Raw genomic sequence first — 288,358 nt, forward strand, 5'->3', positions numbered from 1 at the left:
TGTAGTAAACATATTAATGTTCAAATGGACAACAAATATATATACATATACTTACAATCATTACAATGTGGCTATGAAAATATCATGTTGCCACTGGAATAATCTATTGCAAAACATAGCCGGTGTCCTGCCAGTTTTAAAATCCAGCTAATCTAAACTGCAGAGTTAGATATAAGTTTGGCATTGCACTTAAGAGTGTTTCTACCTGGAAGAAAAAATACTAAACAGAACTCTGCTGCAGGACAGAGCCATAGTGTATGCTAATCAGTCAATCTGAAATGCTCTTAAACTAGTTGTAAAAGTTAAAATTATGAATCACAAATTGGAACTAATTTCTGATGTTATTTAGATAAATGTTAATGTATAGTAGCCAATAGACACTAACGATTGTTTCACAGAGTATTCCCTGCCAAAGTAAATTACATTTCATTCCACACAGTTCAAATAATTGACCAATTTGAGCTTCTTTGGAGAGTACTAGAATGTAATGACTTCTAGCTTCTTGGAGCATGCTTCCTGGAAAAATATAATGAAGGGGGTCAACTTATTTTCCAAAGCACCGGAAGGCAATACAAGAAACAATGGGTGGGAACTAATCAAGGAGAGAAGCAACCTGAAATTAAGGAGAAATTTCCCAATACCTAGAACAATTAACCAGTGGAACAGCTTGCCTTCAGAAGTTGTGGATGCTTCATCACTGGAGGTGGTTTTAGACAAGGCTGGACAGCCACTTGTCTGAAATGGTATAGGGTCTCCTGCTTGAGCAGGGGGTTAGACTAGAAGACCTCCAAGGTCCCTTCCAACTCTGTTATCTTCTTATTCTGCATTTTTGCATCTCATGTACTACAAGAGATTTAATTCTTATAAATCATTACAAAGAAGCTTTTGGAGTTTGGGTGCAAGCCCAGCTCTATTCTGATTGACTGATTTTACATAATCTTGGGCATTCTAAAACAATGCACCAAGTATTTTGCTATAAGGTTTTCCCTGTCTTTTTATTCTATTAGAGAGAAATAAACAATGCAGACAAATCAAACCACTGTGACTGAGTTCATCCTTGTAGGCTTCATGGACTACCCAGAGCTTCAGATCCCCCTCTTCATCTTCTTTCTGCTTATCTATCTCATCACATTGGTGGGAAACACTGGGATAATCATTCTAACAAAAATTGATGCTAGGCTTCACACCCCCATGTACTTTTTTCTTAGAAATCTCTCCATTGTAGATATTGGTTATTCCACTGCCATTGCCCCCAAATTGTTGACAACATTTGTGATAGAATATTCAATGATTTCCTTCACAGGATGCATGACACAATTCTTCTTTGTTGCCATCTTTGTAACCACTGAAGGCTGCCTTCTGGCTGTGATGGCATTTGATCGCTTCATAGCAATATGCAACCCATTGCAATATTTTGTTATTATGTCAAAGAAGTGTTGCATCCTCTTAGTCATAGCTTCATATACCTGTGGCTTTATAAGTTCAACAGTGCAAACCATACTTATTTTTAATTTGAATTATTGCAGCTCAAACACAATTAATCATTTTTTTTGTGATGCTCCTCCAATGCTCCAATTGTCCTGTTCAGATAATTACATTGCTCACTTTGTGCATTTTATTTTATCCACTGCAATTACAATGATAACCTTTCTGGCTGTTTTGATCTCCTACATTGCCATTGTTATTGCCATCCTGAAGATCAGCTCTGCCCAGGGAAGATACAAAGCCTTCTCCACTTGTGCCTCCCATCTGATCACTGTGACCATTTTCTATGGAACCATCATCTTCATGTACATACGACCTGGCTCCAATTTCTCATTGGATAAAGACAAAATCATATCCGTCTTTTATACTGTTGTGATCTCTTCACTTAATCCACTCATCTACAGTCTACGGAACAAGGAAGTGAAGGTTGCAGTTAGCAGAATGCTTGACAAGATAACATTCCTGAAGTAAATATAGTATAACTATGACTTCCTTTATATTAAAGATGGAAGGCATAATTGCATTTTCTCTAAGAAAAGTACTATTGAATGCTTGATAACATTTTGTGTTGGCATTTGCTTGCATTTTTACCAGATTTAAGATCCATTCCTTCAGCATACAGTAGTATGTCCCTTGCCTAGATGGAGGGGTCAGCAAATCCCTCAGTGCACTGGGGGAGTGGACCTCAAATCCATGTCCCCCCTCCTTGCAATATTCACTGCCAGGACAATATTAGAAATTAAATATACTAAACCTCTGATATTTCTGGAAACAATTACATCAATTAGAAAGATATAGAATGGAATGTCTAACAAAAAAATTAAAATGTTTTCCCATGCCACATTGATTTTATAGGGAAACCCAACTTTAAATTTTTGGGGAAATGTGGTGATATGGAAAAATTGGATGGAAGCAGGGATATTGACTTTGGACCAACTGATAGAGGTTGAAGTTGAAATTTTAACATATTTTGTCTTAAAAGATAAATATCATTGATCAGATATAACTTACAAAGTTTTGGAAGTAAATAGTGGATTATATAAATGTGATTCTATGACAAAAGTTAACATTTTCAGAGGATAATATTATTTTCAACTATATACCTAGTACATGGAATTTGGCAACCAGACAATATATTTGAATTCTCTGTGCCCTTACTATGGCAAAAAGAACGATGTTGCTGAATTGGGAAGATAAACATATCACTCAATGGAGTGAGGACCTGATTCACTTGCCAACTATGAGCAAATTGCCTATAGATGTAGACTTTGTATGGATAAAGTTAATGCAATATTGGATCCATTTATACAAAATACAGCAGGTTCAAAAAAAGCAAAGAAAACATGTTAGTTATGTATTAGAAAAATATATGTATTGAATAATTGCATTGTATAACTACATATAGAATTGTAACTATTTACTGCTAAAATGATATACCTTTTGCTTTTTCCTTTGCTGTATTTTTTCTACTTTCCCTCTGAATTTTTAATATTTTTTTCCTATATGAATCTTTATATTTGAGGGGGGGGTAATCTCTTTTCTGTCATTACTTTAAAAACAATAAAAGGATAAATAAAAAGAGAATCTTCTGTGAGCTGAAATAGCAATAGCACTTATATACCACTTCATAGTGCTTTATAGCCCTCTCTAAGCAGTTTACAACATCAGCATCTTGCCCCCAACAATCTAGGTCCTCATTTTACTAACCTCAGAAGAATGGAAGGCGGAGTCAACCTTGAGCCAGTCACAATCAAACTGCTGGCAGTGGGCAGAATTGGCTTGCAATATTACATTCTAACCCCTACACCACCGTGGCTCTTACTAAAACACAGTTTAGTTTTTTGTAATCTGCAATAAACACTGCACATAGTCAAAGCAATATTGGAAAATTAAGGGGTTGTGCAAAACTCTACTGGACTGATTTAATTCAAATATTTATTTGATTGAGTAAATCATCATCAAAACAATTGAAATTTATCCCATTCTTCCTCTCCTTGTCTTCAAGCTGATGGGCCATCGCAAACCAAGGACCCACATGCCTCACAGATGGGGCTGTAAGTTCTCATTTATCCAGTACCACTATGTTTCAGTGACTACATTGAAAGAATTACTTTAACAGTAGAAAGTCCATGGGAAAGCATGCAGAGACTGTGGATGTCAGGGTAATTTTAAGGCTTCATTTCACAACCTTCCAAGAGTGAGGAGCTACTCACCGTAAGCAGATAAATGACCAGAAGACTACACACAAGGACATCTCATATATTTTTAGCAGATTCTCTAATGGAAATGCAAATCAGATCTAGAACTGGAAAAGGCAAATACAGATAGAAGATCCCTAAGCTACTGGATTTCACTGTAATCCAGTATCTTATTGACTGGTACATGTCAAAATGTTGAGTGCACCTTTTTAACGTTGACAAGTTGTCCTGCTAATTGCTCCAATGCTTATAGTCTGTAAAGGAACATTAATCCAACAAAAAAGGGGGAAGGACATGGACTCCAAATACCCCAGCATTGATCCTTCTGCACAACCTGAATGAATAGGGTTCATTCACAATGATGAATTCATAGTTTTTGCTAGTAGGACCAGGAAAATAAAGTTGGTAGCCAAAGGACAAATCCCCAGATAGAAAAATAGGTACAAGGAACATTTGTGTAACAGGGATGGTTGGCAGCACAGTGCTCGGCCAATTGGTTTCCTACTATGATCATCCCAGGGTTTAAGAGAAAGCATGCAGAGACTGTGGATGTCAGAGTAATTTTAAGACTTCCCAAGAGTAGGGAGCCACTTGTCATAAGCAGTTGAAGGATCAGAAGCCTAAACATAAAAAGATCTCATATATCTGCTTGGGATGGTTGGTGGGCGGGGCTTGGCTGGTGGATGACCACTGGGCAGCAGAGATGATAAAAGGGAAAACACATGGTGTGAATGGAGGAGAACAAAAGGAGGATAGAGGAGGAGGAAGAAAGGAGATGGAGAGTGAAACAAGTGGAGAAACAGCAGAAAGGAAAAGGAGACAGTGGAGACAAGCAGGAAAGGAGGCAAAGTAAGCAGACGAAGAGGCAAGGAGGGAAAGAGAGTTGGGAGAATACAGTACAGGGTGAGGAAGGATTTGAGAGGAGAGAGAAAGAGAGGGTAGAAGCTCTTACCATCGCTTACCATCCCTGTGCCATCCCTGTCAGATGGTCCCTGTTCCAATTCCTCCCTCCTCCTCCAAATCAGGATCCAATGGGTCTATGACAAAGACTGACATATAATACTTTGAGCCAGAGCACAGAGGAGGCAGTACTCACCACTAGAAGGACCTCAGAAGTCCAACTATAGCTCAATGAGATAATGGGAAAAGAGATGCCTGACCCACCCCCAACATACTCGCAGGCCCCATTGGTAGGAAGTGCTATAGTACTAGCATCGCCTCCCCAGCAAAAGACATTTAATATACATATGTCCTTCACTCTTTTGGAGAACCAAAACATTTTGGGAGGGGGGAATGTGTTGTGGGAAGGGCCAACTGCACAGCACACAGCTGATTGGTAGGCTGAGCCACCCGGCTGCTGGTGTCCCAGGCCTGATTGCTGTGCGGTGCAATCTAATTGGCACACAGCACCAGTCAATTGAGTGGCAGCCAGATATTCGGAATAATGGGGGTGGGGGGGGTGGCAGTGCCAGGCAGGAGACCTGCCAGAAATTAGAGGGGAAGGGGTAGCACAGTGACCACAGAGGATAAAAGGAAAAGTGGTGGTGCAAAAAGAAGAGAACAAAAGGAGTACAGAGAGGAGCTGGAAGGGAGATGGAGAGAGAGAGAGAGAGAGAGAGAGAGAGAGAGAGAGAGAGAGAGAGAGAGAGAGAGAGAGAGAGAGAGAGAGAGAGAGAGAGAGAGAGAGAGAGAGAGAGAGAGAGAGAGAGAAGCAAGTGTAGAAACACCAGAAGGGAAAAGGAGACAGTGAGGACAAGCAGAGAAGGAGGCAGAGGTGAGGAGAGAGAGAGGTGGGAGAACACAGCACAGGGCTGAGAAGAATTTGAGAGGAGAGAGATAGAGGAGAAGGCCATCCTGCTGCCATCCCACTGCATAGTCCCTGCTTGGTGGGGCTAGAGGTGATCAGAGAGAGAGAAAGACCACAAATTCGGCAGGTGAATGAGGGGATGACAGACATACCAGAGGATGGTGGAGGTGAACTGATCTAGGCAAGTAAGTGAGTCAGTGACTGGAGGGGGCACCAGATGCACCAGAGTAAGGCAGAGGCGAGTGAGCCAGGCAAGTGAGCCAGGCAGTGACCAGATACACCAGAGGACACTGCTCGAAGTATGAAAAGGGGGGATTATGTTGACCCGGAATTAGGGGACAGTATAGGAAATATCAATTGTGAATGTGCAGATGGCTCTACTGTCTTGGGCTCTTGCAAAGTCCTGGATGCAGGGTCGTGAAAGGCCAGCAAGGAAAATCCTCAATGTCCTAACCTACCCAAGAACATACAATATCTTTAGGGAAACACCCAAAAGGGAACATGTTTGTTACTTCTGCTCTCTTATCTACAGTATGCCAGACTTACTGGGTGAAATCTTTATCATATGCGTGTCAGCTTTGCTGGATGGCCTGCTTACGTAACCAGAAAGAATAAATACAAGGATTTCTTGTCTTTCGGGGCTGCTCTCATTTAGAGGAGCCCGTCTTTTTGTTCAGCTGAATAAAAAACGTAAAGCTTGAAGGCAACTTCTGGTTTCCTGTATTTTTTACCAGCAAAACCTCAGAACCTGCATATCAGAGCTAGGTGAGCAGAGACGCACATAGGAGCAACCAGAGCAGGCTGATGGCCAGAGCGAGTAACAGAACGAGGGACATTGACATGCCAGGCAGGGAAGAAGCTAATTGCCTGGAGAAAGGGACAGAGGGATCCAGATTCTAGCGGCCCTTTCAGGGATAGAGCTACATTTGGAAGAAAGACAAAACACACACACCCATGTTGCTAGTCCATGTTTTCATAGACTATGTCTAACATGCAACACTGGATTGTCAGTTTTGCATGATTTAAAACAGGTATCTTCACTACTTTGCCATTGATAGGTTGGCTTCACGGCTTGTGCTTTCAGAGTATGGTTGTGATCCTATAGTTTTTAGATCCCTCGATCTGCAAATTAATGCTTCAGATAAAAGACGATCAAACTTCATAATGAGGTTTCTTAGTGAATTACAATAGAAGTTTAAACTAATTATGCAGTGAAACTAATTACTAACTAATTGCAATGAATTACTAGCTAATTACTAATTGCAATGGAACTTTGAACTAATTATGCTAATTATGCTGTTTGATGGAAATATGAATTCCCAGTAGGTCCTCGAGTGCATTTTTGCAGGAGGCTGTATTGAGCATTTTAACAGCTTGGTTTTTAACCAATGGTAAACAAAGTATAAAATGAACAATTCTATCCAAGTATTCCATCTTTAATCTTTCGAAATGGAATCTTTATTTCTAATCTGGTAAGTTCTTTAATTAAGCACTTTGAGTTAGCCAAATAAACAGTTACATGCTTATCTTTTTCTCCTTCTCCTCCTCCTCCTCTTCATCATATGTTTTCAGACAGATGTAGGAATACTCAAGTGGTCTCATATAAAAATACTTTATACTTAGATTTTCTACTTAAACTAATATACTTTTAAATACTTGTATCTTCATCCTCCTCATCCTCATATTATAAATTTGCAGACACAGGAATACTCAACTGTTCTGATGTAAAAATATTGTTCTGTGTTTTACTTAGAATTTTCACATTACCCAAGCTCAGAAAGCTTCTATGTGATGCTTTGTGAATGAAATTCATGAATCAATAGTTGTTTTCTTCTTTCTTCTAGCTTATTAGTGGAGGCTTTAGTGGTTCATCCTGTTAGTTGTGCACTGAAGCAAAGTGTTGCTTACAGGATCACCTTAATCAATGAATGCTACTTATGATATAGTAAACATATTTACAGTATGTTCAAATGTACAACAAATACAAAACCCCAGCTCAACTGTGGTGACCACGACTTCACATACTGTATGTATGTGAAGGTATCTTGTTGGCAATGGAATAATATATTCTAGGAAACAAACCTAATGTTGCAAGTTTTGAAATCCAATTCATCTAAAAGCAGATTTAAATATTAGTTTGGCATTCTTCTAAAAAGCATGGACAAGAAATACTAGTTGTGCTGCAGAACGGGACCGTACTGTACACTGATCAGACACTTTGAAATATTCTAAAAATTAATTGTAAACATTAAGATTATAGTTCACAAATTGGAATTAATTTCAGATGCAAGTGTGATGAATTTTGAGGTATTGTAGCCAATTGATGGCAATGATTGTTCCACAGAACACTTCCTACAGAAGTGGAATACTTTTCTGGCTGAAGTCTGTAGGATGGAATTATAAATTCATATAGAGTAATTGATCACTCTGACTTCTTTGGAGAGTACTAGAATTTAACAGAAAATATATTTTAGAAAGAAATCTACATTCTTTCACACAGAGAAATGTTTCCTGGAATATGCAAGAATATATTCATGGTATGAATCCTTTATTTGTTCATTGACACTGCACCCCTACATCATAGGGTACATTCTTTCTAGTACAACATTGTATTTTGAAAAGAGAATATTTATAAAAAACCCATAATACATGAATAAATACTCATGTTTCCCAAGCAATCTCTCTCATTTTAGTTTAATTTTTAGGGGGATTTCATAGTCTCGCTTGGACATTTTCAGACAATCCAGTGAAAGTCATATTGCTATAAGGTTTTTCCCTTTCTTTTTTATTCAATCAGTGGGAAATAAAAGAATGAAGAAAAATCAAACCACTGTGACTGAGTTCATTCTTGTTGGATTCATGGACCACCCAGAGCTTCAGATCCCCCTCTTCATCATCTTTCTGCTCATCTATCTTGTCACACTGGTGGGAAACATTGGGATAATCATTTTAACAAAAATTGATGGTAGGCTTCACACCCCTATGTATTTTTTTCTTAGAAATCTCTCCATCATAGATATTGGTTATTCTACAGCAATTGCCCCTAAATTGTTGACAATCTTGAAAGTGTTGTGACTCAGGGTCAGCCTGTGGGTTCGGCACCCGGCTCAGAGGTATCGGATGACTCAGATGAGGGGGAGGAGGTGTGTGTGGGTGACGAACCGGCTGATGATGGCTTGCAGGCTTGGCAGAGCTCCCAGCCGGGGACCTCCTCTCAGCTGCGTGAGCCCGATAGTGCGGAGGATGATGACCCACAGCTGGCCCTGTTCAAGGACGCCCGACGCAGGAGGCAGTCGAGCAGGACTAAGCAGAAAAAGGCTGCGGGTCTCCTCGGGAGGAGGCACAGGGAGACCACGCCCTGAGCTCTCAATAAAAGGAGTGTTTGGGGAGGGGCTGGTTGCTGAAAGCAACCCTTCTGCTTGAGGATTCAAGTTCCGGAGTTTTGGTTTCTTGTTTTGTTAATTGACTATTAAATCTTGGCAAACGCTTTTCAGCCTTGGACGCTCTCCAGTCTCTTCTTTCTGAATAGGGGTTTGCCTTATTACAAGGCCAGAAGGGGCTGGTTCAGAACAGTAAGGATGCACCACACAATTCTTCTTTTTTTCATTTTTGTGACCACTGAAGCGTGTCTTCTGGCTGTGATGGCATATGATCGCTTCATAGCAATCTGCTACCCACTGCGGTATTTTGTTGTCATGTCAAAAAAGCTTTGCACCCTCTTGGTCATAGCTGTCTATGCTTGTGGCTTTGTAAATTCAACAGTGCACACCCTAGTTATTTTTAGCTTAAATTTCTGCAACTCAAACATAATTAATCATTTTTTCTGTGATGCTCCTCCAATGCTTCAATTGTCCTGTTCAGATACCCACTTTGCTCGCTTTGTGATTTTCAATGCATCCAGTGCAGTTGGACTGACAACTTTTCTGACTGTTTTGATCTCCTACATTGCCATTGTTATTGCAATCCTGAAGATCAGCTCTGCCCAAGGAAGATACAAAGCCTTTTCCACCTGTACCTCCCATCTAATCACTGTGACCATTTTCTTTGGAGCTGCCATTTTCATGTACATAGGACCTGGCTCCAGTTTCTCATTGGATAAAGACAAAATAATATCTGTCTTTTATACTCTTGTCATCTCCTCTCTTAATCCATTCATCTATAGTTTGAGGAACAAGGAAGTGAAGGATGCAATTAGCAGAATGCTAGACAAGTTAATTTTCCTGAAGTAAAAATAGTAAAAATTTAACTTCCTTTACGTTAAAGAAGCAAATCAGTATTTCTCTGAGGAAAAATACCATCAAATGCTTAATAATATTTTAAGCAGGTAAGAAAAGAGCTGAAATTGCATGTAAATATAAATAAAGATAAAAATAAAAAGACAATTCATTTTTAAATTGATCTAAAAGAGGTATAATCGCTTTTTATGTATATTATACAAAAAACATTGATATGCAGAAAAATGTGTCAAAGTCAACCATTTGATCAAAAAACAAAGTTTAGAGGGAATCTGCATATTAATATAATTCATATTTAGAATTCCTTATAATTTATTGGCATTGAAGTGAATGGAACTGGTAGAATGTTTGTATCATTTATTGGTAAAGTCCAACATATAAGATCAGTTTTGCTTTATCGGTCTCATTTCAACTATTTCAGTCAATTTTAGCAACATTCCTTCAAACTTATAAAGAAAATGAGGAATGGTCACAAAATAATATTAATTACAGGGCACAAATATATTCTTAAAGGTCTTTGAATTAAAAATTTGATGGAGGCAATTTTAGCAAAATTTCTTAAAACTTATAAAGAAAATGGGGAATGGTCACAAAATAATATTAATTATTTAGTTCATAATAATAGGAACTGTATCAGCCTAATATGAGATAATAGATAAGAGGAAAAGAGAGGAAATACCTGATGTTGTAACTTGAGATTTATACTAAAGACCTATGTATGCTATTGAAATATTGATTAACCCAGTCATCACATTGCTTTTTAAATACTTAATTGTAAAATGAGAAAATTAATAAAATATTATATAAAAAAGAAGTAGACTTATATGGACAAATATATTGAAAAATGGGATCCATTTATAGAAAATACAGGTTAAGAAAAAGGAAAGAAAACATGATAACATGATAATAATATTAGAAATATATACCTACTTGAATAATAATACATTACATAACAATATATAGATTTGTATTTGTGTGTGTGTATACACACACGCACAGACACACAGACACACACACACACATATATCAATGAGTTTTACTTCATAATATATATACATAAATTTTATGATAAACATCCCCAAAAGTCTAAGGAGCATTCTTAATCTGTGCTTCTGCTTCTTTCACAGGAATTCCTTTCTCCTTGGGGGTGGGTCCCACTGTCAACTTTACAACAAAAATGGCTGCAGCCATTTTTGTTGTTCTATGTTGCCACAAGAAAAGGGGGAAGATGTATTTCTAGTAGTCTAAACATGAGCAAGTTTTGTGGGAACCAAGGTCTTTACCATACCATGGTGGAGAAAGAGGATCATTTAGTCAGAAAGCCCACCAAGCTGTTCTATTGGATAGCATTAGTAGAGGAGTGGAAATTGTTACATTGTATTACGTACTTTGATTCTTTGAGGAAAAGTTTAGATTTGGTTTCACTCTTGATCGGGCTGATACTATCTATCCAATAAACATGTTCTTTGAGGAATTTTCCTGCCTCGGAGTTCTGATTTATTTGGTCTCATTATTCGGAACCTTGACAAGTGGATTATATAGATATGATTATATGGCAAAAGTTAATATTTGGCCTGTTTCACTAAATGAACTGAGGACCTGATTGCACTTACTGTCACTGCACTTTTTTTTGTTCGTCAGAAAAGTTCATTTCTAACTGTACATTTTCCCCTGTTCTCTGCACCTGTTGTGATAACTTATCTGGTAACCATAGTGAATCCCATATGACTAGCTATGTTATGGTTTCAGTCTGTTTAGTGCGCATGTCTAGAGAAAGTTCTGGGATATTATCTGTATTGTTTTTTCCACTTTGCTGTTACTGACTGTTACGTTTAGGATGTAGTGAGCTAGCTCTGTATAATATATATTTAGTTTTTATATTTTTGTAAGTAAAAGGTATTTAGTAAGATTATGCGTCGTGTTTTTCTTGCCTTCCTGCAAGCATATCATGCATTCTCTGAAGCACGGTCCGTCGCCCTCTACAAAGGTGATTTTTACCTTGACATTTTGGTATCGAGGATGGTTTGATTTATGTTTTTGGAGATGCATGTTTCTGCGGCTGTTATCAGTTAGTTAGTGCTAGTGAGGCAGCAGTGATTAACTGCTGAAACATGTCAGGAAGGAAGCCACGGCTGAAACGGGAGGCCAGGAGCTTGTCTGTTGGGCATCTCCCTTCGACCTTAAGGACTCCGATAGCTTCGGCCACACGCCTTGGAGAAGACGCACCTGCTCCTGTCTACGATGCAAGGTCAGTCACTCCTTTTTCTACTTTTCCAAGCTCCCTGGCAGCTGTTTTTGGAAATGTTCCCACTCCAGGGGCTCAAGATGAATTTCAAAGGCTTGGAGCGAAACCTAAAGTTCAGCCAAAGAAAATTTCTTCTGCTCCTTCAAGCCTCAAGCAAACTATGCGAGATAGGGCTATGCAAGGCTACTGTGAACAAATTGGGGTTTTTGAAAGGCGTTTGCAGCAGGCAAAGAAATATGTGTCAATGGTTCAGCAATATGAGAGGAATTATGAGCATGAACCGGCCATATTGCCACACCCACAAGGAGAAGCCATATTGCCTCCTTCTTCCCCAAAGCCAAAGTCACGCCCATCATTGAGTGTCATGCAAGACGAATGGGAACCGGAGGCTCCTATGTCACATGATTATGGGCTGTCCCAAAGGCCATACAGAGCCACAGTGATGCCTGAAGCAAATGTTATAGCACCATCTACTGGTGAAGCTGCATTAAGACATGAATTGGAGCTCTCACTCTCGCAATTGTCGATGGAGGAATCTTTGCTCAGAGATACAAGATTTCTGCCGTTATCTGAGGCTCCAGTCCCTGATGGTGCTAGGATTCCTGTTACTGTTGCTTCTTCTGTTAATATTGCTTCTATGCAAGCCCCTCTACCTGGCAGAGCACAGCCATATTTAACCCACATGCAATTGCCACCGGGTTCTTATATGCGAAGGCCAGTGTCATCTGCAGGTTATGCTAATGCACCAGCCCCAGCGCCAGCGCCTCCTGCTGGCCAGGGTGGAATAGCAGCTCAAAGACAGGCACAGCCAGCACCAAGACTACCGGCAGCTTCAATGCAACTGCCGCATGTCCAGGCACAGATGCCACTGGTGCCCCCTGCAGGTTATGGTCGGATTGCACAACCTGCACAGCCAGTACCTCAATTGTATATTCCTCATCAAACACCTTCCATTGTACCACTGGCTGGTGATTCAAAATTAAAGAAGTCAGGGCAGAATTACAGGGCATGGGTCAGTGAGGTTGGACTTTTGTTACGCAGAGAAGGTACTCACATGATGGTGTTTAATCCTCCTGCCCAGCCATGGACTCCTGACATATGGGACTTGGATAATAGAGCATGCACAACATTATTGATGTCAATGGACATTGAATTGCAGCTCACGTTTTCACAAGATGCAACTGCCCAACAAATTTGGACTCAGTTAGAGGCATGTTATCGGCCTACATCAATTGAGTCTACATGTTTGCTTTTGTCTGAGTTCCATGGTTCCAGATTAAAACCTGGTGAACATATTGGAGCACATTTGACTAAAATGAAAGGTATTAGAAAAGAACTGGGTGAAAAAGGCTATCCTATTGATGATTTTCAAATGATCAGCATTATCATCAATTCTTTGAATCATGAGTGGAAAGATGCTATTTCCAAGATTAATCAAGTGCCTATTGCTCAACGCACAGTGGATCATGTATGCAGAATTTTAGCCGAAGAAGAGGCACTTATGCAAGCTGCACCACATTTAAGGGAACCACCTGCATCAAGAGCTTCAGCGAGGCGTGCCTTCCGTGGAAGGACCTACGTTCCAAGAATGCCAAGATGCTACATCTGCAATCGTGTGGGACATGCCACCCGGGATTGTCCCCAACGAGTTCCAGCGCCCGTCACATACCAGCCCAGAGGAACAGATTCCAGAGGAGGCAGAGGTAGAGGCGGACGACAAAGTCGTGGTCGTGGTTCCAGGTGTGATTCACAAGCTCCACTTGTCACATTGGTTGTGACCAACGATCCACAGCCTCAACCAGAGTACGACAGACGACTTCTTTGGACTTTGGACAGTGGAGCAGCATTACATGTTACCTACAGAAAAGAGCTTTACACTGAGATGCACGAGCCTGAACCTGAACTTCGTGAACTTTACTCTTTTTCCAATCATCCTGTTCAGGTCATGGGAAAAGGAATTGTCTACATTGAAGAGCTTGATGCTCTCATTCCAAATGTTTACTATGTTCCGTCTGCCAGTAGTAATTTGCTTAGTCAGAGTCATTTATCTAGGTTTTCTCATTTTCAGGTCCACCATCTTGAAAAAGCAAGTTATATAGTCAAAGACGGAGATATTGTTGCTGAAACCATGTTGATTGGTGGTGTTTATTACTTAAAACCAAAGCCTAAGCAGCAAGAGCAGGCAAGTATACAAGCTCCAAAAAGGGAAAGCACAGGCCCAGAGAGAGACGTCCCAGAGAGAGATCCTGTTGCTACTCCAAAGGTTCCTAATAATGATAAAAATACAAAAAAGACACGGGTTGCTCACAGCAAGCCTGGGGTTCCTAATAAAAATGCTAATGTTGAGAATTCACTAACAGGTAAACCTTTGCATTCCAGGTGTATCCATAAGTGGCACAGAAGATTGGGTCATGCCAGTTTCCGTGTTCTGAAGAAGATGCCAGAGTTCGCAAGAGGTTTGGATCTAAAGGGGTGTAAGGTGTTTTTGGACTGTGCTGTCTGCAAGAAAGCCAAATCCAAGGCAGCAGCAATTCCAAAACACGCTACACGCCTGTCAACACGCTTTTTTGATTTGGTACACACTGACATAGTTGGTCCTTTTGCACCAACACTTGGTGGTAAAAGATATTTCTTGACAATCGTTGACAATTATTCTAGATATGGATACGTATATCCTATGAAAGAAAAATCTGAGACCTTTCAGATCTTTAAAGACTTTGCTAGTCTTGTCTATACCCAATTCGAGGTCAACATCGCCAGAATTCAGAGTGATCGCGGTGCTGAATTCATGTCTCAGCGTTTCCAGGACTGGATGCGTGAGAATGGGATAGTACATCAGACATCTGCTCCTTATACTCCAGCTGAAAATGGGGTGGCAGAACGCAGAAATGGGGTTTTGCAAACCATGATGCGTTGCCTCCTTGAAGATGCTAACCTCAGTCTTCCATACTGGGGTGAAGCTATCAAATATGCTAACCATATCATCAACCGTACTTGGAGTAGTGTGATAAATCAGACCCCTTATTTCATGTTGTATGGACACAAGCCTGATCTCTCACATCTCCATATTTTTGGTTCCTATGCTATGGTGAATATTCCTTTAGCCCAAAGAAAGAAAGGGGGTCCTGCAGCAAAAAGGATGAGATTTATGGGCATTGATGATAATTCAAAATGGAGCAAATACATTGACTCTCATGATGTTATTGTGGTTTCACAATCTGCTATTTTTGAGGAAGATGCTGACTGGTCCAGGATTCATTCTAACGATCCTGGAGTTTATTTTCCTAGAGACGATGTTGCTGATGCCACGCAACCTGATGATCAAGATTCACAGGATATTGTTCCTTCCACGAGTTCTTCTCAACCTACTGTTCCGTCTTCGCAAGCCGCTGATGTTGCTGCTGGCGACGATGATGAAGACGAGGACGACACGGAAGAAGAATGGACGGTTGGCCCGAGACGTTCCAAGAGGTCCACAAAGGGAATCCCTCCAAAACGGTATTCATGGCAAGTAACAAAAACACCTGTACCTTTGATTTGTAATGTTACACTTCCACCTGAGAAGTTCACACAGATCAAACATCTTCCTGAATCAGAACAAGATAAATGGTTTGAGGCAATGCAGGCTGAAATGGACAGTCTAAAGAAACTTCAAGTGTTTACGCCTGCGAGCCCTCCAGCAAACAAGAAAGTTATTGGTACTCGATGGGTCTACAGGATCAAAAAGAAGCCGAATGGTGAGTCGTTGTACAAGGCCAGACTCGTAGCCCAGGGTTTCGCTCAACGTTACCCTGAGGACTATACAAATACATACTCACCCACGGTGCGGACTGAAAGTGTGAAAATTGCTTTAGCCACTGCAACTATCCTTGGCCTGGAAGTTTTCCAGTTCGATGTTGAAACGGCTTATCTTCACGCTGATCTTGATGAAGACATCTACGTCAAAGGTCCTCCAGGTTTCAGACAGCAAGAAGGGGATACCTGGTTTCTACACAAAAGTCTTTATGGTCTGAAACAGTCTGGTTTAATGTGGTACTTATGTCTTTCTGACAAACTAAATTCAATGGGCTTTATTAAGTCCGAAACAGATGAATGCGTGTTTACCAAAAGATCCGGTAATAGGTATGAGATAATTCTTGTTTATGTCGATGATATTGTTTATATTGGTCCAAATAAGCAGATGAGTGAGGTTTTTGCTAAAGCTTTACAAAAGTTTTTCACGTTGAAGTCTTTAGGGTGTATTAACACTTATTTAGGTGTTCAAATTGCCAAAACTCAGAAGGGGTTTAGTCTCACACAAGAAGAGAAGATTGAACAACTGTTACATCACTGTAACATGGAGAACGCTAAGCCTGTGAGTATACCCATGCAAACTGATTTTCACATTTTGGCACATGAACCAAGTCCTGAGTTCGAAGATCAAACACTATATCGCTCAGTCATTGGGTCGCTGCTGTATATTAGTAGTTGGACTAGACCCGACATTGCACTTAGTGTTAATCTTTTATCACGACACGTAGGCAAGGCAAAACAGTTTCATTGGACATGTGTTAAGAAGTTATTGAGGTATCTAAAACACACCAAAGACATGAAGTTGTTGTTGGAACCCACACATACTGACTATGCAGAGTTATGTTGTTTTGCAGATTCAGATTGGGCGAGTGATAAGAAGTCACGGAAAAGTACATCAGGTTACATGATGTTTTTAAATGGATGTCCTGTTTACTGGCATGTGCGTAAACAGAATTTTGTTTCTTGTTCCTCTACAGAAGCTGAGTATGCTTGTGTGTCTGATGCATGCAATTCTTTAACCTGGTTTGATGCTTTAATCACAGATATCTGGACACATCCGATTCGACCGATCACAGTAATGGAAGATAATGAATCTGTGGTTTATATTTCTGAAACACGTTTTACAGGTTCAAGGTCCAGACACATTGACATCCGATATCAAAACATAAGGCAACTGGTTAAACAAGGTTTTGTGTCATTACAGTATGTGCCTACACGTGATCAAATCGCTGACATGCTGAACAAACCACTTCCTACAGCCCAGCATGAGTATCTGCGTGAGAAGATGTGCCTTACTTGAGTCTTCACTTTGCTGACGAAAGAAGGGGAATGTCACTGCACTTTTTTTTTGTTCGTCAGAAAAGTTCATTTCTAACTGTACATTTTCCCCTGTTCTCTGCACCTGTTGTGATAACTTATCTGGTAACCATAGTGAATCCCATATGACTAGCTATGTTATGGTTTCAGTCTGTTTAGTGCGCATGTCTAGAGAAAGTTCTGGGATATTATCTGTATTGTTTTTTCCACTTTGCTGTTACTGACTGTTACGTTTAGGATGTAGTGAGCTAGCTCTGTATAATATATATTTAGTTTTTATATTTTTGTAAGTAAAAGGTATTTAGTAAGATTATGCGTCGTGTTTTTCTTGCCTTCCTGCAAGCATATCATGCATTCTCTGAAGCACGGTCCGTCGCCCTCTACAAAGGTGATTTTTACCTTGACACTTACTAATTATGAGCAGATCGCCTATAGAAGTAGACTTTGTTTCAGCCATAGTTTCATTCCATACAGCATTAACCATGTGAACTCTCAGGCTTCCTCCTTCCGTTATATATTCAAGATGGACAGTAAGGTAACGAGTGCATGAGTGACCGTACGTAAGGCATCTCAGTCCAGATAGCCTAGGTAAGACACTTCTGACGTTGTTTGTTGTTCAGGAGTGGCTTGACAAGAGGAATACGACACTTGAAGCCCATGTCCAGGATCCGTCTGTGTGTGGTGGCTCTTGATGCACTGACTCCAGCCTCAGTCCACTCCTTGTGAAAGTCCCCAACACTTTTGAATGGCCTTTTCCTGACAATCCTCTCCAGGCTGCGGTCATCCCTGCTGCTTGTGCACCTTTTTCTTCCACACTTTTCCCTTCCACATAACTTTCTACTAATGTGCTTTGATACAGCACTTTGGGAACATCCAACTTCTTTTGCAATTACCTTTTGAGGCTTTCTCTCCTTATGGAGAGTGTCACTGATGGCTTTCTGCACAACTGTCAGGTCAGCAGTCTTCCCCATGATTGTTATTCCTACTGAACCAGACTGAGAGACCATTTAAAGGCTCAGGAACCCTTTGCAGGTGTTATGGCTTAATTAGCTGATTAGAGTGGGACACTTTGGGCCTAGAATATTGTACCTTTTCACAATATTCTAATTTACTGAGATTGTGGATTTGGGGTTTTCATGAGCTGTAAGCCCCTTCATGGATTACTGCCTTGTCGTGGCGAAGGGGCTTGCGTAATTCAATGAAGCTATGAGCTATGCCGTGCAGGGCCACCCAAGACAGAAAGGTCATAGCAGAGAGTTCTGACAAAACGTGATCCACTGGAGAAGGAAATGGCAAACCACTCCAGTATCTTTGCCATGAAAACCCTATGGACAGTACCAAAAGGCAAAATGATATGACGCTGGAAGATGAGCCCCTCAGGTCGGAAGGCGTCCAATATGCTACTGGGGAAGAGCAGAGGGCTAGTACTAGTAGCGCCAGAAAGAATGAAGCGACTGGGCCAAAGCCGAAAGGACGCTCAGCTGTGGATATGTCTGGTGGTGAAAGGAAAGTCCGATGCTGTAAAGATTTTTTCTCCATAGGAACCTGGAATGTAAGATCCATGAATCAAGGAAAGCTGGACGTGGTCAAACAAGAGATGACAAGACTAAACATCGACATCTTAGGTATCAGCGAACTAAAATGGACAGGAATGGGTGAATTTAATTCAAATGACCATCAGGTATACTACTGCGGGCAAGAATCCCTCAGAAGAAATAGAGTAGCCTTCATAGTCAATAAAAAAGTAGGAAAAGCAATACTGGGATACAATCCTCAAAATGACAGAATGATCTCAGTTCGAATCCAAGGCAAACCATTCAATATCACAGTAGTCCAAGTCTATGCCCCAACCATCGGTGCTGAAGAGGATGAAATTGACCGGTTCTATGAAGCCCTACAGCACCTTATAGAACTAACACCCAAAAATGATGTCCTTATCATCATGGGGGATTGGAATGCTAAAGTAGGAAGCCAAAAGATAACTGGAATAACAGGCAAGTTTGGCCTTGGAGTACAAAATGAAGCAGGGCACAGGCTGATAGAATTTTGTCAAGAGAATACAATCGTCATAGCAAACACTCTTTTCCAACAACCCAAGAGATGGCTTTAGCACAGAAATCAGATTGACTATATGCTCTGCAGCCAAAGATGGAGAAGCTCTATACAGTCAGTAAAAACAAGACCAGGAGCTGACTGTGGCTCAGACCATGAGCTTCTCCTTGCAAAGTTTAGGCTTAAATTAAAGAAAGTAGGGAAAAGCGCTAGGCCAGTCAGGTATGAATTAAATCATATCCCTGTTCAATATACAGTAGAGGTGACAAATAGATTTAAGGAATTAGATCTGATAGACAGAGTGCCTGAAGAACTATGGACAGAGGTTCGCAACATTGTACAACAGGTAGCAACCAAAACCATCCCAAAGAAAAAGATTACACAGAAGAACTATACAAGAATGAGCTTAATGTCCCTGATAATCACAATGAGGTGGTTAATGACCTCGAGCCAGACATCCTAGAATGTGAAGTGAAGTGGGCCTTAGAAAAGCTGAGCAACAACAAAGCTAGTGGAGGTGACAGTATTCCAGCTGAGCTATTCAAAATCTTAAAAGACGGTGCAGTAAAAGTGCTACACTCAATTTGCCAGCAAATTTGGAAAACTCAACAGTGGCCACAGGATTGGAAAAGATCAGTTTACATTCCAATTCCAAAGAAAGGCAGTGCCAAAGAATGTTCAAACTATCGCACCATTGCACTCATTTCTCATGCTAGTAAAGTTATGCTTAAAATTCTACAAGCTAGATTCCAGCAGTATGTGGATCGAGAACTACCAGAAGTACAGGCAGGATTTCGAAGAGGCAGAGGAACTAGAGATCAAATTGCTAACATACGCTGGATCATGGAGAAAGCTAGAGAGTTCCAGGAAAACATCTACTTCTGCTTCATTGACTATGCTAAAGACTTTGATTGTGTGGATCATAACAAACTGTGGCAAGTCCTTAAAGAGATGGGCATACCAGACCATCTTATTTGTCTCTTGAGAAACCTATATGCGGGCCAAGAAGCAACAGTGAGAACTGGACACGGAACCACTGATTGGTTCAAAATTGGGAAAGGAGTCCGGCAAGGCTGTATACTGTCACCCTGCCTATTTAACTTATATGCAGAGCACATCATGAGAAAGGCAGGGCTAGATGAATCAAAACTTGGAATTAAGATTGCCGGAAGAAACATCAACAACCTAAGATATGCAGATGATACCACTCTAATGGCAGAAAGTGAAAAGGAACTAAAGAGCCTCTTGTTGCGAGTGAAGGAGGAGAGTGCAAAAGTTGGGTTGAAACTAAACATTAAGAAGAGCCTAATGCTGGGAAAGATTGAGGGCAATAGAAGAAGGGGACGACAGAGAATGAGGTGGCTGGATGGAGTCACTGAAGTAGTAGGCGTGAACTTAAATGGACTCCAGAAGATGGTAGAGGACAGGAAGGCCTGGAGGAACATTGTCCATAGGGTCGCAATGGGTCGGACACAACTTCGCAACTAACAACAACAACAACAATGAGCTGTAAGCCATAATCATCACAATTATGACAAATCACGGCTTGAACTATCTTGCTTTGCATATAATGAGTCTATCTCATATATTAGTTTCCCCTTTTAAGTTGCATTACTGAAATAAATGAATTTTTGCATGATATTCTAATTTTTCGAGTTTCACCTGTATTGCCCTCAATCTTTCCCAGCATTAGGCTCTTCTCCAGTGAGTCCTTCCTTCTCATTAGGTGGCCAAAGTATTTGAGTTTCAACTTCAGGATCTGGCCTTCTAAGGAGCAATCAGGGTTGATCTCCTCTACCACTGACCAGTTTGATCGCCTTGCAGTCCAAAGGACTCTCAGGAGACTTCTCCAGCACCATAGTTCAAAGGCCTCAATTCTTTGGCGCTCAGCCTTTCTTATGGTCCAAATTTCACAGCCATACATTGCAACTGGAAAGACCATAGCCTTTACTATACGGACTTTTGTTGACAGGGTGATATCTCTGCTTTTTAGTCTGCTGTCTAGATTTGCCTTTGCTTTCCTCCCCAGGAGCAAGTGTCTTTTAATTTCTTGGCTACTGTCCCCATCTGCAGTGATCTTGGAGCCCAGGAAAATAAAATCTGTCACTACCTCCATTTCTTCCCCATCTATTTGCCAGGAATTGAGAGGGCCAGATGCCATGATCTTGGTTTTCTTAATGTTAAGTTTCAACTCAACCTTTGCACTCTCCTTCACCCGCAACAAGAGGCTTTTTAGTTCTTCTTCACTTTCTGCCATTAGAGTGGTATCATCTGCATTCTATAATGATACATTATACTTTTTCTTTTGTTGCATTTTTTCACTTTCTTTTATACATGTATTCTCTCTGTATATTTTTATCCTTGGTATGAGGTATATTTTTGTCACTGTTTTAAAAACAATAAAGGAATAAACCAAAATGAGACTCTTTTGTGGGCTGGAATCCCAGTTTAGATTTTTGTAGTTTGCATCAAAAAGTGCACACTGTCAGGGGAACACTTGAAAGATTAAGAGGGTTCTACAAAATTCTGGTAGAATGATTTAATTCAAATATTTATTGATTTGATTGGCCAAATCATCAGTGAACAGACCAGAAAACATTGAGATTAATCTGATTCTTCTTCCTTTCCTTTTCTTCATGCTGATGGCCATTCAAAACTAATGGATTACTTTGCTCAACAGATGGGATTGTATGTTCTTTTTTATCCATCAACACTATGATTCAATAATATACTGAAAGACATATTCTCCAAAGTGCCTGAAGGCAGTACAAGAAGCAACGGATGGAAACTAGTCAAGGAGAGAAGCAACCTGGAACTAAGGAGAAACTTCCTGACAGTTAGAACAATTAACCAGTGGAACAACCTGCCTTCAGAAGCTGTGAATGCTCCAACACTGGAAGTTTTTAAGAAGAGACTGGACAACCATTTGTCTGAAATGGTATAGAGTTTCATGCCTGAGCAGGGGGTTGGACTAGATGACCTCCAAGGTCCCTTCCAACTTCTTCTTCTTCTTCTTATTATTATTATTATTATTATTATTATTATTATTATTATTATTATTATTATTATTATTATTATTATTATTATTATTATTATTATTATTATTATTATTATATTACATTAAAGGTAGAAAGTGTGTCAGAAAGCATGGAGATACTGTGGATGTCACAGTTACTTCAAGGTTCATTTCAGACTCTCCCAAAAGAGTGAGGAGTCACTCATCATAGCAGATGAGGGACCAGAAGTCTATACACAAAGAGATCTCTCATAAATTTAGCTGATTCTTTAATAAAAATGCAAATCAGATGAAGAATGGGAAAAGGCAAAAACAGATAGAGAATGCCAAGCCACAGGATTTCACAGAAATGCAGTATCTTATTGACTAGTACCTGTCAAAGTTTGTACACACATCTCTAATATTTACCAACTGTATTGATTGCTACTCTAATGCTTTTCATCTGGAAGTGAAAATTAATCCAAGATTTTAAAAAAAATTCAAAAGGGAGAAGAACATGGACTCCAAAAATCCCAGCACTGACTCTTCCACCTAACTAGTATAACAGTGTCCATTCACAATGATGAATCCCTAGGTTTTGCTAGTAGGGCCAGGAAAATAGAAATAGAAGCCAAATGACATATGTTCAGATAGAAAAATAGTTACAAGGAACATTTGGAATGAAGACAAAACCTCCATATAGGCAGTCCATGTCTGGATAGACTATGTCTAACATAAAACTTTGGATTGTCAAGCATGGTTTGAAAACAGGTATCTTCAATACTTTGCCATTGTTAATTTGGCTTCACTGATCGTGAAGGCTGTGATTGACGTTCCTTAATCTTAAGGTCCCTCAATCGGCAAGTTAATGCTTCAGATAAAAGTGTATTAAACTACATAATAAGGTTTCTTAATGAATTCCAATGAAAGTTTGAACTAATTATGCATAGTAGCTATATAGTGGAAATATGAATTCCCAGTAGGTCCTCAAGTGGATTTTGCCAGGTGTATTGAGATTTTAATAAATTGCTTTTTACTTTTAATAAATTGCTTCTTATTATATCCAAATGGTAAACAAAGTATAAAATGAAAAATTATTATCCAAATGGTCCATCTTTCATCATTTGAATCTTCATTTCGAATCTGGTAAGTTCTTTAAATAAGCACTTCTAGTTAGCCAAATAAATTGTTAATTTCTTATATCTTTCTCCTACTATTACTGCTACTCTTCACCATATATGTACAGACAGATGTAGGAGTATTTGACTAGTCTGATATAAAAACAATTTTCTGTGTTTTACTTAGAATCCCTTGTCATCCAAACTCCAAAAGCTTCTTCATGATGTTTTGTGTGAATGAAATCATTTGCACAACATGAAGAATGAAGTTCATGAGTCAACAGGTGCTTATTCTTTCTTCTAGCTTACTGGTAGAGTTTGTAGCAGTTCATTCTATTAGAACTGCATTGATGCAAAGGGTTGCTTACAGTATCTCCTTAGTCAATAGTTCTGTATTGAGGCAAAGGGTTGCTTACAGTATCAGTTTAGTCAATTTAGGTTACTTATGATATAATAAACATTCATGTTCAAATGGACAACAAATATACACTGCAGCTCAACTGTAGTGATCACAACTTTACAATGGAATAACATATTGCAGGCCAAAGCATTAAAACTGCAAGTATTGAAATCCAATTAATCTTAAAAAAACAGGTTTAGATATTAGTTTCACATTCTTCTAAAAAGTATTTCTTCTTGGAAAAAGAAATACTAGATGGGCTTCAGGACAGGGCTATAGTGTACACTGATCAGCCACTTTGAAATGTTCTAAAAATGATCTGTAAATGTAAAGTTTACAATTCACAAATTGGAATTAATTTCAGATGCAGGTGAAATGGATGTTGGTGCCTAGCAGCCAATTCACGCCAATAATTGTTACACAGAACATTTCCTGCAAGAAGTGGGCTATTTTCTGGTTGAGGTCTCTGGGAGAGAATTATAAATTCACACAGAGGGATTGATCATTCTGATTCCTTTGAAGAGTAGTAGAATTTAGAGAAAATACATTTTAGGAAGAAGTAGGCATTCTTATAGACAGAGAAATGTTTCCTGGAATGTGCAAGATGATGATGGTAGGTATGAATGAAATCTTTGTTAATTGAAGCTACACCTCTACATATAGTAATGTGCATGCTTCCAGCACAACATTGTATTTTGAAAAGAGCATCTTCATCAAGGGTCCATATTATAACAGTGAGGACTCATGCTTCTCAAGCAAACTTTTTCTTTTTAGTTTAGTTTTTAGTTTGGGGGTTTCTTAATATCCTCCTTTGGACATTCTCAGACAATCCAACAGTACTCATACTGCTATAAGGCTTTCCCTCTTTTTTCATTCTATCAGAGGGAAATAAACAATGCAGACAAATCAAACCACTGTGACTGAGTTCATCCTGGTTGGATTCACGGACTACCCAGAGCTTCAGATCCCCCTCTTCATCTTCTTTCTGCTCATCTATCTCATCATACTAGTGGGAAACATTGGGATAATCATTCTAACAAAAATTGATGCTAGGCTTCACACCCCTATGTACTTTTTTCTTAGAAATCTCTCCTTTGTAGATGTTGGTTATTCTACTGCCATTGCCCCCAAATTGTTGACAACATTTGTTGTAGAACATTCAACAATTTCCTTCACAGAATGCACCACACAATTCTTCTTTTTTGTCATCTTTCTGACCACTGAAACTTGCCTTCTGGCTGTGATGGCATATGATCGCTTCATAGCAATCTGCTACCCATTGCGGTATTTTGTTATCATGTCAAAGAAGCTTTGCACTCTCTTGGTTATAACTGCCTATGCTTGTGGCTTTGCAAATTCAACAGCACACACCCTAGTTATTTTCAGCTTAAATTTCTGCAACTCGAACATAATTAACCATTTTTTCTGTGATGCTCCTCCAATGCTTCTATTGTCCTGTTCAGATACCCACTTTGCTCGCTTTGTGCATTTCATTTTATCCACTACAATTGGAATGACAACTTTTCTGACTGTTTTGATTTCTTACATTGCCATTGTTATTGCCATCCTGAAGATCAGCTCTGCCCAGGGAAGATACAAAGCCTTTTCCACCTGCACCTCCCATCTGATCACTGTGACCATTTACTTTGGAACTGTCATCTTCATGTACATAGGACCTGGCTCCAGTTTTTCATTGGATAAAGACAAAATAATATCTGTCTTTTATACTCTTGTCATCTCGTCGCTTAATCCATTCATCTATAGTTTGAGGAACAAGGAAGTGAAGGCTGCGATTACCAGAATGCTAAACAAGGTAACATTCCTGAAGTAAAAATAGTATAAATTTAATTTACTTTATGTCAAAGAAGTAAACCATAGTTGCATTTACTCTGTGAAAAATATTATTGAATGCTTGATGATATTTTGAGCATGTCAAAAGAGAGCTGAAATTGCATATGTTACTAATAAATAAATAAAAATAGAGATAAAAATAAAAGGACAATTTATTTTAAATGATCTAAAAGAAGTATAATTGCATTTTATTAAACAAAAAATATTGTCTGAATATTTTTCCTGTGTAAATGTATGCATATTACAGACAGAAACATTGAAGTGAAAAAAATGTGTCAAAGTCAACCATTTGGTCAAAAGACTAAGTTTAGAGGGAATCTGCATTTTTATATAATTCATATTGAGAATTCCTTGTTATTTTATCACCATTGAAGTGAATGGAACTGATAGAATGTTTATAACAATTATTGGTAAAGTCGAACATATAAGATCAGTTTTGCTTTATCGCTCTCATTTCAACTATTTCAGTCAATTTTAGCAACATTCCTTCAAACTTATAAAGGAAATGAGCAATGGTCACAAAATAATATTAATTACAGGGCACATATATATTCTTAAAGGTCTTTGAATTAAAAATTTGATGGAGGAAGCAAAATCTGTTGCTGATTAAGAAAATAATATATTACCTTTAGCAATATGTATTAATCCTAAAAACCTGGCTTAAAAACTTTTTTCAAACTAAGACCTATCTAAGAGCAGGCAGAAAGAGAATGCTTCTCTCTGTGTGTTCTCCTCCCTTGTTCCCATTTTCTTCGCCTCAAAATTATCCTTCTGAAAATACTTTTTGTCTCTGAGAAGGAGAGATATAGCCTATAAAGAAAGATAATACAGTTGGAAATAATCTATTTAAATTGTAGTTATTCCTTCTTTCTTGGACAAAGCCATAAGGCCTGTGCTAAAAGGTAGTAGAAACATGAGAAAATATTTTTGGTTTTATATTGAAATGTCAATAAAATCACAAAATGGTTAGAGTGGTAGATTTTAGATTGCCTGCAGTGAATTTTGCCCTGTGTCGCCTTTTAAGGTTTTGACATCTCCAGAGCTCTTGATCAAAATGAATACTACCCAAACCAGGATGATCAGCAAACCTAGAAGTTCAAAAACTAGGTAGGGTTGTGATGATGAGGGCTTCAGCTTCAATCATTTTCATGTGAAGATTGATGGCAGAATGCTTTAATAACTACTACTAGACAATTCTGAATGTTAATATTGTAGAACACTAAAACAACTGACATGCTCCTACCCTTCTTGTCATGTAACCAGGAAGTATGATCTCAACAATGGTGTTCACTAACATTTTCACCAGATTTGATCTTAATTGTTCCAGTAACAGAATGGATTTCTACTCCTGAGGGAAAATCCCTTGGTGTGCTAAAAGAACAGACCTTAAATCTCATGAAAAGCTTGTGAATGCCACCATTTTGAAAGTTCAGAATGCTGGCATTTACTAGTGTTTTCACCAGATTTGAAGTCCATTGCCCCAGCATGTGGCAGTTTCCCTTCCCTGCTATAGGTGGGAGAAGATACCTCAGCACCCTGGGAGAATGGATCTCAAATCGAACATCCCTCCACTTGAATGTCTCCCTACTAGCTTTTCCATTGATGTCCTGGAGAAGCTGTAAGAGAAGATTGCAAATGGTGATCACATGATCAGTGTACTTGGAAACCAATCATAAATGCAAACAAGTTGCCAAGTACACAAAATATGGTCATTTGACTGGGAGGGAGAACAAAATTTTACATGAGCTAGAAGTGGTTCATGGGTTGTAGAACCTCTGTTCCAAAGCCTCATGAAACAGTTGTTCAATGACTAGTCATAAGTTGAGGACTATATTTATGGTGAAATATTAAATGCTGGAATCCAACAATTATTAATTTTCTGACTTGGACAACCTTGGAATAAACATATATAGCACCTTTGGTTAGATAGACAGTGTTAGGATTCAAAGATACTAAATCTGTGGAAACAATTATATCAGTTAGAAAGTTATAAATGGAATTCCTAACTAAAAAGATTTGACCCTTTTTCCCATGCCAAATAGATTTTTCCTCATAATTTTTTATTTCCAAAGTTAAAATACAGACAAAAGAATACAAAACAAAAACTGACACAAAGGAAAAAATGTATAGAATAAAATATTAACCATACAAAAATGTCTTCCTGGTCAAATAACTGATAAATATTTTTCAACAAAAATAATTATTCCCCTCCCCCTTGTGAAACAGGTTCACAAAGCTGAAAAGGTTGAGGAAACTGTTTTAGTTGCATGTAATGGCTCTATTCTGCAAACCCCATCAGCTTTCCTGAGAAGGACCAGTTTGTTAATGGCTCCTTCAGCCTCCTCTAGCAGGTCTCCAGTTTTCAAGCAAAACCCTTTCTCTTTCAAGTCTGTTAACAGCAAATTAATTTTCAAACCATTCAATTGCATGGATGATTTAACTATCTGAATGCCTTCTTTAGGATTATTTGAAATTCACACAATACAAATACATACAAATTTTATCTGATTTTTTATCTAAAACTTGTATGTTGGCAAACATTTTTTTAGTTCAAATGTTTTCAAGAAGGCCTTAATGTTAAAAACATCTTGGCTGGTCTCTTTTTGGGGGGGGTATTACAGAGAATATATAACGTATAATGTTCGAAGTTCTTAATTTATTGTCCCTTTGATTTTAATATAATAGAAATCTCTCAGATAGCCAAGCTTGCACAGCAGAGTGTAAACAGTTATTTTTTAAGGACAACAAGAATAGATGTTCTATAATAGAGTGAGCACAGAAGAAGCTGAAATAATAATTCTCACAGCAGAGAGGGGGGAAAGAGGGGGGGTGGGGGCAGAGTTCCCATTTTTTAAAAAATAAGAAAGCAAGGACATACAGTGCTGTGCAAAAATGTTAGGCGGTTGTGCAAGAATGCTGTAAATTAAGAATGTTTTCAGAAATAGAATTGTTAATGGTTTATTTTTATCAATTAACAAAATGGAAATTAAATGAACAGAAGAGAAATCCAAATTAAATCAATATTTGGCTTGATCACCCTTTGCCTTTAAAACAGCATCAGTTCTTCTAGGTACACTTGCACACAGTTTTTGAAGGAACTTGGCAAGGTTCTTTCACAGTTGTTCCAAACATCTAAGAGAACTAACCACAGATCTTGCCTCAGATCCTTCTGTCTCTTCGTGTAATCCCAAACACAATCAAATATGTTGAAATTAGGGCTCTGTGGGGGTCAAGCCATAACTTCCAGGACTTCTTGTTCTTCTTTACACTGAAAATAGTTCATAAGGATGTTTGGTGCTGTTGTCCTGCTGCAGAACAAATTTGGGGCCAATTACACACTTTTCTGATGGTAGGGTATGAAAGTAAAAGTATCTACCTGTATTTCTCAGCACTGAGGACACCGTTGATCCTGACAAAATCTCTAACTTTATTTACAGAAATGCAGCCCCAAACTTGTAAGGAACTTCCACCATGTAAAAACCTCCACTTTTGCGTGCAGACACTCTTTATTGTACCACTCTCCAGCTCTTCGGCAAACAAACTGCCTCCTGCTACAGCCAAATATTTCAAATTTTGACTCATCAGCCCAGAGCACCTGCTGCCATTTTTCTGCACCCCAGTTCCTATGTTTTTGTGCACAGTTGAGTTGCTTAGCCTTGTTTCTACATCAGAGGTATCCTGTGGAAGGATCGTTAATTTTTAATTAACCAGTGGAACAACCTGCCTCTAGAAACTGCGAATGCTCCAACACTGGAAATTTTTAAGAAGAGACTGGACAGCCATTTGTCTGAAATGGTATAGGGTTTCCTGCCTGAGCAGGGGGTTGGACTAGATGACCTACAAGGTCCCTTCCAACTTTACTATGATGATTATGATTATGAGAGGTATGGCTTTTTGGCCAAAATTCTTCCATGAAGACCACTTCTGACCAGATGTCTCCGGACAGTAAATGGGTGTACTTGGGTCCCACTGGTTTCCACTAGTTCTGTGTTGATGGCACTGCTGGACATCTTCCAAAGTTGAAGGGAAGTACCGATGTGCCTTTTATCTGCTGCATTATGTTTCCTTGGCCAACCACTGTGTCTACCATCCTCAATGTTACCTGTTTCTTTGTGCTTCTTCAAAAGTCCTTGAACGGCATATTTTGAAGCTCCAATCTGCTTTGTAATCTTTGCCTGGGAGAGACTACCTTTTGTCTTGTTCCTGTGCTCAATTTTATTATGGTGTATTATTTGTGACATGAAACTGTCTGAAATATGTTTGAATATTAGTAGCTCGGGTTGGTAGTTGGGCTGTTGATTTGAGCTCTGAGCTTGGCAATTTGGTTGCAAACATTTTGTCACCATTCAAAGAGACATCGTCAGTGTGCTTTGAATTGTGCTTGTCTGCCAGAGCACTGGCCTTTAAATACCTATTTATGTGATGCAAGGTGGTATGAATGTTATTGTTCAGATATTTCTGAGTCATGGTCTGATTTCGGGCTGTTTGTTTGGATGGTTGTTGTTGCTGGCCATTGTTGGTGTTGAATACCATCTGTGTGATGCAAATGAAACTGTCTTCTACAACTTCACCTTAATAGCAGAATTTGGCTGTTTCTTACCCAGTTTTAAGCCTCCTATACAGCTGCTCCTGATTTAGTTAATGACTGTGTTGCAATCTACATATGAAATTGATGATCATTAGCACCTGCTTGGTATAAATGGTTAATCATACATCTGTTTCTAATCCTATAAAATCCCTGATATTGTGCGAGTGTAAGAATTGGTACTATTTTGAAGGCAAAGGGTGATCATACCAAATATTGATTTATTTGGATTTCTCTTCTGTTCATTTCTATTTTGTTAATGGATAAAAATAAACTATAACACTTTATTTCTGAAAGCATTCTTAATTTACTGTGTTTTTGCGCAACTGGCTAACACTTTGCAAAGTACTGTATACAAAAATAAAATGAAGCAATGAAGTACTTTTAGAAAAACTGGTAAAGTACAAAATTGTTAGAATAAAAATGCCATTTAAATATTATCAGAATATATACATGAAGACCAATTTGGCTTTCTGCCAAAAAGAAAGCTAAGGGACAATGTGAGGGCTGCCTTGAACATTACTGAATATTTACAATACCATAATGAGAAACAGGCAGCTCTAATATTCTTAGACACAGAGAAGGCCTTCGACAATTTAAATTGGGTGTTTACATTTAAAGTGTTGGAAGAAATGGACTTTGGAGTTAATTTTATTTAAGAAGTTAAAGCTATTTATATATCACAACAAGCAAAAATTGTTATTAATGGTGATTAAACCAATCCATGTGAAATTCAAAAGGGTACGAAACAAGGATGTCCCTTGTCTCTTTTGCTGTTTATTTTGGTGTTGGAAATTTTGAATAGAGACATTAGGGTGAACAAGAAAATAAAGAGCATAAGAAGTTTATAAACTGAGGGCATTTGCTGATGATCTGGTTATATTCCCGCAAGACCAAAAAATAAAATAGAATATTTGATGATGAAGTTAAATGAATTTGTGTCTTTAGCAGGTTTCAAAATAAATAAACAGAAAACAATGTTGACTAAGAATATGTCATCTCAGGATAATGATATACTGACTAAAAGTCGGGTTTTAAGGTTGAGAAAAAGGTGAAATATTTGGGGGTTATGTTGACAAATATAAATATAAAATTGTTTCAAAATAACTATGTGCCTCTTTGGAACAATATCAAAAAGAATTTACAAAGATGGGATAAATTGCATTTATCATTACTGGGTGGAATCTCTGTAATCAATGAATGTTTTACCAAAGATGCTTTTTTCTGTTCCAGACATTACCAATACTTGCAACCAATGTCCCATTCAAACAATGTCAAAGAGATGTTTACAAGTTCATATGGCAAGGGAAGAAACCAAGAATTAGATATAAGTTATTGCAAGATGCTAAGGAAAGAGGGGGTTTGGATTTACCAGAGCTGAAACTGTATTTTGATGCATGTTGCCTGGTCTGGTTAAAAGAGTGGGTGAACCTCCAGAATAAGAAGCTACTTGATTTGGAAGGTCATGAACTAAGGTTTGGATGACACGGCTATTTATGGTATGATAAAGTCAATGCTGATTTTAATAATTACTTTGTCAGACCTGCCATATTAAGAGTATGAAACAAGTATAAAACAAGATTCTCCACAAAGTTGCCTCTTTGGCTATCCCCACACAAAGCTTTTTTAAGAAAAGAAATGCTTGTGAAACCGCACTGATGGACCTACAGTAAAATAATACTTTTCAACTCGGGTGACCCTACTCTTAAATTGAGGGAAGAGTTAAAATCAGAGGGTTATGTTTACCATTGGTTCACATCTCAACAACCAAAAGAAAGATTTAAATTAGATAAAAAGTGTTTTGGGTTTGACTTCATTAAAAATGAATTTGAAACATTATTGTGTGGCAGTGACAAACATATTATTGCTAAGGTTTGTAAAACGCTATTGAAATTGAATTTGGAAAGTAAACATGTAAAACATTGTATAATACAATGAACAAGGAATTTTGATTATAATGTGATGCTGGAACAATGGGAGAATATGTGGATGAAAAATTTAAAATTTACATTGAATTACAACTTAAAAGAAAACTTCTATAAGATGATGTATTGCTGGTTATTTAACACCAGATAAGCTGTCTAGAATGTATGAAGGTATTTCAAATGAATGCTGGAAATGTAAATGTAAAGAAGGGACCTTTTATCATTTATGGTGAACATGTAACAAAGCAAAGAAATATTGGAGAAAGATTCACATTCTCATACAAAAAATCCTTAAAGTAGAAATAAACATGAAACCAGAATTTTTTCTTTTGCGTTTAATTGGAAAAGATTTGGAAAAAAAATTCTGAACTTTAATCCTGTATATGTTGACAGCAACAAGACTACTGTATGCACAAAAATGGAAGGACGTTTCTATTCCCACTATGGACAAATGAATGGCTTCAGAAGTTGTAAAGTCACTGTTTTGATTAAAGAAAAGAATACAAGTACTTTTGTTTCTACATGGCTACAGCTTCTGGACTTGGTGCTTGAGATGGAAAAAAATTAAACTTTGATTTTGGGTTTCACTGATTAGAATGATTTGTTGTTACAGAAATGGCTAGTTTTTACTATTGTGGAAAAGTCAAAAGTTGAGGCTCGATGTTAATGCTTTACTCGACTGCGACAGAGGAAGTTGGAAGCTAGTCTGTTGTGTACATAGTTATGGGAGTGGTTTCCCTTCGGCGGGAAAACCTGGTGCAATCATTGGCTGTTACTTCCCGGTGGGAGATTCTGAGCCGTGGATTGGGTTTGTTTGAATGGAACCTAATATATAAGGTAGGGTTCAACAGCTGCTAGCCAGTTGACCCATGTGAGTTCTAATAAACGTTCCTTGTTAGACATCGCTGTCTCCGCTCGTCATTCCGGACTTAACAAGTCTCTTTTTTCCCCTTTTTTCTCCCTTACCTTCCCTTTCTTCTCCCTTTCTCCTCTCCACTGTGTCCTACTATTTGCTTTGTATTTTGTATTTTACTCTACAATTTAATAAAATGTTTTTAAAAACCAGATCAAGTCCCTTTCACTGCAAAGGAAAAAGAACCCTTGTGCCACCAACTATTTTGCACTAAAAGAAAAAGTATTTTCAACGAAAGTTTGTAAATCAGCATTCAGCCAGGATATTAACAATCAAACTTCAGAAAGTGATGTTAAAAACAGTTGTTGTTGTTGTTAGTTGCGAAGTCGTGTCCGACCCATCGCGACCCTATGGACAATGTTCTTCCAGGCCTTCCTGTCCTCTACCATCTTCTGGAGTCCAGTTAAGCTCACGCCTACTGCTTCAGTGACTCCATCCAGCCACCTCATTCTCTGTCGTCCCCTTCTTCTATTGCCCTCAATCTTTCCCAGCATTAGGCTCTTCTCCAGTGAGTCCTTCCTCCTCATTAGGTGGCCAAAGTATTTGAGTTTTAGCTTCAGGATCTGGCCATCTAAAGAGCAGTCAGGGTTGATCTCCTCTAGGACTGACCGGTTTGATCGCCTTGCAGTCCAAGGGACTCGCAGGAGTCTTCTCCAGCACCAGAGTTCAAAGGCCTCAATTCTTTTGCGCTCAGCCTTTCTTATGGTCCAACTTTCACTGCCATACATTGCAACTGGGAAGACCATAGCCTTGACTATACGCACTTTTGTTGACAGGGTGATGTCTCTGCTTTTTAGTGTGCTGTCTAGATTTGCCATGGCTTTCCTCCCTAGGAGCAAGCGTCTTTTAATTTCTTGACTACAGTCCCCATCTGCAGTGATCTTGGAGCCCAGGAAAATAAAATCTGTCACTACCTCCATTTCTTCCCCATCTATTTGCCAGGAATTAAGAGGGCCGGATGCCATGATCTTAGTTTTCTTAATGTTTAGTTTCAACCCAACTTTTGCACTCTCCTTCTTCACTCGCAACAAGAGACTCTTCAGTTCCTCTTCACTTTCTGCCATTAGAGTGGTATCATCTGCATATCTTAGGTTGTTGATATTTCTTCCAGCAATCTTAATTCCAACTTTTGATTCATCTAGCCCTGCCTTTCTCATGATGTGCTCTGCATATAAGTTAAATAGGCAAGGCGACAGTATACAGCCTTGCCGGACTCCTTTCCCAATTTTGAACCAATCAGTGGTTCCGTGTCCAGTTCTCACTGTTGCTTCTTGGCCCGCATATAGGTTTCTCAAGAGACAAATAAGATGTTCTGGTACTCCCATCTCTTTAAGAACTTGCCACAGTTTGTTATGATCCACACAATCAAAGGCTTTAGCATAGTCAATGAAGCAGAAGTAGATGTTTTTCTGGAACTCTCTAGCTTTTTCCATGATCCAGCGTATGTTGGCAATTTGATCTCTAGTTCCTCTGCCTCTTCGAAATCCTGCCTGTACTTCTGGTAGTTCTCGATCCACATACTGCTGGAGTCTAGCTTGTAGGATTTTAAGCATAACTTTACTAGCATGAGAAATGAGTGCAATGGTGCGATAGTTTGAACATTCTTTGGCACTGCCTTTCTTTGGAATTGGAATGTAAACTGATCTTTTCCAATCCTGTGGCCACTGTTGAGTTTTCCAAATTTGCTGGCAAATTGAGTGTAGCACTTTTACTGCATCGTCTTTTAAGATTTTGAATAGCTCAGCTGGAATACTGTCACCTCCACTAGCTTTGTTGTTGCTCAGCTTTTCTAAGGCCCACTTCACTTCACATTCTAGGATGTCTGGCTCGAGGTCAGTGACCACCTCATTGTGATTATCAGGGACGTTAAGCTCATTCTTGTATAGTTCTTCTGTGTAATTTTGCCATCTCTTCTTAATCTCTTCTGCCTCTGTTAGGTCCCTGCCATTTTGGTCCTTTATCATGCCCATTTTTGCATTGAACGTTCCCTTCATCTCTCCAATTTTCTTGAAAAGATCTCTGGTCCTCCCTATTCTATTGTTTTCTTCTATTTCTTTGCACTGTTCATTTAAGAAGTCATTCTTATCTCTTCTAGCTATTCTCTGGAATTCTGCATTCAATTGGGCGTATCTTTCTTTTTCTCCCTTGCCTTTTGCTTCCCTCCTTTCCTCAGCTATTTGCAAAGCTTCCTCAGACAGCCATTTTGCTTTCTTGCATTTCTTTTTCTTTGGGATGGTTTTGGTTGCTACCTCTTGTACAATGTTGCGAACCTCTGTCCATAGTTCTTCAGGCACCCTGTCTATCAGATCTAATTCCTTAAATCTATTTGTCACCTCTACTGTATATTCAACAGGGATATGATTTAATTCATACCTGACTGGCCTAGTGCTTTTCCCTACTTTCTTCAGTTTAAGCTTAAACTTTGCAACAAGAAGCTCATGGTCTGAGCCACAGTCAGCTCCTGGTCTTGTTTTTATTGACTGTATAGAGCTTCTCCATTTTTGGCTGCAGAGTACATAGTCAATCTGATTTCTGTGTTGACCGTCTGGTGATGTCCATGTGTAGAGCCGTCTCTTGGGTTGTTGGAAAAGGGTGTTTGCTATGACCATCGTATTCTCTTGACAAAATTCTATCAGCCTGTGCCCTGCTTCATTTTGTACTCCAAGGCCAAACTTGCCTGTTATTCCGGTTATCTTTTGGCTTCCTACTTTAGCATTCCAATCCCCCATGATGATAAGGACATCATTTTTTGGTGTTAGTTCTATAAGGTGCTGTAGGGCTTCATAGAACCGGTCAATTTCATCCTCTTCAGCACCGGTGGTTGGGGCATAGACTTGGACTACTGTGATATTGAATGGTTTGCCTTGGATTCGAACTGAGATCATTCTGTCATTTTGAGGATTGTATCCCAGTATTGCTTTTCCTACTCTTTTATTGACTATGAAGGCTACTCCATTTCTTCTGAGGGATTCTTGCCCGCAGTAGTATACCTGATGGTCATCTGAATTAAATTCACCCATTCCTGTCCATTTTAGTTCGCTGATACCTAAGATGTCAATGTTCAGTCTTGTCATCTCTTGTTTGACCACGTCCAGCTTTCCTTGATTCATGGATCTTACATTCCAGGTTCCTATGGAGAAAAAATCTTTACAGCATCGGACTTTCCTTTCACTACCAGACATATCCACAGCTGAGCGTCCTTTCGGCTTTGGCCCAGTCGCTTCATTCTTTCTGGCGCTACTAGTACTAGCCCTCTGCTCTTCCCCAGTAGCATATTGGACGCCTTCCGACCTGAGGGGCTCATCTTCCAGCGTCATATCGTTTTGCCTTTTGGTACTGTCCATAGGGTTTTCATGGCAAAGATACTGGAGTGGGTTGCCATTTCCTTCTCCAGTGGATCACGTTTTGTCAGAACTCTCTGCTATGACCTGTCCGTCTTGGGTGGCCCTGCACGGCATAGCTCATAGCTTCATTGAATTACGCAAGCCCCTTCGCCACGACAAGGCAGTAATCCATGAAGGGGGTTAAAAACAGAGGCACACCTAAAAATACAAGCAGTGACAGGTAAATATGGAGATGCAACCACTCCGGCCATTCTTTTTTTTTATAATATTTTATTAATTTTCCAATTTTACATTTAAGTATTTAAAAAGCAGTGTGGTGGCTGGGTTAATCAATAGTTCAATAACATACAAAAATCTTTAGTATGAATTTCAAGTTGCAACATCAAATATTTCCTCTCTTTTTCCCTTAATATCTACTATCTCATATTTAAGCTAATACAGTTCTTATTATATTAACTAAGTAAAAATATCATTATTACATTTATCAATAAATTTTTAGCTTATACATTACTTTTACATTCAATCTTATAGACAATCCATATCCTGTTATTGATTTTTTCCCCAATCCTCTCTAATAAATCAACCCTCCAATTTTCTTCAGCCTTATTCTGGCTTCCTTCCTTTACCAACTAGCCTTCCATGTTAGTGCTTTTAGATCATCAAATAGGTCTCCCTCTATTATTATACACATTATTTGAAATAAGAGAAACCATTTAGTTGCCATTTTTTTGTATTCATTAAATCATCTCCTTATTATTTCAATTCCCCATGATTGTCCTGATATGTTTATCTTCTATTCAATCTGTTCTTCTTTTTTCTCAAATTTCTTCTGATTTATATAGAAAGTCTTTTCCATTTTCAGTATTGTCACTCCCTTTTCTGGATTTTCCATTAACTGTATTTGTTGGTCAATTGAGTCCTCTGTCTTAATATTTGATTGTTCCACTTCTACTGTTATTTTATACCATTTCAGACAAATGGCTGTCCAGTTTCTTCTTAAAAACTTCCAGTGTTGGAGCATTCACCACTTCTGGAGGAGTGGAAGGCAATTCCCCACATATAATTCTGAAAGTCAATAAAGGTTTACATTCATTGTTCAAGCAGGCCAGTTATGCCATCCAGAAGTTCTCTCTACAGCTGAGTTTCTCACATGTGGTATTCAAGGTCGAAAGAGCTTTATCTGTAGTCTGGGCTTCAATCGAAGTTTTTTTAGGCAATAACAAGTTGTAAAATCAAACTTCACCACAAGATGTCACCAATGCCATTTAAAACCTTTTAAGTCCCCTGTTTTTATAATAGTTTTTCAAAGTTTATTTCTTTTCTTTTTAGATAAAAATCAGCGTATCCAATAGAAATAGGAGTAAGAAAATTTTTTAGGAAAACTTTTTAGTCCCTAAATTCAAAAGTATATGCATCCAATTAGATTAAAGTTCTTTTTATAATTGCTATGTTTCCCCTGGGTAGTCAGTCGCCACTGTTCTTAGAGGGTGGGGCAGGAATTACCTTCCCTCTCTCCTCACAGGGGGAGAGAACTGGAAGCTCCGGCCATTCTTACCAAGAATTGTAATCCTCTAGATCAGTGATGGCAAACCTTTTAGAGACTGAGTGCCCATTTACCTCCCCACCCCCTGCCCTGCCCCTGCTCTGCCCTGCCCTGCCCCACCCCCCACCCCTGCAGGACCACCCAACAACTCCACGGCCCACAGCAGATTGCCCAGGCAGCCGTACAATGCCATGGTGGCCACGCCCTCCACCTGTGCTCCACAGCATCATCTGCGTATGATAGGGCATGAGGGCAGAGTCTTGTCCACGCTTCCCATCTGCCATGTTCTTGGATGCACTGTTCTGCGTGGGCCAAGCCCAGGGACTCTCCTCCAGGGGGACTGCTGGTGAGGAGGGGGCCACAAGGGGAGGCAGGGCTAGGGCAATGGCACATGTGCTCACAAAGAGGGCTCTGAGTGCCACCTCTGGCAAGCATGCCATAGGTTAGCCACCACTGCTCTAGATTCTCTTCCCTGGCAAGTTCACAGTCATCTGAATATAGTCATGGGTCATTCCTAGTTACTCCCATTCAAATCTGAGAACCTGCTTTGGCAGCAAAGAGCTGTTTGTTGGCAGGGAGGAAAAAAAATGCCTCACCACTCAGAGGGCTTTTTTCTGGGGATCCTCGTGCCAAACTTATTTTATGGGAAAACCCACTTTAAATATTAGTAGAAATATGGTGATATGAAAAAAATGGATGGAAATGGGGAAATTGATTTCAGACCAACTGATAAATGATGAATTTTTAATATACTCAGTATTAAGAGATTATCAGAGATATCTCTCAGATGGCAATATTTACAATTACAACTTTTGTTAACAACATTACCTAGCAGCATTTTCAGCTTCTGACGCACCTGAGATGCTAAAACAACTGGTTAATTCCTTTAAAACTAAAACACATACTATTAAGTCTACAGATATGTGTTACTAATGATTCAGTTTGTTATGCAGGTGTTAAGAAATGAGGGGAATAAAGAATTAGAGGTTCCTGTACTGCCTAGACAATGGAAGAGTGTGTTAACTTCTATAGCAAGAGTATCACTCAACTTCAAATTATCAGTTATATAACAAAAAATAATATTTAGAAGTTACTGGATTCCGTTATGTTTATATAGAAAAGAATTGTCAAAAACAACATTGTGTTAGAAATGTAATAATAAGTATAATGCTTCTTTTAAAAGTATGTTTCTACAATGTCCTGTACTTAAAAACATTGGAAACAAAGTAGTGTATTATACAAATATGATTATATGACAAAAGTTAATATTTGGCCTGTTTCGCCAAATGAACTCAGGACCTGATTGTGGATCACCTATAGAAGTAGACTTTGTATAATAAAAATGGGGTCCATTTATACAAAATACAGCAGGTTAAGGAAAACGAAAGAAAACATTATACCGGTAGTTATATTAGAAATACATACTACTCAAATACTAATACATTACATAACTATATATAGAATTGTAACAATTTACTTCTATAATGATACATTACACTTTTTCCTTTGTTGCATTTTTTTCCTTTTTTAAAAATTTATGTTTCTACATGTAAATACATTGTTAGTTTAGCTTCACTACTTGTGCTTTCTGGGTATGATTGACATCCTTAAATTTTAAGGTCCCTCAATCAGCAAGTTAATGCTTCTAATAATAGCATTCAAATTGCATAACGAATTTTTTTTAATGAATTTCAATACATAGAAGCTATAAATTGGAAATATGAATTCCTAGGAGGCCCTCAAGTGTATTTTGCCAAGAGATCTAATTGAGATTTTAATAAATTGTTTCTTAACCAATGAAAAACAAAGTATAAAATGAGAAATTATATCCAAATGGTCCATCTTTCATTTTTTGAAATGAAATCTTTTATTTCGAATCTGGTAAGTTCTTCAACTGAACACTTTTAGTTAGCCAAATAAATTGTTAAGTGCTTACATCTTTCTCCTCCTACTACTACTTCTACTCTTCACCATATATTTACAAACAGATGTAAATATACTCAACTGGTCTGATATAAAAATATTGTTCTGTGTTTTACTTAGAATTCTCTTGTGACCCAAACTCCAAAAGCTTCTTCATGATGCTTTGTGTGAATTAAATCTCTTATTATATACGAAGAATGAAGTTCCTGAGTCAAAAGCTGATTCTTTTTTTCTTTTAGCTTACTGGTAGAGTCTATAGTGGTTAATCCTATTAGTTGTGCATTGAGGCAAAGGGTTGCTTATAATATCTGCTTATTTTATTACTTATAATAAAGTACACACATCCATGTTAAAATCCAATTAATCTATGGTGTTCTTCTAAAAAGTATTTTGTCTTAGAAAAAGAAATACTAGATGGAACTGTACTGCAGGACAAGGCTATAATGCACATTGATCAGCTAGTTTGAAATGTTCTAAAAATGAATTGTAAATATAAAGTTTATCATTCACAAATTCAGGTGCAGGTGGAATGGAAGTTGGTGCATAGTAGCCAATTCATGCCAATGATTGTTACACAGAGCATTTCCTGCAACAAGTTGAGGTATCTTGGCAAGAATTATATATCCAGACAGTGACTGATCACTCTGACTTCTTTGGAGAGTACTAGAATGCAATAGAAAACATATTTTAGCAATAAGTCCACATTCTTTGACACAGAGAAAGCCTTTCTGGAATATGCATGGAGATGATGATAGGTATGAAACTATTGTTTGTTAATTGGCATTGCACTTCTACGTAATATTGTGCACAGTCTCCAACACAATAATTGAAAAGATCATATTTATTAAGAGCCCATAATACAACAGGGCTCACATATACAAAAAGGAATAATTCTGCTTTCCAAGCAAACAGCTCCTTTTTAGTTTGGGATTTTCTTAGTCTTCTCCCTTGGATATTATAAGACAATCCAGCAGATATATTGCTATAAAGCTTTCTTTCTTTTTTGTTCTATTAGAGGGAAATAAACAATGCAGACAAATCAAACCACTGTGACTGAGTTCATCCTGGTTGGATTTATGGACCACCCAGAGCTTCAGATCCCGCTTTTCATGTTCTTTCTGCTCATCTATCTCATCACATTGGTGGGAAATACTGGGATAATCATTCTAACAAAAATTGATGCTAGGCTTCACACCCCCATGTACTTTTTTCTTAGAAATCTCTCCATTGTAGATATTGGTTATTCCACTGCCATTGCCCCCAAATTGTTGACAACATTTGTGATAGAACATTCAACCATTTCCTTCACAGGATGCACCACACAATTCTTCTTTTTTGCCATCTTTGTTACCATTGAAGGTTGCCTTCTGGCTGTGATGGCGTATGATCGCTTCACAGCAATCTGCAACCCATTGCTGTATTTTGTTATTATGTCAAAGAAGTGTTGCATCTTCTTAGTTATAATTGTATATGCCTGTGGCTTTGCAAGTTCAACAGTCCAGACCATATTTATTTTTAATTTGAATTTCTGCAACTCAAATACTATTAATCATTTTTTCTGTGATGCTCCTCCAATGCTCCAGTTGTCCTGTTCAGATACCCACATTGCTCACTTTGTGCATTTTACTTTATCCACTGCAATTGCACTGACAACTTTTCTGGCTGTTTTGATCTCCTACATTGCCATTGTTATTGCCATCCTGAAGATCAGCTCTGCCCAGGGAAGATACAAAGCCTTCTCTACCTGTGCCTCCCATCTCACCACTGTGACCATTTTCTTTGGAACCATCATTTTCATGTATATACGACCTGGCTCCAATTTCTCATTGGATAAAGACAAAATCATATCCGTCTTTTATACTCTTGTCATTTCCTCACTTAATCCACTCATCTACAGTCTGCGGAACAGAGAGGTGAAGGAAGCTCTTAGCAGAATGCTAAACAAGGTAATATTCTTCCAATAAAAATGGTATAAATACATTTTCCTTCATTTTAAAAAAGAAAGCATAGTTGCATTTCTCTGTGAAAAATGCTCCTGAATGCTTGACAGTATTTTGAACAGGTGGGAAAATATCTGAAATTACATATAGGTTACTCAAAAGAATAAATGAAAATTTAAAAAAATAAAAGGGCAATATGTTTTTAAATAGATCAAAAGAAGAATAATTTTTTATTAATCAAAACAAATAACATTATGTTTGAATGTTTTTCCTGTGTAAATGCATGTATAGACAGAAACATGAAAGTGCAAAAGAATGTATGAAAGTCAACCATTTGATCATATTAAAAAAATTAGATATAATGTGTGTTTCTATGTAATTCAGATTTAAAACTCCTAATTATTTTATGGCACTGAAGTGGATGGAACTTATAGAATGTTTACATCAGGTATTGGTACAATGCAACATGTATGTTCTGTGTCGCTTAATTGCTCATTTAAACTGCTTCAGTCAATTTTAGCAACACTCCTTCAAAATACTTTATAATGAAAATGGAAGTGCTTTATGGAATGTAGAACATCTGTTCCAAGATCATCAAGACTGAATACAGTTGTTCAATGACCAATCATAAGTCGATGGTTACATTTATGGTGAAGTATTAAATATTGGAAGCCAACAATTGGTGCTAATTTTCTTTTTTTCAATTTTTTATTATATTCAAAAGTACAAAGCTCCAAAAACTCCAAAACAAACAACAAAAGAAACAAAAACAAATGCAAAACACAAAACATTTAAACATTTAAAATATTTAAAACATTAGTGGACCAGGTGAATGCTGTGGATATAATTTACTTGGACTTCAGTAAGGCATTTCATAAAGTAGATCACAACCTACTACTTGATAAGATAGAAAAATGTGGATTAGACATTATCACCACCAGATGGATTTGTAGCTGGCAGACCAGCCATGCTTAGCGTGTGGTCCTCAATGGAACTACATCTACATGGAGGGAAGTGTGTAGTGGGGTGCCCCAGAACTCTATTCTGGGCCCAATGCTCTTCAACATCTTCATCAATGATTTGGATGAGGGGATAGATGGGGAACTCATGAAATCTGTAGACGGCACCAAGCTGGCAGGAATAGCCAACACTTCAGAAGATAGGCTTAAGATGTAGAAGGATCTTGACAGACTTGAACATTGGGCACTACTGTATCTAACAAAATGAAATTCAATGGTGAAAAAAGTAAGGTTCTACATTTAGGCAAGAAAAACTGAATGCACAGGTGTAGTATAGGTGGTACTTTGCTCAATAGTAATAACTGTGAGAGAAATCTCAGAGTCTTAGTGGACAATGACTTAAATATGAGCCAGCAGTGTGCTGCAGCTGCCAAAAAAGCCAACACAGCGCTAGGTGAAGTGTTAATGCTACTTTACAATGCCTTGATAAGGCCACACTTGGAATACTGAATCTGGTTTTGATCACCACAATGTGAAAAAGATGTTGAGACTCTAGAAGAGTACAGAGAAGAGTAACAAAGATGATTAGGTGACTGGAGGCTAAAACATAGAAGGAACAGATACTGGAATTGGGTATGTCTAGTCTAATGAAGAGAAGGATGAGGGGTGACATGATAACAGTGTTCCAATATCTCAGGGGTTGCCACAAAGAAGAGGGACTCAAGCTATTCTCCAAAGCACCCAAAGTCAGGACAAGAAACAATGGATGGAAACTAATCAAAGAGAGAAGCTACCTAGAACTAAGGAGAAATTTCCTGACAGTTAGAACCATTAATCAGTGGAACAACCTGCCTCCAGAAGCTGTGAATGCTCCAACACTGGAAGTTTTTAAGAACTGACTGGACAGCCATTTCTCTGAAATGGACTAGATGACCTCCAAGATCCCTTCCAACATTATTATTATTATTGCTATTGTTGTTATTGTTGTTGTTATTATTATTATTAACTATTAAAAAGGTGCATTAAAAAACCAATACATATACACATATTATCCCCCCTAATTGACTACTGATCAATAAATTACTATAAAATTAATTCCCACCCCTTTTGAAACAGCTCCCACATTTTTTTAAAAAAACTAGTAAATTATTGGTCTATCTCTACATACTTAATAGGGAGAAAGATAATAATAAAAAAGATTAAGGTTTCAAACTGTTAACAAACTGTTATTGTAAACCACTCACTGAAAATTTACCAGGACATCTTATCTATCCCAAACCATCCCCAAAATTAAATGCCAATCAATCAGAATAGAGCTGGAAAGAACCTTGGGGGTTTTCTAGGTCAACCCCTTGCTCAAACAGGAGACCCTATACCATTTCAGACAGGTGGCTGTCCAGTCTTTTCTAAAAAAAAAACTTCCATTGATGAAGCACCCACAACTTCTGAAGGCAAGCTGTTCCACTGGTGCTGTTCCAGGTTGCTTCTGTCCTTGATTAGTTTCCATCCATTGTTTTTTGTCTTGCCTTCTGGTGCTTTGGAAAATAAGTTAACCCCCTCCTCCTTGTGGCTGCCCCTCAAATACTGGAACACGGCTATTATGTCACCCCCTAGTTCTTCTTTTGTCTAGATTAGCTCTTACCCAGTTCCTGCAACCGTTCTTCACATTTTGGTCTCCAGGCCCTTAATCATTTTCGCTGCTCTTCTTTACACTTTTTCCAAAGTCTCAACATCTTTTTTTTGTAACGTGGTGACCAAAACTGGATGCAGTATTCCATGTGTGGCCTTACTTAGGATTTATAAAGTGATACTAATACTTCATGTGATTTTGATTCTGTGCCTCTGTTTAATCCAAGATGGATCACCCTGGATCAAATGTCCACATTTGCTTCTTAATTGTAGGAGATGACCAGGCTGAGCCCAAGGGAAAGGTCAAACACATCATAAGTCAGGAGATTTGAGTCCAGATTTGCAAAGGTCCAGTCTTGTACAAATGCCTGCTTTCTGCAGTCTGTCTAAGCCAGACATGTCAAACACAAGGCCCGGGGGCCGGATCCGGCCCGCAAAGTGGTTTCATGTGGCCCGCAAAGCCATCCTGGAAACAGTGAGGGAACGGCCCCCACTGCCTTGGCCCTGGCCCAGAGACCCTCCTTCTGCCAGAGACCCTCACATCTGTCCCACTCCTGCCCAGGCCCCCATAGGCACCCTTGATGCGAACGATGTAGAGCTGGCCACACCCACCCAGTAGGCCATACGCACTCTAGCCATGCCCACCCATTAGGCCACGCCCACCCTGGCCATACCCACCCGGCCCCTTAAGGGCAACCGCAATGCTGATGCGGCCCTCTATGAAATTGAGTTTGACACCCCTGGTCTAAGCGGTCTGGTAGTAATGGCAGTTGAAGATGGTCTCGTATTGTCACTGAGTTCAAAACTTTGTAATTATGGACCACTCTCAGGGGGGGGGATTCCCACTGTTATTAGGCCCACCAAAATCTTGCTTCCTGGGTACAAAGAGGATAGTAACCAAGGCAGGAGACTGGGAAGGTCTAATTTCAAATGAGAGTCCAAATATTGTTTCAGCATTTCTAATTATTTAGTAGACTTTTGGTATTGTCTCTTGGAGGGAATCTTGATGCCAGAGACCAGATTTATGGCAATCACAGTCTCTGTGCCAGGGGAGGACTGAGACTTCTTCCTCTCCAAAAACATCAGCAAAGTCCATGTATTTACTTGGCAGATTGGGGATATTTCTGTTAGGTTTCAATAGGGGGAAGATGGGCGGGGGGAATTTCAGAAGGCCAGTTGCATCAAGAAAGGAATTGAGGGCTGTTGAAAGCAATAGACCAGTTCCTCTGCTTAATGGTGGAATCATGGTATTGTAACCAAGTGATCCTCAGCACCAGTGGAAGATAAATGTGGTCAGCCATGAAAAGGGTTAACATTTCAGAATGTTGATTTATTGTCAATTGCAAAGACCTTGTGGTGTGACTGGTGGGTCCTGCTTTTAAAATTTGGTTTCTGGCAATGGAGATTTCAGAGTGGGGATCTTAAGAGGAAGATTGAAGATTATTTTCATAACAATGATGTGAGGCAGGTGTGGCAACGTATCCAACAAATTACAGCTATAGACCCAATAACATCACTCCTGTTTTACAGGAATGCTTCATTGGCAGAAGAGCTGAATCATTTCTTTGCCCACTTTGAAGTGAAGCCATCAGAGGCAGCTGTACCACAGCCACCAGTCCACCATGGAGAAACATGAGGTGAGAAGTACTTGGAGGGCTGTGGACTCAAGGAAGGCTGCTGGACCTGACAGCATATATGGCCAGGTGCTTAAAGACTGCACATACTAGTTGGCTGGGGTCTTTACCAAGATTTTTAATTGGTTTCTATCCCAGTCCACTATCCCATCCTGTCTGAAAGCTTCCATCATTGTACCACTGCCAGAGAGGTCCTTTGTTAAGAGTCTTAGTGATTACAGACCAGTGGCACTTACCCCTATTATCATGAAGTGTTTTGAAAAACTGATCTGTAAGCACATTGTGTCTTTCCTCCCATACACACACTCGACAAGTCACCAGTTATCATACAGAGCAAAAAGATCTACAGAGGATGCCAAAGCCATCACTCTCCATGCTGCTCTGAATAAACTGGAGCAGTGGGGGACCTATGTACGGATGCTCTTTGTAGATTTTAGCTCTGCATTTAACATGATTCTGTCAAGCACACTGGTGTCTAAACTTGTCAACCTTGGTCTTTCACATCCAATCTACCTTTGGATTATGAAGTTCCTGTCTGGCTGCTCTCAGAGGATTAGATTAGGCAACTATATCTCTTCAGCCCTTATTCTTAATACTTGCTCCCCACAGGGCTTTGTGTTGAGCTCCCTACTTTATACCCTCTACAGTTATGACTGCATCCCCACTCATCCCAGCAATATTTTTATTAAATTTGCAGGTGATACAACAGGGGCTTATCTCTATAGGAGATGAGTCTGCCTATTGGGATAAGGTGGACGGTTGCTCTTGTGGTGCAGAGACAATAATCTGGTTCTCAACATTGCTAAGACCAAGGAGCTTACAGTAGATTATAGGAGGAATAGATCAGACATTCAGCCCCTGATCATTAGTGCAGACTGTGTGGAGCAGGTGGCCAGCTTTAGGTTTCTGAGTGTTACCGAAAAAGAGGATCTGACTTGGAGTGCTCACGTTACAGCATTGTTTAAGAAGGCCCAGCAGAGATTATATTTCTTGAGACTTCTTAGGAAACAACAACTGAATGAAAAACTCCTGGTGATCTTCTACCGTTGCTCCATAGAGAGCATTCTAACCCATTGCATTTGTGTGTGCTTTGACAACTGCACAGTAGCAGATAGGAAAGTGCTCCAGAGGGTCATTAGCATTGCCCAGAGGAATATTGACTGCCGTCTCCTCCCCCCCCCCCGATGAACTGTACAGTTCCTGCTTTCTTAGGAAAGCCCAAAACATTCTTAAAGATTCATCTCATCTTGGACATTCTTTTTTTGAACTATTATCATCTGGTAGATGGTACAAGATAATAAAAACAAAGACAAATAGGCTGACAAATTGGGGGTTTTTTTGTGGTTTTACTGGTGTGTAGTGTTCAATTTCGTTGTGAGATACACAATTACAATAAAGATATTCTAAAGTTTCTGGACTGAGGTTTACGCTTATGAAGTCAGCCATTGCCATAGAATCTATCAAACAGGGATGGTGGTTTCAGGATAGAATCAATTTTTTTTAACTTACCTCAGTGTGGAAGTAATTGAGCCCCATTCATTGCTTGGGTGTCCCTCTCCCATGTGTGCTCATGGAGGGGGTTGTTTCTCATTTCCCTGGCCTTGGGGCTTACTGTCCAGGCAGTATTAGAGAAATTGCTGGGTTGTCTGTTGCCTCTTTTGGGAGATTTACTAGGGGATTCTTAACCATGTGGCCAGGGTCTCCACAGTAATAAAAAGAAAAGGCCTGTCTGGCTGCTTCTATTTGCACTGTGTCTACAGCATCTATTCTAAATCCAAGGGGGCAGGGGGGCATGGGTAGTGATGGGAGGAGGCAGCTTTGGAAGTGGCTGGCTGGGGCTGCCGAAAAATGCTTTAAGTTCTGTGAGTCGAGACTTAGCTGTTATAGCAGCTAAGTAGATAACTTGTAAACAGTGAGGAATGTCTTGTTGTATCAGTTGTGTGATCATGGCCTTGTTCAGCCCGCTCTTGAATTATGCTCTTAAAGCTGACTCATTCCAATCCAGATCTGCTACAAGGAGCTTGAAATCTTCAACATATGCTCTCATGGAATTGTTGCCCTGGCAGAGCTGGTGGATATATTGTTTGACAGTTTTTATTTGAATAGGGTCTCCAAACTGTTTTCTAAATCTAGTGGGGAAGTTTGGAAATTACCCAGGATGGGGTCATTGGTTTCAATGAGTGGAAGCTTTGGCGGAAGAGTTGATTAAAAGACTGAGGATGAAAGGGCTCCTCAATCTGTCCGTTGGAAACTCCCCTGGTTGGGTGCTGATGAATACTTTGCACTGAGCTAGGAATGTTCCTATCTTATCAGACTCTCCAATGAATCTCTGCAGTAGGCAGCTACGAGTCTTGGGGATGAGTGCTGCAAGAACTGGCAGTTGCACCAGGGCAGGTAGAATAAATGGTTGTGGCTATGGCAGAATCCTTTATTGAGTCAAGATCTGTATTTGATGCATCGGTTGTTGAAGATTGGCTGCAAAATTCCTCATTTCATTTTCTATCTATGCTGTCTTGACATTTGCTGATAGAGCATATGTCTGGATCATTTGCTACTGCCATAGATCAGGGGTCTGAAGCCATAGCTTGGGTATTCTGGAGTATGTGAAAAATTTGTTGTAGTTCAGATTCATATCAAGCATTAGAGAAATCATAAAATCCAGACAGTTCAAAGGAGTATAAAGATTTATTGTAAGCTTCAGCTCTCTACAAGCATCTGAACTACTAATGGTCAAAGCAAATTGATGGTAGATAATAGTCAATGGAATTCAAGGTGGACTGAACTAAGATTTCCTGTGGGCACGAAGGGACTCATGGACCCCTCCCCTGGATTCAGCCTGGTCATCTCTTATAGCTAGTAGAATAAAGATGGAAGCCAAAGGAGATATAACCAGGTAGAAAAATAGTTAACAGGAATATTTGGAAGGAAGACAAAAATCCATGTTTCCAGTCCATGTTTAAATAGACTATATCTAACACATGCAACACTGGACTGTCATTTCTGCATGATATGAAAACAGGTATCTTCACTGTTGCACCATTGCTTCACTGCTCGTGCTTTCAGAGTATGATTGAGGTCCTTTAATCTATACATCTCTCAATCTGCAAGTTAATATTTCAAATAAAAGTGATCAGACTACATAATGAAGTTTCTTGTGAATTGCAATGGTGTACCACACTAATTATGTACCACACCTATACAGTGGAAATAGGAATTCCCAGTAAGTCCTCAGGTGTATTTTGCCAAGGGTCGTATTGAGCATTTTAATGGTATGTTAATTATGTCAACTGAGATTTTCATGGACCTTGTTTTTAACTAATGATAAAGTATAAAATGAGCAATTCTATCCCAATGTTTCATCTTTCATTTTGGGAAATGCAATCTTGACTTCTTATCTGGTAAGTTAATTAATCACTTTTAATACCCAAATATACTGTTAAATGTTTAATATCTTCCTTATCCTCACCCTTACTCTCATTCTCCATCATATTTTTGCAGACAAATGTGGGAATATTCAAATGTTCTGATGTAAAAATATTGATCTGTGTATTATTTAGAATGTTCATGTTACCCAAACTCTTGCTTCTTCATGATGCTTTGTGAAAATTAAATCTCTTATACTACATGAGATGCAGAAATACAGAATGAAGTTCATGAGTTCACAGTTGGTTCTTTCCTTCTTCCAACTTACAAGTGTAGACTGTTCTAACATATCTTATTATTTGTATATCGAGCCTAATAGTTACATACACTATCTCCTCAGTTTATTTTTTATTACTTTATGACATATTAATTTTATTACTTTATGACATATTAACATATTTATCTTGAAATGGACAACAAACCCCTGCTTAGCTGCAGTGATCAGAACCTTACCTGTTGATATGGAAATATCTTGTTGCTAGTGTAGTAGTATATTGCAGGACTTTGCCACTGATCTGCCAGTTTTAAAATCCAATTAATCTAAACTCCAGATTTAGATATAAATTTGGCATTCACTTAAAAGTATTTCAGCTTCGAAACAAAATATTAGAAGGATCTCTGCTGCAGGAAAGGGCTTGATCAGCTACTTTCAAATGTCCTAAAATGAATTGTAAATGTAATGATTATATCTCACAAACAGTAATTAGTTTCAGGCGGCAGTTTGACAAATATTGATGCATAGTAGATGCCAATGATTGTTCTACAGAACACTTCCTGCCAAAGTGAATTACACTTCCTGCTGGGGACTATAGGAAACAATTATGTCCAGTTTTGGTCATCATGATACAATAAAAGATGTTGAGACTCAAGAAAGAATGCAGAGAAGATAAAGATGATTAGGGAACTGGAGACTAAAACAGACAATGAATGGTTGCAGGAACTGGGTATGTCTAGGTCACAGGTCTGCAACCCGCGGCTCCGGAGCCGCATACGGCTCTTTCAGCCGTCTCCTGCGGCTCCCAGTCCTCTGCCATGTGCAGTCCAAAAAACAAAAAAGTGGGACTAAAAAAGTTCAACCAATCAATTCAAATATGCAGGGTAGGTGCATATCTCGCCTTAGCTCCACTCTTCAGTCAAACCCTGTTCTGCGCATGTGCGCATGTATGCGCATGCGCACACATTTTTTGCGGCTCCCAGTTTTTCCTTTTGTGAGGGAACCAGTTCCGAGTGGCTCTTTCACTGTTTCAGGTTGCTGACCCCTGGTCTAGGTTAATGAGGAAAAGGAGTAGGCAATGACATGACAGCAATCTTCTAATATCTGAGGGGTTGACACAGAGAAGAGGTGGTCACAGAGAAGAGATGTCCAAAGCAGGAAAAGAAGTAATGGGTGGAAGATCATTAAAAAAGCAACTAATCTAGAACTAAGGAGAAATTTCCTGACAGTGAGAACAAATAGTCAGAGGCTTTCCTCAAGAAGTTGTGTGTGCTCCATCACTGGAGGATTTCAAGAAGGGTTTAGACAGTCATTTGTCTGGAATGGTGCAGGGCCTTCTGCTCAAGCAGTGGATTGGACTAGAAGACCTCTAGGTTCCTTTCCAAATCTGCTATTCTATATTCTGTAAATAAATTCATGCATTTCAACTGACTGAGCACTCTGAGCTTCTTTGGAGAGTATTAGAATGTAATAGAAAATACATAATTTTAGCAAGAAATGTACTTTCTTTCACACAGAGAAATCCTTGCTGGAATTTATAAGATGATGGTAGGGGTGAATCCATTCTTTGCCAGTTGACACTGCAGGTCTATGTAACGGTGTGCATGATCTCAAATACAGCATTGTAATTTCAAAACAGGATGTTTATCAAGAGCCCATAATGTAACAGTCAGTACTCCTGCTTCCAAAGTAAACTGTTCCTTTTAAATTTGGGGTTTTCTTAGTCTTTTCCCTTGGGCATTGTCAGACAATCCAACAGTAATCATACTGCTATAAGGTTTTTCCTCTTTTTTTATTCTATTAGAGGGAAATAAACAATGCAGACAAATCAAACCACTGTGACAGAGTTCATCCTGGTTGGATTCATGGACCACCCAGAGCTTCAGATGCCCCTCTTCATCTTCTTTCTGCTCATCTATCTCATCATACTAGTGGGAAACATTGGGATAATCATTTTAACCAGAACTGATGCTAGGCTTCACACCCCCATGTACTTTTTTCTTAGAAATCTCTCCACTGTAGATCTTGGTCTTTCTACCACCATTGCCCCTAAATTGTTGACAACATTTGTGATATAACATTCAACCATTTCCTTCACAGGATGCACCACACAATTCTTCTTTTTTGCCATTTTTGTCACTACTGAAGCTTGCCTTCTGGCTGTGATGGCATATGATCGCTTCATAGCAATCTGCAATCCATTGCTGTATTTTGTTATCATGTCAAAGAAGTGTTGCATCCTCTTAGTCATAGCTGCCTATGCTTGTGGTTTGGTAAATTCAACAATGCACACCATAGTTATATTTAACTTGAATTTCTGCAACTCAAATACTATTAATCATTTCTTCTGTGATGTTCCTCCACTTCTTCCATTGTCCTGTTCAGATACCCACATTGCTCACTTTGTGAATTTCATTTTATCCAGTGCATTTGGAGGGATAACTTTTCTGGCTGTTTTGATCTCCTACATTGCTATTGTTATTGCCATCCTGAAGATCAGGTCTGCCCAGGGAAGATACAAAGTCTTCTCTACCTGTGCCTCCCATCTCACCACTGTGACCATTTTCTTTGGAACCATCATCTTCATGTATGTAGGACCTGGCTCCAATTTCTCATTGGATAGAAACAAAATCATATCCGTGTTTTATACTCTTGTCATCTCCTCACTTAATCCACTCATCTACAGTCTGCGGAACAGAGAGGTGAAGGATGCAATTAGAAGAATGTTAGACAAGGTAACTCTCCTGAAGTAAAAATAGTATAAATATTATTTCCTTCATGTTAAAAAAGGAAAGCCATAGTTGCATGATGAGAAAAGAAATTGCATATAAAGCACCCAAAACAATAAATATGTTTTTAAAAAATAGAGAAAGAATGTGTTTTTACATAGATCCAAAAGAACAATAATTGTTTTTATTAATGAAAACAAATAAAACTATGTCTAATGTTTTTCCTGTGTAAATGGATGTATAGTATAGACAGAAACATTGAAGTGCAGAAGAATGTGTCAAAGTCAACCATCTGATTGTAAGACAAAGTTTCGATGGAATCTGCACTCCCATGTAATTCAAATATAAAATTCCTTATTATTTTATTGATACTGAAGTGGATGGAATTGACAGAATGTCTGTATCAGTTATTGATAAAGTGCAACATATATGTTCAGTTTTGTTTAATTACTCTCATTTAAATTGTTTCACTCAATTTTACAACATTTCTTCAAAATACCTTTTGATGAAAATGGGAAATGGTCACAAAACAATATTAATTACAAAGCAGAAAGGTATTTCTTAAAATTTCTTTGAATTAAAAATGTGTTGGTGGAAGCAAAATCAGCTGCTGATTGAGAACAAAATAGATGGACACTAGCAATGTGTATTAATCTGAAAATATGACTTGGAAACTCATTTCAAAGTTAGTCCCACCTAAAAACAGGCAGAAAGAGAATGTTTTTCTGTATGTTCTCTTCTCTCCCTCTCCCATTTTTTTCACCTTAAAATTATCCTTCTGAAACTAATATTTATCTCCAAGCAGGACATATGTGAGCTACAAGGAAAGATAACAGAGACAGAAATAATCTATTTACATTGGATTTGTTCTTATTCCTTCTTTGTTTGGGATCTTGGGATTTGCACTTCAGTGGAGAGTACAAATCTGAAGTAAAAAAAAAAATCTGGATATTCCAAATTATTTTTCCTTGGGCAAAGCCATCCAGGTTTGTGATATATGAGAGAAATATTTTTGATGATATTTTGAAATGTCAATAAAAGGAAATTGTGGATAGAGTGATAGATTTTGGATTCTCTGGATTAAGTTCTGCCTTGCAGCATTGGAGGCTGTCTTTTGGCTGAACTCTGTAAACTCATATGCGTTCAGAATTTGAACTCACAATCGTTATATCTAGTCTTGGATCTGTAATGATTTGATGGAATTGCTAGCCGTGAACTGTATTTCAAAAACACACTTATGACCTTCAGTGTTTGCTTCCCATATACACAGTGGTGGGATTCAGCCAGTTCTCACCAGTTCAGCAGAACCAGTAGTAATTTTTTGTTGCCTAGGCCCAGAACAGACCTCTGGAAGTGGCCTCCACACAGAGAACCAGTTGTTCACATATTTGAATCACACCATTGCATATACATAGCAGTGAAGCTAGAGTGCAAATTCTAGACTGGTATACAAAAAGATGAAGCAGGCACATAAGCAGAGTGGACTAAAGCCAGGAATCTTGTCTAAAAGATCCTTTCAGGAGACAGATAACAAGGAACTAAGGTGTTATCTATTGCATTGGTTCAAAGCACGAGGCAAGACGAGTAGGTGAAAACAGGAACATGTTTTATTGAGCTGCTGGAACAGAAGTGAAGTGCGCGTGCATATGCACTGCAATTTATCTGGTTGGCCACTAGGTGGTAGCCAATAGATTTAAAGTAATACAGTTCCCGCATAAATCAGCCAATGGCCGAACAGGAGACTCTAAATCTGGCTAAAAATCCCCAAGCTGTTACACAGCAATCACAGATACGTGAACTTTGCAACAAAAAAAACCCAATACATTACATAAGGCATTAAGGAACAAAGGAGAAATGTCACCTTAATCAGAGAAAAGAATTTAGACCTGAACACATGGGAAACTACTTTCCAAATCCCATCAAGAGTTACTAGTCTTGAAAATTAATAAGGCCAGCATAGCTGCCAGTCTCAAAAATCAACAAAGCAAAGAATAAAAGGGGAATATTCAGGGAAATAAAGGGGTCCTGAAGCCCGCCCACTCTATGAGGCATCTTTGGATTCAGAGTTGGTGCATTGTGTTTCTCTGGCTAATGTTTGATGGATCCCCCGTGGTTTTGCATTGCAAGGAGATTACTTCACCCAAAGGAAGGGTGACTTGGTGGTGATTTGGGTTTGTCTCCCTTCCTTTGGAGGAGGGAGAAAAACATCACTCTCTTCCTTCGGGCGGGTGAAAATTAACTTGATAACAGTAGCAATGCAGCCAGAAATGGGCATCTCTCGACAGCGCTGGGGAGCGCTATGGGAAGAACGATGTACACAGAGAGGATCAGGAACTTGGCTCAAATGCTGGGTTCTGGTAGGGGAAAAATCACTGGGAGAAGTAGCCAGTTCGTAATGTACGTGCCTGAAAATGGGAGATGGGCAGGTTGTGCGAGGTGCAGTATTTGTAGTTTGGAGTAGCAGGTTGCTTGGAAGGGAGGGAAGGAAGGAAGGAAGGGACAAAGAGGGGAAGGAAGGAAGGAAGGAAGGAAGGAAGGAAGGAAGGAAGGAAGGAAGGGAGGGAAGGGAAGGGAAGGGAAGGACAATGAGAGGGAGGGAGAGACAATGGAAGGGAGGGAGGGAAGGAGGAAGAGACAAAAAGGGAAGGAAGGAGGGGAAGGACAATGAGAGGGAGGGAGGGAAGGAGGAAGGGAGGGAGAGAAGGAGGAAGAGACAAAGATGGAAGGAAGGAAGGAGGGGAAGGACAATGAGGGAGGGAGAGACAATGGAGGGGAAGGAGGAAAGGAGGAAGAGACAAAGAGGGAGGGAAGGAAATAAAGGAAAGGAAGGAAAAGGAAGGAAGGAAGGGACAATGGGAGAGAGGGAGGGAAGGAAGGCACCCACCCCACTCCACCAGAGACCCACGGATTCCCCCCCACAGGCCCCCGGCAACCTGAGTGATAAGCTGGCCATGCCACCACCACCCTCCCATTGATCACATGACCCAGGGACACTGTGAATGTCATAAGTATGAATCAGTTGCCAAGCATCCGAATGTAAATCACATGACCCTGGGGATGCTGCAACAGTCATAAGTGTGAAAAATGGTCATAAGTCACTCTTTTCAGTACCGTTGTAACTTTGTAACTAAAAGTAACTTTGTAACTAAAAGTAACTTTGTAACTAAACAAATTGTTTTAAGTCGAGGACTACTTATACTTTATCATTTTTTTTTCCTTTTTTTGGTCAAGTTTTTGACACCTTGCTGGGCGACTGGTGGTACTCGGATATTGCCTTATCCTAAAAGTGGTACAACGGGTGAAAAGGTTGAAAAGCCCTGCCCTAGATGACCTTGGACAACAGCTTACTTACCAATGAAGAAGAATCTTGATAATTGCAATACAGTGTAAGAAAGACCCGAGAGTTGGGTCTCCATCTCTTCCTATCAACTGTTTGGGTTTTTAAGCACGCATTTTAACGTTATGATTTTTTATTTGTTTTGTTTTGTTTTTGCCTTACATTTAAAATGTTAAACATCTGGTTGAATGCTAAACTATCCTTAAGCCCCTGCTGGATTACAAACGTGAAGTTGTTACTACTGCTTTTTTTTTCCAGGAATAACAAAATACATTTACTGCATGGAAGTCAATACATGAAGTTTTTTTTAGCTACTGAAAGTGAACTGATTTATATTGGACTCTTATAATAAGGAATTTGTTTTACCATTTTTTATAACAACTTTGCTATTTTACCATGTTTTATTTATGAATATTTCTTTGGACCTTTTTTTTTTCTTAAAGAGACAGGAACCTTCCCTTTTCCTTCTCAAGCCTTCCTATGATTAGCAGATTGAAGAACAGACTGTCCCTGAGAGGAATTGTCTATGTTTTTGAATTACACTAAAAATGGAAACAAAAAAAGCTTTCTTGGAAGCCTTTGAAGGAAGAATACTTCTTAACATAAGCTCTTTTTTGAAAATTTAGGTAATGTTCAATAAAGCAACAACAATCATAAAACACCCGAAGATGGATACTAGATACAGGCAACAACAGAACTAGATTTGCAGTAAAATGGATTGGAAATTAATTCGTTGTTGATAGACTTGGAGGAGAAAGAACTTTCTTGGAAAGTTGCAGATTTGGTAGATAAGGCAGAAAGGGCTATGAATCTAAGAGATCCAGAGATGACAGAATGGATCTGTGATGAATTGGACTCCCTTAACAAAACTCATGGACTATTTGAAAAACAAATGCTGTGGAGCTATCTACAACAGTGAATAATGACTTTGAAAAATGAAATGCTATTATATGGAAAGATTCTAGTAATAATTTTAAGGAGAAATTTGATTATGTTACATGTTTTGTGCCAGCCCATGGCAGTTCCCTAAATAGGTCATCAGATGGAGCAAAGAGGCTTCTTTGCTCCCCTGCAGCAGCCCCATTGGCGAGAGAGTTTTATGGCTAGGGAGGGGCTGAGACCCCCCATAAATACCTCTGCCCAGAGGCTGCTTCTTTGTTCTGCTTCTCTTTTTCTATCTTCTCACTTGCATGCATTCTCTATCATACAAGCATGGATGCTTCCATGCCATATAGCTCTTTTTATATAACCTGTCAATGAATAAAGCTTCATAATGACTGCATTTCTGCATTCTGCCTCTTTCACTTGGAAGCACCTTAACGTCCCATCGATCTCTTGTGAAAGCTGCTTCACAAGTTGGTAGCAGAGAGGATGGTTTAAGGCAAAGCTTCCAAGCTTGCAGACAGCAGTAAGATCCTTAGATTTGAAACTGAAATGGATGGCCGGAGATCCCAGATTGTGACTAGAAGTCTTCAATCAAGATCAACAGCTCTAGCCCCTGAAGCAAGCTCCGCTCCAGGTGAGAGCACAGATGGCTTCCTTCTGCACGCCACAGAAGGAAACTTGGAAGTTTTACAGTCCGCCCAAGACTGTCCAGATGCAGCAGAAGCGCTCCGGGCCCAACGCAAGCAACGCGTGGATCAAATGTCTACACAGGAATGCAAGGAACTGCTTCTAAAACTCCTTGCAGTACAGGAGACCCCACAAGCCTCTCCACGAAGGACATCAGTGCAGAAGGACTGTGGATGCCGGGTAAGCCCCCCCTAAACGACCACGAGGCCCCTCAATATGGCGCCGGCCGCCCTGAGTAACCCCGGGACCCCAGGGCTTTCGGCGCGAAATCCCCTGCCTAACTGTGACCTACAGCTTCCTGGGGCAACAGGAAAAAAGATGGCTGCGCCCAGGGAGACCGCATGGCCCGGCACAGGAAACAAGATGGCAGCCCCCTGTGCGCCCACATTTTCTAACAAAGAAAGGCCTCAATTAAGTCTGGAGGCCCAGCAACCCCTGGCATCCAGCCGTAGCAACATGCAAACTCCTGGGCTCTCTCCAGCAGAAATCCTCATGACCTATGATGGCAATAAGACTGCTCATTACCCTCCAAGGCCCCCGACCCTCTCTCCGGGGGCCCCAGTCTTCCCTTCGCCCCCGCCCAGGCGCTCTCCTTACTTGGCCTTCGGGGGGGGTTGGCCCCCTCCTCCAGCATCGGCTTTAGCCATCCCCAAGGTTTTCAGGACCAGCGATGGGCTTCTCAAGGCAATCCAGGGCCGGGGGGGGGCTCCAGGAAGGATTTCCAGAGCTTTTTCAAAACCAAATGCCGGCCGGCAATCTTGGGCAACGCCCACCCCCTGATCACATGTTTTCCGGACATGCCCAGTACGGGCTTTTTAACCCTGAAGGGGGGCCATCTGAAAATCAGAGAAAAATACCACCAACGCCCACTAGAGGGGTACCTTTACCTTTTTTTTCAATGCAAACCTCTCAAATGCTCCAGGAACTGGACAAAACGTTTCTCCCTGCGTCCACGTTGCCTCTCAACTTTGAAAAACTAAAAATTGGGGGGGGGGAGAACTACCACAGTTGGAATAGAAATGTGCAGGTATGTCTATTAAAGGATGGGACTCTTGAAATGGTCCTGAACCCACCACCTTTCCCGTGGAGATCACGAGAACAGTGGCTCCATAGACAGGCTTTTTCTACTCTGATGGGTTCTATGGATGATAATTTGTTCCCAAGCATTCCAGATGGACTCACAGCTTGCGCAGTTTGGCGGTTATTATACAATTTATTCAACAGCAAGAGCATGGGTTCCCTCACCAGACTCACAACTGAGTTTTACAACACAAGACTCAGGTTTGGGGCCAGCATGGCAGAACATCTCGGAAAATTAAAATCCCTCAGGGCGCAACTGATGTCCAAAAATTACCGAATACCTGAAGAGAACTTGGTCGCAGTTATCGTGGCTTCCCTGGATAAAAGTTGGAACAATTTTATTATTTCCCTGGAAGGGGGCAGGGATGAAGCCATGCCTCTGTCCTATCTCGAGGGCAGACTCATCGACGAAGATAGGAGACGACGAGATACGGGAGAATACACCAGAGTCACCAGCCAGCCAGCCAGCAGGCGACACCGCAACTCAGAGCAGGTTAATGCTCTACTCAAGTGTTTCACCTGTGGCTCTGAGGGGCACCTCAAGAAGGACTGCCCCCATTTTCAACAAGGCCCCAAGCGTGGTCCCAATCAAGGTAGGGGCAAGGGACAAGGAAGGGGCCGTGGCGGGGCCAAAAGTACTAACAATTTTGTATCTACCTGTGCCCCCACCACAAAGGCTGATAGCCCCACTGACTTATGGTTACTGGACTCTGGAGCTTCTTCTCACATTACCAATATGGGTCAAGGTTTTAAAAGTTAAAAAAAATTAACTCATCTGTCAAAGTCGCAAATGGTGATAAAGCTTTAATTATTGGGGAGGGCATGGTTTCTGTACCCGGGCTTGGAAAAGTTGAAGGTGTTTTACATGCTCCCTCCATTGCCAACAACCTATTAAGCACTATCAAATTATGTGACGATGACAATGTGGAAGTTCTATTTCGCAAAGGGGGAGGTCATGTCACCCGGGACCAGAGGGTCATCGGAAATATTGACATCATAAATGATTTGCCATATTTTTCCCCACAACCAACCCCAAGGCTGCTTAACCAGCGCAAGGCCGAAGCGGTTGCATCCAAGCCCCCACAGCAAGGCAGTGTGGATAAGAAATCCGAACCTCAGCTGTCACCTGAAGCACCGCTCAAGGCAACCAATGCCAAGAGGGTGTCAGTGGGGAAGCCACTCCATGATAAGTGTGCTCACATCTTACACCGAAGATTAGGTCATGCAAGCTTCCCTGTGGTTAAAAAGATGGGAGAGTTTGCTGAGGGAGTCCAGCTCAAAGATTGTCAGGTATTCCTGGACTGTGCAATCTGTAAGAGGTCAAAGAGGAAGGCTGCGCCCATTCCAAAAACATCACTGCGTAAGACCCAATACCCATACCAACTAGTTCATGTTGATTTGGTCGGGCCTTTCACACCATCCCTAGGGAAAAGTCAGTATTTTCTCACTGCAGTTGATGATTTTTCACGGTACGGCCACGTGTATATCCTCACAGAAAAATCTGAAGCCTTTGACGCCATAAAATCACTCTACAACTTTATAGAGACCCAGTATAAAACCAAGATCGCACAACTGCAAAGCGACCGCGGGGCTGAGTTCATGTCCCGAAAATTCCAGGACTGGGTAAAGCGTAAGGGCATCCGCCATTTTCTTACCGCGCCTTTCACCCCAGCTCAGAATGGTGTGGCAGAGAAAAGAAATGGAGTCCTACAAACTATGATGCGCAGTCTGATTGCAGACGCAGGGGTCGCAGAATCATACTGGGCAGAAGCGGTAAAATACACCAATTACACCTTAAACCGCACCTGGAGCAGTGTTGTGAACCAGACCCCATATTTCCTAGTTCACGGTAGGAAACCAAATCTGGGACATTTACGTGTGTTTGGGTCCTACGCATGGGTTCACATCCCCAAGCAGCTGCGGAAGAAGGGGAGATCTGTCTCCCAGAGACTGAGGTTCTTGGGCTACGCTCCTGGCTCCAAGGCCTACCGTTTCCTGGGAGAAGGGGGCAGGATTGTGACTTCTCAATCTGCCTCTTTCGAAGAGGACTCCAATTGGGCCCAGATTCACTCCAATGATCTGAGCCCATATATCAACCGTCCCAGCAAGGGCACACCGACTACGACATCACCTGAGACGTCCACATACCCTGCCACCGACGAAAGTGTGGAACAAGACGAAGATGTCATCCCACCTGGTTCAGATGGGGAGGATGAGCCGTCCAGTTCCCCAGCAACGCCTCAGAAACCCGTGGAAGAAAAAGGCGGTGAGTGGCAGAAGGTAAGGAGGTCAAAGCAGTCCAACAAAGGCATCCCGCCAAAGAGAATTGACATTGGGCACATCGCGTCTGTTAACAGTGTTGTGGTCACCCCAAAATCCTTCTCTGACATCCAGGAGCTGCCCATCGAAGAACAGGAGAAATGGCAGCTCACGATGGAGAAGGAAATGCAGAGCTTAAAACAACTCAAGGTCTTCACCCCCCAGCAACCTCCAAAGGAGAGGAAAGTCATTGGCACAAGGTGGGTTTACAAGGCAAAACCACTTGCCAATGGCCTCTACCTGTATAAGGCCCATTTGGTAGCTCAGGGATTCGCCCAACGCTACATGGAAGACTACGCCGAGACATACTCTCCCACCGTCCGGGCAGAGAGCGTCAAGACCGCCCTCGTGACTGCAGCCGCTCTGGGGGAGGAAGTCTTCCAATTCGACATCCAGACGGCTTACTGTTCTGAACCAGCCCTCTTCTCACAACCCCTAATTAAAAGAAGAGTCTGGAAAGCGTCCAAGGCTAAAAGGCTTCTGCCAAGATTTAATTACGCAGTTAACAAAAACACAAGAGCTTGTCTTCTCAAGCGGAAAAGTTGCTTTCAGCAACCAGCCCCTCCCCAAACACTTCTTTTATAGAGAGCTCAGGGCGTGGTCTCCCTGTGCCTCCTCCCGAGGAGTCCCATAGTCTTTCTTTGTTTGTCCCTGCTCGTCTGCCTCCTGCGTCGGGCGTCCTTGAACAGGGCCAGCTGTGGGTCATCATCCTCCGCACTCTCGGGCTCACACAGCTGAGAAGAGGTCCCCGGCTGAGGACTCTGCAAAGCCTCCAAATCATCATCAGCCGGTTCGTTTCCCTCCTCCCCCACATCTGAGTCCTCCGATACATCGGAGCCGGCTGTCGGACCCACAGGCTGGCCCTGAGTCACAACACTATCCCGCACCGCAGGGCCCTTCCCCCGGGTCTGCCGATCCGGATGCGGTCGGGATGGGAACTGTTCATGAAAAGCAGTCACCAACGCAGGGGCATGAACGGCGGTCGCGTCTTCCCATGTGAAGTCCTCCGGCCCGTACCCTTTCCACTCGATCAGGTACTGGAAGCGACCTTTCAGCCAGCGGGAATCCCTGATGCTGGCGACCTCGTACTCGGGGGTGCTGTCTCCATCACGAGTTCCTGATGGTGGAGGTTCCGCCTGGCGAAGTGGACAGGCCGGTCGTTCGGGGACCAGCAAGGACCAATGGAAGACGGGGTGCACGCGCAGGGAACGTGGCAGAGTTAAACGATAGGCGACCGGGTTGATGACGGCCTCGACTGGGAACGGTCCAAGGTAACGGTGGTCCAGCTTCCTCGCCGGCCGAGTGGATGGCAGGTTCCTGGTGGACAGCCAGACCCGATCCCCCACCGATAGTGGAGGCGTATCCCTTCTCGACCGATCGGCGAACCTCTTGTAGTCGGCCTTGGCCTTCTCCAGCTGCCGTCGCACCAACCGATGGATTGCCTGTAACTCCGCCATGAATTCGTTCGCTGCCGGCTCCGGTGAGTCCACGGGAGAAAGGGGGAAAAACCGGGGGTGATAACCCACGTTGGCCAAGAACGGTGTCATCTGCGTGGAGGTGTGCTGCGAGTTGTTAAAGGCAAACTCGGCTATGGCCAAATAGTCCACCCAATTGTCCTGCTGCAGGTTAACGTAGCAGCGCAGATACTGCTCTAAGATGCCGATGACCTTCTCGGTACCCCCGTCGGTCTGAGGATGATGCGCGGACGAGAGGCAAACCTTAATGTCCAACGCCCGCATCAACTCCTGCCAGAAGCGGGCTGTAAACTGGGCCCCCCTATCGGAGACGACTCTATCGGGAAGGCCGTGCAGCCGGAACACCTGTTGGATGAACATGCGACTAGTGGCGCGAGCTGACGGTAAGCCGCGACAGGGGATGAAGTGCGCCATCTTGGTCAACATGTCCACCACCACAAACACTGTCGTGAAGCCGGAGGATGGGGGTAGATCCGTCAGAAAGTCCATGGACACAGCCCCCCAGGGTCTCTTGGGCGTTGGCAAAGGCTGCAGTAAACCAGGCGGGGCCCCTGTCGCTGACTTGGCCTGCCTGCATGGGACGCAGGAGGTGACATAAGACTGGACATCGTGTCGGACTCGGGGCCACCAGAAGGTACGGGAGACCAGGTTCAGAGTCTTGAACAGGCCAAAATGCCCCGCAGCCGGGTTATCATGACATTGGCTGAGGACGAGTCCCCTGAGTGGCCCTCCTGGAACATAGAGCCGGTCACGATAATACAGGAGTCCATCCGTGACCGACCAAGGCGAATCTGGCCCCACCTCTTCCTTCCGCTGAGCCACCCACGCCTCCTGCTGCTGCGCCTCCCGGATCCGAGCCCGTATATCCACCGGCTCCCGCACCGCAGCAAAAGACTCGACGGGGATCACTGTCCTGGGCGGAAGCTTGTCTTCCACTCGGGTGTACTCGGGCTTCCTGGACAGAGCATCCGCTCTCTGGTTGTGCCCGCTTGGTATGTACCGCACCCGGAAGTCAAACCTCGCAAAGAAGAGGGACCACCGGATCTGGCGTTGGTTCAAATTCCGAGCGGTCTGCAGGCTTTCCAGATTCTTGTGGTCCGTCCGGACCTCGATCTGATGCCGCGCCCCCTCCAAATGATGCCTCCAAGCCTCGAACGCTGCCTTGATGGCCAGCAGCTCCTTCTCCCAGATGGTATAGTTGCGCTCCGAGGGGTTCAATTTCCGAGAGTGATACGCGCAAGGGAAAAGGGTACCGTTGGGCGTCGCTGCCTGGAGTAACACGGCCCCAATGGCAATGTCGGAGGCGTCCGCCTCCACGACAAACGGCCGTTGCGGGTCAGGATGCTTCAAGATGGGCTCCTTCATGAAGGCGTCCTTCAAAGCTTGGAACGCCTGTTGTTCGGGGGCGTTCCACTGGAACCGAGTCTTCTTCTGCAGGAGCCGGGTGAGGGGGGCTGTCAAGGCAGCAAAGCCAGGGATGGATGTCCGATAGTAGTTGGCAAATCCAAGAAGTCGCTGAACATCCTTCACGCGACGCGGGGGTTGCCAACTCTGCAACGACTCAACTTTACTTGGATCCATGGCGATGCCCTCAGGAGAAATGCGGTGGCCCAAGAAATCAATGGTCACCTGGTAGAACTGGCACTTCTCCAACTTGGCAAACAGCCGATGTTTCCGGAGGCGCTGCAGGACCTGACGGAGATGCTGATGATGCACTTCACGCGACGGGGAGTAAATCAGGATGTCGTCCAGGTAAATCACAACAAACTGGTCCAACAGATCCCGAAAGATGTCGTTCATAAAATGCTGAAACACAGCGGGGGCGTTGGTCAGGCCAAACGGCATCACCGTGTACTCGAAATGTCCATAGCGAGTACCAAACGCCGTCTTCCACTCATCACCCGGCCGAACCCTGACGAGGTTGTAAGCTCCACGCAGGTCCAGTTTCGTGAAGATCTTAGCCTCCCGGAGTCGGTCCAAGAGCTCGGGGATGAGGGGCAGCGGGTAGCGGTTACGCACCGTGATGGCATTGAGTTTCCGGTAGTCACAGCAAAGCCGTAACTCGCCCGACTTCTTTTTGACGAAGAGCACGGGCGCAGACACTGGCGAGGACGAGGGCCGGATGAATCCACGAGCCAAGTTCTTCGTCAGGAAGTCCCGCAATGCAGCCAACTCGGGCTCCGACATGGAGTACAAACGCCCCACTGGGAGAGGCGCATCAGGGACTAGGTCAATGGAGCAGTCGTAGGGCCTGTGCGGGGGTAATTGGTCCGCCTCTGACTCGCTGAACACGTCAGCAAAGTCGGACAGTACGGGAGGCAAGGAAACCCCTGAGGAACCCTCCACCTGGCCGGCACAGATATGGCGGGTGTGGTCCACGCACTGCAAACTTGGGAAGGTGACCAAGTTCTGAGACCAATAGATCTGTGGATCATGCGCCCGGAGCCACGCCAGTCCCAAGACCACGGGGAAGTGCAGATCCGAAGTGACGTAAAACTGAATGGCCTCCACATGGGTACTGATGGCCATACACACGGGTTGCGTGGCGGCCGTGATAGGCCCGGACAGGAGCACTCGACCATCGATGGTCTCCACAAGCATGGGCGGATCCACCGGACACTGGGGAACAGCCCATTTGGCCACAAAGGCCGAATCCATAAAGTTAGTGGTAGCCCCAGAGTCAATTAAGGCATGGACCGGAATCCCCTCTGGCTTGCCAGGAAGGATCAGTCGTGCCTCCAAAATCAAATGCCGTGGAGGTTCACAGGCACCGTCGGAACGGCGTCGCTCGGCGTGATCGTTGTGGGTCGCCCGATCTTTCACACCGTCTAGATCGGGCTTGGGCCGTTTCCCGATAGCAAAGCAGGGGACTTTCTCGGGGCAGGTTTGGTCACTGACGCCCGCTGACGCTTCTTCGGGCAAGAAGCAGCCAAATGTCCAGGGTCCCCACAGTAAAAACACAACCCCTCCGATCGTCGTCTGTCCATTTCCGTCACCGATAGACGGGACCTGGCGGCACCCAGCTCCATTGGCTCCTCCCTCTGGACTGGGGGCTCACGCACAACAGGGGCGGCAGGGGTCTGTGGGGTGGCACGGCGACTCTTACGCTGCTGCAGCCGGGCATCGATCCGCAGACAAAGATGGATCAGCCCATTCAGGTCTGAGGGAATGTCCACGCGGGCCAGCTCATCCAACATCTCCTCTGACAAGCCATCCTGAAAGGCATCCACGAGCGCAGCCTCATTCCAGGCGGAATCCTGGCTAAGCAGCCGGAAATCGCTGATATAGGCCTGTAGGGGGCGCAGACCCTGCCTCAAAGCTTTCAGACGTCGGGTGGCGGTCTGCGCCTTAATCGGGTCCTCGTACATGAGGCGCATATGGTCACAAAACCCCCCAAAGTTATCCAACAAAGGGCTAGGCTGTGCCAACAGAGGCGTGCCCCAACGAGCTGCATCTCCCGACAGAAGGCTCAACACGAATCCCACCTTATCTCGGTCAGTGGGGAAATCAGCTGCTCTCACGCTGATATAAAGCTGGCATTGTCCCAGGAAGGCAGGAAACAGTTCTGGTTTACCAGCAAATTTATCCGGCATAGCTATCTGACATTTCCTCCTGGGTGGGGGGGCAGCATGTACCTGAGCCTGCAGTTGTGCCACCTGAGTGGCCAGCAAGGTGAGTTGCTGGTTGAGCTGGGCATTCTCGGCAAGAAGCTGCTCCATCGTAGTATTAAGGGGTGGGTGGCTGAAAGCAAACTGTTCTGAACCAGCCCTCTTCTCACAACCCCTAATTAAAAGAAGAGTCTGGAAAGCGTCCAAGGCTAAAAGGCTTCTGCCAAGATTTAATTACGCAGTTAACAAAAACACAAGAGCTTGTCTTCTCAAGCGGAAAAGTTGCTTTCAGCAACCAGCCCCTCCCCAAACACTTCTTTTATAGAGAGCTCAGGGCGTGGTCTCCCTGTGCCTCCTCCCGAGGAGTCCCATAGTCTTTCTTTGTTTGTCCCTGCTCGTCTGCCTCCTGCGTCGGGCGTCCTTGAACAGGGCCAGCTGTGGGTCATCATCCTCCGCACTCTCGGGCTCACACAGCTGAGAAGAGGTCCCCGGCTGAGGACTCTGCAAAGCCTCCAAATCATCATCAGCCGGTTCGTTTCCCTCCTCCCCCACATCTGAGTCCTCCGATACATCGGAGCCGGCTGTCGGACCCACAGGCTGGCCCTGAGTCACAACACTTACCTCCACGCTAACGTGGACTGGCAGATCTACGTGAAGGCCCCTCCTGGCTACCAGCAAGAAGGGGAAAATACATGGTTACTCCACAAAGGGTTATATGGTCTCAAGCAGTCAGGGAAACTATGGTATGACTGCCTTAGAAAAAGTTTAGAACGAGTTGGTTTCACCGCATCCCGTGCAGATGAATGTGTTTTCACACGCAAGTCCAAGGGTACCACAGAAAGGGTGTCAGTTTATGTGGACGACCTACTATACGTAGGATCTGACAAGGAAGGGTGTGATGAATTTGCCAAGGCCCTGGAAGAAAAGTTCACTTTGAAATCTTTGGGGCGGGTTGATAAGTACTTGGGTGTGCATATTTTGGCCACTAAGGGGGGGTACGCTCTATCTCAAAAAGAAAAGATAGAGGAGTTATTGGCCAAATGCAAAATGGCAGAATCTAATCCCACGCATAGCCCAATGCAAAGCGACTTTTACAACCATACTCATAAGGACGGTCCTGAGTTCACAGATAATACGCTTTACAGATCTGTGATTGGCTCCTTGCTATATATCAGCAATTGGAGCAGGCCTGACATAGCTTTAGCTGTAAATCTATTATCCAGGCATGTGGAACACCCAAAGGAATTCCACTGGACTGCTGTTAAGAGGGTACTTAGGTACCTCAGGGGCACGACCGATGCCCTCCTTGTGCTGGAACCAGAGAAAGGGAAGACAGCCCAGCTCTCCGCTTACTCAGACGCAGACTGGGCTGGCGACTCCAAAAGTAGACGGAGCACCTCTGGTTTCCTCATATTGCTAAATGGCTGTCCAATACATTGGCATGTTAGGCAGCAAAAATTTGTTTCTTGCTCCACGGCCGAGGCGGAATTTGCCAGCCTGTCAGACACGGCCAATGATTTGACTTGGTTCAATGATCTGATAACGAGCATCTGGGCATCTCCTCCTCTGCCCATCCAAATTCTAGAGGACAACACAGCCGCCATTGCAATCTCGGAGGCTTATGCAGTAGGCTCTAGATCTCGCCACATAGACATACGCTATAAAAATGTCAGACAGCTTGCCAAAGAGGGTTTTATACGTGTAGAGCACTGTAATACAGCTGACCAGATAGCTGATCTGTTCACCAAACCTGTTCCCATTGACCGGCACAACCTTCTGTGTAAGCGTTTGTGTTTGGTCTTCTGAACGTTTTTATACATGTCTATGACACCTGCTCGCCCCCTCACACACATTCACTGGTCCCTGTCATTGGCTGGCAAGAAGGGGAATTGTTACATGTTTTGTGCCAGCCCATGGCAGTTCCCTAAATAGGTCATCAGATGGAGCAAAGAGGCTTCTTTGCTCCCCTGCAGCAGCCCCATTGGCGAGAGAGTTTTATGGCTAGGGAGGGGCTGAGACCCCCCATAAATACCTCTGCCCAGAGGCTGCTTCTTTGTTCTGCTTCTCTTTTTCTATCTTCTCACTTGCATGCATTCTCTATCATACAAGCATGGATGCTTCCATGCCATATAGCTCTTTTTATATAACCTGTCGATGAATAAAGCTTTATAATGACTGCATTTCTGCATTCTGCCTATTTCACTTGGAAGCACCTTAACGTCCCATCGATCTCTTGTGAAAGCTGCTTCACAGATTACCAAGAATCAGTGAAGGGTAATTGATCCTAGATGGACCAGAGACAATGACTGTAGTAAATAAGGCTAAAACTGAAACCATTGCAGACTTTCTCACAATTAAATAAAATAATAGATTGTTAATAGAAAGGTTGAAGCTAGTTTTTGCAGTTGTGCTTACCTTTTAACAGCTTTCTTTTTTACAATAGATAAATGGTTGGTCAAATTGCTTTGAAAAATTGAATTGAAGAAGCTTATATATTTTAGATCTGTTTTGTAAGGAGGGATAGCTACTATCTTTAAATATATTTACCAGTATTCAGCTAGGGGGGACCATATGTATGTATGTATGTATGTATGTATGTATGTATGTATGTATGTATGTATGTATTGTCTTGTTTGTTTTTGTTCTGTCTTTGCTTTTTTGGACATTATATTTTAACTTTTGCATATAATATTTTTTATTTAAATTGATATCAAGAAATTGGTATTTTAATCTCTCTCTGTGCAATGATAAAAAATTTGCACAACAAATACAGCTAGAGACTTCACAATATAGACTTCCCAGGATTTGAAATGGACACCTAACATTAGAAACATCATTAAAAAGGCACAACAAAGGATGTTTTTCCTGCACCAACTCATAAAACTCCAACTGCCCAAGGAGTTGCTGATACAGTTCTACAGAGGAATCATTTGTACTTCTATAATTGTCTGGTTTGGTAAAGCAACCAAACAGGACAGGTAACAACTCCAATGGTTAATTAGGACTGCAGGAAAAACAATTGCAGCCAACCTACCTTCCATTGAAGACCTGTATACCACATGAACCAGAAAGAGGGCTGAGAAAATATCTACAGACCCCTCACATCCTGGACATAAACTGTTTCAACTCCTCCCCTCAAGATGCTGCTATAGGGCATTGCATGCCAAAACAACTAGACAGAAAGAAAGATTTTTCCCTCATGCCATCACTCTTCTGAACACCTAATTCCCACAGCACTGTCTTATGCCTAAGACAGGATCGTCCTGTGCACTCCCACAGGGAGGGCCTCCTCAGGGTGTCGCCAGTCAGGGAGTGCTGACTGGCGGCCCCCAGGAGGAGAGCGTTCTCAGTGGGCGCACCTGCCCTTTGGAATCAGCTGCCTGTGGAACTCCGGATGGCCCCCGACCTTCGCTTGTTTCGCCGGGACCTAAAAACTTGGCTATTCGAGCTTGCCAGCCTGGACTGAGGGTTTTGGGTTAAGGTTTTAATTTTTAATTATTTGAGGGCTATTTAATTTAATTTAATTTTAACCTTTATATATTGTACTGTTTTAATTTGCCCTGTAAACCGCCCTGAGTCCCTCGGGAAAAGGGCGGTATATAAATCGAAACAAATAAAATAAATAAATAAATAAATAAATATTTACCCATGTAGTAGAGCTGTGTTACTCTTATCCTTCTCATCTTTCTTATTACCTTCTCCTATTGGTATTTTATGATTTATCACTTTGTTGTTTGCATGTACACTGAGAACTTATGCACTGGAGACAAATTCCTTGTGTATCCTATCACAGTTGACCAATAAAGGATATTCTATATTTTTATTTGAATCCAGGTATATCAAGAGCCTGAGTTTTTCACTGAGAATCATGTAAGCCATATATTCCAGATAGAATTATTCCTTATGTATCAGAACCTCCAAAAAGAGTGAGAAGCCACTCATCATAAGTGGATGAAGGACAAGACCACATGTATACACAGAGACCACATGTATATTCAGCAGAATTTCTAATAAAATACAAATTATATCAAGAATTAGATCAAACAGTTTCAAAAGGGGGAAGGACATGAACCCTAAGTCCCCATTGACTCTTTGGGCCAACTAGTATACAGTAATTGTTCATTCACAATCATGAATCCTTAATTTTTGCTAGTAGGGCCAGGAGAATAAAAATGGAAGGCAAGGGAGATATGCCCAGATGGGAAAATAGTTACAAGGAACATTTGGAAGAAAGACCAAGCCCCAATGTTGCTGGTCCAAGTTTGGAAAGATGTTGTCTAACATGCAAAGTTGGATTGTCAATTCTTCATGACCCTCAACACTACTTTGCCATTCTTAGTTTGGCTTCACTGCTCATGCTTTCAGAGTATGATTGAGGTCCTTTAATATATACATCCTACAATCTGAAAGTTCATATTTCAAATAAAAGTGATTAAACTATATAATGAGATTTCTTCATGAGTTGCAATGCAAATGTGACCTAATTATTTGCCACATCTATTCAGTGGAAATATGAATTCCCAGGAGGCCCTCGGGTATATTTTGCCAAGACTCATATTAAGCATTTGATGATACCAGTATGTGAATTACTTCAACACAGAGTTTCCTGGGCTTGATTTTTAACCAATGGTAAACAAAGTATAAAATGAGCAATATTATCCCAATGTTTCATCTTTCATCTTTGTAAATACAGTCTTGACTTCTAATTTGGTAAGTTCTTTAATTAATTAATTACTTTTAATTACCTAAATATACTGTTAAATCTTATAACTTCCTCATTCTCATCCTCATCCCTCATTAAAATTTTGCTGACAGATATTGGAATTCTCAACTGTTCTGATATAAAAATATTGATCTGTGTTTTACTTAAGATTTTCTTGTTACCTAAACTCCAAAAGCTTCATGATGCTTTGTGAAAATTAAATCTCATGTAATACATGAGATGCACAAATGCACAAATGCAGAATGAAGTTCATGAGTCAACAATTGATTTCTTCTTTCTTTTAGCTTACAAGTAGAAACTGTAGTGGGACATATTATTTCTGCATTGAGGCAAAGAATTACTTACAGTATCTTCTCAGTTCAAATTAGTTTACTTATATAGCAAAAATATTTATTTTTATTTACTTATTTTTATTTTTATTACATTTATATCCCGCCCTTCTCCGAAGACTCAGGCGGCTTACAAGCTTAGCAGTTATGTTCAAATGAACAACACATATATACACTCTTGGTCAATTCCATTTAGCACAACCTTACATATGAATGGGAAGACTTTTTCTTGCCAGTGTTGCAGGACATAGCAAGTATCTTGCCAGTTTTAAAACACAATTAAACTGAACTGCAGATTTAGATATAAGTTTGGCATTATTTGATATATATCATTATATGATATAAGTTTGGCTATGGTCTTCCCAGTTGCAATGTATGGCAGTGAAAGCTGGACAATAAAAAAAGCTGAGCACCAAAAAATTGAGGCCTTTGAACTATGGTGCTGGAGAAGACTCTGTTCTGAACCAGCCCTCTTCCGGCCTTGTAGTAAGGCAAACCCCTATTCTAACAGAAGAGACTGGAGAGCGTCTAAGGCTGAAAAGCGTCTGCCAAGATTTATTAGTCAATTAACAAAACAAGAAACAAAAACACAGGAACTTGAATCCTCAAGCGGAAGGGTTGCTTTCAGCAACCAGCCCCTCCCCAAACACTCCTTTTATTTAGAGTTCAGGGCGTGGTCTCCCTGTGCCTCCTCCCGAGGAGTCCCACAGCCTTTCTTTGTTTGTTCCTGCTCGACTGCCTCCTGAGTCGGGCGTCCTTGAACAGGGCCAGCTGTGGGTCATCATCCTCCGCACTATCGGGCTCACGCAGCTGAGAAGAGGTCCCCGGCTGAGGGCTCTGCAAAGCCTCCAAGCCATCATCAGCCGGTTCGTCTTCCACACCCTCCTCCTCCCCCTCATCTGAGTCATCCGATACATCTGAACCGGCTGCCGGACCCACCGGCTGGCCCTGAGTCATAACAGACTCCTGCGAGTCCCTTGGACTGCAAGGCGATCAAACCGGTCAGTCCTAGAGGAAATCAACCCTGACTGCTCTTTAGAAGGCCAGATCCTGAAGCTAAAACTCAAATACTTTGGCCACCTAATGAGAAGGAAGTACTCACTGGAGAAGAGCCTAATGCTGGGAAAGATTGAGGGCAAGTTTATGCTAAACTGCCTAAATCTTTTTTTGAAATGAAGGATGACTTGGAATTGAGAGACGTTTGGAGAGAAAGGAATTTGCAAGAAAAAGACTTTACTTTTTTCTCCGACAGGCATCAATCTTTTTCTAGGATTGATTTTGTATTAATTACTAATGATTTTTTTTCTAGGATTAAGAAGATCAAGATTTGCCCAAGAACTATATCTGATCATAGTCCAGTATAGTTAGAGATAGAAAAAGATAATAGGGATAGACGGTCCTGGCGCTTAAATGAAAATTTGTTTAGATACCAGGAAAATGTGGAAGAGTGTAAAAAACAGATGAAGGAATTTTTTAAAATTAATATGCATAAAGGTACTTCTATTGAGATGGTTTGGGATGCAAGTAAAGCTCATATTAGTGCAGGTTCGCATCCCACCAGGCTCAAGGTTGACTCAGCCTTCCATCCTTCTGAGGTAGGTAAAATGAGGACCCAGATTGTTGGGGGCAATTAAGCTGACTTTGTAATAATGCCGCTTGGGGTGTGCGTGAAAGCCCTAATAAGCAGGAATATACATAGAATGAAGGCTACTGCTAAGCTTGTAAGCCACCCTGAGTCTTCGGAGAAGGGCAGGATATAAATGGAATTAAAATAAAATAAATAAAATAAATATGAGAGGTGTATTAATATATTTGAACAATAAATATAGACGTAAATTGGAATTTAGGAGGAAAGAATTAGAGGATGAAATTAAGGAAAAAGAAAAGGCTTTAATTTTGAATCCATCTGATGGGAAAATTAAAGAGGTAATTACTTTATTAAGGGGTCAGTTTGATAAGTTAATGGCAGATCAAGTGGCAACTAACTTACGGTATGTTAGACATAACACTTTCTGTAATGCTAATAAACCAGGTAGATGGTTAGCTTACTTGTTAAGGAAGAAGCAAAGGGCTTCTAATATAGATAGAATAGAACATAAGGGTAAAGTAGTGTACCAGCAGAGTCTTATTAAAAAGACTTTTGTTGATTTTTATTCTAAGTTGTATGCTAGAGATAAGATTAGAGATGTAGATATAGATAATTATTTGACAAGAGCTAATATTCCTGTTCTCACGCAAGAACAAAAGGAAGGGATGAATCAATTGATAACTGATGAAGAAATTTTTTTAGCAATCAAACAACTGAAAGTGGGTAAAGCGCCGGGTACTGACGGATTGACTGCTGTGTATTATAAAAATTTACAGTTAGAAATGGTGAAGTCTTTAAGGGAATTGTTTCAGACAATTCAAATGGGGGAGGGGTACCTCCATCTTGGAAGACTGCTTTTATTTCTTTGATTCCGAAGGAAGATCAGGATATCACCCAAGTTAAAAATTATAGGCCAATATCACTTTTGAATACTGACTACAAGATATTTGCAAAAATTTTAGCTAATAGGTTAATGAGGGTAATACAACAAGTAATACATTGTGATCAAACTGGATTTATAAGTGGTAGACAAATGAAGAATAATGTGAGACATATTGTAGATTTATTGGAATTTTTGGAAAGAAACAATCAGATCCCTGCAGAGCTGATCTTTTTGGATGCTGAAAAAGCCTTTGATCACTTGGATTGGCAATTTTTGATGAAAGTATTAGAGAAAATGGAATTTGGGGATAAATTTTTACAACCAATTAGGGCTATATATCAAAAGCAAACGGCCCGTATAATAGTTAATAATAGTTTGACTGAACTATGTAATATTGAAAAAAAGTACAAGGTAGGGGTGCCCGTTGTCACCTCTATTATTTGTTTTAACATTGGAAATATTACTGATTAAAATACGTAATTTGGATAAAATTAGGGGAATCCAAATAAGAGATCAGGATTATAGATTGAGGGCGTTTGCAGATGATCTGGTTGTTACAATAACTCAGCCCAATTATTCAGTTGTAGAATTGATGGAGATAATAATGCAATATGGGAAAGTTTCTGGATTTAAGATTAATATACAAAAAACTAAAATACTGTCTAAAAATATGACAGTATCACAAAAGGCTGTTTTAGAAGAGCTAACGGGATTTGAAATAGTTAAAAGGGTTAAATATTTGGGGATATATTTGTCAGCCTCAAATGTGAAGTTATATAAAAATAATTATTAAAAGTTATGGGGAAAAGTTCAAAAAGAATTAGATAGTTGGGAAAAAATACAATTATCTTTATTGGGAAGAATCGCAGCAGTGAAAATGAATGTTTTGCCAAAATTTTTATTTTTGTTTCAAATGATACCTATACTTAAAAAGGATTTAAACTTGGAGGAATGGCAAAAAGGAGTTAATAAATTTGTTTGGGCAGGGAAAAAGCCACGAGTTAAATTTAAGATAATGCAAGATACGCGAGAAAGAGGTGGTCTTAAAATGCCTAATTTCAAATTATATTATGAGGCTGCTGCTTTGTCAGCGATAAGCGATTGGTTTAATTTAACACAAGCGAGATTATTAAATCTTGAGGGTCATGATTTGTTATTTGGATGGCATGCATATTTATTGTATGATAAGAAGGTGGATAATGTGTTTAAGATACATATTTTAAGGTATGCTCTGTTGCGAGTCTGGAAAAAGTATAGACATAAGTTAAATTATAAGATACCTATTTGGGCAATACCTAAACACGCAATAGAAAATATAAATGTGGGATTTAAACATGATGTGACTACATATAAGGAAATTTTAAGTTTTGAGAGGAATGTATGGCAATTAAAGTCATATAATATTTTAAAAGAAGAAAAGATTGTACAAACTTGGTTTCAGTATGGGCAATTACAGGCTAGATGGAAAGAGGACCAGAAAACTGGTTTTTCAATGATTGATGAAAATTTGGTAAAGCAAATTAGAGATCAAGGTCAAGCACATATAAAAAGGATATATATTGCATTGATAGAAATTGATTCAGAGACGGAACTTGTTAAAGATTGTATGATAAAGTGGGCTCAGAATTTTCAAGAAGTTATTACAATGGATACCTGGGAAAAGATCTGGGTTAGAAATGTAAAATTTACACAGGCCCAAAATTTAAGAGAGAATTTTTATAAAATGTTTATAGGTGGCATTTAGATCCAAAAAAATTAGCAAGTATGTATCCGAATTGCCAGCCCAAATGTTGGAGGTGTGGTTATGAGGATGCAACGTATTTTCATATATGGTGGACTTGTAAAAAGGTTAAAGCTTTTTGGATTAAAATTTGGTGGAATTTGCAAAAAATATTTAAGAAAAGGATAAAGTTCTCTCCACAACTGTTTTTATTGGGTATTATTACAGATACTACCGTTGTAGATACTAAGTTGATGTTAAATTTAATTACAGCAGCGAGACTCTTAGTAGCGCAATATTGGAAAAAGGAAGAACTGCCGACTATAGAAGAATGGACTTTAAAAGTTTCTAACTTGGCGGAGATGGCAAAGATTTCAGCGTATTTGAAAGATCAATCGCAACAGAGATACACTGTGGAGTGGAAGAGATGGATTGATTATATTCAGAATAAATATGGGACTAAAAAGTTTCACTTAGCATTTGAATAAGTAGCGGATTTATATGATGTATAATTAGCTTGTAGTTATTTTACTAAGAGTTAAAGTGCGATAGAATTTAATATTTTATTGTTGTTTGCATATTTTAGATTATGTTTGTTTGCATTTCTATACCCTGTATTTAGCTCTGGGAAATCGGGGTGGGGGAGGGGAGGGGAGGGTTGGGGAGAGTTGGGGAGAGGGGAGGGGGAGGGGGGTTGTATTTAAAAATGTATTGTAAAACTTTTCAATAAAAAAAGCCCAGTACATAACACCCCTCCCCACCTTAGCTCAGACCATAATAACACTAATAAGTCTCAACAATGGTCAAGACTCAATGTCCAAACATATTAAAGTAAAAGCAATAATAAAAAAACAATGTGGACTACAAAGTTATTAAACAGCGTCTGAATGAATAGGCTACCAAAATGGCACTTATATACAGTTATATCATAGCATTAGTTCTGTAGTCTAGTGGCAACAGGATTTACAACAACAAATAGCTCTTTATTTTACAATGTAATCTGCAAGATATGAAGCAGGCTTGTGTGCCCTAGAGGAACATCTTGGAGTTCCCATCACTTTGTGGTCTACCAGCTTACCCAGTGGGCTGGGTAGACTTGTGTCCCTTTGTGCTCCTGAGTCAAGGGGAATCAATGCACTGTGGCTGGCCTCTCCAGGTTGGCCCACCCCAGAGTCAGACTGTTCGGCAGAGTAGGCACAGCAGTTGCTGAGGTTTGGCTGGCTTGCTCCTTCAGGGGGTCCATGTTGCACTGCAGAGCTCCCCAGTTCTCCCTCTGGTTCCATCTCAGGAAGGAAAAGTCCTGGTAGTCTATGTGAGGGCTGGCTTGGTCACAAGCTTGATGACCTTGGGAGGGACTTATAACACAGTCCTCGCTTAGTGGTGATTCAGGAATCTGCTTCCTGAGCTGATCAATGTGTCTTCTGACCAGTCGCCCTCTCTCCAACCCCACTTCATAAGATAGGGGTCCAGATACCTTGGTGATTTGACCAGGAACCCACAGATTCCCATGCCCATAGTTCCTGGCCCAAACCCAATCGCCCATGTGAAGGCCCCTTGGGGGTTTTGGTCGAGAGGCTTCTGCTGCCACTCTATCTGGATGCATCCTGTCCAGTTTAGTGATCAAATGCCTCCCCCAACATAGTTCTGCAGGACGTTTGCCTGTGGCAGTGCAGGGCGTAGAATGCTGGCAAAGTAAAAAAAATCTGCCAATCTGTGATGCCAATCACCTGTGACAATGTGTTTGGGTGCCTCCTTCGTTGTCCTCACCATACGTTCAGCTTGGCCATTAGAAGACTGATGAAAAGGCGCAGACATTGCATGTCTGATGAGATTAGCTCTAAGGAAGGCCTGAAATTCAGCAGCAGTGAATTGGGCCCCATTGTCTGAAACTAAAACATCTGGCAACCCATGTGTGGCAAAGAGTTTTCTCAGCACCTGGATGGTCCTAGCAGTAGTCATATTAGGAACTGGAATTAATTCCAGCCATTTGGAGTGGCTATCTACTACTATAAGGAAGAGCTGTCCTTGAAAAGGCCCAGCATAGTCTATGTGAACCCTAGACCAGGGAGTGTGCGTTTCCTCCCACCTGTGAACTGGAGCCTGTGGCATTTCAGGCCTAGATTGCTGGCTTGTATAACAAACATGGACTTGAGCCTCAATGTCCTTATCAACGCCAGGCTACCAGAGGTAGCTTCGAGCTAAAGCTTTCATTCTGACAATGCCTGGATGGCCTTCATGTAATGATTGTAAAACCCTGTCTCTTAGGGAAGTGGGAATTATGACTCTATTTCCCCATAAAATGCACCCTTTATGAGCAGATAACTCATGCCTCTTGACAAAATAGCTCTGAAATTCTGAGCCTGGACTTTTTTCCAACCAGCCTACATATATCCATGACAACACTCTGCTAAGTATTTTATCTGTGGCAGTTTCAGCAGAAATGTCCCCTGCATGGAGGGCAAACTCAGGTATGTCCTGTATGGACAATATTCTAGCAGCAGGAGCCAGATCTGGATCCATTATTGGCAGTGGTAGTTTGCTGAGGCCATCAGCATGGCCCATTTCCTTTCCCGGTTTGTGAATTAATTTAAAATTGTATGCAGATAGAAAAATAGACCATCTCAACATTCTTGGAGATAGTATGTGGGGGGGTTGTTTGTCCGTTGTGAACAGTCCCAACAGAGGTTTGTGGTCAGTGTAGACTGTGAAATTCCTGCCATATAAATAATCATGGAATTTTTTTATTCCAGCAACGATGGCCAGGGCCTCTTTGTCAATCTGAGCATAGTTGCGCTCAGCAGAGGACAAAGTTCTTGAGTAAAATACTATTGGAACCTGTTTCCCATTTTTTTGACTGCTTCAATTGGTGTCGGTGCAAAAAAGTTCTCGGCCAACTCAAAAGTTGCCGGGCCACACACGCACAGTAGCGTTGTGGCCTTCAGTCCTTCTTCCGTAATCTGATTGGCTCTGAGGTAGTTTTCTACTTGCAATAAATAAGATGGCCATTCCTCCAGATGTTTTATGTCAAATTCTCTTAGTTTACTGACCTTCAGCATCCTTTCTTGCTGGTTCCTACGTTCTTCCGGATCCTGCTTCTAGGCTCAGGGAATGAGTCCACTGAGCACGAGGCCGCTAGTATAGCTTGCTAGCCAGCCTTGACAGAAGGGGGGGGAAATGCCTCTTCCCTCCAGCATGTACTGCCTTTCCCTCATGGACTTCAGCTCTTTAGTCAGTGAAGCAGGATCCCACTTTCGTCGCCACTGTTAAATACCGGGTTCTTTGACGCAGGAATGAAGACGCGAACAGAGTACAGGTAACTCATACTTTATTTCGTGCTGTGACTGTACTGAGGGAAATGGCTGCAACCAGCCACAATATATAGTCTAGCCCCTAGGTAGCAGCCAATAGGTTTCAATCAACCATTGCTGCCTGGGGATGACCAACTGCAGCACAGGAGACTGGTAGTCTGGGTTGCTAGAGAGCCATTAGCTGCTCCAGCAACCCACATGGTATTCCCTCAAAAAGCCCAGTACATAATACTTTCTATACACATATCTAATGCTGATGAGTTGTCCTGATAGATCCTGTAATGCTTATAGTCTGGAAATGAACATTAATCCAGGAAACGTTTTCAAAAAAGAAAGGACATGGATTCTAAAGGCCCCAGGACTGACCCTTCTGCCCAACTAATATAACAGTGTTCATTCGCAACCATTAATCCATAGTTGTTCTAGTGGGGCCAGGACAATAAAGATGAAAGCCAAAGGAGATATGCCCAGATAGAAAAGTAATGATTAGGAACATTTGGAAGGAAGAGAAAACTCCCAGGTTGCCAGTGCAAGTTGGATAGATGATGTCTCACATGCAAAGTTGGATTGTCAGTTCTTCATGATTTACAAACAGGTATCGTCATTACTTTGCCATTGGTTTTGCTTCATTATCTGTTCTTCATAGTATGATTGAAGTTCTTTAATCTTTATGTCCCTCAATCTGCAAGTTAACGCTTCAAATAAAAGTGATCATAATGAAGTTCCTTTCTGATTTGCAATGTGAATTAATTATGCATAGCAACTATACAGTGGAAATATGAATTCCCAATAGGTCCTCACCTTTAAGTTGCCAAGAACTGTCTTAAACATTTTAATAATATGCTAATTACTTCAGCTTAGAGTTTCATGGACTTGGTTTTTAATTAATCGTAAACAAAATATAAAATGAGCAGTTCTATCCCAATGTTTCATCTTTCATCTTTGGAAATGGAATCTTGATGCTAATCTGGTAAGTTCTTCAATTAACCAATTAACCAAATATATTGCTAAATGCTTAAATTTTCCTCATCATCATCACCGTCATATTTTGCAGACAAATATGAATACTCAAATATTATGATGTTAACATAATTGGTGTTTTTCTTAGAATTCTCTTGTTACCCACACTCCAAAAGCTTCTTCATGATGCTTTGTGAAAATTAAATCTATTGTGATACATGACATGCAGGAATGCAGAATGCAGTTCATGCATCAACAGTGTTTCCTTCTTTTTTCCAGCTTATTAGTAGAAACTACAGTGAAACATCTTAATATTTGTACCTTGAGCCAAAGAATTACTTACAGTATCTTCTCAGTCAATTTATATTATTTATTATATGTTCAAATGGACAACATATACTGTAGACACATGTACTCAAATAAAGTGACTGCAACTTCACATATAACTGCAAAGATATCTTGTAGCTGGTGGTTTATATATTGCAGGAGTAATATATTGCAGAATATCTTGCCAGTTTTAAAATCCAGTTAATCTGAACTGCAAATTTAGATATAGGTTTAGCATTCTACTTAAGAGTATTTCTACTTGGAAAAAGAAACACTAGATGGATCTCTGCTGCAGGACAGGGCTGTAGCGTTTGCTAATCATTTTGAAATGCTCCAAAAACTAATTGTAAATCTAAAGATTATGGATCATAAACTGGAATTTATTTCAGATGCAAATTCAATAAATATTGATGCATAGTAGCCAACAGACACCAATGATTATTCCACTGAACATTTCCTGCCAAGGTGGATTACATTTTGGGCAGAGGACTGTGGGCGAGAATTATACATGGATATAGTTCAACTGACTGATCACTCTAAGCTTCTCTGGAAAATACTAGATTGTAAAAGAAAATACATTTTAGCAGGAACTCTACATTTTTTTGCAGAGAGAAATGCTTCCTGAAATATGCAAGGAGATGATGGTAGGTATGAATCCATTCTTTGCTAACTGATACTACAGTCCTATGTAATGTTGTGCACACTATCCAATACAACCCTGTATTTTGAAAAGAGCATATTTCTCAAAACACAACATAACACAATAGTGAGCACTCCTGTTTCCCAAGTAAACTCTTCCTTTATAATTTTGGGTTTTCTTTCCCTTGAGCATTCTCAAATAATCCAACAGTTAGATTGCTATAAGGTTTTTTTCTCTCTTTTTTATTCAATCAGAGAGAAATAAACAATGCAGACAAATCAAACCACTGTGACTGAATTCATCCTTCTTGGGTTCATGGACCACCCAGAGCTTCAGATCCCCCTCTTCATCATCTTTCTGCTCATCTATCTCATCACACTGATGGGAAACATTGGGATAATCATTTTAACAAAAATTGATGCTGGGCTTCACACCCCCATGTACTTTTTTCTTAAAAATCTATCTATTATAGATCTTGGTCTTTCTACCACCATTGCCCCTAAACTGTTGACAACATTTGTGAAAGAACATTCAACCATTTCCTTCACAGGATGCACCACACAATTCTTCTTTTTTGTCGTCTTTGTGGCCACTGAAGCTTGCCTTCTGGCTGTGATGGCATATGATCGCTTCACAGCAATCTGCAACCCATTGCTGTATTTTCTTTTCATGTCAAAGAAGCATTGCATCCTCTTAATCATAGCTGCCTATGCTTGTGGCTTTGCAAGTTCAACAGTACACACTATAATTATTTTTAACTTGAATTTCTGCAGCTCAAATACAATTAATCATTTCTTCTGTGATGTTCCTTCAATGCTTCAATTGTCCTGTTCAGATACACACATTGTTCACTTTGTGCATTTTGTTATATCCACTGCAATTGCACTGACAACTTTTCTGACTGTTTTGATCTCCTACATTGCCATTGTTATTGCCATCCTGAAGATCAGCTCTGCCCAGGGAAGATATAAAGCCTTCTCCACCTGTGCCTCCCATCTCATCACTGTGACCATTTTCTTTGGGACCATCATCTTCATGTACATACGACCTGGCTCCAATTTCTCATTGGATAAAGACAAAATCATATCCGTCTTTTATACTGTTGTCATCTCCTCACTTAATCCACTCATCTACAGTCTGCGGAACAGAGAGGTGAAGGATGCCGTTTGCAGAATGCTAAACAAGATAATATTCCCCAAGTAAAAATGGTATAAATGTGACTTCCTTCATGTCATACCTCCCCTACTTGCATTTCTGTGAGAAAAATACTATTGTGTACTTGATAATATTTTGAGCAGTTGAGAAAACGACTTGAAATTTCATATAGGTTATCCAAATGTTAAATAAATTTAAGGGAAAAATGAAAGGACAATGCATTTTTGCACTGACCTATAAGAAGAAGAATTGTTTTTATTAATAAAAGCAAACAATATTATGTTTGAATGTTTCTTCCTCTGTAAATAGATGTACATTATAGACAGAAACATTAAACTACAGAAGAGTGAGTCAAAGTCGACTATTGATTATAAAAGAAAGTTTAGATGGAATCTGCAGTTCCACGTAATTCAGATGTAAAATTTCTTATTATTTTATTGGCACTGAAGTGGATGTAACTGATAGAATGTCTATGTGAAATAATTGGTAAAATGCAACATGTATGTTCAGTTTTGCTTAATCACCCTCACTTAAACTGCTTCAGTCAATTTTAGCAACATTCCTTCAAAGTACCTTATAATGAAAATGGGAAATGGTCACAAAGTAACATTAATTACAAGGCAGAATGCTATTTTTAAGGGTTTTTGAATTAAAAATTTGATGGGGAAAACAAAACTCTTGCCAATTACAAACACAATACATTGCCATTAGCAATATGTATTAATCTTAAAAAGTTGACTTGAAAGCTTTTTTCAAACTAAAGCCCTCCTAAAGGCAAACAGAAAGAGAATGCCTTTTTCTCTCTGTTCTCCATCCTTGCCCCATTTTCTTCACCTCAAAATTATCTTTCGGAAACTACATTTTATCTCCAAGAAGGAGAGATGTGGGCTACAAGGAAGGATAATAGAGGTGGAAATAATCAATTTAAAAAGATTTCATAGTTTTTCCATGTGTTTCTTTGATTCCAAGAATACATTTAATAAAATGCAATTACCAACTAAGGATGGAGGAATCAGTCTTCCAAATCTGGAGCTATATTATCATGCTTACCTATAGGTAGTCCTCTACTTTTATTTACTTACTTATTTAAACCTATATGCTGCATATTGCATCTATGACTATAAGCAGCTTACAATCATAAAAACAAGGTAAACGTTAAAACAATAAAAATTAACCAGATGGGAAAAGGAAACAAGATGCACATGAGGAGGAGGTGGGAACTTATCTTAGTCCATTAAGCACCTCCAGAATAACACACCCCCATTGGAGTCCTAGGCCACTTAGCAGAGCTGCTCCCATTGTGTAAGACAGTTAATCTGTACCTAAGCCATGAAGGGCTTCAAATGTGATAACAGCAACTTGAATTGGACCCGGATCTAACCTGGCCACCAGTGCAGCTCATGGACCAGCAACATAACATGGGCCAGTCTAGGGGCTCCAAGAACTGTCCACAGGGCTGCATTAGCTGTAGCTTCCAAATTCTCTTCAAGGGTAGCCCCTATAGTCCAAGCATAAGATGACCAGGGCTTGAGTCACGGAGAACAGGGACTCCCAATTTGGGAAAGAGAGCAACAACAGTGCACAGGTTTTCCTAGCCATGAGTACCTCCTGCTCTTCAAGCAGTAATTGAGAACTCCCAAGTTGCACACTGGATTTCTCTGAGGCAATGCAACCCCATCCTGACATTGAAGTCCCAGAACCTGAAGCTCTTTACACCCAAAGCCGAGTGGTCTTACCAGACTTCAGTGGAGGTCTTCTGTCCCCCCTCCAACCCTTCACAGCCTCTGGGCACTGCAAGAAGGCAGCAAAATAATAACCAAAGATGGAGATATCAAGTTGAGTATTATCAGTATACTGATGTTACTTCACCCATAGCGGTGGATGGTCTCACCCAATGGCTACATATAGATGTTAAAAAAGAGGGTAGAGAATATCTGCCCATTTGGCACATCACAGAGAAGCAGCTGTGGACTAGACTTCTCACTCCCTATCAACACTAACTGGGATCATTCTTGGAAAAACAGCCAAACCAGCACATGTCTGCGCCACCCAGCCTCAAAACCACAGTTAGCCCCAAAGGATAGCATGGTCAATAGTATCAAAGGCAACTGAGAGTCAAGGAGAGCAAGGATGGATACATTGCCATGATAGTTACATAAATATATTAGAAATATATATTTGTACTTGAATAATAATTGCATTACATAACTAGACATAGAATTGTAAATATTTACTGCTAAAATTGTATATTATGCTTTTTAAGTTTTCTTTTCCTGTATTTTTTCCACTTCCACTTTTTTTAATTTTCTTTTAAATATGTACCTATATGTACTTTCTATATGTATTTTTATCTTTCTTTCCTATCATTATTTTAAAAGCAATAATGGAAAAAACAAAAGAGAAACCTGTTGTGGCCTGGGATCCCGCTTTAGTTTTTTGTAGTCTACATCAAAAAGTGTACACTGTCAGAGCAATACTTGCAATATTAACAGGGTTCTGCAAAACTCTGATGGAGTCATTTAATACAAAGATGAAGTTATTTATTTTAATTGATTGAATGACCAAATCATCATCATCATCAAAACCCGGCCTGAAAACGTTGAAATATACAGTATCTGATGCTTCTTCCTCTCCTTTTCCTCATGCTGCTGGGCCATTAAAAATCTGGTGACCTGCTTGGCTCTACAGATGATGCTGAATGTTCTTGTTTATTCCTACCACTATCATTCAGTGAATATATTGAAGGACATCACTTTAAAAGTAGAAAGTCTATATGAAAGCATGCATAGACTGTAGATATTTAAAGCTTCACTTCACAACCTCCCAAAAGAGTGAGGAGCTACTCATCATAAGCAGATGAAGGACAAGAAGTCTACAGACAAAGGGAATCTCGTGTTTATTTAGCAGTTTCTCCAATAAAAATGCAAACTGGATCAAGAATTGGAAAAAGCAAATATAGTTGGGAAGTACCTAGGCCACAAGATTTCACAGCAATTCAATATCTTATTGACTAGTACCTGTCAAAATATTATATACACATCTTTAATGTTGATGAATTGTCCTGCTAGTTGCTGTCATGCTTATAGTCTGGAAATGAACATTAATCCAAGAAGAAGGTTTCAAAAGGGGGAAGGATGTAGACCCCCAAAGGCCCCAGAACTGACCCTTCTGCCCAACTAATACAACAGTGTCCATTCACAACCATCATTCCATCACTGTTGCTAGTAGGGCCAAGACGGAAACCAAAGGAGATATGCCCAGATAGAAAAATAGTTAGTAGGAATATTTGGAAGGAAGATAAAAAAACCATGTTGCCAGTTCATGTTTGGATAGGCCATGTCTAAAATGATTTGTGGAACTTTCAATTCTGCATGATTTTAAAACAGGTATCTTCACAACTTTGTATTGTTGATTAGGCTTTACTGCCCATGCTTTGAGTATGATTGAGGTTCTTTTATCTATACATTTCTCTTTGACAAGTTAATCTTTCACATAAAATTGATCAAACTACATAATGATGCAATAGAAGTAATTATGTACAGCAGCTATACAATACATATATGAATTCCCAGTAGGACCTCAAGTGTACTTTGCCAAAAATTGTACTGAGCATTTTAATAATATGTTAATTACTTCAACAGAGAGTTTCACAGGCTTGGTTTTCAAACAATGGTAAACACAATATAAAATGAGCAATTCTATCCAAATGTTTGATCTTTCATCTTTGGAAATGAATCTTGACTTCTAATCTGGTAAGTTCTTTAATTAATACTTTAATTACCCAACTATATTGTTAAAAGCTCATGTCCTCTCCTTCTTCCTATACCTCCTTCTCCTCCTCATCAGCATTATTATATTTTTGCAAAACACATGTAGGACTATTCAAAAGTTCTGATGTGAAAATATTGGTCTGTGTTTTAGTTAGAATTTTCTTTTACCCAAACTCCAAAAGCTTCTTTGTGACACTTTGTGAAAATTAAACTTCCTATAATACATGAAATGCAGAATGGAGTTCATGAGTCAACATTTGATGCTTTCTTTCTTCCAGATTATTAGTAGAGACTAAAGTGGGACATCTCATTATTTGTGCATTGACAGAAAGGGTTACTCTCCTCAGTCAAGTTATATTACTTATGATATAGCAAATGTATTTATTTTCAGAAGGACAACAAATACACACTCTTGGTCAATTCCAATCAGCACAACCTCACATATGAATATTCTTGCCAGTGGAATATTATATCACATGAGTTAGTCAATGTCTTGCAGCTTTCAAATCCAGTTCATCTAAATGAAGATCTTGATATAAGTTTGGCATTCCACTTAAGAGTATTTCTACTTGGAAAAAGAGGGAACACTTTGAAATCCTCTAAAAGAGTTGTAAATGTAAATATTATAGTTCATAAATCAGAATTAATTTCAGACACATGTTCAATATATATTGATTCATAGTAGCCAATATGCAAGGAGATGATGGTAGGTATGAAGCCATTCTTTGCTAATTGTCACTGCAGTGCTAAGTAATGCTGTGCACAGTCTCCAATAAAACACTGTCTTTTGAAAAGAGCATATTTATCAAGCAAACTGTTCCTATTGAATTTGGGGTTTTCTTAGTCTTTTCCCTTGGGCATTGTCAGACAATCTTACAGTAATCATACAGCTATAAGGGTTTCCCTCTTTTTTTATTCTATTAGAGGGAAATAAACAATGCAGACAAATCAAACCACTGTGACTGAGTTCATCCTGGTTGGATTCATGGACCACCCAGAGCTTCAGATCCCCCTCTTCATCTTCTTTCTGCTCATCTATCTCATCACACTGGTGGGAAACATTGGGATAATCATTCTAACCAGAACTGATGCTAGGCTTCACACCCCCATGTACTTTTTTCTTAGAAATCTATCTATTATAGATCTTGGTCTTTCTACCACCATTGCCCCTAAACTGTTGACAACATTTGTGATAGAACATTCAACCATTTCCTTCACAGGATGCACCACACAATTCTTCTTTTTTGTCGTCTTTGTGACCACTGAAGGTTGCCTTCTGGCTGTGATGGCATATGATCGCTTCACAGCAATCTGCAACCCATTGCTGTATTTTCTTATCATGTCAAAGAAGCTTTGCATCCTCTTAATCATAGCTGCCTATGCTTGTGGCCTTGCAAGTTCAACAGTACACACTATAATTATTTTTAACTTGAATTTCTGCAGCTCAAATACAATTAATCATTTCTTCTGTGATGTTCCTTCAATGCTTCAATTGTCCTGTTCAGATACACACATTGTTCACTTTGTGCATTTTGTTATATCCACTGCAATTGCACTGACAACTTTTCTGACTGTTTTGATCTCCTACATTGCCATTGTTATTGCCATCCTGAAGATCAGCTCTGCCCAGGGAAGATATAAAGCCTTCTCCACCTGTGCCTCCCATCTCATCACTGTGACCATTTTCTTTGGAACCATCATCTTCATGTACATACGACCTGGCTCCAATTTCTCATTGGATAAAGACAAAATCATATCCGTCTTTTATACTGTTGTCATCTCCTCACTTAATCCACTCATCTACAGTCTGAGGAACAGAGAGGTGAAGGATGCCGTTTGCAGAATGCTAAACAAGATAATATTCCCCAAGTAAAAATGGTATAAATGTGACTTCTTTCATGTCATACCCCCCTACTTGCATTTCTTTGAGAAAAATACTATTGTGTACTTGATAATATTTTGAGCAGTTGAGAAAAAGACTTGAAATTTCATATAGGTTATCCAAATGTTAAATAAATTTAAGGGAAAAATGAAAGGACAATGCATTTTTGCACTGACCTATAAGAAAAAGAATTGTTTTTATTAATCAAAGCAAACAATATTATGTTTGAATGTTTCTTCCTCTGTAAATAGATGTACATTATAGACAGAAACATTAAACTACAGAAGAGTGAGTCAAAGTCGACTATTGATTATAAAAGAAAGTTTAGATGGAATCTGCAGTTCCACGTAATTCAGATGTAAAATTTCTTATTATTTTATTGGCACTGAAGTGGATGTAACTGATAGAATGTCTATGTCAAATAATTGGTAAAATGCAACATGTATGTTCAGTTTTGCTTAATCACCCTCACTTAAACTGCTTCAGTCAATTTTAGCAACATTCCTTCAAAGTACCTTATAATGAAAATGGGAAATGGTCACAAAGTAACATTAATTACAAGGCAGAATGCTATTTTTAAGGGTTTTTGAATTAAAAATTTGATGGGGAAAGCAAAACTCTTGCCAATTACAAACACAATACATTGCCATTAGCAATATGTATTAATCTTAAAAAGTTGACTTGAAAGCTTTTTTCAAACTAAAGCCCTCCTAAAGGCAAACAGAAAGAGAATGCCTTTTTCTCTCTGTTCTCCATCCTTGCCCCATTTTCTTTACCTCAAAATTATCTTTCTGAAACTACTTTTTATCTCCAAGAAGGAGAGATGTGGGCTACAAGGAAGGATAATAGAGGTGGAAATAATCAATTTAAATAGATTTCATAGTTTTCCCATGTGTTTCTTTGATTCCAAGAATACATTTAATAAAATGCAATTACCAACTAAAGATGGAGGAATCAGTCTTCCAAATCTGGAGCTATATTATCATGCTTACCTATAGGTAGTCCTCTACTTTTATTTACTTACTTATTTAAACCTATATGCTGCATATTGCATCTATGACTATAAGCAGCTTACAATCATAAAAACAAGGTAAACGTTAAAACAATAAAAATTAACCAGATGGGAAAAGGAAACAAGATGCACATGAGGAGGAGGTGGGAACTTATCTTAGTCCATTAAGCACCTCCAGAATAACACACCCCCATTGGAGTCCTAGGCCACTTAGCAGAGCTGCTCCCATTGTGTAAGACAGTTAATCTGTACCTAAGCCATGAAGGGCTTCAAATGTGATAACAGCAACTTGAATTGGACCTGGATCTAACCTGGCCACCAGTGCAGCTCATGGACCAGCAACATAACATGGGCCAGTCTAGGGGCTCCAAGAACTGTCCACAGGGCTGCATTAGCTGTAGCTTCCAAATTCTCTTCAAGGGTAGCCCCTATAGTCCAAGCATAAGATGACCAGGGCTTGAGTCACAGAGAACAGGGACTCCCAATTTGGGAAAGAGAGCAACATCAGTGCACAGGTTTTCCTAGCCATGAGTACCTCCTGCTATTCAAGCAGTAATTGAGAACTCCCAAGTTGCACACTGGATTTCTCTGTGGCAATGCAACCCCATCCTGACATTGAAGTCCCAGAACCTGAAGCTCTTTACACCCAAAGCCACTCGGTCTTACCAGGCTTCAGCTGAAGTCTTCTGTCCCCCCTCCAACCCTTCACAGCCTTTGGGCACTGCAAGAAGGCAGCAAAATAATAACCAAAGATGGAGATATCAAGTAGAGTATTATCAGCATACTGATGATACTTCACCCATAGTGGTGGATGGTCTCACCCAATGGCTACATATAGATGTTAAAAAAGAGGGTAGAGAATATCTGCCCATTCGGCACATCACAGAGGAGCAGCTGTGGACTAGACTTCTCACTCCCTATCAACACTAACTGGGATCATTCTTGGAAAAACAGCCAAACCAGCACATGTCTGCGCCACCCAGCCTCAAAATCTCAGTTAGCCCCAAAGGATACCATGGTCAATAGTATCAAAGGCAACTGAGAGTCAAGGAGAGCAAGGATGGATACATTGCCATGATGGTTACATAAATATATTAGAAATATATATTTGTACTTGAATAATAATTGCATTACATAACTAGACATAGAATTGTAAATATTTACTGCTAAAATTGTATATTATGCTTTTTAAGTTTTCTTTTCCTGTATTTTTTCCACTTCCACTTTTTAAATTTTCTTTTAAATATGTACCTATATGCATTTTCTATATGTATTTTTATCTTTCTTTCCTATCATTATTTTAAAAGCAATAATGGGAAAAACAAAAGAGAAACCTGTTGTGGCCTGGGATCCCACTTTAGTTTTTTGTAGTCTACATCAAAAAGTGTACACTGTCAGAGCAATACTTGCAATATTAACAGGGTTCTGCAAAACTCTGATGGAGTCATTTAATACAAAGATGAAGTTATTTATTTTAATTGATTGAATGACCAAATCATCATCATCATCAAAACCCGGCCTGAAAAGGTTGAAATATACAGTATCTGATGCTTCATCCTCTCCTTTTCCTCATGCTGCTGGGCCATTAAAAATCTGGTGACCTGCTTGGCTCTACAGATGATGCTGAATGTTCTTGTTTATTCCTACCACTATCGTTCAGTGAATATATTGAAGGACATCACTTTAAAAGTAGAAAGTCTATATGAAAGCATGCATAGACTGTAGATATTTAAAGCTTCACTTCACAACCTCCCAAAAGAGTGAGGAGCTACTCATCATAAGCAGATGAAGGACAAGAAGTCTACAGACAAAGGGAATCTCATGTTTATTTAGCAGTTTCTCCAATAAAAAATGCAAACTGGATCAAGAATTGGAAAAAGCAAATATAGTTGGGAAGTACCTAGGCCACAAGATTTCACAGCAATTCAATATCTTATTGACTAGTACCTGTCAAAATATTATATACACATCTCTAATGTTGATGATTCTGCCCACCTAGCAGTTCGAAAGCACGTAAAAATGCGAGTAGAAAAATAGGGACCACTACGGTGGGAAGGTAACAGCGTTCCGTGCGCCTTTGGCATCTAGTCATGCCAGCCACATGACCACGGAGACGTCCTCGGACAAGCGCTGGCTCTTCGGCTTTGAAACGGAGATGAGCACCGGCCCCTAGAGTCGGAAACCACTAGTACGCATGTGCGGGGGAACCTTTACCTTTACCTTTACTAATGTTGATGAATTGTCCTGCTAGTTGCTGTCATGCTTATAGTCTGGAAATGAACATTAATCCAAGAAGAAGGTTTCAAAAGGGGGAAGGATGTAGACCCCCAAAGGCCTCAGAACTGACCCTTCTGCCCAACTAATACAACAGTGTCCATTCACAACCATCATTCCATCACTGTTGCTAGTAGGGCCAAGACGGAAACAAAGGAGATATGCCCAGATAGAAAAATAGTTAGTAGGAATATTTGGAAGGAAGATAAAAAAACCATGTTGCCAGTTCATGTTTGGATAGGCCATGTCTAAAATGATTTGTGGAACTTTCAATTCTGCATGATTTTAAAACAGGTATCTTCACAACTTTGTATTGTTGATTAGGCTTTACTGCCCATGCTTTGAGTATGATTGAGGTTCTTTTATCTATACATTTCTCTTTGACAAGTTAATCTTTCACATAAAATTGATCAAACTACATAATGATGCAATAGAAGTAATTATGTACAGCAGCTATACAATACATATATGAATTCCCAGTAGGACCTCAAGTGTACTTTGCCAAAAATTGTACTGAGCATTTTAATAATATGTTAATTACTTCAACAGAGAGTTTCACAGGCTTGGTTTTCAAACAATGGTAAACACAATATAAAATGAGCAATTCTATCCAAATGTTTGATCTTTCATCTTTGGAAATGAATCTTGACTTCTAATCTGGTAAGTTCTTTAATTAATACTTTAATTACCCAGCTATATTGTTAAAAGCTCATGTCCTCTCCTTCTTCCTATACCTCCTTCTCCTCCTCATCAGCATTATTATATTTTTGCAAAACACATGTAGGACTATTCAAAAGTTCTGATGTGAAAATATTGGTCTGTGTTTTAGTTAGAATTTTCTTTTACCCAAACTCCAAAAGCTTCTTTGTGACACTTTGTGAAAATTAAACTTCCTATAATACATAAAATGCAGAATGGAGTTCATGAGTCAACATTTGATGCTTTCTTTCTTCCAGATTATTAGTAGAGACTAAAGTGGGACATCTCATTATTTGTGCATTGACAGAAAGGGTTACTCTCCTCAGTCAAGTTATATTACTTATGATATAGCAAATGTATTTATTTTCAGAAGGACAACAAATACACACTCTTGGTCAATTCCAATCAGCACAACCTCACATATGAATATTCTTGCCAGTGGAATATTATATCACATGAGTTAGTCAATGTCTTGCAGCTTTCAAATCCAGTTCATCTAAATGAAGATTTTGATATAAGTTTGGCATTCCACTTAAGAGTATTTCTACTTGGAAAAAGTGGGAACACTTTGAAATCCTCTAAAAGAGTTGTAAATGTAAATATTATAGTTCATAAATCAGAATTAATTTCAGACGCATGTTCAATATATATTGATTCATAGTAGCCAATATGCAAGGAGATGATGGTAGGTATGAAGCCATTCTTTGCTAATTGTCACTGCAGTGCTAAGTAATGCTGTGCACAGTCTCCAATAAAACACTGTCCTTTGAAAAGAGCATATTTATCAAGCAAACTGTTCCTATTGAATTTGGGGTTTTCTTAGTCTTTCCCCTTGGGCATTGTCAGACAATCTTATAGTAATCATACAGCTATAAGGGTTTCCCTCTCTTTTTTATTCTATTAGAGGGAAATAAACAATGCAGACAAATCAAACCACTGTGACTGAGTTCATCCTTGTTGGATTCATGGACCACCCAGAGCTTCAGATCCCCCTCTTCATCTTCTTTCTGCTCATCTATCTCATCACACTGGTGGGAAACATTGGGATAATCATTCTAACCAGAACTGATGCTAGGCTTCACACACCCATGTACTTTTTTCTTAGAAATCTCTCCACTGTAGATCTTGGTCTTTCTACTACCATTGCCCCTAAACTGTTGACAACATTTGTGATAGAACATTCAACCATTTCCTTCACAGGATGCACCACACAATTCTTCTTTTTTGTCGTCTTTGTGACCACTGAAGCTTGCCTTCTGGCTGTGATGGCATATGATCGCTTCACAGCAATCTGCAACCCATTGCTGTATTTTCTTATCATGTCAAAGAAGCATTGCATCCTCTTAATCATAGCTGCCTATGCTTGTGGCTTTGCAAGTTCAACAGTACACACTATAATTATTTTTAACTTGAATTTCTGCAGCTCAAATACAATTAATCATTTCTTCTGTGATGTTCCTTCAATGCTTCAATTGTCCTGTTCAGATACACATATTGTTCAATTTGTGCATTTTGTTATATCCACTGCAATTGCACTGACAACTTTTCTGACTGTTTTGATCTCCTACATTGCCATTGTTATTGCCATCCTGAAGATCAGCTCTGCCCAGGGAAGATATAAAGCCTTCTCCACCTGTGCCTCCCATCTCATCACTGTGACCATTTTCTTTGGGACCATCATCTTCATGTACATACGACCTGGCTCCAATTTCTCATTGGATAAAGACAAAATCATATCCGTCTTTTATACTGTTGTCATCTCCTCACTTAATCCACTCATCTACAGTCTGAGGAACAGAGAGGTGAAGGATGCCGTTTGCAGAATGCTAAACAAGATAATATTCCCCAAGTAAAAATGGTATAAATGTGACTTCCTTCATGTCATACCCCCCCTACTTGCATTTCTGTGAGAAAAATACTATTGTGTACTTGATAATATTTTGAGCAATTGAGAAAAAGACTTGAAATTTCATATAGGTTATCCAAATGTTAAATAAATTTAAGGGAAAAATGAAAGGACAATGCATTTTTGCACTGACCTATAAGAAGAAGAATTGTTTTTATTAATCAAAGCAAACAATATTATGTTTGAATGTTTCTTCCTCTGTAAATAGATGTACATTATAGACAGAAACATTAAACTACAGAAGAGTGAGTCAAAGTCGACTATTGATTATAAAAGAAAGTTTAGATGGAATCTGCAGTTCCACGTAATTCAGATGTAAAATTTCTTATTATTTTATTGGCACTGAAGTGGATGTAACTGATAGAATGTCTATGTCAAATAATTGGTAAAATGCAACATGTATGTTCAGTTTTGCTTAATCACCCTCACTTAAACTGCTTCAGTCAATTTTAGCAACATTCCTTCAAAGTACCTTATAATGAAAATGGGAAATGGTCACAAAGTAACATTAATTACAAGGCAGAATGCTATTTTTAAAGGGTTTTTGAATTAAAAATTTGATGGGGAAAGCAAAACTCTTGCCAATTACAAACACAATACATTGCCATTAGCAATATGTATTAATCTTAAAAAGTTGACTTGAAAGCTTTTTTTAAACTAAAGCCCTCCTAAAGGCAGAATGCCTTTTTCTCTCTGTTCTCCATCCTTGCCCCATTTTCTTTACCTCAAAATTATCTTTCTGAAACTACTTTTTATCTCCAAGAAGGAGAGATGTGGGCTACAAGGAAGGATAATAGGTGGAAATAATCAATTTAAATAGGTTTCATAGTTTTTCCATGTGTTTCTTTGATTCCAAGAATACATTTAATAAAATGCAATTACCAACTAAGGATGGAGGAATCAGTCTTCCAAATCTGGAGCTATATTATCATGCTTACCTATAGGTAGTCCTCTACTTTTATTTACTTACTTATTTAAACCTATATGCTGCATATTGCATCTATGACTATAAGCAGCTTACAATCATAAAAACAAGGTAAACGTTAAAACAATAAAAATTAACCAGATGGGAAAAGGAAACAAGATGCACATGAGGAGGAGGTGGGAACTTATCTTACTCCATTAAGCACCTCCAGAATAACACACCCCCATTGGAGTCCTAGGCCACTTAGCGGAGCTGCTCCCATTGTGTAAGACAGTTAATCTGGACCTAAGCCATGAAGGGCTTCAAATGTGATAACAGCAACTTGAATTGGACCCGGATCTAACCTGGCCACCAGTGCAGCTCATGGACCAGCAACATAACATGGGCCAGTCCAGGGGCTCCAAGAACTGTCCACAGGGCTGCATTAGCTGTAGCTTCCAAATTCTCTTCAAGGGTAGCCCCTATAGTCCAAGCATAAGATGACCAGGGCTTGAGTCACGGAGAACAGGGACTCCCAATTTGGGAAAGAGAGCAACAACAGTGCACAGGTTTTCCTAGCCATGAGTACCTCCTGCTCTTCAAGCAGTAATTGAGAACTCCCAAGTTGCACACTGGATTTCTCTGAGGCAATGCAACCCCATCCTGACATTGAAGTCCCAGAATCTGAAGCTCTTTACACCCAAAGCCACTCGGTCTTACCAGGCTTCAGCTGAAGTCTTCTGTCCCCCCTCCAACCCTTCACAGCCTCTGGGCACTTCAAGAAGGCAGCAAAATAATAACCAAAGATGGAGATATCAAGTAGAGTATTATCAGCATACTGATGATACTTCACCCATAGCGGTGGATGGTCTCACCCAATGGCTACATATAGATGTTAAAAAAGAGGGTAGAGAATATCTGCCCATTCGGCACATAACAGAGACGCAGCTGTGGACTAGACTTCTCACTCCCTATCAACACTAACTGGGATCAACCAGCACATGTCTGTGCCACCCAGCCTCAAAACTACAGTTAGCCCCAAAGGATACCATGGTCAATAGTATCAAAGGCAACTGAGAGTCAAGGAGAGCAAGGATGGATACATTGCCATGATAGTTACATAAATATATTAGAAATATATATTTGTACTTGAATAATAATTGCATTACATAGCTAGACATAGAATTGTAAATATTTACTGCTAAAATTGTATATTATGCTTTTTAAGTTTTCTTTTCCTGTATTTTTTTCCACTTCCACTTTTAAAATTTTCTTTTAAATATGTACCTATATGTATTTTCTATATGTATTTTTATCTTTCTTTCCTATCATTATTTTAAAAGCAATAATGGAAAAAACAAAAGAGAAACCTGTTGTGGCCTGGGATCCCACTTTAGTTTTTTGTAGTCTACATCAAAAAGTGTACACTGTCAGAGCAATACTTGCAATATTAACAGGGTTCTGCAAAACTCTGATGGAGTCATTTAATACAAAGGTGAAGTTATTTATTTTAATTGATTAAATGACCAAATCATCATCATCATCAAAACCCGGCCTGAAAAGGTTGAAATATACAGTATCTGATGCTTCTTCCTCTCCTTTTCCTCATGCTGCTGGGCCATTAAAAATCTGGTGACCTGCTTGGCTCTACAGATGATGCTGAATGTTCTTGTTTATTCCTACCACTATCATTCAGTTAATATATTAAAGGACATCACTTTAAAAGTAGAAAGTCTATATGAAAGCATGCATAGACAGTAGATATTTAAGGCTTCACTTCACAACCTGCCAAAAGAGTGAGGAGCTACTCATCATAAGCAGATGAAGGACAAGAAGTCTACAGACAAAGGGAATCTCGTGTTTATTTAGCAGTTTCTCCAATAAAAATGCAAACTGGATCAAGAATTGGAAAAAGCAAATATAGTTGGGAAGTACCTAGGCCACAAGATTTCACAGCAATTCAATATCTTATTGACTAGTACCTGTCAAAATATTATATACACATCTCTAATGTTGATGAATTGTCCTGCTAGTTGCTGTCATGCTTATAGTCTGGAAATGAACATTAATCCAAGAAGAAGGTTTCAAAAGGGGGAAGGATGTAGACCCCCAAAGGCCCCAGAACTGACCCTTCTGCCCAACTAATACAACAGTGTCCATTCACAACCATCATTCCATCACTGTTGCTAGTAGGGCCAAGACGGAAACCAAAGGAGATATGCCCAGATAGAAAAATAGTTAGTAGGAATATTTGGAAGGAAGATAAAAAAACCATGTTGCCAGTTCATGTTTGGATAGGCCATGTCTAAAATGATTTGTGGAACTTTCAATTCTGCATGATTTTAAAACAGGTATCTTCACAACTTTGTATTGTTGATTAGGCTTTACTGCCCATGCTTTGAGTATGATTGAGGTTCTTTTATCTATACATTTCTCTTTGACAAGTTAATCTTTCACATAAAATTGATCAAACTACATAATGATGCAATAGAAGTAATTATGTACAGCAGCTATACAATACATATATGAATTCCCAGTAGGACCTCAAGTGTACTTTGCCAAAAATTGTACTGAGCATTTTAATAATATGTTAATTACTTCAACAGAGAGTTTCACAGGCTTGGTTTTCAAACAATGGTAAACACAATATAAAATGAGCAATTCTATCCAAATGTTTGATCTTTCATCTTTGGAAATGAATCTTGACTTCTAATCTGGTAAGTTCTTTAATTAATACTTTAATTACCCAACTATATTGTTAAAAGCTCATGTCCTCTCCTTCTTCCTATACCTCCTTCTCCTCCTCATCAGCATTATTATATTTTTGCAAAACACATGTAGGACTATTCAAAAGTTCTGATGTGAAAATATTGGTCTGTGTTTTAGTTAGAATTTTCTTTTACCCAAACTCCAAAAGCTTCTTTGTGACACTTTGTGAAAATTAAACTTCCTATAATACATAAAATGCAGAATGGAGTTCATGAGTCAACATTTGATGCTTTCTTTCTTCCAGATTATTAGTAGAGACTAAAGTGGGACATCTCATTATTTGTGCATTGACAGAAAGGGTTACTCTCCTCAGTCAAGTTATATTACTTATGATATAGCAAATGTATTTATTTTCAGAAGGACAACAAATACACACTCTTGGTCAATTCCAATCAGCACAACCTCACATATGAATATTCTTGCCAGTGGAATATTATATCACATGAGTTAGTCAATGTCTTGCAGCTTTCAAATCCAGTTCATCTAAATGAAGATTTTGATATAAGTTTGGCATTCCACTTAAGAGTATTTCTACTTGGAAAAAGAGGGAACACTTTGAAATCCTCTAAAAGAGTTGTAAATGTAAATATTATAGTTCATAAATCAGAATTAATTTCAGACACATGTTCAATATATATTGATTCATAGTAGCCAATATGCAAGGAGATGATGGTAGGTATGAAGCCATTCTTTGCTAATTGTCACTGCAGTGCTAAGTAATGCTGTGCACAGTCTCCAATAAAACACTGTCTTTTGAAAAGAGCATATTTATCAAGCAAACTGTTCCTATTGAATTTGGGGTTTTCTTAGTCTTTTCCCTTGGGCATTGTCAGACAATCTTATAGTAATCATACAGCTATAAGGGTTTCCCTCTTTTTTTATTCTATTAGAGGGAAATAAACAATGCAGACAAATCAAACCACTGTGACTGAGTTCATCCTGGTTGGATTCATGGACCACCCAGAGCTTCAGATCCCCCTCTTCATCTTCTTTCTGCTCATCTATCTCATCACACTGGTGGGAAACATTGGGATAATCATTCTAACCAGAACTGATGCTAGGCTTCACACCCCCATGTACTTTTTTCTTAGAAATCTCTCCACTGTAGATCTTGGTCTTTCTACCACCATTGCCCCTAAATTGTTGACAACATTTGTGATAGAACATTCAACCATTTCCTTCACAGGATGCACCACACAATTCTTCTTTTTTGCCATCTTTGTGACCACTGAAGGTTGCCTTCTGGCTGTGATGGCGTATGATCGCTTCACAGCAATCTGCAACCCATTGCTGTATTTTCTTATCATGTCAAAGAAGCTTTGCATCCTCTTAATCATAGCTGCCTATGCTTGTGGCTTTGCAAGTTCAATAGTCCAGACCATAATTATTTTTACTTTGAATTTTTGTAATTCAAATACAATTAATCATTTCTTCTGTGATGTTCCTTCAATGCTTCAATTGTCCTGCTCAGATACCCACATTGCTCACTTTGTGCATTTTGTTATATCCACTTCAATTGCACTGACAACTTTTCTGACTGTTTTGATCTCCTACATTGCCATTGTTATTGCCATTCTGAAGATCAGCTCTGCCCAGGGAAGATATAAAGCCTTCTCCACCTGTGCCTCCCATCTCATCACTGTGACCATTTTCTTTGGAACCATCATCTTCATGTACATACGACCTGGCTCCAATTTCTCATTGGATAAAGACAAAATCATATCCGTCTTTTATACTGTTGTCATCTCCTCACTTAATCCACTCATCTACAGTCTGAGGAACAGAGAGGTGAAAGATGCCGTTTGCAGAATGCTAAACAAGATAATATTCCTCAAGTAAAAATGGTATAAATGTTACTTCCTTCATTTTAAAAAAGAAGGCCATACTTACATTTCTCTGTGAAAAATTATTTTGAATATCTGTTAGTATTCTGAGCAGTTAAGAAAAGAGCTGGAAGTTTATATAAGTTATCCAAAATCTAAGGAAAAATTAAGGAAGAATGGAAGCACAATGCATTTTTAAATTGATCTAACAGAAGGTTGTTTTTCATTAAATCAAAACAAAGAAAATTATATCTGAATGTTTTTTCCTGCATAAACGGTGTATGAATCTTCAAGATCTGGGACTTTAACATCTTTAGTTCAGGATGGGGTGGTGCTACCCAAGAAAGACTGAGTCTGCAACTTGAGGTTTCTTCTGGATTTGCAATTCCTGCTCAAAGAACAGGTGGAAGTCACAACTAGAAGAGCCTTTGCACAATTTTGTTTTGTGCACCAGTTGCAGCCTTTCCTGGATCAGGAGTCCCTACACTCGTCACACAAGCCCTAGTCATCTCAGGTTTGCACCACTGCAATGGGGATACCCCTGAAGAGTATTCAGAAGGTACAGCTAGAGCAAAATCATTGGTGGTATTCAGCCAGTTAGCACCACTTTGGCAGAACCGGTAGCTAATTTTTTGTTGCCCACGCCTAGAACAGACTTCTGGAAGTGGCATCCACACAGAGAACCAGTTTTTCACTTATTTGAATCCCACCACTGAGCAAAGTGCAACAATGCAGGCAGTTCTTAAGGACCCTAAAGTGGCTTATGTTATACCACTGCTCTGCAAGTTGTACTGGTTGCCGGTTTGCTTCTGGGTGAAATTCAATGTGTTAGTTATTACCTTTACCTACATGGGTCCAGGTTACTTGAGGAACTGTTTCACCTTGATGGGACTGGCCTTCCCCACTCACCTTAGAGGCATATTATGACAGAGGGGAGGCATACTGCAAATCCTGTCAGTCAAGGAATTTCAGGGCAGGGTCTAGGAGAAGAGCCTTCTCTGTGGTGGCTCCTGTCCTTTGGAATATCCTGAGGCGAGATTGGGTCCTACCCTCCTGACTTTCTGTAAGAGCCTTAAGATTAAGGTTTTGCCAGATGCCTTAAGGCCCCAATGGGAGAGCTTCAAACTGGAGCTAGTGGATTAAGTAAGAGATAATCCCACTCCCCACCCATGCATTCAACTGCCTCCTTCTCCCTCTTGTGTGTCAATGATTTTATTCTTTTTGTATTGTGATTTTATTGGGTGTGTATATATATATATATATATATATATATATATATATATATATATATATATATATATATATATGTGATGATTTAAATGTTTTTTACACTGTAAGTCGCCCAGAGTCACTTTGAAATGAGATGGGCGGCAAACAAGTTTGATAAATAAAATAATGTTCTTAAAGCAAGCACATCTTGCTTTAAGAGTTTAGTTTTTAGCATGTGACTTTCAGCAGTGATTTTATTGATTGATTATTTGATTTGATATGATTTGATTTCTATATTCACCCATCTCAACAAGTCACTCTGTGCAGCATACATATGATTTTGTATTGTCCAACCCATCTACTGCAATAATTAAGTTCGCAGATGATACCACCGTAGTGGGTCTTATTACAGGTGGAGATGAAACAGCGTACAGGGGGGAGGTACAAAAACTATCCATATGGTGTTTAGAGAACAACTTGCACCTGAACATCGGCAAGACAAAAGAGATGGTGTTAGACTTCCAGAGGAAGAGAGGAACCTGGCCCACTTTACATCCGGGGGGTGGGCTGTATGGAGAGAGTTTCCTCCTTTAAATTCCTGGAAGTCTATCTTTGTGAAGATCTTACCTGGAAAGTCAATACAACCCAGGAGGCCAGAAAGGCCCAACAGATACTCCACTTCCTTAGGGTCTTGTGGAAGAACAGGATAGAACAACAGCTAATGACCTTCTTTTACCAGTCTACCATACAGAGCGTCCTCTCACACTGTATAGTGGTTTGGTATGCTGGCCTCATAGCCACAGATAGGAAAGTATTACAGAAGGTGGTGAGCACAGCATAAAACATTATGTGCTGTCCCCTGACACCACTGGATGACATTGCCAGGGCTCGCTGCCTTGGAAGAGTGAGAAAAATTCTCAGGGATGACTCACACCCTGGTCGGTACCTCTTTACTCTCTTTACTCTTTACCATTGGGTAGGAGATACAGAAGTATAGCCAGCCATACCAACAGGCTTCTATCCATGGGCTGTCAGGCTCTTGAATGGGAAATAATTTTATAATTTTATGTATGATTGACTTGTGAGCCCAGTGTGTTGTGCAATTAGCTCACGTGGTGTAACAAGATGGTGGGTTTGCTGTCACTGTGAGTGTGGTGGTGGGGGCACAAAAAAGGGAGGCTCAGCCAATGTCAATATATACATGGTTGTACTTTGACAATAAAAGGTTCATTCCAGCATACATCATAAAATATAGTTTTATACAACTTTGATATAAATACATTTGCTATATTGCCCCATATTTGGACTAGAGTGTCAGAGGGATGATTGGTATCAGTAGGACTTTGGACAATGTCACAGTCAAGCCCCACTGCTTTTGTACCTGCCCAGCATGTACACAACAAGCAGGTTTCAGATCACTATATCACATCTGTCTTTTTCCAGATTTTGACCCACAACTCCAGAATCACAGGTTAACATTTTCAGATGCTATCATAGCTAGGTTCATCTAAATGGATCAATATTGTTAAACAAGTAAATTATAGTTATCAATAGAACATGCAAGCTTTTGACATCTCCAGAACTCTTTATTAAAATGTATGCTACTAAAACCAGGACAACTAAGAAACTCAGAATTTCAAAAACTAGGTCAAGGTTGTGGTAATGAGGGCTGCAGCTTAAATCAGAATGCAAATTGAAATTGCAGACAGAATGCATTAATGACTAATATTAGCAAATTCTAAACACAATAGAAAAGAGTACATGTACCTCAGAGATGAACTGTAGAATTCTTGGTGCTCTCTGAGTTGTTTGCTTGCAGACATTTCATTACCTGACAAAATGACATAATCAGTGCTAAGATAACACTGGTGATGTTACTTAGCTGGATAACAAAACATCAGCAAGCACTCAGTGAGCATCAAGGAACAACACAATTCTGAATACCTAACATTCTGGAACACTGAAACAACCAGCATGTCCCTTCTCAAGGCACAAAGACTGGCTATATCTCTGGCATAACTTGCTATAAACTGATACAAAACTGATATATCCCTGATGGAGATGGAGAAAATTATCCAAGGCTTGAACAGGGAAAATCCAGCACACCAGGCTTCTGTATGCAGTTAAACCATGAGGCAATGTGTGTGTCCTTTTATTTTGGATATACTCAAAGTCTTGACCAACATCTTCCACGGCCATTTACTATGAAGCTCAATCTCCATTTTGGATGTACCTCCTTGTCTCTCTCTCTCCTTACATTGATTCTTTACTGCCAAACTCAATCCAACAATCAATCCATATTCCTTTCTGATTTTTCTAATAATACATTTTCTTATTTAACACCCCTTTTTGGACTCAGTTTATATCTTGAAGGCTGCAATCTACTAACATACTGTATTTCCAAAGGCTTGGGCTACTGCAGAAGATTTATGCCCTTGTGCTTCTCTCAAGAAAATACAATGCCACTTTTCTCCTTTTCTTCTTTGTTGAAAAAAAAATCATCAGGTCTAGTGCAAGCCGGAATAAACGAAATGGAGACTGCTTAGGAAAGAAGCTTCTGTTTATTGAAGAACAGAACCAACAGTATGTGGTTCTGGGAAAGGTGACAAAATGAAATGGGGATAGATGGGCTTTTATACCTTTTTTGGGCTTTATATTTGAGGTTCTTCCTGTTCCTGTGCAATGAACTTTGACCTGAGCTTGAGTGTGCCCTTTTGGTATTCTAATGGTAGTGGGTTAATCCTCCTAAAGGTTATGTTCCTTGGAGTCTTTGTTTTTCTAATCCCATCAACTCAAAACTTCCTCTGGACCTATGGCTGAAGGCATTTTGCTTATCAATAGGTGGCCCCAAATCTGCATTTCTAAAATCTGGCCTCTGCCTGGGGACGTCGCTGGGGGTTGGCTTCTGCCTAAGATTTTTCTATTATTCCTTTGGGAAAATATAATAGTCTGTCTTTTTAATATTCCCCAAAATATTTCCTTCTCTGGTGGGGTGGGTGGGTTCTGACATCTTACACCTTGTTCCTTAATCCTAGTTTATGAAATGAAAAGGATGTGATGGAATACCAGGAGAACAGTAATTATTATATCGCCTCAGGCTAACCTTTTAGGCAAAGCAGGTCTGTTGTATAAGTGAGACCTTTATTTTGTATACATGTCAACTCAGAAAAAAATCCAGCAGAGATTATTCCTAGTAAAACAGGATTGCAGATTTACTGATCGTTATCTGTAGACCAGATATTTTGGGATTGCTGATATCATGCACCATAATATACACATGACACATATAATGTGTATTTTTGTTTTGTTTTTGTTGTTTAGTTATTAAGCAATTTTAATAGCTTTAGTTATTTAATCAATTTAAACAGCTGCTCAGTTCATAGTTCTGACCCTGAGAGACATACATTGAATTAAAAATGGAAAACAGATAATAACCAACCAAATAAAACAAAAGAAAAATGCCATGAAAACAAGGCCATACCACAAACATAATCTCAACCATTACAATACTCATAGATTCATTCAACATTCTGCCTGGTCCCAAGAAAAGAGCTGTTTCAAGACTTTTCCAAAGGCTAACAGGGTCTATACAAATCATGAGTGAAGAGGACTGTTCGTGTGACTAAAAAGGCATGAATCCGAGTCAGGGATGGAAGGAATCATCTTGCAAGCTTTTGTAGGACAGGCAGAAATTATCAGAGATATAGTCCTGCAAATAATCCAAATAATGTGGCTTGGAAATCATGGCTAGTGTCATGACATGACATGTGAACCACTCACTATTGCTTGATCAAAAACCCATGGTTAAAACAAACCATGTTTTAGTGGGATATATGAGACCACCTCCCATTTGAGTCAAAAAGTAATATCCTGTAAATCCTTTATCCATCTGGTTCTCGTATGTAAACTAAGTAAAGGTAAAGGTAAAGGTTCCCCCGCACATGCGTGCTAGTCGTTTCCAACTCTAGGGGCCAGTGCTCATCTCTGTTTCAAAGCCAAAGAGCCAGCGTTTGTCCGAGGACATCTCCATGGTCATGTGGCCGGCATGACTAGACGCCAAAGGCGCACAGAACACTGTTACCTTCCCACCGTAGTGGTCCCTATTACTCTACTTGCATTTTTACGTGCTTTCGAACTGCTAGGTTGGGACGAGTAACAGGCGCTCACTCTGTTATGCGGCACTCATGATTCGACCCGCCAAACTGCCAACCTTCTGATCGACAAGCTCAGCGTCCTAACCCACTGAGCCACTGCGTCCCTTCGTATGTAAACTATGTCTAGACAATTCACACTAACTTTTCAAGAGATACATAATTTTGTTGTTTAATATGTGCATTGCCACTGGGACATATTATAATCCATGAAAGACTCTGCCTGTGCCCCCAGGGTATCTTAGATTTTTTACAAGCAAAATATACTAATTTTCTGAGAATAAAATATATGGATCCTCCTACCCTTTTGAAATGTTGCATGCAATGAGGTTCTATCAATCTATTTGTTGGACATGGAAAAATGTAGAGAGGCCCCTTGTGTTTCCTGTGCCTGTCATTTTTGTGCAATACTTTGGTAAGTTGAATAATATTTCTAACAAATAAACATTTCATGATAAAGGCAAAGAGGGAAAAGTTAAAATTTAGAGATTAACATAGGATGTGTAGAAGCAATATATCAACAAGATGTTGCTCTGACGATGTCAACTTGTATAGTTTTGCCACCTCTTCTTAATCTCTTCTGCCTCTGTTAGGTCCCTGCCATTTTGGTCCTTTATCATGCCCATTTTTGCATGAAACATTCCCTTCATATCTCCAATTTTTTTTGAAGAGATCTCTGGTCTTCCCTATTTTATTGTTTTTTCTATTTCTTTGCAGTGTTCATTTAAGAAGGCATTCTTATCTCTTTTAGCTATTCTCTGAAATTCTGCATTCAGCTGGGTGTATCTTTCTCTTTCTCCCTCGCCTTTCACTTCCCTTCTTTCCTCAGCTATTTGCAAAGCTTCCTCAGACAACCATTTAGCTTTCTTGCATTTTTTTTTTCCTTTGGGATGGTTGCTACCTCTTGTACAATGTTGCAAACCTCTGTCCATACTTCTTCAGGCACTCTGTCTATCAGATCTAATTCCTTAAATCTATTTGTCACCTCTACTGTATATTCATCAGGGATATGATTTAGTTCATACTTGAGTGGCCTAGTCCTTTTCCCTTCTTTCTTCAATTTAAGCCTAAATTTTGCAATGAGAAGCTCATGATCTGAGCCACAGTCAGCTCCTGGTCTTGTTTTTACTAACTGTATAGAGCTTCTCCATCTTTGGCTGCAGAGCACATAGTCAATCTGATTTCTGTGTTGACCATCTGGTGATGTCCATGTGTAGAGCCGTCTCTTGGGTTGTTGGAAAAGAGTGTTTGCTAAGACTATCGTATTCTCTTGACAAAATTCTATCAGCCTGTGCCCTGCTTCATTTTGTACTCCAAGGCCAAACTTGCCTGTTATTCTGGTTAACTTTTGTCTTCCTTCTTTAGCATTCCAATCCCCCATGATAATAAGGACATCATTTTTTGGTGTTAATTCAATAAGGTGCTGTAGACCTTCATAGAATTAACATCCTCTTCAGCACCAGTGGTTAGGGCATAAACCTGGACTACTGTGATATTGAATGGTTTGCCTTGGATTCGAACTGAGATCATTCTGTCATTTTGGGGGTTGTATCCCAGTATTGCTTTTCCTACTCTTTTATTGACTATGAAGGCTACTCCATTTCTTCTGAGGGATTCTTGCCCACAGTAGTATACCTGATGGTCAACTGAATTAAATTCACCCATTCCTGTCCATTTTAGTTCGCTGATTCCTAAGATGTTGATGTTCAGTCTTGTCATCTCTTGTTTGACCACGTCCAGCTTGCCTCGATTCATGAATCTTACATTCCAAGTTCCTATAGAGAATAGATCTTTACAGCATAAGACTTTCCTTTCAACACCAGATGCATCCACAGCTGAGCATCCTTTTGGCTTTGGCCCAGTCGCTTCATTCTTTCTGGCACTACTAGTACTAATCCTCTGCTCTTCCTCAGTAGCATATTGGATGCCTTCCGACCTGAGGGACTCATCTTCCAGGGTCATATCTTTTTTTTCCTTTTGCAACTGTCCATGGGGTTTTCATGGCAAAGATACTGGAGTGGGTTGCCATTTCCTTCTCCAGTGGATCACAGTCAGAACTCTCTGCTATGACCTGTCCATCTTGGGTGGCCCTGCACAGCATAGCTCACAGCTTCATTGAGTTATGCAAGCCCCTATGCCACGACAAGGCAGTAATCTATGAAGGGGGGGTCCTACATAGTTATTCTAAAACAGAGAGTGATTGTGCTTCATTTCAGATTAAACCATAATGGTGTTTATTTGTTTTGGACTTAACTGAAATATAAACCCAATCTGATTTAAATCATGATTAAAATAAAGTCCAGTGTCTGATCCCAGCCAATAACTTTTGCAGAACAAAAGGGATAGTTTCATGAACAAGGACTATGATTTACAAGGGGTGAGATGAGGTGGGTTGGGGTCTTCTTTTGTTTTTTGCCCTGGCAATGCTGTCTAGTGAAGACTGGAGCTTTGCCAAGAGGTAGAATGAAAAAAGAAATCTCCTCTATTACTAATTCATGTATTTATTCATTCTCTCCTCTTTCAAGCACCTCACTTCACATCTTGATCAATGGAGTATTGAATGGAGAGGTGGTATTTATGAATGGATACATTCACACACTTTCAGTGAGATAGACGAGTTGGGTTCTTGGCAGTAAAACATGGAATATCTTGTGCCCAAAGGCAAGGCAGGCCCTTATTCTCCAAGCCTTTTGAAATGACAAAGCTTTGCCAGTTGGCTTGAGGATCATTCAACCCTGGAGGTGATTGGTGAGTTGAAGGCACTCCTTCTGCCTTTTAACTTTGCAATTGTCCTTTTAAACTCTGATTTAATTTTGTTTTTAACTTTCTTTTTCATTAAAGTTTTTATATGACTTTATTATTTTTTTTGAAAGTGCAGGCAAGTGTGATGGGCAAATTTGAAAAACTAGATAAATAAGCAAATGAATAAATGAATAAAATGTTATGCAGTAAGAGAGTCTGTTACTATACAAATGTTTTATTCTTTACAATTGTTTCAGCATAACACATGCACACATACATACACACATGCATGCTTACTGATTCTCAATTTCCTTGTTACATCCTGTTGAAGGAATGTACAGGGGATTGGGGGAAGACAGGAATACTCCATCAGTTACAGTTATGGGCATGATTTGAAAGATTTATATCCTTTTACCAGCAGCATCTGTCACTCATTCCTTCCTATCTCACCTTAGCCTTTATGTTGACTTTTATGTGACCTGCTTCACGATACTTCTTATCTCTGATAACTGGTTATCTAGATCTGGTTTACTTCCTTGTTTGTTTTCCACTCTCCTCTGCAAATTTGCATTTTTCCTCAGGTTCAAATTCTGTTCATATATTTCTCCTAATATTTTATTGCCAATCAGTCAGAACTAAACTCAGGGAGAAACGTCTGCTTGGAAAGCATGAAAGGGAAAAGGTGATCCTAGAACGAATAGATTTCCCAGGTTTCCCCCTCCCACAATTAAAGGAAGTATCTCCATAAAGCTTCTTTTCCTTTTGGCCCCTGGTCGCCTACCTCTTTTCTCCCCATTTTATTACCACTTGCAAATTTTAACAATGCTTCTCTTATTAGGGACAATGGTTGGTCTGAGCCTGATCCATGACAGTAGTGCGAAAATGATGTGCAGCTGCATCCCTGGACGTGGGGTCCCTATCAAGGCATCAAGGCAGGAGTGGTCTTATCCCCCTCTTGGCCCTGTAGTAGGCAAATACTGGGGCCCAGGTGCACCTGGCATCCCCTGGAAGTTCTCGCTGCAGAAAAGTTCTGTAACGTGTAGCCAGCACAGAAGCTAGAGAAGCAGAGTATTTGTATCTGGCTGCCATGTCAAACAAAAGGCTCATATTATCTGTAATTTATAAAGGTTTTCTCCAGTATTTTCTCACTTTCTGGAAATAAGCTATCAGTCTTACTTTCTTTGTCCCTTTCCCCATGAGCTGTGTATGATGCTGCTGGATGGAATACTACTCCTCTACGACACGGAATTTTTAGTATTAATGGGACAGATAAAGCAAAAACAGGCCAAGGGTTTCTTGGTCATATATTTTATTAAAGCACAACCCAAGTAGACCTAAGAATGCAAAAAAAAAAATATGTAACCATGATACAACAAATATTTAATTATGTTTCTTGATCTGTTTGATTTGATTATTAATTTTCTCTCCAGAGACCTGAATCAATAAAGATGGATCAGCAGAATAACTACACGATGGTAACAGAATTCATCCTACTAGGATTCACTGATGAACCCAACCTGCAAATGGTTCTCTTCTTTTTGTTTCTTACCATCTATCTTTTCACTATGGCTGGAAGCCTTGGCCTAATTGTGCTGATCAGGATTGACTCCCACTTTCACACTCCCATGTACTTTTTCCTCCTCCATTTATCCTTCACAGACCTCTGTTACGTCTCAGTGATTGCCCCCAAGATGCTAGTGAACTTCTTGGTAGATCATAAAAGCATCTCTTACACAGGCTGTGTTGTTCAGCTGTGCTTGTTAACAGCCTTTGGGACTAATGAGTGCTTTATTTTGGCTGTAATGGCAATTGACCGATATATGGCTATTTGCTATCCTCTCTTATATTCTGTTTTTATGTCCCAAGAACTATGCAACTGTCTGATTGCAGGATCGTATGCAGCTGGCATTGCAAATGCAGTGCTACAGACTGTGTGTATATTCAGATTATCCTACTGTAGATGTAACATCCTCAAACATTTCTTCTGTGACATCCCTAAACTTCTTCAGCTTTCCTGCTCTGAATCTCACCTTTCAGAATCTCTGTCTGTCTTTGCATCGGGAATAGTTGTAGTGATCTCTATTTCAGCCATCATTATTTCATATCTCTGCATTTTATCTGCCATCCTGAAGATCAACTCAATGGAGGGAAAACATAAAGCTTTCTCCACCTGTGCCTCTCACCTAACATCAGTGGCTTTATTTTATGGAACCGGGATCTTTACATATGTCCATCCCAACCATAAATCTGGACAGGATACTGATATGGTACTTTCCGTAATTTACACATTAATCATACCCATGTTGAATCCCTTAATCTATAGTTTGAGAAATACGGAGGTGAAAGAAGCCATTAGAAAAGTCACAACCAGCTAACTGATTTATCTTTCCACCAATGACTCATGTTATCCTGAGATAAACTGAACCGATTGTAACCACTTTCTACAATGGGATTGTAATGTATTGGGTTTTATATATGTTGTAAGTGTTTGCTTGAGTTGCACTGTTTGCTAATTCAATTGCTAATACTAGTTGCACTGCTTGCTAATTGCTTGCATTCAATTGCTAAGTGCTAGTTCATGTGTATGTTGTAATGGTTGCTAGCCAGCCCAGACCGGTTGTCTCCAGCTGGCTAAGTAGGTCTTTGGGTGGGAAACCTTAGCTTCAAACCTATTGGTCGCCGCCTGTTGGCCAACCATATAAATAACTGCACAGCAGCTCCCTCGCAGCTTCAGTTCTGTTTTGACCTTCAATAAAGCATGTTGCTGTCTTGAAGCTTCCATCTCGCTCAATGCCTGCAAGAACCGGCTACACAATAGGGATGATGACCTTGTGGGTTTTCTAAAGGAGGTTTTCACTGAGTTTCTTTTTCTTTCTTTTTTTTTAAACAGTAGTTATAGACCAGGAATATATTATGGAAACTTTTAAAAGAAAGAGTTAACTGTAGGGGAAAAAATTACACATTTAAAAATTAAATGAAATTTTCTCTGTACTGAGAAGAAAGAGCTTTTCCTTTCCCCACGTTAACATTCTGTAGTTGATTGGTCTTCCCCAGTTTGTACCCTTGAGATAGGTATGTTAGCTGCGATAACACAATAACTGTTATCTCCAGCTGCTTCATACTCTACCGCTTAGGACATGGCACAAAACAGAATTTCACGGATCTGGGAAAAACTGGTGCATAATAAATTGAGGTCTCATGTAGATTACCTGAAGGTTAGTCCTCATGCTCCAGAATAGCTTGGTCACCCGTATCATTCACTTTAGAATTGGAAGAGACATACCGTACATCTGAGCACTCTGAGCACTTCATAGTTGATGCTTTAATTTCTGAACAGCAAAATGTTTTAACTGATGATGGGGGATTTTGCAGGGGTGGTGCCTGTGGGTCAATTTTGACTTCCGGCAACTACTTAGAAAATCCATGCAGTTTTCTTGGCATGGTTTTCCAGAAGTGGCTTGCCATGCTTTCTCCCTGGGGCTGAGAGAGAGGGGCTGGCCCACGGTCATTGAGCTGGCTTTGTGTCTGACATAGGATTAAAGCTTATGGTCTCCTAGTTTCTAGCCTGGTGATATAACCACCATGTCAAATTGACTCTTACTTGTTCTTTAAGATATATTTAGGCATTAATTCATTCATTTTTAATTGTTAAAAGTCTGCAAAGCTTATGACTCCTAGGTTCTGGATACTATGTCTTCTGAAAAGAGGATCAGGGCCAATTTCAAGATCAAATTAAGCATGCTGTTCCAGAGGGCGGGCACTGCAACAGAAAAGCCACACATTTGAGGACCTATAAAACATTATTTAATTGAAGGGAGCCAGAGGATGCTCCTCCTCCTCTACCTAGAAATCATACTTTCAACTTTTTAGAAGGACTGGAAATAGTACCATATGGAAATGCCCCTTGGCTTTATTGAAAAGATAGACATAAGGACTGTGTTTAAAGTCTCACAGAGGGAAGCTGTAATAATTTAATTTCTGAATAAAAGGATGCTCAGTGTTTTTGGAATCCTAAAGTTGGAGTGCTGATTTGATGAGGGACTCCCAATGGAACAACAGAGAGCATGAAAAAGATTAAGTACACATAGTACCACTTACTTAAATTGTCACCTCCAATATTTATTTTTCCACCAAGGAAGCATCTATCAAGTTCTGGGATGCATTTGACAGCAACAAAGACAAATAGGAAATTCCAAGGGAGTAAAGAAAAATAACCTGATGCCCAGTGTAGTTTAATTGCTGTGTTTCATCAGTCTTGAGGATTCAAAAGATCATACCCATGAGATATAATTGCAGTATATTATTGTGCTGTGCCTTTATTCCACTATATTGTGTCATTTGGATCTTACACTGCTTAAAAACAGTAAGTCTCACTAAGATATTTGTATCAGCCAGTGATCGGTCGAAAATGAGATCATTATTATTTTAACTTGTAGGAAGCAACACATTTGTACTGTTTACTTTCTTCCTTTCCCAAATTAGGAATTTTATTTAACAGAATTATAGTAGTTGAAGACAGTACATCTATTTAATGATCTTAGTATACAGCAAACTTTTGTAATAGAAAAGGGTAAAGCCTGGGTAATCTAACAGTAGTCAAAATAGCCATAAAACTGATGTAATTTTACATTTACAAGCTCTGGAGCAAGGGGAGGATCAATAAGATGGGTTTACCACATCAGCACTGTTCCTGATTCCTTTTCTGTCTAATCATTAAGAGGTTTTTTTTTATTTAAAAAAATGTTCTTTTGTAATGAACTTTGCTCAAGAGTACTATATAAATTTTGGGTATAAATTTTTGACCGATCAGTGATGAAGATTAATAGATAGCATGCAATGTTGGTGCTTCACAACATTTCAATCTCAAAGAAATCAGTGGCATATTTCTTTCATGAACACCAACATGCATTCTAGTTCTAAAATTCTGGTAATCCTAGGATATACCATGGACAACAAAAATACTGGATTTTTTCATTTTTCCAGAGTTACAGAACGTGCACAATCCTGAATGTAAACTTAAATGTTTAAAAATATAAAGTAGAATTTGGAATTTGTTCTATTTCAATTTATTGCATTTATGATAATTTCTGTGAGTACTGTAATTTAATGAAAAAATAAATAACTATTATTTTTTCTTCTTTTTCCAGTTTCTTTTGGGTTACTCTTTTTCCCTTCTTTCTCTAACAGGTTTTTTTAAATTAAAAAACACTATAAATGAATGTGAAAAATGAAACCCAGGTAACACAGTTCATCTTCTCAGGACTCACAGATTATTCACAATTGCAAGTAGTTCTTGGATTAACGGCAAGAAGGATGAGGGAGACGCGTCTTCCTTCAACAGGTTTATTTTAGTCAGCCCGGACAAAAAAACAGGGAAAACATGCCTTATATAGGTAGCTGTCAAACGGGACAGCGAATCAGCTGTCGGAAATCTTCCCGCCAAGGAAGCAGGGCCAATAGGTCAGCTGGTGGTTCAGAGTCTCCCCAGTGATAGCGCAAGCGTGTTAGCTGGGGAGGGAATCCCGTCAGCTGGTTTTGGCGGGCGGGCGGCGCTTTGACAGCTAGCCGCCGTTAAAGCGCATGCGCCAGTTTTGACAGTTCGCTGCCGCTGTGGGCTAGCCGTGGTTTTGACAGCTCGTGTCTTAATGCGCATGCGCGGCGTTTGACAGCTGTCAAACGGCCGCGTGTACTTGTAGGCCGCGGGAGCGACTGCGCATGTGCGTTACTTTTGACAGCTGTCAGTGCGGCCACGTAAAGCGGCCTATGACAGCTGTCATTATAGTTTTAGAATATGTTGCACCCCTTTCCCCCCCCCTTGAACTGAACTAGTAACTTTAATTAACTTTTAACTGATGTTGGAACTTGTCGGCGAACTTCCGGCCCATTCAAAATCCGTCAAGTATGCTGGGGGCCTCTTCTGTCGGGTGGATCTGCGAGGTGAAGGTTTTTCTACTATTGCGGGGGCCTCCTCGGGGGTGATGGGAGGGAGATCGGCAGGAGTAGGGATATCTTCTGGGTAAATAGTGCTGGGAGTTTCGGGGTTTTCCGCCGCTGCTTCTGGCGTGGTGGTGTTGGGGGGTGACCTAGGTCGAAGCTGATCTGCATGTCTCCGTAGTGTGAGTCCCCCGCCAACATTGATGGTGTAAGACAAGGGGCCGGTTTGATCGATAACTACCCCCTGGGTCCATTTATCCCTTCCCCCATAATTTCGGGCCCAGACACTTTGTCCCTGCGTGAATGTTTTGCGTGGCTGGTTGTTTGTTTTTTCTGCCGCTGGCCTGTCTGGGTGCAGTCTGTCAAGGCGAGTTACCAGCCGGCGACCCCATCTTAGTTCTGCTGGAGATTTCCCGGTGGTGGAGACGGGGGTGGTGTGGTGTGCGAGGAGGAAGTGGGCGAGGCGACGGTGCCAGTTTCCGACGACCAATCTGCGCAGAGAGTCTTTGGTGGTCTTCACCATGACCTCTGCGAGGCCATTACTGGACGGGTGGAACGGGGCCGATGTTGCGTGCCTAATACAGTTCCTCCTCATGAAGATCTGGAAGTCACGGGAGGTAAATTGAGGTCCATTGTCAGTAATTATTACGTCTGGAAGACCATGGGTTGCAAAGACTCCCCTTAATGCTTGAATGGTGGCACTTGAGGTGGTGCTCGAAACCGGGAGAACCTCCAGCCATTTAGAGTAGCTATCAACAATAATCAAAAAGGTTTGGCCCTGGAATGGTCCGGCAAAATCGAGGTGGATGTGGGACCAGGGGTTGGATGTGATTTCCCACTTGTGAACTGGGGCGTGGGGTGGGGTGGGTCTGGTTTGCTGGCAGAGATAGCAGCCGGCTACGTGCTGCTCAATGTCCTTGTCTAAGGATGGCCACCAAACATAACTGCGTGCCAGAGCCTTCATTTTAGAGATGCCTGGGTGGCCCTCATGGAGTGTTTGGAGAACCTTGGTTCTGTGGCATGGTGGGACTATCACTCTGCATCCCCAGGGGATGCAGCCTAAGTGGGTAGAAAGCTCGTGGCGTTTAGCAAAATATGGTTGGATGGGGGGGCAGGGGCAGGATGATTGCCATCCTGATGTGACCCATGAAAGTACCCTGCTGAGGGTGGGGTCCCTGCTTGTGGCGTGTGCGATGTCATTTGCTGTTACTGGGCATTCTGTGAGTTCCTGTATGGCCAGGACATGGCCGGCTGGGGCTGGGGCTGGGTCTGGGTCTATTTGAGGCAGTGGGAGCCTGCTGAGGCCGTCAGCGTGTGACATTTCCTTTCCTGGCTTGTAGACTAATTGGTAGGAGTAAGCGGATAGAAATGTGGTCCAGCGAAGCATCCGCGGGGACAAAATTTGCGGAGTTTGGCGGTCCCATGTGAATATGCCCAGGAGAGGTTTGTGATCTGTATAGATTGTAAAAGGTCTGCCATAGAGGTAATCGTGGAATTTTTTAATTCCAGCTACTATGGCCAGGGCTTCCTTATCTATTTGCGCATAGTTGCGCTCGGGTTTTGAAAGGGTCCTGGAGTAGTATGCAATTGGGGCTTGCGTGCCATCGTTGAGGGAGTGGCTGAGGACTGCCCCAATGCCATAAGGTGAAGCATCGCAGGCGATGCATAAGGGTTTAGTTTCGTTGTAATGCGATATGGTTGTATCGCTAGAGAGTAATTGTTTCAGCTGTTTAAAGCTGTCATTTTGAACCGAGGTCCACTGCCAGGGGGCTCCTTTATCTAGAAGCCTGTGGAGTGGCTCCGCTATGGTGGCTTTTCCTGGCAAAAAGGAGTGGTAAAAGTTTAGGAGCCCTAGGAATGCCTGGAGCTCCGTTTTATTTTTTTTGGGGGGTGCGGCTTGGATTGCTTGAATTTTGGCATTGGTGGGGTGAATGCCTTTGCTATCTATTCTGTATCCCAGAAAATCTGTGGAGGGAACTCCTATTGAGCATTTTTCCCGTTTTAGTTTTAACCCAGCTGCCCTGAACCTCGTAAGGACTTCGTGCAGCCTGGTTGCTAGTGAGTGGGTGGAGTCGCCCGCGATGAGAACGTCATCAAAGTACGGGCAGACTCCGGGGATGCCCTTGAGGGTTCGTTCCATGACTTCCTGAAATATTCCAGGTGCCACGGAGATGCCAAATTGGAGGCGGTTCACTTTGAACGCCCCCCTGTGCGTCACTATGGTTTGGGCATCTGCTGTTTCCCTGGTTACTGGGAGTTGCAGGAAAGCATGTGCTAGGTCCAATTTGGCAAAAATAGAGCCGGAGCCTATTTCCGAGAGAACATCCCTTACTGATGGGACTGGGTATGCATGGGGATTGAGTGCGTGGTTCAGGGTCGCTTTATAGTCCGCGCATATTCTCACCTCACCATTGGGTTTGACAGGTGTCACGATGGGGGTTTCCCAAGTACCGCTGTCAGTAGGTTCTAGGACTCCTAATTTGAGTAAGCGGTCTAGCTCTCTGTCTATTTTTTGTTTAAGGGCGAAAGGGACTTTTCTAGCTTTTATTCTGATTGGTCCTATCTCCGGTTTGAACTTGAGGTCGATGGGGGCTCCGTTGTATTTGCCCAGCGAGCCATCAAACACATCTGCAAAATTTTTGCAGATATTTTCTAGGGAATTGGTGTGGATACGGTTTGTCCCTTCGAGGCGAATGCCTAATGCCTCGAACCAGTCTAATCCGATGAGGCTGGTTCTGGGTTGTTTGGTTATTTGGGCTGTTAAGTGTCCTGAAAATTTTTTAAAATCGACCTTCAAGGTGGCTTGTCCCTTTAAGTCTATTTGCGCCCCTTGAAAATCTGCCAGTATGACCCTGGAGGGTTGGATGGGGATGCGGTGATTGGTTTTGCTAGATATTCTCTGGAGGGTGTCCCCTGACAGGATGGAAACAGAGGATCCTGAGTCGACCCTGTTCTGAACCAGCCCTCTTCTAGCAAACCCCTATTCAAAAGAAGAGACTGGAGAGCGTCCAAGGCTAAAAGGCTTCTGCCAAGATTTAATTACGCAGTTAACAAAAACACTAGAGCTTGTCTTCTCAAGCGGAAAAGTTGCTTTCAGCAACCAGCCCCTCCCCAAACACTCCTTTTATAGAGAGCTCAGGGCGTGGTCTCCCTGTGCCTCCTCCCGAGGAGTCCCACATTCTTTCTTTGTTTGTTCCTGCTCGACTGCCTCCTGCGTCGGGCGTCCTTGAACAGGGCCAGCTGTGGGTCATCATCTTCCGCACTATCGGGCTCACGCAGCTGAGAAGAGGGCCCCGGCTGGGAACTCTGCCAAGCCTCCATGCCATCATCAACCGGTTCGTCTCCCACACGGTCCTCCTCCCCCTCATCTGAGTCATCCGACACGTCTGAGCCGGCTGCCGAAACCACAGGCTGGCCCTGAGTCACAACACTATCCCGCACCGCAGGGCCCTTCCCCCGGGTCTGCCGATCCGGATGCGGTCGGGATGGGAACTGTTCGTGAAACGCAGTCACCAACGCAGGGGCATGAACGGCGGTCGCGTCTTCCCATGTGAAGTCCTCCGGCCCGTACCCTTTCCACTCGATCAGGTACTGGAAGCGACCTTTCAGCCAGCGGGAATCCCTGATGCTGGCGACCTCGTACTCGGGGGTGCTGCCTCCATCACGAGTTCCTGATGGGGGAGGTTCCGCTTGGCGAAGTGGACAGGCCGGTTGTTCGGGGACCAACAAGGACCGATGGAAGACGGGGTGCACGCGCAGGGAACGTGGCACAGTTAAACGATAGGCGACCGGATTGATGACGGCCTCGACTGGGAACGGTCCAAGGTAACGGTGGTCCAGCTTCCTCGCCGGCCGAGTGGATGGTAGGTTCCTGGTGGACAGCCAGACCCGATCCCCCACCGATAGTGGAGGCGTATCCCTTCTCGACCGATCGGCGAACCTCTTGTAGTCGGCCTTGGCCTTCTCCAGTTGCCGTCGCACCAACCGATGGATCGCCTGTAACTCCGCCATAAATTCGTTCGCTGCCGGCTCCGATGAGTCCACGGGAGAAAGGGGGAAAAACCGGGGGTGATAACCCACGTTGGCCAAGAACGGTGTCATCTGCGTGGAGGTGTGCTGCGAGTTGTTAAAGGCAAACTCGGCTATGGCCAAATAGTCCACCCAATTGTCCTGCTGCAGGTTAACGTAGCAGCGCAGATACTGCTCTAAGATGCCGATGACCTTCTCGGTACCCCCGTCGGTCTGAGGATGATGCGCGGACGAGAGGCAAACCTTAATGTCCAACGCCCGCATCAACTCCTGCCAGAAGCGGGCTGTAAACTGGGCCCCCCTATCGGAGACGACTCTATCGGGAAGGCCATGCAGCCGGAACACCTGTTGGATGAACATGCGACTAGTGGCGCGAGCTGACGGTAAGCCGCGACAGGGGATGAAGTGCGCCATCTTGGTCAACATGTCCACCACCACAAACACTGTCGTGAAGCCGGAGGATGGGGGTAGATCCGTCAGAAAGTCCATGGACACAGCCCCCCAGGGTCTCTTGGGTGTTGGCAAGGGCTGCAGTAAACCAGGCGGGGCCCCTGTCGCTGACTTGGCCTGCCTGCAAGGAATGCAGGAGGTGACATAAGACTGGACATCGTGTCGGACTCGGGGCCACCAGAAGGTACGGGAGACCAGGTTCAGAGTCTTGAACAGGCCAAAATGCCCCGCAGCCGGGTTATCATGACACTGGCTGAGGACGAGTCCCCTGAGTGGCCCTCCTGGAACATAGAGCCGGTCACGATAATACAGGAGTCCATCCGCGACCGACCAAGGCGAATCTGGCCCCACCTCTTCCTTCCGCTGAGCCACCCACGCCTCCTGCTGCTGCGCCTCCCGGATCCGAGCCCGTATATCCACCGGCTCCCGCACCGCAGCAAAAGACTCGACGGGGATCACTGTCCTGGGCGGAAGCTTGTCTTCCGCTCGGGTGTATTCGGGCTTTCTGGACAGAGCATCCGCTCTCTGGTTGTGCCCGCTTGGTATGTACCGCACCCGGAAATCAAACCTCGCAAAGAAGAGGGACCACCGGATCTGGCGTTGATTCAAATTCCGAGCGGTCTGCAGGCTTTCCAGATTCTTGTGGTCCGTCCGGACCTCGATCTGATGCCGCGCCCCCTCCAGATGATGCCTCCAAGCCTCGAACGCCGCCTTGATGGCCAGCAGCTCCTTCTCCCAGATGGTATAGTTGCGCTCCGAGGGGTTCAATTTCCGAGAGTAATACGCGCAAGGGAAAAGGGTACCGCTGGGCGTCGTTGCCTGGAGTAACACGGCCCCAATGGCAATGTCGGAGGCGTCCGCCTCCACGACAAACGGCCGTTGCGGGTCGGGATGTTTCAAGATGGGCTCCTTCATGAAGGCGTCCTTCAAAGCCTGGAACGCCTGTTGTTCGGGGGCGTTCCACTGGAACCGAGTCTTCTTCTGCAGGAGCCGGGTGAGGGGGGCTGTCAAGGCAGCAAAGCCAGGGATGAATGTCCGATAGTAGTTGGCAAATCCAAGGAGTCGCTGAACGTCCTTCACGCGACGCGGGGGTTGCCAACTCTGCAACGACTCGACTTTACTCGGCTCCATGGCGATGCCCTCAGGAGAAATGCGGTGACCCAGGAAATCGATGGTCACCTGGTAGAACTGGCACTTCTCCAACTTGGCAAACAGCCGATGTTCCCGGAGGCGCTGCAGGACCTGACGGAGATGCTGATGATGCGCTTCACGCGACGGGGAGTAAATCAGGATGTCGTCCAGGTAAATCACGACAAACTGGTCCAACAGATCTCGAAAGATGTCGTTCATAAAATGCTGAAACACAGCGGGGGCGTTGGTCAGGCCAAACGGCATCACCGTGTACTCGAAATGTCCATAGCGAGTACCAAACGCCGTCTTCCACTCATCACCCGGCCGAACCCTGACGAGGTTGTAAGCTCCACGCAGGTCCAGTTTCGTGAAGATCTTAGCCTCCCGGAGTCGGTCCAAGAGCTCGGGGATGAGGGGCAGCGGGTAGCGGTTACGCACCGTGATGGCGTTGAGTTTCCGGTAGTCACAGCAAAGCCGTAACTCGCCCGACTTCTTTTTGACGAAGAGCACGGGCGCAGACACTGGCGAGGACGAGGGCCGGATGAAACCACGAGCCAAATTCTTTGTCAGGAAGTCCCGCAATGCAGCCAACTCGGGCTCCGACATGGAGTACAAACGCCCCACTGGGAGAGGCGCATCAAGGACTAGATCAATGGAACAGTCATAGGGCCTGTGCGGGGGTAATTGGTCCGCCTCTGACTCGCTGAACACATCAGCAAAGTCGGACAGTTCGGGAGGCAAAGAAACCCCTGAGGAACCCTCCACCTGGCCGGCACAGATATGGCGGGTGTGGTCCACGCACTGCAAACTTGGGAAGGTGACCAAGTTCTGAGACCAATAGATCTGTGGATCATGCGCCCGGAGCCACGCCAGTCCCAAGACCACGGGGAAGTGCAGATCCGAAGTGACGTAAAACTGAATGGCCTCCACATGGGTACTGATGGCCATACACACGGGTTGCGTGGCGGCCGTAATAGGCCCGGACAGGAGCACTCGACCATCGATGGTCTCCACAAGCATGGGCGGATCCACTGGACACTGGGGAACAGCCCATTTGGCCACAAAGGCCGAATCCATAAAGTTAGTGGTAGCCCCAGAGTCAATTAAGGCATGGACCGGAATCCCCTCTGGCTTGCCAGGAAGGATCAGTCGTGCCTCCAAAATCAAATGCCGTGGAGGTTCACAGGCACCGTCGGAACGGCGTCGCTCGGCGTGGTCGTTGTGGGTCGCCCGATCTTTCACACCGTCTAGATCGGGCTCGGGCCGTTTCCCGATAGCAAAGCAGGGGACTTTCTCGGGGCAGGCTTGGTCACTGACGCCCGCTGACGCTTCTTCGGGCAAGAAGCAGCCAAATGTCCAGGGTCCCCACAGTAAAAACACAACCCCTCCGATCGTCGTCTGTCCATTTCCGTCACCGATAGACGGGACCTGGCGGCACCCAGCTCCATTGGCTCCTCCCTCTGGACTGGGGGCTCACGCACAACAGGGGCGGCAGGGGTCTGTGGGGTGGCACGGCGACTCTTACGCTGCTGCAGCCGGGCATCGATCCGCAGACAAAGATGGATCAGCCCATTCAGGTCTGAGGGAATGTCCACGCGGGCCAGCTCATCCAACATCTCCTCTGACAAGCCATCCTGAAAGGCATCCACGAGCGCAGCCTCATTCCAGGCGGAATCCTGGCTAAGCAGCCGGAAATCGCTGATATAGGCCTGTAGAGGGCGCTGACCCTGCCTCAAAGCTTTCAGGCGTCGGGTGGCAGTCTGCGCCTTAATCGGGTCCTCGTACATGAGGCGCATATGGTCACAAAACCCCCCAAAGTTATCCAACAAAGGGCTAGGCTGTGCCAACAGAGGCGTGCCCCAACGAGCTGCATCTCCCGACAGAAGGCTCAACATGAATCCCACCTTATCTCGGTCAGTGGGGAAATCAGCTGCTCTCACGCTGATATAAAGCTGGCATTGTCCCAGGAAGGCAGGAAACAGTTCTGGTTTACCAGCAAATTTATCCGGCATAGCTATCTGACATTTCCTCCTGGGTGGGGGTGCAGCATGTACCTGAGCTTGCAGTTGTGCCACCTGAGCTGCCAGCAAAGTGAGTTGCTGGGTGAGCTGGGCATTCTCGGCAAGAAGCTGCTCCATCGTAGTAATAAGGGGTGGGTGGCTGAAAGCAAACTGTTCTGAACCAGCCCTCTTCTAGCAAACCCCTATTCAAAAGAAGAGACTGGAGAGCGTCCAAGGCTAAAAGGCTTCTGCCAAGATTTAATTACGCAGTTAACAAAAACACTAGAGCTTGTCTTCTCAAGCGGAAAAGTTGCTTTCAGCAACCAGCCCCTCCCCAAACACTCCTTTTATAGAGAGCTCAGGGCGTGGTCTCCCTGTGCCTCCTCCCGAGGAGTCCCACATTCTTTCTTTGTTTGTTCCTGCTCGACTGCCTCCTGCGTCGGGCGTCCTTGAACAGGGCCAGCTGTGGGTCATCATCTTCCGCACTATCGGGCTCACGCAGCTGAGAAGAGGGCCCCGGCTGGGAACTCTGCCAAGCCTCCACGCCATCATCAACCGGTTCGTCTCCCACACGGTCCTCCTCCCCCTCATCTGAGTCATCCGACACGTCTGAGCCGGCTGCCGAAACCACAGGCTGGCCCTGAGTCACAACAGACCTCCATTTCACAGGGGATTCCCTGGATTTTAACCCATGCTCTTACTTTGGCTCTGGGGATGTTGTTAGTGGGTGCTTTAGTTAGAGAAAATACGGACCCTACAACCCCCAAGGGAGGGCAGGGAGGGGCAGTCCTACCTGCGGGGACCTCGTCAAGGTCGTGGAGGGTCTCCCGGTTTAGGCTGCGACAAGCTGATCGGATGTGGCCGGTCTTGCCACAGCCGTGGCACTTCGCGTTCCTAAACCTGCAGGTAGCTCTGGCATGGCTTCCGCCACAGCTTGCACACTTCGCCCTGGTGTTGGTCGGCATTTTCTTCGTGTTGGGGGCTGTCTGTCAGTCTTGGTTGCGGTTCCTTTCCCGGCCGGCGACCATCCGATTGAAGCGGGAGAGGATTGCATCGACCCCGGAGTCGGGCTCCGGGGGTCCTTGGTCAAGCTCCCTGGCTTGATGGACGGAGGTGCCCGAGTTTTCGCCGAACGTCTCGGTTTCGTCGCGATGGCTGTCCTCGTACGCCATTATCTCCAGAGTGAGCTCTGCGAGGTCCATTGTGGGCCGTGCCACAAGCTTCCTCTGCAGACGCACGTTTTGGAGACCGGCGATGACTTGATCGCGGATTCGGTCCTCCAGGTCGGGGAAATGGCACTTGCGGGCGGCGTGCCTGACGGCCGCGATGAAAGCGGTGGAGGTTTCACCTGGCTGCTGCTTCCGTCGAGCGAAGTAGAGTCGCCAATACAGCTCTGACCGCCTTGGCATGAAGTGTTTGCTGAGGCGGTCTGTGAGCTCGGCATAGGGTATGGTGGCGACCGGGTCCGGGCTGCAAAGGCCAACAGCGATGTCATATACCGCTGGCCCGCTAAGGCATAGGAGCGCGGCGGCCTTGTGGCGGTCCTCCGTGATTTTGTTCACGAGGAGGTACCCCTCGATCTGGCCCCAATGCGACTCCCATCCTTCGGGGTGCCGGACGTCGAACTCCCTCACGTGTCCTAGGTTTGCCATACTGGGTCCGCAGTACTTAGGGCACCAGGATGGTTGGCTTGTCCGGTCGGTGACTTAGCTAGTGACTTCAGCGATTGACCGGACAGCAACGCTCCAGGGCCAAGACTTCAGCTAGTACCGGGATCCCATCCTCGTCGCCAGGTGGATTAACGGCAAGAAGGACGAGGGAGACGCGTCTTCCTTCAACAGGTTTATTTTAGTCAGCCCGGACAAAAAAACAGGGAAAACATGCCTTATATAGGTAGCTGTCAAACGGGACAGCGAATCAGCTGTGGGAAATCTTCCCGCCAAGGAAGCAGGGCCAATAGGTCAGCTGGTGGTTCAGAGTCTCCCCAGTGATAGCGCAAGCGTGTTAGCTGGGGAGGGAATCCCGTCAGCTGGTTTTGGCGGGCGGCCGGCGCTTTGACAGCTGGCCGCCGTTAAAGCGCATGCGCCAGTTTTGACAGTTCGCTGCCGCTGTGGGCTAGCCGCGGTTTTGACAGCTCGTGTCTTAATGCGCATGCGCGGCGTTTGACAGCTGTCAAACGGCCGCGTGTACTTGTAGGCCGCGGGAGCGACTGCGCATGTGCGTTACTTTTGACAGCTGTCAGTGCGGCCACGTAAAGCGGCCTATGACAGCTGTCATTATAGTTTTAGAATATGTTGCAGTTCTGTTTACCCTGTTCTTGATTGTTTACATCATCACAATGAGTGCAAATCTAGGGATGATCCTATTGATCAAAACTGATCCCCAGCTGAATACTCCAATGTACTTCTTTCTCAGCCATTTGTCTTTCCTGGATGCCGGCTATTCTTCCACTGTTACTCCTAAAGCAATGGCAGGCTTTTTTGCCAAAAAGAAAAGCATTTCCTTGATTGAGTGTGCTATTCAGTTTTACATGTTTGATGGTTTGGTGATGACTGAATTATTCTTACTGTCTGTCATGGCATATGACCGTTATGTAGCCATCTGCAACCCACTGCTTTATTCTGTTGTTATGTCAAAGAAGTTGTGCACCGTATTAGTGACCAGTGTGTATATCTATGGTTTTGTGAGCTCAGTGGTTCAAACAGCATTAACCTTTACACTCTCTTTCTGCTCATCAAACATGATTGATCATTTCTACTGCAATGACCCTCCACTGTTAGCCTTGTCCTGCTCTGACACACGACCTAAAGAAATCCAGCTTTTAGTCTTGTCTGGTATCAATTTAAGTAGTTCTCTCTTTACAATCATTGTCTCTTATGTCTACATTCTGTGCACCATCTTTGGAAAGCAATCTTCTGGGAGAAGGAACAGAGCTTTCTCCACCTGTGCCTCCCACCTGACTGCCGTCATCATATTCTATGGCACCCTCTTCTTCATGTACCTGAAACCAAGCTCCACTCACTCCCTCAGTTATGACAAAGTGGTGTCAGTTTTTTATGCTGTCGTTATCCCCATGTTGAACCCCCTTATCTATAGCTTGAGAAACAAAGAAGTGAAGGAAGCCTTTAAAAAGGTGATGGGGAGGAAATGTTTTTTAATAGTGAGATGCCTTGCAAACAATGCTTGGCCTTGACATATCCAATAGTGGGCACAAAGGCCAAATATTCGAGAGAAAAATAAGCCACAAGAAAACTGTACAACTGTCTGTCCATTTCAAATGCAATGTACTCATTCTTCATAACAAAGGCAATCTGGCCTCACTTGCTTCACTCTGTGGTTAGCTGTGAAAAAATGTCTTTAACAGCCCATGTTCTGTGCAGCTCTGTTGCATCATAAAATAATAAGTCTAACATAAGAGGCACTGAGAGTATTAAAAGACTCCCTGCATCAAGAAACCCTGAAGAGTAAACAACATCTCTAGTCCTTGTGAGATGCATGGGTAAGCCATTGACTTGTTACTGGTCTAAGAAACATAATGTGCTGAAGTAGCCATAACTAAGAAACCATGGTTGCTGCAGCTGCTAAGCCACAATCAAGAAAGAAGTCCCCATGATCTTCATTCAAATATTTCATGATAGAGATGGAATGAAGCAAAGTTCATTCAGGTACTTGAATGTTGACAAGATGGAACAGACATTTGTAGTCCATTAATTTCAGTGGCTTCTGCTTGATCACATAGCTGCTTCTAGAATTAACAGCTTTGCATTTCAGTAACCCTATGCCATATCAGATACTGCATGGAACCACCCCCCCTTCAGCCACTTTGATGTGGCACTAACCTTTTCTAACTGTTGCCTCTTCTTATCAACTATTAATATTCCAGTCTCTGAAATTAAGGGAAGGTAAACTGTAAAGCAATTGAAATGGAATTGCAAGCTCACAATTAATTTGTACTATTGAGATGTAGAGACTCTGAAGAAAAATAAATCAAATTGTTTTATTTGCAATCAGGATGAAACTTCTTTAGATTAAGTTGATCCTTAACATCGTTCTTGGTATCTGCTAAATAGCTGGTTTCTCTAAATATTGTATAGGAATTCTGATTCAAGAATGATCAAACTCGGAAGAACAGGCCTTGACACAAATCATCACTGGCATTATTGTATATAAAATAAAAAGAGCATTAATAATATACTGTATGCTTGGGGTTATAAGTAGATCTACATATTGTGAATAGTGACTTTTAAAATACGTAATTTTCAAATTTTAAAGAATATTTAAAAGAGACAAGTTCTTAATGCAGACTGCAAACAAAAACATGTCAGAAGGTGCATCAAGAGAAAGATGAATTTAGTACAGTAGGGCCCAGAAGCATTCTTGGGAGTGTTAAAATTGGCAAGAAGGTGGAAGGAAGGTTTTATTCCCTTTTGATATTGTGTCACTGCTCACACAAACTCATGTTTTTCAAAGTATTTTAAGATTCTCAAAGGATATGCACAAGATATACAGTATAGATCAGGGGTCGGCAACCTCGGCTCTTTTATGACTCGTGGATTTCAACTCCCAGAATTCCTGAGCCAGCTATGCTGGCTCAGGAATTCTGGGAGTTGAAGTCCACGAGTCATAAAAGAGCCGAGGTTGCCGACCCCTGGTATAGATAGTCCTCAGCTGTCAACAGTTCATTTAGTGACTGTTCAAAGTTACAACAGCATTGAAAAAAATGACTTATGACCATTTTTCAATTTACGAACATTGCAGCAACCCCTGGTCATGTGATCAAAATTGGGATTCTTGGCAACTGGTTCATATTTATGACGGTTGCAGTGTCCCAGGATCATGTGATCAGCTTTTGCAATCCTTCAGACAAGCAAAGTCAACAGGGAAGCCTGATTTACTTAATCACCGTGTTACTAACTTAGCAACTGCAGTGATTCACTTAACAGCCGTGGCAAGAAATGTCGTAAAATGGGGCAAAACTCACTTAACAAATGTCTCACTTAGCAACATAAATTTTGGGCTCAATTGTGGTTGTAAATCGAGGACTGACTACCTGTAATTTATATTCCATAAACAAATTGTCATTCTTTCTGTTCAACAGAATTCTTTCTGTTATGTACATTTAGAATGTACCTTTCTAAACAAGTTATTTGAATCTTATGCTATTTTTAATGAATTTATTCTATATAGGATAATACACAGGAGGAATACATAATGTTGTCAAGATTTATTGCTGTCTTCCAGTTTCATCTCTTAAATGAATATAAATGGAATATATTTATATATATTTATTTCTCCAAAAACAGGACGTGACCTTCTCTTATTTGCCATGACTGTCATGTATGACTGCTTATTTGGAAAGCTTGCTTTGAATTGTGAAAGCTCTGTGATGCTTTCCCATTCTGTAATCATATATGCTGACTGCAAAAATTATTGCAACTCCCAGTTTTCTAACATGTCAGGATGGCAAAAGGCAAAAAGCAAGGAAAAAAGGAGAGACATAATAGATAAAACTATGTCCCAATCACATGGAAAAGAGTAATCATGGTCTTTCAAGTCACAGTGCTTTGGAGCAGACCTTTGCTTACAAAAAAAGTCCTATATTAAATGAGATATTAACTTATTATTGCAATGCATAGATTCCTTCCAAATGAAGCACTGGGAAGTGTTAAAGCTTATCTCTAAATCAAAATATCTGCCATATTGGATTACTTGGCTATTCTGTATTTTTATAAGCACGTGAAAAAAATCTATTTAAATAGATTTTCCATAAATGTTACTCAATTCTTCATAAGAAAACACAAACATTCCACTTATTTATCATAGTGACATTTCCGAGCAGACTACTCTTTCTATCCACCCGTCTAGTAATTCTCTTCACAGTGCACTGTTTGCAGTAATCTAGAATTTTTTAGTATGCATAATCAAGAATATCCAGGGCAACAGATAACAAAGCATCTTTTTTTACTCTTTTGTAAAGACCATCCTTCCACCAAATTGCCTCAACCCATATTCGCATAGGCTGGGACAGAACAGTGGGCCAGATTCAAGTGGCAGGCAGAGGCACAGGTACAGGGGAGAAGGCACATGATCTAGCCCACCAGGTGTGCCACCCAGCTGGCCAGCCACCTGCCACACCCAGCTGCAGCAGGCACAGGCAAGCAAAGATGTATGGTGGGGCCCTCTTGGCACCTGCCATGCAACTTGGTCCTCCAGCTCTACTGCACACACGGGATGAGCCTCCCACCCACCACCACAACCTCGACAGCCCCAGCAAATGGAAAGGGTGGGGAGCTCCCCATCCCCAAGAGTCAGCCAGGACTCCCCTCCCCACTCTGCTTGAGCCCAGCCCTGGAGCTGCCCCTTGTGTGGCCGGTCACCCCCGGAAAGCAGAGCTGGCCTGGATTGTGGGGTCTCAGCCACTGGGAGCTTGAGGGCCAGGCCAGATGCCTGCCTCCCTGCCACCCATGGTCCCGGGCAGCCCACACTGAGAGGGATGGTGAGGCTTCTCTGATGGACCAGGCCCTGGTGCCTGCCCTGGTCCCATTTCCCTCTGTTAGAGACCCCCCAAACCCCCTCCACAGCCGTACCTGGCCCCCCAAGGGTACCCCCCAATGCAAGCAACATCGAGCCAGCCACGCCTACCCAGGCAGCCATGCCCACCCAACCACACCCACTTGGCCTCCTAAGGACAACCACAATGCTAATGTGGCCCTCAATGAAATCATGTTTGACACCCCTGCTGTATAGCATAGGTGTCCAACTTCTTGGCTTGCCTGGGCCTTAATAAATGAAGAGTGAAGGTCTTGGGCCACATACAAAATATATAATATAGTATCACTTTAAAAAATGACTAAAAAGCACATAATAATGTTAAAAGTTGTGGAACTACATTATTAGCTGTCCAGAGCTTCATGTGGCCTGCAGGCTATGGATTGGAGAAGCCTGGTGTATAGGATCTGGTCTTCTCCAAAAGATGTAACTTTCAGCTGTTGTTCATCTTCCTGCACTTTATCTGCCCTTCTTCATTAATTAGGCAGCTGCCCTTCTATGGCTCCTAAGAGAATCAAAGGTAAAACTTTTGTGTGCAGAAAGATTCATTCCTTGAACTTTAGATCCTAGTAAAGGCAGTTGTCAACAGCAAATGATATGTGAAAAGAGAACAAGGAACAATGTTTGCTTCTGAACATCTTGACATCTCAGAAAGTACAGCTCTAGCATAATGGGGTCAAAACAAGGTTAAAAAGTATTTCCTGATATTCAATTTTTCATGTTCAGGGAGGTTTTTTGTACAGAATAGTATTTAATGAGATCAGTTATCTCTGTCAGTGTCTGTATTCTGTGCACTAATGTGCAGCCCAAATGGAGGCAGCTGCTGTTTTATTGAGCTAGGCAGAGATCTTTCAAAAATAAGTCAGACACAGGAGAACTTCATCATAGGTTCCACTTAGTAGGAAAATGGTGTCTGGCTCTTTTCTGTTTCCATTTTTCCTCCAGTCACTGCTTGTTAGTAAACATGCTTAACCACTATCAAGGGAGAAAATCATTAAGCCAACTGCAATACTGTATACTGTGCTTCAAGGCTACATTGGAGTAATCAGGTAGGCTCTTAAGAGCATTTTTAAAATACATATACTGTTGCTGCTTTCTACCACTGATTTGCTCATTTTTATATTTCATATTACATGAACTATGAAATCAACTTACTCCAGCTTCAGAATTATATATATAGGTAGTGTTTAAATTATCAGAAAGTTAAAAAAGCTGCAATAATTCAGGAATTTTTAATAATACTAGCAAAAGCAAAAATTAACATTTAGTGATGACTCTTTTGTACATTTTAGTACAAAAGTAGTACATTTTTAGTACATTTTAGTACAAAAGGTCAATTTTACTTTTTTATTTTTTTCAAACAGCCATCAGTATATGCCTACACCCTTCCGTCAGAACATTTGGAGGAAAAACAAAACCTGTCTGCTCATTGTTTCACAGGTGAATTGGTAAAAACATTTTGGTCCTGGAGGGCAGCAATCAATGTCAAGGTAAAGAAGGCCTTCTGTCTTTCCTTCAAACTTTCCCAGCATTAGAGCCTTCTCTACGCAACCTGGTCTTTGTATAAGATTGTATCCAGAATACAATAATTTGAGACTGGTCATCTGTGCCTTACGTGAGAATTGTTGATTAATTTGTTGATTCATTGGGTGGGGTTTTTTTTTTGGCTGTCCATGGCATTCTCAGTCTTCCAATACCAAAATTAAAGTATCAAATATTCTGCTTATCCTGTTTCTTCAAAGTCCAACTTTCATTCCATACAATGTCACAGAGAATAATATGGCTTGTAGTATTGTGTAGGAATATGCTGTTTCCCTGAAAATAAGACCAGGTCTTATTTTTATTTATTTTTTGCCTCCAAAAGAGGCACCAGGTGTTATTTTAAGGGGAGGGTGTCTTTTCCACTCACCTCTGGCACCAACAGCCTCTCCTAGCAGGCCCACTTCTTCTGTGGCCAGCTTCATTCCACAGCTAAGAATGGATCTCGGGCCTGCATTTCACAGTCAGGCCTTTCTGGAAGGCCTCTGCAGCCACTAAGCTAGCAATGGATTCAATCCATAGCTCAGTTCTTGGCTGCAGTGGCCTTCTGGAAAGGCCTTGACTGCAAAATGCAGTCGGAGAAGAAGTGGGCTGGCAAGGAGAGGCCTGGCTGCAAGGTAAGTGGGTGCAGGGCATGTAGGCAGCTCCACCTCCCCCCCCCCCCCCGGTCCTCATTTGATTTTTAGGTCTGTGCCTTGCCCCAAAACTAGGGTTTATTTTTTGGGTAGGGCTTAAATTAGGCCCACCCCCAAAAATCAAGCTACAGCTTATTTTCGGGGTAGGTCTTTTTAACCTACCTACCACTGTAGGTAGGTATTATATTGTAGGCATATTCTTTTCCAAAGCTTTCAGGATGCTCTACCAAGTGCTAGACTGCATTTTAATGCTTGGCTGTTAGTTTACTGTTGATGGGTGATCCTAAAAGGCAGAAGCTATTCACCAATATTTTCACTGCCAGTTCTAATATTTGTTCTACCGACTGCAAATGTAAATGGTATAATTAAAAAATTGTTAAAATATGAGTGTCGATTGTTTCCAAAATGACTATGAGAATTAACGTGTGTGGAGGCTGTGTCTCTGCCTGAAAATTGAAATAATTATTATTCCTTATACCACAGGTCTGCAACCCGCGGCTCTGGAGCCGCATGCGGCTCTTTTAGCCATCTCCTGCGCCTCCCAGTCCTCTGCCATGTGCAGTCCAAAAAAAAAAAGTGGGACTAAAAAAGTTCAAACAATCAATTCAAATATGCAGGGTAGGTGCATATCTTGCCTTGGCTCCACTCTTCAGTCAAACCCTGTTCTGCGCATGTACGCACATGTGCACACATTTTTTGCGGCTCCCAGTTTTTCCTTTTGTGAGGGAACCGGTTCCGAGTGGCTCTTTCACTGTTTCAGGTTGCTGACCCCTGCCTTATACAAAAGAAAGATAGAAAGAATGGATGCAAGTACTATAGACAAGTGTATTAAATATGCCTTGGAAAGTGTTAACAGAAGTCTAATTGAAAGGGTACAAGAAAGGATAATGAACAAGATTTTGGAAGTGCAATATGACTACACTGGGACAAGATTGTACCAGCCAAATGTTTTCTTTTCAGTTTTCAATTCAAAAGAGTATGAATATATGAAAAGAATTTTATTTGATTTAGAGAAATTGTATTATTTGTTTTTATATCCTGCCTTTATTATTTTACAAATAACTCAAAGCATCAAACATATTCAACACATGTTCATCCTCCAATTTTCCCTACAACAACACTGTGAGGTGAGTTGGGTTGAGAGAGAGTGACTGGCCCAAAGTCACCAGCTGGCTTTCACGGCTAAGGCAGAACTAGAACTCACAGTCTCCTGGTTTCTAGACTGGTACCGTACCTTAACCACTAGACCAAACTGGCTCTCAAATTCAATAATAAAGTGAGTGAGCTTGAATATGAAACTTCGGTGAAGCATATTTAAACCATCCTCATCTTCTTAGTGTTATTCCCACAGGTTCAAGGTCCACTTTTCAGATCAACAAACATTAAATATTTATTTTAAAATAATCCAGTAAACATGAAAAGTGAATGAACAACAATATAGTAATCTTGATTTCTTCTTCCTTTCTTCAAACCCTTGGCAGGAAAAAAAAAGCAGGACTATATGACTGGACAAAATCAGACCCAGGTGACGGATTTCATCTTTTCAGGATTCACAGATCATCCAGAATTACAAGTCGTTCTCTTTAATATATTCTTGATTATTTATATCATCACACTGAGTGCAAATCTAGGGATGATCCTGTTGATCAAGATAGATCCCCAGCTACATACTCCAATGTACTTCTTTCTCAGCCATTTGGCCTTTCTGGATGCCAGCTATTCTTCAATAACAGATTTTTTAGCTAACAAGAAAACCATTTCATGGGCTGGGTGTCTTATACAATTTTTTATGTTTGAGGCGTTGGTGACCACTGAATTGTTTTTGCTATCAGTCATGGCATATGATCGATATGTGGCCATTTGCCATCCATTGCTTTATTCCAGAATTATGTCCAAAAAGTGCTGTGTTTCCTTGGTAGTTGGTGTCTATAGCTATGGATTTGTGAACTCCATAATCCAGACAGCATTAACATTCCAGTTATCCTTCTGTGGTCCAAATTTAATTAACCACTTTTACTGCAATGACCCACCACTTCTAGCTTTATCCTGCTCTGACACTCAGACAAAAGAAATCCAGCTTTTTGCCTTGAGTACAATCAATTTAACTGGGTCCCTCTTCACAGTCATCATCTCCTATATCTATATTCTGGACTCCATATTTAGAAAACATTCTACTAGCAGAAGACGCAAAGCCTTCTCTACCTGTGCCTCCCACCTGACTGCTATTGTGATTTTCTATGGCACCCTCTTCTTCATGTATGTGCAGCCAAGCTCTTCTCATTCTCTGAATTATGACAAAATAATTTCTGTGTTTTATGCTGTTGTGATCCCCATGCTGAACCCCCTTATCTATGTTTTAAGAAACAAAGAAGTTAAAGGAGCCTGGAGAAGAATGAAGGTTAAGAAATTGTTTTTATAATATGACATGTAATCAACAACTTTATTGATTAGCCCTTGGGCCACATCAAAGTGCAAAGCTCCAGCACAAATTGTTACCAAAATTTGATAAAAGCAATTTAAAATGGAATTTGATAAAATATAATTTAAAATGGAACCAGAATAAAATATGATTTAAAATGAAATGGTAATAAAATACAATCTAAAATGAAAGTGTAATAATGTACAATAATTTAAGATATAGATAAAATATGATAAAATTATATCTTGGAGTCATCCTTGCAATCTACCCCAATCAGCCCCACATATGCAGATCTCAACTGGACCATTTTGTTTAGGTACTGTGCTATGTTAAATGTTATTTTCAAGTTCTGGCCAGACATAAGGTAAGTTGCTTTGATATGGGGATCCCAATGGGTCATTCGTTTGGTATATAGACCAAGATACCTGTCTCTCACCCTCTTATACAGGCAACAGTCAAATAGGATGTGAGCCAGGTCTACTACTTCTGCTGCTCCGCAAATGCAGAGACGTTCATTATAGGGTATAGCATGAAATCTCCCATATCTGACCATTGTGTCAAGCTGTTCAAATCTCGCTCGCGTAAATATCTCCCTAAGATGTTTTGGGAGTTGTGACTTCAAATAACTGTCTACTAGAAAAGTACATTTGTATTTACTCAGCCATTTCAAGTTACCCACCTTACCAAGGATAGCTATATCAGTTTGTGCTTCTATATCCTTAATTCTTTGGGCAACTCTTTTATTTATTGAAAAGTTTTACAGTACATTTTATTTATAACAAAACAAAACAAAACCCCTCCCAACCCCCTCCCCTCTTCTCAACCCTCCCCAACACTTCCCTCCCTCCCCCTCCCCCCTCCCCGACTTCCCAGAGCTAAATACAAGGTATAAAAGTAAAAATAATCATAATCTACCATATGCAAACAACAATAAACTGTTAAATCTATTGCACTTTAACTCTTATAAATTGACTACAAGCAACATAAATATCACATCAGTACTTATTCAAATGCTAAATGAAACTTTTTAGTCCCATATTTATTCTGAATGTAATCAATCCATTTTTTCCACTCCACAATATATCTCTGTTGCGAATGGTCTTTCAAATACGCTGAGATCTTTGCCATTTCCGCCAGGTTGGAAACTTTTAAAGTCCATTCTTCTATAGTCGGCAGTTCTTCCTTCTTCCAATATTGCCCTACTAAAAGTCTTGCTGCCGTAATTAAATTCAACATCAACTTAGTGTCCACACCAGTAGTATCAGTAATAATGCCCAGTAAAAACAATTGCGGACAAAACTTTATCCTTTTCTTAAATATCTTCTGCATATTCCACCAAATTTTAATCCAAAATGCTTTAACCTTCTTACAGGTCCACCATATATGAAAATACGTTGCATCTTCACCACCACACCTTCCAACATTTAGGCTGGCAGTTCGGATACATACTTGCTAATTTTTTAGGATCTAAATGCCACCTATAAAACATTTTATAAAAGTTCTCTCTTAAATTTTGAGCTTGCGTAAATTTTACATTTCTTACCCAAATCTTTTCCCAAGTATCCATTGTAATGACTTCTTGAAAATTCTGAGCCCACTTTATCATACAATCTTTAACAAGTTCTGTCTCTGAATCAATGTCTATCAGTGCAACTCTTTTTTTTAATTGTTCTCCTGTTACACAAGAGACAGAAGGCCACAGCTTCTTACAAAATTTGTTAGTTTGGTGATCCAGAAGATTTGTGATTGTAGTTTTATTTGCTTTAGTAGGCATAACTTGGGGAGTCTATCAGTCTCCATTTCATTAACTTTGTACCAGTAGTTATAAGCTCTAATTTTAAATAATGCATGAATTGTATGAATTCCCAATTCAGCTCTAACTGCTGCAGCAGATGTTCTTGGATCTACACCCAAAATACATCTCAAATGCTGGGACTGTGTTTGTTCTAGGACTGTGGTTGAGTAGAGACCCCAAATTTCTGCTCCATACAAGAGCATTGTGGTAACCTTAGCCTTGATTAATGGGGCTAGGGACCCTGGGTAACTATGGTTCTTTAGTTTGAGCAGTAAATTCAAATGGGCTTTTGCTCTAAATGTACTCCATTGATGATGGCAGGCCCAAGATCCAGTCTTGGAAAAAGTTACACCAAAATATACAAAGGTGTTAATTTGTTCAGTTGGTTCACCATCTAATTGCCACTTATGTCTCTGATGGTTTCTTCCAAACACCATTATTTTTTATTTAGATTTGCTGATTGGGGAGTTATCCTGGCAATAAGAGCTGAATCTACTTAATAGCCTACGTAATCCTACTTGTGAGTATGATAATAAAATCATATCTTCAGCATAAAGCAAGCTGTTACAATAAGTATTTAGGATCATCGGCATGTGTACCCAGGCAAGTCATTGATGTATAAATTAAATAATTATGGGGCCAGTATACACCCTTGCCTTATCCCTTTATTTGTGTGAAGGGCCCCATTAACCCCATAGCGCACCCTCAAACAGGTACTTGTGTAAAGGGCTTTAATCAAAGCCAGGAGTCTGGGTTCTATTTTAAGAGATGTCAGTTTACTCCATAGTACTTCTCTATTTACCATATCAAATGCTGCTGTAAGGTCTATGAAAGCAGCAAACAGGGTTCTCCTCTTATAGGCATATTTGGCAATTAGATGGTTCAAGACAAAGCAGTTATCAATAGTAGATCTGTTTTGTCTAAAACCTGCTTGTTCTTCTGTGAGGATGTTGTTTTCCTCTACCCAGATTTCTATTCTGTTCAAAAGGTACCTAGCATATATTTTTGCTACAATGTCAATCAGGCTGATGGGCCTGTAGTTACTAGGATCCTTTTTATTCCCATTTTATATACGGGGACAACTATTGCCATCTTCCACCCGTCTGGTATATGGCAGGTGTTATTTATGTGTGTAAAAAGACCTGCTAATACAGGGCCCCACCAATTGGGAAATTTCTTAAATAATTCTGTTGGTAAAAAATTCTCACCTGGGGCTTTATTGCTCTATAAGCTTTTAATGATGGACTGTATCTCCTTTTCTGAGACTGGTGGCCAAGGGGGGGAGTTCTAGGGTTTACTAAATCACTGTTTAAAAATAGTTTCTTTACCAGTTCGGTGGGACCAAACAAGCACTGATAATAATTCTCCCAGTCTGCAGCAGAGATTGGTATGTCGAACGCAAATCTCCATTCCTTCAGGATACCTGCTTTGTTGTTGTTGTTAGCTGCGAAGTCGTGTCCGACCCATCGCGACCCTATGGACAACGTTCCTCCAGGCCTTCCTGTCCTCTACCATCTTCTGGAGTCCATTTAAGCTCACGCCTACTGCTTCAGTGACTCCATTCCCAAAATAATACTGAGTTATGACTTCTGGCAACCAACTCGAGTTCTGACCAGATTGAAATGGCAAAACATTTTTCTTTAATGTTATTGTTTTTTTATATTCCCTTCTTGTGTGCAGCATCTTAGCTTGTATATGGGCAGTAGGATTCCTCTGGGCATGCCTCATGGCTGCCTTCAATTTCTTTTTCAGTCACTGGCAATCAGGATCAAACCAGCGAGGTCTACCCACTTGGGCTCTTTTTGTAGTAGGTTTAGCTCTTAGGTTTTTTTCCAGTATATTACAGAGATTAGAGAATGCATTGAAGGCTGACATCCAGTCAGTAGTAGATGACTGGATTGATCTAGCCCACTTAGTAGCATTCTCTGTTTTAAGGCATTCTAATATTGCCTTAGTATCAACTTTGGCCCAAATTAACCTTTTATTTTGGGTCACCTCTACCTTTTTGGTGAGCCATCTGTCAGCCATGTTATATGGTCTTAAATCTGAGCTGCCTCGCAATGTCACGCTTATAGGCTGATGGTTGCTATTGTCGCTAAGGTGTACTGTGACCTCCGAAAAGAGGTCAGCCTTATCTCTAGACACACAAAAGAGATCCAGTACGCTACCTGAATTGGCCGAGTGGTATGTATAAGGGTATGTGTAATTCTTATCCTTACCCCCCAAAATTTGGAGGTTACTCTTAAAAATTAAGGAGACTAGGAGCAGGCCAGCGGCATTACTTTTACAGTCTCTCGAGAGCCACTGAGGATGGTTATCAAAGAACTCCCCTGGGATTCCCTTCTTCTGGGCAAGCTCATACAGAGAGGGACCCAGCCTAGCATTCAGATCTCCTAGTAATACCACTATGGACTGAGGGTACAGTACAGATATATCTTCTAGGATAACTTCCAAGCCCATCTAGTATTCGGAATTATAGTGCTGGGATGTGCTTGGAGGAATATACACATTTACCAATATTAACTCAAACTGGTCATATTCAAAATTGACATCTAGGAAGTACGGATACTTATCTTCGTTATATAATTTCTCCCCCTACCATTGCAACTCTTGCTTTATAAGAATGCATAGCCCACCAGAGTGTCTCCCTTTGTTCTTTGTTTTTTGGGCTGGGGAGGCCCATCCCTGAAAGCCTGGCAGTTGTACTTGTTCATCCTCTTCAGTTAACCAGGTTTCTTGAAAGGCTATTACGTCAAATCTAGAGAGGAAGCTCATTAGTCCACTATCAACCATCCCTTTCCAGCCAGCTACATTCCAGGTCATCAACTGTATGGGGTTCTCGGAGGCAAGGTGGTCTGGCTTGGTTGATTGGCTAGATGGTAAAAATGCCAGATGTCAACTTGACATTGGAGCCAGGTTGATATCATCTATGCTTCCCATATAAACACAGTTCTTGTGAGGTTTGATATTTCTCCTTGTGGGTTGCAGGACTTGTTGTTGCTCCTCTATATCTCCGTTGCCAGTGTGCCTCTGCTCTTGCTCCAAGAGTGACTTTTTTCCAATGGGCAGGTACTCTGGCTTAAGTCTATAAATGTAGATTTATGTCCATTTTTGGAGGGGTGTAGCTGAGGATTCATCTTGTGAAAAGATGTTGTGGGAACTTCTAAATCAAATGAGGATGGAAGCTGGGTTATATCCTTAGTGTTTGTCAGCTTAGGGGGCACAGTATGATGAAGCCCTTTGTCTTTCAGTTGTTTCTCAGAGGCTGAATCAGTCAGTGCAGCTACCCCATTGTCAGCCTGTATGACAGTACCTTTTTTACTATTGAGGTAAAGGCAGATTGTTGATTAAATATATTGTCACAAGGGTGCGTGATTAGTGGAGCCAAATTATCTAGAGGCTTTGCTGTAGATTAAGTTGTTGTCAGTGCCTCTTTTAGGTCATCCAACCTTTGAATGATATTAACTTGCTCAGGTTCCAGCAATACACTGAATAGGTCAATCAGCATTTCCTCTGGCACATCCTCAGCAGTTCCTGCAGCTGTGGGTAACACAGTTTGTATATTGCTCCTTTGCCTTTTCAGGGTCAGTTCAGTAGCAGCAGCCTCAGGCTTAGTAGTGTGAGGGCTGTTGCAGCCTGGATTTAAAGTGACGGTTCCCTCTTGGTGACGCTGTTTCAGGAGCGGGCACACTTTGTCTGAGCAAAAGACCCTTATTGGACATATTGAAAAGGTGCTCAGAAAGGGCTTCATTCTGAAGAGCATGGAGGGAATTGTGGGCTACTTGAACGATAGAAGAATTCTCATACATTGCATTCTTGCTGGCAGCCACTCTGCATGTAGTAGATCTATCAGAGTGAATTCACAGTGAAGCAGCTGGCTCAGGGACAGCCTAACAGCTTCTCTATTACTCCAATGCCCTCTATTTACTCTCTTGTCATAAATTTGCAAAGTAACCTGGTTAGTTTGCAGACTGTAGTTATATTGGTCATCTCTTAGGCCTTTGCCTGATTGAGTGTTTTCTCCGTGGGTGTTCAAATTTTTGGAAGGAAGACAAGGTCCTTCTCTACTTTCATTTTCTGAATTAGCCATCCCTTGTCTATCCATGGTTGTCCTCCCAAGTCCTTCTACAGTATTTGGGTGGCTCCTAACAAACTTTGCGAAAGATTCTTTCAGGCAGTCGACCTTATTTATGACAATTGACAAAAGATCATGAACCACTCAACAGATCATGAACTAGATAAAATGCAACAGATTAAAATTACAAAATCAATAATGGAAATGAGCCAAACTTAAAAAAAACAGTAATAATAAATCAACATGTCCTAAGATGGATGTCTATAAAATGTATAAAAATCAAGCTAGGATTTAAAGCACAGTGTAATAAAAATGTCTTTAAATGGTAGCATTCAGTCAGTCATCCAATTTATATGGCCAGCCATCTAACCAAGAAACTGGGGTGACAAAAAAAATGCAAACAAAAATAATTACATTAAAACAGAAACCATTGAGGTGCAATAAAAACACAAACCATGGGACATACGCACCCATGCTAGAGCTTCCAAATTCACTCATTTGTTTTCTTAAGATTATTAAAGATGGAGCTTTACAGATCTTTGTGGGTTAAGAATTCCAAGGTGTGGGCACTGCTGCAGAGAAAGCCTATCATCTCATCCATGGGTCCTCCTCAATTCAGATGTGTTGTGGGGGTGGTGGTGATTCTTAACAGGTTTTCCTAGGAATTTTTTTCTGAAGAGGCAGATTCAATAGTTGCAAGTAGAACTGAATGTAACATGGTGCTGTCTTACAGGACTTCATTGGTTGTTACCAGTACTTTGAGTCGGGTCTTGAAGACTAGTGGGATCCAATGCAGTGGTTTCAGGAAAGGTGTTATCCTGCCATGGCAGGGTTGACTCACCATTAATCTTGCAGCTGCATTCTAAACCAGATGGTTTCCAGGTGGTCTCCAAAGCCTGCCCTACTTAGATTTCATTACATCCAAGTGATGCTCAAAGCATGAATGATCAATCTTGACCACGTTGGACCAAAGAGGTTATAACTGCCATAGAAACCCTAGCCACAGTTTCCATGAAGACCCCTAACTCATGTCCCAAGTCCTTTGTGGGGCACAATATTTCTGGATGTTTCCTGATGAGTGACTTGGTTTGGATGCATTTAATTGGGATTCTTTTTTATCTGATAGACATTGGTTCAAGCCATTTTCAGTTTGGTAATGCATACCTGAGACATTGGGTAGCATACAAATAAAATAAATAAACAAATCTCATCCTACACAACAGATGACCCCCTTCATTGCTTTCATACAGCATGATGAGAAAGAGCATGGAGGAGAGCATTCTCTCTCTCTCTCTCTCTCTCTCTCTCTCTCTCTCTCTCTCTCTCTCTCTCTCTCTCTCTCTCTCTCTCTCTCTCTCTCTCTCTCTCTCTCTCTTCATCCCTAACCTGACAAATTTCATCCACTAGAGTGACTGGCATCATTTCTATTCCATGACTGGATCTCAAAATAATTAAATTTCTCAAAGTTGAAATTAAGTTTTCTTCACTTTCCCAACAACTGTCCAGAAAAAGTGGAATGGTGATTCCTTGATTTGCTGGTTGAAAAACTGATTGAATACAGGATAGAAGAAAACCTTGTAATGTAATAATAAGGAGGAGGGATAATTAGTTTATTTGTAACTGCTGCAAAAATTGAAAATAACATTTTTACATTTCTTTTTACTTAACTGCTTTTTACACTTTTAAAATACCTTTTCTAATTTCTCTTTATATATGTTAATTTTATCTTTTATTTATGTAAATAAATGTGTATGTGTATGTACAGTATATATAAAACAGAGTTTGAATAAAGTAGAATGTAGCTTATTTTAATTTGTGTCTCCTCCCCAACCTCTTCCCTTCTCTCTCTCTCTCTCTCTCTCCAGTTCCAGAACCAAAAGTAACTCAGGCAGAGACTTGCTCAATAACATTGTTTGCATTCTCTTATTTCGTTATGATATCTTCTCTATTTCAAGCTCTACAGAAGACAATCGCAGGTGGTCAGTGAGGAAATAAGGAATGAAAAAAACTGGAATCTGGAGATTTCAGCACAGTAGCAATTTCTGTAATCCAAGCTCTCTAACATGAGAAGCACATTAATCTCAGTTAATAATTTTCTCACCAAAATGTTAGGTTAGGATGGAATAGATGCAGTGGTGGGATTCAGCCAGTTCAAACCAGTTTGGCAGAACCGGTAATTAATTTTTTGTTGCCCAGGCCCACTATGGACTTCCGGAAATGGCATCCACACAGAGAATCAGTTGTTCACATATTTGAATTTCAACACTGAATAGCTGTTAATACTCCCATTCAAAATCAGAATTTTTGCTAGGTTGAAGAGGAATATTGACATATAATGAGAATCTATGCTTATCTCACTTTCATGTAGTTCATAATATTCTTTAAAAAGGAAGACAAAAAAGGAAAGTGCATTAAGCTATCAAGCGGTTCTTATTTAAATTCCAAAAGTTGGTAGAAGAATGCCATGGTGCCATAAACATTACAACAAACATTTATTCTGAATGAAAAAAAAATCACATTTATCAGAGATTAAAATTGCCTCCTTTTTACTAGAGTGGAGTTGGAACCTCACCTACAAGTGAAAATGTCAGGATAACAGAGTTGGAATGTTGCAACATTACATTATAAGTACAGTTACATCACAGTTCTAATGTCTATGGTATGGATAGTTCCAAAAGAAAAGAAAAAGCCTTTAGCTCCCCCCCCCTCCTTATAGATTTTTTTTTTCTTCCTTTCAATCATGTCTGATCCTCAGCAATTCCTTGGACAAGTCCCTATAATTTTCTTGGCAAGGTTTTTCAAAACTGATTTGGCATTGCCTCCTTCCTTTTGCTGAGAGAAAGTAACTAGCCCAAGGCCACTGTGCTAGCTTTATGCCTAAGGCAGGGCTACAATTCACAGTTTTCCACAGTTTTCTACCCTGATGCCTTAATCCCCACACCAAACTGGTTCTCTCCTTATAGATACCAAAATAGAAATACTGTCAGCCTTATGGGACAAACCATCACAACTAGATGAGTTAATTCTAAGTACATTAACAAAATCTTGCAACTCTGAAAGTACATTTCTCCCCCTCCCACTCCATTTCTTTAACAATCCAAGAAATTAAGGAGTGCCCCATCTAAGCTTCTTGCCCTATCCAGCTGTAGGCTTTGTTGTCTCTTATCTGACCATTGTCTTGACAGCTCTCTTTGCCCAATTTCCCAAGGTCTTTTCTGCATACCATTACAAATATTGAACAAAAGCAGGCAATCCTAATGTTTACCTAGGCTCCTTACAGTGGCAGTATGGCTAGATCAGAAAAAGAAAAGCCAATGCTTTAAATACATAAGAGATTTTGGTCATTAAAGAAAGAAAGGAGATGTTTATGAAAACCTTTTCAGATTGAAGACTTTGTTCAAAGCTTTCTTAACTTCCTTATTTCTCAGACTGTAGATCATAGGGTTCAGCATGGGAGTGATTATCCCATATAGCATGGAAATTATTCTGCCCTGTTTGCCTGAATAAGAAGAAGTGGGACGGGCATAGGTAGCAATGGTGGCCCCATAGAAAAGACATACAACAGTCAAATGAGAACCACAGGTAGAGAAGGCTTTGTGCCTCCCCTCAGTGGAAGGCATGCGCAAGATGGTAGAAATTATGTAGATGTAAGAGATCAGGGTGATCAGAAAAGCCCCACTACCAATAATACCAGCAACTAATAAATGAACAACTTCAATCAGATAAGTAGAAGAGCAAGAGAGAGCCATCACAGGTTGAAGATCACAGAAATATTGGTTGAGTTTCTTAGAGCCACAGAAAGACAATCTAAAGATCAGTATGGTATGAATCATAGAATTAATTAAGCCCAATAGCCAAATCATAGCCGTCATTTGAATACACCGCCGTTTATTCATTATATTAGCATAATGCAAAGGACTACATATTGCCACATAGCGGTCATAAGCCATCACTGCAAGCAAGAAGATTTCAGTGCCCAACACATCAAGCAAGAAAAAGAGTTGCATCACGCAGCCCACAAATGATATTTTCTTGTTCTTTGACAAGAATATCTGGAGCATCTTTGGTACAATGACCGTTGGACAAAGGATGTCCATCAGTGATAAATTACTTAGAAAGAAGTACATTGGAGTTTGGAGGTGAGCATCTGTTCCTATTGCCATGAGAATAGCCCCATTCCCTGCCAGGGTGGTCAAGTAGATCAGCAGAATCACCACAAACAGAACAGTCTGCGCTTCAGGGAGATCAGACAGTTCAGTCACGTAGAAGTCCATCAACACAGTTGTGTTGCTTCTCTCCATCTTTCTGACAATCAGATTGATCAACAGGAGCACCTGAAACAAGACAATGCAAAAGAGGTTTGCTAAAAGAATATACATTTTGGGATTTTAGAGTATAGCGGAGATGCAGACTATCACCTACATTTTTTCCATGTACATCTGCATACTACCGAGGGTGGTTGGAAATGGGATGTTGGGAAGAGGTCCACCGTGGAAAAGGAAACTACATCAGTAGACAGATAGTGTCTCTTTCTCTTGGTAACTAGGGCTAATGATCAGTGTTAAACTTTGGAGGCTTTAGTGGTGCAGATCCATCATCCCTCCATGGTCAATGATAAAGCATGAAAGAGATTGGAAATCATCGCAAGTTCTTCACTCTCTTGCTGTCATTTCCTTTTTCCTTTTCTGTATTTACTTAGATTATAAAAATCACCATAAACAGTTAGTGTCATATAAATATTAATACAGGAAGAAGAGATGAAGAGCAAATCATTATTATAACATTGTGTTTAAAAGAGGCTTTAGTCACTATCTAAATTAACAACACAGTGTCAATACTGATAAAAATAACAGTAAGGTATAAACTATGAATTTAATATTTGACTGCAAATATTCAACTTTTAAATCCATCAAATGCATATTCTTAATTCAGATTTAGTTCAGGAATATATAAGAGAGTCAAATTGCTGCAACAGATTATCTTAGAATTGCTCTTGTTATTCTATAAGGTATTTATCAGAAGGGGTAGATTAGTTTTTATGTAACTCCTACTAGTCTAAGATTTGCAAATGACATGCCTTAAATTAGACCTCCCCATTCTGCAGTTTGAGGTTAAACATTAGGAAATCAAAATGTGCTTAGCTTATTAGTTGACTGTCAGAGCTGTGCATAAAATCTACTCCCTTCTGACATTGACTCAGGACAAGTGATTCATTAAAGAATAGGACTGCAGACAAACTAGACCTCCTGATCTTCATCTGTTGGCCTCCAGATGGATTGGGCTGCAGTCCCTATATTTCCCCATATGTCCATAAGGAAAGTCCTGCACATCAAGAGGGCACCAGAACATGGAAGATGACATTAGATAATGTCTAATGACATAAAATTATTCTTCCAATAATGTGAAATTGCTTGCCTTTCTTGTTTCTCCTGTCTGTATCAACACAGTAACCACAGCATGAAGAATTTCTGTGAAGTCAAGCAAAATACACCCACAGCTTCTCAGGCATCAAATTAACAATTTTCGTTTCAATCATCAAATTAAAGCATTCACTACCTCTTCCTCTTTAAGAAATGCAAATGGCAGCATCAAGACAAAGAGTCTGTTTAGGGACTCCAAGGTCTCCAAGGAATTAGGTACCAGTTGGATTTGCATCTCATTGGAACAGAAGTGCACTTGGCATTTTTTTTTGTTTGAAATACAACTGCATCAAACTAGGAAAAGTGACTTTACACTCCTATTAATCTGTAAAAAGTATGTTAAAAAAAGGGACTTCTTGCCAGGAAAGCACAAATAAGGTTCATTCTCCAAGCTTGTGGGTTGGTTTCCAAACATTTCATTACCAGACTAAGTAACACTTTCAGTAGAGTTTAGGGGATGTCAGTCAATTTTCTTCTGTTTATAAGGGCTTCATGTGGTTAGTAGGTCTTGTGATGGGTCAGGTGTGGGTGTGTCAAGTGAGGGTCTTGTAATGGACCTTGTGATGGGACAGGTGTGAGTCATCAATGAAAGTCATGTGGTCTTGTGATGGGGAGGTTGACTGAGGGTTGGTGCTGTGCAATTGATTTGGATTCTGAGGGGTTTGTAGACTGGTTGTAGGTCAATGTGTCTGTGGAGTTGCTTGTGGAGTGCCAGGCTTCAATGAACTCATGAGTATGGTGGGTGGTAGAATGGCCAATGATTTTTGCTCCAATTGAATTGGTGCTGTCTGGTCTCAGTGTGGGTAGAGATTAAGGATTTGGGATCGTGGCATTCATGGATCCTGGTTTTTAATTGATGTGATGTTTGTCCCACATAGAATTGGTCACAAAATCCATCACAAGACCATCACATGACAAAGCCACACCTGACCCATCAGAAGACCTACTGATCACATGAAGCCCTTATAAACAAAAAACACTGACACTGACATCCCCTAAACTCCACTGAAGATGTTACCTAGCCTGGTAATGAAATGTTCATTACCACAAGCTCAGAGAATGATCTTTCACCTTCATCCTACACCCGAGCTACATATATTCACTACTATTGCAAAAAGTATAAATAATGTTGGATTGTTCATGATATTCATCTGCCATTTACAGTAACTCAAAGAACTAGATTTATTCAAGGAAACTTTGTACTTTTTTGTTACTGTTTGGAAGGAGGTCTGTTCAAATGTTTATGTCCATTATGCAGCTCTAATCCATATCAAGCATTTTCTGTGTATGCGTGACAATTTCTGTATATAGGTTTTTAAATCTACAGTTGTGAACAGGGCACAAATGTGATAAAATCAGATCTTACCTATTATTTTCATATCCCAATCTCTTGTTTTCAAAGGCAATCATACCTTTTTCATGGTAAACCAGAGTTTTGATATTGGTGATCATTATAACAGAAAGACAATGATGTTTTGAGCTATTATCCTGTGGCTTGCACAATTGCAATTTCTGCTATGCCGTCTAAATGGATAAAGACTGGCACTTCTCATCACATCCCAGTATTCAGATAATCTATTTCTGCTTTTCTTGATTTTTTAAAAAAATCTCCGGCTTATTTTGTATTTATCCATTCAGTTTTTTTATAGGGGATATTGGTATTTATGGGCCAAACAGCCCAAATCATCTTACAGGGTAGCTTTGTCTAGACTCTAGCAAAATAGGATGAGGGGGGACTATTGACACTGTTTTCAGCTCCTACAGGAGATGTTGAAAACAAATCTAAAAAATAAGTGTGACGTTTTCTGTTTGTTTCTTTGTTTGTTTTTGAATGAGTTGAAACTGCTACGAGTGTGGTCAGCACCATTCCCTGTCAGAGTGGTCAGATAGGACAGCAAAATCATCACAAATGGAGAAAAATGCACTGTAGGCAGATTGTCTCTACAGAAGACAATCACAGGTGGACAGTGAGGAAATAACTAATAAAAAAACTGGAATTGGGACATTTCAATATAATAGCTGAGTTCTATAATCCACTTAATCCAGGTTCTCAAACATGAGAGGCACATTAATCTGAGTTAATTAATAACCTTTTCACCAACAGTATTAGGCTGGGATAGAATAGATGTTAATCTATCCATTCAAAATCAGAATTCTTGAGGGGCTAAAGAAGAGTATTAACATATAATGAGAACTTATTCTCCTCACTTTCGTGTAGTTCACAATATTCTTAGAAAATTAAGACAGGAGATGAAAGTGCATTAAGTTAAAAGCTCTTGTTATTTAAATTCCAAAAGTTAGTAAAAGAATACCTTGGATTCATAAACATCACAACAAACATTTATTTTATTTTATTTTATTTTATTTGGGGGGAACACATTTATTCCAGATTAAAATTGCCTTCATTTCAACAGAGGGCAATTGGAACCTCACCTACAAGTGAGAATATCAGTTAGGATAACAGAATTGGACTGTTTCAACATTGCATTGCAAGTACAGTTACATCACAATTTCATGCATTCTAATATCAAAAGCATGGATGGTTCTAAAGTAAAAGCAAAAACCTTCAGCCTCCTCTCTTTTCCTTTCAATCATGTCTGATTCTCAGTGCTTCCCTAGACAAGTCCCTGCAGTTTTCTTGGAAAGGTTTGCCTCCTTCCTAGAGCTGAGAGAAAGTATGGTAACTAGTCCAAGGCCACCTAGCTGGATTTGTACCTAAGGTAGGACTAGAATTCACAGGCTCTCAATTTCTATCCTGATGCCTTAGTCACTATATCAAATTGGTTCTTTCCTTATAGATACAAAAAGAAAAATATTGTCAGACTCATGGGACAAACCATCACACTTAGATGAGTTAATTCTAATGAAATGTACATTGACAAAATCTTGCAAGTCTGAAAGTACATCCCGCCCACAATTTCTTTTATGGTCCAACAAACTAAGGAGTCTCTCATCTAAACTTCTTGCCCTTCCCACTATCCAGCTGCAGGCTTTGTTGTCTCTTATCTGACCATTGTCTTAGCAGTTCTCTTTCTCCAATTTCCCGAGGTCTTTTCCACATACCATTACAAATATTGAACAAAAGCAGGCAATCTTAATGTTTACCTTGGCTCGTTACAGTGGCAACAATTAGGAAAAAGAAAATTCAATGCTTTAACCACTTAACACTTAATTTAGATCATTAAAGAAGGAGAGAAAGGAGATATCTATGAAAACCATTTCAGATTGAAGACTTTGTACAATGCTTTCTTCACTTCCTTATTTCTCAGACTGTAGACCATAGGGTTCAGCATGGGAGTGATTATCCCATATAGCATGGAAATTATTCTGTCTTGTTTCCCTGAATAAGAAGACGTGGGACGAGCATAGGTAGCAATGGTGGCCCCATAGAAAAGACAAACAACAGTCAAATGAGAACCACAGGTAGAGAAGGCTTTGTGCCTCCCCTCAGTGGAAGGCATGCGCAAGATGGTAGAAATTATGTAGATGTAAGAGATCAGCGTGATCAGAAAAGCCCCACTACCTATAATACCAGCTACTAGTAGAAGAACAATTTCAGGAAGGTAAGTAGAAGAGCAAGAGAGAGCCATCACAGGATGAAGATCACAGAAATATTGGTTGAGTTTCTTAGAGCCACAGAAAGACAATCTAAAAGTCAATGAGGTATGAATCATAGAATTAATTAAGCCCAATAGCCAAATCATAGCCATCAGCTGAATACACCAGTGTTTATTCATTATATTAGCATAATGTAAAGGACTACATATTGCCACATAGCGGTCGTAAGCCATCACTGCAAGCAAGAAGATTTCAGTGCCCACCATATCAATGAGGAAGAATAGTTGCATCACGCAGCCCACAAACGATATTTTCTTGTCCTTTGACAGGAATATCTGGAGCATCTTTGGTACAATGACTGTTGGACAAAGGATGTCCAGCAGTGATAAATTACTTAGAAAGAAGTACATTGGATTTTGGAGGTGAGCATCTGTTCCTATTGCAATGAGAATAGCCCCATTCCCTGCCAGGGTGGTCAAGTAGATCAGCAGAATCACTACAAACAGAACAGTCTGTACTTCAGGGAGATCAGACAGTTCAGTCACGTAGAAGTCCATCAACACAGTTGTGTTGCTTCTCTCCATCTTTCTGGCAATCAGATTGATCAACAGGAGTACCTAAAACAAGACAATGCAAAAGAAATTTACCAACACAATAGATGTTCCTGGATTTTAGAGTATAGTGCAGAGGTATATTCTCAATGTCTTCCATATATACACTTTTTCTACATACTAAAGAGAATGGAATGTGGTAAAGAAGACAACAATGGAAAAAATTATATCAATAGAGGGATAGTGTAATCTTTCTCTAGATAACAAGTGCTAATGATCCGCAACTTAAACTTTGTTACTTATATTATGAGTGGTGATTCCTTTAGAGGTTTTCATATTCCAAATCCCATCATATCTTCATGGGTCAATGATCAAGAATGATAGAAGTTTGGAAAACACCACCTTTCTTTATTCCCTTTCAATTAATTTCACTTCTACGATTACTTAGATTATAAAAATTAGTATAAACAGTATAGTATTATATACATATTAACATAGGAAGAAGAGATGAAGAGTAAATCATTATTAAATTATAGCATTGTATTTAAAGGAGGATTTAATCACTATCTAAATTAACAAAACAGCATTGATAAAAATAGTTGTAGAATATATACTATGAATCAAATATTTGACTGCAAATATTCAACCTTGAAAGCCATCAAATGCATATTCTTAATTCAGATTTAGTTCAGGAATGTATAAGAGAGTCAAATTGATGCAAGAGATTATCTTATAATTGCTCTTTTTATTCTATAAGTATTTATCACAAGGGGCAGATTAGTTTTTATGAAACTCCTACTAGCCTTAGATTTGCAAATAACATTTTATCCTTTAAAATCTCTATTAATAGCAGACATGAATCAGTTAAGACTGTCTTTTTTTTCACAAACACAAAACAAAATGGGTTTCAATTCACCAATGATAACAAAACAGTGCAAAAAGTATAATATTTTAAAGGCTGTTACTAAACCTTCCTCAAAATGCCTTAAATTACACCTCTCCATTTTGCAGTTTGAGGTTAACATTAGGAAATCAAAATGTGCTGAGTTCATTGTTGACTGTTTGTTAGAGCTGTGGATAAAATCTTCTCTCTTCTGACATTAACTCAAGACAAGTGATTCATTAAATTATAGGACTGCAAACAAACTAGATCCATTGATCTTCATCTGTTGGCCTCCAGATGGATTGGGCTACAATCCATATATTTCCCCATATGCCCATAAGGAAAATCCTGCACATAAGAGAGCACCAGAACATGGAAGATAACATTAGAAAATGACTAATGATATAAAATTACTCTTCCAATAACGTGAAGTCACTTGCCTTTCTTGTTTCTCCTGTCTGTATTAATACAGTAACCAAAGGATGAAGAATTTTGGTGAAGTCAAGCAAAATAAACTCATGGCTACTCAGGCATCAAATTAACAATCTTTGCTCCAATCATCTACCTCTTCCTCTTTAACAATTGCGAATGACAGCATCAAGACAAAGAGTCTGTTTAGGGACTCCAAGATCTCCAAGGAATTTGGTACCAGTTGGATTTGAGTTTCATTGGAACTAAAGTTCATTTGGTGATTTTTTTTTAAAATACAACAGCAGTAAATGAAGAAAGTGACTTTACAATCCTATTAATCTATAAGAAATAATCTCCTTTGAGTTGAAAGGGACTTTCTGCAGGAAAGTACAAATATTGCTGAAATATTAATGATATATATCTCCAATTTAACTCAAAGAACTACACTTATTGAAGCAAACCTACTGTTTGTTTCCTTGGGACTGGGATACTTCAAAAGGTTATTTCCATTATGCAGCTCTAATCCAAATCAAGCATTCTGTGTGTATATGTGACACTTTCTGTATAGAGGTTTTAAATCTCCAGTTGTAAACAGGGCACAACCATGATAAAATTAGATCTTACTTATTATTTTCATATCCCCCTCTCTTGTTTTCAAAGGATACCTTTTTCATGGTAAACCAGAGTTCAGATATTGGTGATTATAACAGAAGGACAATGATGTTTTGAGCTATTATTCTGTGGCTTGCACAATTGCAATTTCTGCTATGCCTAATAAATGGATAAAGACTGCCATTTCCCATCACATCCCAATATTCAGGTAATCTATTTCTGTCTTTCTTGATTAAAAGAAATCTCTGGCTTATCTTGTATTTATCCATTTTTTAATAAGGTTATTGATGTCTATGGGCCAAACAGCCCAAATCACCTCACAAGATAGCTTTGTCTTCCAAAATAGGATGAGGGAAGACTATTGACACTGCTTTCAGCTCCCACAGGAAATGTGGAAAACAAATCTAAAAAATAGGTGCAATGTTTTGTTTTTTGTTTGTTTATTTCTGAATGAGTTGAACTGCTACTAGTGTGGTCGCCCAGAAGAGGCAAATGACAGCCAATGGGAACCACAAGTGGAACATGCTTTTTACCTGCCCTTGGCAGAGTGCAAGTACAAGATAGCTGAAATTACATAAATATCAGCTATCAGGGTAACTCAAAAAGCACCACCCCTAAAATGCCAGCCAGAAGGAGGGGGGTAGATGTGTGGAAGATGTGGAAGATATGTGGAAGCTCATGTAGATGTGTGGAAGATATGTGGAAGATCAAGAAAGAGCCATAATTGGAGGGATGTCACAGTAATATTGATTAACTTTATTAACAGAAAGATAATGTAAAAGTCAGTAAGGTGTGAATCATAGAATTCATGAAGCCTGTTAGCCAGGTCCCAGCTGCCAGTTGAGCACATAGTCACTGGCTCATACCTCATTTGGGTAGTGTAGAGGGCTGCATAAGTGCAAGTAAAAAAAAAATCAGTGACTACCACATAAATGAGGAAGAAGAGTTGCAACATACAGCCAACAAACGATATTGTCTTGTCCTCTGACAAGAAGGTCTGGAGCATTTTTGGCACAGTGACAGTTGGACAAAGGATATCCAACAAAGATAAATTGCACAGAAAGAAATACATAGGAGTCTTGAGGTGGGCATCTGTTGCTATTGCTATAAGAACAGCCCCGTTCCCTGCCAAAGTGTTCACGTATGTCAGCAGAATCACCACAAATAGAGAAATGTGCACTGCAGGCAGATTGTCTCTACAGAGGACAATCACAAGTGGTCAGTGAGGAAATAAAAAATAAAAAAAACTGGAGTTGGGATATTTCAGTACAATAGCTGAGTTCTCTAATCCAGGTTCTCAAACATGAGAGGCACATTAATCTCAGGTAATCAGTAACTTTCTCACTAAGAGAGTTAGGTTGGGATGGAATAGATATTAATCTATCCATTCAAAATCGGAATTTTTGAGGGCTGAAGAGGAGCATTGACATAATGAGAACTTATGTACATCTCACTTTCATGCAGTTCACAATATTCATAGAAAATTAAGACAGGGAAGGAAAGTGCATTTAGATATCAAGCTGTTGTTATTTAAATATCAAAAGTTAATAGAAGAATACTATGGATCCATAAAATTTACAACTATCATTTATTTTGAGTGAAAAAACCAGCACATTTATCACAGATTAAAATTCCCTTCTTTTCGATAGATGGTAGATGGAACCTCACCTACAAATGAGAATGTAACTTAGGATAACAGAGTGGGACATTGCAACATTGCATTGTAAATACAGTCATATCAAAATTTCATACATTCTAATATCTCAGGAATGGATGGTTCTGAAAGAAAATCAAAAACCTTCAGCCTCCTCTTTACAGATTTTTTTTTCTACCTTCACAATCATGTCTGCTTCTCAGCAATTGCCCAGACAAGTCCCTGCAATTTTCTTGGCAAGATTTTTAGGAACTGGTTTGCCTCCTTCCTAGAACTGAGAGAAAGTAACTAGCCCAAGGCCACCTAGCTGGATTTGTACCTAAGGCAGGATTAGAATTCACAGTCTCTCAATTTCTACCCTGATGCCTTAATTGCCACAACAAACTGGTTCTTCTCTTACAGGTACAAAACTAGAAATATTGTCAGGCTTGTGGGGCAAACCATCACAACTAGATGAGTTAATTCTAAGTACATTGACAAAATCTTGCAACTCTGAAAGTACATTTCTCCCCCTCCCACCCCATTTCTTTAACAATCCAAGAAATTAAGGAGTGCCCCATCTAAGCTTCTTGCCCTATCCAGCTGTAGGCTTTGTTGTCTCTTATCTGACCATTGTCTTAGCAGCTCTCTTTGCCCAATTTCCCAAGGTCTTTTCTGCATACCATTGCAAATATTGAACAAAAGCAGGCAATCCTAATGTTTACCTAGGCTCCTTACAGTGGCAGTATGGCTAGATCAGAAAAAGAAAAGCCAATGCCAATACATGAGAGATTTTGGTCATTAAAGAAAGAAAGGAGATGTTTATGAAACCCTTTTCAGATTGAAGACTTTGTTCAAAGCTTTCTTAACTTCCTTATTTCTCAGACTGTAGATCATAGGGTTCAGCATGGGAGTGATTATCCCATATAGCATGGAAATTATTCTGCCCTGTTTGCCTGAATAAGAAGACGTGGGACGGGCATAGGTAGCAATGGTGGCCCCATAGAAAAGACATACAACAGTCAAATGAGAACCACAGGTAGAGAAGGCTTTGTGCCTCCCCTCAGTGGAAGGCATGCGCAAGATGGTAGAAATTATGTAGATGTAAGAGATCAGCGTGATCAGAAAAGCCCCACTACCTATAATACCAGCCACTAGTAGATGAGCAACTTCAGCAAGGTAAGTAGAAGAGCAAGAGAGAGCCATCACAGGCTGAAGATCACAGAAATATTGGTTGAGTTTCTTAGAGCCACAAAAAGACAATCTAAAAGTCAATGAGGTATGAATCATAGAATTAATTAAGCCCAGTAGCCAAATCATAGCCATCAGTTGAATACACCGCTGTTTATTCATTATATTAGCATAACGTAAAGGACTACATATTGCCACATAGCGGTCATAAGCCATCACTGCAAGCAAGAAGATTTCAGTGCCCAACACATCAATGAGGAAGAATAGTTGAATCACACAGCCCACAAATGATATTTTCTTGTCCTTTGACAAGAATATCTGGAGCATCTTTGGTACAATGACCGTTGGACAAAGGATGTCCAGCACTGATAAATTACTTAGAAAGAAGTACATTGGAGTTTGGAGGTGAGCATCTGTTCCTATTGCCATGAGAATTGCCCCATTCCCTGCCAGGGTGGTCAAGTAGATCAGCAGAATCACCACAAAGAGAACAGTCTGCACTTCAGGGAGATCAGACAGTTCAGTCACATAGAAGTCCATCAACACAGTTGTGTTGCTTCTCTCCATCTTTCTGGCAATCAGATTGATCAACAGGAGCACCTGAAACAAGACAATGCAAAAGAGGTTTGCTAAAAGAATATACATTTTGGGATTTTAGAGTATAGCGGAGATGCAGACTATCACCTACATTTCTTCCATTTTCTTCTGCATACTACTGAGGGTGGTTGGAAATGGGATGTTGGGAAGAGGACCACCATGGAAAAGGAAACTACATCAGTAGACAGATAGTGTCTCTTTCTCTTGGCAACTAGGGCTAATGATCAGTGTTAAACTTTGGAGGCTTTAGTGGTGCAGATCCATTATCCCTTCATGGTCAATGATAAAGCATGAAAGAGATTGGAAATCATCTCAAGTTCTTCACTCTTTTGCTGTCATTTCTTTTTCCTTTTCTGTATTTAATTATATTATAAAAGTAAGTATAAATGGTTAGTGCTATATAAATATTAACACAGGAAGAAGAGATGAAGAGAAATCATTATTATAACATTGTGTTTAAAAGAGGCTTTAGTCACTATCTAAATTAACAACACAGAGTCAATACTGATAAAAATAACTGTAGGGTATAAACTATGAATCTAATATTTAACTGCATATATTCAACCTTGAAAGCCATCAAATGCATATTCTTCAGATTTAGTTCAGGAATATATAAGAGAGTCAAATTGCTGCAACAGGCTATCTTAAAATTGCTCTTATTATTCTGTAAGGCACTTATCACAAAGGGCTGATTAGTTTTTATGAAATTCGTACTAGCCTTAGATTTGGAAATAACATTTTATCCTTTAAAATCTCTATTAATAGCAGACATGAATCAGTTAAGACCGTCTTTTTTCACAAACACAAAACAAAATGGGTTTCAATTCACCAATGATAACAATACAGTGCAAAAAGTATAATATTTTCAAGGCTGTTACTAAACCTTCCTCAAAATGCCTTAAATTACACCTCTCCATTCTGCAGTTTGAGGTTAACATTAGGAAATCAAAATGTGCTGAGCTCATTAGTTGACTGTTTGTCAGAGCTATGGATAAAATCTACTCTCTTCTGACAAATCATTATTATAGCATTGTGTATAAAAGAGGCTTTAGTCACTATCTAAATTAACAACACAGTGTCAATAGTAATAAAAATAACGGTAAGGTATAAGGTATAAACTATGAATTTAATATTTGACTGCAAATATTCAACTTTTAAATCCATCAAATGCATATTCTTAATTCAGATTTAGTTTAGGAATGCATAAGAGTCAAATTGCTGCAACAGATTATCTTAGAATTGCTCTTGTTATTCTATAAGGTATTTATCAGAAGGGGTAGATTAGTTTTTATGTAACTCCTACTAGTCTAAGATTTGCAAATGACATGCCTTAAATTAGACCTCCCCATTCTGCAGTTCGAGGTTAAACAATAGGAAATCAAAATGTGCTTAGCTTATTGGTTGACTGTCAGAGCTGTGCATAAAATCTACTCCCTTCTGACATTGACTCAGGACAAGTGATTCATTAAAGAATAGGACTGCAGACAAACTAGACCTCCTGATCTTCATCTGTTGGCCTCCAGATGGATTGGGCTGCAGTCCCTATATTTCCCCATATGTCCATAAGGAAAGTCCTGCACATCAAGAGGGCACCAGAACATGGCAGGTGACATTAGATAATGTCTAATGACATAAAATTTCTCTTCCAATAAAGTGAAGTCACTTGCCTTTCTTGTTTCTCCTGTCTATTTTAATATAGTAACCACAGGATGAAGAATTTCTGTGAAGTCAAGCAAAATATACTCATGGCAATTCAGGCATCAAAAACAATCATTGGTCCAATCGTCAAAGTCTTCACTACCTCTTCCTCTTTAATAAATGCTAATGACTGCATCAAGACAAAGAGTGTGTTTAGGGACTCCAAGGTCTCCAAGGAATTAGGTACCAGTTGGATTTGAGTTTCATTGGAATTGAAGTGCACTTGGTGAATTTCTTTTTTTTTTAAGGTATAACAATATCAGATGAAAATAGTGGCTTTACAATCCTATTAATCTGTAATCTATAATCTCCTTCGAGTTCTGCAGAAAAGTACAAATATTATTGAAATAATGATATCCATCTCCAGTTTAACTCAAAGAACTACACTTATTCAAACAAACCTACTGTTTGTTTCCTTGGAACTGGGTTTCTTCAAAAGGTTATTTCCATTGTGCAGCTCTAATCCATATCAAGCATTCTGTGTGTATATGTGACACTTTCTGTATATAGGTTTTGAATCTTCAGTTGTGAACAAGGCACAAACATAACAAAATAAGATCTTTCTTACAGTATTATTTTCATATCCCCCTCTCTTGTCTTCAAAGCAAAGTGTCGCTTTTTTGCCTGTAATCCAGAGTTTGGACATTGGTAACAGAAAGACAAATTATGTTCTGAGCTTTTATTTTGAGAATTGCACAGCTGCAATTTCTGCCATGCCTTCTGCATGGATAAAAGTTGCCACCTCCTACTCCCCCACCATTCCAATATTCCAGATAATCTATCACTGCCTGTCTTGTTTTTTTAAAAAAAATCTGTTATTTTGTATTTGTCCATTGATTTCTTATAAAGCATTTTAGCTTCTAAGAGACAAACAGCCCAAACCAAAGCACAAGGTAGTTTTGTTTAGCAAAATGGGATGAGGGAGGACTATTAAGATTGCTATGAACTCTTAAAGGAAATGTGGGAAATAAATCTAAAAAATAAGTTCATGCATACATACATACAATAGATTCTTAAAAGGGGAACATTTTAGCACAAAAATGCTTCTAGTGTTGAATGGGATAACTTTTGTCTGTTTCCTTGAATGAATTGAAATTGCTGCCAGTGTGGTCCTTCATATATTGTATCTTTTGTTTATGCAAAAGTCTGCAGTAAATAAGGTTTCTTACAAATCAAGTTCCTGGTGACCTCATGAACATGTCCATGTTGTTCTCCTGGAAATTACATGAGAGTAGTTCATCATAGTCTTCTTCTATTTTTTTTAATTTGGTTTGAATTTTTTTCTTTACCACTTAGTCAAGCCCCCTGTTTTGAGATTTCCTGATGGTCTCTCCTACAATTATTAATCCCATGCATGTTTACCTAGCTATCCTAGCCATGGTGGCACATGGTTAGAATGCAGTATTGCAGGCTAAGTCTGTCCATTGCCAGGAGTTCGATCCTCAGTTCAAGATTGATTCACCCTTCCAACCCTCCAAGGTTGGTAAAATGAGGACCCAGATTGTTGGGGACAATATGCTGACTCTGTAAACCTCTTACAGAATGCTGTATGGCACTATGAAGTTGTATATAAGTCTACGTGCTATTGCTATTGAGGCCAGTCAAAGTCAGTCTAATTTTAGACAGTCCAGTGTCATCTATAGTGACATATAGATATAAAACTGATAGTGAAAAATATGGCATACATTTTCCACATTTGGGACATGTAAAACTCACATATATTAGTGTGTGCATAATAAATACAATAGGTATAAATTCATGTTCCTACATATTTAATCTACAACAGTCCTCAAGAGAGAATACATTATATTATAACATTTCAAAGTTTAAAATTTGAACAATCTTAGTATTAAAATGAATACACAACCAAGCATTTTACAGCAAATCTCCCCAGTCTGGTTTCCAAATCAGCACTGAAAACAAAAGAAAAATAGTAAAGTTGCTCAAAGACTTGAATAAGGTGCTCTACAGTGTGGTTGACCTGGTCTCAAGATTGAAATAAACCCCTTTCCAATATCATTGTCATCTTCTATCATGGTTGACATTGTGAAATAATCATATCAGTGAATGGAGATGGAGAGATGCAATCATATCAGCCTGATGGTAGGACAGGCCCAAGTAGTCTACCGTTTGAGGCAAAATAAAACTTCCTCTTTTCCCTATTTTCTCCCAATGGAGCAAAAGCTCAAATTATCCTACAGAAGTGACTTTTTTCATCCAAGAAGGGAGGGGGGAGATTATGTCTAGCTATCTAAGAAAGTGGTTGTTATTAAACCTGGACAGATTGATATAAATTTTCCAATAGAAAGAGCCAGAAAAGAATTTACCAAAAAGCTGCAAAAGATATGCATCATCTTCTGATAACATTTGAATGGAAGGGAACCCAAACTTAACCCCTCAAAAAAACCCTTTGCATATTAAATGATTTGACCAAAGCATTTTTAACTTCCTTATTCCTCAGGCTGTAGATCATTGGGTTTATCATGGGAGTAAGAATCCCATACAACATTGAAACAATTCTGTCTTTCTTGGGTGAGTAAGTGGACGTGGGCCGGACATAGGTCGCAATAGTTGTCCCATAGAAGAGGCAAACAACAGCCAAGTGGGAACCACAAGTGGAAAATGCTTTTCGCCTGCCCTCAGCAGACCGCATCTGTAAGATAGCTGAAATTATATAGATATAAGAGATCAGGGTAACTAGAAAAGCACCACCCCCTAAAACACCAGCCACAAGGAGGAGGACAAGCTCAGGGAGAAATGTGGAAGAGCAAGAAAGAGCCATAACGGGAGGGATGTCACAGTAATATTGATTAACTTTATTGGGCCCACAGAAAGATAATGTAAAGGTCAATGAGGTATGAATCATAGAATTTGTGAAGCCAGTTAGCCAGGTCCCAGCTGCCAACTGAGCACATAGTTGTTTGCTCATAATATTGGTGTAGTGTAGGGGGCTGCATATCGCCACATAGCGGTCATAAGCCATCAGAGCAAGCAAAAAAATTTCAGTGCCCACTACATAAATCAGGAAGAAGAGTTGCAGCATGCAGCCAACAAACGATATTGTCTTGTCCTCTGACAAGAAGGTCTGGAGCATTTTTGGCACAGTGACAGTTGGACAAAGGATATCCAACAAAGATAAATTGCACAGAAAGAAATACATAGGAGTCTGGAGGTGGGCATCTGACGCTGTTGCTATAAGAATTGCCCCGTTCCCTGCCAGAGTGGTCAGGTAGGCCAGCAGAACCACCACAAATAGAGATATGTGCACTGCAGGGAGATCAGACAGTTCAGTGAAGTAGAAATCCTTTACTCCTGTGCTATTAGCCATTTTCATGCCAAGAATCCTGAATCAGAAGTATCTGAAAACAATGAAAACATGTATTTAAAGCATTCAGTCTTTTCTATTTATTTTTGCTATAGCTAGCTAAGAATCTTAACTTCTGAAGAAAAGTGTTTCTCATTACTTGTTTAAATCATACTGTATATAGACAGCAGTTTTCCATGAAAATTTTAAAAGAGGTTTACAGTTCAAACAAAATTTGAGAAAGCAAAGAGGTTATGGAGACCATATGGCAGTGGTCCTCAACCTTTGCAACGAGGGGCCCAGGTGGGGTAGAATGGAGCCACAAGATCACTTGCACATATAGCTCCACTCACGCAAGAAAGAAGAGTAGTCTCTGGGGTGCTGCAAAGGGACAGAAGGCCTGAAGCAGCGTGAGATTGCTGCCCTTGCATACATTTGCAAAAGACAAGCCTTATGCTCTTTCATACTCATGGAGGTTGCATGACACTCCAAAAGCAGATCAGGTGTCCTGCTCAAACAGCTTTGGTGACTTAATGAAGCTGAGCAGAGCGCACTCATCCCGCTCAGCCTCTGCTCTCACCACTCTGCTTTTGGAGCATCGGGAGCAGGTGGCTTGGTGACCTGGCCTGGGGGCGGGGGGAAAGGGGAACTGGGCTGTGTGAGTGACAGGCCAGCACACACGTGCACAGCTCCACTCACGCAAGAGAGAAGCCTTTGAGGAACCACTCACAAGACTGGAGATGGATGCACACACCAGCCACCTCTCACGCAGCCCGGGTCCAAATAGGCCCTGGCCCTGTAGTGGGCTGTGGGCCAGAGGTTGGGGGTTGGGGGTTGGGGACCCCTGCCATAGGGTAAATTAAGAGAAAATTCCAACAGAGTAGTACACCGGGGAAAGTTGTAATTGTCAATAAAAGTTCAATTAAAATACAGGGAAATATAACCATTGTTTTTGAAAACTCCCTTCTGGTATTGGAAAAGAACTAAGTCACTTCCATGTCGATTCCTATGCTACAAAATCAACACATTCATGCTTTAATAGATTCAATATTAATAAATAATTGTGTTGTATTATAACAAAATTGTACTTCTTTGCCACTAATCCTATTTGCACTCATTTTTTTCTTGATTTTTTAGTCTTCTTTAATTTTTTAGGTCCGAACTGACAAAAATGCTTCACAAGACTTACAAAACACCTGAGCTTGTATAGTAGATATTTTTTAACATTTCTAAACATAACTTACAGACCTTGTAGTATTCATTGTGACATTACATAGCATATTTTAATATTAAAGTAGCGTAATTTTATCATCGGTAAAAACATAAAATCAATAGAATGTTGATTTAATCCAAGATCAATTACAGAATTTTTCATACAGTCAACTAAAATCACATCAAGCGTGTTTTACTATATATTTTTTATCAATGTATAAATGTGTTATGATAATTGTGAGTGGTAGAAATAAACTAAAAAGACCAAACAATTTAGCATATATTTAATATTCATAGTCTGGAATTAATTCTAGTGAAATTCAGGATGAGTCCAAAACAAGACTGAAAAAAGAATAATAAAGTCAACAAATATTTAAAACTTAGGAAAAAATAGGATGAGAATTTGGAACTGATCCAGAATTCAGTGCAACTGGGATCTATTAATTATATCCTATTAAGAGTTACCTCTTATTTTTGCTGAAGCAAACAGATACATTTCCTTATCTTGTTCAGCACAGGAAGAACACTTAGCTCAGCATCTTAAACCCATAAACCGAACTGCTAAATAAATGACCATTTATGATTGACCTAAACTAAACAGAACTGAAAGATTCCAACAAAAACAATGTGTATATGAGGATTGTTATATTGATCTGAATAAATTAGATACTGAATCAAATGAAGCTGTGATTACTTTTCACAGAACCCAGCAGCAGTCATTTATTTTATTTATTTGTTAAACTTAAATTCAGTCTTTTCTTCAGGACCTGGGCTGCATAAGCACTGCAGACTCGTCCTATTTTTCCACCTCTCTCCTGTGAGGGAGGCTGGGCTGAAAGAGAGTCTCCAGAACAGCCAGGTAAGTTTCCATGGCTGAGGGTGGACCTGAACCTGTGTCTCCGGGGGAGGGGCAGCACCTTAATCATCCATCACAAAATTTTTACACAGAGCTTTATAGAGAAAGTGTATATTATTCCAGATAAACATAATGCATATTTCAAATAAATAAACCTACACAATGCATTATTTCAAATATCTGATAGAAAAGGTATGAGGCTAAAGAGTAACTTACCCCCACTGCCCATGTACATCAAGTGTAATGTGACAGCAGTTTTCAGATCTCCACCTGATTTCAATTTATTTAAGGTATCGATAAACCTACTTGACAAAGAGATCTTCCAGTTTTAAACAAGAGAACACTAAGATAACATTACTTAAAAAAATGACACAGTAATGAAATCCTGCTATATATTTTGCATCTCATGTACTACAAAATAAAAAAAAAACCCTCAAAGGAATTCAATTAGGGAGAATACTGAATACTAATCTAGGTTGTACTTATATTTAAGTATGGTATATATAATTGGTACCAAGGATAGCATCTGGGGACCTGGACTTTTCAGAATATTAAAAAGCAAGAGACTGTTATAAAACATGCTAAGCCATCTGGCAAATGGAAGTATTCTTTGGTATCAAAAGAATCTCAAAATCTTCAGCAGGATACAGTTTAGGAATTAGTTTGAGTCATAACAACAATCAAATTATTGATGCATTAATTTCTGGAAAAGGGTTTTATTTTTTGGTTTCTATATATCTACATGCTAGTCCTCAAATCAAACAAAACATTTTTTTTCAATATGGCAATTATTCATTGGAAGATAAAGAGTTCAGTTTATGAGAATGGCAATATCTTCTCTGAAGGGATCTTATTCAGAAGCTGATGAACTACTGGAAATGCTATGGGCAAAGAAACTAAGGAATTCAGATCCAAACTGTAGTGGACATGTCGTTTCAGGCCTGGCTCCTTCAAAGCTGCAGTGCAGAAACACTAATAAACACTTCTTGCTCTTGAAAATCATAAGATTTACTTATGAAAATGTTATGACTATTCCTAGTAGTGCTACTGATGTTCTCATTCAAAAGTGTTATGAAGCATGCTCATTCTTGCAGGTGTTACAGGCATGTAATTTAAACATATCTATGTGACATTGAACCATAGGTATTTAAAGAAATTCTGATACCCCTAAGATTTATTTCAGTCTTTGATCAAAATAAAATAGCAACTAGTCAATACAGAATTAATTATGGAATTATCAGGTGCTTTTATTTTATAAGGGTAACCTATAAAATTAATTCTCTATAAATTACATCAAATTATGCACTAAAAATATTAAATAGATGAATCTATGAATCCATGCTATGAAATGAATACTAGTGCTAGCTATAAAACTAAAATCTATAAAGCCATGAAACGTATACCATATACCATGAAACGTTAATATAACTTAAAACTACTGTATATACTCACCTAGAGTTCCATCAATGCATAAGCTGACCTCAATATTTTAACCAAAATATTGAACCAAAATATTAACCAAAATGATGAAAATATACCATATGCAGATAAGCTGCCCTCATTTTTCATAGAATTTTAGTTAAAAATTCAAAACCACTAGTAGATGAGCAACTTCAGCAAGGTGAGTAGAAGAGCAAGAGAGAGCCATCACAGGATGAAGATCACAGAAATATTGGTCGAGTTTCTTAGAGCCACAGAAAGACAATCTAAAAGTCACTAAGGTATGAATCATAGAATTTATTAAGCCCAATAGTCAAATCATGGGTTGAATACATCACTGTTTATTCATTATATTAGCATAATGTAAAGGACTACATATTGCCACACAGCAGTCATAATCCATCACTGCAAGCAAGATTTCAGTGCCCACTATATCAATGTCTTGTTTTTTAAAAAATCTGTCATTTTGTATTGATTTCTTATAAAGAATTTTGGCGTCTATGAGACAAACAGCCCAAACCACAGCACAAGGTAGTTTTGTCTAGCAAAATGGGATTAGGGAGGACTATTAACACTGCTATGAGGTCTTAAAGGAAATGTGGGAAATGAATCTAAAAAATAAGTGCATGCATACATACATACAATAGATTCTTAAAAGGGGGACTTTTTAGCACAAAATTGCTTCTAGTGTTGAATGAGATATATTTTTTGTCTGTTTGAATGAACTGAAATTGCTGCTAGTGTGGTCCTTTATATATTGTATTTTTGTTTTTCCAAATGCAACACCGAAAATTATTTATCAATAGTCTACCCTCTGTACACTCTCTACATTTCTAGCATGGCTCCAAACCACTGGAAATAGGCCCAGAGTTGCAGAGACAGAACACGTCACTTCTCTTGAAAAGTTCAGCAGGATTTCAGAGCAGGTTTACTCAAAGGAATCCAGTCAGCCATTTTTCAGCCAAGGGAGCTGAGCAATCTATTGACTCAACATTTGTAAACTGACTTCTCTTATTCCAGGCTGCATTAAATAAGGTTTCTTACAAATCAAGTTCTCCATGAGCTCAAGAACATGTCCATGTTGTTTTCCTGGAAACTACATGAAAGTAGTTTATCATAGTATTCTCTTCTTCTATATTTTGATTTGGCTTGAATTTTTTGCTTTACCACTTAGTCTACCCCCTGCTCTGATATTTTATGTTGGTCTCCCCTCCAACTATTAATCCCATGCACGTTTACCTAGCTGTCCTAGCCGTGGTGGCACACGGTTAGAATGCAGGGGGAGGGGGAATGAAAATTTATATCCAGTTACCTAGATGGCTTTCAACAATGGAAGCTTTTGCTTACCCAAATTTAATTAATTACGACAAAGTTGTGACCTATAAAGATATCTTGGATAATGAAGGAAAATTGAAAGACAGACAAGATTTACAAGAACAAGGTATTGATCTATCATGGTGGGTGTTAAGTCGTGGGCTCTGGAGAGCAGGAATGATGACATGAGGCTGAGTACAGAATAACTCATACTTTTATTCTTGCTGGAACTGTACCGAAGCTTGGGCTGCAGCCAGCCACAATATATAGTGTAGCCCCTAGGCGGCAGCCAATAGGTTTGAACCCATGCTTGCCACCTGGAGCTGACCAATTGCAGGACCGGAGAGGGCCTGTCTGGGTTGCTGGATAGCCATTAGCTCCTCCAGTAACGCACATGGTGTAACACCACAAGTCCAATACATAACACCCCTCCCCTCTTAGATCAGGCTATGACACCCTCAAAATAGTCTTAACAACTGTCAAGACTTATTAATCACTCCCAACAACCGTAATGAAAATAATAAATAAATAATAAATAAATAATAATCATAAATTCGCTGTGGCTACAATGAAATTAAACAATGTCTGAACAGGCTTACCAATGCAGTAAGAGCTACAATGAGATTAAACATCATCTCATGAACAGGCTTACAATGCAGTAATGGCAGTTTCACAATTCCCAAGTTTCTGTAGGTAGTGGTACATGTTTCACAACACTATACATCACTTTATTTTACAATATAGTCTGTGAGGTACGCAGGAGGCTTGTGTGGCCTAGAGGAATGTCTTGGAGTTCCCCTCACTTTGTGGTCTACCAGCTTACCCAGTGGGCTGGGTAGACCCATGTCCCCTTGTGCTCCAGTGTCAAGGGGAATCAAAATGCTCTGGCTGGCCTCACCAGGTTGGCGCACCCCAGAGTCAGTCTGTTCTGCAGAGTAGGCACAGTGGTTGCTGAGGTTCGGCTGGCTCGCTTGGTCAGGGATTCCATGTTGCACTTCTGTGCTTCCTGGTTCTTCCTCAGATTCCACTTCTGCTGAGAAGGAGAAACCCTGGTGGTTACAGTGTGGGCTGGCTTGGCTACCAGTTTGAGAACCTTGGGAGGGACTTTTACCGCAGTCCTCACTTAGTGACCATTCTGGAAACCTTTTCCTGAGTTGGTCGATGTGTCTTCTGACGAGTCGCCCTCCCTCCAACCCCACTTCATAAGATAGGGGTCCAGATGCCTTGGTTATTTGACCAGGAACCCATAAATTCACTGGACCATAGTTTCTGACCCAAACCCAATCGCCCATGTGCAGCCCTCTCGGGGGTTTTGGTCGAGAGCCTTCTGTTGCCACTCTGTCTGAATGCAACCTGTCCAGTTTAGTAATCAAATGCCTCCCCCAATGTAGTTCAGCAGGACTTTTACTTGTAGCAGTGCAGGGCGTAGAATGCTGGCAGAGTAAAAAATCTGCCAATCTGTGATGCCAGTCACCTGTGACAATACGCTTGAGTGCCTCCTTTCTTGTCCTCATCATGTGTTCAGCTTGTCCATTAGAAGAAGGATGAAACGGTGCAGACTTTGCATGTCTGATGAGGTTAGCTCTAAGAAAAGCCTGGAATTCAGCAGCAGTGAATTGGGCCCCATTATCAGAAACTAAGACATCTGGCAACCCATGTGTTGCAAAGAGTTTTTTCAGCACCTGGATGGTCCTAGCAGTAGTCATGTTTGGAACTGGAATTACTTCCAGCCATTTGGAGTGGCTATCCACTACTATAAGGTAGAGCTACCCCTGAAAAGGCCCAGCATAGTCTATGTGAATCCTAGACCAGGGAGTGTGCATTTCCTCCCACCTGTGACCTGGGGCCTGAAGCATTTCAGGCCTAGATTGCTGGCATGTATAACATCCATGAACTTGATCCTCTATAGCCTTATCAAGGCCAGGCCACCAAATGTAGCTTCTAGCTAAAGCTTTCATTTTGACAATGCCTGGATGGCCTTCATGTAAAGAGTGTAAGACCCTGTCTCTTAGTGAAGTGGGAATTATGACTGTTCCCCCATAAAATGCAGCCCTTATGTGCAGACAACTCATGTCTCCTGACAAAATTCAGAGCCTGGACTTTTTTCCAACCAGCCCGTGTATACTCATGACAATACTCTGCTAAGTATTTATCTGTGGCAGTTTCAGCAGCAATATCCCCTGCGTGGAGGGGAAACTCTGGTAAGTCCTATATGGACAGTATTCTAGCAGCAGGATCTGGATCAGGATCCATTAGTGGCAGTGGTAGTCTGCTGAGGCCATCAGCATGGCCCATTTCCTTCCCTGGTTTATGAATTAACTTAAAATTGTATGCAGACAAAAAAAATAGACCATCTCAACATTCTTGGAGATAATAATGAAATTTCTTAACTCCAGCAACTATGGCCAGGGCTTCTTTATCAATCTGTGCACAGTTGCGCTCAGCAGAGGATAAGGTCCTAGAGTAAAATGCAATAGGAACCTGTTTCCCATTTTTCTCTATGTGGCTTAAGACTGCCCCCACCCCATAGGGAGATGCATCACATGCAAGACATACAGGTTTAGACTCTATGTAATGAGTTACAGTGGACTTTTCTATTAGAAGGGCTTTCAAATCCTGGAAGCTTTTTTCATGTAAGTTAATCCATTTCCAAGGAGCTTTTTTATCAAGCAGCCTGTGGAGGGGCTCTGCTATTGCTGCCTTATGAGGTAGGAATGTGTGATAAAAATTTAGGAGGCCCAAAAATTCTTGCAGCTCTCCTTTGGATTTTGGCCTTGGAGCCATTTTAATAGCCTTCACTTTAGAATCAGCAGGGTGAATACCATTAGCATCAATGCAGAACCCCAAGAATTCTGTTGATAAGACCCCAATACTACATTTGTTATTCTTTAGTTTGAGGCCCACTTCGCGAAGCCTCTGCAAAACAGCCCTGAACCTTCTGACCAACACTTCTGGGGATTCCCCAGCAATAAGAACATCATCAAAATAAGGGCAGACACCCTGAATACTCTTAAGTGTACATTCTATAATCCCTTGGAAAATACTTGGTGCAACACTGACTCCAAACTGTAAGCGTTTGACTTTGAATGCCCGTCTGTGAGTCACGATTGTTTGAGCCACATCTGTGGCCTCGTCAACCAGCAATTGCTGATAGGCCTGTGCTAAATCAAGTTTAGCAAAAATGGTTCTACCTTGCAAGGAGGCTAAAATATGGTTGACTACAGGAACTGGGTAAGCATGTTGTTTGAGGGCCTTATTTAATGTGCATTTATAATCAGCACAAATGTGAACTTCCCCGTTTGACTTCAGTGAGGTGACAACAGGAGTTTCCCACTCCCCCCCCCCATCAACAGGCTGTAACACACCCTTTTCTACAAGCTTGTCGATTTTGGAATCAATTTTGTGCTTTAAGGCAAAGGGAACCCTGCAAGGTTTAACCCTAATTGGAACAACATTAGGATCTAACTTAAAAGAAATTGGCGGGCCACTATATGTCCCCAAGGTTGAATCAAAAACATCTGCATATTCTTCGCAAACAGTCATGAGGTCTGCAGTTTGTGTCCAGTTTATGCCAGTAATCTGAATATCTAAGGCATCAAACCAATCAAGTCCAATAAGACTCGTTCTTTGGCCCCCTACTACTATTACATCCAGGTGCCCCAAAACCCCTTTAAATTTTACCAATAATGTGGCTTCACCCTTAACTTTAATGTGAGCATTCTGAAAATCCATTAAAATGATATCTGAGGGTCTTAGTTTAGCCCAATTGTTACTGCGCCTACACACGAAGTCAAATGTGTCTTGCGAAATGATCAATACTGCCGAGCCGGAGTCCAATTCCATCTTACATGGATCCTTGTAGCTCTACCAAGAGCTTAAGTTTAGGCTTGAGGGGGTGTCGAGCCCCGGTGCGGCAAATGCTTCTCCAGCTTCTGAAGAACCCCACACTAACTGGACCCTGGGCCCCAGTACCTCTCCTAGTCGGTTCCTCTGACTGGTGTTTGGGTGGCCTGTCTGTCTGGCGGGCTCTGCAAACCATCGCGATGTGGCCAGTTCTTCCACAAGCTCTACACATGGCTGAACAAAATCCGCAGTTGGTGCGAATATGGTTGCCTCTGCACCCTTTACATCTCGGTAAGAGAACTGCCTTGTGATAGTTCTCTCACTGGTGGCTGCTGCGGTTTTGCGCGTTTGCTTGCCTTTGGACTTTTTTGATTTTGGATTCTTCTTCTTCTGACGATTCTCCGGCGCATTTGGCGACCTCAAGATGGACCAAATCTTTGACTTTTGAAGGTGTGGAGGGCTGAACTGTCTGCACTGCACCCCCGGTGGCTTCGTCGGCACTGTTAAGTCGTGGGCTCTGGAAAGCAGGAATGATGACACAAGGCTGAGTACAGAATAACTCATACTTTTATTCTTGCTGGAACTGTACCGAAGCTTGGGCCGCAACCAGCCACAATATATAGCCTAGCCCACGGGTCGGCAACCCGCGGCTCCGGAGCCGCTGCGGCTCTTTGAGCCGTCTCCTGCGGCTCCCAGCCGCCCGGTGCGCGCGCACCTCTTCGAATGGGCAGTGGTGCGCGCGCACCTCTCCAAATGGAGAGTGGCACCGCCCATTTGGAGAGGTGCACGCACACCTCTCCGAATGGGCGGAGGTGCGTGCGCACCTCCCCAAACCTTTGAAGGGGTGCGCGCGCACCTCCGTGCGAACGGGCAGCAGCGGCGCTCTTTGGGAAAGCTGTCGCGGCATGTTTGCAGGCTGCCGAAGGCGGTAGCTCTGCAAACGGGCCGTCGTCGTCGCGCAACCGGGAACCGGTTCCATCACCCATAAAAAAAATGGTAACCACGTGCGTCCGCGCATGCGCAAGAAAAACCCGTTTTGCACATGCGCAAAACGTTTCTTGCGCATGAGCGTGCATGGACACACGCACGTGGCTCCCACTTTTTTTTATGTGTGATGGAACCGGTTCCCAGTGGCTCTTTTCCTTTTTCAGGTTGCCGACCCCTGGTCTAGCCCCTAGGTGGCAGCCAATCGGTTTGAACCCACACTTGCCGCCTGGAGCTGACCAATTGCAGGACAGGAGATGGCCTGTCTGGGTTGCTGGAGAGCCGTTAGCTCCTCCAGCAATGCACGTGGTGTAACACCACAAGCCCAATACATAACAGTGGGCATATTTGCAAATCGAAACAAGATATGAAAAAGATGTTAAAACAATGGGATTTTATAAAGAACAGACAGAATTTGACCAGATACTGTTAAAAAGAGATGAAAAGTTGATTAAGAAACTCTATAAATATCTGTTAAACTTAGGCCCGGGATATTTGCAGGACCGTCTGCTGCCAGGAACGACTTCCCATCGCCCAGTGCGCTCACACAGGGAGGGCCTCCTCAGGGTGCCGTCAGCTAGACAATGTCGGCTGGCGACCTCCAGGGGGAGGGCCTTCTCTGTGGGAGCACCTGCCCTGTGGAATCAGCTTCCCCTTGATCTCCGGATGGCCCTGGATCTCTGGTCCTTTCGTCATGACCTCAAAACATTTCTTTTCCATCAGGCTGACCTGGACTGACGATAGGGGTTTTTTTAAAAAAAATGTTTTTAATATTTTATCACTGGGGCTTGTTAGTTTAATCTTTTTTTTAACATTTGTATTATTGTGTTTTATTGTTGTTAGCCGCCCTGAGTCCTTCGGGAGATAGGGCGGCATATAAGTCCCAAAAAGAAAGAAAGAAAGAAAGAAAGAAAGAAAGAAAGAAAGAAAGAAAGAAAGAAAGAAAGAAAGAAAGAAAGAAAGAAAGAAAGAAAGAAAGAAAGAAAGAAAGAAAGAAAGAAAGATGGAGGAAGAACTAGTAAAAGAAACAATGATAATATGGGCAAAGAACTTTGGATATAATATATAATTAGAAAACTGGCCAAAGTTATGGGAAAGAAATGTTAAATTAACTAAAGCAGTAGCATATAAAGAAAACTTATATAAAATGTTTTACAGATGGCATATGACACCAGTAAGAGTAGCAAAAATGTTTAAAAATACTTCAAACAAGTGTTGGAAATGCAAATAAAAACCAGGTACTTATTATCATATCTGGTGGACATGCCCTAAAGAAAAAAGGTTTTGGTTAAAAATACACTTATGGCTGGAGAAAATGACTAAAAAATAAATAGACTAAGCCAGAATTATTTTTTTTTAGAAATAATAGGAGCAAATTATGAGAAAGACTGTATATATTGAATTCTACACGTACTAACTGCAGCAAGAATTGTATTTGCCCAACATTGGAAAAATGAAAATTTGCCAACTGAAGAATTAATTAAGAAAATTTTAGAGTGTGCAGAAATGGATAGATTGACTTTAAAAATAAAAGAGAAAGCTCAGAGTATTTTAGAACATGGGATAATTTCTATCAATGGCTAGAAAAATGAGTTAGAGAGAAAGGAATGTGATAGATGATTTTGAATATATATTAGCAAGAAGAAGACCATCGAGTGATTAACTTATTGTTTATGATAATTAACTATTACTCATTGTTTTTTTAAATGAACATGAACCCAGACATTATGCTGCTTGCTAAATATTAAGAATGTTATTTGAAAAAACCCTAACCTCAACCCCAACCCTAACCCTAACCCAAATCCCAACCCCAATCCCAACCCCATCTTATTCCTAATCCTATAAAAACTAATTATATATATATGTATATTATCATTCCAAGGTTGGTAAAATGAGGACCCAGATTGTTGGGGACAATATGCTGACTCTGTAAACCTCTTACAGAGTGTTGTATGGCACTTTGAAGTTGTATATAAGTCTAAATGCTATTTCTATTGAGGTCAGCCAAGGTCAGTCTAATTTTAGACAATCCAGTGTCATCTACAGTGACATATAGATATAAAATTGATAGTGGAAAAATATGGCATACATCTTCCCCATTTTGGGACATGTAAAACTCACATATTTTAATGTGTGCATAATAAATGCAAAATGTTTTTCAAAATGTTAAAAAAACATGCCATATGTGGATAAAGTGCCCTCATTTTTCATGGAATTTTAGTTAAAAATTGGAAAGTCAGTTTATCTGCAGATGGACTTATAACATGAGTGTATGTCCTAGTTTTATGGTTTCATGGTATTCCGTGAAGACTTTTAATACAAGTATAAATCTTGATTAGATCGGAATAAGCACATGAGTACTGAAAATGAAAAAAAGGAAGTTTCTAAATTAGAATTGGGATTAAATGGAACATGGGAGGATTTATAGCAGAAAGTACCCCAGTTTGCTTTGGTTTTGAACATATATATCATTACGAAGAGAGAATGAAGTTTTTAATGATGTATTTGGGTTTCAGGTTTTATTAAATCCAGGTGTTAAAGGAAGTTTCCAGGAGACAAGAGAAGGAAATGGACTAGAAAGAATATTCAAGTACTAACCAGCAATGGAGAGTTGATGAAAAATTGTAGTATGGTATTACAAGGAAAGGATAGCAGGTAACTCATTAGTCTCCTGTATTCTTTTTAGGTTATAGTCTTACCTATTCTAGATGATAAGGACGATGATTGTTTTAATCTAAATGTCCTGTTCTTTAATGGAATATCACTTGTGGGTAATAACTTACTTAATCATGAATGAATGGGTTGATCTGGTGTACATCACAAGACTTGCCCATACTTAAGCACTTGCGTTCCATGGAAATGAAACCACTTTCAGAAACCTATTTCTGGATTTTTGCCTCTTCCTTTGTTTTGAGCACAGTAATGGCCTGGGGTTCTGTCTGGACTACATTTACTATGGCACCTGACTGATGGATCCCCCTTTTTTCTTTACCCTTCCCACATGCACCACGAAAACAAGTACTAATGGCATGTAAATTTCTTTGATGGACCTCCTTCACTGACTCCCTTTTTCATTCCTTCTTGCCTGGTACATTGGTGGACCAAAAACAAAGCATCCGTTTTACAATTATTATTATTTTTTATCTAGAAAGTACGGCAGAGCTTTTGTCAATCTCACCTGTTGTTGTTTTTTTAAGCTCATTTTATTCCATCAGTGAACCAGCAGAGCCCCTGCTTCTCACTTTCCACCGGTAAAGTTGTAAAAAAGGAGAAAAGATGAGAAAAGTCCAGTGTTTCACCAGTCTATCAGAGAAAGAAACAAAATGCAATGTTCATTTCAGAAGGGGATAAGCAACTTAGCAGCTCAGGAAAAACTGGCCATGGAGGACAATGATTGATGACTGGGAGGAAGGATTAAGTTCCTGCTACAGTAGTCATCCTAAACAAATAAGCGGGGCATCTCATCACCCAACATCTAGTACATCTTTGGAACCTGAATGTGCCCTGTGGTGAAGTCTTTGGGCACCCTGATCAGGAACAGCAATGGAAGTGAGAGCATATCACATTACTGGTCCGTGAGAAAACCAGTCTGCATTTCTGCTGTTGCTATATGGCTGGCCATGTGGATGATTTTATTGCACACCAATATGTTTTTTTAAAGCATCAGCTGGAGCCTGGGGCTTTATAGAATCTAGTGACCCAGTATTAGGGATGATCACTGAAGGCTGGTTGATGGGACAGTCCTCAAATCCCCATTCATATATCTCCCTGTCCATCCATTATTGTAATAGCCTCACCTGTCCTCATCCCATCCCCAACTCTGCCTTCCTTTGCCCCTGCTCCACTTCTCAACTCTCTGGCAACTGAAATCACTCAACCACTACCCATATTTTTCTCTACTATACACTCCCCACAACTGTTTCCACAGAGATCCTCAGCAGCAGGGAAGTAAGACGACAATAAAAGAATCTGTCAAACCACTAACACTCTAATGCCTTTCCCAATACATTCATTTACCAGCTGCAATTCTTCCCCAACCACCAAACCTCCAGGTTTGAAGCAATATCAAATTCTAAGCAAATGACTGGCTAGCAGCTTCCACTGTACAATAGTTGAAATTGAGGCATTAAAAAATGTAAGAAAGATAGAAAAAAAACCAGCACCACAGGCCTTATATATACTTGGTATATATATACTACATGCTTCATCAGGATCCAGGCTGATGACACACAAAATTGTTTAATGTGGCTTCTCTTCTGTTAGCACGAGTCCATCCTCCTGTACTCTTGGGTCCAAAAATTTCCTCGGTAATTTTTTTGCCATTCTTAGTGGGACTGCCTCTAGTAACACTAAACTCACATCCAACCTACACTCTTTGGGTCACTCACATCAGCACTGCTCTGCCAGGTCAGCTGACAAGTCTATTATGTCAGTGATGGGAAAATTCCAAAGTCTCCCCACTATCATTGACAGCCAACATGTCCAAAGCAGGGCCAGGCCGGGCTCTCAGGGGCAGAATCCAATATAGAGACCCAGATCCATTTTCCACCAACTCATCTCCATTTATTTCTTTGGCCATCATTTAACTTTGATGCTTCCATGTGACAGAGACAAAGGTAAATCTTACTACATTGGGCTCTGCCTTGGATTTTCTCCATAGTCTGGTCTCCAAGCTGGCACAGACTCCAGCATCAGGTCAGCTCCATTCTCCAGCTAACTTCCCAGCCAATATTGCCAACTCCATCATCCTTTCAATTGTCTCCAGCTATTCCAACTTTGTGGCCTGCTTTCCTGGTGCATAATTCCCTCTACCACTGATGACACCTTTCACTGAACAAAAACCTCTGAGTCTCTTTACCTGGATGCACTGTTAGGAATTACTGCTTCTTCCATCCCCATGAGTAAACACCCTGGACCACAATCTTTGTGGTAACTCCCCAATTATACATTGCCTTATCTACAACTTTGTCATTCAGATTAAAGCCAGCATGAGATGACTAGAAGGTCTCAAAGTTTAAAAAAAACAAACAGGGGAGATCTGGGAATTTACAGCCAGTCAGCTTTTATGTTAATCAAATAAAAAATACTAGGTTCATGGAAGGAAAAAAAACCTCATCATGGATTCTACATCAGTAAATCGTATTTTACAAATGTCTTCGTTTTTCTATGTATAGATGCAAGCAAGAAGGTGAATAGGACTGTGTTTTACCCACAAACCAGGAAAAAGTCAAATAGAAAATAATTTAAATGCATGGGAACTGAACACTTTGCACACAAGAAAAGGCTACAATGTCTAGTAAAAAGACAGCTGACCTGGTTGTGTAAACTCATGCATGACCTAAATAAAGTTGTCAGGGTTCATTTTATTTCCTGTCTCAAAAGGCACATTGACTGGGAAGATATTTAAAACAGCTGAAAGGAAACAGTTGTTGTGGAAAAACCCAATGGAAAAGACAAGAGACAGCAACACAAAACAATAATTCTTATTACAACTTTTATTGATTAGCCCTTGGGCCATATCAAAGTACAAAGTTCCAGCAACAAACCGTCACCAAAACTAGATAAAAGCAATCCGAAATGGAATTTGATAAAATACAATTTAAAATGGAATTAAAATACAATTTAAGTTAAAATAGTAATAAAATGCAAATTTAAGATATAGATAAAATATGGAAACATTATATTTCGGAGTCGCCCTTACAATCTACCCCAATCAGTCCCACATATGCAGATCTTAACTGGATCATTTTGTTCAAATACTGTGCTACATTGGATGTTATTTTCAAGTTCTGGCCGGACATAAGGTAAGTTATTTTGATATGGGGATCCCAATGGGTCATTCGTTTGGTATATAGACCAAGATACCTGTCTCTCACCCTCTTATACAAACAACAGTCAAATAGGATGTGAGCCAGGTCCTCTACCTCTGCCGCTCCGCAAATGCAGAGACGCTCATTGTACGGTATAGCATGAAATGTCCCATATCTGACCATTGTGTCAAGCTGTTCAAATCTTGCTCTCGTAAATATCTCCCTAAGATGTTTTGGGAGTTGTGACTTCAAATAACTGTCCACTTGAAAAGTACATTTGTATTTACTCAGCCATTTCAAGTTACCCACCTTACTAAGGATAGCTATATCAGTTTGTGCTTCTATATCCTTAATTCTTTGGGCAACTCTTTTTTTAGATTGTTCTCCTGTTACGCAAGAAACAGGAAGGCCACAGCTTCTTACAAAATTTGTTAGTTTGGTGATCCAGGAGATTTGTGATTGTAGTTTTATTTGCTCTAGTAGGCATAATTTGGGGAGTCTATCAGTCTCCATTTCATTAACTTTGCACCAGTAGTTATAAGCTCTAATTTTAGATAATGCCTGAATTGTATGAATTCCCAATTCAGCTCTAACTGCTGCAGCAGATGTTCTTGGATCTACACCCAAAATGCATCTCAGATGCTGGGACTGTGTTCGTTCTAAAGCTGTGGTTGAATATAGACCCCAAATTTCTGCTCCATACAAGAGCATTGTCGTAACCTTAGCCTTATAAACTTTGAGTAGTGGAGCTAGGGACCCTGGGTAACTATGATTCTTTAGTTTGAGCAATAAATTCAAACGGGCTTTTGCTCTAAATGTACTTCGTTGATGATGGCAGGCCCAAGATCCAGTCTTGGAAAAAGTTACTCCCAAATATACAAAGGTATTAACCTGTTCAATTGGTTCACCGTCTAATTGCCACTTATGTCTCTGATGGTTTCTTCCAAACACCATTATTTTCGATTTGGATTTGCTAATAATTAGGGAGTTATCCTGGCAATAAGAGCTGAATCTTCTTAATAGCCTACGTAATCCTACTTGTGAGTATGATAATAAAATTATATCATCAGCATAAAGCAAGCTGTTACAGTAAGTATTTAGGATCATCGGCATGTGTACCATGGTATCCTTCATTAACCCTGGCAAATCATTGATGTATAAATTAAATAATAATGGGGCCAGGATACACCCTTGCCTTATCCCTTTATTTGTGTGAATCCTATTAGTCAGGGCCCCATTAACCCCATACCGCACCCTCAAACAGGTACTTGTGTAAAGGGCTTTAATCAAAGCCAGAAGTCTGGGTTCTATTTTAAGAGATGTCAATTTACTCCATAGTACGTCTCTATTTACCATATCAAATGCTGCTGTAAGGTCTATAAAAGCAGCAAACAGGGGTCTCCTCTTATAGGCATATTTGGCAATTAGATGGTTCAAAACAAAGCAGTTATCAATAGTAGATCTGTTCTGTCTAAAACCTGCTTGTTCTTCTGTGAGGATGTTGTTTTCCTCTATCCAGATTTCAATTCTGTTCAAAAGGTACCTAGCATATATTTTTGCTACAATGTCAATCAGGCTGATGGGCCTATAATTACTAGGATCCTTTTTATTCCCTTTTTTATATATAGGGACAACTATTGCCATCTTCCACCCGTCTGGTATATCAATAATTCTTACTTTAAGATTCAGAGATTTACTTTTCTAATAATTTGGAACAGCATAATAACATAACATCACTTACATTAACAACCCATTGCAATGAGGACCATATGGCAATAGCAGATTCCAAAGGACAGCTATAGGCCAATGGCAAATCAATCAGGTCCAGTCCCAACCTTTTATACCGTTTCTCATTCTAAAACTGTAGTCAGATGGTCCACTGACTTTTGCTGACTTCTGCTTTTTGCTGACTTTTTACTGACCTCCTGCTGACCTTCTGCTGAACATAACTTTCCACAGTGCATAATTAATCTGTTGTATTCATTATTAGAAAAAATGACGATGACCACTAATTTTAATAGCTTTTAAAAAGTGAGATTCATAAATTCATGGAGGAGATAGATAGATGAATCTAGAATGTTGATAAGTGGACTTGGAGATCTACCATTCTCCTACTGTTGCTTTCTTGCAAATGAAGGTTCAGTGAAACCTCTGGTAGGATGGAGTGTGCCTCCAAATGCTATTTGCAAGTAAACAACAGTAGGAGAGTGGTAGATCTCTTAACACCACTTATCAGCATTATAGATACATCTGGTTGGCCACCATGAGAAATAAAATGTTGGATGAAGACTGGCCTTGAATTCATAGAGTTTGGTTGTCCTTAATTTCTTACGTGCATATGGACTCAAGTGTGTTGCTGCAGGTGTATGGAGGCAATACAAATGAAGAACAGAATCATTAAACCAAAGTGGTCATAATGTACAAGGTAGGCATCTTTCTCTTTTCCCAGAACATCATTTTCAGATGAGTATTAACATCAGAGAAGTAGCAGCTGCCTTTTTCTCATTTAAAGTAATGTCTTTGAAGCTAAGTTGATTTTTAATGATACACCAAGGAGCCAATTTGCTAGAACTTACAAACTTCTTGCATAAGTTTGGTAATGGCAAGGTGGCAAGCACGAACTTTTTAATCATGCCCAGAAGGACTTATTAGGATAGCTGGGAGCTGACACTGTCACTGAAGAGTCAGGTCAACTACATTCAGCTGATTACCTCAAATCCAGAGCTATAAACCCCCAGAAGAGCAAATCCCTGGGAAGGTGATTTCAGCTTTGCTCCCAGAATTGGGACCATTAGGTGAAGCCGTGTGAAATCTCTATGGGATCAGTCTTAGCAGCTAAGGAGGGAGTTCAAGAACATCTGAGCATTTACAGAAAAATCCCTAAGAGAAATTTGTAAGAAGAATTTTAATTATATAACTTTTTACTGTAAAAATTACATGTCTAAATATTTTTCTGTCAAAATAAAGTTGAAGGAATAAAAGTTGAATTTGAATACCATTCATAGTACCCAAACATTCCATAGTCTGTGCTTGTAATTTTTTCTATCTCCCCCCAACCCACCCCTGACCCAAAGAATGATGTCAAAAATAGATCACTTTCATTGGGAGTGTCATATACAAAGCATCTGTATGCAGATTAAACTATGTGGTGCTTAAGTGGCAGATGTTCAGAGAAAGAAGACAGTAATTTACCATACTTAAAATTGAAACATCAAATATGTCCTCATCAGGTTGGGAACAGAGCCTCCCAGTATGATAATAATTTAAAAAATCCATCTTGCAGAAAAAATACCAAGCAATTTCTGACCACAGTTAGCTTGAGTTATAGGTGTTATGCTACCAAGGTTTACATGTTGCATTGTGTCATGACTACCATCACCCTCTCCAGTTGGCTGAGTTTGAACAACTTACTAAAATAAAAGTAATCGAACTTCATTGTGGTTTAATGTAAATCTATAAGCAGAAATGGCTGCATTTGCATAACATGGTAGGCCAAAGTCAGGTCATTGGAATTCAGAGGCCTGATGTCTATGAGATCTGACAAAAGACTAGTCAGCAATATTTTATCATTAACCTATGATAAGATTTTGCTTGTTGGTCTCTGAAGTCTAGTATGACAATGATTTAACAAAACCTGGCTAGAAAAGTTAATCTGAGGTCAACTCTCCTCCCTGTCCATGGATGTAGACGTCAACTCTTTTTTAGTGAAGCAGGATCCCACCTTCGTCGCCAGTGTTAAATAGTGGGTTCTTTGGCGCAGGAATGAAAATGAGGTAGCTGAGTACAGGGAAACTCATATTTTATTTCGTGCAGAATCTGTACTGAGCAAATGGCTGCAACTACCCGCAATATATAGTCTAGCTCCTAGGCGGCAGCCAATAGGTTTGAAGCAACCATTGCCGCCTAGGGATAGCCAATTATAGCACTGGAGACTTGTAGTCTGGGTTGCTGGAGAGCCGTTAGCTGCTCCAGCACCCCATGTGGTATTACTATGAGCCCAGTACATAACACCCCTCCCCTCTTAGATCAGACAATATTAATATAACTTAGTCTCAATGCAATTATCAAGACCCATTATCAAAACACACTAAAATAAAAGAAATAGAACAACCAAAAAACCCATATAGGTTACAATGTGATTAAACAACGTCTGAATGAATAGGCTTCATGGATAGCATACTTAGACAGTTACAACATAGCACTAGTTTCTGTAGTATAGTGGCATACAGCAATACACAATATTATAGCTCTTTATTTTACAACATAGTCAGCAAGATATGAAGGAGGCTTGTGTGCCCTAGTGGAACGTCTCAGAGTCCCAATCACTTTGTGGTCTACCAGCTTACCCAGTGGTTTGGATAGACTTGTGTCCCCTTGTTCTCCTAAGTCAAGAGGATTAGATGCTCTCTGGCTGGCCTCTCCTGGTTGGCCCACCCCAGAGTCAGACTGATCAGCAGAGTAGGCGCAGCGGTTGCTGAAGTTCAGATGGCTTGCTCCTTCAGGGGATCCATGTTGCATACCAGGACTCCTAACTTCTCCCTCTGGTTCCACCTCGGTTATGAAGGAAAAGTCCTGAGAATCCATGTGAGGACTGGCTTGGCCGCATGTTTGAGGACATTGGGAGGGACTTATGATGCAGTCCTCACTTAGTGGCCATTCTGGAAACTGTTTTCTGAGCTGATCAATGTGTCGTCTGACAACTCACCCTCCCTCCAACCCCACTTCATAAGACAGGGGTCCGGATGCTTTGGTAATTTGACCAGGAACCCACAGATTCCCATGACCATAGTTCCTGGCCCAAACCCAATCACCCATGTGCAGCCCCCTCATGGGTTTTGGTCGAGAGGCTTCTGCTGCCACTCTATCTTGATGCAACCTATCCAGTTTAGTGATCAAACGGGTCCCCCAACGTAGTTCTGCAGGACTTTTGCCTGTAGCAGTGCAGGGCATGGAATGCTGGCAGAGTAAAAAATCTGCCAATCTGGGATGCCAGTCACCTGTGACAATGTGCTTGAGTGATTCCTTCGTTGTCCTCACCATGCGTTCAGCTTGACCATTAGAAGATGGATGAAAAGGCGCAGATGTTGCATGTCTGATGAGATTAGCTCTAAGGAAGGCCTGAAATTTAGCAGCAGTGAATTGGGCCCCATTGTCTGAAACTAACACATCTGGCTGTGTGGCAAAGAGTTTTCTCAGCACCTGAATGGTCTTAGCAGTAGTCATATTAGGAACTGGAATTACTTCCAGCCATTTGGAGTGACTATCCACTACTATAAGGAAGAGCTCTCCCTGAAAGGGCCCAGCGTAGTCTATGTGAATCCTAGATCAGGGAGTGTGTGTTTCCTCCCACCTGCGTTTCCTCCCACCTGGAGCCTGTGGCATTTCAGGCCTAGACTGCTGGCATGTATAACAACCATGGACCTGTGCCTCAATGTCCTTATCAAGGCCAGGCCACCAAAGGTAGCTTCTAGCTAAAGCTTTCATTCTGACAATGCCTGGATGGCTTTCATGTAATGACTGTAAGACCCTGTCACTTAGGGAAGTGGGAATTATGACTCTATTTCCCCATAAAATGCACCCCTTGTGAGCAGATAACTCATGCCTTCTGACAAAATAGTTTTGAAATTCAGAACTTGGGCTTTTATCCAACCAGCCCATGTATACCCATAAAATACTCTACTAAGTATTTTATCTGTGGCAGTTTCAGCAGCAATGTCCCCCGCATGTAGGGGACATTCAGGTAAGTCCTGTATGGACAGTATTCTAGCAGCTGGAGCCGGATCTGGTTCCATTAGTGGCAGTGGTAGTCTGCTGAGGCCATCAGCATGGCCCATTACTTTGCCCGGTTTGTGAATCAATTTAAAAGTGTATGCAGATAGAAAAATAGACCATCTCAGCATTCTTTGAGAAAGTATGTGGGGGGTTTGTTTGTCTGTTGTGAAAAGTCCCAACAGAGGTTTGTGGTCTGTAAAGACCGTGAAGTCCCTGCCATATAAATAGTCATGGAATTTTTTAATTCCAGCAATGATGGCTAGGGCCTCTTTGTCAATCTGAGCATAGTTGTGCTCAGCAGAGGACAATGTCCTAGAGTAAAATGCTATAGGAACCTGTGTTCCATTTTTTTCTATGTGGCTTAAAACTGCCCCCACCCCATAGGGAGATGCATCACATGCAAGACATACAGGTTTAGACTCTTTGTAGTGAGTTACAGTGGATTTTTCTGACAATAGTGCTTTTAAGTCCTGGAAACTTTTTTTCATGTAAGTTAGTCCATTTGGAGCTTTCTTATCTAGAAGCCTGTGGAGGGGCTCTGCTAGTGCGGCCTTATGAGGTAGAAAACTGTGGTAGAAGTTTAGGAGGCCCAAGAATGCTTGTAGCTCTCCTTCAGATTTGGGCCTAGAGGCCATTTTAATGGTCTTCACTTTAGAATCATCAGGGTGAATGCCATCAGCATCAATTTGGAAACCCAGGAATTCTGTTGAAGGAACCCCAATACTACACCTGCTTTTTTTTAATTTGAGGCCTGCTTCGCAAAGCCTCTGCAAAACAGCCCTGAGCCTACTGGCTAATACTTCTGAGGATTCCCCTGCAATGAGAACATCATCAAAATAAGGGCAGATGCCCTGAATACCCTTAAGGGCATGCTCCATGATTCCCTGGAAAATGCCCGGTGCAACACTGACTCCAAACTGTAAGCGTTTAACTTTGAAAGCCCCCCTGTGAGTCACGATCATCTGAGCTGCCGCTGTGGCCTCATCAACTGGCAATTGCTGATAGGCCTGTGCTAAATCAAGTTTAGCAAAAATAGTACCCCCTTGCAAGGAGGCTAAAATGTGGTTGATCATTGGAACCGGGTAAGTGGGTTGCTTGAGGGCTTTATTTAGAGTGCATTTATAGTCAGCGCAAATGCTAATTTCCCCGTTGGCTTTAAGTGGAGTGATGATAGGAGTTTCCCACTCCCCACCATCAACAGGCTGTAACACGCCCTGTTCTACAAGCGTATCAATTTTGGAATCAATTTTATGTTTTAAGGCAACGGGGACCCTATGAGGCTTAACCCTGATTGGAACTACATTGGGATCTAGCTTAAATGAGATAGGCAGGCCTGTGTATGTTCCTAGGGTTGAATCAAAAACATCTGCACAGTCCTCACATACTGACACGAGGTCTGCAGTTTGTGTCCGGTTTATACCAGTAATCTGAATACCTAAGGCATCAAACCAATCGAGTCCAATGAGACTCATTCTCTGGCCCCCTACTACTATTACATCCAGGTGCCCCAAAAACCCCTTAAATTTTACCATCAAAGTGCCTTCTCCCTTAACTTTAATGTGAGCATTTTGAAAATCAGTTAGGATTATATCTGAGGGTCTTAGTTTGGCCCAATTGTTATTGCGCCTACACACAAAGTTAAAAGTGTTGAGAAATGATTGAGACGGCAGAATCGGAGTCCAACTCTATCTTACATGGAACTCCTTGTAGCTCTACCATGAGCTTAAGTTTGGGTTTGAGGGGGCATCGAGCCCCGGTGTGGCACACACTTCTATGGCTTCTGAAAAGCCCCACACTAACTGAACCCTGGGCCCCAGTACCTCTCCTAGTCGGTTCTTCTGACTGGTGTTTGGGTGGCTGGTCTCTCTGTCGGGCTCTGCAAACCATTGCAATGTGGCCTGTCCTTCTGCAAGCTCTGCACGTGGCTGATCAGAATCTGCAATTGGCGCGAAAATGGTTGCCGCTGGACCCCTTACATCTCGGTAAGAGAACTGCCTTGTAACTGTCCTCTCACTGCTGGCTGTTGCGGTGTTGCATGTTGGGTTGCTTTTGGAGTCTGTTGATTTCAGGTTCTTCTTCCTCGGAAGATTCTTTGGTGCATTTGGCATCCTCAGGGTGGACTGTTTCTACAAACTTTGTCATTTTGGTGGGCTGTACTGTTTGAACTGCACCCCCGGCAGCTTCATCGGCCATCACTTCATCTTGTGCTTCAGAAAATGTTAAGTTTGGTCTAGCAAAGAGTCTCTGCTGAAGCATTCGGTCCCGTAGGGCACAGACGAGCCGGTCTTGTAGTCGCTCTTCTAAATTAGAAAATTTGCAAAGGCGTGCAGATTGCCTCAGGCCCGCTATGAATTCCGAAGCTGATTCACCCAGTTGCTGCACTCTTTGGTCGAACTTGAACCGCCTAGCCATTTCAGACATCTTGGGCTGGAAATGTCCGGTTAGCTTCTTTTTGAGGTCTACGTAGGAGACCGCTTCAATCGGTGTCAGCGCAAAAAGGTTCTCAGCCAAATCAAAAGTTGCTGGGCCACATACGCAGAGTAGCGGTGTGGCCTTCAGTCCTTCTTCTGTGATCTGATTAGCCCTGAGGTAGTTCTCTACCTGGGATAGATATGATGGCCATTCCTCCAGGTGCTTCATGTCGAATTCCCAATGTTTCCCAACCTTCAGCATTCTTTCTTTGAAGGTTCCTGCATTTCTTTCCGAATCCTGCTTTCCAGGCTCAGGGAATGAGTCCACTGAGCACGAGGTCGCTAGCGTAGCTTGCTAGCCAACCTTGAGAGAGTGGGGGAAGAAAATGCCTTTTCCCTCTGGTGTTCACTGCCTTCCCCTCGTAGACTTCAACTCTTTTTTAGTGAAGCAAGATCCCACCTTCGTCGCCAGTGTTAAATAGCGGGTTAAATAGCGCAGGAATGAAGACGAGGTAGCTGAGTAGAGGGAAACTTATATTTTATTTCATGCAGAATCTGTACTGAGCAAATGGCTGCAACTACCCACAATATATAGTCTAGACCCTAGGTGGCAGCCAATAGGTTTGAAACAACAATTGCCGCCTAGGGATAGCCAATTGTAGTGCTGGAGACTTGTAGTCTGGGTTGCTGGAGAGCCGTTAGCTGCTCCAGCACCCCACGTGGTATTACTATGAGCCCAGTACATAACAGAAGGAGTATTAGATATGTTTATTAATTGATTCATTCATTCATTATTTACTTATTTATTTTAATCCCACCTTTATTATGAGTTGGACTGAGAAAGTGTGCCTAGCTCAAGGTCACCAGTCTGGAACTAAGGCTAGACTCGTGGTGAACCTATGGCACAGGTGCCACAGATGGCAGGCAGAGCCCTCTCTGCGGGCATGCACACTTTCACCCCAGTCCTAGGCCTTCAGCTGGGTTTTATAAAACCTTTTTGCTTTAGGCCTCCGCCGCCATGTACAAAAAAGGGTTCAAACAATCAATCAATTTCAACTTCTTGCGGGAAAAAAAGTTTTCGCAAAGTTGGAATTGATTGATTGAACTTTTTAGTCCCACCCAGTCTGCCGTTACCACTGCAGCCATGCCCACCCAATGGGCCACGTCCACCCAATTGGCCACACCCACCCAAAGGGCCACACCCACCCGGCACCCGATGATACATAAGTGGGTTTTGGGTTGTAGTTTGGGCACTCAGTCTCTAAAAGGTTCGCCATCAGTGGGCTAGACTATAATCCACAGTCTCCTGGCTTTTAGGTCAGCACCCTAACTGTTTTTCAATATGGCTCTCAATATCTCAATAAAATATGTTCCCTGATTTGAGTTACTTATAGAAATAATAAAAATGGGAAATTAAAAATCTACATATTACAATTTTTGCAACTTTGAAAATCTACCCTTGCAGTTTCTTGCTTAGCCAGGAAAGAGAAGTTTAACACAGATTCCCACTAGTGGTAAATGCTAAAGTGAATAGGGTTTGGGCAAGTCTTCTACAGATTAATGACTTTTCAGATGCATGTTTAAATTAATGAACTGTTTTTTAAAAAACATTGTGTAATTTCACTAGCAACCATTCTGAATTTTTGTAAAGATTTCTGAGTTGAAATAATTATGAGAGTGAGACTGGGCTATCCTTTAAAAAAAATCTCTACTCTGGAAAACTTGCAATATCCGTACAGAAATAACAGCAACACAAGAGAACAATAATTGAATGGGGGAGGAAAAAGTGAAAAGTGATTTGCATAGAGAAATACAATTATGCTATTTAGGCTTAGTTTCTGAGAGGGATGAAGACTAGGGACTTAAATCAAAGACTTCACAAGTGAAAGCTTTTTTTTTTTCAAGAGAGATTTACTTTTAAAGAATAGCTATTACCAGCTCATAAATCCTATCTCAGCTTCTCTTAAATCACCAGAAACATTGCATTACTAGATGGATCTTGGGTGACATCTAGCGGTTATTCAAACAGTATTTGGACTTTTTAATCAAAAGAAAATGGAAATCTTTGAACCATGTTTAGATTTTAAAGCTTGATGTATTAGGGAAGGAAATTGGGTTCATAACACTACATAGCTTTTGGGTTGGATACCTTTCTTAATCAAAGATTTATAATATCCATACTTTCTCTTACAATTGCCATACTGAGCACTGAAAACATATCAAAATGTTATCTACTTCTACATATTTTCACAAATCAGCATTAACAAAACTCATAAAATTTTCAGCTATATTCAGAGGTGAGGCGAGCTTCCATTTGTCTTTAATTTTTCATAAACATTCCAATTACCAAACCAGTCCCAGATTAATAGCAACAGAGCCACCTTCAATATTTATGAATTATTGGCCATTGCTTTTATTTGTTGTATGTTTTTCCACTAAGAACTCAGAGCAAAATACTGTATATAACACTCCATCCTCCAGTTTTTCTCAACAACCATCCTGTAAAATTGATCTGAGAAATACTGAATACATTTTCATGATTGTAGGTGGACTTGAACTCGGGTCTCCCCAGTTCTATCCCGAACATTTGCTCACATCTGTGACAAGCTGGAAAAGTTGTCAGTTGGATTATTCTTTCTTTCTTTTTTGAAAGGCTAATTTTGGGCTAACTGTGTACATTTTGAGAATGAATCTCCATCTGCAAAAGCCTGGAAATTGAGACTAAGTTGGTGGTGCATGCTTATATTCTGCAGGGCCACTTCCAAGACCTTAGACTACCCAATGTACTGTCTTTGCATACTTTCCTTTCCAACCTCTTAAAAAGATTTTGCAACAGACACTTCACCTTTTCTGATGCGGTGTTGAAGATTTGAATTCAGCCACAACCCTTGTAAAATATGCTCCTGAACATAAACAGAATGCTGAAAGAATACTGAATAATCATATGGAAGAATGTCCCATTAAAAATGCTCATAATTTCATAATCTGGGATGTAAATATCAACTTTGCCCAGTTATTAATGGATGCTAGCAGATGTTCTACCAACATCTTGAAGATGTAGGCCCTTTAGAGGGAATCATCAAGCTGAAGTGCTTCCCTGAGAAGTGAAGACTTTTCAGTAGTTGGAATCCCTTATTCTCCTCACCAGAAAGGGTTCTAAGGGTTGGCCTTGGCTTAAACATCCATACAGTTTGCAGGTCCTTGACCAGTTCTGCATGCAGACCAAACCTTGATGATGTTACCTAGTTTAGGTAATGAAACATCTGTAAGAAAACAACCAAGCTCAGAGAGCACTAAGAACCCCTTAGACCAGGGGTGTCAAACTCTCAACATCACGTGATGTGTTGCGACGTATCATGACTTTTTTTTTCCATTGCCAGCAATGGGGTGGGCGCAGTTTCACCATGACTCATCTGGCCCAGGGGCCAGCCGTTTTACACCCCTGCCTTAGACCAAACCTTCCCATTAGTCCAAGCACTACCTACCCCAGTTTCTCAACCTCAGAAACTTTAAGATGGGTGGATAGGCCCAGAGTAGTCCAGCCAACCTGCTGGGAGCTGCTTGAATTTTGGGAATTCAAGTCCAAGCATCTTAAGGTTACTGAAGTTGAGAAACACTATACTACTCTACTGAAAATGACATACTGTGTACCCAGAATTATTTATTATTTATATCTTATATACACATGCATACATTAGGTGACCCCTTCATGGATTACTGCCTTGTCATGGTGAAGGGGCTTGCATAATTCAATGAAACTATGAGCTATGCCGTGCAGGGCCACCCAAGACGGAAAGGTCATAGCAGAGAGTTCTGATAAAACGTGAGCCACTGGAGAAGGAAATGGCAACCCACTCCAGTATCTTTGCCATGAAAACCCTATGGACAGTACCAAAAGGCAAAACGATATGACGCTGGAAGATGAGCCCCTCAGGTCGGAAGGCGTCCAATATGCTACTGGGGAAGAGCAGAGGGCTAGTACTAGTAGCGCCAGAAAGAATGAAGCGACTGGGCCAAAGCCGAAAGGACGCTCAGCTGTGGATATGTCTGGTGGTGAAAGGAAAGTCCGATGCTGTAAATATTTTTTCTTCATAGGAACCTGGAATGTAAGATCCATGAATCAAGGAAAGCTGGACGTGGTCAAACAAGAGATGACAAGACTGAACATTGACATCTTAGGTATCAGCGAACTAAAATGGACAGAAATGGGTGAATTTAATTCAGATGACCATCAGATATACTACTGCGGGCAAGAATCCCTCAGAAGAAATGGAGTAGCCTTCATAGTCAATAAAAGAGTAGGAAAAGCAATATTGGGATACAATCCTCAAAATGATAGAATGATCTCAGTTCAAATCCAAGGCAAACCATTCAATATCAAAGTAATCCAAGTCTATGCCCTAACCACCAGTGCTGAAGACGATGAAATTGACCGGTTCTATGAAGCCCTACAGCACCTGATAAAACTAACACCAAAAAATGATGTCCTTATCATCATGAGGGATTGGAATGCTAAAGTAGGAAGCCAAAAGATAACCGGAATAACAGGCAAGTTTGGCCTTGGAGTACAAAATGAAGCAGGGCACAGGCTGATAGAATTTTGTCAAGAGAATACGATGGTCATAGCAAACACTCTTTTCCAACAACCCAAGAGACGGCTCTACACATGGACATCACCAGACAGTCAACACAGAAATCAGATTGACTATATGCTCTGCAGCCAAAGATGGAGAAGCTCTATACAGTCATTAAAACAAGACCAGGAGCTGACTGGCTCAGACCATGAGCTTCTCATTGCAAAGTTTAGGCTTAAACTGAAGAAAGTAGGGAAAAGCACTAGGCCACTCAGGTATGAATTAAATCATATCCCTGTTGAATATATAGTAGAGGTGACAAATAGATTTAAGGAATTAGATCTGATAGACAGAGTGCCTAAAGAACTATGGACAGAGGTACAACAGGTAGCAGCCAAAACCATCCCAAAGAAAAAGAAATGCAAGAAAGCAAAATGGCTGTCTGAGGAAGCTTTGAAAATAGCTGAGGAAAGAAGGGAAGTGAAATGCGAGGGAGAAAAAGAAAGATACACCCAACTGAATGCAAAATTCCAGAGAATAGCTAGAAGAGATAAGAATGCCTTCTTAAATGAACAGTGCAAAGAAATAGAAGAAAACAATAGAATAGGGAGGACCAGAGATCTTTTCAAGAAAATTGGAGAGATGAAGGGAACGTTTCATGCAAAAATGGGCATGATAAAGGACCAAAATGGCAGGGACCTAACAGAGGCAGAAGAGATTAAGAAGAGGTGGCAAAATTACACAGAACAACTATACAAGAATGATCTTAACATCCCAGATAACCATGATGAGGTTGTCACTGACCTCGAGCCAGACATCCTAGAATGTGAAGTGAAATGGGCCTTAGGAAATCTGAGAACAACAAAGCTAGTGGAGGTGACAGTATTCCAGCTGAGCTATTCAAAATCTTAAAACACAATGCAGTAAAAGTGTTACACTCAATTTGCCAGCAAATTTGGAAAACTCAACAGTAGCCACAAGATTTGAAAAGATCAGTTTACATTCCAATTCCAAAGAAAGGCAGTGCCAAAGAATGTTCAAACTATCGCACCATTGCACTCATTTCACATGCTAGTACAGTTATACTTAAAATCCTACAAGCTAGACTTCAGCAGTATGTAGATCGGAAACTACCAGAAGTACAGGCAGGATTTCGAAGAGGCAGAGGAACTAGAAATCAAATTGCCAACATACGCTGGATCATGGAGAAAGCTAGGCAGTTCCAGAAAAACATCTACTTCTGCTTCAGTGACTATGCTAAAGCCTTTGATTGTGTGGATCACAACAAACTGTGGCAAGTTCTTAAAAAGATGGGAATACCAGACCATCTTATTTGTCTCTTGAGAAACCTATATGCGGGTCAAGAAGCAACAGTGAGAACTGGACACAGAACCACTGATTGGTTCAAAATTGGGAAAGAAGTCTGGCAAGGCTATATACTGTCACCCTGCCTGTTTAACCTATATGCAGAGCACATCATGAGAAAGGCAGGGCTAGATGAATCAAAAGTTGGAATTAAGATTGCCAGGAGAAATATCAACAACCTAAGATATGCAGATGCTACCACTCTAATGGCAGAAAGTGAAGAGGAACTAAAGAGCCTCTTGTTGCAAGTGAAGAAGGAGAGTGCAAAACTTGGGTTGAAACTAAACATTAAGAAAACCAAGATCATGGCACCTGGCCCTCTCAATTCCTGACAAATATATGGGGAATGGAGGTAGTGACAGATTTTATTTTCCTGGGCTCCAAGATCACCGCAGATGGGGACTGCAGCCAAGAAATTAAAAGACGCTTGCTCTTGGGTAGGAAAGCCGTGGCAAATCTAGACAGCACACTAAAAAACAGAGACATCACCCTGCCAACAAAAGTGCGTATAGTCAAGGCTATGGTCTTCCCAGTTGCAATGTATGGCCAATGTATGGCTATGAAAGTTGGACCATAAGAAAGGCTGAGCGCCAAAGAATTGAAGCCTTTAAACTATGGTGCTGGAGAAGACTCCTACGAGTCCCTTGGACTGCAAGGCGATCAAACCGGTCAGTTCTAGAGGAGATCAACGCTGACTGCTCTTTAGAAGGCCAGATCCTGAAGTTGAAACTCAAATACTTTGGCCACCTTATGAGAAGGAAGGACTCACTGGAGAAGAGCCTAATGCTGGGAAAGGTTGAGGGCAAGAGAAGAAGGGGACAACAGAGAATGAGTTGGCTGGATGGAGTCATTGAAGCCATAGGCATGAGCCTAAATGGACTCCAGAAGATGGTAGAGGACAGGAAGCCCTGGAGGAACGTTGTCCATGGGGTCACGATGGGTCGGACACAACTTTGCAACTAACAACAACAACAACATAGTTTTAACATTTTTTTTCTGATTAACTATTGCTTACAATGCAGTCCATGTTCAGTGACTAAGCCCAGTGGCACTTATTTCCGGGCAAATGTGTACTTTTCCTCAGAAAAGACTGTAAAAAACAAGAAACATTGCTTTTTAACCTGGTTAAAGCTGGCCAACTTTTTGAGACACTTAAAGCTTGAAGTGAGTTTAAGGATATGTGTCACCAAAAGAACAGGGGTCATAAACACATCTATGGGTGTACCTTCAAGAATCTATAATACTGAAGCCAAAACAACTTATCTATGTGATGTCAATACAAAAACATTTTTTAAGGATGCTAGTGGAAAACGTTTGGAGACGCTTTGGGATCCAGTGTAATGCTATGGCCTCACCTTGTTCACTTTACCACTGGCTGAATAAATGTTTGCTGTTTTTTTGGTTAGTAAAACTCCCTTGACATTCAAGCATTCATTACATAATGGTCTGGGAATAAACTATGTCTTGTGTTCCTCATTGTCATACATGACCAGAGAGGTGTATATATTTGGCCCTTCAGGGAATTTCCCTTGTGTTCAATAGCCCATGAGCAGAAAATCCAAGCTCTGGTTAAATATTATGCCAGCAAATCTTATTTATTCTTGTTTCTATTTACTCTAAGTAAAGACTATAAGTCTGCATGCCAGAAAAGAAGACAAATGACACAGAGCCTTTGTGGTTAGTTTTAATCTTTCCTTCTGTTTTTTCTCTCTCTCCTTTTTCTCAGTGGTAAGCTTGGGGAAGGGAGGACTGCTCCTTCCTTGTATATTTAGTGGAAATTAAGCACTTTTACCAATATAGACGCACCTTTATTTTGATCAAAATCTGCTTTCACTCCAAAACTTCATACTGACTCCTTTTTCAGTCTTTTAAAAGTGATCAAATACAAATAGAGGCTGTTCTTTTGAATGGTTATGCCTAATGTTACTCTAAGTTGTATTTTGTTCGGAAGAAAGAGCCAAAAGAGGAAATATCATTGCTCTGTACATTTTCTTAACTAAATAAATAACTTCTGAATTCAAGCAAGTATAAAGGAGCTATGTGAGCAGTATGTGTGTGCGTTTGTGCATGTGTGTGTACATGCATGTGTGCAAATGTGTGTCTGTGTCTGCGCATGTATGCGTGCAAACATGTGTGCAAATGTGTGTTTCTTCAAAGATCTTTTTTTTAAAAAAAATCATTTTCCAATAATTACAGTAATGGACAAATTTATCACTATAACAGATAGGATGGTTCACAAAGACAACAATTAATAGTTTCCCCAGAGCTGTGATTTCTGTCCTATAAATTGCAGATCTAAGCTTTCTGAATCAGCACGCAGGTTTTAGTAGAGTTATAGAACAACATTGGGAATAGATACCAGAAACAAGACTACATCATCATATTAGAGTCTCCTGACTAACAGTTTTGAGGCTGTTGTGTCATCTGCTAATTCATTAAAAATGCTACAGTCTAACCAACATCTGAAACCAGAGCCTGTTTTTCCACAGGAGAAATCCCTCATTTTTAAGCAAACACGTTCTTTCTCAAAAAGCAAGGTAAGTCTCATCGTTTCATTGCAGAAGCATGTTATGTGAGGTGGTGTAGCAGGGTAGCAAAGAGGCTGAGTTAGAAAGAACGAAATTCAAGTATCACCAGTGCCAGGAACTCATTAAATGACCTTAAGCAATCTCTCTTTCTCACTCTCTATTCCAAGCCCCTCCCCTGTGGATCACACTAATTTGCCTTTATAACCATTCAGATGGATTATAGCTAGTCAGTACTGGGAAAGTGCTTTGAATTTTGGAAACTATTAACAAGATGTTGGCTTGTGGAAACTCAATGCTACAAAAAATGTCACATTTATATACATTTCGGTTTGGAGAAGATGGATAGATTACATTCAGAATAAATATGGGACTAAAAAGTTTCATTTAGCTTACGAATAGATTTTATATTGTTATTTTTATTAGTAGTTTATTATAGTGAAATTTTTGATTAGTTTAATAATAAGGATGTTATTTGTTTATGTTATTGGTATGTATATTCTAACTTGGTTTGTATTTTTAGTTTAAAGGGAGTTAAAGCGCATTAAGAACTTGGTTACTTACATAGTTGGTTAATGTTAGTTAGATTATGTTTATTTTATTTGTAACCCTGTATTCAACTCTGGGAAGCGAGGGAGGGGGAGGGGGGAGGGGTGGGTGGGCTGGGTTTATATTGTAACTTTTATAAAAATTTTAATAAAAATAAACAAAATGTCACATTTATGTACCCAGGTTTCGTGAGATAGTAGAAATATCTTTCACAATTAAATGATGTAGTGGATAGAAGTCATATTATCTATCTATTTATTACATCACAAACTATCATACTTTTTGTTTACTATGGTTTATGTTCAGCATTTCTGTTGAAAGACATGTTCAGTGGTATATGTTCTCATTTTCAGACTGAAAAATTAAGGTACTTTGACCACGTCTATCAGTAGCTATCATGTTATTTTGTATCTTGAGTCAATTTGACAAAGTAAGGCAGACACATAGACTACTTTTGAAATAACTTTATTAAGTCTTACATTTATGCAAAATAGAAAATAATACACACTGCAGAAAGTAAAGAAATATAAAGAAAAAAGTTTAATACAAATAAAAAGAAAGACAAGAAAAATAATATAAAAGGAAGAATAAAGAAAAGATAAGAATATAACAAAAAAGAAAAAAATATAAAGAAGTAGTTTCCTCCTTTGTCTCAAAAACAAATAAATAATTTTAACCACCTATCACTTTCTTTTCAAATATAACAATCTTTTCATTCTGAATCACATCTCTTATCAACAGACAAATTCTTAATGCCATGTCATTCAGTCCTAGTCAGCAAAAAGTCCATTAAGGGTTACCAGAAAAATATCATATATTTTAATTTTGATCAAATTATATTCTTTCCCTTTATTTTTAATCTTGAATCCCTCCAAATAATATTCTCAAACTTGATTTTTTTTATTATTTTTTTTCTTTCTCCCTTCTCACCATCTTACAAAATTTTAACAGGTCTCTTGTAAATTCAATATAGGAAAAATATCCAAGTCACTCTCCTGCTTGGTTGATTGTATGTCCCTTTAATTATTATAACATCAGGCAGTTTCATTTGTATATCCACTATTTCATCTTTTTCCAGATCATTCTTGGGGCTTATCATTATTAAATCCACGTTCAAATCTATTTCAATCTTATCCACTATAACTTGTTCCTCGTCCATACCATCATTCACAGCGATGTTAAGGTATTTTGCTCCATTCTTGTTAACAAGTCAAATAGGTGTTTTTCTCCTTTAATTGTAATGTTTATTTCCTTTTAGCTTCCAGTGGTGAAAAACCTTCAAAGTCCCATCCTATCATGTTGCAGGGGATTGTTGGGAGATTTTTTTGGAATTCAAAACATAAGTCATTTTCCTGTGGGAAAGATTCATTCAATTAATTTGAAAATCCTGTTTCAAGTCAATCTAGAGTCTAGACTCTTAGTCCACGTATAACTACAAAAACATCATAATAACCTTTTGATGTTTATTCTCCAAAATCGCTAAGTCCTTAAAATGGCACTTTAAATTTCTTTCATGAAGGGTTGAAGAAAACGTATCCAGCGAATGCCATCAAACTTGCTATTCCAAAAATTATTAATATTTAAAAAACAGTAAAAAGTTAATTGAAAATTGATTATGAGGCTCAGGCACAATTCATATACTGTAAGATATATTGTGGACATAGATGAAATCCCTCAGATTCCAGCCACTTCACTGACCAGGTGACAGCAGAAACCTCAGTTCTTACAGTCTATTCACAATGAACATCTGGCTGGAGTACATGTGAGCAATTCCACAATCTCTCCTTTCTCCAGAGAGATATTAACAGTCAGGATCTATCCTCTAACCTAGGGCTGGCAATCTCAGATGCAATTCTTTCCCCATTCTTTCAGGCATGTCTAGGTCATCATCATACCCTCACCAGAAATCCACAAACACACAGTCCTCATGAGCTGCTGGTTGTGGATGTCCTGAAGAGCAGGAAATGATTGCTGACTTATTTTTATTTTCCTCCAGCACAGGAAAGTATGTTGTACTAAATGACATCAGGCAGTGGCCAGTCAGCTCAGTACTGCCCACATTAGAAGCGTGGCAATTTGGTGTTCCTATTGTCTGTCCCACATGAGTTCAGTGGGAATTGATTCCAAACTTCTGGAGGCGCCACTTTACATATTCTTGCTCCATATTAACAGATGAGATTTCAATCAGAATTTCTTCCTGGACTTGCTTAAACTACCATGGGTTCATCTGGATACCTCTTACCGACAAATTGCTTTACTGTTGGGTAGCAAATTTTTCCCATCATGATTCTGTAATCTTAAACAACACCATATTTATGTAAGCTGCAAGTAGTACCTATTTCTTTGGAAAATATGTCTCTATTCTTACATCTCAGGTAAATTTATTTATTTATTCATTACATTTCTACACCACCCATCTCACCTAAGTGACGCTGGGGGAGTTTACAACAAAGAAACCGTGGAATTAGAATACATAGGCAAATTGGACTGAGAACAGCATCAAGGCAGAGGCAACAAATGTAATCAATGTAAACAGAACTTCATTTTTAAGCATGTCTCACTTGTAATATATTGTGAAAACTGAAGGAATTTCATTTAAAATCAATTAACAGATTGCAGACTCTGGAAAGAGATGAAGATGGAAACTGCACTCTGGTGGCAGAATTCATTCTCTTGGGGTTCTCAGAATCTCCAGAGCAGGACCCTCCATTGTTCGCTGTCTTTCTCACAATCTACATCACCACCCTTATGGGGAATCTGGGAATGATTGTATTAATCAGGATCAGTGCTCAGCTTCATACCCCCATGTACTTTTTCCTATGCAGTTTGTCTGTGGCTGACATCTGTTATTCCTCAGTTATCACCCCTTGGATGCTAATGAGTTTTCTAACAGGTTACAAATCAATTTCCTTTGATGCATGCTTTGCTCAGCTCTACCTTTTTGTGGCCTTGGTGTGCACGGAATGTTTCCTACTGGCCACAATGGCCTATGATCGTTATATAGCCATCTGTAATCCCTTGCTCTATTCTACAATTATGTCACAAAACGTCTGTGTCACATTGGTTGCTGGTTCGGGTTTCCTCGGCTTGACAAATGCCATGCTAACAGTATGCTTTTTAAGCAACTTACATTTCTGTGACTCTAACATCATCAGACATTTCTTCTGTGACACTCCTCCCCTCATAGCACTTGCCTCAGATCACCATGTCACTGAAATGATCGTATCACTTCTGGCTGGGTATACCACCCTTGCATCCTTGGTCATCATTCTCCTATCTTATACCTTAATTCTGTCCGCCATCCTGAAGATCCGTTCTGCTCAAGGCAGGCGTAAGGCCTTTTCTACTTGCACATCTCACCTGACAGCAGTCTCAGTCTTCTATGGGACTCTGATATTTACCTACCTTCGCCCAAATACCAGCTACTCACTGGGCCAAGATCAAGTGGCCTCTGTCTTCTACACAGTGGTGGTGCCTATGCTGAACCCTATGATTTACTCTCTCAGGAACAAGGAGGTGAAAGAGGCTTTCAAGAAATCAGTTGGAATGAAATGAGTTTGGGGATGAATGTATAAATACTTCAATGATAATAGCAAATAACAAAAATTGAAATAATTACAAATACAAAAATGAAATGACCAGAGAATTTATTTATTTATTATTTATTATTTGGATTTATATACCGCCCCTCTCTCAAGGGACTCGGGGCAGTGTACAGGGCAATCAAAACACTATGAAACAACACATAATATACAAAAATTAAAATGAAATTAAACCGAATAGCCCTAAACAATAAAACACATTCTAAAATTTAAAATATTTTAAAATTTAAAATCTAAAATCCCAGTCCCTCAGTCCAGGCTGGCAAGTTCAAATAGCCAAGTCTTCAGGTCGTGGCGAAAAGAGTGAAGGTCGGAAGCCATCCGGAGCTCAACAGAAAGCTGATTCCAAAGGGCAGGCACGCCCACAGAGAATGATCTCCCCCTGGACATTCCCTGACTGACGGCACCCTGAGGAGGCCCTCTCTGTGGGAGCGCACAGGACGATGGGAAGTTAACGCCGGCAAAAGGTACTCCCGTAAATAACCTGGACCCATGCCATTTAGGGCTTTATAGGTCATCACCAGCACCTTGAATTTCACCCGGAAGACAACTGGAAGCCAATGCAGCTCGCGGAGCAGAGGTGTTACATGGGAGTATCGGGAGACCCCCATCACAACTCGCACGACCGCATTTTGCACCAGCTGGAGCCTCCGAGTGGCATTCAAGGGCATGTAGAGAGCGTCGCAGTAGTCTATCCGAGAGTTCACGAGCGCATGAGTGACTGTGCGTAGGGCATCTCGGTCCAAGAATATTATATTATTTTCCTTATGTTGTTATCTGGTGAGCATGGTCTCCAATTCTCACATGTATCTCATTTGTTTAAAAGATAACCATTAAACTGGGCATTGCAAAACCATTGAACTACCTTCAGTGTTGTGAAAGTTTCCTGTTAACTATAACTTGAAGGGCTGAGAAAGCCATCAACCATGGAAGCTCTCAGTTCTCAAAGTACTGTAAAGTTTGACAGCAGGATTATTTTTCATAATGGAATTTTCAGGAGGAAAAGCTGTTCCACTGGTTAATTGTCCCCACTGTTAAGAAATTTCTCCTAAATTCCAGGTTGCTTGTACTTTATTTTAATGGTTCCTATCTAATCTTATTCATAAATTGTGAGTAATACCAACTGTTAAGTTCAATGAGCAATTGAGACCATAAAGTTATCTTTCCAATGCTTAAGAACATGACTCTTGGCAATAAAAATGGCATACAAAATCCATTGTGTAGCTGTTATTTATTATGTATAGATATACAATTCAAGAGAATATGGACATAATATTGAAACCTGTTTCAAAGTCAGTATATGAAGGAGCATATTTCCATAATATAAGGACATCACAAAAATATGTGCCTGAATGAAGCATTTATTTCATTTTTTACAAAACAGTAATTTATTCATTCTTTTTCAAACGCAATGTGGTACAGTAAATCAAAAATAATACATTTTGAAATAAGCTGCAATCGAGGGTATAAAAAACCCTTTTCGTACAGAAGATAATACAACCTCCCATTGTTTAGACAAAATGGACTTCTCCAATTCCCTTTTCCATTCTGTTTTTGAATTTTTATATTGAACTGATTTATAAATACATGACCTTTAACAAAGGAAATTTGTAAAAATACATCATTTTCATTCAATAACTGAGCTAAAGAAAAAAAAATCCAGCATCTATCACAGGATTTTTAAAATCAAAGTTATGGTCTAGATAACTGTCAAGGTTCCAACTAATGAAACCAAATAAATCAGAACTCCGAGGCTTGAGGTTTCCTCAAAGCATATGTTTATTGGATACATAATATAGGCACAGTCAAAAGTAAAATTCCCCTTTAACCCTCTAATTAATAATATGAAATCCTTAGGGATTCAATGTAACTAAATGTAACAAATCCCCCCCCCTCTACTATGCTATAAATTGCGCTACCCAATAAAAGCAATTATCCTGGCCTTATCCTGGCTTTCTTCCTTTGCCAACTAGGCTTCTATATCAGTGCTTTTAGATCGTCAAATAGATCTCCCTCTATTATTATATATGTTATTTGAAATAAAGGAGACCATTTAATTGCCCTTTTTTGGAAAGACTAGCCCATTTGTATTCATTAAGTTGTCTCCCTATTCTTCCAATTCCCCATGATTGCCCTGATATGTTTATCTTCCATTCAATCTGTTTTTCTTCTTTCTCAAATTTCTTCTGATTTATATAGAAAGTCTTTTCCATTTTCAGTGTTGCCACTCCCTTTTCTGGATTTTCCATTAACTGTATTTGTTGGTCAATTGAGTCCTCTGTCTTAATATTTGATTGTTCCACTTCTTCTGTTATCTTCTGCATTGTTAGTTCTTTGGTTGTAGTCAAAGTTTGGGTTTGTGTATCTAAGCTGGTGTCTTGATCTTTTATGTTAGGTCTTATTTTATCACAAGCTGAAAGAATGGTTTCATGTATTGCTTTCAACATGGAAAGGATTTTTTCCTGGTCTTCATCCTTCTCTTTCACGTCCTTATAAATAATCTTTATAGTAGAAGGCATTTGTCAAGCAAGATTTTATAGTCCAAGGTATTTCATCATGTCATATAGTAACCAATATTCCTCAAATAAAGAGATAGGAAGGCAATTCCCCACATATAACTCTGAAAATCAGTAAAGGTTTACATTCACAGTTCGTGTAGGCCAGTTATGCCACCCAGCTGTTCTCTTACAGCTGAGTTTCTCACAGGTGGTGCCAAGCCAAGTTCAAAAGAATCTTATCTAAGGTCTGGGCTTCAAACCAAGTCTCTTTTAGGAAATAACAAGTTGTAATACCAGACTTTGCCACAAGATGTCACCAATGCCATTTAAAGTTTTTTAAGTCCAAAGTTTTTATAATCCTTTTTCCAATTTTATTTCTTTTTTGTAGATAAAAGCAAAAGTCTCCAATAAAAATAGGAAATTTTTGGTCCCCAAGTTTCAGGAACATATAAATCCAATTAGATTAAAGTCGTTCTTTTAATGCTTTAATTACCCTGGGTAGTCAGTCGCCACTATTCTTAGAGAGTGGGATAAAAATTCCCTTCCCTCTTTCCTCATAGGGGGAAAGATACTTCAGGCAGCTTTTACAGGAAAAGAAAGTACTTAGAGTAAAGAGAAGATCGGATCTCATCCAATTTCATTCGCGTTGCTTTTGAAGGGCTTGGTGGTAAGTTTGACTTTGGCTGTCTGCAGCCTAGTGACAGGCCATATTACTATAGCCAGTCTTTCCTCTGCCAGTTTGGAGGGCTGCTCCAGATCAAGTGGAAGGGCTACCACCCTTCCACAATCAAGCAGGAGTCCCCTCCTTGCTCGTCACCCCTATAGGGCAACTTTCAACCCTTTCCAGGTCCCCCAGCGGAGCTCGCGGAAGATGGAGCTCACCTTCCAGCAGCCGCGGTGGCCGTGATGGCAAACTGTGGTTTTGATTTATTAGAGGGGATTTCATATTATTAATTAGAGGGTTAAAGGGAGAAGTTGAGATAAGGGGAATTCTGGTCATTAAATTTAAAAATATTTGGGAATTAGTTGAAAATAAGGATTTTATCTGTTTAATATTTAAAAATTAGACCTAAAAGAAAAAAATCAATTATTATGAATATGTTTGATTTATTGATTAACCCAGGCAATATATATAATGGTTTTGATTTATTAAAGGGATATTGTATTATTAAGTAGAAGATTGGTGGGAATTAGATAACTTTTAGGAAATAGCACAAGATTATATTCAAATAGATAAAATGTGTATTTTGGATATTAGATTCTGTTATGAATTGAGATAAGGGAAATCTTGGTTACCTAAAGCCTGAAAATTATAAATATCAAAGGTTAAATTGGAATACTGATGGGAAACTAAAAATTGGGAAAAATTAATAACAGGATATGGGTTGTTTATGAAGATTGAATATAAAAAATAATTAAGATATATATATAAGCTAAAAAATTATTGATAAATGTAATAATGATGTTTTTACTGAATTGATACAATAAGAACTGTATTAGCTTAAATACGAGACAGTAAATGTTAAGGGAAAAAGAGAGGAAATATTTGATGTTGTAACTTGAGATTTGTACTAAAGCTTTTGTTATCGAACTATTGGTTAACCCAGCCACCATTGCTTTTTAAATACTTAAATGTAAAATTGGAAAATTAATAAAATATTATATAAAAAAAGCAATTGGTGGGCTATGTGAAACCTCTTCTCTCCACTTCCAGCTCCTTTGGGAATGACCTTGGTTCCCACAGGACTGCACCATCTTTAGTCTAGCAAAGCTGTCATTTTCCTTTCCCCTTCTCCCCCCACCTACCTCCACTGGTTAATTTTTTTAACTGTCAAGCAGTTCCGATGGATCGACTAGTGAGTATTTACGAAACAGATTTGTAGTTCTGCCGATCACACACACAAGCTGAAATTCCATGACTGAATTTCAGGTGCTCATAACCAGTGCCTCACAGTCACTTGAGGATGTTTTATAATAGTGGTGAATATCTATAGCTCAAGTGTAGGATGAGGGTGAAGATTTGTTCTCTGAGTTTGTGGGTTGGTTTCTGAATGTTTCATTACCAGGCTAGGGAACATTGTCAGTGGAGTTTATGGGATGTCAATGTCTGTGTTATTCTGTTTATAAAGGCTTCAGGTGAGTGTGTCAGGTGAGGATCTTGTGATGGTCAGGTGTGAGTCATCAGTGAGAGGCTTGTGATGGGGCTTGTGATGGGGAAGTTACATCAGGTCAGGGTCATTGGGAAGAGAACTGCTGGTTGGGGGAGGAGTGTGCCACTCCACAAGCAATTCCATCAACAGACACATTGACTTACAACCAGCCTACAAAACCCTCAGAATCCAAATCAACCGCACAGCCAGCCAGAGAGGAGCACCGACCCTCAACCAACTTATGCAAGCCCCCTCCTCCCTGTCACTGACATCCCCTAAACACTGCTGTAGATGTTACCTAGCCTGGTAACAAAACATTCAGAAACCAGGTCACATTCACCCTCACATTTTACAATGTTTTTGTCAAAAACTGGTGTTTACTTCCAGTTTTTGGCAATATCATGCCGTAGTCAACCATTTATTTACTTAAAGACCATTGCATTCACTTAACAACCCCAGATTCACTTAAAAACTGTGGTGATTCTCTTAATGACCATGAAGGGTAGACTCCATTACAGTCATAACTTGAGGACTACCTGTATACTAGGCAGAAGATTCAAAAACATATAATTCAAGATTTGAAAAACAAAAGTCTCTACCTTTTTCAAGGTTGCCTTTGGAACCAAACCATGGAAATTTGTCAAATAAGAGATGGGGGGAAATTACACGCAAAATATAAAATAATCTGAGAATTTCATTCATTTTGACATTCTTTATCTTAACCCAAAAGGGTAAGGTTTAAAGACTTCCATTTATTAATATTCAAAACCACATCTTTAAAGCTTTTATTCATATTTAATGCAATTATTTGAGAAATAATACAGCAAATAAAAATACCCAAATAATATATTCAATACATTTTTTAAAATTACTTAATGTATTGGATAATCTGATCTGTGTTTGAGAGGGTGAGGAAGAAGATTGGGATTTCATCAAAATCAATTTTCTTATCAAATGAGAGCATTTCAGCCAATGAGATTTTGCTTTTGTCTTAAATAAATGAATCCCACCCCAAGTCAAATATTATCTGATCCATGTCTAGTAGTAATAAAGACAGTTTCATTATTCTTAACCATGGAAGAAGTCACTTTCTAGACCCTATTGGCTAAAACAGCAGTAAACTAAAAGTAAATAACTGTCAGGACCCACCCCAATCCACATCTTAGGAAAATAAAGAACTCTTAGAGCCAGGGCTTGTCCAAAAGGAGGTTTTACTAGGATGTAATCAGCTGTGGAAATACAAGACAGGATCTGGCATTGTGTTACAACTTGATACTTTATAAAGCGTTCCCGGTTCAACCCCCTCCCCTCAAAACCCATTTGGTCAGACCACAGGTCTGCAACACGCGGCTCCGGAGCCGCATGCGGCTCTTTCAGCCGTCTCCTGTGGCTCCCAGTCCTCTGACATGTGCAGTCCAAAAAAAAAAAGTGGGACTAAAAAAGTTCAACCAATCAAATATGCAGGGTAGGTGCATATCTCCCCTTGGCTCCACTCTTCAGTCAAACCCTGTTCTGCGCATGCGCGCATGTATGCGCATGTGCACACATTTTTTGCGGCTCCCAGTTTTTCCTTTTGTGAGGGAACCGGTTCCGAGTGGCTCTTTCACTGTTTCAGGTTGCTGATCCCTGGGTCAGACCCACATCAATTAAACTTCGGTGTCAACCCGTTCGTGGGAAAGAGGAAACTTCCCGTGTCTTTATGATTATTGCCTCCTTCCTTTTCAGATTCAAATGGAGATACAAACCAGATCCCCCCTCCCTTCCCCTACTTTGTTGTCCTAAGATCAAAAGGGTTTTCCCTGGTCTTTGAATGCAGTCTCCGGCCAGGCTGAATAAACACCTTCTCCTCTCCCCCTCGGAGAAATGGCAGAATCCAGGGAAGGCACAGTATTTTAAACATACATTTATGAATGCAATATAAATGGATTCTGACAATAACTCAAATAATTTAATTTAATTTAATTTATTAATATTTCTATACCGCCCTTCTCCCGAAGGACTCAGGGCGGTGTACAGGGCAAGAATAAAACACAGAGATTTACAAAAAATAAAAGATAATTAAATACATGCCCGATTAAAAATACAATCAATACATGGTAAAAACCCCAATAAAAATAGTAAAAAGACCCCACTAATCCCCCCTCAGGCCAGGCCGGCTTGCTCGAACAAGTATGTTTTCAGGTCGCGGCGAAAGGAGCGAAGATCGGGCGCCGTCCGCAGCTCAACCGGTAACTGGTTCCATAGCCCCGGGGCGCCCACAGAGAAGGATCTCCCCCTGGGGGCCACCAGTCGACATTCTCTGACCGGTGGCACCCTGAGGAGACCCTCTCTGTGGGAACGCACAGGGCGGAGGGAAGTAGACGCCGGCAGCAGGTGTTCCCTAAGGTACTCCGGACCCCTGCCATGTCGGGCTTTAAACACCATTACTAGCACCTTGAATCTCACCCGGAAGACAACTGGCAACCAATGCAGCTCACGGAGCAGAGGTGTGACGTGGGAGTATCGGGAGACTCCCAACACAACTCTCGCGGCTGCATTCTGTACCAGTTGGAGCCTCCGGGTGGTCCTCAAAGGAAGCCCCATGTAGAAAGCGTTACAGTAGTCTAGACGAGAGGTCACGAGCGCGTGAGTGACTGTGCATAAATCATCCCGGCTTAGATAGGGCCGCAACTGGCGCACCAGGCGAACCTGGGCGAAAGCCCCCCTAGTCACAGCCACCATGTGCTCGTCCAAGGTGAGCCGTGAATCTAGGAGGACTCCCAAGTTTTGAGCCCTATCTACGGGGGGTAATAATTCACCCCCCATAGAAAGAGATGGAATATCCGAATAGACCCGGGATGAAGGTATGCAAAGCCACTCGGTCTTGTCGGGGTTGAGTTGAAGTCTGTTCCTCCCCATCCAGACACGAACCGCCTCCAGGCAACGGGACATCACGTTGAGGGCATCACTGGGGTGGTTTGGGGTCGAAAGAAAAAGCTGGGCATCATCAGCATACTGATGATACCCAACTCATCAGTATGCTGATGATACCCAACTCCAAAGCCACGAATGATCTCACCCAGCGGTTTCATGTAGATGTTGAACAGGAGAGGCGAGAGGACCGACCCCTGAGGAACTCCGCAAACGAGAGACCTCGCGGTCAACCTCTGCCCTCCTGTCAACACCACTGTAAGACCGTGCCTCCCACTCCCAATCCCCCGAGACGCCGCAGCAGGATACCATGGTCGATGGTATCGAAAGCCGCTGAGAGATCTAATAGGACTAGAACAGAGGAATGACCCCTGTCCCGAGCCCTCCAGAGATCATTCACCAGCACGACCAATGCCGTCTCCGTGCTGTGCCCGGGCCTGAAACCCGATTGGTACGGGTCTAGATAATCCGCTTCATCCAGGACCAAAGGGAGCTGGTGCGCCACCACACTCTCAACAACCTTCGCAAGAAAGCGAAGGTTGGAGACCGGACGAAAGTTGTTCAATACAGCTGGGTCCAAGGCAGGCTTCTTGAGGAGAGGCCTCACCACCGCCTCTTTCAAGACGGCAGGGAAGCTACCCTCACTCAAAGAAGCTGATATAACTGCTTGGAACCAGCTGCGTGTCCTCTCCCGGGCTGCATAAACCAGCCAGGAAGGGCACGGGTCCAATAAACATGTGGTGGAGCTCAGTCTCCCCATAATCCTGTCCACTTCCTCCGGAGTCACAGAATCAAACTCCTCCCAGGTGATATCGACAAGACCGCCCGTGTCCTGATCGCCAGACTCTGCCCAGTCAGAGTCCAGACCGGTCCGAATCCGAGCGATTTTGTCCGACAGATAATTATTAAACTCCTCGGCACGACCCTGCAAGGGTTCCTCCCTCACCTCCTGATTAAGGAGGGAGCGAGTCACCCTAAACAGAGCGGCTGGGCGATTATCTGCGGACGCGATAAGGGTAGCGAAGTGATTAGACCTCGCCACCCTTATCGCAGCGAGATAAGACCTAATGTAGGTTCTTAGTTGCAATCGGTCGGATTCGGATCGGCTGGACCTCCAACCGCTCTCTAGGCCCCGTCTCCGACGCTTCATCTCCCGGAGCTCCGCGGAGAACCATGGAGCTTGACGGGATCTGCATCGGGTCAGGGGCCGCAAGGGTACAACTCGGTCAAGAGCCTCAGTGGCTGCCCTTTCCCAGGCTTCCACTAAGGCATCTGCCGAGCTGTGAGTGGGGGAGGCAGGTGGGGACCCCAGCGCTGCCTGGAACCTCTCGGGATCCATTAAGCGTCTGGGGCGGTACCATCTAACTGGTTCCACACACCCACGGCGGGGGGTAGCAAAACGGAAGACCAGCCGCAGGAGATGATGATCGGTCCATGACAGGGGCATAATAATTGGAGAGCCCCCACCAAGATCATCTAACCACCGACCAGATAAGAAAACTAGGTCAAGGATGTGGCCTCCCTCATGAGTCGGTCCTGAAATTACTTGCGTCAGGTCCATGGCCGTCATGGAAGCCATGAACTCCCGAGCCAACTCAGATGATCCTCCCAGAGATGGTAGATTGAAGTCCCCCAAAACTATAAGTTTCGGGAACTCAACCACCAACCCAGAGAGGACATCGAGGAGCTCAGGCAGGGCTGCTGCTGCGTGACTAGGCGAAAGGTACACCAGCAGCAAGCCCAACTGCGCACCAGGGCCGCATCTCAAAAAGAGAGACTCACATCCGACTATCTGGGGAACGGTGGCCTCCCGCGGACCTAAGGTCTCCCTCATAACAACAGCCACTCCCCCACCCCTACCCTGAGCCCGAGGCCGGTGTAGCACCCAGAAACCTGGTGGGCAAAGATCAGCCAGAGGAATACCGCCCTCTGGGCCCAACCAAGTCTCCGTGATGCAAGCCAGGTCCGCCTGCTCACACTCGACCAAATCACGGACGAGAGGAGCTTTATTAACGACAGACCTGGCATTCAAGTACACCAGCCGGAGCTCAGGAGGCTGCACATCCTCACTCCCGGGACCTCGGGGAAGAACAAGAGGGTCGGAACGCCTCACTGCTTGCAAGTAGCGGAGAGGCCTTCCCTGAGATCGATACGGCCCTCTGTTCCTGCACCTGCTGCCATTCCCTAACGTCATGGGAATGGGCAATCCCACGACTTGCCCTGGAGCCCCGGGGGCAACCGACCCCCGCTCCTCCCCTCCGCAATCAATCCCGGCCCTGGCAAGCAAAAATCATAGAAACTAAGTTTTAGTCATTTTTCGTTCTGTATAGAGAATTGGGGGACATTCAGAATGAAACATAGGGTACCTCAATAATATTAAATATGCTGTGTCATGTTGTTGCTTGTAAGAGTGTGATGACATCAGTCTAGAATGGGATCTTGGTCTGTGGCCTATGCCCCTTCCCAGGAATTCAAAGGGTCTGTGCTTATCATCCACACTTATATGTACATAAAAGTTTAGGCTCATTACTGAAATTGCTGCAAAGCCTTTCTTTCTTTCTTTCTTTCTTTCTTTCTTTCTTTCTTTCTTTCTTTCTTTCTTTCTTTCTTTCTTTCTTTCTTCCTTCATTTATTTATTTCCTTCTTTTCTTCTCCATTTTCTTACTGAGCAGACCTTTTGGCCTTCTTTCTACTTCTTAAGCTTCCAGGTCTATAAGGGAAATGATGGCTTTCTGTTCCCTTCCAGTAGCCCAAATGAAATGAGTAGGAGATAAATGTTCTTCCAATCTTTTAAACACAGGTTAGGATTGTGGAATCCTTAATATTACCTAACTTGGTAATGAAACATCTGCAAGAAAACAACCTGAGGGTACCAAGGACTCTACTATTCAAGCCTGATCTACAAATATTCTCTTTGATTGGTACAGAATAGGATTTCCTCTCTTCTGATTTAGGAGATAAGGACATTTTTGCCCCTGTAGTGACCCAATGCTTTGGCTGCAGAATTTGGGGAGTTGAAAACCATGCATCTTAAAAATGGACAAGGCTGAGACACACTCATAATCATAACCATAACAACACTCCAGGAAATGACAAGCAAGAATTCCACAAAGAAACATAATTTGTTTTGGGGAATAGTAAATAGAACCAATGGTATGGATGAAGTAATATATTTGCAAGAAGAGTAAGGTACTCTGAAAAATTAGCTGTAAAACTGGACTTTTGATATTCTGGCAATATTATCAAGAATTAAAATTGAGAATATTTTGCTATATTGACCACCAAACATGAAGTGTAAATTACTGAATGAATATAAACAATCATAACCCTCCTCCAACTTTTTGAACTCCATTTCAGACTTGGTCCTTGATTCTCTCTCTTGCTTGCTTTGAGAGATAGGTAAACAATCATTTTTGCCATTATCTTAAGGTGTGATTAACGATTCCTGTATATTTTATAATGCTGGCTTCTTTAAATAATAATTTGATAATACAATTGCTTGCTTTGTTCTGTAATAGACCTGGGTTTTAGTAAAAGGAGGAGGAAAGGCAATTTTGGCATCACAGAATTATTTATAACATAATTCCTAGCCACTTAAAAATTTTAATGGACATTATGCCTTAGAAAAGATGATTTTAAAAAAAGCTTAATATATCTTTAACAGCTAATTCTAAAGTAGCTGCATTTTGGAATGGTAACTTGTCACTTTTTCTATGAAACAGACATCTTTGCTTATGTTTTCTGCTGCATTGGTGAACATTACCATATTGTTCTTTGTAACTGAAGATGTTGGCTTGAATCAAACAGTACCCTTAATGAATAGAAATAGATTTATAATTGAGCTGAAGAAGTTGAAAATTTCTCTGAAATGCTTACCCCCAATATGAATCAAATTCAACCATCCAGACCTCTGAAAACCAGCTTTTGAGAAACATTCTAGACTGCATTGAGAACAAGAAAAAGGACATCACTATTCCTTAAATAGGTTCTTGTTCAGAATTCATTGAGTATAGATTAATAGATTATATTCCATCCAACATGTTCTGTTATCCCAATATTAAAACCATGAAGATGAGATATATTTCTCCATTAGTAAGTGAATATGCTTAGCCAATTATTGTTTAATATTAGTATAAAAATTTATTTGTTTGTTTGTTTCTCAAATGTGTATAATTTCCCATCTCACCAAAAATGAAACTGGGCAGTGCACAAAGTTAATATGTATTATACTTTTATTTGCCAATGAAGTCTCAGTTCAAGAAACTAAACTCAGTACACTAAACAGAATATGCAGTATAACTACCTTTTTTCCCTTTCTGCATAAGGACAGATTCAGACAAGAGGTGCTACAAAACAAAATCATAACTTTTGCCACTCCCAAAGATACAGTAAAGAAACCACTCTAATTTATTCAGTCATATGGTTTTGGTGCAGCTGCAAATTCAGTCAAATTCATTTAATACCATTTCATTTCAATTTACAATGAATTAAGTCTTGTACTTGTGATTTTAATGGAGCTGACTCTTTAGCAGCTGCCTATAGGGAGTAGTGGGGCATAGACAGAAAGTTGGGGGTTTCCTCTTTGCCTTTCATTCTGACTGCTAACTTCAGAATCACACATTCTGTCTTTCTTTTCAGAAATACAAGCATTCATTTCTTGACTACATGGGTATAGCCTGAGCAAAATATGTCATTCTTCTTGTAGACAATTGCTCCTACATGAAGGTGCGCCAAATCAACTTGGTGCGCAAAAAACAGAGTATGCACCTCCATAAGTCTGCCAAGAAACCGTGTGGCATGAACTTTGGGAAAGATGAGCTAAACCCAACACTCTTGTTTGAGAACCGTCAATGATTATTCAAGTCTCCCAAATGAGAATACTAAACCCAAGTGCACACACATTAAGTATGACTTTGTGAGAGATGCTTTAAGAAAAGGGATTTGTTAAACAGATACTGCCCATAATAAGAAACGCTGGCAGATGGACTCACGAAGCCTTTGCCCACAGATTGATAAAGTGTTCTTCAGGAGAGTATGCGAGTTCTGAATCAGTATTTGAGGCCATGAAAGGCAGGCGGTAGACTGTAGGTAGTTAGGGATTTGTTCTGAACTTGTCTTTCATTCCGTCTACTTTTTGTTTATCAGGTTGGTAATCTCAGAGTCTTTTTTTCTGCCTTTGTTCCTCTATCTAGATGCATGCATTCTTAATTATACTAGTAGGATGTAGCTAGTTAAATGCTAGGTCTTTGGGCCTGATGCTGTATTTCCTCAAATATATTTTTGTTAAAATTAAAAAGCCTGCTCAGGTTAGTTTCCAGCTTTGAGGAATACTTTCCATACAGGCAAATTCACCTCCCTCCAGTTTTAAACAGAGTGGCACATTAGATCGTATGATTAGATAAAAACGCTTCAGTTTGTCAGCACTCGTAAGCATCTCATGCCCTTTAAGAAAGCCGTCTCCAGGGCCTGCCTCCTTCTCAAGGCATTTTTGACTTCCCTGTTCCTCAAGCTATAGATCAAAGGATTCAGCATTGGAATTACTATAGTATAGAAGATGGAAGCCCATTTGTCCTGATCCAGAACATAGCTGGAACTTGGGCGCAGATACATAAAAATGGTTGTTCCATAGAAGATGGTTACAGCTGCCAGGTGTGAGGCACATGTTGAAAAAGCCTTTTGTTTCCCTTCAGATGAGTTAATCCGCAGGATTGCTGTCAAGATGAATGCATACGACACCACAATTTCTGTTGAAGTAAATATACCCAGGATTGTTGCAAAAACAAAGAGCATCGTTTCATTGATGCTTGTGTCAGTGCAGGAAAGAGATAGCAAAGGGGGAACATCACAGAAAAAATGGTTGATGATATTGGAGCCACAAAAAGAGAGCTGAAAAGTAGAAGCTGTTTGTGTCACTGCATTCATCAAGCCAATGAGATAAGATCCAGCCACCATCACAGTGCACACTTTGGGAGACATGGTAACCACGTAGAGGAGAGGATTACAGATAGCCACGTACCGGTCATACGCCATTGCTGCCAGGAGGATACACTCAGTACTCGCACAGAAAATGAAGAAATACATCTGTGCAGCACAATTAGCATATGAAATGCTTTTCTTGTCTGCCAGTATGTTAGCTAGCATTTTAGGGGCAACAGCTGAAGAATACCCAAAATCTAAGAAAGACAAATGACTGAGGAAGAAATACATAGGGCTCTGGAGCTGAGAGCTTATCCTGATTAATATGATCATCCCAAGATTGCCAGTCAGTGTAATTAAATAGATAATTAGTATCACAATAAAAGAGAACAGCTCCATATTTGGACTATCCACTAAACCTACAAAAACAAATTCAGTTATCTTTGTGTGGTTTTCTTCAACCATTTCTCTTCAGTAATTAAAAACTGTTGAAAGACTAGTATCTGTTTCTTCAATGGCATCAGATCTGTAATATATAAAAAAGGATATTTTTATAAGGAGCCATATCTTTTTCCAAGGCTCTGCTTAGCTGCCACTGATAACACAATGCATCAGGATGTGTAATGAATCAGAGCAAAGAGCTTTGGATTTAATCATGAGGAAAATATTCCTCAACAATCCTTTTTCTGATATGTCCCCATGACACTGTTTTTATCTTATCTCCAATCCATACCAGAGGCAGCATTAACCAAACCTTAGCTTTTCTACCCTTAAAACAGTATTTTTCTCTGAAGCAGGAAGCATGATAATTTTACTGCAGATACAATCTAAGACACTTCATTGATCATTTGGTGGGTGGTGAAGCCAAGTAACTCCTAGAAAATGGATCCACCCTTGGAGAGTGGGGTTCTTAAGCACCTATTGATCATGTTAGGTTGATACACTCATACCGATCTCTTGTCAGTTCCTCAATACTATTTTCTGATGACTTTTTGATTGAGGAAGGAGGAGAGTGTGGTTCTTTCAAACTGCACTCTCTCCAAACTGAATCAGAAGTCTTGGCTTTGAAAGAGGGTCCATCACAGGGGGAAGCCTGAGAAGTGAAACCAGCTGTGTCATCCATAGTGATGATCTGCTCTGAGTCAGGTTTATTCTGAGCACAGATTTAATGCTCTGTGGCATATAAACTAACTTAGCTTCCAAGTAAACCTGGTAATAGCTAACTGGCAGCGGCAATGGGAGACGATTGCTCAGCTGTTAGCCAAACTCATTTCCAATGCACTGACCCAAAACTCGTGCAAGCTTAAGTGAATTTTGACAGATGGTTAAACCTGCCATTCAAGTTATCTGTCAAACCTCAATTCCTCCACAGTACAGCCTCAGCTCTTGTAAGGATTATGACTCATGGTGCCTGGCAGGAAGGATGGAAAACAAAGCTAGGGGAATCCACAAGTCCATTTCCTTAACTATTGGTGCATGAAATGAAGACACCATTATTTAGTGGCAACCCAGAATAGTGTTTACAGGGGCAGGATTGGGAGCAGTACTGATGGTTCAAGGTCTAGCAGACAGCATTTTAACTGGGCAGCATGGAAAGACCCTAAGTAATGTTTAAGGACAGAATAAACTTGACATGGGAAGTCATTTAGCAGTATCTCAGTCTTAAATCATTTATAGTGGTACATAGCTATACACACTTTCTAAATTTCCATTTCTGCATTATTGTAGCAATGAAGGTCAAAAGGCTCTTCTTGAATGAGTGTTAAAAACTGGTCAGATTAAGATTAGATCATTAAAAGATATGCAAGTATTTTAAAAATAGTGCAGTAATAAATACAGGTCAGGATGGATTGATCAAGAATAAGTCTTGCCATTCTAACACATTAATTTTGAGCAGTTAACTTCCTTAGCAAGTTGTGTAGTAGATATATCATGATTTCAGCAAAAGATTTGGCAAAAGATCCCATGACATTCTGATTTGCAAGCTAGGAATTGAAAAGATTGAAAGCATTTTTAGATACCTGAACTTAAGATTATGCTGTTTGCTGAAATTATCTGGAGACAGTTCTTCTTGTCCAAATCAGTTAATGGTAGAAATATTCTGAAATGTAACAAAGATCTTGTATATTCAGTTTGATTCAGTGGTCATTCAGCTATCCTTCATATAGGAAATCCTTATGATCCAAACAACTGATTCCCTAGTAGTAACCCTCAACTAGTTTTTTTTAAAAAAAATATTATCAGGGGTAATGTGCTACTTTTACTGTTGCTAAATGAATTTTCAAAGGAACAGGAATAATTCTCTTAATTGCTTGTGTTCCTGTGTATGTGTATACATGTGTCTGTGATCTATTAATTTTACAGTAAATAGGTCTACAGAGATAATGTCCACAAATGCTTTTAAGACTTGGTTGGCTCTTCATTCATTGATTGTTTGATTATATGCCATAGGTCAGTGTCAACTCTCAGTAACCACATGGGTAGACTTTCTCCAGGATGATCTGTCCTGGATTAGATTTAAGGTTTAAGTTTTCCAGTAATGCATCTAACACCAGTGTAATCAAATTGATCCATTTGGCTCCTTCTTTCCTTTCCTTCCATGTTTCCCAATACTCTGGATTGATTTGTTGTGCTATCCATTTGTTTGTTTTCTTATCTATCCACAGTATTCTCAGGAATCTTCTCCAAAACCAAAATTCAAAAGTAGAAATATTCCTTATATGCTACTTCTTCAAAGTCCAACCTTTGCTTTCACAAAGTGTCACAAAGAAAATTTTAAATGCGTGATTCTGATCTTTGTAGGTATAAACACACTGTATCTGAAGAATTTTCCAAGGCTTTCCCTACATCGTGCTAGTCACAATTGCTGGTTCTTTTATTATTGATGGTAAATCTTAAAAGACAGAAGCTATCAATCAATTCAATATCTTTACTGTCTAGTCTAAGTTTTACTGTACCCAATGTCATTAGTTTATTCTTCTTTATATTTAGTCCCATTTTTTTCATTGTGCTTCTTAATTTTTATTATTAGAGCTTGCAGACCACCATTTGCAATTTCAGCTATCAAAGCAATCTCATTCAACTTAATATAAGTCATTGATGTTCCTGTCTTTCAACATTGATGTTGAACAAGCAAGTTCATCTTCTTCCAATCAACTGGAAACATGCTGTTGCATTATGACTAAATAACTGTGAAATGAAATTACATAGGATGATCTCTACCTTTAGCCTTCATGTATTTAATACAGGTTGGCCATGAATTCTATCTGTCAGGGGTCCTATCTGTATTTGATAGCATCTGTATTTGAAAAACTTCCCAAGCCAGGTTTCAGACTGAAGCAGGGCAGAGGCGGGAGGAAGGTTGCTGTAAGTGAAGATCACCTTCAGGCAGGCAGAGCCAAGATCGGCTTGCGCCAAGAGCTGCCACCGGCCTCTCGCCTTCCTGGCTGACAGGCAGGCTGGTTGGGCAGTCCAACCTGCTGCAGCCTTCTCAGGACCCCAGCCGCAGGGACCCACATCTCACACCCCTGCTTTTCTGAACGCGGCACGCCAGGGGCAGGCATACACATCATCCCGGGTGAAGCCCACTCTCTCCAGGGCCCTGCGGGCCGGCTGGCAGGCAGACACACTTCCCCCGCAAACCCCCCTCTGGTCCCTTCAGGAAGACGTGGAAGTCCCACCTCGCCATGGTCGCTCCTTCGGCCCTGGGAAGTGTCATCTGGGAGGAAATAAATTTGCGCCCATGCACCGACCTTGCTGCGTCAACCCCATGTGCAAACTCACGAGGGGGGAGAGGAAAAGAAGATGGAAGAGAGTGAGGCCACAACAGAAAGAGAGAGAGAAGGGAGAAAAGAAGGAGGGGGTAGTTGTGAGGTTGGCGCTCAGGGCTGCGATGTGAGCAGTCTCAAACACCTACCTGGCGAGGGAGTGGATGGCTCTGTCCCTTTCAGGCTCACGCTTGCTTGTGAAGTAAGAAGGTGGGGAAGGGCGACACGGATCCTGCAGAAGAAGAAGTCAATCCAGTTGCTGCACAATGAATCCCTGGGGAGGGCGGGGCCTTGCTCTGTGCCTGTACTCTTTGTGCACCCTCAGTAGGGTTCCTGCAGGCTGCCACCAAGCAGCATGTTTTCTGCAAGCAAGTGAGCTGGGAAGGAGCAGAGCAGGGGGGGAGGCAGGGGGGGAAGGAAGGCAACACTGCGTACCACCAGCCAGGTGCTCTTGTACCACCAGTGGTACGCGTACTACCGGTTGAAAAGCCCTGGTATATATAAAGACAATGCAAAGCTTTGAAGGAGTGCTTTGCACACAAGCTTTATGCAAAACATCCTTCTGCAACTGATCTATAAGACATTCTTTGTAGATGGTTTATTTAAAAAAAAGTGCCCTTCCCGTCTTTACAGCAAGGCAGACATATTGCTGCATTGACCATCTGCACCTGTGAAAGTATTTACCATTGTCAACAATAAATATAGTGAGATAGTCTGCATCTGGACCTTGTTTCTTCTTGATTGGGAATGCTTTATCTTCAAATGTTCTCAGCTGCCAAATGAATAAGAGGATGATATAACTATAAGGGGCCAGAGAATAACAGAGCAAAGTTCAATATCACTCAAGGAATGAAGAGATGGAGGATAAACACATGATCCTTCACTCTGGGAAGGAGCACACATCCTTGACATTTTCAGTGGTATGAAGCAGGCAGGCTCATCATTGAACATATTTGTGCTGTGGGGTGCACCTTTATCCAGGTGAAGCTGTAACTGTTTGTCAGAATTCTGACTGAAAGGATACTCAAGGTGACAATGAGCAACATTTGAGAAGTACAGTATTTCATACCTGGCAAGAGGTATCCAGACTGGATTTTTGCTCTTCAGCAGATTATTGAGAAATGTATCAATTTAAAGAACATTCAGGATGAAGTGAATAGACTTGGTTTGTGGGACAGTTTTCCTAAATATGAAAATAGGAAGTTAGAAGTTGTTAGAAGAAGTTAGATGCTTAGTAGATGATTCAACAGCCCTAAGCATAAAAGCTGGCTAGGTCAATCATTTTCTCTTATAGTCCACAGTGTAAAGTTTGGGTAACAAGCCAGTCAGTCAATTCCTGTCACAACCAATGGATCAACACTTGGTTGATTCCAAAAAAAAGCAGACCATGAACTTGCAGGAAAATGCTAGGAAGAAAAAAAAAGAAAATAGGAGAAAAATGTGTAATGTTCTCTTACTTGTTTAATGCATTTGTACATAAATGTATAAGGAATGCTTCTGTGATATATTTGGGATGGGGCCATAAATGTTTGTGAATACCTCTGTACGTGGATGATGCCCCACTGCTGACTGAGAGATTGAATTATTGCAGCAAACTGTATGATGCAATGAGCAGTATGAAAAAATATTTGTGCACATTTAGTTAAAAGGAGTGATTGATGACACATTATGCATATATGGTGAAAACCTCAAGCAAGCAGATGAATTTATGGGAAATAAATTGGAAGTCTCTTTATGAAACAAGAGAAAGTGGATGTATATGGAAATGACAGCAGAAAGATAGCAGGTCGCATATGGTCTGTTACAAGGAATGAATATTTTATTGAAAGATATATTAATGGACGAGTGCATGATGTGCTTTTGCCCACTTTTTTTATTTAGAAGTGAGAATCGGGTGTCTCAGGAGAGACATAGAAGGATGTTGAATGCAATGACAATGGGGTACTTAAGTGGGTGGTAAAACAAGAAGCAACTCTCGAGAATAAATGAGTGGTGAATAATATGGACTGAACACTTAAGTGAGTGACTAGTATAAAAGAAGTAAATGAGGTGGTCTGGTCCTCTAGAAAAAAATGAATAAAGGTCAGATTGCAAAACAAATATAAAAAGAAGAGTGAAATGGCTGGGAATGAGTGGAAGACCAAGATAAGCATCATTAGATAGAGTTGATACAATCCTCAAAACATGGAAAAGATAAATGTAAAAAAAAATATAATATGTGAAATGGAACAATGATATGGTGGAAATAAGAATGATTTTCAGAGAAAGAAAGGTATGCAGAGGTGCAGTGAATGATATTGGTGTAAACTAGATTTTCTTTTCTACTTCTCATTTCATTTTTTCAAATCATTTAGCATACTATTTCTTATTCCTTTTCTGCACTTTGTATAGCAGCTTATTCCAAAAGAGAATAGAATGATGGGCACACACATATATACTCACAAATAAACACACACACACATTTATTACCAAATACAACAATTCCCAAGAACTTGGTAGCTGAGAATATCAGGGGATAACATCCCAGATGGCATTAAATAGCATTTAAGCTTTCTCCTTCTACTTGTTGAATCTGAACGTAAGGAAAGAAACATTTGCAATATTCCTAGTAAGTTATCTATTAATAACAATACAAACTAAATAAAAAAATAAGTTCAAGATGGATTTCACATGTTTTACCATCATATGGGACTTTTTGTATTGAGTTTGTATAAGAATTTGACATTAAAAGATCATTTAGATGACTCTGACTATATACCAATTGGCAACTAAGGCTTGCCAAAGTCAGATTCATTTGTAATACTGAAATACTTAGATATTTCATGGGACTTAATTCCACACTTACATATTTTTGTGTAATTGTGTGATACAACTTTTGCAGCAAATGTGATTTTTTATATATGTATATATTCAATTTTATTTTCCCATTTCTTCCACAAACAAGTCAACAAATATATCGCCATAGATAAATACATACACGTAAGTTTGGGTGCTGCTTATCCATTTTCCCTTTCACTGTATCCACCCTCCTTCTCTCTCTTCCCTCTTCTCTACTTTCTTTCTCCCTTTCTCCTTTCTTTCCTACTTCCCACTTCTTCCTCTCCTCTCCTCTTTCCCTCACCACTCCCCTCCCATTTCTCCCCACTTCTCCTCTTTCCCTCCAACATTCCTACTTCCTTCCCCCTCCTCTACTCTCTTCCCTGTCTCCTCTCCTTTCTTCCCTCCCATTCCTCTTCCGATACAATTCAGGGGTAATGTCTGAGCAGCTCCTCTCCTTAGATTTTCAATGTCTATATTATTAGGTATGATAATATCCTTATCTCCTCATTTTTCTTCCATCTAAATTAGTGTTAGCTGTCTTTTAAGCATATTCTCTTTTTCACCCACTCATAAAATTTTCCCCAAATTTCATAATACTCTGACTCTGTCTTATCTTTAATTATCATTGTTAATCTAGTCATTTCTGCACATTCCATTATTTTCCTGATCACCTCTTCTTCTGGAGGAGCTTTCAGTGCCTTCCAGTTTTGTGCAAATACAATCCTAGCTGCAGTGGTTATATGAATAATCAAATATGTGTTCTCTTTGGTATATTTCTCTGGTAAAATACCCAACAGGAATATTTCTGGTCTTAATTCTATACGTTGTTGTATCATCTTTTCTATCCATGATTTGATTACGTTCCAATAGGTTTTAGCTTCTGCACATGTCCACCACATATGATAGAAAGAACCTGGTATTTGATGGCATTTCCAACATTTCATAGATCTGTCCTTAAACATTTTAGCTAGTCTTTCTGGAGACATATGCCATCTGTAGAACATCTTGTACATATTTTCTTTATATGCTGCCGCCATTGTCAGTTTATAGTTTCTTTCCCACAATTACTGCCATCTATCTAATTCAATCGTATATCCAAAATTTCTTGACCATTTTATCATTGACTCCTTAACTTGCTCCTCCTCTAATTCCCTATATAATAAGTAGCTATACATTTTTTTAATCCATTTTTCTTCAGTTCCCATAAGTATTTCATCTAACTTAATTTCTCCCAAAATTAATTTTAGCATCTTTTTCATATCTAGATTGTATTTACGTTCTCATGTACCAATCCATCTTTATTCCTTGTTCCTCTAACTGTTGTTTGGTTTTCAGCTTCCCCGTATCTGTTAGTAGGTCTTTATATCTTATAATGTTTCCCATGTTAAACATATTGGGGTGTACAATATTAACATTTCCATCGTTGAGAGCCAATCTGGAATCCTCAAGTAATGCTTCCTCTTTATTTTCTCCCAAACCATCAATAAAGAATTTCTGATATGATGTCTCTGGAAATAGCTGTGTATTCTATTTTTCCCATACCATATGAACGCATGCCATCCCAACTATAAATAATATCAACAATCTAGTATTCCTCAGTAAAATCCATTCTCTCATCCATGACATTACTGCAGCTTGGTAATATAATTCCCAATTAGGTAAGATAAACCCACCTCTGAGTCTTGCATCCTGTAACATTTTTAAATTAATCCTTGCCTTTTCCCCCTGCCAAATATATTTCAAAATTATTTTATTTAGCCCCTCAAAATATTTCTTTTCCAAACTTATTGGTATTGTTGAAAACAAAAACAACAATCGTGGTAATATATTCATTTTGATTATTGAAATCCTGCCCATTAATGATAGTTGTACCTTTTTCCATTTATCCAAATCTACTTCGATTCGCAGCAAATGTGATTAACAACATACATAACTTTAATGTAGTGAACTCTTGCTTTCCATCTCACCTAAAGGAAAACTTATAGGGCTCAGTTTTACATTTAGATGTTCAAATTTTAAGAACATTGTTATAAGAATAAATGTTCTTACACATCATTTTAAAGATCTAATTTTGCATTAGAATATTGTAAACTGTACAGGGAGAATCTTACCAAATGACTGTCATGGTTCTGACAGACAGAGACATCTTCCTTATTCATTTTCAATTGGCAATGATATTCACTGATAACATCTTTTTTTTGTAATATATTTTATTGATTTTTAAAAAAAACACATAAATCACTTAATAATTGGTGAACAGTGTGTTATCTGGGTTACATTTGTAAAACAATCATTAACAACTGATTTCTATAATCCATAAGCCACATAATGGTTTTAGTTGATTTCCTCTTTTCCCAAAATATCCTTTTTTGCAAATATTGAGTTAATACAATTCTTATTGTTTTGATAGATAACAATTCAATATATAATTTTTCCCTAATATTCCTAAAAATAATAATCACATCAATATAATATTTCTTTTCTATCCAGTCATTTTGGTTGCCTTATCATAGATCCTGTTATAGTCCTTATTTTAGTTTATTTCTCCCACCAAATTCTAGGTATTCTTACTGGTTAAGATTTTCTCAAAAAATTAATTACACTTAAAAATGTAACTCTATTTTTATATATGAACCATCACATACTTTTACATTTCTTAAGGAATAGATAAGACAATGAAAAGAAAGAAAGAAAGGAGAGCAAGAGTAAAGAAACATAAAAAATAATATACTACTTAAAATATGTATCCCTCCTAAGCTAATATATATTTCCTAAATTTCTTATTCTTTTTAACCATAATTAAAAATATGTTTAATCTTTAAACATTCCATTTAATACATCTAGTCATCTAGTCCTTTAATTCTTATTGAAACATTTTTTATCCACTATACAGTAATTTTCTTAAATTCAGTCACATTTAAGTATCTAAAACATTTCCTTTATCTAAGTCATTTCAACTTTTTTATATTACTCTTGTAAAGAAAGAGAACAAAAAAAAAGGGGGAAGCATACTATATTATTTAGGACAGGGGTGTCAAACTCAATTTCATTGAGGGCCGCATGAGCATTGCAGTTGCCCTCAGGGGGCCGGGTGGGCGTGGCCTACAGGGTGGGAATGGCTAAAGTGCGTATGGCCTACTGGGTGGGCATGGCCAGCTCTACATCGTTCGCATCAAGGGTGCCTATGGGGGCCTGGGCAGGAGTGGGACAGATCTGAGGGTCTCTGGCAGGAGGAGGGTCTCTGGGCCAGGGCCAAGGCAATGGGGGACATTCCCTCACTGTTTCCAGGATGGCTTCGCGGGCCGCATGAAACCACTTTGCGGGCCGGATCTGGCCCCCGGGCCTTGTGTTTGACACGTCTGATTTAGGAAGTTCATCCCTCTTAGAATGACATATATATTCCAAGACCTTTCTATTTCTTTAACCATATTCAAACAAATGTTTCTTTTTTAAGTATTCTCTCTGGTAAGTCCCATCATCTATTTTCTTGGTTTCCTTTGCCCAGTATCTTTCTTAATCAATGTATTTTGCTGAATCAAAACGTTTGTTCGTATGTTCATAAATGTTGCTGTAGATATAAAAAATAAATCAGGTGAGGTGTCTTTGTACGGTGCTTCTGCCTTTCCATGTTTGTTGAAAATCTTTTTATTTTTCTTTCTCTACGCTTCTCTTATCATTTCCTTTCTCTCCAATGTTCCTGACATCTCTACAGTCCATTTTATCCAATCTGTTTTCTTGTCCTCAGATTTTTTTTGTAATCTTAAGGGATAAGTTGTTTTTTTCAATTCTTGTGAATTTTTTCCCACTAGGATTAAATTTATTTATTTTATTTATTTTATTTTATTTTATTACATTTATATACCGCCCTTTCCCGAAGGACTCAGGGCGGTTTACAGGGTGATTAAAAAACCAAAATACAAAAGTTAAAAACAAATTTAAAAAAATTACATGTGTCCCTGCCTAAATAAAACCCCAGTTAAAATAAGATTAATCCTCAGCCTGGGCCAGAGAGCTCGAAGAGCCAGGTCTTCAGGCCCCGGCGGAATGAACAGAGGTCGGGGGCAGTCCTCAGCTCCACTGGCAGCTGGTTCCAAAGGGCAGGCGCCTCCACTGAGAAGGCCCTATCCCTGGGTGTTACCCGTCGGCAATCTCTTACCGGTGGCACCCTGAGAAGACCCTCCCTGTTTCCTTGTTTTGTTAAGTTCCATCTTTAAGTCTCTATTCTCAATTCTATATCCATTTATCTGTTTTATCTGCTCCTTCTCTGTTGTTGTTTTCTGGGAATTTTTTTGTTGTAGAGTTAACTTAGAAATAGATTGTTTTATATTTTCAGAGTTATTTTGGATTTCTTTGTGGTTTAAAGTCATTGTTGTTTGAATTAGTTGCAGTAAACTATATATTTCCTCCTGTGAACTATTTATGTTTTCTTGATATGTTCTTTCTACATGTCTCTGATCCATGATGGCCAAGAATTTGAGTTTTTCTCTTCCTTTCTTTTCTCTGCAAATAGCTTTAGAGTCCCAATTAAATAGATATTTGTAATCCAAATAGTTCAAAAAAGTTTTTTTCTGAAATTTATAATTCTCTTTGTCTACAGCCCAGATTATTGTCTTTTTTTGTCACAGCTGTTCTTTGTTGTTAAAGCTTTGAAGGTCACAAACATAAATTAGCTTTTCCCAGGTTTTGCCAAGTCATAGCTATCATAGTCTTCATCTACCACTAGGTGTTGGCAACTATTTGTTTTTTAATTTCCAAAATGAACAATTATCTTTAGAATGAGAGTCTTAACCATTCAAACAAGTTTAGGTTTATCCAGATTTAAGTTTTAAATTTCAGGTTTTATATTTATTTCACTTCCATATATTTTGATCCTCCATAAAAATATTAATTCGCAGCTTCCATTAGTATAGAGGTGGGGCAGAAACCCCCCTCCTTCCCTTTTGGAGGTATTTTGCTTCTTGGGGATCTTTTCCAGGAAATTAAATGTAGAATAAAAAAGAGAAGATCAAATTCCTCACCCAGTTTGAAGCACGCTCTTCACAGTTGTGCTGGTTAATGCTTTTAGACTTTGGTTGCAAGTAGCTTGGGCTGGTCGATACAATACAGCCAGCCTTTCTCCTGTCAGGTTAGAAGGCTTTCCCCAAGTCAATCAGAATAGTCGCTGCCATTCCAGAATCGCTGGAGCACCCTACTTTCTTCGTCTCCTCTCTGTGATGACTTAGACCCATTTACGGTCCCCAGACAGGGCTAAATTAGCCATGGGGGTGCAGAGAATCCACAAGCCCACGACCGGTCACTACCGCGCAGCACTAGGTCCTCTTCACTGATAAAATCTTATTGACTGGCATTATAATAGCTAGTATAGGGTGTAGGGGTTCTGTATCTGGATCTAGAAAAAGAAGCAAATTTTGTAGCCTTGCCTGACTATTGCTATCTCGCTTCTGTAATCAGCGTTAGCATCAGGGACCAATTTCATGCAAGCGTGGGAAATATGTACACATACAGGAATGATAGATGTCTTACTTATATTGTAATAACTCTATTGTCTGATTTTGATTGGCTAAAAACATTTATAAAGCAGTGCTACTAACTTTCTAAGATGTGGCACTTCTGAACGCAACTGCTGCCAGTGTTCAGACTGTGTTCCCACCCACAATTTATTTCAATCAAAAATAAAGTGTTGTACCTTTAAGAAGCCTCTGCTTGAGTTTTCAAAATTGGATGTTTGTGATTTCTCAAGGGTCAATGACCTTACAAGGATTTATAGTAAATTTTGGGTTTCAGAATAGCTTTCAAATAAAAGCTATACCGATGAAATACTTTAAACATGTTGCTTTCTTTCTCAGGATATAAACAGAAGAGAATTCTGGATTCATCTCTTATCCTGGATCCAATATCCCTTGTGAAAGATGATGGATAAAGGAAATCAGACTGTCATAACATAATTCATTCTTATGGGATTCACAGATAATGCTAAAATACAGTGCACTCTGTTTATTATCTTCTTCTTGGTTTATCTTGTTACTGTATTAGGGAATCTTGGGATGATTTTGTTGATCTGTGTTGAACCCCAACTTCACAACCCCATGTATTTTTTCCTAGGTAACCTCTCCTTTGCTGATCTCTGTAATTCTTCAGCCATTGCTCCTAAAATGCTGGCTGATTTTTATGCTGAAACAAAAAGGATTTCATACAATGGCTGCATTGTACAACTGCTTGTATTTGCCTTGTTTGCAAATGTTGAGTGTCTTTTGTTGGCTTTAATGGCCTATGATAGGTATGTGGCCATCTGCAATCCACTTCTCTATTCAGTCATTATGTCCAAAAGGACCTGTCATGAACTGGTGACTCTTGTGTATTTTATAGGGGCAGTGAATGCAATGATAAATACTTCCTGTACATTTCAACTGTCATTCTGCAGATCAAATATTATCAATCATTTCTTCTGTGATGAACCTCCACTGCTCATTCTTTCTTGTTCTGATACCTACATCAGTGAGATAGTGATATTTGCCTTTGTTGGCTGCGTTGAAGGAAGCAGCATTGGAATGATCCTTGTTTCCTATGCTTATATTTTGGGTACAGTCCTGAGAATGCATTCTCCTGAGGGTAGATACAAAGCTTTCTCCACCTGTGCCTCTCACCTGGCAGCTGTTGGGATATTCCATGGAACAATACTCTATATGTACTCTCGACCAGTTCTAGCTACTCCATCGACCAAGACAAATGGGCCTCTATGTTCTACACAGTCGTGATCCCCATGGTCAACCCTCTGATCTACAGCCTGAGGAACAAGGAGGTGAAAGATGCTCTGACAAAATCACTTGGCCATATATGGATTTGGAAAAGAAGAAACATTGTTTTATAATGACTGGAAAATGTGTCCATTTAGGGAAATGATATACAAAAATCTTAGCTAAATAGATGATACAGATAATAAATACATATATATATTGATTTTCTAAAATCTAGCTAAGGAGATATCAAATATTTCAATTAAATTCTGAATCCTTTATATCAGGGGTGTCAAACTGCCAGCCCGCAGGCCGGTTGCATCATGCAGAGGCCTTGCCCACCCCAGCTCCAGCAATGCAAAAAAGTCACAATACATCACGACACATCACGTGACATGGCGAATTTGATACCCATGCTTTATATTATCAGGTAATATATTTTGAGAGTGTACTTTAGTTTGCCAAAATTAATAGGATTTTGTATATATGGATCTTATTTCTATGTACCTTCTTTAATTCTTTTCTAATTAACAAGCTTTGATGTATCTGCAGTTATAATTGGGATTTTATATTTTCTTCAAAATTTTACACATCTGTCTTATGCAATTCTAAAAACAGCTTGTTTAATTGCAAAAGCAGAAAATATCCAAATCAAGGAATATGAACAACTAAATGGTTATAATTAATGGTCCATCTGAATGTCCTTAAATACTCATATTCACTGTTTGAAATATCCCTGTCAAAATACTATCCAAATAAGGATATAATTCTCTATTTATCTAGATTCACACAACACATAGACACGGAGATGGTATATGAATCTGGATATATTATGGCAAGTAGAAATCAGATGTGAAATGTGAAATTTATCCTTTTGGGATTGTCCAATCATCCAGGAATTCAAAGAGGCCTGTTTGTTCTTTTTCTGGTAATGTATCTTGTGACTCTGGAAGGGAATATTTTCATTATACTAGTGATCAAAAGAAATCCACAATTGCACATCCCAATGAATTACTTCATGAGACACCTCTTTTTCCTGGACATGAGCTATACCCCCATCCCTTAAATGCTGTACAACCTCCTAGCAAATGATAAAACCATCTCTTTTGGTGATTGTGTTGTGCAGATGCTCATTTCTCTGTCTCTTGGAGGTACCAAATTCATCCTGTTGGCTGTCATGGCATATGACCAATAGACGGCCATTTGCCATCCCTTGTGATACAGTGTTGTTATGAGACAACAGTTCTGTGTGCAGATGACACTTGGATGTTGGCTCTATGACCTAGTTCAGTCAGTATTCACTCTGCAAATACCATTTTATGAAAAAAAGATAATCAACCATTTTTGACTGTGAAGTATTAACTGTTCAGCAATTGGCTTGTTCAAATACCTTCATTAGTGATGCTTTGATGCCAGGAGCAGGTATTCTCATTCTGCTCACCCCTTTTTCCTGGTGCTGGTGTCTTACGTGTTCGTTGTTTCAACCATTCTTCATATTCATTCAGCAGATAGAAGACACAAAGTTTTTCCACTTGAGGAATTTAAATTTAAATTTAAATTTAAATGGGATAGAATTAAAAACTAAAACAGTTTTTATTGCTGAAAAATCAAGCTTTCGTTGGCCAACTGCCAACGTCATCAGGATGGAGATGCTGGGGTGGGGAGATTCCGTTTATACTGTTGGTGTCTGCACTCTGCTCATGGAGCACGCTCAGATCTGTCTGTTGAGGTCTGCCGTATTTCTTTGAGTTGTCGCGCATCCGTTTTTGGGATGTATTTGTCTCTGGGTATCTGTTGTTAAAAGTGAATTGTTTATAGCTCCATGTGTTGTAGCCATAACCCTGGTCATTGTCCGTGTTCTCATGCCAGGGATCTTAAATGGTTGTTGCTCTTCTTCTTTGTGTTCGACATTGCAGAGTGGTTGTGTGCTGGTGCAATCTTGGATTTGATGCGCGAATGCGCGACAACTCAAAGAAATACGGCAGACCTCAACAAACAGATCTGAGCGTGCTCCATGAGCAGAGTGCAGACACCAACAGTATAAACGGAATCTCCCCACCCCAGCATCTCCATCCTGATGACGTTGGCAGTTGGCCAACGAAAGCTTGATTTTTCAGCAATAAAAACTGTTTTAGTTTTTAATTCTATCCCAGTGTTCATTTGTTTGTTAATATATATATATATATATATATATTGCTCAAAAAAATAAAGGGAACAGAAAATAAATCATCCTACTATTAAATACAGTACATTGTGTCGTTTAAGTGTTCCCTCTATTTTTTTGATATATATATATATATATATATATATATATATATATAGAAATTTTTCCAGAAAATCAAGTATTTCTCACAGATGATGTCTTTAGATGGAGAGGATTCCTTTGTATTAGGACAGGGGTGTCAAACTCAATTTCATTGAGGGCTGTATCAGCATTGCGGTTGCCCTCGGGGGGCCGGGTGGGTATGGCCAGGGTGGGCGTGGCCTACTGGGTGGGCGTGGCTAGAGTGCATATGGCCTACTGGGTGGGCGTGGCCAGCTCTACATCATTGGCATCAAGGGTGCCTATGGGGGCCTGGGCAGGAGTGGGACAGATCTGAGGGTCTCTGGCAGAAGGAGGGTCTCTGGGCCAGGGCCAAGGCAGTGGGGGCCGTTCCCTCACTGTTTCCAGGATGGCTTCGCGGGCTGCATGAAACCACTTTGCGGGCCGGATCTGGCCCCCGGGCCTTGTGTTTGACACGTCTGATTTAGGAAGTTCATCCCTCTTAGAATGACATATATATTCTAAGACCTTTCTATTTCTTTAACCATATTCAAACAAATGTTTCTTTTTTAAGTATTCTCTCTGGTAAGTCCCATCATCTATTTTGTTAGTTTCCTTTGCCCTGTTTCCAGGATGGGTTCGCGGGCCACATGAAACCACTTTGCGGGCCGGATCCGGCCCCCAGGCCTTGTGTTTGACATGTCTGTATTAGGACAATCTAGGAGAGATTATTAGAACTGTTTATGTAGATAAATAAATTATCTGTCTTCTGATTTTCATATCAATATTTATTTTATTTTATTGCAAAGTACCGCAAGGAAGGAAGAGAAGAAATCCCCCCTTCCTCTTTTCTCTTTAGCGTATGGGTATCTTAAGGAACATTTCACTGGGTACAAGGGAATGACAATACTCTTCCTCAGGTTAGGCCATGGGTAATCACTTCACTCATAGGAGAAGCAAGAATAAGTGGACAGTTTTTAGCTCAATTAAGCCTGTAAACCTGTACATAACAGAAATGAGAAATATTTTGAATGTTTTAGTTAGTATTTCTTTTTAATTAGAATTCCTGAACAATTGGGAATATCATGCATGAAATTACAATTACAATTTGCACAAATATGGATTACAGGTGTTTCTCAAGGTAACATGACTCGGCTTACTATTCGCTTCAATGCATCTTTCACTTCCCGATTCCTCAGACTATAGATTAGGGGATTCAGCATGGGAATCACCATAGTGTAAAAGACAGAGATAACTTTATCTCGACCAAGTGAGTAGCTTGAAATGGGTCGGACATAGATGAAAACAGTGGTGCCATAGAAGAGTAAGACAGCTGTCAAATGAGAGATACATGTGGAGAAGGCCTTATGCCTGCCTTCAGATGAGTGGATCTTCAGAATGGTGGCTACAATGTATATATATGAGATAAAGATCTGCACTGAGGTGAAAATACCCTGAAATGTACCAAATGTATAAAGTACAATCTCATTGCTAAATGTTCTATTGCAAGAGAGTTTTAACAATGGAGGAATATCACAGAAATAATGATTTATAACATTGGAGTGGCAGAAAGAGAGTCTAAAGGTTGAGATAGTTTGTGCAAGAGCATGAATGAAGGCCATAATGTAAGTTACTCCTACTAACTGGGTGCAAACTTTCTTAGTCATAATGATTGTATAGAGTAGTGGCTTACAAATTGCTACATAACGGTCATAGGCCATAACAGCTAGAAGAAGGCACTCAACACTGGCTGTAAGGACAAAGCTGAACAATTGTGCAACGCAACCAGCAAAAGAAATTGATTTCTTGGAAGTTAAGAAGTTTGATAGTGTTTTAGGAGTTATTGTGGAGGAATAACAGAAATCTACAAAAGCCAAATTATTGAGGAAATACTGTAATACATGGGAGTATGGAGTCGAGAATCAATCTGGATCAAGCTAATCATCCCAAGATTTCCCACACAGGTGACGAGATACATCAGAAGAAAAATGATAAAACAGATGGGGGCCAAGTTAGGATTTTCTGTGAGTCCTATCAGAAAGAATTCTGTTACTATGCTATTATTTTCTCCTGCCATTGTGTTGCTTGATAGAGTGTGGTCTCCCCACTTTAGCAAATCTGAAAAGAAATTATAGACATTGTAAAATTGATATAGTATTTATTTATTTATTTTTGGGACTTGTATGCCGCCCTATCTCCCGAAGGACTCAGGGCGGCTAACAACAATAAAAAACAACAATACAAAAATTAAAAAAGTAATCATCACTGTGTCCTTTGCTACTCTTGGCCAGCACACCTAGTGATTTGTGTGTCTTTGTAGATCTGTTGATATGGATGGATGGATGGATAGATAGATAGATAGATAGATAGATAGATAGATAGATAGATAGATAGATAGATAGATAGATAGACAGACAGACAGACAGACAGACAGACAATGGTATAGGTTCATAAACTATAAAATGTTAATTTATTTCTGAAATGAATATATAAAAGCATTACAATATTAAACAAAAGATAAATGACAAACAGAATGTATACTATGGCAAGACAATACTAATTTAATGAGTGGGAAGGAAGGAAGGAAGGAAGGAAGGAAGGAAGGAAGGAAGGAAGGAAGGAAGGAAGGAAGGAAGGACCCAGATTTCATATAGAGATCAATATTCTGGATTAAAACTGGGAAGATATTGGATCAAATCCTCAGAAGTGAATGACAGTATTTATTTCTCATCCTGCTTAACACACAATATTTTTATATTATATTATTATATAAAGGAACCATGTGATTCATCTGGAATCAGATGAACCAGCAGAACAGTGAATGAAAACACTCCAAGGAAATTTGCATTGAAAATAGTAAGCAAAAATGAACTTCCATTTGAGTGACACACTACTGTAGTACCTATTAAAAAAAATCCTCATTATCAATAGTTAAATATGAATGATTAAATACAACCACAAGAAAATTGGAGGCTGCACAAATTAACTGCATCAAAATTCATTTTTAATGAGGGCAAGCTTATCATAACAAGATAGTGATACCAAAATCAACATAATAGCTTCCTCAGGTTTGTGTGAATCCCAGACTGTAAAAATTATTGCTTGAATCTGGTTCCTACATAAAGTTCATTAAATCTCCAAGCATTGTTAAGCTTCAGCAATTACACACACACACACATACACACACACACACACATTTGTATGTAATTAAAAATTTAATCTAATTACAGTATATTTCTCAAGTCCTGAATGTGTTTTTCCTACTAGATCTTTGAACTAGTAGAAGTATACTAAAAATTTTAAAGGCAATGTAAAAAGTAAACCCTATAAGCTATGGTTGTATCATATCTTTACTCTTTAGCCCTAAATTCCATCAAGTTGCTGCATCACAAAATAACACAGAAACACAAAAAAATAAATAAGCTTCACTGAACATTACTAATGCCAAATCTTTTTGAACCCTGTAATCAAATTCTATAAATTCCCTGACCAAACTCTTAAACAGTTCTTCTTTTAAAACTTACCAGAAGGTAGGAAATAATTATTGTGGTGTTTCAGTGATCCAAAAAGGCATAAATAATAAACTGAGGACAAGAGGCTGGATGTACTCCGTTTCCTTCTCTGTTTCTAATACATCTAAATAAAGTTTCAATAACTGAGATATCATTCATTTTCCTTGAAAAGAAGCTGGACTTATTAGTACCTTGAAAACCCAATTATGTCTGAGAAAGAGAAACAGTTTTGTGCAAATGTGTAATTTTTCTGCTTTTCAGAAAAGTGTATGAATAAAAGATTTTGATATATGTTACCAAATATGTCACCATTCAAAGATCCATTGGGATGAAAGAAAACATGATTTTTCAAAGAGTGTGGAAGCTTGATCTTTCTGTTTTATTGCTAAAAGTACACAGTACAAGGCATCAGCTCATCAGAGAGGAAAAACATCTTAAAACTTTACCTGACAGTAAGGAGCTAATATAGCTAATATAGCTAATATAGCCAATCTGCTATTATTTCCATGAAGAAAAGCAGAAGAACATACCAAAACAATTTGATTTGAGGATGATCGGGATGCTAAGTTGGTCTAACATGAAAGTTCAGTTATCTAAATTACAGTCCGTGAATTACACTCCATGAAAAAAAATCACATCAATAAAACACATCATTACACAATGTTGGGAGTCATTTCTCACAAAGGAAAATGATTTGCTCCTTCCCAAATCTCGCAAAAGAATAAGTAGTCTTCATTATTAAGTGATAATGATCATAATAAAGCTTATACATTGCCATCAAGCTATAGTAAAAAGAAGTTGATTTTATTTTCTTTATAGCTAAAAAACATAAGGTGCCAAATTGTCCTTATGCTTCTCTGCCCAGTTCTAACATAACCTTTGGGATGTTTATATGTTCTTTTTAAACCTGTGGTTCACTGAAACCCCACAAGGGGTTTCATTTAATTCAGAGTTGCTATAATATTATAGCAAGAGGTAGCTGCAGCTTCATCATTTTCCCTAAGTACCAATAAAAAATAAACCTGGGTCATCAACTCTATTAATTTATTTTTAAAATGTTATGTCACTCTTCAAAAGTTGGTGTTCCCAAGGCACCGGGAAATTCCTTCCTTCATTAAGCAGTTCTTGCTTGAGTCCGTTGTCTTTTTCTGAGATGAGATGGATCATATGGGCATACTCTCAGTCACTCATGTCCTGTTCACTACCCTGATGGATTACTGTAATGTGCTCTCTATGGGCCTGCTCTTGAAGAGGTTCCAGAAGCTTCAACTAATGCAAAATGCAACAGTGACGGTAGTTACGTGTGTTTCTAAAATTTCACATTATATTTTTGCTCCACAGTCTCAATTGGTTGTCAGTTTGCTTCTGAATCCAGTTCCAACTGGTCATGACATTTAAAGTCCTACATGGTGTAGTGTATGCGACTAAAGCATACACAGGCTGTCAGCACAGCAGGAGGCGCGTGGTTGGACAGCTCCAGGCTATAACCGCATTTGGAGGGAAAGCCTGGTTTGAACGAGTTTGACAGCCCCGGGCTATGGCCAGCTCTGGTGGGAAGCCAGGGTTTAAATCTATTGGCCACCTGCACTGGCGGGAAGCCCAGGTTTGAATCCATTGGTTGGTATTCACCTGGGCAGGTATAAAGGTACGCCAGGTAACCCCCTTTCCCCAGCTTCATTCCTGACCATCAATAAAGAAGTCTCTTCACCCAGCCGAGTGTCCATCTCTGTGTGTGACCACGCTACATTACACATAGCATGGGGCCAAGTTATTTGAGGGATTGCCTCTCCCTATTTACATTTATCCATCCCAGCAGGCCCAGTAAAAGGAAGTCTCATCAGTCAGGGAGCTTCGTTTGACATAACAAGCCTTTTCTGCCATAGCACCAACCCTTTGGAATGTCCTCCCCCCCACTACTCCCAAAATCAGATTGAACCCAACCATATCGGCCTTCCAGAAGGCCCTGTAAATTTGTCTTGTCATTGGGCTTAGGAACCCCATGGAAGTGTGGAGCCCGTGAAATGGTTATACTATGTATAAACTTGGAATGCATTCTTCTCTGGTTTTGTTATTATAATTTTTAATAGTTTTAAGTGCATTTTAATTGTTTTAATTGTCTGAGGGGTATGTGGTAATTTTAATTATGTGCACTACCCACAGTCACAAGTATGAAATGGGTGGCTATATAAATGTAATAAATATGTGATTAAGTCTTTCTTACTACTGTACAGTTGTCCTGAGAGTAAAAGGCATTAGAGAATGAAGACAATAGTAGAACTGTTTTTTTCTGATACTGGAACTGGTGCTATTTGAGATAAGAAATTCATCTGGGGTAGTACATTAATTTTTACTGTCCCACCACATATTAGTCAGAAAAGTTTTAAATTTTTCCCACTTTTCAATATCTTGTTTTTATTTCTTTTCATATTTTATTATAATTACTCTGAAGTATATCTTTATTGCATCATGCCAAATAAAGTCAATTTTTCCCCACTGGATTTTTTGTTCTCTCAGACTTTTTTTTCTAAAAGTCTTATCATGTTGTTTGTTGTCTTTGCTTTATTTTCATTGAATTTGTCTCTGGAGAATTCACCAAAGTCTCATCAACTGTTTTATAGCACTTTATGGTTACATAACAAATAGTGTAACATTTCAACTTGTATTTCTCTCTCTGAATATTAATGACAAATAGCACTTTGTCTATCTGTACCTTGTCTACCAAAATGTCTAAAGCTATTGCAAATAATAAGGAAGAAAGCGGGCACCTGGCCTAGCACTTTTGTGTTAGTCCTTTCAGGTACTCAAGGCAAGAAACACCAACCACGCATACTAGCACTAATTTTATTGTAAGGTTGTGGTATAGGTAGTCCTCAACTTACAACCATAGTGGAGCTTGCCCTTCACAGTTGTAACTCATGACAGTTGTAAAACATATCAGCTAGGTGAGCCAACCCAACTGTACAACCTTTTTGTGGCAAAGGTTCACTATAGGCACAGTTTTATTGAAAACCAGAAGTAAATGTTGATTGCTGCCAAAGCAATCATGAACATGGTCACATGACCACAGGATGCTGCAAACGAATGTAAATGTGGCCTGGCTGCTGATCACTGAAGTTCGGTCACATGACGGTGGCAAGCACCTGACCATTGGAACTTTGTATCTGGGTCCTAAGTAGTCCCCAGGTAGGTCTATTGTAATGTAGGTCTGTTACTATGCAACTGGTTGTAATTTGAGGGCTACATGTAACAAAATTTTGCATATATGAAAATACATTTCTTCCCCTTTGCCTTTATAATCCAAGAAACATGTTTGACATGCTCCCAATTGCTTCTCTGAGCTAAGCTGCTTCTTATCTGACTATTGCCTAGTTTGCAGCTCCTGTCTCTCAGGAACATTCCTCACAGACCATTATACTTTGCTTACTTCTACTTGCTGTTTGCCACTGATATGCGCTCCCTACCCAAGTCTTAAATTCTTCCCCTGGATTCACGTTGCTTAAAACGGCTGATAAGATAGATCATTCCAAATTCTCAAAAATATTTTCTATATCAAAAAATACTACTGCTGCCTTTTTTATGGTTGATATATTCTAATGTATTTATTATAAACTGGTATTGTCCTTCATTTTTCTCTTGGGGATATGTCACTGCATGGCTGGGAGTTATTTCAGCGTTCTCTGTGTCTGTGAGTCTTTAAAGCAGACAATTAATTCATAGAGACAGAGACAGTGTAAGTATTTATGATAGATACTGTGTACAGGTATATTTACATAAACTAAGGAAAAACAGAACTATTTACATCACAGTGGCCAAACTTTATAGTTTCTCATTTTCTCTGCCTCTCTCCCAGAGTTACATATGAGCAAACACACACTTGGATGTTTAATTACCAGCTGCCCCCTTTCTCCTCTGCCCTCCCATGTAGCATTTCCCTGAGACACCAGATAGACAGATAGACAGACAAATGGGATATGGTTGGTTTACAATATGTTGCTAGGTTGTTTCAGATCTCAACAGCCTTTCTTCTGCGTATAAATGATATGCAGTGATGCATCTCCTTCTGTCCCTGGCTGCCTTGAATTTTAGGTACCGCTAGGATTATCAGACTTCTAATCCTCTTTATTCCTCTGTTTGGCAGGCATAGCCTTAAAATCAAATATTGCCCAGCTTTTGGAGTATTTTTTTTTTTTAAATGAACTGTTTTGACAAGAGTAGTCACTGCAACTTTCACATATTATGATCTTGTGAATTGTCTGCTTCTTTCTTTACCTCATCCATTGACAAACTCAACAACCCAGATTTATGTTATATATTTATTTATACCAGGAATCGGCTTCAATCCAGATCCTTCAAATCTATGTGTTATGTACTGGGCTCCTGAGGAATACCACATGGGTTGCTGGAGCAGCTAACGGCTCTCCAACAACCCAGACTACAAGTCTCCTGTGCTGCAATTGGCTATCTCCAGGTGGCAATGGTTGATTCAAACCTATTGGCTGCCACCTAGGGGCTAGACTATATATTGCGGCTAGTTGCAACCATTTCCCCAGTACAGTTTCTTCACAAAATAAACTATGAGTTACCGTGTACTCAGTTATGCGTCTTCATTCCTGCACCAAAGAACCCACTATTTAACACTATGGTTGCTATAGTCTGTAGATCACATGACTTGTACATGTTTCTGTGGTGAAATTTGAAAAGTACATTGATTCTGTATTATTGCCGCTCAACAATTAGAACTAGAATTTCACCATTGATTGTTTCACCATTATATTAGCATAGAGTTTTCAATATATCTATATATTCATCTGTTACCTGAAATGCCCACTGTTTTCTTGAGAAAGATAAAAAGAGGACAATTTGTGTATGGTAATCTTCCATCAGGGAATAAGATTGCAGACTGCCCCATTTTGATAAAAATCCTGACACTGACTGACAGAATGGCCATTACCACTGGAAAAAAATTGAGACAAAACTTTAGAACTAGTGATTTAAATTTAACAATACAACTTTCAGAAAAAAACAATTCCCTATATGTTATTCACTTGCAACTAACCTGCAATTAAAAAATTAAATCACAACAAAGCAAGAAAGTTAATTATTGGTACTTAAAGTGTTTCTATCCAAATGGTATATTGAAGTCCATCAGGGATTATATCCCAGATGGTCTCAAAAGACATATAAGATCTTTTTGCCTACTTACAGAGTCTGTAAGAGAGAAAACTCCATCATCGTCAGGTATGTTTGTTAACTCTGGGAAGGATTTTTAGTACATGTACTGGTGCTAAAGGCAAACTTTTATATCTTGCCTTTACAGTTTTCATGCATATAAGCCATAGCCATTTATTCTCAGAATAACTTGATTACTGAAGTTATAAATATATGTGTCTATAATATAAACTATAGTATAGCCCAGTACGGTATAATATAGATATTGTATGTATGTATGTATTTTTATCTTGCCTTTATTATTTTTATAAATTAATCAAGATAGTGAACATGTTGTTGTTGTTAGTTGCGAAGTCATGTCCGACCCATCTCGACCCTATGGACAATGTTCCTCCAGGCCTTCCTGTCCTCTACCATCTTCTGGAGTCCATCTAAGCTCATGCCTACTGCTTCAGTGACTCCATCCAGCCACCTCATTCTCTGTCGTCCCCTTCTTCTATTGCCCTCAACCTTTCCCAGCATTAGGCTCTTCTCCAGTGAGTCCTTCCTTCTCATTAGGTGGCCAAAGTAGTTGAGTTTTAGCTTCAGGATCTGGCCTTCTAAAGAGCAGTCAGGGTTGATCTCCTCTAGGACTGACCGGTTTGATCACCTTGCAGTCCAAGGGACTCGCAGGAGTCTTCTCCAGCACCATAGTTCAAAGGCTTCAATTCTTTGGCGATCAGCCTTTCTTACGGTCCAGCTTTCACTGCCATACATTGCAACTTGGAAGACCATAGCCTTGACAATACGCACTTTTGTTGACAGGGTGATGTCTCTGCTTTTTAGTGTGCTGTCTAGATTTGCCATGGCTTTCCTCCCGAGGAGCAAGCGTCTTTTAATTTCTTGGCTACAGTCCCCATCTGCAGTGATCTTGGAGCCCAGGAAAATAAAATCTGTCACTACCTCCATTTCTTCCCCATCTATTTGCCAGGAATTGAGAGGGCCAGATGCCATGATCTTGGTTTTCTTAATGTTTAGTTTCAACCCAACTTTTGCACTCTCCTTCTTCACCCGCAACAACAGGCTCTTTAGTTCTTCTTCACTTTCTGCCATTAGAGTGGTATCATCTGCATATCTTAGGTTGTTGATGTTTCTTCCGGCAATCTTAATTCCAACTTTTGATTCATCTAGCCCTGCCTTTCTCATGATGTGCTCTGCATATAAGTTAAATAGGCAAGGTGACAGTATACAGCCTTGCCGGACTCCTTTCCCAATTTTGAACCAATCAGTGGTTCCGTGTCCAGTTCTCACTGTTGCTTCTTGGCCCGCATATAGATTTCTCAAGAGACAAATAAGATGGTCTGGTATGCCCATCTCTTTAAGGACTTGCCAGAGTTTGTTATGATCCACACAATCAAAGGCTTTAGCATAGTCAATGAAGCAGAAGTAGATGTTTTTCTGGAACTCTCTAGCTTTCTCCATGATCCAGCGTATGTTAGCAATTTGATCTCTAGTTCCTCTGCCTCTTCGAAATCCTGCCTGTACTTCTGGTAATTCTCGATCCACATACTGCTGGAGTCTAGCTTGTAGAATTTTAAGCATAACTTTACTAGCATGAGAAATGAGTGCAATGGTGCGATAGTTTGAACATTCTTTGGCACTGCCTTTCTTTGGAATTGGAATGTAAACTGTAATGTAAATGTAAACATTAAGTATAGTGAACATACTTAATGCTCATTCCTCTTTCTATTTTCCCCACAATAACAACCCTCCCAATCTCTTTCTAAAAAGATAAAATTGCTATAAATAACAATTTACATTATTAATTATCATTTAGATTCATAAAAATAGAGGAAAGAGATGCCATACTGTTCTTTCATTGATCTTAGCACAGTATATTCATGTCCCACTTTTTCAACCCATGCCTTAAAAACCAGAGCAAACTATTCATTTTTAAGATATGAATTAATGATTAACTCAATAGTTCTCAAGTTTGTTTGTCACTACCCCATGAATAAAATTAATGATTTCATTGATGTCAAGGTTGGGAAGATCTAAATACAGAACCTACTTTTAATAACAGAATTTTAATCTGTATATCACAGATACTATCCACAATGTGCACTTGTGATTCTGCAAAGTTTGGGAATCCTGGACTGAACCATTAAGATCAAGATTTCTTCTGAACTCATGTTAAGATACTAAAACAACAACTTATTGAATATTAAATGATGTATTCTGCTGTACTGTGCTAAAAGGGATTATTTTCTAGTAATATAAGAGAAAAAGAAAGAGATGAATCAATTGTAAAGATCCCTTCAACAAAGAGTGCCATGATGAAGGGGGGATATACAGGAGCCTATGTTAGAGAGATAAAGTGAGGTGTGTGCTGCAGTGGAACATTGTGTACAGTTCTCTTCTATGCTGTGGTGTGTCCAGTCTTTGAAAAGCGAAAGGAAGTCTCACAATTGCAGTGGTCTTGTGCTTCTCATTTTATCTTTCACAAGTTGGGAAGGGGGGAAAAAGGAGACACTTCCCCCGCCCCCCAAACAGTGACAGGTTATTCCCACTTTCTAACTGGAGATTTTTCTATGACATCTGTTTAGAATTACTAAACTATCATGAGATAGTTTAGCATCTCAGCCAGTTAGTTCATTCTTCTTACCTTTTAAGCAGGAAATGTAGGCAGCTCCCCCTTTACAATTATCTAAACAGTTCTGTTCATTTTGGGTGCTGCCATACAGGTCTCATGAATGAAACCGACCTACAAATATTTTAGTACATAAATTATTAAAACCTCTTATTTGACTCTGGATTTGAGCCAGAATGAAGGACTTCAAATAAGAGACTCTAGTAATCTGTATATTAAAATATTTGTAACTTATGTTTGTGAGAAAGAATTAATATATAGACAACTACATCAGATGAGAAGTTATTGTACTCAGCTTAGGTGTTTTCAGACAAAATTATTTCCGTCCGTATTTGGGACCATATAAAAATCAGTAGTGCTTTCAACGTATGCAAAAGACACCCCAGAATCAGAAGGATAACAATGATATTCAATGAAAATAGTTTTAAAAATTTATAATCTACAAAATATGACAGTCAAATGCATTAAGTGAAACAAGAAATATGACAGTGTTTGGAATCTACCAGTACCCTGAAAGCAGGTGACTTTATTTATTTATTTTTAATTCAGAGGCTTCTCAAGAAAGAAGGGGAAAGAAGGTCTATCAGCAACTCAAAATTTATATTATATTTGTAACATTCAGTCCATCATAGATTTTTTATAATAATAGTCACACAATTATTAATATGAATTCTCACATACAATGCCTCAGCAAATGAAATAAATATTAGAATAGCTGCCCTGCTTTGTATTTTTTTAATGCAAATTTAAGTGATTATTTAGATCAGGTGTGTCCAATATTTTGGCTTGCCTGGGCCACATTGAATGAAGAGGATTTGTCTTGTGCCACATTCAAAATTTATAATATAGTTAATCTATATAAATAACAAATCTCCTTTATTTTGGGGTTTTTTTGTGGTGCTGCATTCCTAGCTGTCCAGGGCCACATGTGGCTCCTGGGACATGGGTTGGACATGCCTGATTTAGATGAGTAAAGTGGAAATGTTCTTGTAGTTATTTTTTTCATAGAGAAGCCAAGTTAGATAGAACTCTAAAGAAAGCAAATCTTCTTTCCTTCCTTTGATAGATTAAAAAAAAGACATTTCAGATTCAGCTAATATTCTGAACCCAGCACCCATTGTGAAAGATCATGGATAAAGGAAATGATTCTGTCATTACTGAATTCATTCTTCAGGGATTCACAGACAATCCCAAAATGCAGCTGGTTCTTTTTTTTATTTTCCTCTCAATTTATGTCATTGCTGTCTTAGGGAATGTTGGAATGATTCTATTGATTTGCACTAGTACCCAACTTCACAAACCCATGTATTACTTCCTGGGTAATCTCTCCTTTGTTGACCTCTGCTGTTCCTCAACCATTGCTCCTAGAATGCTGATTGATTTGTTAAGTGAAACTAAAAGGATTTCTTACAGTGCCTGTGCTACACAGCTTTTTTTCTATGTGTTTTTTGTAGACATAGAGTGTGTTTTGTTGGCTGTGATGGCCTATGACAGGTATGTGGCTATCTGTAATCCACTTCTGTATTCAGCTAAAATGTCCAAAATGCTCTGCCAACAACTGATTGCTTTTGCATATTGCATAGGCTTAATGGATACAATAGTATACACTTCCTCTACATTCCTACTCACATTCTGCAGGTCAAATCTCATTAATCATTTCTTCTGTGACATGCCTCCACTGTTTGTACTCTCCTGTTCTGACACCTATTTGAATGAGCTTGTGCTACTTATCCTTGATGGCTTCATTGAAGCATGCAGCATTTGTATGAGTCTTACATCCTATGTTTATATTGTGGTTACAATCTTAAGAATGCACTCGGCTGAGGGTAGGCGCAAGGCATTTTCCACCTGTGCTTCTCACCTGACAGCTGTTGGGATATTCCACGGGACCATAGTCTTCATGTACATTCGGCCCACCTCCAGCTACTCCATGGACCAAGACAAATGGGCCTCTATGTTCTACACAGTCGTGATCCCCATGCTCAACCCTCTGATCTACAGCCTGAGGAACAAGGAGGTGAAAGATGCTCTGACAAAATCAGTGGGCAATGTATGGACTTTTAAAGGCAGGAAACCCAAATAAATGTAAGGGGCAGCTTCATTCAGTAATAACCTCTGATCTAAAGAGGAATAACATCACTGGGTAAAAGAAATACATTGTGTCATAATGCTTTTATGCTTCTGAATATTATCTCAATAACAATCACAACTTATTTAACATAGTAGACTTAACTAATAACAATCTCAACCCTGTTGAACACCATTCCTTCAGTTTAATCAGATGAACTTTGTACTTCCAGCTCTTAGCCACTTCCCAGGCTCTTCAGCCACAAACAATGGTAGCATGGCAAGCGTCCAAGAAATGAGAGTTGCTAGTTTCATAAACCAAGATGATTAATTGTATGAATCACAGGATTAAAATCCTGTATAATTTTTGATTGTGGAAAGCCCAAGGGTGAAAGTCTATGTCAGCATACAGAGTTCAATATACATAAATTAAAAGTTGTTATTCATTCTGAATTTATCACATTGCAAGTAGTTTAACATGTAATAAACCAAATATTTCTATCAGATTTTATATTTAACCATAATTTTCATTTTTATGTTTAAAATGCCCATATACTTTCTGTGGAAAAAAGGACTACCGTACATGTTTAATTAGCCTTGTCCAATCTAAGGCAATATGGGATTTGGAGTCCAACATATATGGAGGGATGCTGATCTGAAGAGTTGTATTAAGATGTGTCCAATCAAAATAAATAAAATCAAATATTTTAAAAAATCTGAGTTTCTCCCCCTTAATTTAGGATATTTTTTGTAATTCACCAAGCATAAGAAATCCTGAGCTGGAATAATGAAGTGATTTCTATAAAATTCCTATAGCACTCTATAAATTGCAGAAATTGATAAGGCTACATTAAAAACTGAGAAACAGATAGGAAAAATATTTTACATTGGAAGAAGAAAACAAGGGGACAGGGTCACAAAAGTGTTTCAAAAATCTTGGGAGAGAAACATAACACCAGAACTGACGATCTTTCAGTAATAAGAACTTTTAGGCAAATCAATGAAACTCCTCCTCTAAATTATGTAATTGATTGCCATCGAGGTATTGAAGATTGTATAAGTTAATATAGGATAGGGCTGAGAACAGTTATTTGAGAACTTTAGCCCCGTTCCCCCCCCCCTCTTTCCAGGTAAAAGTCTCAATATCTTCAGGTGAAGACCATGAGTATAATACTTTTTTTTTCTTATGCTACATATTATCTCCTTATAGTCTTATTATGATCAGTTTCTGTCATGTTTGTTTTATTCAGATCTCCACTAGAGTTGGGTAGCCAACTCTACCCAATAGGTTTTAAATAAAACTATTAATAAATTAGAAATAAATCTCTTACCAAAATTATTACAGATCTCTTCGTTGTTTCATTTCAGAACCTCCTACACCTACATCTTGTGGAAGCTCCATTTTTAATAAGAAGCAGCCAGCAGTCCTGACCAGTGTTCTTAGACAAGAATGGAGTTTCAAAATAGCCTGTAAAAATGGCACTCAGAGTTAAGCCGCAATAGCCATAACAAGGGCAAAGTACATCATGGAGATGTTAACAAGAGAGAAATATGTTATAGAAACATTGGGAGTAGATTCTAGAAGACACTTGGCACACTTCCATTCAAAAGTGGCAGTACTAATGAGCTCATGGTTTTGTTCCCATAATGGTCAACAGCACTTCTACCTTTAATATATGAGTGGCCATCATCTTCATCATTATCATATTTCTAATGCTTTGTTTGATGCAACATGGTCAATAAAACTAATAAAAGTATGTTAATGTAAGAATAGAATAGAATAGAATAGAATAGAATAGAATAGAATAGAATAGAATAGAATAGAATAGAATAGAATAGAATAGAATAGAATAGAATAGAATAGAATAGAATAGAATAGAATAGAATAGAATAGAATAGAATGAGAGTTTGGAGGTCTTCTAGTCCAGCCCCCTGCTCAAGCAGGAATACCTATACCATTTCAGACAAGTGACTGTCCAGTCTCTTCTCAAAAACCTCCAGTGATGGAGCGCCCATGATTTCTGAAGGCAAGCTGTTCCACTGGTTAATTGTATCTGGTATTGTACCTGGTTTCTTCATTTAGGTTGCAATCTGCCAGTTCCATTGGCCCTACGCCAAGGGACAAGACAGGTTCATCTAATGGCTGTGGATATCGGCATCTCGTACCGTCCAACAGGTTCCATCTCTTTTGATGGGGGGGAGCTATTGCCCCCCTCAGAAAGACACCGCAACTTGGGTGTCCTCCTGGATTCACGGCTTAATTTGGAAGATCATCTAACTGCCGTGACCAGGGTGCTTTTGCACAGGTTCACCTGGTATGCCAGTTGTGCCCCTTTTTGGACTGAGATGCCCTATGCACGGTCACCCATGCCCTTGTCACCTCTCACCTGGATTACTGCAAAGCTCTCTAAATGGGGCTGCCCTTGAAGTGTGCCCGGAGGCTTCAACTGGTGCAAAATGCGGCCGTGCGTGTGCTTATGGGAGTATCTCGATACTCCCATGTTACACCACTCCTGCGCGAGCTGTATTGGCTTCCGGTTGCCCTCCGGGTATGATTCAAGGTGCTGATAATCACCTTTAAAGCTCTACATGGCTTAGGCCTGGGGTACTTACAAGACCACCTGCTGCCAATGTCAACCTCCCATCGCCCGGTTTGCTCCCACAGAGTCTGCCTCCTCAGGGTGCTGTCGGCCAGGCAATGCCGGCTGGCAACCCCCAGGGGGAGAGCCTTCTCTGTGGGTGCACCAACTCTCTGGAACGAACTGCCCCCGGAGCTGCGGATGGCCCCTGACCTTCGGTCCTTCCGCCGTGACCTAAAGACCTGGTTATTCCAACAAGCGGGCCTGGATTGATTGATCATGGTTTTTTTTAAAAAAATATTGTTTTAAATTGTTCTTATTTCCTATATTGTTTAATCCTCTTTTAATTTTTGTATTTATATCTTTTTAACTTTTTATTGTTGTGAGCCACCCTGAGTCCTCAGGGAGAAGGGTGGCATATAAATTTAATAAACCTAAACCTAAACCTAGTTCTGTGCTATCTAATTGTTGTTGTTGTCATTGTTTCAAAATTTCACAGGACACTTTCCTAGCCTTCTTTGGAGATACAAAGTTTACATATGTTCCTCTGGATAGAGGAAAACTACATCAGCTCCTGATTAATAAAATGGGGTTCTGGTCTCTTCATATGGGAAACTTTGATTGGCAGTTTTTTTATATACTTTGACTCTATCACTCCAGGATCAAATGCTCACCCCTCTGATCTAATGGCGATGTGAGAGAGGAAAAAAAACTTATAAATTAGCTAGAAAACACTAGAGCTCAGCAGATCTCCACTGGAGGGGACTCTTGTATCCTCCATTCTCAGCCAATCTAGTAAGTCCCAAAAGGGATATGCTGCCTTGATAGCTTTGCTGTGTCTTCTTCAACAGGTCACCCAAAGCTAGGAATAATTCACACCATCTTTCGCTTCTTGAAATGGACCTGGGTTTAATTCTTTGGAAGGTAGCTCTAGTGAGTTTCACAACCTTTTGCAAGACAGCATAAATACCATCAAACTATATCAGCCACTGATATAGTTAATCACAGCATCTGATTAATTTTCTTTATGCCGGAACTAAATAAGTAATGGTTTATGCAGGAACCTACTCAGGAACTCCCGAAACAACAAAACTATGCCTTTTTCCATCATTATAGAAAGCACTAGCCTTTTGAAAAACAGCATTGCTTTGTCATTATTTACATTGTTAGGTATTATTGTAATAGAGATTAACAGGGCTGAGGTAAAAGCCGCGGCAGCTTTTGACAGCTGTCAAAAGCTGCCGGACAGAACTACGCAGGCGCACCGACTGACAGTTCTGCACGCGCCTCCACTGACAGCTCCGAGCTGTCAAAATCTGCCGGCTCCGATTGGAGGAGTCGAACGGCGCGGGAACCGGCTCAGCCCTGATTGGCTAGCCTACTGACAGCTGCCAGTATAAATAAGAGCCATGTTCTTCTGTTGTTTGTCTGGTTCGGAATAAAAGTTAAACCGTTTAACTCGCTGTCTCGCCTGCTTCTTAGTCAAAGCAGTTTATGCAGGAACCTACTCAGGAACTCCCAAAACAACAAAACTATGCCTTTTTCCATCATTATGGAAAGCACTAGCCTTTTGAAAAACAGCATTGCTTTGTCTGCATCCCCAACCCATTTTGAACAAAGGAAATGAATTTGTTTCAAATAGGAACTATTGAAATGACTGCAAAACGAAGCTCACAGTGAGGAGGGGAACACTATATAAATCCAGCTGGGAATCCATGGAATGAGAAATCAGATGGGTACATATGAGAGGTTCTGGATAATCAATTTGAACAGTTTGGTAAAGTAGGGCAGACAAGAGCTGCCTATTCCTCTCTGGGAGAAACAGAGGGATGAGCAGGTAGATGCTGGGTTTTGTACCCTTCCTAGTGAGTCATAGAGATGTTTTTCCTCTAGTGGCCATTTGGGTGAAGATGAGAAAACTAGAAGGATGACTAGTGTGGGTGGATAGACTGAGAGTGGGTGTCCGAAAAGGCATGCCAGCAAATGATCTCTATTACATATTTTAGAGGCTTGCTGAATTCAGTACACACTTCCTGTACATTCTGATTATCATACTACAGATCTAATATTATTAATCATTTCTTCTGTGATGAGTCTCCACTTCTAATACTCTTCTGTTCTGATATATATATATTAGCAAGATTGTGTTATTTCCTTTTGTTGGCTTTGTTGAAGCAAGCAGCATTAATATAATTCTTGTATCCTATGTTTCTACTTTGAGAATGTGCTCCACTGAGGGCAGGCACATTTTTCACCTGCACTTTTTACCTGACAGCTCTTGGGATACACCATGGGTTAATGTTCTTTGTGTACTTCAGACCAAGTTTCAGCTACCTCATGGACAAAGACAAATGGGCCTTTATGTGCTACACAGACGTGATTCCCATTCTCAACACTTTGATCTACAGCCTGAGGAACAAGGAGGTGAAAGATGCTTTGACAAGTTCAGTGGGCAATATGCAGATTTTGAAAGTGAGAAATATATAAGGTGCAAGGATGGCCATTTGGGAGGAAAGCATGCAGAACACTTAACTGGAAGGTATGGTAACATCAGTGGACAACATGTGGATTTTTAAAGCAAGTAGTTCTACACAAATTTAATAGAAAACTTAATAATAACTTCAGCCACTTTGAAAAAGAAAAAAAAAAACTTTAGTGGAACAAAGAATACATTGTATACTCCTGTATTTCATACTGTGTATATGTGAAATCCTTAGTGTACTGAATTTTTTTTCAAAAACAAACACATTTTATTTGAATATAATAAATATTTCAAAGCATTGATTGATCACTTTATTTAATTTATTTATTAAATATTATATTAACTATAATTCATGAATACAAGTCCAAACCTCTGCAAAAATCACTCTTTCAGTTCAAAAAGAAAAGTTTTGAACTTCCAGCTGGTTCCCGCCTTAGCCCCTGCCCAGGATATTCAGCCATAAAAATCGTCACTTGACAGCAGGGCACAAAAAGAGGATTCCTGACAGTTCTTAATCAAAATACTCAATTGTAGAAATCACAGGATCAAAAACCTTTCTAACTATTGACTGTAGAAAAGAAAACATTGTAAGTGTACATATTACCCATGACTGTAATGTTTACATACTTAAAAATATCTTATTTTCACTGTTTTTTTTCCCTTTTAATTACAAGGATTTTATTTATTTAGGCAAATGACTAAATGCAATTCTACACAATGCGGTGGGTGGGGAGGAGTCCTGCTATGGATAGGGTTAGGGATAGGGTTAGAATTAGGGTTAGATCACTTTGAGGTAAGGGGTGAAAAGGGGTGTTAGGGCTAGATTTTAGGAGGTTTTCAAAGGAAAGAGAATATAACAGCTTTTCTTTCTAACTCTAACTCTACCTCAGGGATCACCTGCTGCCAGCATCAACTTCCCTCCGCCCTGTGCGTTCCCACAGAGAGGGTCTCCTCAGGGTGCCACCAGTCAGAGAATGTCGTCTGGTGGCCCCCAGGGGGAGGTCCTTCTCTGTGGGCGCCCCGGATTTATGGAATCGGTTGCCGGTCGAGCTCCGGATGGCGCCCGACCTTCGCTCCTTCCGACGCGATCTGAAGACCTACTTATTTGAACAAGCCGGCCTGGCCTGATAGGGGATGGGTTGGGATTTTACTGTTGTTTTTAATATATCTATTTATTGTTTTAGCTAGGCATTGTGTTTAATTCTTTTTAACTTTTGTATCTTTGTATTTTTATATGTTTGCCCTGTTCACCGCCCTGAGTCCCTCGGGAGAAGGGCAGTATATAAATAAAATTATTATTATTATTATTATTATTATTATTATTATTATTATTATTATTATTATTATTATTATTATTATTATTGTTGTTGTTGTTGTTGTTGTTGTTGTTGTTGTTGTTGTTGTTGTGTGGGCAGCAGTGAAATAGATGGGAAACTCCCATTCACTATGAAAATGAAACTAGGGTTAGAGCTAGGGTTAGTATTAGGGTAAGATCACTTTGGAGTAACATGTGAAAAAAAGATGTTAGGAAAGATACTAGGAGGTTCTGAAAGGAAAGAGAATATAACAGCTTTTTGTTTGGACTCTTTTGTGGCCAGAAATGAAATACATGGGAAAATCCCATTGACTATGAAAACGAAACTCGACTTAGGGTTAGAACTAGGATTAGGGTTACATCACTTTGGAGTCAGGGGTGAAAAAGGGTCTTAGGTCTAGATTCTAGGAGGTTCTGAAAGAAAAGAGAACATAACAGCTTTTTGTTCTAACTCGTTTGTGGGCAGCAGTGAAATACATGGGAAATTCCCATTGACAATGAAAATGAAAGTAGGGTTAGGGATAGGGTTAGGATTAGGGACAGATCACTTTGGATTAACATGTGAAAAGGGATTCTAGGAGGTTCTGAAAGGAAAGAGAACATAAAAGCTTTTGGTTCGGACTCTTTTGGAACCGGCAGTGAAATACATGGGGAAAGCCCATTCACTATGAAAATGAAACTACGCTTAGGGTTAGAACTATGGTTAGGGTTAGGGTTACATCACTTTGAAGTCATGAGTGAAAAATTGTGTTAGGTCTAGATTCTAGGAGGTTCTCAAAAGAAAGAGAACATAACAGCTTTTCTGAATCCATACATGACGTAGCTGAAGGATAGACCCGCGGGAAAGATTCTCCTCGCCCCAAGTCAGATTTTCGCCTGCCAGTGGGTCCATTTGGACTGAAAACTACCCCGGAGAGGTGGCTATCAAGGGGTGAAGCTTTGGGGACCAGGGACCAGCAGAGTCAAAGGAGCCCTGGGAATCGGCAGAAGAAAGGCAGACTGCATTTAGGCAGGCAGCCATTACCAGCTGAACGTCGGAGACAAAGAAAAAGCTTAGAGTTACAGAAAACAGCTGAGCTAGATGAGAATACCTTTTTTTTCTTGGCTCCTCCAAGATAAATACTAGATCATCTGTGAAAGCTTGTAGCTTATATTCTTCTCTCTTAACTTTCATAGCTTTTATATCCTTATTCTGTCTTATAGTTCTATTTAGTATGTCTAGTGTCAATACAAAGAATAATGTCGATAAAGGTCATCCCTGCCTTGTTCCCTTCATAATATTAATCTTTGCTGTAATCTGACACTGCCGCTGTTTCCCCACCACCCGACCCCACACAGATCGCCCTGCCACCGCCGCTGCTTGGAAAAGGCCTCTGCCGCCAGGATCTATGACTGTAGAGCAATTGTGTGCCACCCCCCACATAGTCGATCTGGGCAGCAGAGGCCTTTCCAAGCCTCCGGAGCTTGAACCAAGGCTACAGGGCGATTTTGCAGTGCCCCCACAGCACAATCAGTGCTCCGGAGGCCTGGAAAAGGCCTCTACTACCCAGATTGGCCATGGGGGAGGAATGCAAAATCACGTTTTCAGGCCTCCAGAGCCCAGATTGGGCTGCTGGTGGTCCGCAAAAATTGCTCTGCAGGCATACTGGGATTCGCACTGGTAGCTGCCTCCACCATCCCACCCGGATCACCCCAGCTCTTGCAGCTATGTAAATCCCAATGCAGAGCAAAAGAGAGCAAGAGCAAAGGCACACGTGGAGAGGCAGAGGGGAGCAGCCTAGCCCCACCTCCCTCTGGGGCAATGGCGTGCGTGCCCACTGGGATGACTGTGTGTGCCACCTGTAGCACACATGCTATAGGTTCCCCATCATGGGCCTAGACCTAACCGTAACCCTAGGTTCATTTTCATTTTCAGTGGGACTTTCCCATATATTTCAATGCTTCCCACAAACAACTTGGAACGAATGGATGTTAGGTTCTCTTTCATTTGAGAACCTCCTAGAATCTACCCATCACATTATTTTTCAGCCCTGACCCTAAAGTGATCTAACCCTAACCCTAACCCTAGACCTAACCCGAATTTCATTTTCCTTGACAATCACTGCTCTCCACAAACAAGTCAGAACGAATAGCTTTTATGTTCTCAATATTTTGAGATCCTCCTAGAATCTAGCCCTCACACCATTTTTTAGCTCAGATTCTAAATTGATCTAACCCTAACTGAAATCCTAGACTTAACCCTAACCCTAGGTTCATTTTCATTGTCAATGGGAGTTTCACATATATTTCACTGCTACCCACAAAGAAATCAGAACTAATAGCTATTATCTTCTCTTTCCTTGCGGAACCTCATAGAATCTAGCCTAGAAAAGTTATTGCCCTCTAACTGTACGCAAGCACTTTGAATTTGTTGGCAATCTGCATTTTACTCTATGAGTTCATGGTGACCAAACCCTAACCCTAAGTGGAATATTCCTCCAATGGTATTTTCCCATGTATTTTACCAGGCGACACAGATCAGGCAGGCTAGAAATGTAAGTGCCCTCCTAACAAAACCCAAGAACTCTGAGTTTGTTGGCAATGTAAATTTTGCTCTCTGAGTTCATGGCGACATAACCCTAACCCTAAGTGGAATTTTCCTCCAATCAGATTTTCCCATGCATTTTATCAGGAAATATAGATATGACAGCCTAGAAAAGTCGGTGCCCTCCTAACCAAACCCAAGTACTCCAAGTTGGTTGGTGATGTCCATTTTACTATCCAAGTTCATAGTGACCTAACCCTAACCCTAAGAGGAATTTTCCACCAATGGGATTTTCACATGTATTTTACAAGGAAACATAGATAGGGCAGCCTAGAAAAGTCAGTGCCCTCCTAGCCATACCCACACACTATGAATTGGTTGGTGATGTCCATTTTGCTCTCCAAGATCATAGTGACATAAACCTAAGCCTAAGTGGAATTTTTAGCTGGGACTTAAGATATTTACTTAATCATAGTCTCCAATTAAAACTATCACAACATAGCATGAACATGCAACCAATTATCTCCAGGATCTGAGGTACTGAAGTACATAAGGGACTATATCCCAAGTGATATGAAAAAAGATTTAAGATCTCTGCTCCTATTTACAAGTTTTGTAATAGCAAAGATGCCACTGATTCAACTCCAGGTAAGTTTTAATTACACATGTTTTATACAAATGTTGAGTTTATATTAACAATAACAATCCATACATGAATATACCGAGAAGTTTTTAAACTATACTAAAGTCAGAGCGAAGCTTAATTTCAGTGTTTCAATGGATTTATAATGTTTGTACTTTTGAGATGCTAAATCCTTCTTAAGACTTAATTGCAGATGGATGCGAACAGAGAAGAGAGAAAAATGCATCCATTGCAAAGATCCCTTCAACAAAGTCCCTTTATGAAGAGCAAGCCTGAAAATATTAGAATACAGATCAAATGACTAGAATCAGAAAGATTCTTTTAACAAGACTGGCTCATCTTCATCTTAAGGAATTCTTTCTTCTTGAATATCCGATCCAAGCTTTAATTAAGCTTTCCTGATCTAATTAAGTTGAGTCTTTCTAATTTAAGATCCATGTAAGCCTAAATAAGAATATGACATCAACTAGAAGTAACATTAATAAAATGTATCAAAGAATGGCAGGAAATTGCTTGGACCATTGTCTTGAAAAATGGAAAGGCTTCCTGCCTTCTTGTCCATGGGATGAATTGTTCAAGGGAGCTCTATAGGGTTTCCCAATTGAAAATCAGCCTCCAGGGCTTCAGTCCATCCAGACACCATCTAAACTCCATAATGAGATCTTTGAAGATTCTTTGTGGATAAAAAGAGACATATTTATGACATACATTATGTCTTTTGAGGGAACAATATAACTAGGGTATCCATTTTGCTCTCTGTTTCAATATGTGTGATTTCTTTACTCCTCAGAAAGGGCATAAGATTTTATCTTCCTCCAACTTGGTTTATAAGAATGTCTAAAGGTTTCTCCTTGACCACAATCAATAGGACCCCAATTACCTGTTTTTCACTTTGCCTCTTTAGAGGAGGTATTGTGAGGTTCTTCGTTAAGAATAATCTTAGCCAATATATTTTATATTTAACCAAACTGATAGAGGAGGTTTTGTTGGTGCACCTACTCTTCTACTATCTTTCTACATCATTGATCATGAAGAGATGTCAGTGAATATTTGGAGACATCACTTTGCAACAGTTGCACTCCCACCTATTATAAATGACACTGCCAATCTAGAAATATTGATTAATATTCCAAATTGATATCTTTGAAATACTGGTCTAAAATTTATTTATTTATTTATTTATTTATTTATTTATTTATTTATTTATTTATTTATTTATTTATTTATTTCCTGCCTTATTATTTTTACTCAATAACTCAATAACATATCCAACACACCACCCTCTCCTATTTTCCTCACAATAACAACCCTGTGAGATGAATTGGGCCAAAAAAGATTGATTAACCAAAGATTATTAAACAGTTTAATGTCTGTGAAGATTCTTAATCATCCAGGCCATGGTTATCTCAAAGGTGCTTTTTTCAAAAGGCAACTGTACATGGTTTTTTTCTTGAGGAAGAAATGTTTCGCTTCTCATCCAAGAAGCTTCATCACTTCTGACAGGATGGAGGTGGGGAATGGAAGGATCATATTTGTTTGCAGTTATCTGGTCATTAGCACTCTTTCTGAGAGCCATTGAGCCTCTTGGGGGTTTATCTGTGCCCTCAGGGTCACCTGAATCAGAATGCAAATGGGTGTGGAATCTTTTTGGAACTGCTGAAAGCATTGTATTGCAGACAGGAGATAGGTAGTGTCTTATCTTGTCTATTACAATAGTTCTCTATATCCACATTCTGGATAGAGAGAACCATTGGTTTCAAAGAGTAGTAAAAGAGGCCATCTATGTTAAAGCACATTGATTTGTGCTTAGATTGTAAGCCGCCCTGAGTCTTCGGAGAAGGGCGGGATATAAATGGGATTAAATAAAGCTGAATAAGGTAACAATATGATCCACCTATCCTGTCAGAACTAATCCTTCCATTCCCCCCCCCCATTCTTTCAAAACTGACAAAGTTTCTTGGATGACAAGTGAAACGTCTTCTTCAAGGAAAAAACAGTCCAGTTGCCTTTTTAAAAAAGCACCTTTAAGGTAAGTTAATTGCATATATCTACCTCCTATATTATTTGGCTCCACATAAAAAGAGGTTCAGCTATGAACACAAGCAACAGACACTTTAGGTACAGAAAGGTATGTCACTTGGGAAATATGGAGGAAAAAATTGTGGAAAAGCAAACACATGTTTTATTGCACCATAAAAGGACATGAAATTCCATGTTGTTAGAACATTGAGAGTAATGGAAACCAATAATCTTTTAATGGCTGGTGGAACCTGAAATTTAGAACCCAAAAAAACAAAACTGGGAAATGAATAGTGTGGGAATTTCATGTGCTCTATTAGTGCCAATTTATCATCTACCATTCAAAGGGAATATTGGGATAAATGGAACCTAAAATAGCAGATATGCAGTTTTCAAATGACCCCACCTTTCTAGGATATTTTGCAAAGCTTACAAACAGATGGAATAGGAGAAAGTATGGCTGCTAGCACACATAAATGCATTACAGTTTGACACATACTTTTATAGTAATTTATCGACTGTAGCAATATATTAATCGGCACCCTTCATTTGACTGAAATAGAAAATGAAGCAGGTATATTAGAATTTTATATATATTCTCAATGACTACATTTTTGCATAATAAACAAATTTTACCTAGCAAATATGCTGTATGCTGAGTTAGGTATAAGTAGTGTGGTCCCAACCCTCTTGAAAAAAATATAGTTTCTTTTTGCATGAAGATAGGAACACAGGTGAAGCCCTAAGTAATATAATATTCTCTCTCTTTACAAGGGATCAGACAGACACTTCAGGATAAGCAAATCACCTGAACCAATCCATCTCTTCAAGAAATCATGGATAAAGGAAATGGTTCTGCCATTACTGAATTCATTCTTCAAGGATTCACAGATAATCCCAAAATGCAGCTGGTTCTTTTTACAGTTTTCTTCTTGGTTTATGTCATCACTGTATTAGGGAATCTGGGGATCATTCTGTTGATTTACATTAAACCCCAACTTCACAAACCCATGTATTACTTCCTAGGTAATCTCTCCTTTGTTGATCTCTGCTGTGCCTCAACCATTGCTCCTAAAATGCTGATTGACTTATTAAGTGAAACTAAAAGGATTTCTTACAGTGGCTGTGTTATGCAGCTCTTTCTATTTGCTATCCTTGCAGATGCAGAATGCCTTTTGTTGGCTGTGATGGCTTATGATAGATATGTGGCCATCTGCAATCCACTCCTCTATCCAACCATCATGAACAAAAAGGCCTGCCAGCAAATGATCACTATTGCATATTTTGCAGGCCTGCTAGATTCAATGATACAAACTTCCTCTACATTCCGGCTATCTTTCTGTAGCTCCAATGTTATCAATCACTTCTTCTGTGATGAGCCTCCACTTCTAATACTCTCCTGTTCTGATACCTATATTAGTGAGATTGTGTTATTTACCTTTGTTGGCTTTGTTGAAGCAAGCAGCATTGGAATGATTCTTGTATCCTATGTTTACATTTTGGCTACAATCTTGAGAATGCGCTCTGCTGTGGTCAGGCACAAAGCATTTTCCACCTGCGCCTCTCATTTGACAGCTGTTGGGATATACCACGGGACAATGCTCTTCATGTACTTCCGGCCAAGTTCTAGCTACTCCATGGACCAAGACAAATGGGCCTCTATGTTCTACACAGTTGTGATCCCCATGCTGAACCCCGTGATCTACAGCCTGAGGAACAAGGAAGTGAAAGATGCTATGTCAAAATCTCTTGACCATATATGGATTTGGAAAGGAAGAAATTTTGTTTTACAATAGCTTGTTAGGGTGGCGATTTGAGAGGGAGGGACATACAAAAGATTTATCTAGAAGGTGTGATAAAATCACCTTGGGGATACATACATTTTTAAAGGATGTGGTCCTAGACAAATTTAATAGGTAACTTAATAAAAATCTCTATTTCCTTTTTAAAAAGGGGGGAGGACTCAGTGGAAAAAAAGAATACATGTGTAATGTGTCAGCCAAGGGTCAGAACCACAACCTGTCAGCTAGTTTATATAGAAGACATTTCTGGTCAACCTAAGGGAGTGTTTGTGGTCGACCCCCCTAGCTATTTCTAATAGGTGTTACTTCTAGCAGGCAAAAGCACAAATAAGCTAATGCTTCTGGTTAAAGTTAATTCATAGTTCACAAAAAAAAACAACTAATTACCTATTAATAAGCTCATAAGCACCAGACCCTCAAGCTGGAGAGATAAGTTGGAACCAGGCAAATTTCCACTCGTCCTACAGTAGCTCAAAATTTTCATAATATTTTCAACATTCATTCAAAGATAATTTTTTGTAGAAGCAGTCGCACCACTAGCACAAAGTATTAATATGAGTTCTCATAAAGATTAGAATACCTGTACACACTGCCCCACTTTGTATTTTTGTTTAATGTAAATTTAATGATAATTTAGATGAATGCAATAAAAAATGTGGCCCTGGTGCTCTGGATTATTGAGAAGCCAAAAAAAGGTGGAACTCAAAAGAATGCAAATCTTTTTCCTTCCTTTGATAGATTTGATCTTTTTATGATTATGCTCTCAGTATGTGTCACTGTGTATTAGAGAATGTTGGGATAATTCTATTGATGTGCAGTAAATCCCAACTTCACAAACCATGTATTACTTTCTAGAAAACCTCTCCATTATTGATCTTTGCTGTTCTTCAGCCATTGCTCCTAAAATTCTGATTGCTTTATTAGCTGAAACTAAAAGGATTTCTTAAAGTGCCTGTGTTTTACAGCTGTTTTTGTATGCCACAGTTGTAGACACAGAGTGCCTTTTATTGGCTCTGATGGCCTATGACAGATATTGGCCATCTGCAGTTCATTTCTCTATTCAGCTATAAAATCCAAAACAACTATGCCAGCAAATAATTGCTGTTGTATACAATATAAGCCTTATGGATATGATAGTAGACACTTCCTCTACATTCTGATCACCATTCTGCACATCAAATCTTATCAATCACTTCTTCTAAAGCATAGTTCCAGACTTAAGGATCTCCTGCTCTGACAAATATGTTAATCGTAATGTACTGTTTATCTTTGTTCGCTTCACTGAAGTGAGCACTATAGCTATGATTCTTCTATCCTATGTTTATATTTGGGGAACAATTCAGAGAATGTGCTCTGTTGAGGGCAAGCACAAGGCTTTTCTCACCTGGGCTTCTCATTTGACCACTTTTCAGATATTCCATAACACAATAGTATTCATGTACCTCCGGCCCTCATCTAGCTATACAATGAACCAAGACAAATGGGCTTTTATGTTCTGGTCATGATCCCAATGCTTAATCCTCTGATCTACACCCCTGAAGAATTAGGAAGTGAAAAATAAGAATATCACCAGACTAAAACAATTATCTGCAATAACTTTAGACATACTCTGCAAACTGCTAAGGAGGATCCAACCTTTCTCTAATCATGCCTACCAGACATTCCAAATTCTACTGTCTCTTGGCTCTCTGTGAAAAAAGCTCTCCTTCCTGATTACATTTCATCACATCATCACCTCAAGTCATACTTAAATTCATTACTTAATTCTCCTTTGATTTAATTTTTAATTCTTTCTGCCTCTCTAATATCCAACATTCAAGGCCCCAATTTATCATTTTTTAAAAAGAAATCTTAAAAAAAAGCATAATCTCAGGAGAAAGGATCTTACAATTAATTCCTAAGCCTTATTTCAAATCCATCTGAATGCTCTTAGTCCATTTGTAATATTCCAAAATCAAGGAAGAAGCAGAAACAAGAGTCACAAGTTGGGAAGCTAAATGGTTGTCTCTAATAAAGACTGGAAACAAAACAGCTACTGAAATCTTTTGACAACTGGCTGTAATCACTCATGCCTTTGTCAAGTGAGGAGTCTCATTGAGAACCAAATTTCTGCTCACCTCTGTAGATGTCTAGATCTAGAGCTTGGGGATTGTGCCTCATCACCTGATTGCTCCTGACAAGGAGAGAACCTGCAATCACCCACAAGTGCTCCAGATAGTTGCTTTTCACGAGGAGACCACAGGACAGGATATTCTGTGATTTATCAGTCTCAGTTGAATCCTAGCTTACTGGATCCTGAGGCTGACAGGATCAACTGCAACATTGTCAGAGGCAAGGTCAGAGTCACTGTAATGTATTGGCCATAACTGTTTTAAATCACTTGCTTAATGTCTGATCACTTGCTTAATGTCTGACCTAGATTTCTCTGTTATGTAACAGTTGCTGTTACTGAAAGCCAGACTTGCTGTCTCCAGGCTGATAATTAGGTTTGGGGAGGGAAACTCTTACTTTAAACCTACTGGTTGCTGCCTAGAGGCTAACCATATAAATAGCTGTGCAGCAACCATTAGGGCTGCTTCTGTTCTGAGTTAATAAACTTGTTTGCTGTTTCAACACTTCATCTCGCTTAATGCCTAAAGAACCGAAGATATAACAGTGGTGAGGAAGGTGGGATGTGCTGCTTCATCGTAAGAGTCTGAAGTCACTAGGGGGTGAGGCCTGGCAAGGACCACGTTCCCCCCCCTCGGTCTGCCAGCAAGACATGCTGAAGACCACCTCGCCCTAAGGATCCATCCTAGGGCCTACGCAGAAGCAATCAGCACAAGGAAATGTGAGCAACAAGAAATGCAAGCAACTCACCATGGCGAAAGTGGGAAAACTTGAAGAGTTCGACGTCACACACCCAGAGAGTTGGGTGTCCTACATTTCCCGTGTCAAAAATTACCTCTGCGCCAACCAGGTCGGCGAAGATGGGCTGAAAGCCATGACCCTCCTCTGCGTGTTCGGCTCCACCACCTTCAACATTGCCAAGAACCTGGTCGCACCAACATCACTCAAGTCCGTCACCTACATGGACTTGAAGAAAAAACTCTGAGACCATTTCAAGCCCAAATTATCTGTCATAGCATGGAGGCATGCTTTTGAGCAGCAGGAGTAACAGCCCAGCGAGTCTGCTACAGAATTCATTGCCGCTCTTGGTCAAGTGTCCCAACTGCAATTTTGCAGATTTGGAGGAGAGAGTAAGAGACCGTTTAGTCTGTGAACTCTGGAACTGAGAGCTCCAACAAAAACTGTTCACCAAGGAGACTCTCTCGCTACAGGAGGCCTTGAAGGAGGTCATGGAGGATGAAGCCACTGGAAGGGCCATTAAAGCACTGCAGCCCTCCAAAAGCACTTCAAGCACTGAAGCCGTCCACCACGAGGACGCCAAATGGATGGAAGACACTGACTCAGACTATGAAGTCAACAAGCTACAGAAGCACTAGGAGAAGGGACTGCAGCCAGCTGAGAAGGCAGTTCTGTTCCTTAGATGCATGGGCTGCGGAGGCCGCCATCAACACACGGAATGCTGATTCCAAACAGCCATGTGTCAGGCCTGCGGCAAACCAGGCCACATTTTCGCTATCTGCCGAGGTCACCAGAGGGGCTGTCCACAGGAACACCCAGTCAGGAGAGGTACCGGGGCCCTGGGGCAACACCAAGTAGGGTTCTGCTCCAGCCGGAGGAGCGTGTTCCGCACTGGTGCCCATTACCCCCTTAAACAGAAGCTTCAACTTCAGGTCAAGCTTCAGGGAGTTCTATGCAAAATGGAACTGGACACAGGTTCAGCCATGGCCATCATCTCCATAGGGACATTCAGGCACATTTGCAACCGAAGCAACAGATGGGTCAAACTTCAGCCATCTAATCTACTGCTCACAGACTTCCAAAACTCCCGAGTGGTGGTCAAGGGCAAAGCCACACTTCTGGTGAATTTCAAGGAGTTTGCAGGCCCACTAGATGTTGTAGTTGTGGAAGGCCAATGCACGAGCCTCATAGGGCTCGATTGTTTTGATGCATTGGTCATTCAAGTAACCGGCATTCACCGAACACAGGTGGCAGACTTGTCTTCAGTCTGCCAAGAGTTCACAGATGTTTTCAGTTCAAACCTAGGGGAGTACAAGGGTCCTCTTATAGCCTTCAAGCTTGATCCCCTGGTAACGCCAATACAGGTCAAGCCTCGTTGAGTGCCTTTCGCTTTAAAACCGAAAATTGATGCAGAGCTGGACAAGCTGGTCAGTCAGGGGGTATTGCAGCCCATAGACAGTGGGGTGTGGGAGACCCCCATAGTAATGCCACTTAAGGCCAACAGAGAAGTACGCATATGTGCTGACTATAAGTGTACCATTAACCGGGCACTTCAACAGCATGTGTACCCGGTGTTAGGACCCACCCCAATCCACGTCTTAGGAAAGAAGAACTCTTGGAGACAGGATTGTCCAAGCAGGAACTTTTACTAAAACATGATTGTCAGTGGAAAATCTAGACAGGATCTGGAAACTGTGTTGCAGATTGATACTTTTAAAGTGTCCCCGAGCAAAAACCCCTCCCCTCAGTTCATTTGGTCAGTCCCGGATCAATCGAGGTTCAGGTGTCAAAACCTTCCATGGGAAGAGGGATCTTCCATGCCTTTACGACATTTACTTCCTTCCTTTCAGATTCTAATCGGAGATACAAACCAGAATCTCTCCCCCCTCTTTCTTTGTTCTTCTCAGTTCAAAGGCTCTTCCCCTGGTCGTTGATGATGGCCTCCAGGCAGGCTGAATAAACAACCTTACACCTAATGGATAGGGATGTCCAATTAACATTTTCTCTTCTCCTCTTTGGGAATGGCAGAATCCAGAAAGAGGGGTGTGAGATTTGGGAATATACAGATAGGGATTTAGGAATGGGATATAAATGGATTCTGACACCCGGTGCCAGTTGTCAGCCATATTTTGGTGTCATTGCAAGGAGGCGGTGTGTTTGCCAAATTAGATTTGGCACAGGCCTACCAACAGCTGCCGGTGGACAAGGCCATGGCAACCGCCCAAACCATTGTCACCCATCGGGGGGCCTTCAAGGTCAAGCGCCTATAGTTTGGGGTGAGTGTAGCTCCAGGGATTTTCCAGGGAGTAATGGAGCGCATGCTCAAGGGCATTCCAGGGGTCTGCCCTACTTCAATGATGTACTCATTGCAGAGTAATCTGTAGAGGTACTGGCTAAACGGCTTAGAGCCATCCTTCAGCGGTTCTGCTCAGTGGGACTTAAAAAAAGAAAAGTGCAAGATTGGGGTAGAGTCAACTCAGTTCCTGGGGTTCTGCATCGATGCTGATGGCATTCATCCGGTGGACTCAAAGCTGAAAGCAATTCAGCAGGCCCCAAGTCCAAAATCCAAGGGAGAGCTTTAAGCCTTCTTGGGCCTTCTTAATTTTTATCATGCATTCCTCCCACATAAGGTCGCAGTGACAGAACCGTTACACAAAAAAGCTCAGTGGCATGTGATGCATCACCATATGGGGTTGGGGCTGTGTTGAGCCATTTGTCAGCTGATGGAAGCAGTCTCCCATCGCCTACTATTCTAGGACCCTGTCATCTGCAGAGCACAATTACACACAGATTGACAAGGAGGCCTTGGCCATTGTGGCCAGAGTTAAAAAGTTCCGTGACTATTTGTATGGCCGCCACTTCGTGGTCTTTACAAACCACAAGCCACTTCTAGGGTTGTTCACTACAAACAAGCAGACCCCTCAGATTCTGTCTCCTCGAATGCTGAGGTGGTCTATATTCCTTTCAGCCTACAGCTACAGGCTGATTCACAAACCGGGCAAAGAAATGGACCCTGCAGACGGCCTTAGCAGATTGCCCCTGCCACACATGGAGCCAGATCCAGGTCCGGCTGCACACATCCTGGGTATACAGGATTTGCCAGAATCTCCTCTCCATGCTGGAGACGTAGCTGCTGAGACAGCAGCTGACAAAACACTTAGCCGTGTGTTAAATTGGGTACACACAGGATGGTTGGACAAATGTCCAGGGCCAGAATTTCAGAGTTTCTTCATGAGGAGAGATGAGCTTTCAACTCATAAAGGGTGCATTCTTTGGGGAAGTAGTGTCATAGTCCCCAGCTCTTTAAGGCCCAGAGTTCTTGAGTCTCTGCACGAAGGCCATCCGGGAATAGTCCGGATGAAGGCACTGGTGAGGAGCCACCATTGGTGGCCAGGGCTAGATAAAGCTATCGAGGTCCAAGTACATGGTTGCTACACATGCCAACAATCCAGACCGGAGATGCCGCAGGACCCTGTCCACCAATGGGAGGACACACACATACACTGTGGTCAAGAATCCACATCGATTTTGCCAGGCCATTTCAGGGACAGCTGTTTTTAATAGTGGTCGACAGCCACTCTAAATGGTTAGAGGTTGCACCAGTTCCCACTATGACTATTGCCAGGACCATCCAGGAACTGCACAAAATATTTGCAATACATGGGCTTCCAGATGTCTTAGTCTCAGACAATGGGGCTCAGTTCACCACTTCAGAATTCCAGGCCTTCCTCAGGACAAATCTCATAAGGCACACCACATCAGCTCCCTTTCACCCAGCATCGAATGGTCAAGCAGAATACATGGTCCGCACAACCAAGGAATCCCTGAAATGGATCATCACAGGGGATTGGCACCACACACTGGCTGATTTCCTACTCTGCCAGTCCACAATGCCCTGCACTGCCATGGGCAGGAGCCCAGCTGAGCTCCGATGGGGCTGATGCTTGATCACCAAACTGGACAAGCTACACCCCGACAGAGTCGCCTCAGACATTGCACAGCCAAAGGCACCAAGAAGTTTACAAGTGGATGACCGGGTTTGGACCCAGAATTACAGGCAAGGTGCTTTGTGGGTGGCAGCAGTGATTGTTAAGGTGTCAGGACCACTTTCCTATCAGGTGGTCCTGGAAGATGGGCGAGTCATTCACCGGCACATTGACCAGCTGCGTCAGCGGCTAGTGGATCAGTCACTGGCTCAGGACTCCCAAGAGCGCCGAACACAGGGCCCACAAGACAGCAGTCTAACAGAGCAGCTTGCATGCTCCAACAGAACTCTTGCTCAAGGAGATGGGGGGATGGCTGTAGAAGAGTCTCCTCCGGAAACACAGACTGTATCCACTGATCATGACAGGCAAACTGCAGTGAGAGACAGCCCTGCAGACTTTGCTGCACAATTGGACTTTGGTTTGGGCTGACCAGGACTGGCCAGCCAAAGGACTCGAGTCAATCCGACTCCACTGAACCTCAGAGCCCTGGTCTACCCAGTCTGGCAGGCAAGCAAGTAGACCGGGAGATCCCTGCAACCCTTAGACGTTCTGAATGGTCAAGAAGGCCACCTAAATATCTGCAAGATTATGTCAAACAATTGGCAGTTTGAAGTGTCTAGTGGGAAGGAGTGTAATGTATTGGCCATAACTGTTTTAAATCACTTGCTTAATGTCTGATCACTTGCTTAATGTCTGACCTAGATTTCTATGTTATGTAACGGTTGCTGTTACTGAAAGCCAGACTTGCTGTCTCCAGGCTGATAATTAGGTTTGGGGAGGGAAACCGTTACTTTAAACCTATTGGCCACCGCCTAGAGGCTAACCATATAAATAGCTGCACAGCAGCCATTAGGGCTGCTTCTGTTCTGAGTTAATAAACTTGTTTGCTGTTTCAACACTTCGTCTCACTTAATGCCTAAAGAACTGAAGATATAACAGTCACGTTCTGAATTGCAGCTCATAACACTTATATTTAAAACGTCTTTCCTTAAGGACTGAATAAAATTCACACAGTGCTGTAAAAACATGTTGGTCCAAAGGTTCCTAATAGAGGAAAAGCAGTTAACAACTTACAAAAGGAATTAGAAAAGGAAATATGAGAAAGAAATTAGATAAGAGAGTATGCAAATCCATGTAGGTGTCAACCTCATTTTGAGTGAAGATAGCTTTCCCCTCATCAATCAGAGCACTAAAGCTGATGGTGACTGCTGTCTTGTGGTTTCTTTGTGAGGAGCAACTATCTGGAGCACTTGTAGGTGATCTCAAGTTCTCTCCTTGTCTGGAGAGCAATTATCAAAGAGCTGGCCTGCTTTTCATTCTACCATGACTATCAGTTCTGCTAACAGTTCCCCATTTCTTTCCTGGAATATCATTAAAACCCTGGCAAATGCTAGGCTCGAGACATAGTATGAAGGTTATTTTCTTCATGAACTTATGAGCAGTCAAACATATCTGAGTTGTAGAATGATGTGATGGATTGTGTCTGTGAAGGGGGAGGTGGTGTGATGGAGTACAATAAAGTCACAGTTTCCCCAGGAGTGAGGAAGCACATTGGGGGGAGGGGGGGAGGATGAGACAAGAAAAACACAGCCTGGAGCTAAATCAGAGAAAAAGGAAGAGAATTAGGATAGCCACTCCCTAGAATTTCCCCGGGTACATAGGTTAGGGTTAGAGTGGAAAAGAGTTAGACTAACTAGATTCTGTCTATATAACATCAGCAAATAAAGAGCTAACTTTGGCTGGATTGTTCAGTGTCACTCTTGGGCTGGACCTGAGAATTGTTGAGTTGTAGATTGGGACTCAAGGTGTTATTTACTTAATGATAGACTCCAATTAAAACTATTACAACAAAGCATGAAAATGTAACCAATTATCTCCAGGATCTGGGGTATTGAAGTATGTAAGGGACTATATCCCAAGTGATATGAAAAAAGATTTAGGATCTCTGCTTCTATTTACAAGTTTTGTAAGAGTAAAGAAGCCACTGACTCAACTCCAGGTATGTTTGCTAATTCACAATAAGATTTATTCAGATGTTGAGATTAGCCTTTACACAGTGCATATGGAAAAAATTACTGAGAAGTTTCTGAACTGTACTAAAATGAGAGACAGTCTTAGTTTTAGAGTTTCAATGCATTTACTGTATAATGATTTGTACCTTTCAGATACTGGCTCATCCTCACCTTAAGGAATTCTTATTTCCTTCCTGATCTAAGCGTTACTAAGTTTAATTTAATCTAATAAAGTTGAATCTTTCTCATTTGAGACCCATGTAAATTTAAATAAGAATAAGACATCATCTAGAAGCAAAATTAGGAAACTTTATCAAATGTATCTAAGAATGGCAGGAAATTGCTTGGACCATTGCCATGAATAAGGGAAGAGATAGGCTCCCTGCCTTGTTGAGTATGGGGTGAATTGTCTAAGGGAGGTTTTCAGGATTTCCCAGTTGAATACCAGCCTCCAGGACTTGTGTCTATCCAAACACTATCTAAACTCCATCACGAGAAGTTTGGAAATTCTTTGTGGGGGGGGGGGAAACATATTTATGACAGACATTATGTCTTTTGAGGGAACATTACAACTAGGACACCAATTTTGCTATCTGTTTCAATAACTGTGATTTTTTTTCTCTTTGGAAAATACGTAAGATTTTATCTTCCTCCAGCTTCATTTATTAGGATATCTAAGGACTTATATGAAATTTATGAAATATATGAAATTTAACTAAACTGACAGAGAGGGTTTTATTGAACCTTCAGTTTCAAGATTTCATAAATAAAACAAATTATCATTAAAAGGCATCAGGCACAGATTTGACATACAGAGCTTTTGGTTATCATGATGGATGATTTATACCGGTGGAGACTGCAGGAGAATGTATCCCTCTTAGTGCATCTACTTCTTTCAGTGGTTTTTTATATCAGTTTAATTAAATATCTCTAGCTCCTATATTTTTGGTTCCATTTAAAAAGAGTTAGAGCTATGAACACAGGCAAGAGACATCCTAGGTATAGAAAGGTATGTCAAATGGGAAATATTGATGGAAAAATTGTGTAAAAGCAAACACATGTTTTATTGCACCATAAAAAGACATGAAATTCCATGTTGCTAGAATATTGAGAGCAAGGGAAACCAATAATCTTTTAATCGCTGGTGGAACCTGAAATTTGGAACCCAAAGAAACAAAACTGAGAAATGAATGTTGTGGAAATTTCATATACTCTAGCATTGCCAACGTAGCATGTACCATTTGAAGGGAATATTGGGATAAATGGAATCTGAAAAAGGAGATCTGGTACTTTCAAATCATCCCTCTTTCTAGGATATATTGCACACTTCCCAAATGGGTAGAAGAGGGAGAATTATGGTTGCTAGCAGACATAAATCCGTTAAAATTTGACACATATGTTTATAGCAGAATATCTGTTGTAGCAATGTATTAATCTGCATCCTTCACTTAATTGAAACAGCAAATGAAGTAAATATATTAGAATTTATCTCTAATATGTAGTCCCAAACTCTACATTTTTTAATAATAAACAAATGCATAATAAACAAATTTGACCTAGCAAATATGCTATATACTGAGTTAAGTAAGTAGTGTGGTCCCAATCCTTTTGAAAAAAATCTAAATTCTTGTTGCATAAAGATAGGAACATGGTTGAATCTCTAAGTAATATAATTTTCTTTCTCTTTACAAGGGATCAGAAAGACAGCAAATCGCCTGAACCAACCCATCTACTCAGAAAATCATGGATAAAGGAAATAGTTCTGCCATTACTGAATTCATTCTTCAAGGATTCACGGATAATCCCAAAATGCAGCTTCTTCTTTTTACGGTCTTCCTCTTGGTTTATATCATCACTGTATTAGGGAATCTGGGGATCATTCTGTTGATTTGCACTAAACCCCAACTTCACAAACCCATGTATTACTTCCTAGGTAATCTCTCCTTTGTTGATCTCTGCTGTGCCTCAACCATTGCTCCTAAAATGCTGATTGACTTATTAAGTGAAATTAAAAGGGTTTCTTACAGTGGCTGTGTTACGCAGCTCTTTCTATTTGATATCCTTGCAGATGCAGAATGCCTTTTGTTGGCTATGATGGCTTATGATAGATATGTGGCCATCTGCAATCCACTCCTCTATCCAACCGTCATGAACAAAAAGGCCTGCCAGCAAATGATCATTATTGCGTATTTTGAAGGGCTGCTAGATTCAATGATACAAACTTCCTCTACATTCCGGCTATCTTTCTGTAGCTCCAATGTTATCAATCACTTCTTCTGTGATGAGCCTCCACTTCTAATACTCTCCTGTTCTGATACCTATATTAGTGAGATTATGTTATTTACCTTTGTTGTCTTTGTTGAAGCAAGCAGCATTGTCATGATTCTTGTATCCTATGTTTACATTTTGGCTACAATCTTGAGAATGCGCTCTGCAGAGGGCAGGCACAAAGCATTTTCCACCTGCGCCTCTCACCTGACAGCTGTTGGGATATACCACGGGACAATGCTCTTCATGTACTTCCGGCCAAGTTCTAGCTACTCCATGGACCAAGACAAATGGGCCTCTATGTTCTATACAGTTTTGATCCCCATGCTCAATCCTTTGATCTACAGCCTGAGAAACAAGGAGGTGAAAGATGCTGTGCCAAAATCTTTTGGCTGTATTTGGATGTGGATTGGGGGAAAAATATTTTACAATAACTTGCATTTGAGGAGGGGGGACATATAGAACACATATCTTGAAGGCATGGTAAAATCAGTGGGGGATATGTGAATTTTTAAAGACTGTAGCCGTAGAAAAAATTAATAGACAACTTAATACAACTCTCTACCGCTTTTGGGAAGAGGAAATTCAGTGTAAAAAAGAATATACATTGTGTACTCTTGTTCTTTCAACTGTGTATACATGGAATTGCTCAATCCTCTGAATATTATCTCAATATAAAACATATATTATTTAAATATAATATAGTTCACCTATACAAGTCCCCACTACTGCCAAAGCCAACTATTTCAGTTTCATCAGAGAAACCTGGCACTTCAACTGGTTCACTCCTTCAGCCCCTTCCCACGACATTCACCCATAAAAAATGGTAATTTGACACCAGTCTATCAGAGAAAAAAAGGTGGCAGTCATAAATCAAAATAATTTATTGTAGAAAGTACAGAATCAAAATGCTTTTATAACTATGGGTTTTAGAATTCAAAAGCCTGAAGCACATATAATATTATACCATTCCATATATGTAAATTAAATACTGTTGTTGGTTCTGAATTTGTCAAGTTATAAGCAGGTTGCTATGAGGTAAACCCAGTATTTCAGATTTTTTTTTTGGGGGGGGGTTAGCCATAATTGCACAAGCTGCTAGGCTTAGCTAGCCAACGTCTCCCAGCCCATGGATGGAGTGAGAGTTGCAGGACTCCCACAGTTGTGAAGGCAGGCATGCTGCCAAGCATCCAAATTTTGATGACTACCTACAGGGATAGTGCAACAAACAGAATTTCAGGGAGAGGTCATTAAGTCTTTTCGTTCAGCTCCATTGTTATTTCAAATGGTTGCTGAACAAATTGTCATAAGTCAAGGACTAGTTGTAAGAAACAGTAGTGCTTTCAACACATGAAGAAGACACCTGGGAATCACAGAAGTATAGCAATTGGAAAGGTTTTCAGAAAGCATAATTTACAAAATGTGAAAATCAGCTGTGTTAAGTGGAACAAGAAACCTGACAATATCGGCTTAAAATCTATCAGTTCACTGAAATCAGCAGAATTCTCAGATTTATTTATTTATTTATTTATTTAGAGACTTCTCAAGAAAGAAGAAGGGAAAATAAGGTGTATTAGCAGGGTTGGGCAGAAGGCTGGCTAGATGCAAGAATCCAGTGTGAAGAAGCCAATGCTCACACAGGATCAAAGAAAGATAAAATTCTTTTATTTCCGTACAGATGCAGAAGATGACACCTTTGGGCTTCACACCCAGGGAGCACACCACAAATCAGGCACAGTTGTTGGTTTTTTTATTTCCCACGGGGAAACAAAATAAGAGAATTGCTGATTGGTTACATGACAATCACACATGCAGACAAAGCAAAACCATTCCATAATATCCAAAATTATTTAATTCTGCTTCATTATCATTTACATTGCCACAAAGAGGAGGAGGTCAACTTATTTTCCAAAGCACCAGAAGGCAGGACAAGAAATAATGGATGGAAACTAGTCAAGGAGAGAAACAACCTGGGATTAAGGAGAAACTTCCTAACAGTGAGGATAATTAACCATTGGAACAGCTTGCCTTCAGTAGTTGTAGGTGCTTCATCACTGGAGGTTTTTAAGAGACTAGACAGTCATTTGTCTGAAATGATATAGGGTTTCCTGCTTGAACTGCAGGGTGGACTAGAAGACCTCCAAGGTCTCTTCCATCTCTATTCTGATTGAAGCTGACTACCTCTGGGTGTGCTATGTTACTATGCTAATATGTTTTGCTTACCTCCGGGCCTTTTTCTAGATGGCTATAATCACTGCTTAAGCTAAATATCATCTGATATTCCTTGATTCCAGTAACGGGTTCACTTGCAATATATCTTAGCCAAGTGTCAAAACCACAACCTATCAGTTAGGTTATACATTACTGCTCAGTAATGTATAACCTAAGAGTTTGTGGTTAACTCTTCTAGTTCTTTCTAATAGGTATTAAAGAAATGTTACTTCTAGTAGGCAAAAGCAAAAAATAAGCTAATGCCTCTGGCCAAAGTTAATTCAGAGCTCACAAAAAACCCCGAATTATTTATTAATAAGCTAATAAGTTACCAGGCCCTCAAGCTGAAGAGATAACTAGGAACCAGGCAAATTTAAATACGCCCTGCAGTGGCTCAAAATTTAGATAATATTTTTAACATTCCTTCCAACATAGATTTTTGTAGAAACAGTCATATTAATAGCACAAACTATTAATATGAATTCTCATATGCAATGCATCAGCAACTGAAGTAAAGATTAGAATAGCTGTACATACTGTCCACTTTCTATTTTTGTATAATGCAAATTTAACTATCATTTAGATGAATGCAATAAAAATGTGACCTGGTCCTCTGGATTATTGAGAAGCCAAAACCGATGCAACTCTAAAGAATGTAAATCTTTTTCCTGCTTTTGGTAGATTTGATCTTTTTACGATTGTCCTCTCAGTTTATGTCATTGTGTATTAGAGAATATTGGGATAATTCTATTATTTTATACTAAATCCCAACTTCACACACCCATGTATTACTTTCTAGGAAACCTCTCCATTATTGATCTTTGCTATTCTTCAGCCATTACTCCTAAAATTCTGTTTGATTTATTAGCTGAAACTAAAAGGATTTCTTAAAGTGCCTGTGTTTTACAGCTGTTTCTGTATGCCATGCTTGTAAACATAGAGTGCCTTTTATTGGTTCTGATGCCCTATGACAGATATTGGCCATCTGTAATCCATTTCTCTCCAAAAAACCTATGCCAGCAAATAATTGCTGTAGCATACAATATAAGCCTTCTGGATATGATAGTAGACATTTCCTCTACATTCTGATTACCATTCTGCACATCAAATCTTATCGATCTCTTCTTCTGAAGCATATTTCCACATTTAAGGATCTCCTGCTCTGACACATACATTAATCATGTTGTACTTTTTATCTTTCTTCACTTCACTGAAGGGAGCACCATAGTTACGATTCTTTTATCCTATGTTTATATTTGGGATACAATTCTGAGAATGTGCTCTGTTGAGGGCAGGCACAAGGCATTTTCCACTTATGCTTTTCAGTTGACGGCTTTTCAGATATTCCATGGATCAGTAGTCTTCATGTCAAACTATTTTCCAAAACACCAGAAGGCAAGAGAAGAAACCATGGATGGAAACTAATCCAGGAGAGAAGCAACCTAGAACTAAGGAGAAATTTCCTAAGAGTGAGAGCAATCAATCAATGGAACAGCTTGCCTTTAGAAGATGTGGGGGCTCCATCACTGGAGACTTTCAAAAAGGGCCTGGATAACCATTTGTCTGAAATGGTATTGGGTCTCCTGCTCAAGGGGGGTGGGGGAGGTGGACTAGAAGACCTCCACCTTGATTATTCTATGTTCATGTACCTCCAGGCCATGTCCATCTACTCAGTGAACCAAGACAAAGGGGCTTCTATGTTCTACATGGTCATGGCCCCCATGCATAACCCTCTGATCTACAGTCTGAGGAACTAGGAGGTGAAGAATATTGCCAGATTAAAGCAATTATCTGCAATAACTATAGATATACTCTGCAAATTGCTCTCATCCTACCTACCAGACATTCCAAGTTCTACTGTCTCTTTGCTCTCTGTGAAAGAGCCCTCCTTCTTGAAACTCCTGACTACATTTCACCAGATCAAGTCATACCTAAATGCTTAATACTTAATTCTCCTTAATTCATTCTGGTTCCCTCTAATATCCAACATTCAAGCCCCCCCCACCCCCATCAGGACTGCCCCAGCTAAGTCCCTAAGAATGAAAGACCCTCGACTCCATTTGGTTCAAGTGACAGTTCTTTTACTAAGGATTAGTGGTTGCAGCAAAAGCAAGGTTAGATTTGAGATTCCCACATACAACATAACTGTCAACACTGTAAACATTGGATGTTCCTGCTCTGACAACTGATGAAAATCACAGCCATTTTCTCTTTTTGCTTTTAACATGCTTTTTCTCCTATTTAGAAGTCAGGTGCAGAACAGGGGGTTGGGATGAATACTTGAACTCAGCTAGCTGTAATAATAAATGCTGCTTTGTGAGAACCCAAGGTCAAATTGATAATGTTTTGGCTGGCAGGGGAGCTGGGGAGAAAGCCCGCATTTCAGGCTAATTGGAGAGCATGATTTATGACTACTTGTTAGGGGTGGAATTGCAATTTGTTACTTTGTATCCAGGGGAAGGGAAATTAGTTTTTGGTTCAGCTATGTAGTGCAATACTTTGTTTCCTGAATAAAATGTTCTTTAAGGAAGAATCCTTGCCTTGAAGTTCTTTTGATGGATTTCATCTATCAGAACCATGACAATAACATTTTTCCCTCTTTCCCCAGCCCTCCCCCTTTGACCAGTCCAGCTCTGTGCAATGGCATGCCATTTTGATGTTTTGGGAACAGTTTGCGTGTTTGGTGCCACTTGGTACAATTTCACATTCTTTTCCCAGGCCAGGTGTCCTTGAAAACTGGAACAGGCTGGTTCTCACACCTCTGATTTCCATCAAACCTATCAACCCCCTCCCCTCTTATCTCTACTCTCTACATTACAATTGCTCTCCTCCTCCCCCTTAACAATTTATGACAGGATGCCAACAAAGCACAGAGCTGAAGATGGAAGATCTCACAACCCCACCCTATCTTTTTTTTAAGATTTCAAAATAAAATTATTTTCCCATGGGAAAGAGTCTTATAATTAATTCCAAAGTCTTATTTTAAATCTATCTGGATCTTTAATCCCATTTGTAATTTTCCAAAAACAAGGAAGAAGCAGGAACAAGAGTCACAAGTTGTAAAGCCAGTCGTCTCTAACAAAAACTGCAAACAAAGCTGCTACCTAATTCATCTTTTGACAACTGGCTGTAATCACTCATGTCTTTGTCAAGTGAGGAGTATCACTGAGGACCATAGTTCTGCTCGCCTCTGTAAATGTCTAGACCTGGAGCTTGGGGACTGTGCCTCATCATCTGGCTGCTCCAGCTAAACAGGAGATGCCTGTGATTGATCAGTCTCAACTGAATCCTAGCTTATTGGATCCCGAGGCTAACATCCTAAAACACATGGTCATCTGCAGCAACATTGTCAGATTCCAGGTCAGAGTCATGTTCTGAATTGTGGCGCATAACACTTGTATTTAAAATTTCTGTCATTAGTGGCTGAGCAAAATTCACATGGTTCTTAAAATGTGTTGATCCAATGGTTTGGAATAGCTGAAAAACAGTGAACAAGCAACTTCTAAAAGTAATTAGAAAATGAAATATGCAGAAGTAATTAGAAAAGAAAGTATGCAAATTCATGTAAGTATCGACCTCAGTTTGAGTGAAGATAGCTTTCCTTCATTTCCCAGAGCTCTACAGTTGATGGTGACTGCTGTCTTGTGGTCTCCTTGTGAGGAGCAATTATCTGGAGCACTTGTGAATGATCTCAAGTTCTCCCCTTCTCTGAAGAGGAATTAGGAAACAGCTGAACTACCTGCCTGCTCTTCATTCTGCCAAGTTATTAGCTCTGCTAACAGTTTGAATTTCTTCCTTGGAAGACCACTAAATGCCTGGCAAATGCTAGGCTGGAGATATAATAGGCACAGTATGTTGCTTCTTAATTTATGAGCAGCCAAACATGTTTGAGTTGCAGATTGGTGTGATAGATTTTGTCTATGAATTGTGTGATGGACAAACAACAGTTTCCCAGGAGAAAGGGAGCGCATTCTGGGGGGGGGGGGGAGAGAGAGAAGAGTCAACACAGCCTGGAGCTAGACCAGATAAAAGGGAAGAGAATTAGAATAGGTGCTCCCTAGAATTTCCCGGGGTATATGGGTTAGGGTTAGAATGGGATAGAGTTAGACTAACTAGATTCTGTCTATGTGGTGTCAGCAAATTAAAAAAACGAACTTTGGTTGGATTGTTCCATCTCATTCTTGGGCTTGACCTGAAAATTGTTGAGTTGTAGATTGGGTCTCAAGGTGTTATTTACTTAATGATAGACTCCAATTAAAACTATTACAACAAAGCATGAAAATGTAACCACTTATCTCCAGGATCTGGGGTATTGAAGTACGTAAGGGACTATATCCCAAGTGATATGAAAAGACATTTAAGATCTCTGCCCCTATTTATCAGTTTTGTAATAGCAAAGAAGCCACTGACTCAACACCAGGTATGTTTGCTAATTGACAAAAAGATTTACACTAATGTTGAGGTTAGTCTTTGCAAACAGCATATTTATATTAACTCCATATGGAAAATGTTACTAAGAAATTTGTAAACCATAATAAAATCTGAGACAATCTTAGTTTTAGAGTTTTAGTGGATTTATAAAAGTTTGTACTTTTCAGATATTAAAGCCTTCTTAAGAATTTATTCTAGATGGATCATTTTGCTGTAAGAAGAAAAATTGCATTTGTTGCAAGAATCCTTTCAACAGAGTCCCATGATGTAGAGAAAGCCTCAAAAATAAGAATTAATGCAAATGAATTTCTGATACTTTCTGACTAGTATCAGAAAGATTCTTTTAATAAGACTGGCTCATCCTCACCTTAAGGTATGCTTTCTTCTTGAAAGTCTGATCTAAGCATTACTAAGTCTAATTTAATCTAATAAAGTTGAATCTTTCTCATTTCAGACCCATATAAATTTAAATAAGAATAAGACATCATCTAGAAGCAAAATTAGGAAAATGTATCAAAGAATGGCAGGAAATTGCTTTGGACTATTGTCATGAAAAAGGGAAGATAAATGCTTCCTGTCTTGTTGTCTATGGGGTGAATTGTCCAAGGGATTTCCCAGTTGAAGACCAGCCTCCAGGGCTTAAGTCCATCTAGACACCATCTATACTCCATCATGAGAAATTTGGACATTCTTTGTGGAGAGGAAAACCCATATTTATGACAGACAGGATGTCTTTTGAGGGAATATTATACTTAGAGTATCCATTTTGCTATCTGTTTTAATAAGTGTGATTTCTTTACTCAGAAAGCTCATAAAATTTTATCCTCCTCCAGATAAAGAATATTCTAAGGGCTTCTTCTTGACAACAATCAATCAGACCACCAAAACCTGTTTTTCTTTAGATGAGGTGTTGTGAGGTTCTTTATTAAGAATAATCTCAGCCAAAGTATTTGATATTTAACCAAACTTACAGAGAACGCTTTATTGTGCCTACAGCTTCAAGATTTCATAAATTAAACAAATTACCTTGAAAAGGTATCAGGCACTGATTTGACATATAGATCTTTTGGTTATCATGATGGATGATTTATACCAGCAGAGACATCAGGAGGATGTAGCCTTCTTGGTGCATCTACCTCTTTTTACATCGTTGGCTTTTTACATCATTGATCATGAAGAGATGATCAAAAGTTGTATTCTAGAAATGATATTATCATATGTTAAATTGATATTTCAATTTAATATCATTGAAACATTGGTCTAAAATTATTTATTTATATCCTTTTTTTAATTTTTACCAATAACTCAAGTTGGCAAACATATCCAACTCCCTTCCTCCTGTTTTCCCCACAAAAAACAACCCTGTGAGGTGAGTTGGGCTGAGAAAGAGTGACTTGTCCCTGATTATTAAACAAGCTAATCAAATATATCTACCTCCTATATTACTTGGCTCCACATAAAAAGAGGTTCAATAATGAACACAGGCAAGAGACACCCTAGATGTAAGGTTCTGCCTCAACTTATCCTACCAGAAAAGCATGACTCTTGATACAAGCATTATTTCAAAAGGATCTTTTACTGAGAAAGTGATTGCAAAGAAATCAAGTGGAATCTGAAGTTCCCGTGGGAAACATTAAGCTAAATTTTCCACTATCCAAACCCCAACCCAATGCTCCAGTCCATCAGGAACCAATCCACGGGCATGAAGATGTTGTGAGAACTCTGAGCCAAAAAGGTGATAATGAGGGGGTTTTTTGGTGCCGCACTCTTGCTAGAAGGTTGGAATTAGCCAGAAAGGAGTCGAACCAGATCCCCTGAGGGCTCATTCCCCGTCCCCAATTCCCATGCAGATACATCAAAGGGAGAGTAGAAACATCCTCAATCCCGAACTCACACTCCCCCGCCTCAGAATGGAAGTGTTCTGGTAGGGTCCTGACAACTCATTATCACCTTTCCGCTCGGAGTTCTCACAACATTTTCATGCCAGTGGATTGGCTCCTGATGGACAGGGACACTGGGGTGGGGGTGGGTATTGGGGTCCCACATAAAGGTGGGAAATATGGAAGGAAAATTGTGTAAAAGCAAACACATGTTTTATTGCACCATAAAAGGACATAAAATTCAATATTGCTAGAATATTAAGAGCAATGGAAACCAAGAATCTTTTAATGGCTGGTTAAACCTGAAATCTAGGGGGAAAAACCAAAAAAAAACCCTGTAAAATGGATGGTGTGAGAATTTCATGTACCCTACTACTGCCTAATTATCAACTACTGTTTGAAGGTAGAATTCGCATAAATGGAATCTGAAAAGGAGTTCTGGCACTTTCAAATCATCCCACTTTCCAGGATATATTGCACACTATCCAAATGAGTGGAAGAGGAAGAATTATGGTTGCTAACAGACATAAATCAATTACAATTTGACACATACATTTATAGCAAAATATCTACTGTGGCAATCTGCATCCTTCACTTAATTGAAACAGCAAATGAAGTAAATTTATTAGAATTTTATATATATTCTCAAATACTACTTTTTTGCATAATAAACAAATTCCATCTAGCAAATATGCTGTATGCTGAGTTAAGTAAGTAGTATCGTACCAATGCTCTTGAAAAAATCCAGATTCTTGTTGCATAAAGATAGGAACATGGTTGAATCTCTAAGTAATATAATTTTCTCTCTCTTTACAAGGGATCAGAAAGACAGCAAATCACCTGAACCAACCCATCTACTCAGGAAATCATGGATAAAGGAAATGGTTCTGCCATTACTGAATTCATTCTTCAAGGATTCACAGATAATCCCAAAATGCAGCTGGTTCTTTTTACAGTTTTCTTCTTGGTTTATGTCATCACTGTATTAGGCAATCTGGGGATCATTCTGTTGATTTGCACTAAACCCCAACTTCACAAACCCATGTATTACTTCCTAGGTAATCTCTCCTTTGTTGATCTCTGCTGTGCCTCAACCATTGCTCCTAAAATGCTGATTGACTTATTAAGTGAAACTAAAAGGGTTTCTTACAGTGGCTGTGTTATGCAGCTCTTTCTATTTGATATCCTTGCAGATGCAGAATGCCTTTTGTTGGCTGTGATGGCTTATGATAGATATGTGGCCATCTGCAATCCACTCCTCTATCCAACCGTCATGAACAAAAAGGCCTGCCAGCAAATGATCACTATTGCGTACTTTGCAGGCCTGCTAGATTCAATGATACAAACTTCCTCTACATTCCGGCTATCTTTCTGTAGCTCCAATGTTATCAATCACTTCTTCTGTGATGAGCCTCCACTTCTAATACTCTCCTGTTCTGATACCTATATTAGTGAGATTGTGTTATTTACCTTTGTTGGCTTTGTTGAAGCAAGCAGCATTGGAATGATTCTTGTATCCTATGTTTACATTTTGGCTACAATCTTGAGAATGCGCTCTACAGAGGGCAGGCACAAAGCATTTTCCACCTGCGCCTCTCACCTGACAGCTGTTGGGATATACCACGGGACAATGCTCTTCATGTACTTCCGGCCAAGTTCTAGCTACTCCATGGACCAAGACAAATGGGCCTCTATGTTCTACACAGTTGTGATCCCCATGCTGAACCCCATGATCTACAGCCTGAGGAACAAGGAAGTGAAAGATGCTATGTCAAAATCTCTTGACCATATATGGATTTGGAAAGGAAGAAATTTTGTTTTACAATAGCTTGTTAGGGTGGCGATTTGAGAGGGAGGGACATACAAAAGATTTATCAAGAAGGTGTGATAAAATCACATTGAGGAATCAATCCTTCTTCCAGTCTTGGGGAATATGTTAATTTTTAAAGGATATGGCCCTAGAAAAATTTAATAGACAATTTAATAATAATCTCTACCACTTTTTTTTAAAAAAAGAGGAAATTGAGGCAGGAAAGCATACATTTTATATTCTTGTTTTTTCAACTCTACATGAAATTGCTCAATCCTCTGAATATTATCTCAATAAAAAGCATAAGTTATTTAAGTATAATTCAACAATACAAGTCTCCACTTCTGCCAAAGGCCACCATTTCAGTTTAATCAGAGAAATTTGGCACTTTCAACTGGTTCACTCCTTTAGCCTCTTCCCACAATCTTCAGCCATAGAAATGATAGTTTTTAACAGCAGTCCATTCCTAACAGTCATAAATCAAAATAATTTATGGTAGAAAGCACAGAATCAAAACACCTTTGTAACAATGGGGTTTAGCAATCACAAGACTGGAAACGTATATAATATTATACTATTTCATAGTGGTATAATAAATTAAGGGCTGTTGTTGATTCTGAATTTGTCATGTCATAAGCAGCTCACTATGGAGTAAAACAAGTACTTCAGATATTTTTTATTTACCCATAATTACATTCTTTCTTTACAAGGTTAAAAATATCTAACTCCAAGATTTTTTTTCTATATGGTAAAGGAGACTACCTGTTCAAATAGTCTACCCAAGACAATATTGATTATGATTTAGTTCTACAGTGGGGAAAGCTGTGAACAAAACTAGAATTTCCCTCTTGTATTGTACACGACTCCCTTATCAGATTCTATTTAACTATGATGGGAAGATATAGACATTTGATTTTCAGATGTTTTTATCATGCATAGCCTGTAGTGGCTGTTCAACCTTGTTCACATCTATCGCTCAAACTATTTCTGATCTCTTCATTATTTCCCTTCCCATATCTTCTTTCCTCCACTTTTAATCAGAAACAGGCAGAAGTCCTTTTAACTGATAGTCATGATGAATATTCTTATTTTCTCAGTATACTGAGTTCCACAGATGTGGGTCTAATCCTAGAGTTTTCAGGTTTGAGCAATTGACAAGTAAAAGCGTGATATTATGGAACACCCATAGACACTTTATACTATCCCTACTATAAACAGGTATGGGGTACTACGTGATTAGGATTCCACATTGCTAGAAAAGCTGCACCCATAGATAATGGTTCCTGCTAATATAGGTGCTGATCCATCCATGAATGTAAAGAATGATATATAGTTCCAGACTCACTCCCAGCTTATAGGAAAATACCAAGTAAAGGTTCTCCACTCCCTGATTACATATATGCTCTTCTGTTTCTTGATATAGATCTGTATGCATTTTTTGGAAAATAAAACACATAGGTTTAGTGGCTGTTGCCAATTCCATGTTGCAGCCCCCCCAACCCCCCAGCAATGCTCAGTTCCAATGTTTGATGTTGGACGTCAGAGTTTTAGCACCTCTGATTTCTGGCTCTGACTTCTTAATGCAAGATCGGCTAGTAATAAAGCTTGCCTCATCCATGTGACCAAATTGATTTTACAACCTTCTTTGCAGCACTTATTAAGTGAATCACCACAATAGTTCACCATGGGTGCAGTTTTGCCAAAAACTGGAAATAAATCCCAGTTTCAGCAAAACGGTTGTCAAATGTTTCATATGGCTGTAAGTCACTGCAAACAGGCATAAATGCAGCCCAGTTGCCAAGTACCCAAAGTGCAGTCAGGTGACTGAAGAGGGAGAGGTGACCATCAGAACATCAAATCCAAGGCATAAGTACCCCCAAGATAGATCTGTTGGAATTTTGAATGGCCTTTAGGTGACCAGTCATAACTCAAGAACTACCTCTGCCATTAGTGGGATGATGGAGATGACATTAGAGCTAGAGAGTTTAATTTAATTACATAGTACAGCCATCAAAAAGAAACTTTAAGATGAATTTTACTTTTTACTCTAACACTCCTCCAATTAAAACTATCACCAGAAACTGTGAAAATGCAACCACTTATCTCCACCATCTGGAGTATTGAAATGCACCAGGGATATTATCCCAGGTGGGATGAAAACACATATAAGATCTCTGCCCCTATTTGCAGGTTTTGTAAAAGCAACAAAGCCACTGACTTGACTCCAGGTATGTTAATTTAGAAAAAGATTTATGTTTGTGTTAAACTTAGACTTTTTGCCATTTTTTCTTCCTTTCTTCCTAGTGTTTTTCCTGTAAGTGCAGGACATGCTTTTTTTTCCCAGATCAATGGAGTGTGTTGATCCATTGATTGCAACAAGAACTGACCCACCAGCTTGTACTTGAGCCTCACATTTTGCGTTGAGCGAGTGACTAACCCAAAGTCACCCAGCCAGTTTTCATGCCTAAAGCAGGAGTAGAAATCTGGTTTTTAGCCTGGTTTTTAGCCTGGTTTTTAGCCTGGTTTTTAGCCTGGGGCCTTAACCCCTAAACTAAATAGGATGTCCCTAGACTTTTTGCCATTACACACTGCATAGTTATATTAACAGTAACAATTCACATGGAATCCTAAGACGTATCGTATCAAAGAGAAAGCTTAAATTCTGATCTTCAGTGCATTTATGATTTTTCACAATGTCAAGGTTTTGAATACTTCTTATTGGTTAATTCAATTTCTCAGTGTCTAATCTCAGCTTTGCATATCATAATGCCTCTATAAGAAGAGAATTTGATTTCCATGTTTAACAGAAGATAGTAAAGTTACTTTCACTTAAAGGTAAACAGAGAGTAAACTGAAGCTACTAATAACGCTCTTCATGATTTGAAATGCATCAGAAAGAGTTCCCATTATTAAACAATATATCAGGTTATATATCGAAGTCCATAAACCTTTAAGTAAAGTTGCAATGGACTTAAGCTTCTCATTTAATTTTTTGTTATTCCATTTCTTGCTAAAAAAGCACAAGTATATTAATTGGCTTCTTTTGATCATATATTTGTGTGGTGGCCAGTTTTGATATAACGATAAAGTGAGAACTAAGAAAACAGTTTTATTTATCATATTTGTATGGCTACCCATCTCATACAACAATGAATTTCAAAAACAAAATAATTGAGTTTAGGGAAATGGTTTAACATGACTCAATTTTCATTCCAATCTTTTTCTGTACTGTAAAGGTCTAAGCGTCAATGTGCAATGACTTCACATGTGGATTTGTCCTTTCCATACAGTATTTGAGGGTATTGCTCGTGGGTCTCCCACCTAAGACTACTTTTTGAATCACTCTACTTTTGACCTCCTTTGTTACAATGCAGTCTAGGAGAAAGTTGGCAATAAGACATCAACACAACTTTGCAGTCAAAGCAAATAACATCAAAATTCATGCATCAATGGAAGTCAGGACTGCAAAAGGAATCAACTGAGGTTACTGTCCCCAAATAAAAGAATGTTTAGGTATTCCTTATAGAACCACTGTTTCTGTGTAGTTCATTTCCCAACTTTAAGGGGTCATTGTAGGAGCACCATAAGTATTTTTCATGTCAACAATCAACAATCAACTCTGCTTTCTATCATCATTAGCATTGTGCAAATATTATGTCATAAACTCCAAATGGAATTGAAGCAAACACTCTGTAATGCTACTTATTGAATTTTGTTTAATGCTTTTCCTGTTTTAATATATTTTAATAGACCCTAAACAATAAAATGGGGAAATGAATTGGATGGGAAATTCACCAACTATATTTCTGGTCAACTCCTACTCTACTGAAAAGGGAGCTGAAATAAACAGGAATCTAGCATTAAGTCCCCTTTTCCAGAATATAATGGAAGGTTTCTAAATTGGGGAATGGAAAATAGAGACTGCTTCAGCTAGAAATATATTACAGTATAGTTTACAGCAATAGATATAGCAAAATTGTGGTACATTATTTTGTAGCTTTCACTTACATGGCAGTGTGTAAATGAGTTTGTATATAACAAGCTTCATACTGAATTTTCATCAACTAGGTTTTTTTTAAAAAAAGTATTATTCTATATAATAAAAGTTTTCTTGCTAGCAAATATATATATATATATATATATATATATATATATATATATATATATATATATATATATATATATATATATATATATATATATATATATATATATATATATATATATATATATATATATATATATATATATATATATATGATATATGGTAGTAGATATGATAAAATCCTCAAAAATGCTTAGTTGTTTTATGAAGAGAGAAACATGAATGAAGCCCTGAATAATGCAATTTTCTTTGCCCTAACCAAGGATCAGAAAGGCATTTCAAGATCAGCTAATATCATGAACCCAGTGCCCACAGAGAAAAATCATGGACAACAAAAATGAATCTCTCATTACTGAATTCATTCTTCAGGGATTCAGAGGCAATCCTGGAATGCAGTTTTTACTTTTTACGATCTTCCTCTTTGTTTATGTCATCTCTGTCTTAGGGAATGTTGGGATGATTCTGTTGATTTGCACTAAACCCCAGCTTCACAAACCCATGTATTACTTCCTGGGCAACCTCTCCTTTGTTGATCTCTGCTGCTCTTCAGCCATTTCTCCAAAAATGCTGGTTGACTTGTTGGTTGAAGGAAAAAGAATTTCATTTGGTGCTTGTGTTACACAGTTCTTTCTGATTGCTACATTTGCAGATACAGGGTGTGTTTTGTTGGCTATGATGGCCTATGACAGATATGTGGCCATCTGCAATCCACTTCTCTATCCAGCAATCATGTCCAAAAAGGTCTGCCAACAAATGATTGCTGTTGCATATTGCATAGGCCTAATGGATACAACAATATATACATCCTCAATATTTCGACTGATATTCTGCCGGTCAAATGTTATTAATCATTTCTTCTGTGACATACCTCCACTCTTAATGATCTCCTGTTCAGATACATACATCAGTGAAATAATGATGATTGTCATTGCTGGCTTTGTTGAAGTAAGCAGCATAGCTATGATTCTTGTATCCTATGCTTCTATTTTGAGTACAGTCCTGAGAATGCGCTCTGCTGAGGGTAGGCACAAAGCATTTTCCACCTGCAGCTCTCACCTGACAGCTGTTGGCATATATCACGGGACAATACTCTTCATGTACTTTCGGCCCAGCTCCAGCTATTCCATGGACCAAGACAAATGGGCCTCATTGTTCTACACAGTTGTGGTCCCCATGTTCAACCCTCTCATCTACAGTCTGAGGAATAAGGAAGTGAAAGACGCTGCAACCAAATCCGTGGGCAACATATGGATTTTTAAAGGGAATAATCCTAGATACATTTAATGGACAACTTAATTACAAGCATTGCCATTTCCAAAAACGAAGAACATCAATAAGGAAAAGAATATATTTGCTAGCAATCAACAAGGAGAAGGTTCATGATAAGCTTAAATCACAATTATGATTTTTACACATCACAGCATCAAAAATCTTTATCACTATGGATAGTAAAAATTAGAAGTTTGTAAATTTCATACAACAGTGGTTCTCAACCTTTTCTTTACCACTGACCCCCTTAAACTCAATATTTAAATCATAACATTTTTCCAGCCTTCGTGGACCCCCTGTGATAACATCACGCCTCCCCAGGGGTCTGCAGACCACAGGTTGAGAACCACTGTGATACAATATTATGTAATATAACTATAAATATTATATTAGTTCATAGTTCAACAAAAATAGAGATTGTGGTTGGTTCTGAATTTTCAAACTTATAAGCTGTTTAATATTCTTATATCTCTGTGAATTTTTTAATATATAGCTTTAGTTATTATCTTTACAAACTTAAAAATATCCAAATCCAGTTTGGTTTTGTGGAAAAGGAGATCCACCTTTTCAATTAGCCTTGCCAAACTAGGGCAATACGGTTTATGATTTATCTGATTTGGAGTGATCAAGGAGGTCATAAATGCCCTGAGAAAATCACCTGGTAATAAATGACTTTGTTTCATGATTGTTGTTTCTAAAGAAGAAGAATATTAGTGAAAATCAATATTTTTGTACAGTTTTTTTAAAGCTTGACTTCTATGTTCTCGTCCTTTTGAGGATTATCATATATTAATTGGGTGCAGATTAATATTGTAAACAATCATGCTATTGTATCATAAGCCTGGCATTTTATCCAGATGTTTTTTGGATCCATGATTATCACATTTGCAATGTTAATAATAGCTATTTCCATATTATTTCAATAGAAAAATCAAACACATATTCAGCTAGGCTTATCCAATCTGGAGATGCGGTGGCTCAGTGGGTTAGGATGATCAGAAGGTCGGCTGTTTGGCAGGTCGAATCCCGAGTGCTGCGTAACAGAGTGAGCGCCTGTTACTCGTCCCAGCTTCTGCCAACCTAGCAGTTCGAAAGCACGTAAAAATGCAAGTAGAAAAATAGGGACCACTCCGGTGGGAAGGTAACAGCGTTCCGTGCGCCTTTGGCGTCTAGTCATGCCGGCCACATGACCACAGAGACGTCCTCGGACAAGCGCTGGCTCTTCGGCTTTGAAACGGAGATGAGCACCGGCCCCTAGAGGTGGAAACGACTAGCACGCATATGCGGGGGAACCTTTACCTTTACCTTTATCCAATCTATTCCCAGGAAGGCTTGGGTTTATTGGATTTGGAATTCAACACACCCAGAAGGGAACCAGAATGAAGAAAGATACAGCATGCTAAATATTATACCATTATCCTTTTAATAAAAACCTTTTAACAATTTTGACTGGAATGAGTTTTCTATTTCTTTAGGGTTAGTTTTGAATGTATATTATTCTTTATAGGAAAATTGATGCCAAAAGGGATAAAGACAATTTCTGATTGAATTAATATGGAACTTTGCAACTAGCAGAAACTTTTCAGGTTTATATTTTAGTCCAGTCTATTCATGAATTCTATTTTTTTTTTCTTAGAAATGTGTTTCGTAGAACACATTTTCCCCATCATTCAGTGAAACTGTGTGATGATAAGTTCAGGACACATAGAATTTGCCCACCCCAAAATCAGTGTGTTGTATAAAGATTATACAAATTCATGATACTTGGTGGCATCAAAAAAATTTCAGCTTTTGTAATAAGGAAAAAAACAGAACACTATCAATAAACCTTTGAGAGATTACATTGGGTTTTCATACCATCTAAACCCTATTAATTTTATGTAAAGGAAGGCTGTGGTTCATCTGGGCTCCCTTAATCCAAAATTATCTGGAATCAACTGAAACAGAAGAGCATTGAGTAAAAATACGCCAAGAAAAAGATGTAGTGATGTTAAAATATTAAGCACAAAAGTATTTCATCTGGAGTGAAAGCTCAATTTAATAAATATCCAAACTGTAGTTCCCATTCTCCATATTTAAATATAAACATGGCTCCAAGGTAATTGCATCCTGGCCAACTTATCTGTATTAAATTAATGATTATATTGAAATCAAAGCTTAAAATTAAGTATTTACATTTGAAATCAGAGACTAGCTGCATCAAAATAAGTCAGTGTAAATTGCTGCTTACATCTGGATCTATTATAAAATCCATCCATTCTATAAGGATATCTAATTATATTTATCCAGTTGCCCACCAAATAGTTTTTCACCTAGTGAAAGGATAGTAATGGTAGTAAAGGAGATTTAAAGTCAGTCTCTCCCTCACATACATACATTTAAACAAACCCGAACAAAACATATAAACTTTATCAAACACCTCATATGCCAAATCTCTTCCAATCTGTATACTAATTCCTTCCTTTCTCTAAAAACAAGCCCTTAAATAATTTCTTCTGTTAAACCTTGGCAAAGGATTTTATTTTATTTTTATTTTAATCCCATTTATATCCCGCCCTTCTCCGAAGACTCAGGGTGGCTTACAATCTAAAGCACAAACCAATGTGCTTAGCAATAGCCTTCATTCTATGTATATGCCTGCTTATTAGGGCTTTCGCCCCCCCCAGCGGCATTTTTACAAAGTCAGCTTATTGCCCCCAACAATCTGGGTCCTCATTTTACCTACCTCGGAAGGATGGAAGGCTGAGTCAACCTTGAGCCTGGTGGGATGCGAACCTGCACTAATTGCAGGCAACTGGTGTTACTTAGGGAGGCATTAGGTGGTATAGGGTTTCTTCTTTTAGATATATAGATTTTGTTGCTTTTAAAATAATAACACAAAAAGAAAAAAGGGAATGAAGCCCAAAGACACATAAATTATCAAAAAAAGTGCAAATCAATCTTACCCATTTAATAAAATTCTTTCCAAAATTCACAGCTTCCAAAACTTTAAAATGGAAAGGCCAGTTCAATTGTCAAAGGCCTTCTCTGCAACTAAACAACTAAGAACCTCTTTTAGATTCTCCACAACTGCATTTGCATTCCAATCCTTTTCAGGATTGTAAAGGTCTGAATTCCAGTCTGTGGTGTCTTAACACATAGATTGGTCCTCTCTGTATGCATGCTGTTGGAGGGTGTACCTCATGGCTCTGCTCTTAAGACTTCTACTTTATGACTCACTACACGTTTCAGTAATTTGGTTTTACTGCAGTCTGCAAGATAGTTGGCAAATAATGTGTTGTCCACATCTTTACAAAAGAAAAATAAAAAAAATAAAAAATCTATTGGTCACTGGAAGTGTGGATTGCTCCCTAATAAAACAGAAATCAATTAGGTTTGCTGTTTCCATATGAAACAATGTTTAGGGCATCAGGAACATTGCTAAATGGAGTCCTTGCCTCAAGACTAAATGAGAGCTACAGCCACCCTTTCTTTTCCAGCCTTTTGAATTAAATATGCCTTCTGTTTTATCCTCTCCTGACTTGATTAACTTATAGGTTGACATAATAAATTGAGTATTTCTGTTTTGATGGCTATATAAGTCTTAGTAACAGTAGCAACAATGTTTTTACTAGAAGCAGAAATAGGACTTTAACTGGTCTAATGGCAGGAAATTGCTGCTGGATTATAGATTATAGAATCATAGGGTGAGGACCTTAGAGGTTTTCTAGTCCAACCTCCCTGGCCAACATAACCATTGTTAATGCTTAAAATAGTATTATCAACAAGAACATTATTTTTCACAGGAGCAAGCCCTAGCTTGCTTCAGAGCCAGTCTGTACACCATAATACCCATCAAGATCTCTCTGTCTCTTTCTCTGTCTCTCTCTCTCTCTCTCTCCCTCTCTCTCTCTCTCTCTGTGTGTGTTCATATTATGACAGAGTGTTCTATTTACATGTGGGAGCTCATAGTATTCCATGGTATATGAAGTGTAAGATGATGGCAAATGATTGGAGCTAGTATCAGATCAGGCATGAACGTATGTGAAGCATATGTTGCAGCAATTATATAAGGGGTGGATATTCTTCCTGATAGCTCTGTGAACAATTGTCCAAAGGTGTCAGTACTCTCACAATATTTGATATTTACCCAAGGTGAGAGGAGAGTAGCTTCAGGAGCTATTAGCTACAATAAACCAGTTCTTTTTTTTTGTCATAGAATGCCATTCTGGCACCTTTTTTTGAACGTAAGTACCTTCTAAGCTGCCAGCGTTAGTACAGATAATCCCCGACTTATGAGCATTCACTTTTTACGCAGGTTCAGAGAGCTTAAACAAAGCAAAGGGTCTGAACCCCGAGGGGTGTACATATTTATACCCCCCTGGTTCTTCGAGCTGTTTGGCCCAGACTGAGGGGTTTTAATTTAATTTAATTTAATTGGGTTTTAGTTTAACTTCAGGGACTGTAATTTAATCAATAGTTTTAATTGATTTTAATTTTGTATACTATGTATTTTAATTTTCCCTGTAAACCGCCCTGAGTCCTACGGGCATAGGGCGGTATATAAATTTAAATAATAAATAAAAAAATAAAAAAATATTTCCCGGTTGTACATTGTTCCTTATGTGGTTAAATTTTACACATTCTTATCAGAAGACAGTTTGCATAAGACAGTTGCAGGGGAATACGTGCAGCTACGCTAACAGGATTATGGCTACCTTGATCACCTAAGGACAGGAATAGGTTTGTTTACACAATGACTTTAGTACGCTTCCTCTTTACTCTCATGCTTCCCTCTCCCTTCCTGCCACGTGGGACTCACCTGGAAAAGGTCTGTCTCCTCTCTGCCATGGTTCTTGCTGCCACTCCAATCTGAGGCCAGGGGATGTGTCCTCAGCCCCCCCCCGTGGCCCAATCCAGGCTCCGGAGGCCTGGAAAAGACCTTTGGAGCCCAGATTTATGGCCGTGGAACAATTTTGCGCCTGCCCCCCAGCAGCCCAATCCGGACTCCAGAGGCCTTTTGCAAGCGTCTGGAGCCCGAATCCATGGCCATGGAATGATTTTGGCCCCCCCATGGCCTGATCTGGGCTCCAGAGGCCTGGAAAAGACTTCTGGAGCCTGGATAGGGCCACTGGGGGGACCGCAAAATCACTCCGCGGCCATGGATTCAGGCTCCAGAGGTCTTTTCCAGGCTTCCGTAGCCTGGTTCGGGCACAGAGGAGACAGACCTTTTCCAGGTGAGTCGCATGTGGCAGGAAGGGAGGGTATATTAGTGGGTTGGGGAGGCCTTGGGGGCCTGTTCCATCAATAGGCCCTCCATGGCCTTCCCCACCCTGAGATACCTCATGTTTACTTAATGAGCGGCATGAGGTTAAATGAGGAAGAGAGTGATCTCACTAAAGGAACAAGATTCAGTCTATGAGTTTTTCAGTTATGAGTGGAATGAGCAGGCTCCGTTACATTCGTCACTCGAGGACTACCTGTAAAGCTCTGGCTCAGTGAAAGGAAGCTGCCCGGGGAAATCGGAGTATAGGAAACACTTCCATGGCCCTGAAAGCAGATCCTCTTCTCTGCCTTGGTTCATGGAGCTCCCCCCGCTACCACCGCCTGTCCTCACCCCCATGTTGGCCACCAGGGACCAGGACTGACTCCTGGAGTGAATCTCTTTGAGGGACCAGGCACACTCCCAAAGCAGCAGTGCCACCACCGCCTTGGTCAGTCTGGCTCCAGAGGAAGCCTCTGTGTCATCAGAGGTGGAGGAGGACAAGGTGGCAGAATACATGCTGGCTCCAAACAAATGCCCTCTCAAAACCCAGAGCAATAACATCTGTCAGCTGACATTGCTCATGTGATCTGCACCTCGGAAGCTCCCTAAAGCAGTTTCTTCTTTCTCCCCCCCCCCCCACACACACACACATTCCTTAAAGGGCTTTCAACTGGAGCTGGAGCTGTGCATGGCTTCCGGCACCTTTTTTTTTTTTTACAAAAAAAGCACTGCAATAAACTATCTTGATCCAACCCAGCCATTGATCAGGCCCAAATGTAGTAAACAAGCCTTGCTCACCCTGATGGGTTAGCTATACTAGCAGAGACATAGGGAAAGTAAAACCCTGTTTATACACTTACATCTTTCAGTGAATTTTTACATCACTAATCATGGAGCATTGGAATTAGGGAGGAGGGAAGCTCTGGTGTCAACCTTTTACAATATTACTGTCAGAATTGCCTTACTTGGCTAATTTTGTCTAATTAATATAGAATTAGGTTTTTTATCATGCTTTTGCTTTCTTGCATTATGAAAATTGCCTTCCTCTAAATTATAAAGACTTGAACATGGGAGAATCAGATGAATTCAGACAACACAAGGTTATTATTGATAATAGGGCTGGATGACAAATTTTGGAAATATTCTTGCTCTTGATCACACATTTTCTTAACAAACAAGTTCCATCTTATCCCTTCTGGACAACCTGTAACATCTTTGTTAGGGGGATATATGATCATCTTCAATTGACTCATCAGTTCATTCCTATCTAGAATATAACAAATTGTATTTGATGACTCATCTATTGCTAATTTCTAGGTTGGGCTTCTAGGCTGGGAAGGCAGTTCTTCCATAAGTTACACATGGACTATATTTCAACAGCAGAGGTGGGAAGATGCTTCATATGATCCAGCTCAATCAACAAAAATGGGCTGAACTACTGCACACAAAATGTATTACCAGTCTGCAGTTTTTCTGTAGGTACAGTATTGTAGGACTTTTTTATATAAAGCTGTAATAGTTCTAATTCTTTGGTGAACTGAGATTTTTCTGGAAACAAGGCAAAAAATAAAAGCTTCTTCCTTCTATTATTTTCTCTTAGTATGTGTTTTATTCTTTTTGACACAATACAAACTGAAAGAGAAATTTGCACATTTACACAAAATAAATAGTGATGTTCTTATAGCCTTCCTTCAGCTTCTGGATCAACACCTGCATTTATGTAAAAGTATTTTATTGATAGGGACGCGGTGGCTCAGTGGGTTTGGATGCTGAACTTGTCGATCAGAAGGTTGGCAGTTTGGCGGGTCGAATCCCGAGTGCCGCGTAGCAGAGTGAGCGCCTGTTACTCGTCCCAGCTTCTGCCAACCTAGCAGTTCAAAAGCACGTAAAAAAATGCAAGTAGAAAAATAGGGACCACTACGGTGGGAAGGTAACAGCGTTCCGTGCGCCTTTGGCATCTAGTCATGCCGGCCACATGACCATGGAGACATCCTCGGACAAGCGCTGGCTCTTCGACTTTGAAATGGAGATGAGCACTGGCCCCTAGAGTCGGAAACGACTAGCACGCATGTGCGGGGGAACCTTTATCTTTACCTTTACTATTTTATTGATTACAAAACAAAATGAGGTGATCAGTTTCCTGAGTTAGCATTGGGAGATCAAGGTCAAAGCTTACTCGGGATCCTTCTCCTTCAAACCTCCCTCCCAATACCATTCTGAAGATAAAACAGTGCTGGGAGACAACAACGTGCACCACCTTGGAAGAAAAATGGAAAATGGCTATCCAAAATAAAACCATCAGTGAGGGTTTATTATCTTCCTTAGCAATCTTTTGAGGGCCTCTTTTACATCAGCATTTCTCAAACTGTAAATTAGAGGATTCAACATGGGGATGATCAGAGTGTAAAACACTGAGACTTTTTTATCAGTGTGCATGAAGAAGCTGGATTTGGGTCGGAAGTACATAAAGAGGATGGTGCCATGGAACAAAGCAAAGGTTGTCAGGTGGGAAGCACAGGTCGAGAAGGTTTTCAGCCTGCCTCCTGAGGAGTGCATCTTGATCACTGCTATGATGATGAAACCATAGGAGGCAGCAATAGTCACAGTGTTCAAGCCTTCAACCAAGATGCCAAAAGTGAAGAGCAGCAGCTCATTGAGGGAAGTATCTGAACAGGCAAGGGCCATCAGAGCAGCCAGGTCACAAAAGAAATGGTTAATTGAGTTCCTTCCACAATAAGAGAGCCTCAGAGATGCACAGCTATGAATGAGAGAACTCAAGACACCCCCAACATATGCTCCCCAAAGCAGCCAGAGACAGAAGGATCTAGACATGATAACTGTGTAAGACAAGGGTTTGCAAACAGCTACATAGCGGTCAATTGCCATGGCAGCCAGAAGGAAGGCTTCCACGTCTGTAAAAGTGCAAAAAAGGAAAAACTGGACAATGCAGCCACTATAGGTGATGGTCTTTCTCTTTGCAAGGAGGTTAAGCAGCATCTTAGGAGCAACAGTTGAGGCTATACAGGCATCCATTAATGAAAAATGTTGCAAGAAGAAATACATAGGGGTCTCAAGTTGAGGACTACTTCTGATCAACACAACCATTCCCAGATTCCCTAACAAGATACAAAGGTAGATTACAAGAAATATCAGGAAGAGACTGTTCTGTAGCTTTGGGTGTTCTGTAAATCCTTGCAGAATGAATTCTGTCACAGCAGTGCTATTTATCTCCATCATTTCTTTAAAAAAACATTTTTGTGGGGGTTGGGAAGGTACTTATTTGCTTAGCATGTTATCATTTTGTGGCTCCCCTACAATAAAGAACTGGATATGTCTGAGGTCTTCCTGGGGATGATTTTAGTCGTCCCAAGGTGTGAAATCTTGAACTTCCTGGAAGGCACAGGAAATAATGGTTAATTGTTTCTGAAGGTAAAGACAGCTTCCTGGCTATAAGGAATGGGCTCTGTGATTAATTCATAGTGAGAAGAGTTTGCATTTCATCATGCAAAGGACATTCAGTCCAACTGAGTTACTCTAGATACTAATTTTATTTACATGCAAACATCAGCTGATTGCTGTAAAGGAAGGAAACAAATGACTAACCTTTTTATGTATACCACATCTAAATAAGTTTGCAAGGAATGACACTATGCTTTCATATAATCTGTCATGCACATGGTAATTGCTAAGAATTTGTCTCTGTGTGTAGAATGTGTAGGGCGTTGCAACACAAACACGGTAAGCTATTTGCAACTATAGAGAAAAATATTAAAAGATAAAAATTAAAGAAAGCTCATTCTCCCTACCCTCTCCTAGAATCACATAACTATAAAATTAAAAAGGACTACAAGGGCTATCTAACCCAACCCTCTACAATATGGAGGAAATCTTGTAAAGCCATCTGTGACAGGTGGCTGATCAGCTTCTTCTTAAAAGCTTCCAGAGATGGAAAACTCACAACTTCCACTGTTCTTACTGTCAGGAAGATTTTTCCTTATATTTAAGCAAAATCTTTGCAGTCCTTGCTTTAATACTCTATTACTTTACCTGCTTTGAGCAACACTAGGGACTGTGCAGATTTGAACATAACTTCTGACTTTACTCATAATTTGAAGCAACCTAAGTAATTGCAAGCTCCTGGGAAATAATGAGCAGATACCAATCTTCCTACCTTGAGCCAAAAGGTCTGAAAGAGGTTTCTACTCAGACTTGAAAGACAAGTTCACAATCCCAACAGGATGATGTAGATATTGTTTACTTTTAAATTTACTCATATCTTTTAAATCAGTGCTTTCTGAACCTAGTAAATTACCCAAAGTTGGGTAAAAATAGTTTTCCCTGAGTAACAACACACAAATTCATAGCCACAATAGGGACATTTAAATTGACTTACATTGGGTAATAAGGACTTTCTGATAAGCAGTTTTAGGTAATGAAGAAAAAATTTGGAAGCACTGTTTTATGTTTTTCTTTAAAATATCCTCTGTCCTTCAAGAGCAAAAACCTGTATAGCAAAACACTCCAATTTTCCCCCACAAAAGCCGCTTCTTGAAGTAGGCTAGTCTAAGAAATGCTAATTTGAAAGACACCTGTATTTTTCTATGTTTCTATCATACTAGCTGAAATACAAGTTAGTATATCTACTTAAATTTTTTCATTGATATTCAGTTTGAGCATCATTTCCTTTGAGAAAAAAGAAATAAACCTTTCTGCTTGCCTACTGAGTTCCTTGGAGGAAAAATGAGATAGACAATAAATAGAAACAAAACAAAAATAATAGACTACAAGGTTTTCATTTTCATGTTCTTTTTTTCTGGACCTATAAAAAGCGGCCTAAACAAACATGTTTGAATCTGGGTTTGCAGCCATAAATCTTGAAAAATAAATAATGTAATTCACTTTTAACTCCTTCCCAGAATGTTTTAGAAAGTAATGCTAACTCTAAGTTAGATCAAAGAAAATTATTTCTATCCTTTTCATTTGCTATTTTTAGGCATTTTGAGCATTCAGCTGGGCTTCCTAGCCCAATACAAAAGTAACTTAGCGCTTTTTATTGTTCTAATTAACAAATGATTTCCAACCCTAACTCAAAATTACAAGATTTACCTCTTGTAAAAATGCATTGCCTTAACCGACTCTGGATGCTTTCCCACTACTGCAGCAATAAAAGGTGGCATCTAGCTTAAGTCCTTGGATCCTGAGGTTATAAAGGCTGCTTTGGTCAGAAAGGGAAGAAGTATGCAGTGATTTTTTTTTCCTTAAGTAAAAAATCATTTGAATAACAGGCAATTCCTCCATGGATTTTTCTTCATTATCCCCATAGGAATACTGTATATGCTCATTCTTTCTTGAACTGTAACATTTTACATTAAACTTGTGATAATTTAATGGCCTACAATAAATGCGACATGGAATATTATTTCATGGGGGATATTTCTGTAATGTATTGGGGGTTTTGCTTGTACTGATTCATGTGTCTGTTTAAATGCTGCTTAACAGTTACTCAGTGGTGTATCTGTGTAACAGCTACAGACCAAGCCAGACTTGTTGTCTCCAGAAATATCATTGGTAGATTTGGGGCAGGAATGGTTTCCTTTAAGCCTATTGGCCACCGCCTAGTGGCCAACTGTATAAGTAGCTGTGCAGCAGCCTCTGTTTCAGTTCTGTTCTGCTTGACTTCAATAAAGCATGTTTCTGTTTGGAACCTTCTGTCTCACTTATTGCCCGCAAAAAACCGGCTACACAACAGTTTCAAATAAATGATTCATCTTACATAAAATATAAAAAAGGCAACTTATAATGTCCTGTCACCTTAGCCACATATTTAAAAATCCAAATATTTTTAATCTTTGAAGAAAACAAAAATGAACCACCAAATTTTTTTTGTCTCAGTCTAGGCAGCAGAATTGATTTAATACATTCCTTTATTTTGTTCTATCTACATAAATGGTTGCTTCTGTTTAAAGGAACACACCAATCATTTTTCAGAATACCGTATATACTTGAGTATAAGCCGACTCGAGTATAAGCCGAGACCCCCAATTTCACCCCCAAAAACTGGGAAAAGTTGTTGACTCGAGTATAAGCCGATCCGCCGTTCTGCATGCCTCGGAGGCTGGATCCGCGCTCTGCAAGCCTCTGGGATCCTGGGAGGCCTAATGCAAGCACCAGCCCGCCTGCCTCAGGTCTCCCCCACCCCCAGATACTGGGCTTCAGCACAGCTGGCTGTCTTGCCAAAGAGAAACATCTGGGAAGGAAAACCCTGTCTTACCTCTTTCCCAATTCTGCCTCTGCCCTTCCTCCTACCAAGGTGTTCTGGGACTAGTTCCCTAGCCTTTTGGAGCTTTTGGTGTTCGCCCATCAGCTGTCTACGGGGAGGCAACAAAGCTGCCTCTCTAGGCTTTGAGAAAAGGCCCCTTGCACAAAAGGCAGCTTCAGGACGAGCTTCCAAAAACCCTTTCCTTCCTTAACGCCCTCCCCACCTTCCCCCAGAAAGCCATATTTCTTTTTTTTATTGAAAATTTTTATTGAAGTTACAATATTATCCCCTCCCCAACCCACCCCAGAACCCCTCCCCCTCCCCCATATTTCTTCAATAACAAAAACATAAAAAGCTGGTTGGGATGTACTCGCTGATTTCCCCCCCCCCTTTTTTTAGATGCTAAAACTAAACTCTCCCTCTGCCTTCCAACCAATATCCCTTTTTAAAATCTTACCTTGGCTCCAGATGGAAGAGTAGAGGAACTAAGCTAGTAAGGAGAGAATTTTTTTCTGCAACTTTTTACTCCTGAAGTAGTAGTAGTAGTAATAGTAGTAGTAGGAATAATAATAATAAATCCCTAAAAGTTGTGCCAGAAAATGGAGGACGCTGGGTCTTTGCAAGTTTTAGCTGTCTGTCAGACTGCCTGAAAAGGGCGGCCTTCAGGCAGCCAGGCAGACAGCTAAAGCTTGCAAAGACCCAGCGTCCTCCATTTTCTGGCATAACCTTCGGAGATTACTTTAAAAAAAAACAACAAAAAAAACCTTCAGAGGAAAAACAGCTGCAGAAACATTTTGTCTCCTTGCTGGCTTGGTTCATCTACTCTTCAGCCAGGAGGGAGTCCAAGGCCTAGAGAAGGAGAGCTTTGCAGCATCCCTATGGACAGCTGATGGGCAGACAGCTGAAAGAAGCAGGCAGGCAGGGCGCGGAGGAACGGAGACCTGCAGGTCTCGGACGGCGGTGGCTTGGGAGAGGTGCGCGCGATCCCGGAAGCACCAAAGCCTCGGCCGCGCACAAGTCCTCGGTAAGTTTTTTTGTTGACTGGAGTATAAGCCGAAGTGGAATTTTTCAGCCCAAAAAGTGGGCTGAAAAATTCGGCTTATACTCAAGTATATACGGTAATACTGTAATTAATGAATCAATA

General features: G+C 40.2%; 20 protein-coding genes and 3 pseudogenes across 23 annotated transcripts; 17 read left to right on the forward strand and 6 right to left on the reverse strand.

The window, feature by feature from the left end:
• Positions 1-1,020: 1,020 nt before the first annotated feature.
• On the forward strand, positions 1,021-2,118 carry LOC308660261 (olfactory receptor 5AR1-like; the record flags this gene model as incomplete). The annotated part of the gene is made up of 1 exon (XM_081314518.1): positions 1,021-2,118. One exon carries the CDS (start codon positions 1,021-1,023, stop codon positions 1,954-1,956), a length of 936 nt encoding a protein of 311 aa, XP_081170644.1. The 3' UTR covers positions 1,957-2,118.
• A 3,056-nt stretch (positions 2,119-5,174) lies between these two features.
• Positions 5,175-9,719, forward strand: LOC308660268 (olfactory receptor 5AR1-like; the record flags this gene model as incomplete). Its single annotated transcript, XM_081314524.1, is given in 5 exon segments — positions 5,175-5,675; positions 8,288-8,556; positions 9,044-9,064; positions 9,067-9,091; positions 9,094-9,719. Coding segments are annotated over 5 exon segments (942 nt in total). The 5' UTR covers positions 5,175-5,674.
• Positions 9,720-24,539: 14,820 nt separating this feature from the next.
• Positions 24,540-29,202, forward strand: LOC308660029 (olfactory receptor 5AR1-like; the record flags this gene model as incomplete). Its single annotated transcript, XM_081314236.1, has 2 exons — positions 24,540-25,457; positions 28,933-29,202. The coding sequence occupies 2 exons, from the start codon at positions 24,540-24,542 to the stop codon at positions 29,200-29,202; spliced, it is 1,188 nt and encodes a 395-aa protein (XP_081170362.1).
• Positions 29,203-40,756: 11,554 nt separating this feature from the next.
• Positions 40,757-41,692, forward strand: LOC308660084 (olfactory receptor 5AP2-like; the record flags this gene model as incomplete). The annotated part of the gene is made up of 1 exon (XM_081314303.1): positions 40,757-41,692. The coding sequence occupies one exon, from the start codon at positions 40,757-40,759 to the stop codon at positions 41,690-41,692; it is 936 nt and encodes a 311-aa protein (XP_081170429.1).
• Positions 41,693-51,344: 9,652 nt separating this feature from the next.
• On the forward strand, positions 51,345-52,280 carry LOC308660262 (olfactory receptor 5AR1-like; annotated as a pseudogene). Its single transcript has one exon. The product of its transcript is annotated as an olfactory receptor 5AR1-like (transcript).
• A 28,112-nt stretch (positions 52,281-80,392) lies between these two features.
• Positions 80,393-81,328, forward strand: LOC308660267 (olfactory receptor 5AP2-like; the record flags this gene model as incomplete). The annotated part of the gene is made up of 1 exon (XM_081314523.1): positions 80,393-81,328. One exon carries the CDS (start codon positions 80,393-80,395, stop codon positions 81,326-81,328), a length of 936 nt encoding a protein of 311 aa, XP_081170649.1.
• A 4,659-nt stretch (positions 81,329-85,987) lies between these two features.
• LOC308660264 (olfactory receptor 5AR1-like) lies at positions 85,988-86,923 on the forward strand (the record flags this gene model as incomplete). Its single annotated transcript, XM_081314520.1, has 1 exon — positions 85,988-86,923. One exon carries the CDS (start codon positions 85,988-85,990, stop codon positions 86,921-86,923), a length of 936 nt encoding a protein of 311 aa, XP_081170646.1.
• A 4,911-nt stretch (positions 86,924-91,834) lies between these two features.
• On the forward strand, positions 91,835-92,770 carry LOC308660265 (olfactory receptor 5AP2-like; the record flags this gene model as incomplete). The annotated part of the gene is made up of 1 exon (XM_081314521.1): positions 91,835-92,770. The coding sequence occupies one exon, from the start codon at positions 91,835-91,837 to the stop codon at positions 92,768-92,770; it is 936 nt and encodes a 311-aa protein (XP_081170647.1).
• A 4,629-nt stretch (positions 92,771-97,399) lies between these two features.
• On the forward strand, positions 97,400-123,158 carry LOC308660091 (uncharacterized protein; the record flags this gene model as incomplete). The annotated part of the gene is made up of 4 exons (XM_081314309.1): positions 97,400-98,331; positions 112,764-112,972; positions 120,872-121,300; positions 122,266-123,158. The coding sequence occupies 4 exons, from the start codon at positions 97,400-97,402 to the stop codon at positions 123,156-123,158; spliced, it is 2,463 nt and encodes an 820-aa protein (XP_081170435.1).
• Positions 123,159-130,189: 7,031 nt separating this feature from the next.
• On the forward strand, positions 130,190-131,107 carry LOC308660094 (olfactory receptor 5M5-like; the record flags this gene model as incomplete). The annotated part of the gene is made up of 1 exon (XM_081314312.1): positions 130,190-131,107. One exon carries the CDS (start codon positions 130,190-130,192, stop codon positions 131,105-131,107), a length of 918 nt encoding a protein of 305 aa, XP_081170438.1.
• Positions 131,108-140,342: 9,235 nt separating this feature from the next.
• On the reverse strand, positions 140,343-141,278 carry LOC308660263 (olfactory receptor 5V1-like; the record flags this gene model as incomplete). The annotated part of the gene is made up of 1 exon (XM_081314519.1): positions 140,343-141,278. The coding sequence occupies one exon, from the start codon at positions 141,276-141,278 to the stop codon at positions 140,343-140,345; it is 936 nt and encodes a 311-aa protein (XP_081170645.1).
• Positions 141,279-145,603: 4,325 nt separating this feature from the next.
• Positions 145,604-151,803, reverse strand: LOC308660095 (uncharacterized protein; the record flags this gene model as incomplete). Its single annotated transcript, XM_081314313.1, has 2 exons — positions 145,604-146,572; positions 150,877-151,803. The coding sequence occupies 2 exons, from the start codon at positions 151,801-151,803 to the stop codon at positions 145,604-145,606; spliced, it is 1,896 nt and encodes a 631-aa protein (XP_081170439.1).
• A 4,117-nt stretch (positions 151,804-155,920) lies between these two features.
• On the reverse strand, positions 155,921-156,865 carry LOC308660099 (olfactory receptor 5V1-like; the record flags this gene model as incomplete). The annotated part of the gene is made up of 1 exon (XM_081314321.1): positions 155,921-156,865. The coding sequence occupies one exon, from the start codon at positions 156,863-156,865 to the stop codon at positions 155,921-155,923; it is 945 nt and encodes a 314-aa protein (XP_081170447.1).
• An 8,897-nt stretch (positions 156,866-165,762) lies between these two features.
• LOC308660101 (olfactory receptor 5J3-like) lies at positions 165,763-193,045 on the forward strand (the record flags this gene model as incomplete). Its single annotated transcript, XM_081314322.1, has 2 exons — positions 165,763-165,791; positions 192,103-193,045. 2 exons carry the CDS (start codon positions 165,763-165,765, stop codon positions 193,043-193,045), a joined length of 972 nt encoding a protein of 323 aa, XP_081170448.1.
• A 13,014-nt stretch (positions 193,046-206,059) lies between these two features.
• LOC308660103 (olfactory receptor 5AR1-like) lies at positions 206,060-207,031 on the reverse strand (the record flags this gene model as incomplete). Its single annotated transcript, XM_081314324.1, has 1 exon — positions 206,060-207,031. The coding sequence occupies one exon, from the start codon at positions 207,029-207,031 to the stop codon at positions 206,060-206,062; it is 972 nt and encodes a 323-aa protein (XP_081170450.1).
• Positions 207,032-219,062: 12,031 nt separating this feature from the next.
• Positions 219,063-220,021, forward strand: LOC308660104 (olfactory receptor 5AR1-like; annotated as a pseudogene). The gene has a single exon. The product of its transcript is annotated as an olfactory receptor 5AR1-like (transcript).
• A 3,265-nt stretch (positions 220,022-223,286) lies between these two features.
• On the reverse strand, positions 223,287-224,227 carry LOC308660257 (olfactory receptor 5G3-like; annotated as a pseudogene). The gene has a single exon. The product of its transcript is annotated as an olfactory receptor 5G3-like (transcript).
• A 10,362-nt stretch (positions 224,228-234,589) lies between these two features.
• On the forward strand, positions 234,590-235,543 carry LOC308660105 (olfactory receptor 5AR1-like; the record flags this gene model as incomplete). Its single annotated transcript, XM_081314325.1, has 1 exon — positions 234,590-235,543. One exon carries the CDS (start codon positions 234,590-234,592, stop codon positions 235,541-235,543), a length of 954 nt encoding a protein of 317 aa, XP_081170451.1.
• A 12,382-nt stretch (positions 235,544-247,925) lies between these two features.
• On the forward strand, positions 247,926-248,885 carry LOC308660107 (olfactory receptor 5AR1-like; the record flags this gene model as incomplete). Its single annotated transcript, XM_081314327.1, has 1 exon — positions 247,926-248,885. One exon carries the CDS (start codon positions 247,926-247,928, stop codon positions 248,883-248,885), a length of 960 nt encoding a protein of 319 aa, XP_081170453.1.
• Positions 248,886-259,479: 10,594 nt separating this feature from the next.
• On the forward strand, positions 259,480-260,466 carry LOC308672554 (olfactory receptor 5AR1-like; the record flags this gene model as incomplete). The annotated part of the gene is made up of 1 exon (XM_081335568.1): positions 259,480-260,466. One exon carries the CDS (start codon positions 259,480-259,482, stop codon positions 260,464-260,466), a length of 987 nt encoding a protein of 328 aa, XP_081191694.1.
• An 8,928-nt stretch (positions 260,467-269,394) lies between these two features.
• On the forward strand, positions 269,395-270,354 carry LOC308672635 (olfactory receptor 5AR1-like; the record flags this gene model as incomplete). Its single annotated transcript, XM_081335682.1, has 1 exon — positions 269,395-270,354. One exon carries the CDS (start codon positions 269,395-269,397, stop codon positions 270,352-270,354), a length of 960 nt encoding a protein of 319 aa, XP_081191808.1.
• Positions 270,355-274,765: 4,411 nt separating this feature from the next.
• On the forward strand, positions 274,766-275,725 carry LOC308672705 (olfactory receptor 5AR1-like; the record flags this gene model as incomplete). Its single annotated transcript, XM_081335804.1, has 1 exon — positions 274,766-275,725. One exon carries the CDS (start codon positions 274,766-274,768, stop codon positions 275,723-275,725), a length of 960 nt encoding a protein of 319 aa, XP_081191930.1.
• Positions 275,726-283,253: 7,528 nt separating this feature from the next.
• On the reverse strand, positions 283,254-284,189 carry LOC308672762 (olfactory receptor-like protein OLF1; the record flags this gene model as incomplete). The annotated part of the gene is made up of 1 exon (XM_081335927.1): positions 283,254-284,189. The coding sequence occupies one exon, from the start codon at positions 284,187-284,189 to the stop codon at positions 283,254-283,256; it is 936 nt and encodes a 311-aa protein (XP_081192053.1).
• Positions 284,190-288,358: the final 4,169 nt, after the last annotated feature.

The sequence above is a fragment of the Vipera berus genome, assembly GCF_964194415.1.
Source record: "Vipera berus genome assembly, chromosome: 1".
In the NCBI taxonomy this organism is placed as follows: Eukaryota; Metazoa; Chordata; class Lepidosauria; order Squamata; family Viperidae; genus Vipera; species Vipera berus.